The 288,358-nt window shown below is 34.1% G+C and overlaps 10 protein-coding genes, 7 long non-coding RNA genes and 1 pseudogene across 27 annotated transcripts; 10 read left to right on the top strand and 8 right to left on the bottom strand.

The window, feature by feature from the left end:
• Positions 1-21,248: 21,248 nt before the first annotated feature.
• On the top strand, positions 21,249-22,748 carry LOC123678440 (annotated as a pseudogene).
• Positions 22,749-28,437: 5,689 nt separating this feature from the next.
• On the top strand, positions 28,438-33,829 carry LOC123678439. Of its 2 annotated transcripts, none has more exons than XM_045615466.1 (3): positions 28,438-28,755; positions 33,244-33,494; positions 33,558-33,829. In XM_045615466.1, the coding sequence occupies exons 1-3, from the start codon at positions 28,552-28,554 to the stop codon at positions 33,787-33,789; spliced, it is 687 nt and encodes a 228-aa protein (XP_045471422.1). In that variant the 5' UTR covers positions 28,438-28,551; the 3' UTR covers positions 33,790-33,829. The 2 variants fall into 2 exon arrangements, with proteins under 2 accessions (XP_045471422.1, XP_045471424.1); XM_045615468.1 differs by having other exon boundaries at positions 28,617-28,755; positions 33,299-33,494.
• A 13,758-nt stretch (positions 33,830-47,587) lies between these two features.
• Positions 47,588-51,057, top strand: LOC123677853 (dnaJ homolog subfamily A member 2-like). The gene is made up of 3 exons (XM_045614583.1): positions 47,588-47,748; positions 47,958-48,558; positions 50,358-51,057. The coding sequence occupies exons 1-3, from the start codon at positions 47,680-47,682 to the stop codon at positions 50,918-50,920; spliced, it is 1,233 nt and encodes a 410-aa protein (XP_045470539.1). The 5' UTR covers positions 47,588-47,679; the 3' UTR covers positions 50,921-51,057.
• Positions 51,058-63,793: 12,736 nt separating this feature from the next.
• Positions 63,794-65,187, bottom strand: LOC123678303. 2 transcript variants are annotated; one of them, XR_006747216.1, is made up of 3 exons: positions 65,083-65,187; positions 64,157-64,386; positions 63,794-63,918 (listed from the first exon to the last, which is right to left on the bottom strand). It is a non-coding gene; the product is annotated as an uncharacterized LOC123678303 (long non-coding RNA). The 2 variants fall into 2 exon arrangements; XR_006747217.1 differs by lacking the exon at positions 65,083-65,187 and adding an exon at positions 64,941-65,053.
• A 22,771-nt stretch (positions 65,188-87,958) lies between these two features.
• On the top strand, positions 87,959-202,578 carry LOC123678931 (zinc finger protein Xfin-like). 7 transcript variants are annotated; one of them, XM_045616202.1, is made up of 5 exons: positions 87,959-88,098; positions 188,536-189,449; positions 191,344-193,133; positions 196,707-196,917; positions 199,981-202,578. In XM_045616202.1, exons 2-5 carry the CDS (start codon positions 188,550-188,552, stop codon positions 202,249-202,251), a joined length of 5,172 nt encoding a protein of 1,723 aa, XP_045472158.1. In that variant the 5' UTR covers positions 87,959-88,098; positions 188,536-188,549; the 3' UTR covers positions 202,252-202,578. The 7 variants fall into 7 exon arrangements, with proteins under 7 accessions (XP_045472158.1, XP_045472162.1, XP_045472159.1 ...); XM_045616206.1 differs by lacking the exon at positions 87,959-88,098 and adding an exon at positions 169,817-169,972 and having other exon boundaries at positions 196,707-196,821; XM_045616203.1 differs by lacking the exon at positions 87,959-88,098 and adding an exon at positions 169,819-169,972.
• Positions 124,811-126,739, bottom strand: LOC123678932. Of its 3 annotated transcripts, none has more exons than XR_006747322.1 (4): positions 126,612-126,739; positions 126,365-126,547; positions 125,108-126,311; positions 124,811-125,054 (listed from the first exon to the last, which is right to left on the bottom strand). XR_006747322.1 is itself a non-coding variant. In XM_045616208.1 (4 exons), the coding sequence occupies exons 1-3, from the start codon at positions 126,513-126,515 to the stop codon at positions 125,792-125,794; spliced, it is 456 nt and encodes a 151-aa protein (XP_045472164.1). In that variant the 5' UTR covers positions 126,516-126,575; the 3' UTR covers positions 124,811-125,054; positions 125,108-125,791. The 3 variants fall into 3 exon arrangements, 1 of the variants encoding a protein (XP_045472164.1); XR_006747323.1 differs by having other exon boundaries at positions 126,603-126,617; XM_045616208.1 differs by lacking the exon at positions 126,612-126,739 and having other exon boundaries at positions 125,108-126,024; positions 126,240-126,311; positions 126,365-126,575.
• A 19,255-nt stretch (positions 202,579-221,833) lies between the features above and the next one.
• LOC123678013 (cell division control protein 6 homolog) lies at positions 221,834-240,526 on the bottom strand. The gene is made up of 3 exons (XM_045614777.1): positions 239,630-240,526; positions 239,314-239,480; positions 221,834-222,760 (listed from the first exon to the last, which is right to left on the bottom strand). The coding sequence occupies exons 1-3, from the start codon at positions 240,311-240,313 to the stop codon at positions 221,908-221,910; spliced, it is 1,704 nt and encodes a 567-aa protein (XP_045470733.1). The 5' UTR covers positions 240,314-240,526; the 3' UTR covers positions 221,834-221,907.
• LOC123678014 lies at positions 232,836-233,697 on the top strand. The gene is made up of 3 exons (XR_006747179.1): positions 232,836-233,202; positions 233,301-233,380; positions 233,472-233,697. It is a non-coding gene; the product is annotated as an uncharacterized LOC123678014 (long non-coding RNA).
• A 492-nt stretch (positions 240,527-241,018) lies between the features above and the next one.
• Positions 241,019-242,416, top strand: LOC123678434. Its single transcript, XR_006747248.1, has 3 exons — positions 241,019-241,169; positions 241,395-241,462; positions 242,384-242,416. It is a non-coding gene; the product is annotated as an uncharacterized LOC123678434 (long non-coding RNA).
• Positions 242,417-245,329: 2,913 nt separating this feature from the next.
• On the top strand, positions 245,330-246,944 carry LOC123677827 (tetratricopeptide repeat protein 19 homolog, mitochondrial). Its single transcript, XM_045614552.1, has 3 exons — positions 245,330-245,883; positions 246,303-246,777; positions 246,843-246,944. Exons 1-3 carry the CDS (start codon positions 245,404-245,406, stop codon positions 246,923-246,925), a joined length of 1,038 nt encoding a protein of 345 aa, XP_045470508.1. The 5' UTR covers positions 245,330-245,403; the 3' UTR covers positions 246,926-246,944.
• LOC123677829 lies at positions 245,999-246,303 on the bottom strand. Its single transcript, XR_006747141.1, has 2 exons — positions 246,118-246,303; positions 245,999-246,062 (listed from the first exon to the last, which is right to left on the bottom strand). It is a non-coding gene; the product is annotated as an uncharacterized LOC123677829 (long non-coding RNA).
• LOC123677828 (protein catecholamines up) lies at positions 246,911-248,469 on the bottom strand. Its single transcript, XM_045614553.1, has one exon. The coding sequence runs from the start codon at positions 248,296-248,298 to the stop codon at positions 247,159-247,161; it is 1,140 nt and encodes a 379-aa protein (XP_045470509.1). The 5' UTR covers positions 248,299-248,469; the 3' UTR covers positions 246,911-247,158.
• A 1,558-nt stretch (positions 248,470-250,027) lies between these two features.
• Positions 250,028-250,396, top strand: LOC123678640 (40S ribosomal protein S26-like). The gene has a single exon (XM_045615773.1). The coding sequence runs from the start codon at positions 250,028-250,030 to the stop codon at positions 250,394-250,396; it is 369 nt and encodes a 122-aa protein (XP_045471729.1).
• A 5,100-nt stretch (positions 250,397-255,496) lies between these two features.
• LOC123677432 (polycomb protein Asx) lies at positions 255,497-267,703 on the bottom strand. The gene is made up of 3 exons (XM_045613934.1): positions 265,156-267,703; positions 258,477-259,630; positions 255,497-257,714 (listed from the first exon to the last, which is right to left on the bottom strand). The coding sequence occupies exons 1-3, from the start codon at positions 267,329-267,331 to the stop codon at positions 257,181-257,183; spliced, it is 3,864 nt and encodes a 1,287-aa protein (XP_045469890.1). The 5' UTR covers positions 267,332-267,703; the 3' UTR covers positions 255,497-257,180.
• A 2,056-nt stretch (positions 267,704-269,759) lies between these two features.
• LOC123678322 lies at positions 269,760-270,637 on the top strand. The gene is made up of 2 exons (XR_006747221.1): positions 269,760-270,272; positions 270,336-270,637. It is a non-coding gene; the product is annotated as an uncharacterized LOC123678322 (long non-coding RNA).
• LOC123678323 lies at positions 270,542-270,945 on the bottom strand. The gene is made up of 2 exons (XR_006747222.1): positions 270,888-270,945; positions 270,542-270,794 (listed from the first exon to the last, which is right to left on the bottom strand). It is a non-coding gene; the product is annotated as an uncharacterized LOC123678323 (long non-coding RNA).
• A 1,639-nt stretch (positions 270,946-272,584) lies between these two features.
• Positions 272,585-274,100, top strand: LOC123678304 (proteasome subunit alpha type-7-1). The gene is made up of 3 exons (XM_045615286.1): positions 272,585-272,790; positions 272,862-273,165; positions 273,691-274,100. Exons 1-3 carry the CDS (start codon positions 272,689-272,691, stop codon positions 274,032-274,034), a joined length of 750 nt encoding a protein of 249 aa, XP_045471242.1. The 5' UTR covers positions 272,585-272,688; the 3' UTR covers positions 274,035-274,100.
• A 9,772-nt stretch (positions 274,101-283,872) lies between these two features.
• Positions 283,873-287,504, bottom strand: LOC123677869. The gene is made up of 2 exons (XR_006747144.1): positions 285,228-287,504; positions 283,873-284,010 (listed from the first exon to the last, which is right to left on the bottom strand). It is a non-coding gene; the product is annotated as an uncharacterized LOC123677869 (long non-coding RNA).
• Positions 287,505-288,358: the final 854 nt, after the last annotated feature.

Below are 288,358 nucleotides of genomic sequence, written 5' to 3'. Positions count from 1 at the left end.
CACTTTTATTTCTTCTGATGAAATATACACACTATAAAATTTTAAAGAGGTTTGGAGCTTGTGAAAATAAAACCAAACCATTCTTTAGAAAAATCTAGGTAAAATATATAATTTTGAAGCAAATATCAACCACTTTAAAAAAAAAGATTGAATTCGAATATTGTGTCATTAAAATATACAAATAATTCATTTATAAATTTTATATCATTTCCGATTTTATAAATGATTGTAGGGTGTTGTTCATTTGGTTTTCCAATATTCTATATGATCTTCCACATCCTGAATCTACCTTCTAACCAACAGAAATGATCCCTGAGAATCTTTAATTGTTTATTTGGTTGTGTTTTTTGTCCAGTAATGACATCCATCTTAGGCACCAAATAAGCAAGTGAGCTCCAAACAATTGAAGCATCTCGTTCATCTATAAAACAATTAAGTATAAGAACTCCAAAAAAATCAGAAATAGGTCCAATTCAAATCGTACAAGTATTTTGATTCGAAAAGAATCTTACTTTCACTGAAATTTGCTCAAAAGTTCTCTCACAGTTTTTTCTTTCTCGTTTTTCTCTTTCATGAGGAATGTGATGATGTTTTGATAGCACTTCTCCCAATCTATGAAAAGAGAGTTTGATCTACCAAAAACCATTTGGGAATTCATGTCAACCTGAAAATAGTGTATTATTAAATGAGTCAAACCAATTCCGGAAGCTTTTGAACACCGCACAACTTAAATTTTCTCACCAAATGTTTTCTCAGAGAGTGTTTTCGTTTGAGCACTTGTTGAGTCTTCCCTGTTTACTCCTTCGATAAAATTCCTGGAATTAGAAAATTTTAATTGTTTATTTAATTTTGTAATGAATAGAATCTTACGAATTTTTCAGTAGGAAATCGTTCCAATATTTCTTTTTCAATACAGTAACTCGAAGATAAATTCATGGGAATGGCTTTCTCCCCGAAATATTGGGCAATTGTTGAAATTAATAGAGAAATTAATGATGTTATTCGATCATCTTGAAATTTTCCAAATTTTGTATAATATTCATAGAGCATTATTCTTTTTGTAGTTTCATTGAGGATATTGGATAAATGAATTACACTGCTTTCATCAGGTGTTATCGCTCTTGAATACAGTGTATAACTACAGGAGGAATAGGACGAAACTTCAGAAGGCACTGATGGGGATGAGTGTCTGCTGTAAGTCCAGCAATTTTTACACAATGAAATTCGTGTGGAATGGTAATATATTTGGTGACCAATAGATTGTCGCTAAACTCGTAGCTTCTGCTGGAACCTAATTGTGAGCCCATATAACTTTTACTTATTACTTTGAGGTCATCAACAAATATTTTTTCAGCTGAAAAACATATTGAATTGCTAGAATAATTCTGTACATAGAGAAATATTCAACTAAGAGATGATCATATAATGATTCCATATTCCAGTCACTTAGGAGCTCATAGATTTCAAGCGATTCCTAGGTATGAGAAGGGATATGTGAACTTGACACAAACTACTTTCCTCCTGAATAGTGTCTAATTATTCCTAATTCTTGAATTGTTACAGTGGATGATGTACTATAATTAATTATGTTTTCAAGTATTTTGAAGGTTCTTTCTCATATATATAAATTTCGTTCATTGATATGCTTATATAGAAATTGTACAATTCATTGATTTTTTCATATTTGAGCACTTGTAGAGTTTTTCTATTTTACACGTTCGATAAAATTCCTGAAATTTGAAAAATTTTAATTTTAATGTTTCAGTAGGAAATTGTTCCAATATTTCTTTCTTCTACATGTATCTAATATGTAATGACTAGAATTGATAATAGATAAAGAGATAGAGATCACTCACTGAACAAACAGATGTGTATATATGTTTTCTCACTAGAGTAAAAAATTGAATACGATTTCCACTATTAAATATTCATAATATATACACTTTGCAAGGGCAAGATTAAGAAACTTAGGAATCTAACCGAAAATCTAACAGTCTCATCATCAAGCATCGGTAAAATATCCTAACCTTAATGCTGGTAAAAATGGAGGTATATTTGAGAAGGACAGTTGATTAAATCAAAGACCTATGAGTTGGCGTCATAATTGGCAATATTGAAATTGAATAAAATGCTACAAATTAATGCTATTTATTAATTATTAATAAATAATATATAACACTCAGCTATATTTATTTCAATCGACCACAGATATATTCAGCATTATTCAATTAAATTATGGGTAAATAAATGTAGTTTGATATTAACTGATGATTATTAGTTTCAAATAAATCCTTTATTTCCATGTAATGAATATTTGACCATATACGGGCAATAAATTATTCATCAATTATAATGCATTTTCGACAATATCAGAATTATTTACGAATAATTCCATTCAATAATGCTTTATAGGAGCCGATTAAAATAAAAATAGCTGAGTGTTAATATAGTATTGAAAAATATAATACTAATATTAATATCAATTGTTAATATAATATTGAGTAATATTATAAATATCATTAATTTGGAGCATTTTATTCAATTTCAGTATTCACTGATTAAATATCAATAAAGCTTGTTAGTATTAATTTTTCATTTGATAATTAATGATAAGCATTATTTATAATTCGATGTAGAATAAAAATAATATTTCAATTCAGTAATGAATAACGTATTTGTTCAATAGTTATTTGGGCTGTTTCTTCAATCTGATTGTTTGGTTGTGAGAAGAACCGTTTGCCAAAGTAGGTCGGTCTGGCTTGTACCCATCATATTTTTCTAGACTTCGTATTGGATATAGGGGTTTGAACTCTGTAGGTAATCTCGGTTGCATCCATTCACTGTCAAACAATAATGACTATAACTTTATATGATTGAACCGTTCAACAATATAATATCAGCCCGAGGTGCCCACTATGTAATGGTAATAGATCATCCATAGTAGAGAACAGCAACGAATCTAATGCTTAGTTAAATTTTAATACACTCATAAATTTTTCTGTCAAAAAATTTTTGCATATATTATATTATCGGAATGTCTAAAATAAAGAAATATTATGTACAAGGATGTACCGATGAGACAAGTGCAAGACATCGTTTCCCTAAGAGTGATTTGGATACATTTGAAAATTGGCTCCAAATTAGCCAACCAAACAATTGGTATCTTCCAGGATACTATTGTGGTCTTACTTGTGATACCATACCTGCAATCGGTATTCCAGGTAATTTTATCGAATTTTTCAATTTTATTCATATTTCAATCCCTTATTTTTTTTCCATGTGTACTACACAATGTTAAAATGGAGCTGTGGCTATTTCTGATTCAAACAATGCTTAGGATTAGACATTATATGGTTAGTTAGTATTAATTTTAGCAATAATCGTAGGAAGGACAATGTCACTTCCCAAGAAGCCATCCTGGTCTAAGATGTACTGACATACTTACAATCGGTATTCCAGGTATTTTTATCGAATTACTCAAATTTATTAATATTTAAACCCCTAAAATTTTTATATTGATTCATTCATATTATTTATTTTTTGTTGGAGGTAATTTTCTTATTGTTGAAACTAATTCAATCATTCAACGTTTATGATTTATTTTTGGTGCTACTTTATTTATTTTTTATTCATTTATACTGATTTCAGGTCAGAAAAAGAAAGATAATTATTGTGATGATATTAGGAATTATCGCTGAAACTAGTTTATTCATTTATTGTTGATGATACTTTATTCATATTTTATTGATTTATTTAATCATATATTGTTTATTTTCTGTCAATTCATTTACAGTATCGAAATTATTCACGGTATCGAAACATGTTAAATAATTTACTAAAGGCTATCAAAAATAACTATTGCAAGGCCAAAAAAAAACGGGAAGCTGACAAGAATTGTAAACAAATATGGGAAATTATGAACTGTACTACAAACTCAAAAACGATAAAGAAAAGTTTAGGTAATATCAATATTAAAGATGAAAATGATCACGAAATCTGAAATAATATTGAAAATTCAAACATATTCAACAGGTTTTTAGCAACGTAGGTGTTAAAATGGCAGAAAAAATTACTGCCGTCGGTTTGAATAGAATTGATGAAATATTGCCTAAAAAATCAGTTGTTGCTTTAATATTTCTCGAGCCCGTAACATTGAATGAAATAATAATAGAAATAGGGAATCTAAAGAATAATACGGCGGCTGGACCAGACGGTACAACCGTGGAAATGATAAAATCAATTCATGATAGTATTTCGGAACCCCTTTGCCACTTAATAAATTTATCATTTTCATCTGGGATAATTCCGTATCAATAGAAAGAATCTTTTAACTCCTATCCATAAAAGTGGTGACAATGGAATTCCAAATAAATACAGGCCCATTTCAGTCGTAAACAACTTCACAAAAATATTCGGAAAATGTTTTAAGAAGAGACTGGTCTCCTTCTTCAAACATCATAATGTGATATCAGATGGGCAATTCGGATTCCAGAAGGATATCGGTACCGAACATGCAGTTCTGGACCTGGTTCGGCAGCTTGTGGTGAGTTTGGATGTGTCTGGAAAGTGTTAAACACATAATTTGTTGTTATTGAATAGATTAGAAAACGTGGGTGTGAGTGGCCCTGCTCAGAGGATTTTAGAATATTACCTAACAAATAGAACCCAAAGAGTCAAAATTGAAAATTGTCTTAGCGAGTTATTGCCGGTGTCGGGGGGTGCCCCAGGGGACGGTGTTGGGTAGGGTACTTTTTTTAATATATATGAACGATATTGCTAACTCGATCGATTTTTCAGGCTATATACCTGATATCATACGCAGATGATACCGCAGTCGTGTTTGTTGGTAACTCTTGGGACACTCTATACAGGAGCGTGGAGAAAGGCCTTGCCAATATCTATAGCTGGCTGAATTTCAGTTTGTTGAGCCTTAATTTTCCGAAAAGTGAGTTTATGACGTTTAGTATTACGTGTGAGAATCAACCTAGCAAAAACTCAAAAACTTACCAATCACTACTACATATGTTCTTCAGGGCACAACCAAGTTCAGAATTAAATAGGAAGTACAATACAAGATTATTTGAAAGTGAATCACTTGAGATTCCACTGTTCAGGAAGAAACACTCGCAGCGTTTCGTATTTTATCTCGGGCCAAAATTTTACAATATGCTTCCTCTCCATCTGAGACAAATAAAAAATAAAAATAAATTGAAAGCAGAAATAAAGAATCTCATAATAAAAAATCTGATAAGCTGTGATGTCTAGATGAATGATATTTGTTGTAATGATGATATTAAAAAAAATATATATATTTACCACCTTTTTACTAATTGAGGAAATATAAATGAAATCCACTCACCTCTGTAGTCCGCTGAATTAACCTGGTTCTTTTACCTCAAATATTTCAAGATTTAGCCACCATAGTACGTCAGGATATATTTCAAATGTGTATTTTTCTTTCGGGGGGTGGAGATTACATAATACAAGCACTTCAGTGCTTAGATGTGTTTCCCATCCACGGAGAGAACATTTGTTCTTTCATTTGAATGATATTATGTATTTACGCATTGTATCTAATTTATGTTGGAATAAATTTGATTTGATTTGATTTGCTTTCTTCTTAAATTTCTTTTGATGTCTAGAAAACGAATTCTGCAGAGAATTCAAAAATATAAAAATTCAAAAAGAAGCGAATTTATCATTTGTACTCGAGAAAAGTATCATTAAATAAATTAATTACCTATTCACGAAAAATCTTAGGAAGAAATATAGCCCAGAAAAGAGTAGACAATGATGAATCTCTCTATGTTGAAACCCTGATAAATATATGGAAATAAATGGATGGAAAGAGTGGCTCTGTCCACTTGTTGCACGAAAAAGCACTTTGTTGCCTTGACAACCCGCTTTTACCGTGATGAAAATGAATCAGAAAGAAGAAGTGGTTGAAATAGTCGAGTAGCTTATAAAATCGACCTCCATGAACATTGCCTGTGGTATTCAATAGATTTTACGAGTATTGATTCTAAAACGATGCGATAATCTTATATTGCATGTGTGGATTTCGAAGAGATAATAAAACCTGCGTTAATATACAGGCTCTCTCACCATTAAATATACGGGATGTATGTTATTCAGCTATTAAGTTTATATATTACGCATCTTCTGATCTCAAAGGAGAGCATATTTATATCACTTAAGACAGCCTAGATAAAGGCGCATTAATGAAGTATACCTGAATAATCAGATACCATGAATTCGAAAGAAAATATAGAAATAAAAAAAAAGTATACCTATTCAAAAATATTACTAAAAGATAATATTAATAATATTTCATATTCGGTAAAAATTACTTGTTAGCATGCTTTTAATATTCTGTTGCCAAAATAATTGAGTTAAGGAAATTTTTTCTTCTGTGTGAAATATTTTCTATGTCAGTGAGTATATGTTATATCAATTTAATTATCTATCATTGGAACTACTCTATTTGATTTCTACATGATGAAAGGTGATAAATATGAGATATAAAATCAGGTGATCCTTTCATTTTACATGAAATATGTATATGAATTATTCAACAATTGATAGGAAATCACAAATATGTGATTGATGAAACAATTTATGGATAAAATCCAAGGACTTTTGAAAAAACCATTGAAAAACTGCATATCATACATATGACATTCGCATATTATCTTATTGAATGCGATAAAGTTTGATACTACATTCAAAATATTGATTAGAGTTTCCATTCACTCTACTCTAGACGCTTAAAAATGAAGATCTGTTCTGTCAAAACATTACAGTTTACAATTGCCCTAGCTACCTTTAGCAACAATTGTTTAATTGTTATCGATAAAGGTTATACTAATTAATGTTATATTAATTGGACCATGAAAATCAATATATCAATATCTTCAGATGTTTTAGACCTGAAAACCACATTAAATAAAATATATGTAATATATGTAAGATGACTGGGAATTACTGGTCACAGTTTAATAGTGAATGCAGGTCATCCAGGCTTTCCAGAAAAGGAGCTTGTTTTGTATCAAATCAAATTTATTTCACCAATTATTACAGAACATGCGGTAACAATCAATAGTCAATAAAAATGAACCAAAATATCAACAAAATTTCAATGAAATTTACTTGAACCCATCTGCAAAATTCTTCAATAGAGTAGTAACATCTAGAAATCAGAAAGAGACTGAGACGTCTTTTATAAGAATGGCATAGTTTAATTTCCTTTGGGAGATGGTTATACACTGCTCGTCAAAATTATGGAACAAATTCATTTTCTCAGAAGAAAAATATTTGGCAACAAAATCCTGAAACAGGTCTATTTTTGTTTCACTTCTACCAAATTTTTATGCATTTTTGAAGGATTTTTGCTGCATCCCCATCAACCCTCTAAATTTTTTGAATAGGGGAAGTGGGTCATGTGGTACTTTTTTGGCAAGGTCTTTGTATCTTCTTTACAGGCATGCAGAAATTTTCAAGAAAAAAATTTTTTTTTTATTAGTTAATTCAAAGAGGTTTTCAGTATGTGCACTTTGACATGGCTCATGTACTTTGAGACGATGGTACCTGATGAAATTTGTCACCGAATGAAAGTCGATCATTACATACATTGTTCATACACAACTTGTAATGATCGATTCTCATTCCATAATTGAAAATCACGACAACACTAGTCGATATAAGATTCATGAATGATGCTTCATTCATGTTCAAGGTCTTGAATGGTTTGATCATTGCTCCTGGTATTTTGGAGGCGATTCGTTTTAGGGTTCCTGATCTAAGATTCAGGCCTCTTTTAGGAGAAAAAACTTCACCGCAAATTCCCCACTTGTCAGTATGATGACCAACTCAGATGTCGTCTGTCCACACGTCGATTTATTTTCCTGTTTGCTGACAACTTTCAAAAAACATCTGAAACGTCGACTTGTTTTCGGTTTCTCCGGGATAATTATATGTGGATTTGAATATTGTATCTTACATGTGATTTTTTTGTTTGTTTAGTTCATAGGTAAATAACATGTATAATTGAGGTTTTATTTGTAACTGAGTGAACACTGCCTCTGGGACTTTGTCCTGTTCGTGTTCCAGTGAAAATAAATAAAAAAACAATTTCTTTCAGCACATATGTAGACAAACCATATGCATCACAAGTAGATTTCCCATGCAGTGATTTCGTTATCATTTTAACCTCTTCAGACGTTGCCGGTTTTTAGAAAAATGATTTATTATTCCTTATTCGCATTTTTTTAGGAACTTTGCCGATTCATCTTCATCAATATTTCTCGATACCCCATCATTTATCCTTCCTAAAAACCTAAAATATTCATTAGGATCAAGTGAACTATCTTGACATTTTTCTTTTTTTGTGTTCTGTTATAAAACGTTGTTTAGAGTTTTGAAGAAATTATGCATATTGGTTTGGAGAAATATTGTGTCGGGGTGGTGAATATATTGCTGAGCTCCATGATTCTGTGGACACTCTAGGTTTTTGAGTGGCCGTATACTTGACATCTAGTGCATTGTATGATTTCTCGTTTTCTTCTCGGTGCTTCTATTGTTATTTTCTCATTTGCAAGAAATACCATCCTACAAATATATCTGTTATTTTCTACCGGTTCTAAGTCTACATAAAATAGAGAGAGTGGATTTTTTGTCGTACGATCTCTTATAGTATAGTATAGTATAGTATAGTGTAGTATAGTATAGTATAGCATAGTATAGTATAGTATAGTATAGTATAGTATAGTATAGTAGAGTAAAGTAGAGTATAGTATAGTTTATTTCGCCATTGACAAATACAATTTGTTTAGGAACAGTCATAAAACAAAAAAATTACCAAACAAATTAATGAAGCTCTAAATTATAACTTTATAAAAATGAAGAGTGATCTCTCATGATGGCCTCAAATTCTGTGAGGCTGTATATGCCATATCCCGATAGCAATATTCTTATTTTCCTCTTAAATGTTGTATATTGGAGGTTACGCATCTGCATAATATTCTGCGAAGAAAAATATTTATTCTCCATTTAAAAATATACTCAGCCTTGAAATCACACTTCAATATATCTGCACATATAATTGAGTAGCGAAAAGGATTGTTTCAACAGTGGATGAGCACCCACTCACAACTTCGGTTTTAGTGGGGAACTCATGCACTGAACGAAAAGAGTACGTAAATACAACGAAAAAGTAAGTTGGGCCAGTTAATTTATTCATCAAAATAAAGCCAGTGGACGCGTCCATTGGGCCAACGAATTATCGTACATTGGGAGTATGTACCGAATGTGCGTAAATATTAGGTATAGTATATCCAAAGTCACTTGGAGGAAGTCTGAATATTTCAATTATACAAGGGTTGTCCAAGTTTTCAGAAATTCCTTTGGAATTTATGAAAATATTGCTATCAATACTCTCAAATAAACCCCGGTATTTAGCATATCGTCTTGGAAACAAGAATGTCCCGATTTGATTGATCTTATTGGCTGAATATTTCCCCTCGTATTCCCCTTTCCACTTTGAGAGCGTTTTTGGTTACACTCATTGGCTGCATCTATCACTTCTTAATTACTTTCTAATAATTCGCATAGACCAGTGTGGTTCATAGGGGTATTATTGAAATGCATTTTTACGTAGTTTTGGTTCGTTGTGTGACTGATGCTTTTAATGATTTCGACTATGATGTTTGGCACAATTCTGTGGCTTATGTAAAAAAAGATGAATATTTCGCATTACTCCATTTACTTTCAAAGTCAGAATTGATATATGACGGGTTCTGAAGAAAATGATTTCGCATCCTAAATATCTTCATTCCACTGAAGGTAGAATTGATTAAAATGAGATTAATCAACAAAATTTTCATTACATTTTCTGATTTTAGCAATGTTATTACTGGTTTGAGAAATCATGTAGAATAGCCATATGATGTTGAGGCTCTTAGTAGATAGATAAATATAATATATATAGATAGTAATAGACTACTCCATTCAATGACAAATTGCAGTTTTCCTTAGTTCAAGTTTTTCCTCGATAACTCTTTAAATATAGGATTTCCTTAGACCCCTCTCTTTTCATACCTACGTAAAATTGACTGAATTAATAAAAAATATAGGTTTTTTCCAAAAAACTTTTCATAAGATATCTATAGGAATCTTTTTAACTTATGAACCGTTGAGCGTATACTCAAGTATTGCCATATTGCTGAAATTACCATCAACCAAGCTATCTGATAATGCAATAATATACTGGGTGTGCCGTTTGAAATGAGAAAGTAGTACTTATTATTAGTTTTCCATAAACATCTAATAGGCCATCGAGGTGAATCACCCTGTACATCATTATCATTTAGCCTTCTGCTTCCACTGAGGGACATACATTTCGCCTTACAATAACGAAGAAATAAAATTGAATTCGGCAACGTAGCTGCTAATTTGACGTAGAAAATTGGATGTCATTCAAGGATCTCAAGGTTCACCTATTCTGCCCTAGTTTGTCTTATCTTCAGACAGAACATTTCCGAATTCATCTCAAACATTTTCGTGCTCTTATAATTCTATGCAACGATCAGTTCATCACCGTTGATAACGTTCCTTGATAGTATATTAGAGGTCGAGAATAAAGAATAATAAAATTATAGCAATGTAGAATGACATAGTATTATTTCTGATGTAACAGCAGAAGGTACTCACTTCACAAAGTCCCATACATACGCAAAAATATTATTTTCGAATCAAGGGTTTGAAAATTGTGCGCCTATGGTTTATGACTGTTTTGCAATTATCTCTGGCCAAGCGAATGAATCAGTTTCGTTGTCGCAATGAAATTTGTTCATTGGATTAACGAACGTTGTACGTTAATTCAACGGACGAATTCGTTGATTCAATATACGATATTCATTATTGGAATGAACGAGTTCGTTGGACCAATGAATGAGTTTCGTTGTCGGAATTAAATTTGTTCATTGGATTAAGTAACTTGGTACGTTAATTCAACGTACGTTTTCATTGAATCAATACTATTCGGTTTTGCAAGAAGTTGAGAGAATCGTCATCAATGGTTCATACTCCCTTTATCTTAAATAAAATTATTGCTTTATAATTTTATCCAAAATAAAAGTAGTAGCCTTTGACGGCGATTTTCTAGACTTCTCGCAAAACGGAATTATGATAGTAGTAGTTTCATTGATTCAATGAAAATTCAACTTTTTTATTTTTGGATTTGTGGAAACATAACAAAACATAGTTTAAAGATATTTATTAAATAATTTATACCATACATCGTATAAAAAAAACCTTCATAAAAACATAAAACAACAAAAAATTCAACACATATTTTTTTTATATGTATGATATATAATAGAAATAGGTACAAAATATTATGTTAATATTTTGTTCACTTTTATTTCTTCTGATGAAATATACACACTATAAAATGTTAAAGAGGTTTGGAGCTTGTGAAAATAAAACCAAACCATTCTTTAGAAAAATCTAGGTAAAATATATAATTTTGAAGCAAATATCAACCACTTTAAAAAAAAAAGATTGAATTCGAATATTGTGTCATTAAAATATACCAATAATTCATTTATAAATTTTATATCATTTCCGATTTTATAAATGACTGTAGGGTGTTGTTCATTTTGTTTTCCAATATTCTATATGATCTTCCACATCCTGAATCTACCTTCTAACCAACAGAAATGATCCCTGAGAATCTTTAATTGTTTATTTGGTTGTGTTTTTTGTCCAGTAATGACATCCATCTTAGGCACCAAATAAGCAAGTGAGCTCCAAACAATTGAAGCATCTCGTTCATCTATAAAACAATTAAGTATAAGAACTCCAAAAAAATCAGAAATAGGTCCAATTCAAATCGTACAAGTATTTTGATTCGAAAAGAATCTTACTTTCACTGAAATTTGCTCAAAAGTTCTCTCACAGTTTTTTCTTTCTCGTTTTTCTCTTTCATGAGGAATGTGATGATGTTTTGATAGCACTTCTCCCAATCTATGAAAAGAGAGTTTGATCTACCAAAAACCATTTGGGAATTCATGTCAACCTGAAAATAGTGTATTATTAAATGAGTCAAACCAATTCCGGAAGCTTTTGAACACCGCACAACTTAAATTTTCTCACCAAATGTTTTCTCAGAGAGTGTTTTCGTTTGAGCACTTGTTGAGTCTTCCCTGTTTACTCCTTCGATAAAATTCCTGGAATTAGAAAATTTTAATTGTTTATTTAATTTTGTAATGAATAGAATCTTACGAATTTTTCAGTAGGAAATCGTTCCAATATTTCTTTTTCAATACAGTAACTCGAAGATAAATTCATGGGAATGACTTTCTCCCCGAAATATTGGGCAATTGTTGAAATTAATAGAGAAATTAATGATGTTATTCGATCATCTTGAAATTTTCCAAATTTTGTATAATATTCATAGAGCATTATTCTTTTTGTAGTTTCATTGAGGATATTGGATAAATGAATTACACTGCTTTCATCAGGTGTTATCGCTCTTGAATACAGTGTATAACTACAGGAGGAATAGGACGAAACTTCAGAAGGCACTGATGGGGATGAGTGTCTGCTGTAAGTCCAGCAATTTTTACACAATGAAATTCGTGTGGAATGGTAATATATTTGGTGACCAATAGATTGTCGCTAAACTCGTAGCTTCTGCTGGAACCTAATTGTGAGCCCATATAACTTTTACTTATTACTTTGAGGTCATCAACAAATATTTTTTCAGCTGAAAAACATATTGAATTGCTAGAATAATTCTGTACATAGAGAAATATTCAACTAAGAGATGATCATATAATGATTCCATATTCCAGTCACTTAGGAGCTCATAGATTTCAAGCGATTCCTAGGTATGAGAAGGGATATGTGAACTTGACACAAACTACTTTCCTCCTGAATAGTGTCTAATTATTCCTAATTCTTGAATTGTTACAGTGGATGATGTACTATAATTAATTATGTTTTCAAGTATTTTGAAGGTTCTTTCTCATATATATAAATTTCGTTCATTGATATGCTTATATAGAAATTGTACAATTCATTGATTTTTTCATATTTGAGCACTTGTAGAGTTTTTCTATTTTACACGTTCGATAAAATTCCTGAAATTTGAAAAATTTTAATTTTAATGTTTCAGTAGGAAATTGTTCCAATATTTCTTTCTTCTACATGTATCTAATATGTAATGACTAGAATTGATAATAGATAAAGAGATAGAGATCACTCACTGAACAAACAGATGTGTATATATGTTTTCTCACTAGAGTAAAAAATTGAATACGATTTCCACTATTAAATATTCATAATATATACACTTTGCAAGGGCAAGATTAAGAAACTTAGGAATCTAACCGAAAATCTAACAGTCTCATCATCAAGCATCGGTAAAATATCCTAACCTTAATGCTGGTAAAAATGGAGGTATATTTGAGAAGGACAGTTGATCAAATCAAAGACCTATGAGTTGGCGTCATAATTGGCAATATTGAAATTGAATAAAATGCTACAAATTAATGCTATTTATTAATTATTAATAAATAATATATAACACTCAGCTATATTTATTTCAATCGACCACAGATATATTCAGCATTATTCAATTAAATTATGGGTAAATAAATGTAGTTTGATATTAACTGATGATTATTAGTTTCAAATAAATCCTTTATTTCCATGTAATGAATATTTGACCATATACGGGCAATAAATTATTCATCAATTATAATGCATTTTCGACAATATCAGAATTATTTACGAATAATTCCATTCAATAATGCTTTATAGGAGCCGATTAAAATAAAAATAGCTGAGTGTTAATATAGTATTGAAAAATATAATACTAATATTAATATCAATTGTTAATATAATATTGAGTAATATTATAAATATCATTAATTTGGAGCATTTTATTCAATTTCAGTATTCACTGATTAAATATCAATAAAGCTTGTTAGTATTAATTTTTCATTTGATAATTAATGATAAGCATTATTTATAATTCGATGTAGAATAAAAATAATATTTCAATTCAGTAATGAATAACGTATTTGTTCAATAGTTATTTGGGCTGTTTCTTCAATCTGATTGTTTGGTTGTGAGAAGAACCGTTTGCCAAAGTAGGTCGGTCTGGCTTGTACCCATCATATTTTTCTAGACTTCGTATTGGATATAGGGGTTTGAACTCTGTAGGTAATCTCGGTTGCATCCATTCACTGTCAAACAATAATGACTATAACTTTATATGATTGAACCGTTCAACAATATAATATCAGCCCGAGGTGCCCACTATGTAATGGTAATAGATCATCCATAGTAGAGAACAGCAACGAATCTAATGCTTAGTTAAATTTTAATACACTCATAAATTTTTCTGTCAAAAAATTTTTGCATATATTATATTATCGGAATGTCTAAAATAAAGAAATATTATGTACAAGGATGTACCGATGAGACAAGTGCAAGACATCGTTTCCCTAAGAGTGATTTGGATACATTTGAAAATTGGCTCCAAATTAGCCAACCAAACAATTGGTATCTTCCAGGATACTATTGTGGTCTTACTTGTGATACCATACCTGCAATCGGTATTCCAGGTAATTTTATCGAATTTTTCAATTTTATTCATATTTCAATCCCTTATTTTTTTTCCATGTGTACTACACAATGTTAAAATGGAGCTGTGGCTATTTCTGATTCAAACAATGCTTAGGATTAGACATTATATGGTTAGTTAGTATTAATTTTAGCAATAATCGTAGGAAGGACAATGTCACTTCCCAAGAAGCCATCCTGGTCTAAGATGTACTGACATACTTACAATCGGTATTCCAGGTATTTTTATCGAATTACTCAAATTTATTAATATTTAAACCCCTAAAATTTTTATATTGATTCATTCATATTATTTATTTTTTGTTGGAGGTAATTTTCTTATTGTTGAAACTAATTCAATCATTCAACGTTTATGATTTATTTTTGGTGCTACTTTATTTATTTTTTATTCATTTATACTGATTTCAGGTCAGAAAAAGAAAGATAATTATTGTGATGATATTAGGAATTATCGCTGAAACTAGTTTATTCATTTATTGTTGATGATACTTTATTCATATTTTATTGATTTATTTAATCATATATTGTATATTTTCTGTCAATTCATTTACAGTATCGAAATTATTCACGGTATCGAAACATGTTAAATAATTTACTAAAGGCTATCAAAAATAACTATTGCAAGGCCAAAAAAAACGGGAAGCTGACAAGAATTGTAAACAAATATGGGAAATTATGAACTGTACTACAAACTCAAAAACGATAAAGAAAAGTTTAGGTAATATCAATATTAAAGATGAAAATGATCACGAAATCTGAAATAATATTGAAAATTCAAACATATTCAACAGGTTTTTAGCAACGTAGGTGTTAAAATGGCAGAAAAAATTACTGCCGTCGGTTTGAATAGAATTGATGAAATATTGCCTAAAAAATCAGTTGTTGCTTTAATATTTCTCGAGCCCGTAACATTGAATGAAATAATAATAGAAATAGGGAATCTAAAGAATAATACGGCGGCTGGACCAGACGGTACAACCGTGGAAATGATAAAATCAATTCATGATAGTATTTCGGAACCCCTTTGCCACTTAATAAATTTATCATTTTCATCAAATGAGTTCAGAAGAGTTAGTTCAGTTTGGTGTGCCACAGGGTACTGTCCTTGGGCCACTATTGTTCTCGATATATCTCAATAATTTACTGAACTTGAACACTACCGGAACTATAATCAGCTTTGCAGATGATACGGTGATAGTGTATGAGGATAACAACTGGCATGACCTGAAAGAAAAGGTGGAGTCTGATATGCCACATATAATTGAGTGGTTTAATCATCAACTATTGACAATAAACTATGAAAAAACGAAATTTATGACTTTTACAGCTTACAGAAATCACTTACCAAATTTCAACACCCTCGATATACGGGACAACGAATTGATTATTAATGTTTCCAGAACGGATACTATCAAATATTTGGGTGTAATAATAGATAGTCATATGAGATGGGACGTTCACACTGAGAACGTTACAAAAACCTTAAGAAGTATGCTGTTTAAATTCAAATATTTGAGTAAATTACTTGACATTCACCAGTTGAGAATCATTTACTTTGCTCTGGTGGAATCTCGTATTCAATATGCCATATTGAGCTGGGGAGGGGTTGCTGCTGCTCACTTAAGAAAGTTAGAAACGATACAGAAACGAATTCTGAAAATTATGTATGGAAAAGAACCAACCTTCCCTAGCAATTTACTTCTTTCACTAGCAAAAATATGCGATGTAAGACAAACATTTCTTTATAACATACTTACACATATACACAAAAACAAATATTTATTGAATAATATTGATCATAAACATTTCACTAGGCAAAAAAAAGAACATCACGTAAAAACATCTCTGAGTAGTACAAAAATCGGACAACGAATTATATCTTACCTCATTCCAAAAATTTTCAATTTTCTGCCCTCTGAACAAAAAATAAATATAAACTCTTGTTACATGTTGAAAAAAAAATTAAAAAACTACGTGCTTAACTTGAATAGAGATCTAGTTCGATCTCTGATCGACTAACAGACTTTTTTCGATGTTTATGTTGTTGTTCTATCATATGGATCAATATATAAAATGTCAACTCGATTATGTAAATCCACAAATTATTTAAAAATTTTGTTTGTTGTTAGATTTTTTTTCTCGTAGTTGTATCTAAAATAGGTTAAATGTCAAGTATTGTAGATATCATATACATAATATATAAGAAATACTGTAAATTTAACTGTGCAAAACCCACGCGCAACTTTAGTTTTAGTGGGATTTCAATGTTTATTTACATCTCAACTGTTCTTTTGTTATCTATGTAAAACATTTTTTTGGTGAATAAACTTATTATTATTATTATTATTATCTGGGATAATTCCGTATCAATAGAAAGAATCTTTTAACTCCTATCCATAAAAGTGGTGACAATGGAATTCCAAATAAATACAGGCCAATTTCAGTCGTAAACAACTTCACAAAAATATTCGGAAAATGTTTTAAGAAGAGACTGGTCTCCTTCTTCAAACATCATAATGTGATATCAGATGGGCAATTCGGATTCCAGAAGGATATCGGTACCGAACATGCAGTTCTGGACCTGGTTCGGCAGCTTGTGGTGAGTTTGGATGTGTCTGGAAAGTGTTAAACACATAATTTGTTGTTATTGAATAGATTAGAAAACGTGGGTGTGAGTGGCCCTGCTCAGAGGATTTTAGAATATTACCTAACAAATAGAACCCAAAGAGTCAAAATTGAAAATTGTCTTAGCGAGTTATTGCCGGTGTCGGGGGGTGCCCCAGGGGACGGTGTTGGGTAGGGTGCTTTTTTTAATATATATGAACGATATTGCTAACTCGATCGATTTTTCAGGCTATATACCTGATATCATACGCAGATGATACCGCAGTCGTGTTTGTTGGTAACTCTTGGGACACTCTATACAGGAGCGTGGAGAAAGGCCTTGCCAATATCTATAGCTGGCTGAATTTCAGTTTGTTGAGCCTTAATTTTCCGAAAAGTGAGTTTATGACGTTTAGTATTACGTGTGAGAATCAACCTAGCAAAAACTCAAAAACTTACCAATCACTACTACATATGTTCTTCAGGGCACAACCAAGTTCAGAATTAAATAGGAAGTACAATACAAGATTATTTGAAAGTGAATCACTTGAGATTCCACTGTTCAGGAAGAAACACTCGCAGCGTTTCGTATTTTATCTCGGGCCAAAATTTTACAATATGCTTCCTCTCCATCTGAGACAAATAAAAAATAAAAATAAATTGAAAGCAGAAATAAAGAATCTCATAATAAAAAATCTGATAAGCTGTGATGTCTAGATGAATGATATTTGTTGTAATGATGATATTAAAAAAAATATATATATTTACCACCTTTTTACTAATTGAGGAAATATAAATGAAATCCACTCACCTCTGTAGTCCGCTGAATTAACCTGGTTCTTTTACCTCAAATATTTCAAGATTTAGCCACCATAGTACGTCAGGATATATTTCAAATGTGTATTTTTCTTTCGGGGGGTGGAGATTACATAATACAAGCACTTCAGTGCTTAGATGTGTTTCCCATCCACGGAGAGAACATTTGTTCTTTCATTTGAATGATATTATGTATTTACGCATTGTATCTAATTTATGTTGGAATAAATTTGATTTGATTTGATTTGCTTTCTTCTTAAATTTCTTTTGATGTCTAGAAAACGAATTCTGCAGAGAATTCAAAAATATAAAAATTCAAAAAGAAGCGAATTTATCATTTGTACTCGAGAAAAGTATCATTAAATAAATTAATTACCTATTCACGAAAAATCTTAGGAAGAAATATAGCCCAGAAAAGAGTAGACAATGATGAATCTCTCTATGTTGAAACCCTGATAAATATATGGAAATAAATGGATGGAAAGAGTGGCTCTGTCCACTTGTTGCACGAAAAAGCACTTTGTTGCCTTGACAACCCGCTTTTACCGTGATGAAAATGAATCAGAAAGAAGAAGTGGTTGAAATAGTCGAGTAGCTTATAAAATCGACCTCCATGAACATTGCCTGTGGTATTCAATAGATTTTACGAGTATTGATTCTAAAACGATGCGATAATCTTATATTGCATGTGTGGATTTCGAAGAGATAATAAAACCTGCGTTAATATACAGGCTCTCTCACCATTAAATATACGGGATGTATGTTATTCAGCTATTAAGTTTATATATTACGCATCTTCTGATCTCAAAGGAGAGCATATTTATATCACTTAAGACAGCCTAGATAAAGGCGCATTAATGAAGTATACCTGAATAATCAGATACCATGAATTCGAAAGAAAATATAGAAATAAAAAAAAAGTATACCTATTCAAAAATATTACTAAAAGATAATATTAATAATATTTCATATTCGGTAAAAATTACTTGTTAGCATGCTTTTAATATTCTGTTGCCAAAATAATTGAGTTAAGGAAATTTTTTCTTCTGTGTGAAATATTTTCTATGTCAGTGAGTATATGTTATATCAATTTAATTATCTATCATTGGAACTACTCTATTTGATTTCTACATGATGAAAGGTGATAAATATGAGATATAAAATCAGGTGATCCTTTCATTTTACATGAAATATGTATATGAATTATTCAACAATTGATAGGAAATCACAAATATGTGATTGATGAAACAATTTATGGATAAAATCCAAGGACTTTTGAAAAAACCATTGAAAAACTGCATATCATACATATGACATTCGCATATTATCTTATTGAATGCGATAAAGTTTGATACTACATTCAAAATATTGATTAGAGTTTCCATTCACTCTACTCTAGACGCTTAAAAATGAAGATCTGTTCTGTCAAAACATTACAGTTTACAATTGCCCTAGCTACCTTTAGCAACAATTGTTTAATTGTTATCGATAAAGGTTATACTAATTAATGTTATATTAATTGGACCATGAAAATCAATATATCAATATCTTCAGATGTTTTAGACCTGAAAACCACATTAAATAAAATATATGTAATATATGTAAGATGACTGGGAATTACTGGTCACAGTTTAATAGTGAATGCAGGTCATCCAGGCTTTCCAGAAAAGGAGCTTGTTTTGTATCAAATCAAATTTATTTCACCAATTATTACAGAACATGCGGTAACAATCAATAGTCAATAAAAATGAACCAAAATATCAACAAAATTTCAATGAAATTTACTTGAACCCATCTGCAAAATTCTTCAATAGAGTAGTAACATCTAGAAATCAGAAAGAGACTGAGACGTCTTTTATAAGAATGGCATAGTTTAATTTCCTTTGGGAGATGGTTATACACTGCTCGTCAAAATTATGGAACAAATTCATTTTCTCAGAAGAAAAATATTTGGCAACAAAATCCTGAAACAGGTCTATTTTTGTTTCACTTCTACCAAATTTTTATGCATTTTTGAAGGATTTTTGCTGCATCCCCATCAACCCTCTAAATTTTTTGAATAGGGGAAGTGGGTCATGTGGTACTTTTTTGGCAAGGTCTTTGTATCTTCTTTACAGGCATGCAGAAATTTTCAAGAAAAAAATTTTTTTTTTATTAGTTAATTCAAAGAGGTTTTCAGTATGTGCACTTTGACATGGCTCATGTACTTTGAGACGATGGTACCTGATGAAATTTGTCACCGAATGAAAGTCGATCATTACATACATTGTTCATACACAACTTGTAATGATCGATTCTCATTCCATAATTGAAAATCACGACAACACTAGTCGATATAAGATTCATGAATGATGCTTCATTCATGTTCAAGGTCTTGAATGGTTTGATCATTGCTCCTGGTATTTTGGAGGCGATTCGTTTTAGGGTTCCTGATCTAAGATTCAGGCCTCTTTTAGGAGAAAAAACTTCACCGCAAATTCCCCACTTGTCAGTATGATGACCAACTCAGATGTCGTCTGTCCACACGTCGATTTATTTTCCTGTTTGCTGACAACTTTCAAAAAACATCTGAAACGTCGACTTGTTTTCGGTTTCTCCGGGATAATTATATGTGGATTTGAATATTGTATCTTACATGTGATTTTTTTGTTTGTTTAGTTCATAGGTAAATAACATGTATAATTGAGGTTTTATTTGTAACTGAGTGAACACTGCCTCTGGGACTTTGTCCTGTTCGTGTTCCAGTGAAAATAAATAAAAAAACAATTTCTTTCAGCACATATGTAGACAAACCATATGCATCACAAGTAGATTTCCCATGCAGTGATTTCGTTATCATTTTAACCTCTTCAGACGTTGCCGGTTTTTAGAAAAATGATTTATTATTCCTTATTCGCATTTTTTTAGGAACTTTGCCGATTCATCTTCATCAATATTTCTCGATACCCCATCATTTATCCTTCCTAAAAACCTAAAATATTCATTAGGATCAAGTGAACTATCTTGACATTTTTCTTTTTTTGTGTTCTGTTATAAAACGTTGTTTAGAGTTTTGAAGAAATTATGCATATTGGTTTGGAGAAATATTGTGTCGGGGTGGTGAATATATTGCTGAGCTCCATGATTCTGTGGACACTCTAGGTTTTTGAGTGGCCGTATACTTGACATCTATACCTTTTCAACTCCAAATTGGGACTAACCACATTTAAATTGGGAATAAACACATTCAAAATGAGAATAAACAACTTCAAAATGGTTAACACAATCAAATTGGGAATAAACACATTCAAATTGGGACTAAACAATTTCAAATTGAGAAATGACATTTATATTTAAATTTGATACTTCAAAGGAATTGTCAAATAATATAGGTACCGGTCAGATAATTTATAAGTGCTCTATATAATATACATAATATCAATATGCCAAGTTATATAAAACAAACAGAAGCAGCGAATATCAAAAAGCAGATTTGTGCAGTTTATAATAATAATGGAGATTGGAGAGAATTGGCCAATAATATTGGAGTGAAGCGTTCGACGGCTTACCGCTGGGTGAAAAATCAGGATAGAATACCCATGCAACGTGGAGGAAAAAGGAGAACAAAAATTACAGAAAAACATCGCGAATTTATAGTGCAATATGTGGAGGAAAATAATAAAATCACGCTGAAAGAACTCAGACAAAAGTTTCTAACAGATCACCAAATTCGTATCGTCTGAGTGTTTGCGGAAACATTTGGATGGATTGCTGTACACTTTGAAAGATGTACGCAGAGAACCTGAAAGATTGAATAGTGGTGAAACAAAACTACGAAGAAAAGAATATGTACAGCTTCTAAATTATCAATCAGAAAATATACCAGTAACATATCTTGATGAAACAAATTTTAATTTGTTTATATCACGACGGCAAGGGCGATCTAAGAAAGGGACCAGATGTCGATACATTTCAGCAGGCAGTCGTGGGGCTAATGTTCATGTCATTGGATGTATAGGAAACATGGGATTGATACATCATGGAATAAGAAGGGGTGCATTCAGAAGGGAAGAAGCAAAAGAATTCGTGCGAAACTGCTTACGAGCTGCTTATAATATTTATCAAACTCGTGTTGTATTAGTAGTTGATAATGCTCCTTGCCATGCAGGCTTAGAAGAGGTCTTCCAGGAACCAGAATTTCAAGACCATCTTCTTCTCAGGCTCAGTCCTTATAGTCCAATGCTGAACCCTATAGAATTTGCATGGTCAAGTTTCAAAGCTGCAGTTAAAAGAGCGATGTCTCTAAGGTTGCAACAGATTTTGGCTGGCGAAGAAAGGACAAATCTTCCTCAAAACCAGTATCGCTTGCGTGAATTGGAAATTATTTTGCGTGATATAATAAACATAATAAATATCAATAACTGTGCGAGATATGTGGCGCACATACAGAGATATTTTCCGGATGTTTTGAACTTAGTCGATATGGTTGTGTAATTTTTTTATTATAAAATATATGTATATAAGAAAAAATTTTCGGTACCGATTTCCATATTTTTCGAAAAAATTTTTCATATTATTAGCGTAAGATTAAGTTAATGTACATAAACTTTGAGTTCTACCCATAATATTCAATACATTTCTTTCTCATTTGGAGTTATTTAATCTCAATACAAAAGTTTACAATCTCCATTCTTAATACCTATAATATATACGACAATACTTTTGAAGTAGGTATCAAATTGAAATTTTTATGTCATTTCCCAATATGAAATTGTTTAGTGCCAATTTGAATGTGTTTATTCCTAATTTGATTGTGTTAACCATTTTGAAGTTGTTTATTCTCATTTTGAAGGTGTTTATTCCCAATTTGATTGTGCTAACCATTTTGAAGTTGTTTATTCTCATTTTGAAGTTGTTTAATCTCAAATTGAATGTGATTAGTCTCAATTTGAAGTTGAAAAGGTATAGTGCATTGTATGATTTCTCGTTTTCTTCTCGGTGCTTCTATTGTTATTTTCTCATTTGCAAGAAATATCCCGATAGCAATATTCTTATTTTCCTCTTAAATGTTGTATATTGGAGGTTACGCATCTGCACTGGCAGTAGGATATAGCGTTGCACTCCAATATTATGGGTTTTCCTCAGTCTCTGACTTGGCTGTATGATATCTTCTTTGTTTCTAGTGTTGTTATTGTGTTGCTCTGAATGTTTCAAATACATAGATTTTTTCTTATATGTGTTACTCTCTTGTATATAATTACTGCATACACGGTCATTATTCTGGATTCAATGAATAAGTTTCTGCAGCTAGTACTCCATGTAACACGATAGATACTTCTGAAGGCTGCTTTCTGCATCCTGAATATTTTATCCAAGTGAACCGTTGCTCCATCACTCCAGCTGATTATACCATAAGTCATCTGTGAGTGAATAGGGAGTAGTAGGCAGTCACAGCTGTATTTGTAATGGTGATCTCAGCAATCTTTTTAATAGCATATGTTGCTCCGGCCAGTTTGGTATTGGGATCATCTATGTGCACTCTCCAACTTAATTGAGCTTCTAGTTGTACTCCCAGGAAGTTTACTGAACTCGCTTCTGAAGTGTGACTCCCTTGTTTGACACTAAAGACCAATGATGTTGTTTTTTTTCAGTGTTCAGAAATAATTCATTTGTAGTGAACCACTTTTCGGCTCGAACCATAATGTCTTCATAAGTTGATTGTACCGTAGTGATATCTTCAATCTCAACTACATATGTTGTGTCGTCGGCAAACATGCAGGGAACAACTGTTCTTGGTAATGTGCTGGTTGAAACACTGACAATCTGAGTTATGTTGTGTGGCATGTCAATAATATACACAAGGAATAGCAGAGGTCCCAATCTCGAACCTTGTACAACTCCCCTTGTTATTTTGTGAGCTTCACTTCTATTGTTATCCAATACAACTATCTATTGCCGCTCAGAAAGGTATGATCTGAAAAGGTCCAAGCAAACACCACGTATACCATATCTCTCTAGCTTCTCAAACAATATCGAGTGATTTACACAATCAAATGCTGCTGATAAATTGGTTAATATTCCCAGGCACTGGTTTTTATTTTCGAAACAATCTTGAATATGTTAGGTCAAAAAATGGATTGCCTCGGCTGTTGATGTTACCTTCCGAAATCCAAATTGGTTGTGACACAATATTTGTTTGGCATTCACGAACTCAACGAGGTAATTAATGGCGACCCCTTTCAGTATCTTTGAAAATGCTGGCAATATTGCTACTTGCCTAAAATTGTTGGCTATGGAAGGATCTCCTTTTTTGAGAATAGGGCAGATTTTCCCTATTTTCATTTTGGTTGGAAAGACTTCCTCTTCAAGACATGCATTCACGACATCCACCAATGGTAGCCATGTAGCACATTTTTTGTTTATCACGAAGACAGTATTTTCATCTATATCCTCTGATTTTTTCGCTTTTAAATTGTTGAAGTTAAAGTTAAAGAACATCGGGTTCATTATGTAGGTATGCTTTATTGAGTCTGTGGAATGAACATTGGTTTTCTCTAGATTTTTTATGATGTTATTACTTAGCATTGTTTACAAAGAAGTTGTTTAGTTCATCAGTGGTCAGGTTTTCTGGTTTAACTTGCTTTCTAGATCGCCCAGTTTCTTTACTGATGATATTCCAAATGGTTTTGTTTTGGTTGTCTGAGTTTTGTATTTGTGTGTTATATAAGGTTTTTTTTATGTTTGTAGTAATTTGAGATATTTCTGGCTATAGCTGACGTAAATTTGTTTGTTTTTTTCACTTCTGTGTGTTTTGTAGGAATAGAGGAACATCAGCCGTTCTTTGGTTTCCACAATGTCAGGGGTTACTCAACGTGGAATTGATGTAGATCTTTTTTTGATTGGTAGTATGTGGAAGGATAGGTTGTAGTAATGCATATACGTTCCAATGAAGATGTTGTACTTGTCCTCTGCTGACTGAGCTGAGAATACTTCTTTCCACTCCTCTCTACTCAAGTAGTACTGTATAAGATTGATATCCTCTTCTGTGTATATTTTCTTGAATTTTGGATTTGGTGTCTTTTTATTTTCCTCTTCTATTGTCAATACCTGAGCTTTGTGATCAGATGAACCCAGGTCAATGGTATATGCTTCAACAAAGTCGAAATCAGTGAAGATGTTGTCAAGGCATCTATTGTTCCTTGTATTTTCACGGATAATTTGTTGCAATCCATAGCTCAGGAAAAGGTTCACCAATTTTGATGCATTCCTGTACTCTGCCTTAAGAAACCTAACATTGAAATCACCAGCTATGACCACTCTTGAATTTTTCCTTCTGGAGTTGTATGCAAGTTGTAGTGCTCGCATTATAATATCGAGGGACAAGTCTCTAGTGGAATGAAAGGTTTATCTATAAACAGAAATCACAATGAGGTCCTTTATATAGCAAGCAGATAGTTCACAAATCTTCTCCACTGATACGTTAGTAATAACAGAGATCTCAAATGCCTCCAATGATTTATGAACGAATATGCATGCTCCACCATTCTTAGACTGTAGTCTGCATAACACCTCACCATCCCATATTCATCCAGATTGAAATTGTTTTTCTCATGTGCCTTCAACCAATGTTGAATGATACAAATGATCTCAGCGAGTTGTTTGTACTTGCATATCTATTTGATTCATTAAGTTTATTTCTTATACATTAAGTGTTCCAATGGAACACACAATGTATCCCCTTGGTGTTGCAATGTTTGATCTACTTAGAGCCTTTTTTGAAAATCCTCATCTAATTTTTATAATCATTAAGGACCAGTTGCACCATTTGCCTAAACATTGATTAAAAATTTAAACATCGATTACTCTCTGATTTCCCATGAGAAATCAGAAATTAATCGATGTTTAAATTTTAATCAATGTTTAGGCAAATGGTGCAACTGACCCTAAACCTCTTAAAATCAAATCTTCTGTAGCCCACCCCATAAGGGAAGAAGATTTCTTGGTGCAAATCATTTTTGTTGTAAAGTGTAGCACCAATCATGAAACACATTTTGTTTCGGTTGTTAGAAGGGAGTTCTTTAACTATCACTACATTACTTTCTGTTCTTGTGTCGAACTTGAATTTCTCACTTATGTATCTCGATATTATGTTTTCTGTTGCCTGAGTATTAACTCTGTAGATATAAAGCCATGCTTTTGATTTGCAACCGATGAATCCAGTATCATGTTCGCCTCTGCCAATAAGTTTCTTATTGCCTGAGATGTTTCCCTTCTTTTTTCTTCTAACCACTGTTTGAAACCCTTCATCTTCCTTAAATTCGATTGCAGTCTTATTCTAATTTTCATTCTTCTCCATTTTATTTGGATCATTCAGAACTTCCTTGTTTTTATCACCTTTTACCACTGTTGTTTTGGAGTTTGTAGGTTGATTTATTTGACAGTTCACATTGTTCTGTGCAGGGACTCTGTGCGCATAGGATGACGTTCCTCTCTTCGATGTTGTAGTCATAGACCACGATGGTGTATCTATGGTCACGGGTGTCATAACTGGTTGTTTTGAATTTGAATCTTTGACATTCATGATTTCTGAGTATCTTGACGGTTCCACATGATCATTGATTTGATGAGTATTTTGGTTTTTTGTTCCTACCTTAGATAAAGTTTTTTGTTTCATTGTTTCCAATCTTTCCAACAACAACCTATTGTTTAATTTCAATTTTTCATTTTTATCCTAGTTTTCTCCCAATAATTTCTTTAAATACATGACTTCAATTCTGAGTTTCTGGTTTTCGTCCATCACCTCGTTGTTGCGATTTTCTTCACAGCAGATGATCTTATTGTCGATAAATTTCATCTTTGTTGCTAGTTTCTTGGCGCAGCCCTAAAGGAAAATCGAATAACAGTTTATGCATACCTAATTTTTCAATTTGTTCTTTGCACAACACTTAAATACCTGTTGTTCTACATTAATAATAGGTATATCGATACTTTTTTCTTCAATTCCACTCCGTTTTCATCAAATTTATCGCGCGATACGATCGACGATTCCTCACCGTCGGCCATCTTAACATACTTGTTGTATGTATGTTGATTATGTTCTTCACTTTATGGCCTGATATTTCAGTTTTGTGTTTCTATCTCATTATAAGCAAAGTTGAAGATGACCACTCTATAGCCTTCTCTTATTTTATTTGATAGGTGTGGTAAATTATATTTTCATCCCTAAGGAATCATACTTAACTTCTATATGCATCAAGATTTGTTAGATTCACCTTGACGTTGTTATTTTTATATAGAATTGTTCATCAGCTATCGCTGATGTTCATTGCCTGTTCATTTCTGAGTAGTTTGTTACACCGTGAATAAAAATTGTTGGTGGTCTCGGAATTCTTTGTTTTGTTTGGGTTGTATTATTAGCGTCTAATTATTCAGAGAGGAATGTTTTGTTTTTTTTTGACGAATTCCCGATAATTTCAGGGGAAAGAGATAAATATTTCCTTTTCTTGACTGTATGACATGAGACAGTTTCCCTTCGTGGCAGGTTCATGATTCTTATTAGTTGTCCCGAGGACAACTATTAATAATTGTCACAATATTTGGTAAATTATTTTGAATCGGAAAGCAATAATAATATGTTTTATTTTACGAAGGTAGGTAAGTTTGAAGCAGATTACTTATCGGAGAAATGAGGTTCCTCGTTATTAATCTACACACGTGTTCTCTATAGTACCTACAGCTTTCGCAGAAATCTGGAGAAATATTGGGAAAACAAACTTGTATTTTTGAATATGTTCATATGGAATTAAAGAAAAAAGTGATTGCATGGAGATTATCTTTTAAAATACTTCATGTTATGTTGAATAATGAAACATTGCATGGAGAGTAACTTTGAAATACTTCATCTTATGTTGAATAATGAAACATTGCATGGAGAGTAACTTTGAAATACTTCATCTCATGTTGAATAATGAAACATTTCATATCTTCAGAAGAAATTCATTTTATGAAAAAACAAGGGGAACAAAATGTTTTCAGTTCTATAAGGAGATTAATATTATGCAAAGAAAAATATATATTCATTATTCAAAAAATACACTTAGCCTTGAAATCAAGCTCTAAGATCATATTGAATATCTGCATCCGATGTTCCCCTGTAGACTAAGAAAGTTCAATTTGAAAAATTAATTTCTCTCAAAATATACTCTTTTTTTTCATCGGAATAAAATCTTTTATTGGAAAAAGCTTTATAACAATACTTCTGAGGTCTCCAATAGGCGCATGAATAAACGAGCGCTTGAAAGCTACTACCGACAATTCATATCTTGTTTCGAGTTTTCTGACATAATTACTCTTCTCTGAGTAATGGGATCAATCCATTTCAATCATAGATTTATTTTGATGCCTTGACATGAGATCCGAAGTTTCAAGGTTTTTTAAGTGAAATGTCATACATATATATCCTCGAAATCAATTTATTTTTATGCTGTATTTAGTTTCACCATGGTAGCTTATCCTCCTGCACTTCTGGCAATGGCTTTGAATTTAGATGGCGTTCACATTTTCAAGGATCCGAAAGCCACATTTACTGGTCCATACTTATCCTGTATCATCTTCATGGTTGCTATTTTTATTTTTGTAACCCACATTGACATGTACCCAGCCTGTTTCAGAAGATTATGGTGGTGTGGAAGCATGATATTGCAGGTATACAAAAATGATTTATATGCCAAAATTAGCATGCGAACTTAAGAACAAAGGTTTTTCCAATAAGAGGTTTCATTTTGATATTAAAATGAAAAAATATATATTTTAATGGATACTAATTTTATTATAAAGAGGAAAATATGCCATAAACGATGAAAAACGACATCAACCAAATGACCACCGCTCCGGCTGCGATTGCAGCCCCATATCCTTTTAATGAAATTTTCCATGATCAATACCCACATTTGCAGCTATATGTCCTCGATAACGTAACGAATTTAATCTTTAAGGTCTTAAATCGATTGTGAAGCATTATCATAGACCTTATTACCTCAAATCACAAGATCTCGGTGGCCAATTTTGATCACTCCATCCATAAATAACACGTCCAGAAAGCTTTTCTTGCAGAATTGCGATTTGTTTTGCTCGTGTGGCAAGTAGTGCCGTCTTGTTAAAAATAGGGCTCATCAACATCAATACCTTCCATTTTCGGCCATAAAAATTCCTAATTCTACGAGGATTGAACAAACCTGGGTTTTCGTCAACACTACGGACCACAGCAGCAATATTGTCAGTTGTTCTTGAGCGAAGTACCCGGTTTCGATTCTTAACATCACTAACTTGTCTGCACAGCTCGAATTTTTCCACCAGTTTCACTATTGCTGGCCGAAATGATGCTGCACGACGACCTGAAAATGCTTCAGTTTTTTGAACTGTAACTGCAAAATTTTCACCATTTTTGTAGTGAATTTTAACGATTCCACTGCGTTGTTGTATTGTTCCATCTTAGTAAAGGCGTAGTCTTTACTTCTGAAATGTCGAAAGATAACTGATTCAAAAGTGACAACTATCCAGATAGCGGGCTCTTATTGGAAAACCATATACACTGTGTCCGTAAAGTATGGAACAAATTCATTTTTAGCGAAACAGACCATTTTGAGAAATAATCCTGAAACACGTCGATTTTTGATTTTAATTAAACGTATTTTAAAATAATAATCTAAAAGAGTGTGATACACTCTAATCGTAAAATTGAGACAAAATGGGGGTGTTCCATTTGAAAAAAATGACGGTGACGTCATTACTCCAAAGTAATTCACCCTGTATTTTAGATTATTATTTCAAAATACGTTTAATTAAAATCAAAAATCGACGTGTTTCAGGATTATTTCTCAAAATGGTCTGTTTAGCTAAAAATGAATTTGTTCCATACTTTACGGACACAGTGTATGGTTTTCCAATAAGAGCCCGCTATCTGGATAGTTGTCACTTTTGAATCAGTTAATTGGTACAGGGTGGACAAAAATACAATAGTTTTGTGTGTGCTAATAAAGTAACGCGTAACATTCTTCATTAGTTAAATTAACAATATTATCAAAAATTCTCATTATCTAGCGGCAATTAACAAATAATGACATTTCACAAAAAACTAGACGACTATGTTTTTTTTAAATTGATAAGAAATAATTTCTTTCATATTCTGTCTGCTAAACCACAAGCACCAAACACGTTTGGAAACAGATCATTTTTATTAATCTAAAAATGTACCAAACTATAGGGTGTTACATTCAAACCAATTGCCGCTAGACAATAAGTATTTTTGATAATATTGTTAAATTAAAATAGGGTAAATTAAAATAAAAAATCGACGTGTCAGGATCATTTCTTAAAATGAATTTGTTCCATACTTTACGGACACAGTGTATGTACTTATTATCCAGAGGTTTCCTATTATTGGATATATTTGGAATATACCCGTAAGAATTATCATTATTGATTATTATTATCTGCAACTGAGTTCTAAAAAAAAGCATCAAATATTTTCAAAAATATCAGCCTCTATCCAAATATTTCATTTCACCCCATGAATCTCGTTGACTCTATTATTGATAACGTATTCAGATATTAATATTCCCATATTAATATCCTATAAAAAAGATCAAGTAAAGTTAGAATGACGATATGAAAAATCATTGGTAGTTATCACATTAAATGAATTTATTCAACAATTCGCAGTTTGTAGGAAATACAGAGGATCCTTTAACGACATTTCAGAGAAATTATGCAAAGCAGGGCGGCGAAATTTTATTTTGCCGGGCGCTTAAATATCTGGCAGCGGCCCTGAATATACACACCGGCGAAATTAGACGAACATACAAAATCTCAACGAAGTTTGTGGTTCATTTTCTCTTCAACCATTTGGCCTATTTCAGCATTTTTTTTTTCAATTTCAGCTTAATTTCTCGGGAACATGACTGTTCAAATGCCATCCTCATTTACTTCGTTTTTTTTTTATATCCGGGGGTGAATAAAAAAAAAGAAAAACGCGCGCGCAGTGAATCGCTGAGAAATGAGAATGTTTACAAACATTCAATCATCATTTTTGAACATTTCTTTTTTGAGGAATTGCGATATCTCAATTTTGAGAGAAATTAAATAACTTTTAATGGTTTCAGTACAATGAAAAAAATTTGTTCGTTTTATCAGAGAATTAACTTGATCACACTTGATGTTTGTATATAACATTGTATAAATTTTTATTTGTTATATATGCACCGTTTTATAAAATTACGATTCAATTTTCTTAAACTAATTTCCGATATGGTCCGGGCTGCGTCGAATACGCGTTCACGCAATTCTTCCTCGCTTCTTATTGGTTTTGCATACACTTTGTCCTTTAAACATCCCCAATAAAAAAAAATCCAGTGGATTCAAATCCGGGGATCGCGGTGGCCACAGTATGGGTCCTAATCGCCCAATCCACCTGTGGTTCCAGCAATATGGCTGCCCGGCACACTACGCTCGGCGGGTTCGCGAGCACCTCAGCAACACATTCCCCGACAGGTGGATTGGGCGATTAGGACCCATACTGTGGCCACCGCGATCCCCGGATTTGAATCCACTGGATTTTTTTTATTGGGGATGTTTAAAGGACAAAGTGTATGCAAAACCAATAAGAAGCGAGGAAGAATTGCGTGAACGCGTATTCGACGCAGCCCGGACCATATTGGAAATTAGTTTAAGAAAATTGAATCGTAATTTTATAAAACGGTGTCATTTATGCATTAGAGTCCGAGGGAAACAGTTTGAACATTTACTGTAAGTTAGATTTAAGAATTAAATAAATAATCGAAAGTTAAGTCTGTTTTTAATTAATTTACCTTTTTTTTCAATAATATTCCTTTTTCGCTTCCCCTAATCCATCTTTTTCCCTATTGTGACTTTAACAAATAATAACAAAGCCCGGTATCAAATGTAATGTCATAGCAAGCGGCAAAATTACCTGATAGCGGGGTTCCTAGTTTCAACTTAGTTAAGTAGGGCATCGGTAAAATGATGAAAATACCTAGTTTTATGGGCATAAGATTCGTGTATTGTACCATTTCTAAATCTGTCTAAAATGCCCAATTTTTTGATGTTACTTGCTCGTTTTGTTTCAAGGATTTTTTTTTTCACAGCAGGTGTCCAAAGTCGAAGCTCTCGTTTTGCTAGCAATTGAAATCAAGATTTATCCATTAATTTACGGAAATCCATATAACTTTTTGACAGAATCATACTCATGTCATCTTAAATAACTATTTAAGATTCCATTACAACAAAAAAAATAAGCTTCGAGAGCTTTCCAGCAGAATTCTGACCCTGACAATGTTAAAAAAGGTGAAAATTCACTAAAAAACGTAATTTGGTAATAACTCGAAAACCATGCAACTTTTACTGGGGTCATGTTAGGCTGGTTAGGTCCCTCTTTAGCTGACCTACCTCCGGTGTCACTGTGACGTGCCACTTATGGGACACCTTGTATAACAAGAACAGAAGTCAATATTCTTGTTGAATATGAACGTCGTCCAAATCAATATTTTCCAATTCCGGGTTTTCGTCAACACTACGGGATACAGCAGCAATAGACCCCAAGTATTCTTGAGCGACATACACGGTTTCTGTAGTTCACATCACTAATTAGTCCCATCAGCTAAATTTTTCCACTAGTTTCACTATTGCCGGCCAAGAATATGCTTCAAAACATCCCAAAAATCATTTAGTTTTCAAAACTATTACACAACGTTCTCACCATTTATGTAATGCATTTTGACAATTCGTTTTGTTCCATTTTTAGTAATGGCATAGTTCGTCAAATGGCAAAAGATGACAGCTTCAAAAATAACTGCTGCCCAGATAGTGAGCTATTCAAAATGAAACTTCTTATTGGAAAACCCTGTATGAGTGATGCAATTCATGTTAAAAATGTTTGAGATCCTGAATTAAAATAAAACAAATTAAATCTAAGAAAGGTGTCTTCATAATCAAATGTTATTATTATTCCCTTGGGTCTATCTGTAGCTTCCTAGACATTTCTCAATGTTCTTGCCGTACCTACCTAAAGAATTTCATTGTCCTTTGAGTTCTGCATAATATTGCACATGTATTTTTTCATTAAATCGAACTGCAAATCATTCATTCAAAATTCAAATGTCTCATCCTTTTTTTCAGTTCCTTAGCGCCCAATTTATTTTCGAATATCTACTTGCTGATTTTTGGTTTCCAGTCGAAGAATCTTTTTCCTGTCTAATTACTCACATAGTAGAAATATTGGATCAATGGGATCAAATGGAACCAATGAAAAATATATTGGAAGCACTGAAATGCGAAACAACGGGAATTGTTTGCAGCTACTTACTCAGTTGTTTTTTTCTACTAGCTTCCCTACATGCATCCAAAGTTATCGATGTTTCTATTTTGGAGTAAGTGTTTTTCAACTGATATGCTAAGAAATATTACAATACCATCCAAATATTTTTTTCCAGTTGTGGGATAGCGCCTTTTGTGCAAGACGTTTACAAAACCGCAGAAGATTTCTTTATCTCTTCTTTAGTTAATTTTTCCTCGAATAAATCATGCGGAAAACCTAAAAGAGCAAAATCTAAATGTAACGAATGTCCTTCGAATAGCTGTAAAAAAAAAGATTTCGAAGAAACTGATGACGATGACGAAGGGGATTGGCAACCTCCAAAAAAGTGTGGTAGACGTCGACATTGATTCAGCACCTATAAATAAAACTTTATAAACCAATCAAAAACTGCATTTTATTTGAGTGTTCAGTACAGCATTTGACAAATGTGTTCAAATCTTCCCGAATTATTCATTGATATTCATTGAATACGTACCTACATAAAATGTGGATATTTCCGATTCGAATAAATATTAAAGGCTGTTTTTTTTTGGGGCTATAGAACTTTAAATTGCAATAAAACAACGATGGATTATTCGATTGACATTAATTTTATTTATCCGCAAGATAATCTTGTGACATTACATTTTAAATATGATTTCTGGCATATGACCGCCACGGCTGGCTCGGATGTAGTCCAATCTGGACATCCAATTTTCGAAGACTTTTTCCAACATTTGTGGCCGTATATCGGCAATAACACGGCGAATGTTGTCTTCCAAATGGTCGAGGGTTTGTGGCTTATCCGCATAGACCAATGACTTTACATAGCCCCACAGAAAGTAGTCAAGCGATGTTAAATCACAAGATCTTGGAGGCCAATTCACAGGTCCAAAACGTGAAATTAGGCGGTCACCAAACGTGTCTTTCAATAAATCGATTGTGGCACGAGCTGTGTGACATGTTGCGCCGTCTTGTTGGAACCACAGCTCCTGGACATCATGGTTGTTCAATTCAGGAATGAAAAAGTTAGTAATCATGGCTCTATACCGATCACCATTGACTGTAACGTTCTGGGCATCATCGTTTTTGAAGAAGTACGGACCAATGATTCCACCAGCCCATAAAGCGCACCAAACAGTCAGTTTTTCTGGATGTAACGGTGTTTCGACATACACTTGAGGATTACCTTCACTCCAAATGCGGCAGTTTTGTTTGTTGACGTAGCCATTCAACCAGAAGTGATAAAAGATAAAATGGACGTAGTGCGCGATACGTATTCCGCAGAGAACCATTATTTTCGAAATAAAATTGGACTATTCGCAAGCGTTGTTCAGGCGTGAGTCTATTCCTGATGAATTGCCAAACCAAACTTAGTATAAATCACTTGACAGTAATGCCCACTTAAAGTTATATACCTCGAAAAAAAACACCCTATATAACACAAAAAAAAGAACCATCTTAGGGCCAATTGTACATTCCAAGTTCACCAACAGTTCAACGTTGACTGTGGTTCAATGACAAAATACGTTGTATGTATAGTATACCCAAAGTCACTTGGAGGAAGCCTGAATATTTCAATTATACAAGGGTTGTCCAAGTTTTCAGAAATTCCTTTGGAATTTATGAAAATATTGGTATCAATACTCTCAAATAAACCCCGGTATTTAGCAAATCGTCTTGGAAACAAGAATGCCCCGATTTGATTGATCTTATTGGCTGAATATTTCCCCTCGTATTCCCCTTTCCACTTTGAGAGCGTTTTTGGTTACACTCATTGGCTGCATCTATCACTTCTTAATTACTTTCTAATAATTGGCATAGACCAGTGTGGTCCATAGGGGTATTATTGGAATGCATTTTTACGTAGTTCTAGTTCGTGACTGATGCTTTTAATTTTTCGACTATGATGTTCGTTACAATTCTATGGCTCATGTAAAAAAAGATGAATATTTCGCAATCAAATCTATTCCTCCGTTTACTTTCAAAGTCAGAATTGATATATGACGGGTTCTGAAGAAGTTGATTTTGCATCCTAAATATCTTCATTCCACTGAAGGAAGAATTGATTAAAATGAGATTAACCAACAGAATTTTCATTACATTTTCTGATTTCAGCAATGTTATTTCTGGTTTGAGAAATCATGTAGAAGTGGCATATGATGTTGAGGCTCTTAGTAGGTCAAATTAGCAGCTACGTAACCAAATCTAGAAATCAATCAAGTATTTTATAGAAAATAGAAATATTTCACCATTTCCTGCCATCAGTCAGGACAGTTTTAATAATAGGTTACATATATCTCTGAATATTTATTCTGATTCTGAATACTAAAAATATAAGAGTTATCGAGGAAAAAATTTGAACTGAGGAAATACTACAATTTCTAACTGAGTGAAGTAGTCTATGACTTCCGAAAAACATAGAAACTAAAATCGAAATTTGGATAACTAAATTTGACATTTCATGAAATGTCATTAATTATTCGTAATTGAAAATTTTATTGGTTTATGAATTTTCAACCATCTTAAAGGATAATTTATTACAATTCATGAAATTTCGACTTTTTAGTTTCTTTTTATGTTTTCTGGAAGTCATAGACTACTCTATTCAATGAGAAATTGCAGTTTTCCTTAGTTCAAGTTTTTCCTCGATAACTCTTTGAGTATAGAATTTGCTTGAGACCCCTCTCTCTTTATACCTATTTATTTACTGAATGAATAAAAAAATATAGGTTTTTTCCAAAAAGTTTTTGAGTGACTTGATGTTACTCAAGGACCTCAAGGTCATGCACCTATTCTACCCTAGTTTGTCTTATCTTCAGACAGAACATTTCCGAATTAATCTCAAACATCGTGCTCTTATAATTCTATGCAACGATCAGTTCATCATCGTTGATAACGTTCCTTGATAGAATATTACAGGTCGAGAATAAAGAATAATCAAATTATAACACCGTAGAATGACATAGTATCATTCTTGATGTAACAGCGACTCACGTCACAAGTTTTCTGAAAGAATCGACATCTGAGTCCCATACATATGCAAAAATATTATTTCTCTATTTCTGTATCGTAATGAGTTCATTACAGTTCTGAAAAACAGTGCTGTAATGAACTCATTACAGCATCGTTTTCAGATATATTTTTCGTTTTGTGGTTGTCTATGCTGACTTCCAATCCTATCAAATTTCAACAAACGTCAATAATTGTCAATATAATATAATTTGGGGGTATAGAGAAATGATTTGCTACATATTCGCAAATTCTCATAATTCTGGTAGTGTTAAATCGATTTCGTCAGACATAATTCACGAATTTAATGTGTAATTGTAAATTATGTCTAAATTCGAAACATACGATTCATATTCAAATTCCGTAATCTGTCAATTTTCGTAACAGTCACACCAACAGCCAAGATACAATACAAAAGTCACTAGGATATATAATCTGAATTTTTCATTGAATTTCGACAATATTTCGCAAAACTCGACTGAAATAGAGAAAATATCGTCTAATACTCGTTGCAGAAGGCAATTCCAACACTCATGCGTTCCAAAACTCGCTCCTTCGTCGCTCGTTTTCGAATTTCGCATTCGTGTTGGAATGGAAGCCCATTCTGCAACTTGTTTTAGAATATACTATTTTCTATTTCAGTATCGTAATGAGTTCATTACAGTTCTAAAAACAGTGCTGTAATGAACTCATTACAGCATTGTTTTCAGTTATATTTCTCGTTTTGTGGTTGTCACAGACTTCCAATCCTATCAAAATTCAACACATCAATTATCAATATAATATGATTTGGATTAAGTGAAATGTAGTGCGGCATTATTCGCAATTTCTGTTAATTCTGTTGTTAAATCAATTTTGGCAGACATAATTCACGAATTTAATGCGTAATTATAAATTATTTCGAAATTCGAAACGTATGATTTAATTTCATATTTCGTAATCTGTCAATTTTCGTAACAGTCACACCAACTACCAAGTATTGCCAAGAAATGTCCCTAGAAATCGCCGTTCAGTTGAACCACAGTCAATATGAGTTGGAACGCCCGTTCTTTTGAACTGAGATCACAGACTAGTAATCTGTGCTGAGATCACCAATAACTAAAGCCCGCCACTCAAGAAGCGTTTTTTCGAGACTTTGAACGCCAAGCGTCCAAGAGATTCCAGTCGGGCACTTCGGGCAGTCAAGTTCATTCTCTGATTTACAGTCGTGAGGTCGTGTCCCGAGCTGCCCGACTTTAAAATTATCCGAACGCTCGAACATGCTAGCCTCGTGAGTGGCCGCCTTAGGCTAGGAACATAGTGAAGCGACCAAGAGGTGCGAAGAGGATAGCAGTTTTCGAGAGTAGCGGCGATGACGAGGTGTCATCTCATAGTGAGGCGAACAAGAAATCAAGGCGATAGTCGAGTTTGATTATTATAGAGGAGGAGCGTTTCCGAAAAATGGATTTATACTGTTAGAAAATTCGCTATTGAAACGCTGGTATGTAATGAAAAATGATGAAAATAGAAGAACTTGTAGTGTTCACGAAATTAATAAATCTAGGAAAGTACATGGTGAATTTCATCACTTGTATAAAGAATTACGAGATCATCCAGAGAAATATCTTTCATATTTCCGTATGAATATTGCAACGAGTACCTACATCCTGGAAAAAATTGAATCTAAATAATGAAAAACTGGACTAATTTCATTCGCGACCCTATCACTCCCACGGATTAATTACTTGTTTGTTCAATTTCATCCGATACAGCATCCCATAAATTGTCCAAAATATATCAATTATGATGTTGAGCATCTCTCTGATTCCATAAATTACTTTTCACAAATATCGAACTTATGAATGCGTCAATATCCAATTTTATTTATTAATTGCCCAGCCGCGCGGCGATGAAAGAAAACAAACTTCCCCGATCTCTCCTCTATCCTCGCTTAACCGCCTCGCGCAACCGCATTCGGGATCGCTGCACTATGTGCTACCCTATTAGAATATATTCGTTTGAATTCGCCTCTATCCTCTCTACTATCCTCTTCGCACCTCTTGGTCGCTTCACTATGTTCCTAGCCTTAGGCTAGGAACATAGTGAAGCGAATTCGTTTGAATTCGCCTCTATCCTCTCTACTATCCTCTTCGCACCTCTTGGTCGCTTCACTATGTTCCTAGCCTTAGGCTAGGAACATAGTGAAGCGACCAAGAGGTGCGAAGAGGATAGTAGAGAGGATAGAGGCGAATTCAAACGAATATATTCTAATAGGGTAGCACATAGTGCAGCGATCCCGAATGCGGTTGCGCCAGGCGGTTAAGCGAGGATAGAGGCGAGATCGGGGAAGTTTGTTTTCTTTCATCGCCGCGCAGCTGCGCAATTAATAAATAAACTTGGAAAAGGAGGCATTTATAAGTTCGATATTTGTGAAAAGAAATTTGTGGAATCAGAGAGATGCTCAACATCATAATTGATATATTTTGGACAAGTTATAGGATGCTGTAGCGGATGAAATGAAACAAACAAGTAATTAATCCGTGGGAATGATAGGGTAGCGAATGAAATTAGTCCAGTTTTTCATTAATTAAGATTCAATTTTTTCCAGAATGTAGTCGTTGCAATATTCATACGGAAATATGAAAGAAATTTCTCTGGATGATCATGTAATTCTTTATAAAAGTGATGAAATTCACCATGTACTTTCCTAGATTTATTAATTTCGTGAACACTATAAGTTCTTCTATTTTCATCATTTTTCATTACATACCAGAGTTTCAATAACGATTTTCTAACAGTATAAATCCATTTTTCTGAAACGCGCCTCCTCTATAATGATCAAACTCGACTATCGCCTTGATTTCTTGTTCGCCTCACTATGAGATGACACCTCGTCATCGCCGCTACTCTCGAAAACCGCTATCCTCTCTGCTATCCTCTTCGCACCTCTTGGTCGCTTCACTATGTTCCTAGCCTTAGGCTAGGAACATAGTGAAGCGACCAAGAGGTGCGAAGCGAGTAGAGGATGCCAAAACGCCATACCTCCCTAAACGACGTCACTTGGATATGTAAACAACATTTGTGGAAACATTTTGATGTAGAAAGGTGATAAACTTATTACTATTAATGATCAGTAATATGTTCATTACTTATAATATTAAAATATATTATAATGAACTGTTATTGAACTGTAATAAGTTCATTATTTATAATTATAATATATAATAAACCATTGGGTTTATTTCTAAAGATTAATTCGATTCATTATTTCCTACTGTCAATCTGTTCGAGGTTAGAATTCAATGTTGATTTGAAAGCCCCAAGTTTTCAATTAACTTTCTATATACAAATTGAAACTGTCCGAACTCTCAAAATATCTTGTGTTAGGTCAATTGAAAAATCCCCGGTCTGATAGACAGATGGCGGTGCTAGTATAAAATTCATATGATTTTTAGTTGGTACCAACCATAGACCTATAATAACATGGACTGGGCGTTAGAGAGAGACCATTGATATAGGTGTATCGTGACAAGGATGGAAGCTTTAAAGGCAAAACATTGGTTTTCTGGTATTTTATGTGTTTTCTTGTGGTGATTACTGATTTTTAAACAATTTACTGGGTGTTTGTTGGTGTTCTGGTGCTTATTTTAGTACTAATAAACAATTTTAAGTATCTCTGCTTCGTGTGTAGCTTATAGTTGTGTTGTTATATTCAAAAAGGGTTGGACGTGAGATTTCATAGGTAAGAAAACAAGAAGGGATTTATCGTTTATTTTATTGAATATTTTCTCAGGTTTCCGAGAAATTGAAATGAATGGTCGAATGAAATATGGAGTAAAGACAAAAAAACCTTCTGCCAGTAAATTCGCATTTACTGCCTTTCTAATTTCCATCCTTCACAACACCTCTCTCTCTTTGATAGTCTGGAGAGCGAAGCGAGTAGAAGCCACGTGAGGGCCAGTCCATGTTTTATAGGTGCTTTCCAGCAATACCTCCTAGACTCCATGACAATGGATGAAACATGGCACAATCATTTCACTCCGGAGTTCAATCGACAGTCAGCTGAGTGGACTGCACTTGATGAACCGAATCCAAAGCGAGGAAAAAACTTAACAGTCAGCTGGCAAGGTTATGGCATCAGTATTCTGGGATGCGCAAGGTATAATATTCATTGATTACCTCCAAAAGGGTCAGACCATCAACAGCGATTATTATATAGCGTTATTGGATCATTTAAAGGATGAAATCGTTAAAAAACGGCCCCATTTGAGAAAAAAGGTGTTGCTTCATCAAGACAATGCGCCGTGTCACAAATCAATTAAATCAAAATTGCATGAGTTGGGCTTCGAATTGGCTCTGCACCCAGCGTATTCGCCAGTTCTGGCCTCCAGCGACTTTTTCCTGTTCGCAGACCTCAAAAGAATGCTCGCTGGAAAGAAATTTAGCGTCAATGAAGAAGTAATCGCCGAAACTGAGGACTATTTTGAAGCGAAAGACAAATAGTATTACAAAAATGGTATCGAAAAGTTGGAAGATCGCTATAATAGCTGTATTGCCCTCGAAATCAACTACACTGCGCAAAAAAATTAACGCACATTATGGAAATCTCAAATTTATTTTACAACTGAAGGTGTTCTCAATGATAATTATTTTTATCAGAATTATGCATGCCTATGTTATCCACTTTCAACGTTTTTCTTCAATACAGATGTTTTTTCCCAGCAGGTACAAAAAAAGATGAGATTATCAGATTTTGAATGTATTGGCTACATTCTGAAATCAGTTGTTCTCGATCAATTCTAGTGATCAATAGTTTTTCTTTCGTTTGATTTTCTACACTCGATAGCTATGCAACGCGAAACACTCAATTTGAGTATTTGACCCAAGAGGAATGTGCCCAAGCGGTAGTTTTGCGAGAAGAAAGGTGGACATACACAAGAATTGCAGAAAGGTTTGGAATTTCCCATACAAGTGTGTCCAGAATGTTGCAGCGATTCAGGGAGATAGGTATGAATCTCCAGAGACCAGGACAGGGTAGACCACGGGTAACAACTGCCATTCAAGAACGTTACTTGAGAGTAACAGACAATAAGAAATCGCCTCAGAGAATATGATTTAAGGCCTCGTGTCGCGGCAAGAGGCACAGCTCTTACCACAGCCCATCGAAGGGCGCGTTTGGATTTTGCATATCCATTGGGAAGAGGCTGATTGGGAAAGAGTTCTCTTCACAGATGAGTCTAGATTCTGCCTCTACCATTGTGATCGACGTTCCCTTGTAAACAGACGTCCACATGAAAGATATGCTCAGTGCAATTTCCTGAATACTACTGGTTTCGGGGGAGGATCGATTATGGTATGGGATGGAATATCTTTGACTGCTCGCACAGACCTAGTGGTCGTTGATAATGGAGCTATGAATGCTGATAGGTATATAAGGAACATTCTTGAAGAGCATGTAGTGCCATTTGCCCCATACATTGGTGAAAATTTCATTTTTATGGATGATAATGCCAGACCACATCGTGCGCGCATCGTTCAGGAGTACCTTGAAGAGGTTGAAGTCTCTCGAATGGAATGGCCAGCAAGAAGTCCAGATCTCAATCCGATTGAGCAGATTTGGGACAACCTCAATAGAAGGCTGAGAAGTTCAGAAAATCATCCAACTACTCTTAATGACTTAGGAATCCAACTCAGAGAAATCTGGGAAGGATTAGATCAGAACATTTTAAGATCACTCATTTTGAGTATGAACCGTTGTTGCCGAGCTGTAATTAATGCAAGGGGTGGAAATAACAAGTATTGAATCACTATCAGCATTTCAGTATTTTGAAAATTGTTTATTTCTCTTCTTTCACATAAGATTCGGTGAAATCCTGAATTTTTCTTCTATTTAATGTGTCTTGGTTCGTTCAAAACCTTCCCGAGAGAACATAAAAAATAAGTTATAAAGTCAATGTAGAGTTAACTTTCATTAAAATTGAGATTTTCAGAATGTGCGTTAATTTTTTTGCGCAGTGTATGTTGAATAATAAAATCGAATAATAATAATAATAATAACTGATCTTTATTGATATGTTATCAACAGGCCATCGACCAAAGTCCTTCAGCCCATATTGGGTTGAAATACATTTCTAAATATCTACAAAAAAAAAAAAAACATAAGTACTTTAGGAATTTATGTAACTTCTTAATTTTTGGAGTAAAGTGCAAGTTGGAAATTTTCTGCGTGGGTTATCTGCTGGTTCGTCGTGCATGAGATCACTTATATCGTCCAATTCTTTTAGCCTTTGTATGAATTTATTGTTGAGTTTCTCAATGCGCCCTCCAATGGGTTCTACCTTGGTTCTGCTATATAAAAGGTGATTTGGGGGATTGTGCAGTCGGTTGTTTGGATGTCTCATTTTGGTTATTGCTCGAAGGGATGTTGTTTCAGCAACCTCTAGAATTTTGATCACCGACTCCCTGCAGTTCGCATATAGGCCCAGCAAACACGTTACATCACTTGGCAGTTTCGTGAAGTCTCAAATTGCACATTGACAGATATCTTCATTGCGATTACGCATACTTGTTCTAAACATATTTATTTTGCGACATTGCTTTGTTAACAACAATTCGAAGATGCAGTGATAATAATTTGAGGATATTAATAAATAACCACAATGCCATCCCCATAGAAAGTGGTAAATTAGTAGTTAAAAAGTTTACCATCGAGCGACTTCGCAACGAAGTCTTTCTGAGAACTACACAATGTTAACATGAATTGGATGATATTTCAAATCCTTTTTGAGTGGGTCACTTTATGTTCCCAATGTGGCTGTTTATTCTGGTGAATGTAATAGTAATAGTTTGCACATTATTATTTTCAATTATCCATCTGTGGCACTGAAATATCCAGCCCTCAAAGAGTCCGACGAATATTTATTTTTTCTCCTTCATCTGGATGTAATAAACAAAAACAAACGATTCAGAGCAATCCGAGAGGTCGTCGGTGAAACCAGAACGTGATCCTAATAGAAGCATTTTTGCAACAAAATACAGATTACGTATTCACTTGGTCCGTTTTCTGGCTGATCGAGCGATATTTCGAAAACTACAATAGCTATAGGCTTCCCGTTTTTTCAGTTTTATTTGTGCGTTGGTGTCTGCCATGTGGCTGGTGATATAGCTATATCACCAAAAAACCAATAAATTGAAATATATATAGTATTTTTTTATAAGTGGTCAATTGAAGACCGGCTCTGTTTGTTAATTTTATTATTTTATGAGAGATAATTTCACTTTTTTGTGACGTTTGTTTTTTCATATTAGATTGAATAATTATTTATTATATGGATGTTTCATTACTTCATTTCCCATTTCCAAATTGTAAGTACAAATTTCTACAGGATTACTTTTGAGATATTCATAAAATAGTCCCTTTGGCACTATACAGTGTGTTTCCAAATTGTATGAATGACTTTGTACAAGATATTCTACACATTAAATAAATGATATTCTATATAGGAATCCTTGTCCGAATTTGAACAATACAAGGCATTTGACCTATATTAAATATCATTTATTCAATGGGTAGAATATCTTGTACAAAGTCATACATACAATTTGGAAACACACTGTATAGTGCCAAAGGGACTTTTTTATGAATATCACAAAAGTAATGTTTTGTGGGGATTACAGATTCCTGCGTTACGGTCATGGTGGCGCTGCCAACCAGGTTAACGCTTCCCCCAACAGAGGGCGCAACAATCTACTTAAGCCTCGAAGTAAGCATCTTAAACGGAGATAAGCCGAGGAATCACAGTCAAATAGTTAAAAAACTATTTATTTTTTCCGCTAACTAGGAGTAGACAGATTGAGACTTAGTTAGTGCATGTCCCGTTATAGTTATCCCGAGGTTAATCAGGAGTAGGCAGATTGAGGCCTGATTAAACCCCACCATCGACCAAGTCGTCACGCTGTCCCAAAAGTTTTATAAAGTTCAAAATTTTATCTTATATGGAAGTCAGTATGTGTACTCTATGTGTAATGAAAAAAAGAATAGAATTGAGAAGTCTAATAATGATATCCTAATGAAATCATAATCGAACTTCCTATTGAAATTGATATAATGTTCTCTATGTGTGGTGAAAAAGGGAATGAAATATAGAGATATCAAAGAGACCTCGCATGAAACGACCCAATGTGGTTATTAAAAAGACATTTATTGACTCAAAAACTTCCATAAAAGTGACAACAAATGGATGTTTTTTTGGGGATATTTTTTCATGTCTCAATTTGAACAACACAACGACTTGAAATGCGTACATGATGTCGCGGACATTTCGCTGCAAATGCGAGCGGGAGGCAATGTTTTTAATACATCGCATGCGAGCTTTTAGTTGCAAAGTTACTTCCATGGTACTTCACAGTTACCTCCCAGTGTTTGCTGGGGGGGATGTCCATACTCAATTATTGGTCGACATATAGACTTGTAAATGATCGTTGCTGTTTTCATGTCAATTCCTTGATTGTTGTAGGTCAAACATCTAAAGTGTTTAGCTCTAGCTATCATTTTCTTCTTTATGTTGTTCGCATGAAGTTTCAGGCTGGCTTTGCTGTCAATTTGAATTCCCAGGTATTTTATTGATGGTGTTGGTTTTACTATTTTATTGTTTATTGCAATAGTTGGAGATTGGTGATTTATGTTGTGGTTGAATATGATTAACTGTGATTTTTCTGGATTGGCCTTCAATCTCCACTTTGAAAACCATGATGTGATGTAATTAACATGCTCTTGAAGATTTTTCATGCAGTCTTTCAATGTTTTCCCATGTGAAATTGCTAAAGTGTCATCTGCATATTGTAGTATATATTGTTGGGTATTATGGATTGTGGGAATGTCACTGCAATATATGTTATATAGAAGAGGAGAGAGTGGGGATCCTTGAGGTGTACCCTGCATGGGAGTGAAGAAGTTAGATTTATTTTCAATCTTCTATGCTTTAGGTATGAACCTATTATATGGATAAGATATGATGGTGTGTCTTTCTTGAACAATTTGTATAGTAAACCCTTTATCCACATGCTGTCAAATGCTTTATTAGTGTCCATACATACTGCTGCAGTTTTCCTATTGTTTAATTGTGCATTTTGTAGATTTGAGAAGAAAATTGTGAGGGGGTGAACTGTTGCTTTCTTTCTGCGGAAACCAAATTGGTATTTGGGAATGAAATATTTGAAGTGTTCCTCAAGTTTAGCTTTAATTATTTTCTCTAATAGCTTTCCTAGTACTGGCAAGAGTGTTATGGGCCTATAGTTTTCTACTTTTTTATGATCTTCATTAGTTTTTGCTATTAGAATGATGGTACCAGTTTTCCATATTTCTGGAAAGGTTTGGTTATTCAGACACCATTCGTATATCTTCATTATGTGTTCGTGTATGTGTTGGTTCAATTGTTTGACGATACTCCATGGAATATTATCTGTCCCTGGCGCACTATTTTTGGTATTATGTAGAATTTCATAGTACGTGGCTTCCTCAATTTGCTCTGATTCCCTTTCCCGCTCGTTATTGTTGAAGTAATCAAAATAACAAGTTTCTACGATTCTTTCTGTTTCATTATCAAAGTTAATGTCATTGTCATATTGATATGCCTGTTTGAAGTGTTCTGCAAAGATGTTCGCCTTTTCTTCATCTGATTTGTACTCTCTATTGTTGGCTAGAATAGTAGGTATCTTGTGAAATTTCTTGTACTTGGAGAGTTTGTTTATTTGTCTGTAGAAATTTTTCCCTTTGGCTTCTCTTATTGACTTACAAGCTTCCGTCCACCTATGACGTTTGTACTGCATGATCATTTTGTGTATACTAGTATTGTATTCATTCAGTTTGGTTTTGAAATTAGGATTAGGGCAGTTCCTGTATTCTCTATACAATTTCCGTTTATTCTTGATCATATTCACAATAAAAGGTGGTAAAACGTGGAGAAATGGATGGTGTTTTGTCGTAGGTGTATATTTCAGGATACATTCTGAGAGTTTATTATTGAATAATGTGATGTAATCTTCATTCATATTTGTTTGTTTGTGAGAGTTTATAAAGTTGTTCATCTCTTCATTCACTTTATTAATCTTACATTTCTTAAATTGTAAAGTTTTTCTTTCTACAGTCTCTTCAGTTATAGTATCCAAGTCTAACGTAATCAGCATTGCTAAGTGATCAGAACCCAGGTCTGGTACAAGTAGTATGTCTTTGATGTTATTTTCCAGATTTGAAGAGTAAAGTAATAAGTCTGGTGTACTGTTCGGGTTATTGTCCATTAAAAACGTTGGAGGCGTAATTAATTTTTTGAAGGTACCATTTTGAAGAAATTTATTTATTTGTTTGTTTTTTGTTTGGTTGGGGTTGAAGTCTCCTATTATTATTGAATATTTATACAGAGCTGCTTTCGTAAATATAGTTTCCTCAATTTTTGAGTGTGGATGAATATATATTAAAAATATGTGTAATTTATCTTCTTTGAAAGGGATTGTGAAATGCAATGTTTCATTGAAATTGTTATTCAGTGCAGGAGAATTGTTCTTACCCATTTTTAAACCGGGATGGCACTGTACAATGCAACCTCCACGTGTATTATCAACTGTGTGACCCACCCGATGTATGACGTCCCAGTCTCTGTATGCGATGTTATGATCTTTTTTTATTTTGGCTTCTACAAACATTGCACATTATATCTCGTTCTCTTCTATGAAATTATTAATCAGGTATTTTTTGGTGTATAACTATTAATGTTATTGTAGAGGATTTTAATTTTCGAGTTGAACTTGCCGGTTAATATTATTGTCTACAGGTTCTGTTGGCGAGGGTTCGTTAGGATCCTCCACATCAAACATAAGTATATATATTCGGTTGCCTGAAAAGACTGCCGTAGTAATAAAATCGAATTTTACCAAAAAAATCTGTTTAACTATGGTAGACCGGAGACTTTTCAATTGGCCTGTTATAGATATTTTATTATAGAAAATATTTTGTCAAATTGATATCGAATCGAAAACTCAATCTATAATAATAGACATAATATAATAATATGTAATAGGACAATATTTTTGATAATGTCAAATAGCCTTTCTGGTTTTCCTCCTAAAATTAAATCTGATAGGAAAGAAAAAGATCATATTGACTTTGACATTGACATTTTCCATGTTCCATGTATGTCGCATGGTGGAGCTGCTGTTGACCTTTCTTTCTTGTGCGACTGATTTCCTGCTCTTTAGTTTCCTTGTTTAGAAAGATGGCAGACAACAAGCTTTATGATATATTAGGTGTAAACAGAAATGCAGGAGAAAATGAAATCAAAAAGGTATGAAATCTAAATATCAGTACAATTTCAATCGAAATAAAATCATTAAAATAGTTAAAGGACTATTATGAAATCAGTTGTCAATATTCACGAGGTTCGAAGTTTTGCCAATAGTTTTTGCACCATCATTCAGTAGTTATCATTCATATGGATCATTAATTTTTTATTGATTAGAAACTTCATTTCATCGAATAACTTTCATTCAACAGCAATATAGAAAACTAGCAAAGGAATTCCACCCTGATAAAAATCCTGATGCTGGTGATAGATTCAAAGAAATTTCCTTTGCTTATGAAGTTCTTTCTGATCCTAAAAAAAGAGCAACATACGATAGGTATGGCCTCCAAGGAATGCAGGAAGGAGCACAAGATTTTGGTGGAGAGGATTTCTTGTCTCACATTTTTGGTGGAGGCCTCTTTGGAGGATTCAGCCCTTTTGGAGGTCCTATGGGAGGAATGAGACAACGAAGACAAAGAACTGAAGATACGGTTCATACTTTGAAAGTTTCTCTTGAAGATTTATATAATGGAAAAACCAGTAAACTGCAATTGAGTAAAAATGTTATTTGCAAAAAATGTAATGGCAAAGGTAGCAAAAACGGAAATGTTGTGAAATGTAATACCTGCAGAGGTTGTGGAATTAAGACCACTCTCCGTCATATTGGCCCAGGCTTTGCGCAACAGTCTCAATCAACATGTCCTGATTGCCATGGATCAGGTGAATACATTAAAGACAGTGATCGTTGCAGTTCCTGTAAAGGAAAGAAAGTGAACAGCGAGACCAAAATTCTTGAAGTCCACATTGATAAAGGTAATTCATTTGGTATTAATTTTAATCATTTTTGTTATTAGTGGCCTGTAAAATATAAATATCCCTAATTTCAAAATTAATTACAATCTGTTTAATCATTGATTCGGTGTTCAACCTGGGATTTTTTTCAAATCGAAAGAATCATTAGTATAATGGATTATGAAATAATCTTGAAATTTAGTTTGAAATGGAATTTTTCATTACTTTAAACAAGATGAATTTTCATCAAGTCAAGACTGAATCTATTAGATTTTTTTTATTTATTTATTTATTAACTTCTTTATTCTTGACCTCTAATACAGTACAAGTACTGGTGACAAGGCCTTTTTAACAATATACAAAAAATAATACTATATAATATTCAAAACAACAAAGTTAAACTAAACAAAATAAATCTTTCTTTAGATATAGGGTAAATGCACTGGTTCTCGACCAGTTAACAGAAACATCGATTTCGAGCACGACTTTTTCACACATAAACTTATCAAATTTTAATGCTGTTGGTGTTCATCTATTCTTTGGCGAGTTTTAAATGATTTGTCATATAATTTTAAGCGTTCTTTTCGCATTTAACTTTTGAAATGTGAAAACATATAGAAAATCTCAATAACCTTCGGTTCACGACCACGTCGCAGAGTTCTCGACCATTTTTGTGTTAGTTTTCGACCACTAATAATAGTGGCCGCTTCACTTAAAAATTTTATATAAAACTTTAGAGCGAGATGAGTGATTAGTACTTACTTTCGTACCGTACCATCGACATCAGTACCTATCACTCAGATGAGGTAATTAAGTAAGAAACACTCTGAATGTAAACAAATTTTTTTGCAAAAGTTTCCACTTTCTATAAATATTTCAAAATAGCAATTCATACAACATTCTTTGGTATTTTGCTCTTAATATCTATTTAGAAACTAATGAGTAAATAAAATATGAAACACCGACCACCAGTGGTAGAGAATTAAGTACAATCAAATTGGTTCTCGACCGCGAATAAATAGATAGATAGATATCTATCTATCTATGGTTCTCGACCGCGAATAAATACAAGGTAGAAATAAATGTTTCAACGTTAATTCGGTGGTTGCAAACTGATATTCAGAAAGTAGATATATAAATGAATCAGGGTATTGAAAAAAAAACGAAAATGATGCAACAGAAATATATCGGTTGAAATAAACAATTATTGAAGTAACATATTGGTTCTCGACCACTTTGGTCGAGAAATAAAAGATACAAATTTTCCAATACCAGTTCGCGACCGCCGAATATTGAACAAAAAAATATACATTTATTTGCATCTTGATTGAAATACACTCAAAAATATATTTTATAGTTCGTATGGAACAAAAGATACACACATAATTCATTCAAAATAAGAAATAATTACTGTTTTCTAGTGATATATCACCAAGCACTTTTCTAAGAGAGGACGAGAAAGAACCCTTTTCTATGATAGACGATTATAAACTAATTTTTAGCGCGAAAACTTTGACCTATACCCCTACTATGCAAACTATCTTGCAAGGGTAGAATGATCGAGAACAGGTACGACGAAAATATTTTGCACTACATGATATATTTTTATTATTATTTTATCTCAAATCACGGAATGGTGAAGAGCCTGTGCCGGTCGGCTAACCAGTGCATTTACCCTATCTGGCATATTAGAAAATAATGTATGTGTGGTCTATTTCCTTTAGCAGTGCTATAAGTTCATGAAACATTTTCATCTTTCATCTAAAATTGGCTAGAAAAATATTCTATATTATATTTTACAAAGAATATTATTTCAACAGGTATGAAAGAAAATCAAAAGATTTTCTTCCGAGGAGAAGGTGACCAGATGCCAGATGTTGAAGCAGGTGATGTTGTTATTGTTCTCCAACAGAAACCTCATGAAAAATTTGTCAGGGATGGTGATAATCTAAGAATGGAACATACTGTCACTCTAACAGAAGCTTTATGCGGTTTCAGCTTTGTTGTTAAACATTTAGATGGCCGTGATCTAGTTGTCACACACCCTGTTGGTTCAGTATTAAAACCTGGAGATATTAAAACTGTGGAAAATGAGGGTATGCCTCAATACAAGAATCCATTCCAAAAGGGAAACCTAAACATAATGTTCAAAATTACATTCCCCGAGAACCACTTTGCTGATGAGCAGGGCTATGCTCTTCTAGAGAAATACCTGCCACCTAGGCCCGCCTTCAACATGCCAATCGGGGATAATGTGGAAGAAGTAGATCTAAATGATTATGATCCCAACGAGCGCAGGAATAATAGTAATCATCGTGGGGAATCTTACGCTAGTGATGATGAAGAGGCACATGGTCCAGGTATACAATGTGCACAACAATAGATGGCTTAGATTATACAGAGTTGTCCTGCTACTTTCTAAATAAGGATCAAATGATTCAAATAACTATATTCATTGTAATCATGTAATACAGAAGACCCAGAGGCTTGGACTACATAAATATTTCAATTTGTAGAATATTGTGTATTTTTGTCTATTCCTTATTGCAAATTTCCCTCATATTATTTATCTTACAAGCTCATGATTTTAGAAGCTTAATATACTTGCTTCGACTCTAATCTCTATTAGTTATTGTGATAAATATATTCTCTTGAAATTAAATTGGGATTTTATGTACTATATCATTTTGTTAGTATCATATCAGAATATACACAATCAAATTATTAGTTTTATTCACATCAATTTAGGCACTAGTGACAACACAATATATTTGGGTCAGGGGATTTTATATTGGGTACTTCAAATAATATTTGCTTTCAATAAAATTTAATTTTTTTTTTCATTCCATTTTCTGGAATATAACCTTATAAATGGTAATTTGTTGAGGACTCCAAACATCATCTAAAATTATATTTCAGATTCCGAATAAAAACTAAAAAGATCATGTTGTTATATATTAATTGATATGACTTAGTCTAGTGAATTTTTGGTGTTATGAATAAAAATGGAATTTGTTGGTTTCTTTCAATTTGTTATCAGTTGTCCAATTCATTCACAAAACAAATTAGTGAAGATTTAGTAGATGAATATTAAAAATCGAAGATCTTAAGCATCAACTATACAAGGCACAATCATCAAAATTTAGTTGTATGAAGTTTCTGTAGATACCTCTGTAACTATGGAATAAAAGCTACTTATAAAGAAACATAGATGAAAGCAAAATTTCCTATAATCCTTATTTGTTTTAGAATTACTTCGACAATTTCCAAGCGTAAAAATGGTACAAACTATATTGTTTTTAACATGAAGCAAAGATCTACTACGACACGGGAAAGGATCTGATTGTGGAGGCTATACTTGTAATATGAACAAGGATTATGGCTTTGATGATTATGTGAGGGACAGTGACTATATACTAAGTGAAATGAATTTTTATTCTGCCTGTACAATTTCCATTTATTTTTCAACGCAAAAAGGGTATAGCCACATTTTTCTCAAAATGCTGATTTTTGCAGAGAAAAGATATTTGCCTACCCATTTTTTCTCTCTTTATTCAATACAAGTTTGGAAATTTACAAAATGATACTTTTCAATGGATTGGTTTCATTCATTGGTATATCAGGATTTGATTTGAACTTTTACTTTTGTAGCGGCATAATCTCCAAAAGTGAAATTTGTGGCATGTTTCGTTGTTGCTCCAAGGCCTTCAATTAGAGAATTGCACTGACTCATGCACCAAGATCTTTTGAGCGTTCGTCATTCATGCTCTCTTAGACAAATAAAAATATATGTAGGTATATAAATATGAGATGTGGGCTTAGAACCACAGACTACAGCAAATGAAAAAATTTAGCTCCAAATGCTAACCAATATCCTGGAAACCCACATTTTCATCATTTCTTGTATCATATTGCAAATTTACTTTGATCGATACTTCATCAATTGACAAAGCACATCCTGTCTTTTTTGCTTTTACCTTGTAATCACCATTTGAGACTTCTGAATATAAAATCATTTAAACCGGTTACTTGCTGAATATTCTCTGTCATTCTTCTCATGTAGATACTTATGAAAAATTATATATTGCAACCATTCTTTGATTCTCTGATTATTTTTGCTATATTTCCAAAACTATTTGGTAGATGAATATCACAAGTCTTTTTGAAATTGTCTTTAGATAGCTGTGTATGGAGGGATCTATTCCCTGAATAGAGTGTTCAAGGTTGAATGTCTTTACTTTCATTCTTTAAATTTGATTTTTCTTCAACTGAAATATAAAGGTTTTTCTCCGATTTTATCTTTCTTCTTCTTGGTATTTGGTGAGATAATTCTTTAGTTGTTTGAGTTTCTATATGAACAACTTGTTTTCTTTTGGTTCCCATATTATCTTTTAAATCTTCTGTTTGGGTTTCAATTTGAACATCTATTCCTCTTGGTTTTTGGGACAGATTCAATGTTGGAATTGCATTTTTCGATAAATGGTGATTCGTCACTAGGTTAGATCAAAGTGGATACTGCATATATTCTGTTATTTGAATATAACATCTTCGTTCATTATATTTTGTCATCACTACAAGCCAATTTCCATTGCATCCCTCGGTCCTTTTAATCTGCAGGATTAGGAAATCTGAAGAATGTTATAGAATTTGTAGAAATTCCTTGATATCGTACACTATTGCAATTCTACATATTTTACTCTGACAATATTATTTACTAATTCCAAATATATAATATAAATAATAAAATGTTTAATTCCTTTGTTGAAAAAGGATTTAATTTTTAATTCTGAGAAATATATTTAATTTTTTAAGAAAACAGGTATTTTAAATTATGTACTTTGATATTTTTTGCTTTGTAATCATTATTCAAGGCAAATAGGACTTGAATAAGCACATAAGCAGTCGGGTGAATTCAAAAGTCTTTGAATGAGTTAATCTGACAAATCAAATGCGTTTTAGAAAGAGTGGGAACTGGGAAGTTCGGTTATCTTTGTCATTTTTTACTACAGTAGTTCAAAGTGAAACTCAAGGTCATCAAAACGTCGTGCCTAAAAACGGCAGAGTGATTTTTGTCTTGTTATGGTGGGTTTATGTTTATGCACCATTCCTAAGAACTCAGACCAAAGAACTAAGAATTGAACGCTAACAAATCAATGAGGGCGTTTATGCACGTTTGCTAAGAACTAAGAATTAACTCATAGAGAAAGGAATTATTGTGATAAACTGTTGGAGTTATTTGTCTTGTAATTTTTTTTCCTGCATAAAAAAAAAGTCTATTCAGGACAAGAATTCCAATATTTCATTATCTTTTCGAATATTGCGCCTTCGCTATTGATCTTCTAGATTCAAAAGCCTCTCACAATTCACCTACATGTATTGCAGGAACCTATGACAAACCATTCCGTTAAATATTAACACTAGATGGCAGCTCCAGCGAAACCATATTACAAATATTGTTAAATTAATATTGAGCATTCGTTGTAAACCAGAAAGAGCCAGTCAAATGTTTTCTTCAACTTGAGCGTATGGAAAATATCCAATTTTTTATTTTTTTTAAATAATATTTCTATGAACAAGCGGATTTTTTTCGGTTTTATTTTCGGAGGGCGCGGATGTTTTCGGATTTTTTGACATAAAATTCGGATTTTCAGTGAAGTTGCATTAGTAACACTGGTTTATATACCCAGCGGAGCCAATTCAGAGAGTGATGTGCAGCTCACGATGCCATTTCTTGGGCAAGTACAGAGTAACTACATCATCTGGATCTTAATATTAATGTAGAGGAATTCATAATGTCAATGAATATCATATATTGATGAAAAAGTACATGGTATAAAATGAATAAAGTTGATTATTGCCATTATTGAATACAATAAACACATTTTTTTTTCAGTTTACTGAAACCATGGATAGTAGAGTTTGGTACTGTAATTTCTCCCAAAATTAGGATATCGCAATTTTTAAAGAAAGAATGTCCAGGAACGATGAGGCAACTTCTGTTCGTGAACATTCTCGTCTAGTAAACAAATCACTTCGGCGATACATCTCACACAAACAATTGTTTGTGTGCAATTGTTTCATTAATGAAACAATTGCAATTTTGAAAGAAAGTTTCCTGTCCATGTATTTCTCGAAAAGGAGATGATAAGATGTCTAAAAACCAGGTGTATGGACTGATTAGATTTTGTTTTGCCAATTTTGAGAATATTAGTTAAGCTTCGATATGTCAACTGTAGGGAGCGCTATCAATAAATTAAGATTCTTGTTATTTATGAGTTTTGTGCCATTACGTACCTATATATGTATATCTTTCATTATAGTTATAATCTATGGAAGCAATTCTTGTAATTGAAATACCAATAAACTCTCTCTCTCTCTATTTGAAATATTTGAATTCATTCCAGTAAACGTTTCGTGTTTTGTTTCAGGACTTTGCACGATCATACTCGGTTACACATCGCTTTTGAATGGTCAGTATCAGGTTTTAATTAATGTATCCAATCAAAATCAACGGAAAAGATCGAAATGACAAGTATGACATTGCGGCGCCGCCACGAACTAAAACTAATATTTTCAATTTGGTCGAATGTCATTGCATTCAAAATTTGAGGAGTCCATACATCATGGTTTTAGACATCTTAGGTGATGACAATTGAAAACCGAGATTTTGTGATTTAACACTTTTATACTTTTCACGTGAAATATACGTTCTATACCAATGTTCCACAAACGATTCAAAACCTTAAAGATGGAATTAGTGAATTTATTTAGGGAATTCCATACAGCCGCAAACCAGCGAAAATTTCATGAAAAGGATATGGTGTAACGTAAGCGTGGCGGCCATTTGGATGATATAGTATCTCATCGTTAAGGTCGATTCATATTATCCGACACGTATCGTTTCAGACACCGAGCGAATCGATTGTCGGAACGGAGAGCGCGTTCACATACTCATTCAAGGAGCGTTTCAGTTTGATTCACGCAGTGGATAAATTGAGGTGCGAAAAAATTTTAAAATTTTTAAGTAATGTGTATGTGCTATTGCATTATACTGGATGAAGATGAAACAAGAGAAAAGTCAGTAAGAAGATTTAGTGTACACTAGGGCTGGGAATCATGAATGAATGATTTGAATATTCGAATAATCATTGTTCCTTCTGTCTATCAATGAATACTGGAATCGTTCCTCAAATACTCTTATTATTTATGAAAATAAGCCAATTCCTTCAACGAGACCGTACTAATTTGAATGACAATTTATTTGTTTGGATTCCGAACACTGACAGGAGAACCAAAAATGGCGGTGTGTGACTTCACACTAATAGAGCGTTAATGGCGAGAGGCAAAACACCAAAACGATCATACCACGTCGCAAAAGGTATATTCACTCATCAAAACGCTCGGATTTTATTGGTTCATTAAAACATGAGTTTAATCACTGAATAATGACTGAATATTCATTGAATAATCACTGAATAATCATTGAAAAATCACTGAATAATCATTGAATAATCACTGAATAATCATTGAATAATCAACGAATCGTTGAATATTCATGACTACTTATGAATAATCAAGCATGAATATTTGTTTGAATGAATTATTCGATAATCGAATAAATTTATGGATGAATATTCGAATACAAAAAGGCGAAAAAGTCCCAGCCCTAGTGTACACCCAATATTCAAAAACAGAACGATCTTGTTTCAATTTGTCGACAATTGCCCTCCAAATTTTTTCTTTTCATTAGTATCATGATATAATCTGTGAATTAGAATTTAGATTATATAGAATTTCCTGCTAACGCACTAAATATATTAATTTTTCGGATTCCATTACCAACGAAAATTACGTGTTCCAGAACTAACCCTAGTACGTGAGCGACTAATTTTACGACGCGAGCGACGCGAATTTTATGTACTATGCGAGCGTTGCGAGCAGCGCGACTGTCTGCTAATTCATATTATCCGTTCAGACAGTTCCGACAAGTTCATACAGACTCCGCCCATACGAAATCAGACAAAATATTCTCTCGAAGAATACTGAACAGAACGGATGGCGAATGACACGATCGGTGACGGACAATGTGAATTACTTCATACGAAACGCATCAAATGATATTTGTCGTAATTTCGCTTGGTGTCTGAAGCGATACGTGTCGGATAATATGAATAGACCTTCAATGACATAATTTCCTCTTTACAATTAAATAAACATCCATTGATTTCTCTGAATATATACTGTGTTTTTTAATACCAAATACTCTTATTGAAAAATCCCTTTATACACTGTGTCCGGTAAAGTATGGAACAAATTCATTTTTAGCTAAACAGACTATTTTAAGAAATAATCCTGAAACACGTCGATTTATGATTTTAATTTATCGTATTTTAAAATAATAATCTGATATAAAGGGTGAATTACTTTCGAGTAAGGACGTCACCGTCTTTGTTTTAGTGGAACACTTCCATTTTGTCTCAATTTTCCGATTACTCTAGCTGAGCTCGAGCGGAGCTGATTCCAAAAATTTATCACATGTTGATTCCAATTGGTACATACAATAGTTTTGTGTGTGCTCATGAAGTAACGCGTAAATTCTTTATTAGTTGAATTAACAAAATTGTCAAAAATACTTATTGTCTAGCGGCAATTGGTTTGAATGTAACACCCTGTAGTTTGTTACATTTTTAGATTAATAAAAATGAGCTGTTTCCAAACATGTTTGGTACTTGTGGTCTAGCAGACAAAATATAAAAGAAATTATTTCTTATTTTTATACATTTTTATTAATCTAAAAATGTAACAAACTACAGGGTGTTACATTCAGACCAATTGCCCCTAGACAATAAGTATTTTTGATAATATTGTTAATTTAACTAATAAAGAATGTTACTTTATGGGCATACACAAAACTATTGTATTTTTGTCCACCCTGCTGTTCCAATTGGAATCAACATGTGATACATTTTTGGAATCGGCTCAGCTAGAGAAGGTAATCGGAAAATTGAGACAAAATGGGGTGCTCCATTTAAAAAAATGACGGTGACGTCATTACTCGAAAGTTATTCACCCTGTATATTAGATAATTATTTTGAAATACGGTTAATTGAAATTAAAAATCGACTTGTTTCAGGATTATTTCTTAAAATGGTCTGTTTAGCTAAAAATGAATTGTTCCATACTTTACGGACACAGTGTATATGTGCCTCACACTGCTCACTTATACTAGATAAGATTTTTCTATACGGACAGAACTTGAAACTGCAGAACTTCGCAGTCTGCGTTTGAGACTCAAAATATTTTGGTACAAAATTTACGGATAGAAATAATCCGGCAAAATCATAGTGCCCCGTTTCCTAGAACAAGAACACTACAAAAACAAGCAAACACTATCCTCCTTTTCAAAACACTGTCCGTCAACAATGAAAGAATACTATATTCTAAAACAAGTTGCCGAATGGGAAATTCGAAAACGAGCGACGAAGGTGCGAGTTTTGAAAGCATGAGTGTTGGAATTGCCTTCTGCAACGAGTATTAGACGATATTTTCTCTATTTCAGTCGAGTTTTGTGAAATATTATCGAAATTCAATGAAAAATTCAGATTATGCATCCTAGTGAAATTTGTATTGTATCTTGGCAGTTGGTGTGACTGTTACAAAAATTGACAGATTACGGAATTTCAATTTGAATCGTACGTTTCGAATTTTAAATTAATTTATAATTACGCATTAAACTCGTCAATTATGTCTGACGAAATCGATTTAACACCAGCAGAATGAAGAGAAATTGCGAATATAATATCGCAAATCATTTCACTAAATACAAATTATATTGTATTGACAATTTGACGTGTGTTGAATTTTGATAGGATTGATGGAAGTCTGTGTAGACAACCACAAAACGAAAAATATAACTGAAAACAATGCTGTAATGAGTTCATTACAGCACTGTTCAGAACTGTGATGAACTCATTACGATACTGAAATAGAGAAACAATTTATTTTCAAGAAGGTCGATCTGCAGATGCTATTGAAAACCTCAGAACGGGGATTCCATGAAAACATTGATTATGTCATAGCAACATTTTAAGCTCCATATTTTGTGACAGATTTAGATATTAGGGTTACGGGGTTATTTTTATTTTACTGTTGTCTGTTGCAGTCTACGAATGAAATTTTCACATCATTCATAAGTTCGTAATATTTTGGTATTACTCAACGATGGACTATTTGTGTGTTACCAGTAGAGGTTATGCGATTGATTTTATTGGATTACATGAAAGGGAATTCTAAATTCCTGTATGATTACAAATAAGGGTGGATGATGTAATAACTTAAATCGGGGGTTCAGAAAAAAAGTTCGCGGTATTCTATGAGGAATATATTTGAGCTTAGCATACTTCATACGGTAAAACGGTTTATAACTTTTCTCTGAAAGTTATCCTTCGTTTGTTCTGCTTTATTTTATTTGTTCAGTAGCATGTGGATACCCTTTTCAATATGGAAATTGTATGTAGGTAAACCAATTTTCTTGATTCTGGATTGAGTGTTCAAGTCTCCGAGAGCAATGCAGTATAGCATTTTCTATTGAAGTACTGACTTGAACTTAAGAGCTTTGAAGGTACAGTTATGGTTCTAAGCCAGTCATACTCAACCTTTTTTTACCTTGGGCCGCATAATTGCTACTGTTCATTCTTGCGGGCCACAGTAATTTACCTACTTGTGAAACTAGCTTTAGCTCACGCAGTTTTCGTTTATCGCGCATAATCAAAACCCTTTTTATAAGTCAATTACAAAGTAGCCTAAGTCCTTTCCTAAGCTCTACTACTTCCTGTCTGTGTACCAAATTTTATCAAAATCGATTCAGTGGTTTATGCGTCAAAGCGTAACAGACAGGCAGATTACTTTTATCGCATTTGTAATATTAGAAGGAAAGTGCGAAAATAAAAATATACAGGGTGTTAGGGAAACGCTCCCGAAAACGAAAACAGGGGATACTATTGACGATTTTAAGAAATTTTTTTATCGCAATTTATATTTTGGTAGGTATATAATCAGCTAATAAAACGCACCCAAAAATACATAGAAACGATAACTACAAGAGCAAAAAACGTGAGATAAGCCATTCTCGTTAAAAAGATTAGGTATAGGTAGTATCATAGTATGTATAAAGAATCCATTGTTTATACTATGGTAATAGTGTTCTGTGTGTACGCAATAAGGGAGAAAACAAAGGTAAATGAGTAAATATTGATACCGTTATTTTTGCGTAATTTCGAAACCTTATTTGTGATACTACTGTGAATATTGCAATATTTGACTATGCCATGGCTCAGGCCGCATAAAAAGGGCCAAAGGGCCGCACGTTGAGTTTGGCTGTTCTAAGCCCACGACGGAGACGCGCCTTACTACTTGAGACTGATATCATTTGCTCATTAGCGTTAGGCCGCAGTCCGAGTGTCTTTCAGGCAATCAAAAGATGTGTGGAAATTAACAAAGTAATGAACTATCGTGAAATGAGATATTGCGATACATTCCGATAGTCGAGCTGCAATCAACGCATCGATTCTAAGATGGTAAGACGTAAGACGTAAAGAATTCCTTAAACTATGATATCAGAGTGACGAAGGAAACTCAATAAACTTTTTTTCTTGAAGCTTGAAATTTTTCACATCATCAGAACCATAGATAATTCAGAGAGAAAATAAATATCTAATGCTTCTGGTCTATCCCTTCTCACCTTCAATGGCAGCACGTTTTGCTATGAATATTTTTTTAATATAGTTTCAATAGTTTGGTCTCTCTCCGATGGTGCTAAAATTATCATTATCATTGACAATTACATACTTTACTGTGAATGTTTAATCTGGGCGATTTACCCTTCCACCGGTGGGATGCATCTAATATTCAATTATGAGAGGATACATAGAATATATGGATTGGGAGTTAGAGAGAGTCTATTGATATCGGTCTTTTTGTGAAAATGATAGAATAGTTTATGGCAAAACATTGGTTTCGTGAACTAATTGTGTGTGTTTTCTTGTTGAGATTACGGATTCCTTAACGTTTTACTAAGTAGATGTTGTAATTCTTCTGCTCATTTTAGTACTAATAAATGTCTGCTTCGTGTTCGGCTTATAATTGTGTTGTTAGATCCAAAAAAAGGTTGGACGTGACATTTCATAGATAAGAAAACAAGAAGTGATTTATCGTTTATTTTATTGAATATTTTCACAGGTTTCCGAGAAATTGAATTAAATGGGTGATGGAAATATGGAGTAAAGACAAAAACCTTCTGCCACAGCAGTAATATCATAATATGTATTACCTAATCACTTCAAAATGGACTATTATGTCAATCCCTATGGAACCAATGTTTTGAAGGAAGGAGACATACAATTATGATATTGAGAACATGTGTTACTACAATAATAATGAATAATATACAGCAAATTCCCACCCTTTATAGATCCAGAGTTATGAATTTTGATCATGTTATTCGAGTTTCGAAGCCCTGAATGTCTCCGTCAGATGTAAATCTGATCTGTTTTCATATTGATATTTATTACATATTTTTTTCCCATATGTACTTGTATATTTGATGATAGAAGGTAACTTATATAATAAACCCTTGTATAAAATTTGCAGTCCTCTTTTAAACCGTCAGAGTAAAGGAAGATGTATACTTTTGGAACGTAATTGAATTGAATTGTCCTTCTTTATAGGAAAAAACTAGTACTTTCATCCCTAATAACCCTCACTATTCCCTCAGTCTATTCTAAAAATATTTGGTCTATTTTTTCTGAAGACAACAGATATCAAATTTTAAAAATTTCATAAATTTTCTTTAGTGTTTTTATTTATCACGAATTTTGAATTCCCTAAAGTTCAGTTACACTTGTAGCTACATTATATTGAATATAAATTTGATCTATAATATTATTGATATACTGAAAACTCTGGAATAGAAATAAAAAATATTTTCTTTCAGGTAGCACGCAATAAAATTCACCTTTTTCTGAATGAAATTTTAGATAACATGAAAATCTGTACCATACAATTCCTAAATGTGATTCATTTAGCTATTGCAATACTATTTTCATCCGAATATTTCGATATTTTTCTCAAAAAAATTAAAAACGCTTTATTCCCATAGTAAATTCGCATTTAGTGCCATTATGATCTCCATCCTTCACAACATCTCTCTGTCTTTGATAGTCTGCAGAGCGAAGTGAGTAGAAGCCACGTGAGGGCCAGTCCATGTTATTATAGGTCTATGGTTATTATAGGTCTACGGTTATTATAGGTCTTTTGTCTATTGTTATTATTATAGGTCTATGGGAGAAATTTACGCAGATTTCTACTTATCTACGCAGATGGGAGTCAGCTTGGATTTTTGGGCGCCAGGTGTCGCATTGATACATATTGTTGTAATACCATTTGAATTACCATAGTATAAGGAATCCTTCCGTCATACTAAGGTAATTCTAATGCTGATTTTCAGTTAAACACATTCTGTTTTCATTTGGTTGTCTTCCTTGGTTGGGTTATGCTTATGATATTAATAAGTGTCAAAATTAGTGAAACCTTCGATCAATTCACATTCACACCTCTGATGCACATTGTCATTTGGTTAACTCTTGATTTATAAAGACTTCTGCCAGTCCGATAATAAAATATTGTTATTTATTATAAGCAGGGCCACCGACAGGAACATTGACAAACTAAGTAGTTTATCTATGGACAGGAATTACGGGCCCGGAGGGATATAAAAATGCAGTCCCCCAGGCGCTTCCACCAATTTCAGACGCCATTTTTATCGCCGTTAATTAATATGAGTTTTCACAGAATGTATTGGTGATATCAATAGAATGAAATATTTTCCCATTTATTTACTTGTATTTTCACTTTACTGATATTTTCATTATCTCTATATTCTCTAGTACATACCTAATGATCAGAAAATTATTACGGACATCCAGTTAGTACTGTGATGAATGTTTGAATGAATTAATCATAAGTTTTGATAATTATTTACCCAATCTGAAACAGAGATTAATAAAGATTCGATAAAATGGTATAATCGTCACAAAAAATAAGACTGAAAAAACATACAAGAAACATCCTGTACCTATCTGGAAAACAAAGCGTTTACGGGCCCATGTTTATAGGACTGATATGTAAATTATCCAAGGAATCTCTCTCTCTCTCTCTCATATTCCTTTGTAGCTCCAATTTAGAAACACCCTGTATAGGAACATGGGTAACAAATGCAAGAACTGCATTTCAATTTATAAGATATGAGATAAGCAATCGTTTCATTTCTATGATCCTCCAACAAAGCTAATTAATTTTTATGACAGCAAAACAAAATAGAAAATATATTGACAAGAAGGCCTGTTTTTATTGAATAGGGCCTTGTATTTCAGATTCTTATTTCCAAAGTACCGACAAAGAGGAAATATTTCGCATGCATACGTTTTGTTATTTTTTCATAATTGTCTATTTCTATTGCATGCCTTCTGGTTCTGTTCCCAGAGACTACATAATAAAAATCGGATTGAGTAGGTAACTGAAAACGTCATTAGACCATTTAGACCCGAATAATAGGAATAGATAAATGTAAAGAGTATAGGCAGTGGGCCCTGACGTAAAATAAATATTCATCGTTTCATTAGATAAGTGAACAAAATCACTCAGAATTTTTTGTGTATACTTCTATATTACGGAATTCTGAAAATTACAGGCCTCCAAAAATCACAGGCCCTGGAAAAATCATCCCCCCCTATCGACGAGCCTGTATTATAAATTTGCCTTGCTCATTTACACTAGTTGAAATGTAAAAAATTGTCTAAGCTATAATTGTCGTAATATTCAATAATATATTCTATTAATGTGTTACGAAAAATAAGAAACTCGGAAAGTAGGGGAGACTGAGTACGGTTGAAACAATTTTGCTTCAATTGCCCATAGCATTGTCAATACCAAACCCAGCACCGAATTAGATATGTTTAATGAAAGGTCGTGTTTCTATCTACCGATTGACATTATCATTTGAGAGCTTGGTATTCTAGAGTTCGTGTGAAATCAAATTAAAAATTGAAATAAAATTATTTCAATTGTCCCCATTTCAAGGGCGGTTGAAACAGTGATTGGGGTCAATTGAAACATATGCTAATAATAAAAAAAAAGTTAAAATTTATCAAGTTTTATTGGTCATTTATATTGATTCATGAGTAATCGTGGTTAAACCAATATTCTAAAATAATGAATAATAAAATTTTTTTTCAGAATCACAATTATGACTTTTACGCTGCTATATATGTATACCGACGAGTCTACTTGTCCCAGCGAAGTTTTTCTTGCACATTCCTCTGGCATCTACAACAAGAAGATTAAATAATTATGTAATTTTGTTTTGAATGGAGACCGTTGAAGCATATTTATGAATTGGAAACAAATGTTATAATTTACAGTATTAACAACAAGAATTTCTGAGAAATACTATTTACTCAATCATGTTTCAAAAGCATTAGTCTAAACACAAATACACCAATCACTACTGTCACTGTTAACAGAAATGAACTAATTGAAAAACTATGCGTACACAAATACTTACTTTTGCTCACCAAATAACAATAGGGCCTACTACAAGGAACTGTAGTTCGCGAAGATTGGCGGGCTATTGAAATTCAAATTCGGACTCGTCTTCCGCTTCGATCATCTTTTGAAACTTTTCTTGCACGACATACAGTTCTTGACATATTCACCTTGTTTCAACCGCCACCTGTTTTATTCGTACCCAGTCTCCCCTAACACTGATTTCTTTACGGCTTAGTCAAACCTAATCTGGAACAAAAAATAATCCAATAATAATAATCCGGCAATTACCTTGCCGAATGCATAGTGCATGAATTGAATATATATATAGTGGAGTAGACCATTTCTTTATATATACCTATTAAAAAATAATCTATCTTGAAATTTCCAAGAGAAGATTATTGTAGCAGTCGAATACAACGAGAAAATATAATAATAACTGTCAATATTAATTAATTAGATTGGAATTCGATTCGAAACAACAAAATATTGACAATGGAAAAATCCCCCTGACCACAAATCTAAAATGTTGATTACCTCTTCTTCGGAAAGAATTTTCTCAGTTTTATATTCTTCGTAGTATTACAGGGAAAACCATACTGGTTTAGCGAGTGCAGATTATAAATTGAATAATTATGACGAATGCAGACTAAAAGTTGCATGGAGGATTAGTAGTTAGTTACTCCAGTATTCGATAATTATTTAGAAAGTTTTTCATTTCGTTTAATAAATATAGCAGTTTTATTTCTCCAAAAAATAAAAATACGTATCCCATAAAATTGAAAGTCAATAATATATTTCACCTTTTTAATTTTATTCCTTGATTTTGGGGACTCAGTCATTCAGGTACCAACCTGAAATATAATCTCCCAGACATTTCATATAATTAAAATAGAACTCAACGTATAAAACAAAAATAATTCACATTTGTGTAAAATTATTTACCAATAGATGAATAGTTGATCTAATACAATTTTGGTATGAAATATGTTAGGTACATCTGATCTGAATTCGATCTGATAACTGAAATTACTGGAAGCACAGATTGTGTCAGCTGGTAGAACTATCATCAATGGCATTCTAAATAAATGATGTAACGATGATGATGCTCTTTGCTACGCCCTGACTTCTCAATTACTAATGACCCATCCAGTTGATGTTTCACGCTGTAATAAGTATCATTTCATTTGTAAATTGCATATGGTAGGACTTCAAATTATCCATTCTCCACGGATTATCGAATGGCGAAGAGAAATATTTTTGCATCGGACATTTTCAATTTGCTTCTATAGTGTCCTATTCTTACTGGGGGTGACCAATCTGTGAGGTCAAAGGATATTTAAATCAGCTTAAGATACGAGTATTTTTCGAAATATTCCACCAGATGAATATATTCGTAAAATATAATAGAAAATAAATTTACAAAATGATTAAAGATAACGCATGACGAATGCAAATGCAATCGTAATAGAACCGTAGGGCGTAGAGTATATGTCATATCTGAAAATCTGTACTTAGGATCGAATAAAGGTTTTAGGGATATGCTAACAACTAATAGCAAAAAATACTGGCGTTTACAGCATCCACTTGCACCACAAGCGCTCGGAGGGGTCACCTCGTATGACTCAAAATGTCATATTTAAAAATCTGTTCATAGGATCGAATCAAGATTTTGGGAATATATTAACAACTAATAGCAGAAAATAGTGACGTTTTATTGTAACTTCTTGCATCTCAAGGAGACGGAGAGGGTCACCTAGTATAACACAAAATGTCATATCTGAAAATTTGTGAATAGGAACCAATTCATATTTTGGCGATATGATAACAGTCAATAGCAGAAAAAAGTTTCGTTTGCCGCATTCACTTGCCACTTAAGGAGACGGAGGGGAGTTCCTATATAACTCAAAATGTCATATCTGAAAATCAAATTCAGATTTTGGGTTATATAACTCAAAATGTCATATCTGAAAATTGAGCTAAGATTTTAGGTATATATTTACAACCGGCGTGGATGCGGTGAAACGCCGGTTGTTATATATACCTAAAATCTGAATTCGAATGAATGTATAACTGAAAATGTCATATCTGAAAATTGAATTAAAATTTTTGGTTTATATTAACAACCGTCGTGGATGCGGTAAAACGCCGGTTGTTATGATATACCTAAAATCTCAATTCGATTTTCAAATATGACATTTTGAGTTATATAAGGTAACTTCCCTCTGCCCTTTCGAGGTCCAAGTGGATGCGACAAACGTCACTATTTTCTGCTATTGCCTTCTCAATATAGGGTGTAAAATGAGTGGCTGGCCATAGCCTAATGGTGAATGCAGGTCATTCAACCGGTGTGAAAGCAGCAAACCGAGATAGCAAACTTTGACCTTGAAATCCTCGTACGAGACTCAATGATTGGGCGGATATCGATGCAAAAATACTTATTATTAAATGTGCCAAATTTGCGGTTTCTCGAAAACTATATATAGGATCGAATTCAAATTTGGAGGTGTCCTCCAGGAGCCATAGCGCCTAACAACTGCATATACGGCATTTACGTACACCTCAAGGGGGCCCATGGGGGGCATCAAATGTGTCAAATTTGAGTTTTCTCGAAAACTATACATAGGATCGAATTCAAATTTGGAGGTGTTCTCCAGGAACCATAGCGCCTGACAACTGCATATATGGCATTTACTTACACCTTAAGGGGGTCCTTGGGGGGCATCAAATGAGATAAAAAAATTCGGTTTCTCGAAAACTATACATAGAATCGAATTCAAATTTGGAGGTGTCATCCAGGACCCATAGCGCCTAAGAACTGAATAAACGGCATTTACTTACACCTCAAGGGGGCCCATGGGGGGCATCAAATGTGTCAAATTTGAGGTTTCTCGAAAACTATACATAGGATCGAATTCAAATTTGGAGGTATTCTCCAGGAACCATAGCGCCTGACAACTGCATATATGGCATTTACTTACACTTCAAGGGGGCCCATGGGGGGCATCAAATGTGTCAAATTTGAGGTTTCTCGAAAACTATACATAGGATCGAATTCAAATTTGGAGGTGTCCTCCAGGACCCATAGCGCCTGACAACTGCATATACGGCATTTACGTACACCTCAAGGGGGCCCATGGGGGGCATCAAATGTGTCAAATTTGAGTTTTCTCGAAAACTATACATAGGATCGAATTCAAATTTGGAGGTGTTCTCCAGGAACCATAGCGCCTGACAACTGCATATATGGCATTTACTTACACCTTAAGGGGGTCCTTGGGGGGCATCAAATGAGATAAAAAAATTCGGTTTCTCGAAAACTATACATAGAATCGAATTCAAATTTGGAGGTGTCATCCAGGATCCATAGCGCCTAAGAACTACATAAACGGCATTCACTTACACCCCAAGGGGGCCCATGGGGGGCATCAAATGTGTCAAATTTGAGGTTTCTCGAAAACTATACATAGGATCGAATTCAAATTTGGAGGTGTCATCCAGGACCCATAGCGCCTAATAACTGCATATACGGCATTTACTTACACCTTAAGGGGGGCCATGGGGGGCATCAAATGTGTCAAATTTGAGGTTTCTCGGAAACTATACATAGGATCAAATTCTAATTTGGAGGTGTCATCCAGGACCCATAGCGCCTAAGAACTGCATAAACGGCATTTACTTACACCTCAAGGGGGCCCATGGGGGGCATCAAATGTGTCAAATTTGAGGTTTCTCGAAAACTATACATAGGATCGAATTCAAATTTGGAGGTGTCCTCCAGGACCCATAGCGCCTAATAACTGCATAAACGTCATTTACTTACACCTCAAGGGGGCCCATGGGGGGCATCAAATGTGTCAAATTTGCCATCTTTCCTTATTTCTATACATGGGATCGAATTTGGAGGTGTTATCAAAAAGTTATTGCACCTAACAACTCCATATACGGCATTTATCTACACCCATTGAAGGTCGTTGGTGGATAATTTTAGTAGCAAAATTTAAAAAAATTTCTTAAAAATTATACAATAGCATAGATTATGATGTAGAATTTGGAGTTACAATTATGTTAGTAATTTATGCACACAAATATTAAAGTAAACTGCTTCGAATACAATTATGTTTAAAACGTATATCACCCAGAGTTTATCAGTTATCCGTGTTCTAACTATGAATAATATCAATTTCCTTATTAAATTTTCAGTGTAAATACAAATACATAATGTAAGGAAAATATGAAAACTGAAAAAAATATATGAATAATAAGGTAAATAAACAAAAAACCTGGTAAAAGCATTGAACACTAATACCACCGAATGAAAATTTAAAAATTTGTAGATCAGTGGGTTATGTAATAAAAATAAAATACATCAAAGACGTCCCTCTACATCCCAATGGGATTCCAAGTGAACGCCTGTCATAAAACATCTATTAAATTCTAATATCACATGCGGTTAAACAAATTAACAAATAATAAAGTAATGGTTAATTGAATTAATTTTTCCTCTTCAGTTATGCAGAAATGTCACTTCAGCAGAATAGTTGTCACTGGCAAGATATATGACGATGAAATCTACGCTCTATTGGGCATCACTAGACGAGACAAAGTTAGAAATTAAGACTTAAAATCTCAAACGGGGGTGTCAGATGTAACCGTATAGTGAGACTGAAATGGCGTTGGGTGGGACATTTTGCAAAGGGACGAAATAAAATGGACTGTAGCCGTCATGGGTGGCGTCCTCGAGAGACCAAGCGCAATGTTGGTCGTCCCCCATTCAGATGACCCAACGGCTTATGCGGGAAAAACCTGGATGGTCTCGACGCAAGATCGTTCAAGGTGGAAGAATTTGGAAGAGGCCTATGCTCAGAAGTGTGCATTGAAAATGCTGTAATGAATGAACGCTTCATTTTCATATCATACCGTGATGAAAGAAAATATGTTTTTGTGAGTAGCAGGATCAGTAACTAATATCAAGTCGTCCATAAAACTTAATTTGCTGGACAAGATTATTGTCGCAGTTTCAGGCCGTATAAATACAATATGAACTCAGGATTGGTTGTTGATTCCGAGCTCATATCCAAGAGTGCGTTAACAAAACGAAATTCTATTGATCATATTCAGACATCGAGAAGATAGAATAGTTTACCAATCTATTAGCCATAATCAATTAAATACTTAAAAAGGATAATTCTTCCGTTAATAAGAATCCTCACTTGTATTGGAAGCATAGATCACACATATCATTCTTTATCAAGTTTTCGAACATACATCTTTCGTGAAATATTCTCACACAATATTTGCACCGTCTGTATGATTCATCTCGAGTAGTACCACAGATGAGACAAGTGTTTTTCAGTGACATAGAAGATATGAGGACATCTTTTTGGTATTGTTTTCGTAATTCATTCATGTCTGCATATTCATCGAGAGATTTATTTTTGATCAACTGTTTAAAGAAGTATAGAATAAAAATACCACAATTATAGGCATCCCTTTGCTCAATGTGTTTTTTACTTATCATTTTCCAACAGTGAACATTTTGTAGTTCATTCAATTGATCGCTTTTCTCTAAATAGGTAATGAACTTTTTCAAATATGAAATACTTGTGGAAAGTTCTTCGCCAAAAGGATCCAGATATGTGAATTCCCTCTTTGAAATATTGATTTCTACAGCGCACCAATGATTTCCATTGACTATCAAGGGTATGAACAAATTTTTTTTGTGAATCTTAAAATTCTTGAGGAAAATATGACTTGGTTCGTTGAAGATGAATTGGGCCTGTAGTCCAGCATCAATTATTTGATACACGCCGCTTTTATTCATCATGTTCAAAATAAAATCCATGATAGAATCACTGAGCCAGTTTTCACCATTCAAGGTTAAATAATCAGAGAGAGGTAATTTTCTACGAGGATGATCTAGTATCGCAACTATATAGCCCCTTCCATTAGAAAATTTCTTGTGATACGTATAGTCTTTCATGAGACCATTATCAAGAAAATTCATTTTTTTATCTCATTTGATGCCCCCCATGGGCCCCCTTGAGGTGTAAGTAAATGCCGTTTATTCAGTTCTTAGGCGCTATGGGTCCTGGATGACACCTCCAAATTTGAATTCGATCCTATGTATAGTTTTCGAGAAACCGAATTTTTTTATCTCATTTGATGCCCCCCATGGGCCCCCTTGAGGTGTAAGTAAATGCCGTTTATGTAGTTCTTAGGCGCTATGGATCCTGGATGACACCTTCAAATTTGAATTCGATCGTATGTATAGTTTTCGAGAAACCTCAAATTTGACACATTTGATGCCCCCCATGGGCCCCCTTGAGGTGTAAGTAAATGCCATATATGCAGTTGTCAGGCGCTATGGTTCCTGGAGAACACCTCCAAATTTGAATTCGATCCTATGTATAGTTTTCGAGAAACCTCAAATTTGACACATTTGATGCCCCCCATGGGCCCCCTTGAGGTGTAAGTAAATGCCGTTTATTCAGTTCTTAGGCGCTATGGTTCCTGGAGAACACCTCCAAATTTGAATTCGATCCTATGTATAGTTTTCGAGAAACCGAATTTTTTTATCTCATTTGATGCCCCCCATGGGCCTCCTTGAGATGTAAGTGAATGCCGTTTATGTAGTTCTTAGGCGCTATGGATCCTGGATGACACCTCCAAATTTGAATTCGATCGTATGTATAGTTTTCGAGAAACCTCAAATTTGACACATTTGATGCCCCCCATGGGCCCCCTTGAGGTGTAAGTAAATGCCGTTTATTCAGTTCTTAGGCGCTATGGGTCCTGGATGACACCTCCAAATTTGAATTCGATCCTATGTATAGTTTTCGAGAAACCGAATTTTTTTATCTCATTTGATGCCCCCCATGGGCCCCCTTGAGGTGTAAGTGAATGCCGTTTATGTAGTTCTTAGGCGCTATGGATCCTGGATGACACCTTCAAATTTGAATTCGATCGTATGTATAGTTTTCGAGAAACCTCAAATTTGACACATTTGATGCCCCCCATGGGCCCCCTTGAGGTGTAAGTAAATGCCGTTTATTCAGTTCTTAGGCGCTATGGGTCCTGGATGACACCTCCAAATTTGAATTCGATCCTATGTATAGTTTTCGAGAAACCGAATTTTTTTATCTCATTTGATGCCCCCCATGGGCCCCCTTGAGGTGTAAGTAAATGCCGTATATGCAGTTGTCAGGCGCTATGGGTCCTGGAGGACACCTCCAAATTTGAATTCGATCCTATGTATAGTTTTCGAGAAACCTCAAATTTGACACATTTGATGCCCCCCATGGGCCCCCTTGAGGTGTAAGTAAATGCCATATATGCAGTTGTCAGGCGCTATGGTTCCTGGAGAACACCTCCAAATTTGAATTCGATCCTATGTATAGTTTTCGAGAAACCTCAAATTTGACACATTTGATGCCCCCCATAGGCCCCCTTGGGGTGTAAGTGAATGCCGTTTATGTAGTTCTTAGGCGCTATGGATCCTGGATGACACCTCCAAATTTGAATTCGATCCTATGTATAGTTTTCGAGAAACCTCAAATTTGACACATTTGATGCCCCCCATGGGCCCCCTTGGGGTGTAAGTGAATGCCGTTTGTGTAGTTCTTAGGCGCTATGGATCCTGGATGACACCTCCAAATTTGAATTCGATCCTATGTATAGTTTTCGAGAAACCGAATTTTTTTATCTCATTTGATGCCCCCCATGGGCCCCCTTGAGGTGTAAGTAAATGCCGTATATGCAGTTGTCAGGCGCTATGGGTCCTGGAGGACACCTCCAAATTTGAATTCGATCCTATGTATAGTTTTCGAGAAACCTCAAATTTGACACATTTGATGCCCCCCATGGGCCCCCTTGAGGTGTACGTAAATGCCGTATATGCAGTTGTTAGGCGCTATGGCTCCTGGAAGACACCTCCAAATTTGAATTCGATCCTATGTATAGTTTTCGAGAAACCTCAAATTTGACACATTTGATGCCCCCCATGGGCCCCCTTGAGGTGTACGTAAATGCCGTATATGCAGTTGTTAGGCGCTATGGCTCCTGGAGGACACCTCCAAATTTGAATTCGATCCTATGTATAGTTTTCGAGAAACCTCAAATTTGACACATTTGATGCCCCCCATGGGCCCCCTTGAGGTGTAAGTAAATGCCGTTTATTCAGTTCTTAGGCGCTATGGGTCCTGGATGACACCTCCAAATTTGAATTCGATCCTATGTATAGTTTTCGAGAAACCGAATTTTTTTATCTCATTTGATGCCCCCCATGGGCCCCCTTGAGGTGTAAGTAAATGCCGTATATGCAGTTGTCAGGCGCTATGGGTCCTGGAGGACACCTCCAAATTTGAATTCGATCCTATGTATAGTTTTCGAGAAACCTCAAATTTGACACATTTGATGCCCCCCATGGGCCCCCTTGAGGTGTAAGTAAATGCCGGTTATTCAGTTCTTAGGCGCTATGGGTCCTGGATGACACCTCCAAATTTGAATTCGATCCTATGTATAGTTTTCGAGAAACCGAATTTTTTTATCTCATTTGATGCCCCCCGTGGGCCCCCTTGAGGTGTAAGTAAATGCCGTATATGCAGTTGTCAGGCGCTATGGGTCCTGGAGGACACCTCCAAATTTGAATTCGATCCTATGTATAGTTTTCGAGAAACCTCAAATTTGACACATTTGATGCCCCCCATGGGCCCCCTTGAGGTGTACGTAAATGCCGTATATGCAGTTGTTAGGCGCTATGGCTCCTGGAGGACACCTCCAAATTTGAATTCGATCCTATATATAGTTTTCGAGAAACCTCAAATTTGACACATTTGATGCCCCCCATGGGCCCCCTTGAGGTGTAAGTAAATGCCGTTTATTCAGTTCTTAGGCGCTATGGTTCCTGGAGAACACCTCCAAATTTGAATTCGATCCTATGTATAGTTTTCGAGAAACCGAATTTTTTTATCTCATTTGATGCCCCCCATGGGCCTCCTTGAGGTGTAAGTGAATGCCGTTTATGTAGTTCTTAGGCGCTATGGATCCTGGATGACACCTCCAAATTTGAATTCGATCGTATGTATAGTTTTCGAGAAACCTCAAATTTGACACATTTGATGCCCCCCATGGGCCCCCTTGAGGTGTAAGTAAATGCCGTTTATTCAGTTCTTAGGCGCTATGGGTCCTGGATGACACCTCCAAATTTGAATTCGATCCTATGTATAGTTTTCGAGAAACCGAATTTTTTTATCTCATTTGATGCCCCCCATGGGCCCCCTTGAGGTGTAAGTAAATGCCGTATATGCAGTTGTCAGGCGCTATGGGTCCTGGAGGACACCTCCAAATTTGAATTCGATCCTATGTATAGTTTTCGAGAAACCTCAAATTTGACACATTTGATGCCCCCCATGGGCCCCCTTGAGGTGTAAGTAAATGCCATATATGCAGTTGTCAGGCGCTATGGTTCCTGGAGAACACCTCCAAATTTGAATTCGATCCTATGTATAGTTTTCGAGAAACCTCAAATTTGACACATTTTATGCCCCCCATGGGCCCCCTTGAGGTGTACGTAAATGCCGTATATGCAGTTGTTAGGCGCTATGGCTCCTGGAGGACACCTCCAAATTTGAATTCGATCCTATATATAGTTTTCGAGAAACCTCAAATTTGACACATTTGATGCCCCCCATGGGCCCCCTTGAGGTGTAAGTAAATGCCGTTTATTCAGTTCTTAGGCGCTATGGTTCCTGGAGAACACCTCCAAATTTGAATTCGATCCTATGTATAGTTTTCGAGAAACCGAATTTTTTTATCTCATTTGATGCCCCCCATGGGCCTCCTTGAGGTGTAAGTGAATGCCGTTTATGTAGTTCTTAGGCGCTATGGATCCTGGATGACACCTCCAAATTTGAATTCGATCGTATGTATAGTTTTCGAGAAACCTCAAATTTGACACATTTGATGCCCCCCATGGGCCCCCTTGAGGTGTAAGTAAATGCCGTTTATTCAGTTCTTAGGCGCTATGGGTCCTGGATGACACCTCCAAATTTGAATTCGATCCTATGTATAGTTTTCGAGAAACCGAATTTTTTTATCTCATTTGATGCCCCCCATGGGCTTCCTTGAGGTGTAAGTGAATGCCGTTTATGTAGTTCTTAGGCGCTATGGATCCTGGATGACACCTCCAAATTTGAATTCGATCGTATGTATAGTTTTCGAGAAACCTCAAATTTGACACATTTGATGCCCCCCATGGGCCCCCTTGAGGTGTAAGTAAATGCCGTTTATTCAGTTCTTAGGCGCTATGGGTCCTGGATGACACCTCCAAATTTGAATTCGATCCTATGTATAGTTTTCGAGAAACCTCAAATTTGACACATTTGATGCCCCCCATGGGCCCCCTTGAGGTGTACGTAAATGCCGTATATGCAGTTGTTAGGCGCTATGGCTCCTGGAGGACACCTCCAAATTTGAATTCGATCCTATATATAGTTTTCGAGAAACCGCAAATTTGGCACATTTAATAATAAGTATTTTTGCATCGAAATCCGCCCAATCATTGAGTCTCGTACGAGGATTTCAAGGTCAAAGTTTGCTATCTCGGTTTGCTGCTTTCACACCGGTGGTCATTCAGGCCTTTCAGAAAATTAATTTTTTTTATATACTAAGACTGTTAGTTTCGGAGATACAGGGTGATTCATGCAAATTGGCATATATTTTTTATCTCAATAAGTTGGGAATCCGATATTGTTCAAATTTTGTGGGTTCTTTTACTTCATGCATCCCTTCGAAACGATATTTTCAGGGCAGCACTCAGATGATTGAGTTTTTTTTTTTAGAATTCGAAATCTTTATTTTTTACACGTTTTAGAGAAATATCGTTATTGGTATGGAAAAATACATAATTCAGTCTAATGAATTCAATTTTTACTCTGAATGGCACACTTTTGTTAGGAGTAGCAAACGGAAGAATTAATGTGTTATGTAACTTTTTTGAAATACGGTCCTGTTTCTATTCCTTTTTTGATAGTATTTGATGTTATTTGATAATTTTTCGGATTTTGTTGCTTTCTGTCCAACTCCCTTCAATTGTAAACCCTCAGCACTTACTAAGTGATGTAACAGGCTGCTTGAAATATTAATTAGAAGTATGCTTGATGAAACTGTGAATGCTTTTGAAACTAGATTTTAATTGAAAACAATTTGATGTAAACCATCTACAGGGTGTTTCAAGTTCGATGGCCTATTAGACGTTTCTGGAGAACGGGGCCGATTTGAAATCTGAAAATTCGGAATATGACATTGTTCATGATGCTCTATTCAGCTAAAATATTTTCGAAGTTCCGGCACTTCCGGTTATACAAGAACTGAAAAAAAAAATTCAAAAAAAACTTTTTTTTTCATTTTATGTCTTAAATCAAGATTTCGATTATCAATTACTCTTACGTAGGGTCAATTTCATTCAGGTTATGGGGGGGCAGCAGTTTATCTGCATCAATCAGTTGTAGGAAAAGAGAGAAAAAAGCTATCTCATTTATCAGTACAGGGTGAATTCGAGTGTGCTGTGGCGGAATGTGTATTGAATTCAGAAACTTTCTTAATATTTTCAATATATCGTCCACCTAATGGAAATATTAGGTTATTTATTGATAAAATGGATGAAGTATTAATTGAAGTTTTTAACGAAGATAAATCAATCATAATAGCAGGGACTTCCATATAGAATTAAAGGATGACAACAAATATAAAACAGAATTCTTAACATTAATGAGTTCTTTCAACTTGATCAAAACTATTAATGATTATACACGGATCACAGCGCGGTCGAAGTCATGCCTTGATAATATCTTCACATCGAAATATATAGTTCTGAAGTAATAGGATTCCTCATCTCTGATCATAAAGCCCAAAAAATTAATATTCCAAATGCGATTGCTGAAAAACGTTATAGAAATTATTGTAGATTTTTCACTGAATATGCTAAGAGTACGTTTGTAACTAGACTTCAACAACAATAAGATTGGAAATAAGTTTATGATATAGATAGGGCAAATATATGTGAACAATGGCACCAGTTTTTGTCAGTATTTTATGGTGTTTTCTGTGAATGTTTTCCGCTTATACTGGCAAATATAAAAAACGGAAAAATATTCCTCCGGATCGGCAAATAGATGAATTAAAAACAGACACAACTCTGAATATTGCGAGTCGTATAAAACAACAAAAAAGGAATATGATAGATCACTTAAGAATTCAAAAGTAGAACTGCAAAATGATTCTCAAATAGAGGGAGAGCCACTGATCGTCGCGGATAAATTTAATGAATATTTCAATAATATAGTGTTGGAAATGTTGGAAAAATTAAAAGACACACAATGTGATTCTACTCAACTAAAGAAAAACGACAAATCAATGTACTTACGACCTACTAATAGGGAAATAATAGAGTTAGCAAGATCCTTGAAAAATAAGCTCAGTTGTGGAGAAGATGAAATACCAGTTAGTATAGTGAAAAGGTCGATCACAAGTATAAGTAGAGTATTGTCCTATATTATAAATAATTCTTTCAGAGAAGGCATATATCCTCAACAGTTGAAGCGGGCATTAATCAAACCATTATTCAAAAGTGGTGACCACAAACTCGTAGAAAATTACAGGCAAATCTGTTTGTGATCAAGCTTCTCTAAAATCTTTGAGCTTGCAATGTGTTCAAGGGTAATTGGGTTTTTACATCAAACCAACTTCTTTGCGAAGAGTCAACACTGTTATATAAAAAACAGATCAACGCAAACAGCTATGTTTCAGCTTACGAAAAGCATAATTGATCTAATAGAAAATAATAATATGGTATTAGCAATGTTTTTAGATTTATCTAAAGCATATGATTCAATCAATCAGGAATAATATTTACTGTAAAAACTAGAGATATATGGAATAAGAGGAAAAGTTAATGAGTGGTTCCGATCATATATATCTGAAAGAACACAAAGAGTTAAAATAACTAAAAATGGTTGCACTGTTAAATCTGCCATGCTAGTTAACAAAACTGGGAGAGCCCAAGGGAGTGTTATTAGACCTCTGCTATTTATAATATATTTAAATGACTTATGTGAAATAGTACAAAATATTGTAGAGAGTATCGTAAATTTTGCGGACGATACTAGCTTAGTGTTAGGTGCAAAGGTGAATTGAAGAGAATCGGAACAGACTTTTTCACTAGAGCAGAAGAATGGTTCTCAAGGAATAAACTGTTATTAAATGCAAAGAAATCTAATTCTGTAATATTCAGTACAGACAGAAATAGGAAAGAAAAGCCCAACAAAATAACATTACACGGTGAAGAACATCAATTTTCTGAGCACTTAAAATTTTTAGGATTATTTATTGACAACTTTCTAAAATGGAGAGTACACACTGATTATGTGAAACAAAAACTTAATGAAATCAACTTAGCAATGAGAACAACCAGTAGATACATGAATGAAAGAACCCTTAAAATTTTATATCACGCTAATTTTGAGTCAGTTCTCAGGTATGGGATCATGTTTTGGGGAATGGAATACAACCAGGAGGATGTTTTTGTTGTCCAAAAACGAGTCATGAGAATAATTTTTAAGTTACCTTTTAAACAATCTTGCCGAGGCATGTTCAGAAAAAATAGTATTCTGACGGTTTTTGGTTTGTTATACTTGATTGCCTAAATTTTTTGAGTAGAAACAAGGAGAGGTTCACAGGGAACACCGTAGAATCGTGTTATAATACAAGAACACTAGATTTCATATTGCCAATACACCGTTTAACTATCACAGAGAGGAATCCTTCATATTTGTTTTTCGATAGGTGAATTTTGGTTTTGGTTATACATATAGGAACGATTGTTCAGGAAATAAGTATTAATATTCAAAGATGTAATATTTGACGCTATTTTGTTTGATGTTTCGTGTAGCTTCAATGTTATATGTAGAGATCATTCAAAATAAAGCTTGTTATTACTATTCCCCGACTTTTCCTATACGCGTAGGAATTCTCCTCGCCGTCGGCTTCCCACTCCCCGCTAAGAGGAACATTTACTCAATCCCAGATATTTAAAATATCAGAAGGGTAGAGCTCGTATCGGTTGTGTCCGATCCTTGTGGTCCCCCTGGTTCTCGTCGAACTTCTGGTCCTCTTACACGTGATCCCTGGACCTGTCTTTCGCTTCCTAGAAATTTTCTCACCATTCTTGCAGTACCTAAAAGAACAGCTTTTTGCATTATATTACATATATACATACTTACTGAGTCCCAGTTACTTGATATTCCTCATGAGATTTTTGGGCACTATTCCAGTTGTTGAGATGATAATTGGAATAGTTTTCGTTGATATCATTTCCCACTAATGCTTTATCTGAAATTCGAGGTCCCTATATTTTGAAATTTTTTCGACCTCTTTTTGACGCATGTTGTTGTTATTTGGTATTGCTACGTCGATGAGTATTGCTGTCTTTGCATGTTTAACGACTAGCAGTATATCTGGCCTGTTGTGAGCGACTGTTTTATCAGTCAAAACTGTACGATCCCAGTACAGCTTATAGCGTTCGTTTTCCAGGATGGTTTCCGGTTGGTACTTGTAGTATGGTACTTTTTCAGAATGAATTAGTTTTAATTTGGTTGCCATTTCTTGGTGTAGTATCTTTCCTACTGCATCGTGTCTCTCTTTATATTAATTTCCTGCAAACATTTGACATCCTCCCGTGATATGTTAGATTGTCTCATTCGTTGGACACCCATAACGGCATCGATCGTCAGTAATAGTTCGATCCTTTATGATATGCTTGCAGTAATTTCTCGTTGAGATCACTTGATCTTGGATGGCTAAAAGAAATCCTTTCGTTTTTGAATACATCGCACCGGATGTGAGCCAATAGTTCGACGCTTCAATGTCGACATGATCCTGGTTCACCTCGTTGTCGTCCATGTAGTGGTTTTTCTCTCCATCTTTGCAGTTTTTCTTGGATTATCTGGTGGTTGTATGACAATTGCTCCTTGTGCAGTTGTAAAGGTGTTGATTCGTCTGCTTCACACAGTACTTTGTAGACTTCTGACGTACCTGATTTTTCTTCAAAGTATGTTCGTAGGCATTCAATTTGCCCATGGGTAAGTTGCATGATGTCTAGCAGACCTCTGCCTCCTTTATTCCTCGGCAGTGTCGTCCTTTCAATGCTACTTTTCGGATGGTGCTTGTGTGCTTTTGACATCAAGGTTCTCATTTTTTATGATGTTAAGTCTCTCATCGGGTACAAGTTTATTTCTCAATATGACCCGGTATTGGTCGGCTACTCTTTGCTCTGAAACTTGGAGTTCGGGATAGTTTCTGTGGAATTCTGCAAATAATTTTTGCCGGTAGCCTATTTTATCCTCTTCCATATTAGTCATTTCATAATATATGCGCATGATCGTTTAATTTATCGAACTTGTCCATTTCATGCGTCTTCTTGGTAGACCTGCTTGGGTGAGTGCTGGTTGGGGATCCTGCGCAGCACCTTCAGCGGTCGGAGCAACTCGTGTTATTCTTCTCCTAGAATGTTGAGATTGTGGAGGCGTAGCATTTTGTTCGACAGACGCCCGTCTCCTCAGCACTCTGTCACCGACGTCCCGCATACTGTCATGTCCAGCGCCGGCTCCAGACACGCCCTGACGAACCTCAGGCAGCGGCTCTATATTCCTTTTCCTCAAATTCACCATCATTCATGGGTTCCTCCGTGTCGTGGAGAAAACGGTCTTTGATCGCTTTTTACGATACGCAGAGCTACGGTGGGAGAATTCTTGAGCTGCTTTCCACACGGCTTCGTCCGTTACCCTGAACAGGGACCCTTCGACAGGTTCCAGCTTCCCGGGTCAAGGAGCTCCTGGAATCTGCGGTGGGCAGGAGTCGATTCAACTCTCCTGATAGGTGAAGCTCTAGGAATTCACCTACCGCTACCCATTTATTATTATTATTATTATTATTAACATAATGCAATGTAAAATGTTCATATTTGTCCAATAATACCCTCACTAATGCAGAACAGGAACTTTTTAAACCAAATGGCACTACTCTAAATCTATAAATGATACCATCTATCGAAAATTCTGTATTCTCTACTATTTTCTGCTAACGCAAATAGTCAAAAACTGTGCTTCAAATCAACTTCACTGAAAATTTTCGGTTCCGTAATTCCACCAGATAGCTTCTATATTCATGGGAGATTCATATTGAGGTACTGTGTACTGTGAGGTATAATATACCATGCATCTAAATATAATCGTAATTTTCCATACCTTTTTTTGATGCTACAATAATAGGGTTGAGGAATCTTATTCTTATTGTAGTTCTTCCCATTAAATCGTCTTCCAACATCTTATATATTTCGTCTGAAACTTCCTTTCTATATCTGTTAGGTATCGGAAAAATTTGTATTTAAAATTTTCGATTTCTTTTAGTTTCAATTTTTGCAGATTTTTCGCTCTATTTAATTAATTAAATTCTTCCGTTTTTCACTAAATCAATTGAATTTTGGTTTGTGGTAGATATCATTTACCCAATAGTTGCTTTCGAATATTGATCCTGAAATACCTTTTGAATATGAACTCCCACATGGTTGTATTAACCCCTTTCTGCAACCAAATTTGGCACATCCTATACAAACGTTAATTTCTAAGTCTCCATTTGTTTTGAGTCCGCACATCAAATTGTTCCATATACGGCACGCTCGCTTCTTCGACGGAAAACATTCGTACCCCCCTCTCTAGGATTTCTCGCATTTACTGAAGTTATTAGTTCGTATTGGCTGCTCAACACGTCAGAGCACGTTAGAGTGATATTTCCAGTGAGATATTTCAGTTGTTTTTGATAATATTGTGGGGAAATAAATATCGGCACACAGGTGAGTGTTTAGACATATCTTTCTAGTAGCATGAGAATAAAATACTCATGTAGCAAAAAATGGTTTTGTTCCCATGTACCATATTTGGCACAACTTTATAAGAAGAACATTTTTGTTCCGCAAGAGCAGAAGATTCTATGACCGCGACTCTATGGTGGGGACCCGAGGGAGAAAACTTCACTTCCGTTTCTGACCAGTCAGTCGTTCAGTCATTCAGAGGTTAAGAAGCATTAATTATAGATTAATTCAGAATTCGTTCTTTTTACTTTTTACTTTGTGTTTGATACTGAATATACAGTTAAACCAGTGAACTATTTTTCAATACCATTCCACATAATCCAATAGGTTATGAGCCCAGTTCACGATTGGTATTAGGAAATTAATAGAAGTTTTTCATTGAAAAACCCCAGTGACGCTAACCAACAAAATGGCGAGTGGAAGCATGGCGAGTTCTGTGAGTACCATTCTACAACTGAATGATGGAAATTTTTCGAACTGGTTATTCCGGCTGAAGTGTTTACTGGAGAAAAAACAATGTAGAGAAGTTGTGGAGAAGAAGATTAACCTAACAGGTCTAACAAGCGAACAGAAGCAGGAAGTCGAGAAAAATGATGCTAGAGCAAAGTCAATCATCGTCCAGTGTATTACTGATAGGCACATAGAATATGTGAGGAATGCTGATTCTGCATTTGAGATGATATCTTCACTGAAGAATATATTTGAAAGGAAGACCACACTATCAAGGTTGTATGTGGGAAGGAAGTTATTAACTTTGAAATGTGATGAAAATGAGAAACTCCAAGACCATTTCATTAAGTTTGATGGACTTATTCGAGATCTAGAATCCACAGGTAATCAGCTCGAAGAGGACGATAAGGTATGTCATCTTTTATTAACATTGTCTCAAAAGTACGAAACAGTTATAACTGTCCTAGAAACAACAGAGGCAAAATTAACTGTTGATTTTGTTAAAAGTAAGTTTCTGGATGCAGAACTAAAAATGAATGAAGGAAACAAGCCCAGAGAAGAACAATGTTCATTTGTTACCAAAGAAAAATCTAAGGATATTAAAAAATGTTTTAGGTGTGGACGTACTGGTCACTTTATTGCACAGTGTCGAAGCAAATCAAAGAGCCAAAGGCAAGGGAACTTTGAAGACAGACTGAAGTTTAACCAAAAAGGAGAAAGTAGAAACAACAATGAAAGAGTAAATGTCTGCAGGCAAGAAGAAAATGAAATTTCATTCATAGCGACAACCTCAGCTGCAGCACTATTAGGTAAATCGGAAAATAAAGTGAGTACATTAAAGTTCATAATAGATTCTGGTGCAACACAGCATTTAGTTTGTGGGGAAATTGAAAAACACATGTGTGATATACAGAAAATTGTGCCACACATAATAAAAATAGCTAATGGTGGAAAAATGCAGGCTCTCAAAAAAGGAAAACTCAAGATAATGTTCCATGGAATTAAAATAACAATAAATGCCTTAATAGTAGAAAATCTTTGCTTCAATTTGCTATCAGTTCAAAAAATTAATGATGCTGGTTACAAAGTAGAATTTGAGAAAAATCAAGCTAAAATAATTATTAGAGAAGAATTCATATTGTGTAATTTCGAGAGAGGGTTGTACACTGTTGAACTTCAACTACAAAAACATAAATCAGACTCTTGCATGATAGTTAAAAATGATAATATTTGGCACTTGAGGCTTGGTCATTTGAATAAAAGAGGATTAGAGCTACTAAACTTACCCTTTTCAAATGATGTGTGTTCCTCATGCAGACAAGGCAAAGCAACAAAAAAGCCTTTCAAATTGATCGGTGAAGAAAGATCGAGAAGGATAGGTGAACTTCTGCACACAGATATTTGGGGACCATCCCAAACAACAACGATGAATGAAGAGAGGTATTACCTCACAATTATAGATGATTTTTCTCATTTCACAGTTGTTTATCTGTTAAGGAATAAAAACGAAGCTGATGATTATATTATTAAATATGTTTTAGAATTACAAAACAGAAACGTCAAGGTGTCACAACTGAGATCTGATAATGGCAAATAATTTTGTACCTCAAAATTAAGAAAGTTTTGTGAATCCCATGGTCTGAAACAAGAATATACTTGTACATATACACCACAGCAAAATTCTGTGGCAGAAAGAATGAACAGAACCATTCTCGATAAGGTAAGGTGCATGTTTATCGACACAAACTTACCAAAATCTCTTTGGGGGAAGCAGTGAGATGTGCAGTTTATCAGATAAACCGTTCACCCACAAAAGCACTTGAAGAAAGAAGAAGCACGATACCTGCTGAAATGTTTGGTAAGATAAATGACTCAAATAGACTAAAAATTTTTGGTTCAAAGGCTTGGTACTATAAGCTGCCACGAGAAAATAAGTTGGAACCACGAGGGGAAGAGGCATTTATGGTAGGGTATGGTGGACCAGATTACAGGCTCTGGGATCCTAAATTGAATCAAATAATAATTCCACGAGACGTTGTATTTGATGAATCAGATTTTAAGTATAAAGAAAACAAACCTGACACAAGAGAAATAATTGTAGAAACTAGTTCTTATGATAATGTTATAGATCAAAACGTTCAACAAGATGAAGGTGAGTCAACGACAGAAACAAGAAGTAGAAGAATCAAAGCACCAGCCAGGTATGATGATTTTGAATTGTACATGGCTCACTGTATGGTATCAATTGGAGAAGATCTCCCAGAAACCTATGAGGAGGCTATGAGATGCCAAGATAAAGAAAACTGGAAGATTGCAATTAAAGAAGAAATAGAAGCACTTCAGAAAAATGAAACATGGAAGATGGTATCGTTGCCTGAAGGTAAGAAACCAATAGACAGTAAGTGGGTTGGGTTGGGTACCCACGAGGAAAAAATTTCCACTAAAATTCATCCGTTGCGATGGTGATCTGTCAGAAGTACACGTTCTGATTGGTTAAAAATAACATGTGTGGAATTTTCACAGACAATTTTTTATTGTCTGAGTGTCTGACAAATGTCAGATTTTTTATTTTTTTCCAAACTTTAACACCCTGTGTACCTGATTTGTTGGTTTTGAATTGTTACTACCCCCTCCATGAAAAGAGCTATATCCGCCCTTCAACTGGTACGGTTGAAAATGTACGCAAATCAGGTCGTCCCTGTGCAAATGCTGATACAGCATTAGATGTTTTACTGAGTTTTGAAGAAGATGAAGTTAGTCGCGATATCGGTGTTAGCAAAACAACGGTATACAAACTTTTGATGTTTGAAAAATGGCATCCTTATAAAATCAAACTGGTGCAAGAATTAAACGAAGATGATCCCGATAGAAGAATCTAATTTTGCGAATAATTGATGGATAAATGTCACCGGGACCCTCTCTTGATACACAACATTATTTTTTCTGATGAGGCCACTTTCATGTTGAATGGCGAGGTTAACCGTCAGAATGGACTAGTTTTCATTTTTTTGTTAAGGATTAATTCTAAAAATTTGAGTAAAATGAAAAAAAAATGTGGAAGAATCATTGAAATATCTCTAGAAATGAAAAAGTTATGGGACTTTGAAGTTGCGCTTGGAAAAATAATTTCATAGTACGTGTAAGTGGCGTGACGTCACACACTAGACCACTGGTATTCGCAGAGTGCTTACGAATTCATTGGTGTACAATCACTTGTGCCGTTTGTGTCGTGTTTTGTTCGTTACACGATGGCTGAAATAACTTACTATATACATACAAATTATATACATATAAATTACTTTTTTCCCTTTTTACTCTTTACTCCTCACATAAATATGTTTTGCCATTGATACACTTCATCAACCAGTACTCAACTACAAACTGTTCATGAAACGTTTTTTAAATAAATCATCGTTATAAGTTGAACCATGATGAAGCAAACTCAAAAGTAGATACTTTCTTGAAAAGTTTAACTCCTTTTATTTCTGCACTGACATAAGATGGATTTGAAGGAAAAATCTCCATCACTGCGAATATATCTATTTTAGGCAAATTGTCACTTTGTCCTTTCACGAAGGCTTCTTCCATTATGGTGACATAAAAACAAAACTCGAGTTAAAACTACACTGTACAACTACAAACGGCGCGAGAGCCTTGGCGCGGCTAAGTATTTAAACGTAATTTGAGGTGTAGCGATCACAGGCAAGTGCCGTGACGTCACAGACCAAATTAATACGTTCCGCGCTAAAATACGTAAATTTAAATAATCCATTTCTCATTTATTGATGGATTTTCAAATTTTTTTCACTGATTTATCAGTTTTGCTCTATATTTTAATTCTATCGTATCAAATATAGTATTATCAACATCACTAAACTAGTCCATTGTTGATACTGGGCAAAAGAAACACAATACCCGCAAAAGGTACATGTATGGGCTGGAATTGTAAGAAATCGAATCATCGGACCCTACTTTATAGAAAGTAATTTAAACGGGTTCTTAAGAGTGTGTTTTTAAGGGGTATCTTGTACCTACTTTACGTAATTTGTTTCCCAGCAGATGTAATCCTGGAGGTTTTGATGAAAGTTTATGGTTTCAACAGGATGGTGCACCACCACATTATGCTGCAGATGTAAGAAAGTATCTAAATGAAATTTTTCAGAACATGTGGATTGGTATACGTTGACCTACTGAATGGCCAGCGAGGTCACCAGATTTCAATCCTTTGGATTATTTTATGTGGGGCCATCTGAAGAATGTTGTTTATGAAACGAAACCAGAAAATATCGAAGAATTAAAAGAGAGAATTCGAACAGAAATAAACAATATTACTCAAGAAACCATAAACAAGGTTCAACAAGAATTTGTACACCGTTTTGGTTACTGTCAAATACAGCAAGGGCTGCAGTTCGAACATTTATAGTCATGTATTCCATCAATAATATTATTATTATTATCATATTTTATTTTTGTCCACCCTGTACCAATTGGAATCAACATGTGATACATTTTCGGAATCAGCTCAGCTAGAGTAATCGAAAAATTGAGACAAAATGGGGGTGTTCCATTTAAAAAAAAATGACGGTGACGTCATTACTCGAAAGTAATTCACCCTGTATATTAGATTTTTATTTGAAAATACGGTAAATTAAAATAAAAAATCGACGTGTTTCAGGATTATTTTTTAAAATCTGTTTAGCTAAAAATGAATTTGTTCCATATTTTACGGACACAGTGTATATTAAAAATGAATAGCTTAAGTATGAAATGGCATCACATCTAATTAGATTAAAGTACCAATCAAAAAACTTCTTGTTACTGCTTAATGCATTCACAAATCAGAGGATATTTGTTTACCCCACTGTTTTTCAAAATTGGTTAGGTTTAGTTTAGTTATTTCATTTTATATCATTTTCATTTATATAATGAATTATTTCAATCAGTTTTTCTAAGAAATAACATATGTTCAGAAATTCAAAGCATGAAAATAATTGACAACTAATTGCTGATTTGGGTTTTATGATGAAAATTGGAAGAAATTCACAGTCTTGGAATGATTATGGCTCTCCTGAGGTGAAAACACTATACTAAGTGATTTTGTTGTACAAATATCTCATTATAATTGAGGACATAAGAGATTTTTCAATAAGAGGTTTGATTTTGAATAGATCGCTATCTAGGCAGCTGTCCTATTGAAGCTGTAGCTTGACATTTGACAAGTAAAAACTCCGCGATGACCAAAATAGAACGTTATACGCATTGGAATTGTTAAAATTTACCACAAAAATTATGAAAATTTTGCAGTCACAGGTTTGTCGATTTGGGGAATTATTATCTTTTTATGGCCGAACTTGAAAGATATTGATGTGGACGACGTTTATTTTCAACAAGATGACGCTACGTATCACAAGAGCAACGAACCAATCGCAAAATTCCTGTCTATGTTATTTATCCAAGAGATCATAATTTGCCAATCTTATGATTTGAGACCTTTTTTTTGGGTCACGAGGAAGATAAGGTCAATGCCAATACTCTACAATGGATTCAAGACCTTAAAGATGGAATTCGTGAAATCGTTGAGGACACAGCTGCAAATATAAGAATTGATAATGGAAAATTATATGAAAAGGATATGGTGCTGCAACCTTAGCTATCGTTTTCTATCGTTATGGCCATCTTCCTCTTTACAATGAAATAATATCCTATATATTTTTTTTAATATCAAAATAAAACCTCTTTTTGGAAAATCCTCTTGATAATTTCCCGTCAACAACTCCTGAAGAATAGATCCATTTGGTCACAAAACATTTCAAAATTTTTTATTTTCTTCAAAATGATTCAAAATGATTCAGAATGTTCCTAAATCACCTCCCTCTGAAAACTGTGTCATCTTCCCTTATTTTAGCTATTCTTGTTCTTCTGAGTAAATATATTTCATTTCAATCAAGTGGAAAAATATTCGAATAGTTTCTATTCAGTCTATTAAATGAATAGAGGGATTTTCTTCAAATTATCAACTAAACGTTCACACATTTCCAATAGGAAATATGTGTGGAAAAAAGATGAAATTAGTGATCTTAGTTGCCTAGAAAGATCGAGACCTCATGTAGAGTTCTTTTGATGAAGAGGATCAATTTCCAAATAGCTAACCTCAGATGACGTTATCGACAATACCGTTCTCAAATTAGTTCATATCGGCCGTCTACCAGCACAAGAACCAGCACGGTCCCATGGGAGTCATCCAACAGGAAGACCTTATCAATCGTCGAGAGATAACTAGCGCTTACATAATCGAAAACGGTGAGATCGATTTTATGCCAACATGTAGTTGAAAAAGGTTTTTGAGGTCTTCTATATTTGATGAAGGCATCAGCAGGCGTCTTCGAGTAAACAGAAGCCAAGCGCCCTGGATATATATTCGAGTTAGCGACGTAAGTGACGCAACCACAGTGTTGGAAGCACTTTGGTGGGAGTCAGTCGTCGGCAGCTGAAGCGCAATAGAAGTTGATGGCGTTTGGTGAGACAAACTTATTCCCGTGAAGTTCTTTTCTCGGACTAGCGTCTGGACGCTGCAGCACGTCGATACGGTGAGTAACGCTAAAGAATTTTGATTTATTACTTGGCACCTCTCAGCTGGCTAAGCACATGTTACCGAAGTCGCGCACAAGAAGTCTCCTGAAGACATGCGTGGTACGATATCATCCTAAAAATGCAACTATGCAATTCCATCCACACCGACTCGTGACGGTATCCAAATTCCCAGAATACTCTGATTCTCCGAACCCACCTGATCCAAAGTCCACCACTTACCTTCCTCCTCATCTCCCCAACCATCTTAACTTAAAAAAAATACTCTCCTCAAAATAAACAAATCCAGAATCACAGGCAAAAATACAAGAAAACATAATCATCGATATCGTTAATAATTGTAGGAAAATATTCGCTCGACGCGATATTCTTCGTGTACTTCTTGAACATAGCCTTGTGATAAGGTGTTATCAGCGCTCATTGGCGCGGTGATGGGCGGGCGGCAGGGGGGCAGTTACGTTTCGATGTTAATGCACACGTGAGCATGGGTCTGATCGTCCTCAAGGTTTGTTCTTGAAATTGCATAGGTTTGGAGTTGGCGAGTTGCGATGTGCGGAGTGTTATTTAAACATTTGGATATCGTCTGCGCTGCGTAGATCGCGTCGCTTCGCTGCTGCTAAAGTGGGCCAAACACGGAAGGTTTTGGATGTTCATAAGCTATATCGGTATGGTAGATTATTCATCGGTGGGATATATGGTAAACGAATGTAATGGTAGCGATTTTAATCTGATCATGTGGACAATATGAATGAAGAAAACGCCTGCCTTTCATCTCGGAATTTCAATTATGCATATATTTCCTTTGTATATTGTCCCTTATTATTATTCAATAATTTCTGATATCGCAGAAAATTTTGAAATTCATGAATAGAAAAGAGAAGGGAAATGCAGAGTGTTTTTCATGGATATTATCTAATTTTACGTCAACTGATACAATATTCGGAATACCACAACATACACCATGATAGAAAGAGTGGAACACCAAAAATTAAATTTCAATGTCAATTGACATTATTTCATATTGTCATTAGGTATTTTATTTTGAACGAATTAAAGATTCACGATGAAAAATAATCAAAAATAGTAATTTATTTAACAAGTCCGGAAAATAGGGTTTTTTTGGACGAATAGACAAAGGACGAGCGTAAGCGAGTCCTGGAAGTCTGTGAGTCCAAAAAAACCATTTTCGGGCGTGTTGCGTACAATATTTTTTCGGCAACCATGTAAAATAACACTATCGCTGCTGCTTTCCATATTTTATTGCGATTGCGATCAAAAAACATGCAAATTTTTGACAACTAATTTCATATGAACTGTCAGCCGTTATCTCGGTTGCTATGGATTCTATGATTCTTTTCCGGCCTAGTCCGGGAAGTACGTACTTTCCGGACTAGGCCGGGAAATGCTACTTCCTCAGAGAAAAAGCGTCCAGGAAGTGAGCACTTCCCGGACGGTTGCCGAAAAAAGAATTTTACATTACGACAGATTATTTACTTTCGCAGAAAATAAAAAACCTGTCCTAATGGGTGAATACTATGCTTATTTATACTTTTCTTCTGAAAAAAATTGCAGAATATTTTCACAGAACTGAAAATAACGTACATTATTTTCAGTTAATGGAACATGAGTTGCATATGCTCAAATAACTTCTTGGCTGAGAATAATTTAACAGAACTGAAAATAACGTACGTTATAACGTAAAATAACGTCAGGATGTTATTTTCAGTTTCGTAAAATTATTCTCAGCCAAGGAATTCTTATTTGAGCATATGCAAGTCATGTTTCAATCTAATACCTCTACCAAATTTCATCAAAATGAGACTTGCAGACCGCCAAATATTCAGGTCCCAGAAATGTCATATTCGCGCATGAGCAATGCGCACTGTGAATCAGGAAAAGCTAAAAGTTCTTAGGGACTACTTATGGCCCGGCCAAACTATCCATACCGCATTTCATAAACATAAGGCAATAGAACGCGAGATATGGCAATCCCGGGAATTTCTCTCAACGTGTAGCTTATAACTGGAAAAAGCGAATTTTGTATAGGTCTATCGCTTGAAACTCAAAATACAACATCCCATTAAAATTTCATAAGAAATTAAGAGAGGTTCATACCACGTGGCATTTTCACGAGATGCCAAAGTTTAACTACTTCACTCTCCTCAGCGCTTTTGAGATCCCACTACTTTTCACGATAAGTGAACTTTTCCGGGAGAAAAACCGTTCCAATGAGGCACAGGCAGGGTTGCTATGTTGCTTCATTGAAAATACCTCAGATACTGGCTTGAATTTCCCCAAAATCATGATATTTTTCGAAAAGTTCTCCAAATATTCATATGTTGCTTTTTATCGTTACTGAACGTCAATAATTAAAATAATAATTAATTTCCGATTAAATAATTAATTAGGTCATGTACCTATACACAGATATAATAAAATTTATTGATTAAGAAGGAACACCAGCACAGCACGTTGCTGTTCTGATCAAAACAAAATTAGTGATATTTCTTCTTAAAATCACCGATTTTTATGATTATTATCACATAATTTCCTTAAACAATAATTTTTATGAAAAAAAGTGAATACTCATTTTTAATTTACGAATGAAAAAAAATTGGTAACTTTTCGATTTTCGTAAAAAAATTGATATGTACTTTTTACAAAACACTGATATATTTTTTAAATATTCGTGAAAAAAAACCTACCAAAAATCATTACAAAAGAGGTAAAACAAAAATTTTCTTGAAAGTCGTAGTAAGTACGGTGCTGCTCTCTACTTATTTGCTTTGAAATAAGAAAGAAGATGAAGTGAATGTAATTCTCTTTAAACCAGTTGTGTATTATTCGAAAAAACTTCATGGAACTTCATATAAAATTTACGTAAATAACTTCCTTGTTTCTTTAGTTTTCTGAAAAAGGAATAAATGTCAACAACTTGTGCACTTGTGCACTGTACAAAATTTGGTCATCGCAGGAGCGCCAGAGGGGAAATGGAATGGGTACCAAAGTTTGACTGATAAGCAAAAACCTTGTGGTGGTATTCCTCTTGATATCTGATTATATGTCTAGGATAGAACTATTTTCTGCACAGGAACAAAAAAATTGAATCACGTTATTTCCTGTATTTATTTCACTTTTTATCCGTGAAAAAGCTGTTAACTAGAGATGCATTTAAGTCAAACTAGTTTGATTTTACTCACAAACTTGGCTTGACTTCAAAATCAAACTTTTTATATATAAAAGTTTGACTTGACTTGGAATTGATTTCTGTATCTTTACGTTTGGCTAGAAATCAAACTTCTTCAAACAGTTTGAATATCTTAATACGCACCGTGTCTGAACCTGTACTTTGATACTCCGCCAATCTTTATAGTTCATATTTAGAAGGATTCGCTTGGCTTGTTTCGTTCTTAGAAGTGTGTATGTTGTGCGTTGTGTCTGAACTCGAAATGTCTGAAAGTGAACTGAAATTTTTTCATGTAGCTCATGCAGCTGGGAATACGTACCATAACAAATTGAGTCTGATTTTGAAGAACCCCCCTCCAGAAACTATTAGGAAAAAATCTGAAGACAAGGCAAAATTAATCATTAAGAAAAAGAAATATACAGATGTTGCGGCAAGCGATTCCAAAACAATGAAAATTAGAAAGTGCAAATTATGTAAAAATAAAGAACAACGGTATAAAATAACAATAGTGGAACTAGTTCTTTTTTGAACTATATTCAACATAAATCTTTTACCCATTCAAGGTACCTATATCTACTGAATAAATCATTTTTCAAATACTTTCAAACTAGTATATAGTTTGCCAAACAGTTAGAATTTTCAAACCTGTAAACATTGTGAACAATGTTTACAGGTGCAACTGAAGTTTGATTTGACTTGAATTATTTGTCAGAAAAATTAACTTGAGTTTGACTTAATTTCAAGTCAGTATCAAACATTCAAGTCAAACTTATGCAACTCTACTGTTAACATTTATACCTTTTCAGAAAACTAATGAAACAAAGAAGTTATGTACAGGTAGGCTTAATTGGACACTTTTGAAATGGAAGTCTTATTTCTATACTAGATAGGCGAAAACTGATGTCGGTGTCTGATGAAGGCCAATTTTCATGAGAAACTCATAGGCGAAAACTACAACTCCTAATGTATCCCCGTTACATGTTTACCGGGTGTTTTTCGAAAACGTTCATTTTAGAAATATTGCTGTAACTATTCTTCTAGAATATTTTTACATAAATAAAAATATTCTTGTAGTAATTTTTTACGTAGAATTCAATGGCGTTAATAGAAGTTTCAGTAAACTGAAATGTCGCAATGTTTTTTTTAATTGGGACACCCCGTATATTTCTACATATTTCGCTAGAGCTTAAAATTACGATTCCACAAATATAGCATACTTGACATTTCCTGAAGTGATTCGATTCAAACAGTTAATAGTATGAAGAAAACCCGTAGTCTTTTTTAAAAAATCGAATTTATTCAAAAATAACAAGAAACGAAGGATTTGTTCAGTGTGGACGAATTCCGTTCAAACACATGCGTACTTTTTTCTGAATATTTTTTGTTGAATTGATGAGTTCAACGGAAGTAAGGAAAGCATGAATTACCGCCATTTTCAGTTCTTCTCTCGGCTTCTTATAAATAATATCTTACAGTCTTCGCCAAAGGCGTTAGGTCAGATGACCTAGCCGGCCACCGATTGGGATTTCGAACATAACACCAACAAATATCAAGTATTTTTGTAATGAAAATTTTGAGCTCTATCAAAATATGTAGAAATAAACATCGTATATTTGAAAAAAAAATGGCGATATCTCATAAAATATCAGTTTGCTGAAAATTCAATTAACGCCATTGGATCTAGTGAAGAAATAGGACTTCCCCTTCAAAAATGTCCAATTTGGCCCAACCTCTACGTAGTTTGTACAAGTTTCAAGTTTTTTAGAGTTATACACAACTGATTTAAAAACAAATTTCAAAAAATTATTTCTACGATGGTAGTACTTTTGGCGACCATTTTTTTCCAAAGTGAACCCTCATTTCTCAGCTTTCAAGAAAGCATCAATTGAATTTTCACACTCTAATAGTTTTAACACAATTGGAACTTTTCCGGAACAATTCAAAGATTTTCCGATCGAAAAATCGTCATAGCTTAGTAACCATCCGCTTTTAACCCCTAGTTGACTGGACTCAATTTGTTGCAAATGTCCTCTAGTATGATCCCTTCAAAAGATCGCGTCGAAAACAGCGCAGTGATTTGGTCGTGTCTTTATCTGGTATCAAATGAGTAACATGTTCCATATTTCATTTTAAAATATCAATAAATGTGGAGGATTCCCTCAGATCTGTTTTGAAAATTTTTCTCTCCTTGGTGTTTTCCTTTCCATATCGCCTAGCATATCCCTAAACCTAACGAACTTCCTGAAAAGATGCACCCAAATGTCAAAAAGAAATCCCTACGGATCTGTTGCTTTTTCTGACTCATAACACAAGTGCGGCTCAACGTTTTGAAGCGGTGTGCATATTGCGGAGTAGAAAACATGAATCCACGTGTCGAAGAGCTTGTGATCTGGACTAGTTCGCACGAGTTAAGGCACATGTTCTATATTTGCTCGAAAAGCAAATATAGAACACTTTTTCTGCACGATTATGAGGCCAAGGAAGAAGGCATTCTGTTCCATTTATTGTGGAAGCATGCATTTGTTCCTTCGATGTGATCTTGACAAAAAATGTTATATAATGCCCGAGGTGTTTTTTTTGCTGCGAATTGAAATATAAGGTGTGAAAACAATAAGAATTATAGATTCTTAAGTTGAAGATGAAGACATTGAGTTCCTTCAAATGATGTTGCCCTACAGTTTTCCTGAAGGATTAATAATAATTCCTTCAGTTCAGCTTACTATGTCGATATTTCTTTCCCTACAACTTCCGAAAAGATTGTTGAACCTTGTTTTCTTACAAACTAGATGTTCGCTCCCAAATACGTTGCTGAATGAATAACGGAATAGGGAAAACATCATGGATTATAATTTCTCCTTTCAAAGGTAAATATCTCGACGCGTGAAAAAAAAATCAAATATAAATGTATAAAATAAAATTTAATGAATATCCAGCAGCGGGATCTTGAGCCCCTGATCATTCGTTCCAAAATCCGAATGAAATTATAAAGAAAATGTGTATTCTGAAAAATTAGGTTCTTCCAATTAACCATTTCATCTTCAAGAAATTTGATCAAGTTGCGTTGTGAAGTCGACATTAGTCAATAAAATGTATTTAATGCGTAGCTTGGAACACAAATCTCTGAAAATTTTCATTTCACTTCTTATCTTACGACATATATCGAATATTTCTTTAATAACGCTGAAGTGATTATTTCTTAGTATGAGGTGGTGATATTGTATTATATCAGCGGAAATAGAAAACACAATTAATTTTGTTTCCTGCAGCTTTACGAGAAAGGAAGAAAATAATCACAAGAAATGGAAATATTTTCCGGTTTTTAGGGAAACCGGTTTTATAAATGTTCTGATATGTTGAACTTGGATTCCTTCTATGAGAACTCTGCTTTTCAATTATTTCAGTCTCATAACATGATTCTTATTCCGCAAAAAAATTGAAATTGGCTCACTGAAACATAAAGTTGAAGGAAAAGTCTATAAAACACTTCTGTTGAAGGAACCTTCTATATTAAATCATCTGGTTATATGTTTCGGCGTATTCGCCATTATCAAACCATAGATTCTGAAAAAGTTTATACTCTTAAGTACAATAGATCAAGTTGAGCGAAAACTTAAAGAAAAGGTGAAAAAAGGTGGAGAACATAATTCTACAGTTCGGTTAATTGCTCACTGAAACTTACGATTTTTGAGGTTCCATAGTCATATGGTAAAACATCGATTAAAATATAGATCACAAAGTGAAAAATAGAAATCAAAAATACAACGGTCAAAAAGGCATGATATGAAAAGTCAAATAATATAAAATGACAAACAAAAACATAAACAAAACAAAACTGACGTTTATGCTGACGGATTCTTCTTCTTCCATTAAGGATGCAGGGCCTTGTTGTTTATACTGATATAGATAAATTAACCGTATCTTCTGAACCTCTAAGGGTTCAGCATGACAATTTGAGTAGTTATTTTACATATACAAAATAAATTTCAAAGTAGGCAAATCTGTTACGCAAATATTTGGTGTATTCTATAGATATTTTGCTTGAATTTTTTATAGTTTTGGTGTGGCGATCAACATGAAAATACTGCATTGACATTGAAATTCTCGTTTCATATCTAAAAAAATTTTCTCAACTTGATCAGTTCTGTTTTCACGGAAATTGTGGATATTTATTTTCCAATATTCCTCTTGAATTTATTTTTGGTTATGATATTATGTCAGAAATTATTTGATATATTTCATCTAAAAATTCTGTCGGTTTTGAGATCTTTCCTTGGTCGGATCTGGAATTATTGGGTCATTTTTTTCTGTATATTCACGACCTCAATCCGATGCAATTTGTTGTCAGGGGAATATTGAGTATTTCTCTTCCTCTTGAATTGTATATAGTTATGATGTTGTGATCAGCTTAAAATTATTAACTGAGCTGTTATTTCATATTCATACTCAAAATCTTAACTTCGTTGCGATTTCGAAGACCATAGAATTATATATAAGTACTACAGATCGAGTTAAGATTGCGAAAGTAAATATAAAGAAACAATATTGAGCTGTATGCAAAATTTCATGTTTACTAGGTCATCAGAATCTGTGGTCTCCTAGGAATCAATTGGCGCATGAATGAACTTGTGCTCAAAATTTCCTGAATTAACGTCAGTGCTTCAGATTCTTTTCAATAATCTGCTTGAATTTTTCCATGGCTGTGCGAAGCTTTTAACACGAAATTTTACACGAAGCTTGAAATTGTTATTCCATTTGTATGTTACAGGAAAAGTTGATCCTGCCCTAAAAGTTCATTCTCCCTAGATATATTCATGTGATACTAATCTTTTCAGTTGAATTGAGTTGATTGAAAACGATAAGTGTTGAAATTTGATCAGCATGTACTAATAAGAGTTGACTATAGCTAAGTAGACTATACCTACTCTCATGGTCTCGAGTTAGTAACCTTCTTAGTTAACCTTCTGCAAGAAAAGGATCTACCATGTGATACTAACGATAAAGGAAGGCAAAACCTTTATTAATACTCATTAATTATTCAAAATTACTATATCTAATTTCAGCACAAAGACATGAAAAAATTACGATTTGATAAGGAAAGTAATGAAGTACAAATCATATATTGCCACAAGGAAGATATTTATGGCATATTGAGTTATTCAAAGACCACCTTTCTTCCACACATGCACCTCAATGAAACACTTCTAGCGCTGCACGAACATACGATGAATCAAAAACTTTGGGCACGGAAAATGAGGAAGGAAAATCTCTAATTACCTGGAAAAAGATCTGCTTCAGAATTCCATTTCTTGTGGATCTGTTGTAACTGAAATATTAGGTTTTGCTTTTCTATATTTTATTATTATGGTATTGAAGGAAAGAAAACGAAATTTCCAACGAACTTTTTGGAAAGTTTCAAGTTTCTTAGTCTTTTCGTTCGAGAATTTGGAATTCCAATGAATTTTTCCATATTTACTTGTTATCTTTTAAATTCAAACCACTTGGCCAATAACATTTTTTTTTCAATTTTCATTGAAAAAGTAATCTATTGTTATATTGGGATATACTTTTGAACCCTATAAAACCCGGTTCAGAACCGTTCCATCAATCTATATAAGATATCATCCGCTATATCCGCCAGCGGGGATCTACCTTTAACCCCCTCGTGGAGTCTCAGCTGGCCCGTTCCGATATGTCACTGACGACATGGTGCTCCAGTCGCGATGCCAAAAAGACGGATGTAGGCCAGTCGATGAATCGAGATCTGTGCTCTGGCGCGCCTTCATCATGACCCATCTGCTCGCTCTTGAAGATCCATATAGCATATTACGATTTACCGACTACCGATTGTTGTTGTTAACTTTATACGGGCTGACGTCACTTTCGGTTCGTCCCATTCAGTAAACGGATGAATCAGACTGTTATTGGAATGGAATAAGAGGCTGAGGGAACGTTTCTTGAAGCTCTTGACGATGAAAATTATGCGTCAGTGCTCCCTAGATGGAGCTGGACGGGACGGCTTGTTACTATTTATGAGCAAAACATTTCCATAATTGATGATATGATATTCATAGCCACATTTTCTTTCAGTTGATATGAATGTTCAAACGACCCCTTTGAAATTCTATCTTTGTTATTCAATCAGCAAGGAACACTATTTGAACGTGCTTTTTACATATTACATACATTGACTTGGTTGGACAAGTAAATTCAAGCTCAGCGGAAATTTTAACAAATTATTTTTGTCGAATTATATACAGCATGAAAAAAAGTAACGCAACAAGTCCCATAATTCTTGTACGGAGAATTATTGAGGAAAATCATAACACCAGTCGATTTTATTTTCAAAAGTAAGTTATGCTAGGAATATAAAAAAAAAAAAAATTTATTTTATTAAATTCAAATATATTTGAACTACACTGGACATTGATATCGACTACGGGAAATTGATAATTCGGGGATATCGAGTGTGGTAGTCAAGCTCTATAAGATCTATCTCATTTATTGTTTCATCCTAGCTTTCGGTCATCATTGTGACCATCTTCAGGGAGCTGAAATATTATACATTTAGTAAGACAAAACATCAACAAACATGACTCAAAACACTTCATTCAAAATTAGCTCTTAGGAATATTATATTATGTTTTGAGTCATGATTGTTGTTGTTTTGTCTTACTGAATGTATGATATTCAGCTCTCTGAAGATGGTCACAATCATGACCGAAAGCTAGGGTGATACAATAAATGAGATAGATCTTATAGAGCTTGACTACCACACCCGATACTCCCGAATTATATTCGAACTCCATTTGTATCGAAAGTAACAAACTGTAATCTCGAAGATTCTAGATTCTTGTCTCAATCGTTCTTCATCATTGATGGTTTCATAGACTACCTTCTTAAAATATCCCCAAAGAAATAAATCTAATGGATTGAGATCCGGCTAACGTGGTGGCCACGTAATCGTACCACTTCGCCCTGTCCATCGATCCGGGAAGTTGCGTTCACCTGTTGTGCAAAGTGAGCTGGTGCGCCGTTGTGCTGTAGCCATATCCTTCGACGCAAACTCTTGTGGTATTTATATAAGTTTTCAAGTTCGTCTCTTGAAAAATGTAAGTAACGAGCTTCATCAAGTCTCGATGGTACCCATAATTTTGGCATTCAGGATTCCAGCCCATATATTTACCCAAAATTGATGTTGGAATCTGTTTTTTACCACCATGCTGGGATTCGCAACGAACCATCTAGGTGAATTGTGAATATTGAATACTAGTCCAATCATCATGAATTTCTCAAAAGATTTGGTGTATATTTCAGTCAATTTATGCTCAAAAGGCCCTTAACGAGAAAATATTGGGCTAGTTTCGATTTCTTCGATTTATATGTTTTTTGGAGTGCTGAATACAAATCTGGAGTTTGCCACCAGAACATTGTGATAGAACTTCGAAAAAAATGCAAAAAAGGGAGATACATTCCCTTTTTTGACGATTTTTCTCATATAACTAGAAAAATATTAATTTATTATTTATTTTCTATATAAAAAGTAAGTACCTAAAATTTCCTACTTATTTCTTCAATTAAGTTCTGTTCTGGCTCAAGCAAAAATGACATTTTTTCGAATTTTTTTTCAATGTTTGGTGGCAAACTACAGATTCGGTTTCAGCACCCAAAAAAAATATATAATCGAAAAAATCAAAACTATCCAAAACTTTCCCGTTAGGGGCCCTTTTGATCACAAATCGACCGGACTAAACACCAAATCTTTCGAAGCACGATTAATCGGCCCAAAATACTGAATAAAAAAAAACAAGAATAAATTCACTTTTATTAGTCCGCATCAAGAAGTAGAGCACCCGTTTAAACGAGTACAAATTATTTCTACATAAAATGCAATGTACTGTACTTCTTGGATTGCTATTTCGAGAAATCCGACGAAAAATAATACGGAACACTATGTAAGGATCTTCTTCCACTTCGGCCAGCACTTTTAGGTACAACCACATTTCTAGGTCTTCCTTCAGAAGAAAATCATTTGCCATGTTTTGTTTTTATGGAAATTGGACAATTTTTCGTGCCGCATTTATAATGAATAAGTAACATCCTGATTATAAAGATTAATGTTCTCTCAAAGATTCTAGTGAAAAAAATTATAACGTCTTATAATAATTGGTTGAATATTTGAAAAATCACATCTGTGAAACCATTAGGCCTAAGAAAATAAAATTGATTGTTCCGTTGGTCCTCTATATACGGGACACCTATATAATCTGCTGCGTTTTCAACTTGGCTGATATTCCACGTGCGTACAAATTTCGATAAAGAGCTAGTTTACTGCACTTTGAAGTGTATTCTAAACCTTGTCCACGAAACCTCTTGCATCTAACATGGCCTTGGCAAATCTTGTACGACAACAATATGATATTAAAACGATTAATATAATTGTTTGGGTCAAGAACCATGAAGTTGATATGATATTTTAAAGTGTTTTTGTAATGCAAAAATAACAATTAATTTGAAATGAAAAACCCGGGAAATTCTTCTTCGATTGGTCGCAAATGCTTAGGGTGATTAGTTCTTCGTATTGAATGCCAATAGTGAAAACCCGAGTTATAAAAAGCATTTACCGATCAATTTATATGTAAAAATCGATCTGTATTTTCCTGGGAGGAAGATTCTTTAACATGACATAACTCTGTGTTTTTTCCTAAAAGCGTCATACTGTGTATTATATGAGAACAGAACTCAATAATAATGACAGCATAATCCAATCGGAGCAACTAATGATTCCAATGTGAAAAATATCGTTCAATATTTACTTCTTTAATGTCCGGTTTATATCCTTTTTGATTTTGGACAAACCAAAATGTAGTGAATTCAATTATTTTATTCTGGAAATGGACTTCGGGTATTCGATATAGTTATTTTCCTAACAAGTGTGGAAAGTGATACTTTTCCGCAAGAGACTGCTGTCGAGTGCGGAAAAGGCACTTTCCGCATGAGTTACGAACAATATTTTTCCTACTAGCGTAAACGAAATTCTTCCAAGGAGAGTTTACCTCTTGACACCGACTGACGTTATAAGAAATTATATTTTTGTGCGCTCAGCCGCATAGAGAAACGTTTGAATTTTATGATTGGCGCATAGAGACATGCCAAAAATTTATGATTGATGCGACTCTTTAATATTTGCGTGCGGAAAAAACCCTTGCTATTCACTTTCTGCACGCATATGCGTGCGAAAAGGAGCTTTTTTCCGCACGAATTTGGAAAAATACTACTAGTAGTAGGAAAAAGTTTTTTTAATGTTCATTATGAGGGATCGCATCGATTTTTTTCTAAAAGATCTTTTTCTAGAAGCGTTCGCAAATGAGTTCTTTTCCGTATACATTTACGTAAACAGAGTTATTTATTTATTATATAAAATGAAGAGAGAAGACTAATCCTATAGTGCTCAAATTAAAAAAGAGACACAATGAAAATGAAAATACACTTTTCTTCACGACTTGTGGATACATGTATCTTATTCGCATGACGTGCGGAAAGTAAAACTACTCGATAATTCCATTGGTATGAACACTTCCCCTTCTGACTTGAGTCAAGCTTTATCAAGCCATGAAAACAACAACTCTTTCCTGCATTAAATCTACCTTCATCAATCATTTGAACAATTGAATTAATATTCCGTACTATACAGGGTGTTTCATTTTATACTGGGCAAACCTATGTCATATAGATGACTCCGGGAGAATCACTTTTGCCCTATGACATATACCTCGTTTTCGAAGTATGAGCGAGATACAGGGTGTGCAACGTCATTTATGACCAATAGAATAGAATAGAATAGAATCTCTAGAAAAACGTAACATGTACCTAGTTCACAAAAAAAAACATTTTAAAATTCAAAACTTTCAGATCAAACGTTTTCTCAAAAAAAATTCTTCTAAGCTGTAAAAGGATTTACTGACAATAAGCTCATTGAGTTTTCTCCTGAAACGAACAAGATCCGAGATATGTCGTATATCGGTGGTATCTTATTATAAATTGTTGAAGACATCACGAGGAAAGAGTTGTGGGTTTTCGAGAGTCGATGTGTAGGTATTCTAAGGTCGTTTCTAGATCTTGTATCGAAATTATGATTATATCCATTAGTTGTAGATTTTTTTTTATTCTTGTGCACATATACACCACACTAGATTATATTCTATTGAGTGTGGTCAGTTATGTATGGCCTTTGAAGTTACAATTATTGGTCGAATCATAGTATTTTTGAGTGCTCGATTCAGAAAAGGTACAGAACTCCAAAAAAATTTCAAAAATGACGGAAAAACTGCAACGTTTGAAATTTTTTTCCTCGGTTGTCAAATTATAATAAATTTCTTAGTTAACTCATTTTTCTAAGAATTTCTGTGAGGACATTTTTTCAAAAATCGAACCAAATTTTTTTTCACATTTATTGTCTATCGTCTTGCCGTCTTCCACATCAATATCTTTTAATTCAAGTCATAAAAAATCAGTAATCATAGCTCGGTAGGTCCAATCACACCACCACCCTTAAAACTGCACTAAATAGTGACACGTTGCGGATTGCATTTTCAGGCCTCAAATGCTAATTCACGTGGTATCCGAAGTGAAAATTTTCCTCTTCACTGAAGTTGTTACATGTTACGTCAGGATCATTTTGATGCATTGCAAGGACTCAACAAGCGAAGATACGACATTGCTGGTGATCAACCGGCATGATTTCTTGTATTAACTGAGCTTCAAAAGCCTTAAAACCTAAGTCTTTACTTCGGTTTTCGTGAACACTACGGGCTACAGCAGCAATATTCTCAGTTGTTCTCGAGTGGTGCACACGGTTACGACTCTACACATCAATAACTTATTCCCACAACTCAAATTTTTGGTTTTGCCGAGACTACTATCAACATTGTAATGAATTTCAATACGAATATGTTTTGGAAGCTGATACATCCCAAGAATTCGTTTTTATATCTGAGTCTCACAGAAGGCGCTAGGTACTTAGCTCATACTATGTAGTATGTTAAGGTTCGATTTATTAATCAAAATTTTGATTATGGAATGTATCAGCTTCCAGAACATATTCGTATAAAATTTTATTACAATGTTGCCAGTAAGTTTCGTCAATATCGTAAAACATCTTGAATACGGATGGCTTTGAGAACATTTTTATTAAGCAAACCCCAATTTTTTTCACTCTTCTACCTATCCTAGAGACAAGGTCACCTTTCTTTGAAACACGCTGTATATTTGAAATAAGAAAGTAGTAGTATATTTCCGGTATGACAGGGAGTTGTAGAAGACTGAAAATATTTTAGGGATAAATCTCATTGTCGCAAAACTCAACAAGCAATGTTTCAGCGGAAAATTATGATCAGTTTTCCATAAACGTCTAACAGGCCATCTCGGCGAATCAATGCTGGTATAGAAGTAGTACTAGAATTATGGCATGAATACAAATCAATGATATTTCAATCAATATTAAACTATGAAGAGGTCAGAGCAGGGAAATTTTTCATTACATCTCGACCATTTTGAAAGCATTATACCATTCATACGTACTTAGATTATCCATGAGACTTATGTCCATTTTCAATATTTCGGTACATAATGCAAAATTTATGAAATTTTTTTATTCGATATGTTAATTTTTTCTTCTCTTTTTTCATTCTTTGGTGAAATTCGATTGAGGAGATGATCTGACAAATTGAACACTAAACAAACTAGATGACACGTGAAACTTTCCGCTTGAATAGGTATACAGGAGGAGTTGTGCTAAGCTCCCTCTAAATTGACACTTTTTACATGATCAAGTTCTGATAGTATGTTAGGTCGGTGTATTTCAATTTACAGTAGGTGTTCTTATTACTTCACTTTTAAAATTTTGTGTTCATCCAAATATGTGGAAATCCAATATATGATATTATCTCTGGTAAATTGATCTTCAACCACAAAACTTGTGCTTGAAATTAAATCCAAGTAAAATTAATTGATAATTAATTAGTTCCACTACGAAAACAAACAAGACAATAAACTGAAACCTGAAATAAGGATCCACCCGCTTGTCCCACCAATAAGAATAAAGCAAAAAGAGAAAACTTACTTGCTTCACAATGGTCTCGGCTTTTTCATCAAGGTCATCCTTTGCAGGTAAAATATGGAAATTGTTATGTTATATTGTCGTGTGTGAATCATTAATTTGTTATTCTTTTGAACTCCGCAGGAGAAACATCTGCAAATGACAATCAATTCCACTGAGAATTCCTGAGGTGGTTCTTTCAGTGTATGAAATTGATATAGGTCAGGTATGTAATTATGTTATCCAATATTTCGTCACTTACTTTTCGTCATTTTGTAGAAGGCTTTGAGATTTGCAGGAAATAAGTCATCTCACTGCAAACTACCATTTTTTGTTCCGAATTTATTTGGAACAACAAGGTTGTAATTCAAGTCGAGCGCTGTAATAATACTTCGTCTTTATTCTTGCTGGTGGATAGAATTAAAATTGATCTTCTGCTCGAATTCTTAAAGTTAAAAAAACAACAAGTTTTTATGCTATATTTCATTGCCCCGAATGATCGACACAGGTTGTTTATTTTTCATTTGAGAAGACTTGTCTCAAGGTGAGGTCATCTGTATATAGACTGTAGGGTTTCGAATTCATCTGTTCTCTAGGGGAACATTTCAGAATATTATAAAATAGTTCAACTGGTTTACACACAAATCCCTGCCCCGGTACTATTTATCAAAGGTTCTTTTCCCCGAGCTTTTCCCTACATGTAGTATGTTAGGGTCATAATCGATCAAAAATCTGAGGTTATTGATTTCGAATGAGATCAATTAATGTTCCACTGAACAACATTTTTTTTAAATTGAATTGGCTGCTAAATATTGATTCAAAAATCTGACTCATTTCATTCAGATTCGAAACTATAATAGCCTCGATAATATTACATACGTTAGGGCTGCCTATCCGGTACGCCGGGACATGTCCCGGTTTGGACCTTTGAGTCCCTGAGTCCCGGTCAGTTATTCAATTGTCCCGGTCATAGTAATTTGCCCGTTATTTAGATTTATATTTTCTTACATAGTGTAGGTAAGAAAAAATTTCTCAGCGGATTCCAGTAATCATAGAGCTGAAAAGCTGTTCCTGTTGCTCTTACATTATTTTTCAGGAACTAAAGGATTGAAAATGAAATTAATAAAATTAGACATATAAATCTTCTTCTTCAATCACTTCATTTTGTGTTAAATCCTTATAGAGAACCATATTTCCATACAAAATGTTTTCGCTTTCAGAGCGTATAACACGAATATTTACTTTGAAAGAAAATGAAGGCGATTTTTTTTATTAAAAGAGAATATGTCCAAAAACATCGAAGCAATTGGTTTGTCTAACGCACATACTGCTTCCACTTGCGCTGATATGATGGCCATTTCTGTGTAGTCCATTGGTCTTACAATTTCCAAATATTTTTCGATATTTACTGTAAGGTACGAATTGATTAATTGATCTGATTTGTTCTCCTCTGCGATTTCACGAACGATGAAGGTTTTTCGTGAGTATGCAGAAACAACTTAATGTACTCTCTCATTCTAGAATTCGATGGCTTTCAGAACTTCACGCTTGCTGAAGTTATAGGTGCCATCGAAAAAAAAATTCGTAGCTGAAAAAAGGGCCTCAAAATCTATAACCGACCTTTTTATGACTCTTTATCAGAACTTTATACTTTATTTCTAAACAGTCAAGCATTTCTAATAGAAAATTTGGATGATTATTAAATGAATACCGTCCTCTCAGATGAGTTTGGAATTTTTGTATGGTATTTCAACCTATTTCTATATCACTGGTCCTGGTCGATGTTCCAACATTTATGGTAGCCCTAACATACGTACATATAAAACAAAATCATGCAAGAATTCCTCAGATTCGCAAAGATTTCATATTATATCGATATTTTATTATCTATTATATGTTGGTACTCGGAATTTTCCTGTCACAAAGTATCTATTATTTGTCAAATTTGTGATGCAGAAAATTGTTCTGCCAACTAACTAAATTGTTCTAACACTAAGAAAATCACTTAACGATATTTATGGAAATATTCCATTAATTTAAATAACATTCATTGAATTAGAGAAAATAATGTACATTATTCCTAGGTATACAAGACTCATTATAACAATGGATCCTCGCGGAGGAATATCAATGCCTTCTGCACTTCTATCTTGAATAACTATTCTTCTTTATTCATATTTCGAGGAGAAGTATTGCTGTGTTTAATTGAATTCCTTCTTCTTCTTAAGTTGCCACAATCATTGTATAGAAATATTCAGGTATAGGTATGTCTCTAGAAAATAATATATTTGTTTGAAAATTTTAGAGGTAACTTCATCATTATTTGTACAATTGTGTTTTTTCACAATGAAAAATTTTGAAATAAAAATAAGTTGCCCCCCATTTTGCCTTTGAAAATGATCCATTCATTTTGAGGGTTGAAAATTGGTTGAGAAGTTGGAAAAGCGTGATTACATTAAATAGAATAAGAGTTATAAAGTTTGGACTATTTGTTTCGAAATTTATACCAATAGCCACTTATTTAAACTTTTGGTGATCATATTCATTCAAGGATTGAAGAAATGTTAAGGTATATAAAGATATTAGGCAAGTTTATTTTCTTTGAATAGAAATAGCTAGTGTTTCGGTGATTCATATTATATTTCTTTTTTATTTTTCAATAATTCTTCATGCTTATGTTTATTTGTTTTTTGTAGAAAGAATTATTGATTTATATTTTGTATCTGATTCACTCTTGTGAAGTTGAACACATTCGTGTTAATTTCGATTCATTTGTTATATTTAAATGTACCTTATATTTTATCAATTAAATTTCCATAGAAACTGAATTCTTATTGAAAAATTGTTTCGAAAGAAATTCTAAAAGTAGGGGGAAGTCGACAGTTTTCAAGCTTAGGGTCCCGAAAATTGTCGATCCGTTATTGATATAGATCGCGAAAATTGGTATTTAAGACAATTGTAAAGATTAAAAACGATTTTAAATAATTTTTACAAGATCATACTGTTCTTAAGACATTTCATACGACTTCAATGTTGTTTCTACTGTGGGTATTTTTCTGAATGATTTTTTTTCTACCGAAATTGAAAAGACCTATATTCGATTTTAAATCTGGCATATGACATGCGGTATTATTATCGAAGATTATCCTCAAAAATGATGAGTAGGAAATTATCTATGATATCCTAAATTATTCCTAACTTCTTCTATTTGAAGCGTGAAATAATAAATGATATTCCAAATGTCTTAGTTTGAGTAAGGCATATGGTTGGTCTTCAAGTATATATGACCTAAAAAGATAATGGGTTTCCAAGCAATATGCTTGCGTCGTTTAACCAAAGTGATAAGCAAGCGTTATGCCATGAAACGTACTGCAAAGAATGAGGCCCCCTGACAAGCCTGATACCAACTCCAACACGATTTATCGTACAGAAAATCGTTCTGTTATCACCAATTTCTCACTTCGGTTTACTATTTCCAATATTTTTTCCTCGCTTAATTTCGAAGAATTTCTATTTCCTGTAAACTCGACAATAAAAAAATTTTTTCCTGAAATTATTGTTTTCATATAGGGCATGCACATAATTCATTAAAAATTCAAGTATGTACTAGATCAGATTGGTGGATCTGGTCTATCGAGATTTTGCATTTTGAGATTTTAGGTGCAAATGGTACTACAGTTTCAGGCACATCGCCATATGAATTGATCTTCCAATTCAAAAAACGAATTCTAACGATTTTGTAGTTTTGATATTCGTCTGGACTTCTGTCGTTGATATATTTGATGTACGTTTTTTCTTTTCTATTGCTAGTTCTTTAACCTCGCTGGTGAACCAAGGTTTTGTTTTCCCTTTAGCATTACTATTTACCGTTCTTATTCCTATGGCTTCTTTTGCACTTTGTACTATATAATCTCTAATTTTTTCCCGTCTAATTCTACATCGTCGTCTTCTGATATATGATCTTCTCTGATTTTTTCGTTGAGTCTCTGTTCGTATAATCCTCTTGTTCTGTCAACTTTAAACGATTCTGTGCTGAAATTAGTGATGTAGATGGGTTCTTTCATCTTTTTCGTATGCTTGCAGTTCGGTACTTGCACAAGATAAGATTATGTTGTGTCCTCATGTTTGCCGATGTTAGTGCTCTGACATCAAGGATATGATGCGGTTCCATTTTTCCTGTTCGTGATCACGTTATCAAATTGCTTCTCTATTTTACTCATTATTCCTTAGGGACATAGGCGGCGAACTCGGAAAATTCTCATGCAATAAGCGCGAAGTACTTCTTTTTGTATTCGGATGTTATGTCTCAAGCCAATCATTTGAAAAAAGGTTATTATGTGCATTTTCTCAATCGAATCATTATTCAAAATTGAGGTTAATTAAATTCAAACTTCATAAAAAATTGATAAACTACAACTCATCAGCACGAAATGATTTGAAAAAGCGTTCTGAAGAAACTAACATTGCCACAGAAAGTGTTTGACGTAGTTTTCATGATACCATCTGGAAGGCACAATATTATATTTCTTTAATTTTTTTCTAGCACATCTGGAAGGCAAATAAGTTGAGTGTTATTGAAATAAGTATTGTAATAATAATAATTATTGTAATGATAAGTAATAATAATGATAAGTAATATTCAGTTATAATATCACAAGAGCAAGGCAAAATTCGATTATACACGGATTCACGAGTGTACACTACGTCGAGTGAAAAGGTTCGTATAATCGAAATATACCGGGTGTTCCAAGTTATCGTATACAGGTAATATCTAGCTAAGTTGACAAGATAATGAAAAAATAAAAAAATTACTTTGAATAACATCAAAGTAACTTCCCAATGATGTATAAAAAAGGTTCTTACATTCGACAGCCCTGTGGTAGTTACCCCTTACTTTTATTTTCAAATGGCACACCCTGTATATTGTCAGTGAAAATTGCGTGTCATTCTATTTATTTATAGCACATACTTGGTATTTTTTCATTGATAGCAACAAAAACATTAACATTGTGAAATATGAATTGCAACCAAAATACCTACTATATGCAATTCAAAAAACGAAGAAACATTTAAAGCAATTGTTCAAAATTATTTACTATCTTATTATTTCTCGGTTTTTTAAAACAAAATATTCATCTACTTCTTATATTTGAAGTTTGTACAAACAAAAAAAAGCAGACATAAATATAAAATAAAATTTGTTAATAACAACAAAAACATTAATATTTGTGTCTTCTTTCACGTTATTTATTTATTATTATAAAAATGAAAGCCTCCACCCATGCTTGTACAAACTTTACATATGAGAAGTAGATGAATTATTTTTTTTACCGAGAAATAATAAGATAATACATAATTTTGAACTCTTGTTTTAAATGTTTCTTCGTTTTTTGAATTGCAAAGTTGGTATTTTGGTTGCAATTTGCAATTCATACTTCCCAGAATGATAATGCTTTTGTTGTTATTAATGAAAAAATACCAAATATGTGCTATCGTTTGTATTTCAAATAGAATGACACGCAATTTTCACTGACAATATACAGGGGTTACCATTTGAAAATAAAAAGTTAGGGGTAGCTACCACAGGGGTTTGAAATGTAAGAACCTTTTGTATTCATTATTGGAAAGGTACTTTGATATTATTCAATTTTTTTATTATCTTGTCAAATAAGCTAGATATTGCCTATATACGATATCTTGGGTCACCCGGTATTGTCTATGCTCGAGCTGGTATTCGTTACGATTATATAACGAATAATTTCAATAAATATAACCAAAGCACTGCATTTTGATTATATTTCACTGAGCTTGCCTTTAATTTTTTTGGCGAACGTCCAAGAAACACCACAACAATTATACTATGTTGTCAAGGGTATAATCACTCATCAAGTAAGTAAGTCAAGTAAGTAAGTAACTGTGGTAACATGATTTAATTTTTTTATAGTTTGATGTTCGCAATAAACTTGAAAGCAATAACATTTCTGAATAGAGAATAAAAAGACCTTTCAAACGATGTATCACAACTTCTGATAATCTGGGGGTTGCGCTAATCTTTTGAAGGGAGTAAAAGGTAGGGTTCGCATTTTCACGAAGAAAAATGACAATTCAAAATTTAAATTTGACGTGGATTTCCCATAAATATGTAACAAATTCGTTGAGGGGATCTCAGAATCCCTTTGAGCTAGAAAAAAATGATTTTTGGCACGTTTTCGAGCTCGATTTTCGAGAGAATTAATATGGAGAAAGCCCCAACCTCATAAGTCCCATTGTTTTCAAGCTATAAAAGAAAACAGGGTATATAATATATTCTTTCGAGGTAGAGCAAGACAAAAAATTATTAACTTTAAACAATGTAGCACTTGTAGATAAATTTAAGTATTAAAAACCTCAGCAAAAACTTTGTCTTCCCGTATAGGTATAGTGATTGGTTTCTGTATTTGAAAAGAATATGGTGCTGCAACCTTAGCCGAAGAGGTCATTTGGCTGATATCGTTTTGCATAGTTTATTGCATACCTTCCTCTTCATGAGGTAACAACCATCCATTGATTTCTCTCAAAATATACTCGTTTTTTTTATATCGAAATCAAACCTCCCTTTATATAAAATTTCATTTAAATATTGAAAAAACCTAATATTTCTGTAACAACTGTAACCGATCGGATTATAATTCAGCTCGTAGATGTAAAATAAACTCTAAATGTTCGTGTCACGAGGTGTCATATTTTATATCTTCGCAATGATGAAATTTTATTTGTATAAAAAATGCACACAGCTTTTCATAAATTCCTTCAATATGAGTTTGTAATTCTGTAACTAGCATTTTCAGCATTTGGCACATCAAATTTTATTTGCAATTGTAAATTTTCAAATATAGTCATGTGAAAAAATGAATATTTCAAGATTCTGTAAATCAATATCCTAAAACTCAAGTTGGTACTAGTCAACTAGTCCAACACTTTCTTGAATGACGACCATCCAACCTCACTTTCCTACAAATATTTCTACGACTATTCATCAAGCCGAGGCACCATCCATTCTCGAGGCTCCACCTGTATGAAATTCCAGGTCCAGCCGAGTCGAAAATACTCTAGACATGAAAACAAGAAAGATGAAGTGGGACCTCGGAGGGTCGTCTTCATCGAAGGTCGTGCCAGGGTGACAGTCAGAGACAGAGGGCTGGTAACCGGGATGGTATTGATCGAGCTCTCTTCAGCCGTGCTGGCTCCACACCTTGCCGTGGAGGTGGAACTTCAAGGGGAGATCTCCAGCCTTCCCCATTGCCGATGTTTAATATTGTTTCTCAAGTTAGATGATTGAAACAGATGTAAGAAATTGTTAATCACCGCAGGAGAAGCGATCGTTTCCAGGAATTTCAGTTTGTTCAATAGGAGGGTGTCATTATTCTTCATTTGTAGGATAATCAACTGATAGTGATCCCTGTAATAAAAATCCTCGAATACATCTAGTTATGTGATCAGTTTCGAGAACCTTGATTTTGAGTCACTTCAAAATTTCCGCGATAGAGCGAATCAAGCTTCAGCAAAATGAACATTCAAGCCTTTTGTAAGAAGTTAAATGGGAATTCCCAATGTTTTGAATTGAGCAGATTAAATATGCAAATTTGAATATTCGGAATCGGATATTTTTCCAAATTGTCAAATTTATAATAAGCAGAATATTTATTATATTCTGTATCTACCTGCTGAAATCCAAGGTTCGGCAACTTCTGCTCTCTAAGTGTCATCGGTTGTTTTACGTCGTTTGGCGCGCTTGAAGTTTGTTTTCTGAATTTCTGATATATTTAGGTATTTATTTCAATATATTTCGATTTAATATGAAACGTTGATTCACTATGGGACATGGGAGTAGCGTTCTTTGTGGATAAACTCGTGAATCGAGTGAAATATCGTATCACTGATATGTTTTCATTTCTGCGCGCTTCATGTCAAAATTGAAAGTTCATGTTGGAGACAAAATTTGCTTACTGAAATTGACATATGTCCCCTCTATCTATGTTTATTACTCTGAGATTCATTAGAACGAATTCAGTGTGAGTGGGAATTGCCACGCACCTCGAACTCTATGTTCTTCAATATAGATGATGACATAACTTGACATAATATGAACTCCTGTCTAACCTTGATCTGAGGTTTTATCACGCATTAGCTGGAAAATGGAATTTTAAAAGTGTATTGAAATTTAGTGGTTTTTTGAAGTGAAAATAGGGGACAAAATTGATAGAAACCTTGAAGAAATGTTTTATACGATATAGACATTTGCATTCTTTTTTTGTACATCCCCTTTGCCTGCATAGACATTTCAATTATCCAGCAGCTTTTCGCATTATTTCAGTGCGTTTCAATTCAAATACAACTCCTGCGATGTTTTTATTGTATAATTGTATTTTTTTAGTTCCCTGAAAAAGATCGTAATTAAGGAGCAAAATGGCGACTGACTGATGGAGATGAGAAGAGATTCTTCTACTGATCCCTACTACTTAACACTAGACATGTCCATCAATAATTCAAATGTACTTGCTTAATGTGTCGTGATAATTTTGTTTATGAATTTAGCGCTCGAAGTTTTCTCATTTCCAGCTTTTATTTTATTTGAATCGAATATATTGTCATGGTGGAGTTATTTAGGTGTCAGATTATGTTCGCATATATCTGGACTTCGCCTTTTCTCATATCTATTATTACACCTGTGAATATCATGTAACAGTTTATTGATGTGAGAATAAAAACAATTATTATTATCATTATCCCGACTTTCGCCTATACGCGTAGGATTTATCCTCGCCGTCGCCGTCGGATTGTCACTCCCCGCTAAGAGGAACATTTACTCAATCCCAGATATTTAAAATATCAGAAGGTTAGAGCTCGGTCGTGTCCGATCCTTGTGGTCCCCCTGGTTCTCGTCGAACTTCTGGTCCTCTAACACTTGATCCTTGGACCTGTTCTTCGCTTCCTAGGAATTTTCTCACCGTCCTTGCAGTACCTAAAAGACCAGCTTTCTGCATTATATTACATATATACTCACTTAGTCCCAGTTGCTTGATATTCCTCTTGAGACTTTTGGGATCTATTCCAGTTGTTGAGATGATAATTGGAATACTTTTCGTTTATATCATTCCCCACTGACGCTTTATCTGAAATTCGAGGTCCCTATATTTTGAAATTTTTTCGACCTCTTTTTGACGCATGTTGTTGTTATTTGGTATTGCTACGTCGATTAATATTGCTGTCTGTTGATGTTTATTGTTTATCGACTAGCAGTATATCAGGCCTGTTGTGATGTGAGCGACTGTTTTATCAGTCAAAACTGTACGATCCCAGTACAGTTTATAGTGTTCGTTTTCCAGGATGGTTTCCGGTTGGTACTTGTAGTATGGTACTTTTTCAGAATGAATTAGTTTTAATTTGGTTGCCGGTTTCTTGGTGTAGTATCTTTCCTACTGCATCGTGTCTCTCTTTATATTCATTTCCTGCAAACATATGATTATTTTTATTATATATGAGGGTGAATCAAATATAAACGAGACTTTTCGCCTGTCAGGCACGATAGTGGAGGGAGAACGTTCCCGCTTTGTTTGTTGTTGGGTAGGTTTGTCAGGAATAGGGGAAGAACGTGGGCTTACCTCCTCGATCCTCTCAGTGTCCACCGTGACAATGTCGGAGCAAGAGGTACCTCCGTCAATTTGTGGCCATCTTCTTGCATGATTTCGAACACGAGGAGATCAATTTCTCACTCACATTATCACCTGTGATGAAACATGGGTGCACCACTATATCCTAGAATCTAAACAAGCGAGTATGGAGTGAAGAAAACAAGGAGAACCTGGACTATGAAAGTCAAGTCACGTTTGTCGGCTGGGAAGGTTTTGGCTACCGTTTTTTTTTTTTTTGATCAGAGTGGATTGCTTTATCTCGATTTTTTTGCACGAGCGCAGGACAATTAATGCGGCCTTCTACTGCGACATTTTGAGTGAGGTCCGACTTGCATATCACAGCAAAAGACGAGACCGATTGATCAGGGAAGTGGTTCTTCTCCATGACAATGCTCGCCCCCTTACAGCAGCCTTGACTAGGGAAAAATTGAAGCAACTGGGGTGGGAAACATTGGAACACCCCCCTTACAGTCCAGACCTGTCACCCTGTGACTTTCATTTGTTTAGCCCTCTCACGGAAGCTTTGGGAGGCCAAAGATTCGATAGTGATGCTGAGGTTGAAGCCTACTTGCGCAATTGGCTGCAGACACCACCTGCTTCTTTCTACGTGGAAGAAATTGGAAAGCTGCCTATCCGCTGGGAAAAATGTGTTTCCAAATCAAGAGATTAGGTCGAAAAATAAACTATATTCTTTTTTGCGTTTAAAATAAAATAAATCACAAAAAATGAAAAGTCTCGTTCATGTTTGATTCACTATTACGATAGTGAATCAAACAAAATACGTTTTGTCGTATTTTTGTCATTGAATATAATATAATAATATAAAGGAGTTTACGAAAATTTTCAAGATTGGTGTAGCATATAAGATTTTTGAAAGGGCTGTAGCATAAACATTGAATCATCATTCACAGGGAATATTTTTTGGTATATTTTAGTGAACTCAATCTACTTTCCACTCCACGCTAAGAAGCACACTCAACATGAATGATGAAATCAGTACAGAGAATTTAAAATTACGTAATATCTTGAAATCAATCAAAAAAACTAAAAAGGCAAATATTTTTACTGGTTGGTCAAAATTTATACTTAATTTTATCAATGACCAAAATGACTTACAATCAAAAATTTGTATAGCATTGTTATAGGTAACTATTAAGGTTTTTCAATAAACTTCTATCTCTGTACTTTGTACTGGATTCGAGCTAGCCAAAGTTCGATTGTGATTGGCAACACTTAGTTTACATCTCTCTTGTATTAGGGATAGAGCACAAATGTTCACTTTCCGTTCCTTCTATATATATTCTAAGTCTGTACTTGTTTCTTAGTATTTATTGATATAGTCGTAGATGAAGCATAGTATTAAATTTGCTGTAATGGTCATAACTCACTTGATGAATTACAACTTCATCTGCGTGAGTTATCACTTACATTACCACTCGTTTAATAATATACTATTATCCCAAATAGTTACTGTATGGTCATATTTGAAAGCTGCATCGGGAAGATATTTCGTTTGGTATCCAATGGGAAACACACGAAATTTATGAATTATAATTAGAAAAATATGCCAGCAATGAAATTACTGGAGAGAAAACCTTGTACTAGTTTTTTCAAAACATAAAACGACCATCTATAAAATTTGTTATTGAACACGTCTAAGATTCAAAACAAGACCATGAAAATGGAAATCGCATATGAAAAAAGCTAATTACAATATAAATTATGTGAATATTCACTTTAAAATGGTGCTTCAATGATCATGATCCGATAGATATATACAGCCAGTTTTTTACTATAATCAGAAGCATCCTACAGAGAAATATACAGGATATTCCACCATTGACTCGACCCCCTACTACGGTTAAGCGCTTCAATTTTCGATTTTTTTTGTCGACACAGTATTATAAGACTTCTTCAAAACTACATTCTCGAATTGTTGGATAATGTACAGGTGTATCAAAAAAGTGTAAATGACCAAACATGTTTTTCTTCTGCAATATTCTATTTTTTATTGAATTTTGAGATTACATGGAATAAGTTAAGCCAAGTTTGTTCAAAATTTCTAATGATTAAAATTTACCGTTTTTGAGATTTTTCATGCATTGCAAAACCTAACTACCTACTTCGAAATGAATGAATTTATTCCAATAAGATTTTGAATGTAAATACAAGAAGAACGGAGATGAGTACTGACTTTTTTATAATCATTGAGAATTCAAAATGAGGCAATTCATTCTTACGTTGTTATCGGACTTTTATTATCTTCGAAAAATTCTCTACCTAATGAGAAACTGAAATGTAGGGTCTGCCATTTGGAATAAGCTTATTAACGTTTGTATATGTAGGTAATCCATGAATCGTCACATTTTAAATACCCAGTAAAATTCTCAATGATTATAAAAAAGGGAGTATTTACCTCCGTACTTCATTTCGAAGTTATGAGGTTCTAAAAAGACACTTCAATTTATGAAAAATTGAAATATCACAAAAACGGTATGTCTTAAGCTCATGAAACTTCGAACAAACTTGGGTTCATTATTTATTTCATACAATCAGAAAATTCAATAAAAAACAGGGTGTCCATAAGAAAAAACATATGCTTGGTCGTTTGCACACTTTTGGTACACCCTGTGTATTTCCAAACAATTTGAGGATGTAACTCTAATGATAATAGAGCATGACATCAATGGTGAAACTTCCTCTAGAAAAATTCAATAATTTGTTGAAAATTCCTAAGGAAATCAAAAAAAATCTTTGAGCTTTGATATCCAATAGATCAATTCTTGCAGGGCTTTAATGGAAAAACATTTTCCTAAGAATCTGAGATTGCAATTATAACTAAACAATTCATAAAAATGATTATCATAAAATGATTGTTTTCACTGACTTCCATGCCAAGTATGATTTTTTTATCTGCGTTGCATTTAATAATTACGACACCAGTTCGTAGGTCATATATACAAAAAAATTTGGCAAACCAACTGAACCCCTCAGCTATGTAATTGATATTCTCTTCATCTTCAATTACCCAAATGTTCTTTGTCCTCATGTCTAATTACATACGTTTCTGTCAGGCATAAAAACAAGTTCTGCCATCGTCTGAAACTACCTGCGTTCGCGTTGTTGTACTAATTGAAGTTTATGATAATAGCTTCAGTATGATCGACTTCTTAATGAATGGTTTTGATGAACCAATGGAATCCTTGGATTTTATCCTAGTTACGGCACATTGATAAGTGGATATACCCTTTGACGACGTGGTATAATCGTATTGGTGTGTCGCCTCCTGTCATATTGGGATCATTTCCATAGTAACATTCTTGGACGTTCACAAAAAAATGAAAGTTAAGCTCAATGAAATGTCATTGAATTATCATCGTAACGAATACCAACTCGAGCATAGACTATATATTTCGATTATACGATCCTCTTCACTCGATGTAGTTCTCGAAATTTCAACTGATAGCCATGCATTATTCCAGCCAGTCATTCGGGATTTTTTTTATATGTCAAAAACTGACATTTCGGTGATTTTTACAAATAGCAATGAATTGTTCCAGCTAATAATTCGGGATTATTCTGATTATACAACTTATATTCTGATGAACCAATAGAATCCGTAAACTTCCCATAGTTACGGCGTATTAAAAAGTGAATATACTACTTGACGATGTGGTATAATCGTTTTGGTGTCAAGCTCAGTGAAATGTCATTGAATTATCAAAATATCATTTGGTGAATTCAGAGATCAGAACCACGACCCAAAACAAACGACTATGCTCGGGCATTTTGAGTTGTAACAAAGATGTTACAAAAGGCTATTAAAATAAAAAAAACCCTTAGAAGCTTTAAAAACCTATAAAGTTTTTTATAATTAATAGAGATACATATTCCTCAAACCGTCAATATAATGATTCTCAAGTTTCAGTAAATAATTACTGAATACATAAAGACAATCTATTCAGTTCAAAGATAGTATATTTTATTCTCATTGGATATAAATTCAAATACTTGAATATTTTGGCAAGTACGAGGGGTATATGAATTTTTTTTAGTTCAATAATTCTTCAACTAATCCACCGAATAACTTCAAATTTTGAAGGTTTGTCACCGTTTACTATCGCCTTCTTTCAAAATTTTTGAAATCGAATAAATCAGGTCCGGACTAGGAAAATTTAAGATTTTTTCTATTTTCGTGAATAATGGTTAAAATCATAATTTTTCACGTTTTCGTAACCACAAAGAATTAATTCAAAATTCTAAATCTCCTGCTTGGCACCGTCATACAGGATGATCAGTAGGTAAACATTCCCTTACGAGCGGAATTTTGCAGTTCACAAGAAATGAAATCAACAATCCCCGTTAATTTCACATATGGACTCAAAATAATTCAAAATCAGTGATTTATAAAAATTCCCATATATTTTTGTGCGCGCATAGAGAAACGTTTGAATTATATGATTGGCGCATAGAGACATGCCAAAATTGTATGATGGATGCCACTCTTTAATATTTGCGTGCGGTAAAAACCCTTGCTATTCACTTTCCACACGCATATGCGTGCGGAAAGTGAATAGCAGGGCCTTTTTTCCGCACGAATTTGGAAAAGTACTACTTTCCAAACGTCATTGCGTGTGGAAAGTAATACTTTCGGAACGCTAGTAGGAAAAACAAATTTACCTTTAAACATCAACAATAAGTATTTGAAGTTGAAGTTTGATTGTAATAAATTATATTTAAATAATGAATAAAAATTTTCATTTCTCATAAAATGATGGAATGTTAAAATGGCGGATGCATTCCTTTGTCAAAGTAAATCTGAACATAAAAGTTTTTCATTTATATTACATATACCTACACAATAAAATAATTCACAAGTGACGAGAAGAAAAATATACAACTAACCCTTTTTTTGAGGGTTTCTTTAATAGAAGAAAATTGCTTTATGAATTTCGCTGCAATTATTATCAATACCTAACGTTCATTCAAGGAAACAGGAAAATAAATGATTTGACAGTTTCACTGTATCGGGTACACATGCACGAAGATACGCATTGGCGTAAGCCAAGATTTTCATCAACTTTCCTGTTTAGTGGAATATATTTAATTTGAAATGTAGCATGCTACACTGTATCTTTCCACCTAAGCCGAATCCCGAAAAATGGTCAATAAAAACTGTTTGATTTGATGATTAAAAGTTATGGTTCAATTCAATGTGAAAGATTCAGCCTCTATAGGATAATTCCAAGCTAAAATTTCGTATTGATCGAGTTATCGTAATCCTTAGAAAATTCAAGACAAATATCGAAAAACACGAGTAAAGACTCATTTTCACGGTGATAGTACTATCACGATAGTGTGATAATAACTATCACAGCAACAATCACCATGTAAACTACTCGATACTATCACCGTTAAAATGAGCCTTAACTCCCCGACGTGAAGTAAGGAATTTTTGATCTCTAGTTTGTTCATGCATTCTTGGAGACCACATATCTAATGTCAATAAATGATCTTTCGAATTGAACGATTTTCGAATTTTTGGAATCATTGCTAATATCTATGTTATTAGAGTTATTATACGAATACATATTTATTATTTTGGACACTTCAGACAATATCTTGTGAGAAATTAAACAAATTTCTTACTCAAACGTTACACATTTATCGAAAATCGAAGCTTCAATAACATACACAACTGTCTACCATTATTTAAAATCATTTTTATCCCACAAAGAATAAGATTTTACACATCGAGATTACTCTCGATGCAGAATTTTTCTCGAAAATGACGATTAATCATGATGAGGTTGAAAACATTCACTGCTTCGATAATACTGATTGGGTGAAATATTCCTCAATCCAAAGTCCTAACCTCAATTCTTATATTAATTTTGTTCAGAATTTGAGTACAAATTTCACAACATTTCATTTTTCCTTGATCGATAAAAAAGTAATAATCAGCAAATTATATTTCGAAATTTTTTAATATCCCTTGAAATCTAGAATTTATTTTTTATGGACACGTTTATCAGCCACAAATTCTGTCATTACATACTTTTTCTAGATCAATCTTTGACAAAACACAAACAGGTATTTCACAGGGAACGCCTGATTTAAAACCAAATCAGAAATTCAATTTCGCTGCAGAATAGAACTTTAATATTACCTCTTTCATTTGATTACGAAAGAAATTGTGATTTTATTTATTTTCCGCAGTTTTTGACGGTCGTATAACAAGTTATAGATGCTGATAAGCTTCACATGAATAAATAGGAATTCGAAGTTCGAATGATGATTTACATATACATTGTTTTGAGTAAATCATTTTTTTATTTGCTCTATCTCAAAAATTAATAAATCAGTAAATATATAAAGATTTTCCTTTATTTGGAAATGTCAGGTTGCTAATGATATGGTTTATTTCATATAATAATATTTCATCGAACGTTCCGGAGAGACTTTCCTTCAGTGAAAATAATCAATTTGATCGTTGACAAATAAAAAATTAATTAAAATTAAAATTTCAATTTTTCGTCAAATTACAATGTTGGAATGCCAACATTGTAATTTGATTTCTTCAAAACTGAGTCTTGACCAAATAAATTGCAATTTGAATGAAACACATTAAATTTTTCGATGCGAATAACTCAGTTCAATTCTTTGATAACTGCAGTATTGAAATTTTGTGACAAAAATGATACAAAAAACAACGGGTAAGTGCATACCGATGATAACGAATGCAAAAATCACAGATGGCAAATCAAGGGGCGACGCCGACAAAGCGGATAGATAAAGGAAAATAATAAACTTCGGGTATAGACGTGCTTGTAGTGCAATCATCTTGAAAGCGATAATAAACTGATAAACGGTTCGAATTTTTAATACCGTGTCGGTGTCAAAAAAAGTAAAATGATTAGAGGTTCATTTCATGAAAGATTCGTTTTTCGGCTTTGCGAGAATTGAAATTTTATAAGTATTTCATAAATATTGGAGTGGTATTTACCCTCAATGCCCCCCATTTCTACGCCCTTGGTGAACAAAGGTGCTGGGTGGGTAAGACTCTTTGAAGAAACGTTATAAAAATGGTGAATTCAGAGCATGTTTACCCTTGGAAATGTTTAGAATGTAGAGATTGACAACGTCATTCTCAAAAACAATTCAATAATTTTGTTTTCAATTTGGAGAAGAATAATAAAAATTCACATAAAAACTAGTTCGTGACAATGGTCACGATTTTTGATGGTTTTCAATGGAAAACCATCAAAAATCATTCACAACCCAACCCACCTTTTTTATAGAGGGAAATTCAACCTTATACAGGGTGTCCCATAAGTGGCACGTCACAGTGACACCGGAGGTAGGTCAGCTAAAGAGGGACCTAACCAGCCTAACATGACCCCAGTAAAAGTTGCATGGTTTTCGAGTTATTACCAAATTACGTTTTTTAGTGAATTTTCACCTTTTTTAACATTGTCAGGGTCAGAATTCTGCTGGAAAGCTCTCGAAGCTTATTTTTTTTGTTGTAATGGAATCTTAAATAGTTATTTAAGATGACATGAGTATGATTCTGTCAAAAAGTTATGTGGATTTCCGTAAATTAATGAATAAATCTTGATTTCAATTGCTAGCAAAACGAGAACTTCGACTTTGGACACCTGCTGTGAAAAAAAAACCTTGAAACAAAACGAGCAAGTAACATAAAAAAATTGGGCATTTTAGACAGATTTAGAAATGGTACAATACACGAATCTTATCCCCATAAAACTAGGTATTTTCATCCGGGCTGCGTCGAATACGCGTTCACGCAATTCTTCCTCGCTTCTTATTGGTCCATATCGGAAATTAGTTTGAGAAAATTGAATCGTAATTTTATAAAACGGTGTCATTTATGCATTAGAGTCCGAGGGAAACAGTTTGAACATTTACTGTAAGTTAGATTTAAGAATTAAATAAATAATCGAAAGTTAAGTCTGTTTTTAATTAATTTACCTTTTTTTTCAATAATATTCCTTTTTCGCTTCCCCTAATCCATCTTTTTCCCTATTGTGACTTTAACAAATAATAACAAAGCCCGGTATCAAATGTAATGTCATAGCAAGCGGCAAAATTACCTGATAGCGGGGTTCCTAGTTTCAACTTAGTTAAGTAGGGCATCGGTAAAATGATGAAAATACCTAGTTTTATGGGCATAAGATTCGTGTATTGTACCATTTCTAAATCTGTCTAAAATGCCCAATTTTTTGATGTTACTTGCTCGTTTTGTTTCAAGGATTTTTTTTCACAGCAGGTGTCCAAAGTCGAAGTTCTCGTTTTGCTAGCAATTGAAATCAAGATTTATCCATTAATTTACGGAAATCCACATAACTTTTTGACAGAATCATACTCATGTCATCTTAAATAACTATTTAAGATTCCATTACAACAAAAAAAAAAAGCTTCGAGAGCTTTCCAGCAGAATTCTGACCCTGACAATGTTAAAAAAGGTGAAAATTCACTAAAAAACGTAATTTGGTAATAACTCGAAAACCATGCAACTTTTACTGGGGTCATGTTAGGCTGGTTAGGTCCCTCTTTAGCTGACCTACCTCCGGTGTCACTGTGACGTGCCACTTATGGGACACCCTGTATATACCCAACAAGTCTCGACAAGTGTGAAGCACCTGTCAGCACCTTGCTGTGTAGTGTAAGGGTCTCCCTTATGTCATTAACCATAAGAGCATATTCACTAAAAACCTGCATGGATACCTTGATGAATACGTAAGGTTCCAAGGACGCCAAACTTCCCCCGCGTGCTCAACCTAAAATATAAGGTGGAACAAAGTATTGTTCAATTACAGCTCCATTATATTAAAAGGTTTTTTGAACTGGGTTATTGTTGTTGTAGAACTAGAAATATATAACAAGCCTTTCTGAGATTTTCTTCAGATTTGGTATTATAGGAGTCTACAATTCTTGAATAGAGTGTTCAAACTGAAATTTCTTTAAATTCATTCTTCTAATTTAATTATCCTTTGACTGAAAGAATAAAAGTTTTTGATTGATATATTCTCCAACTTTATCTATTTTACCTTAATCAAATGCCTCCACTTATTTTCTCGGTGTTTTGTGGGAATTCTTCATTTGTGCTTAACTCATTTCCGTTCGGTTTTCAGATTTCCTTTGAAATTTTCTGTTTGGGGTTGAAAATCTATTCCTCTTGATTGAAGTTGCAACGACATTCTTTGATAAGAAGTAATTTATCACAAGGTACAAGTACAGGTATAGGTACAGGTATAGGTATTGAAATATTTTTGATGTTTGTTATTTGGTAATTGAATCAAATAGAACTTGATTATTTGAACTTGACAAAAAATCATGAATGATTCAATCTGACAAATTAAATTTCTTTTGAAACTTGTAGAAAGAGACGGGAGTTAGGTTATCTTTGTCATTTTTTACTACAGTAGTTCAAACTTAAATCCAAGGTCAACGAAACGACGTGCCTAAAAACAGCCGAGTGATTTGTCTTATTAGTCTTTGGTTGAGGTATGAGGAATGGAGCAGGCTGAGATAAGCCTTGCCACATCTTCTAGTCAGTCCTAGTTTCACTGTCTATTTTACAGCAGGCAGTTACTACAAGCACTCCCACCATAGCAAGGTGCTGACCTCGGGAGAAAACCCAACCTAATCTTACCTCACATAACAACACGTTTTCTTTATTCAAAAAGCAAAATAAAAATTATCACAGTTTATCGAGATGGGGGACCCTGAAGCCGGGACTGGAATCATATCATACGAGCAAAGTTACCTATCTTTGCGCATTTTCCAACCAGATAAGTTTATCAAACCAAGAGAATTAAAAAAAAATTACCTCATTCTCAGAGATGTTCCGGTGGGAAATGGGAATAGAGTCGCAGCTAGATTCTAGCCTCGTCTAGTCACAAGAATCACTATAACGTTACTAAACTGATTTTTCGTCATCAGACACTCTCGATCGGCATTTTCCGCATAAATAAAGCATGGCTTGAGAAAAATAGGGATTCATCAAGCCAAGAAGCTTGATATTTTAACCAACTACTTGATTTGAAAATCAAGCTTGTGAAAGATTACATACAACTTGACTTGATTGCAAACTCTTGCAAAAAAGTACATTATGATTGACCTGTTCAACTATACAGGGTGATTCACGGGATGGCCTATTAGACGTTCATGGAAAAGTAATCATAATTATGAGCTGAAAATTTGCATATTGGTGTTTGAGACAATGATCTTCCTCCCTGAAATATTTTCAGATCTTTACAACTTCCTATTATACCGTAAACAGACTACTACTTCCTTATTTCAAACGGCAAAGCCAGTATATTATTGCATCATTGAATAACTTTTTCGACGACAATTTCGGCAATATGCCATACTTTGAGTAAAAACTCAACGGTTCATGAGTTGATGGGATTGTTATGAAATAAATGGTGACGATAAGGACTCACATATTTTCAAATATTTCGACAGAAAAAGCTTTTTTCGAAAAAAGTTTTTTCTTTTTCAATTCAGCTAATATGAATGCAAATTTTTGAATTTCTTCTCGCCCGTATAAAATGTCAGCTTAATTTTATTTTTGTGAATTTGTTGGTTTTCAAGAAAAAAATTGAAAAATACTTTTCGGGCGCTGTCTTCAAGGGGATGTTCCTAAGCGTAAAGGAGCTCAAAAAAAGTTTATATGAAAGACCCCCCCCTATTATTTGACAAGGAATCACCCTCATTTTTTCTCATAACTATTCATAAACACCGTGTATATATTTACTTATTTTTATTGAAGACATTGAAATATAAATTTGATATACATATAAAGAGATAACTCCTGAAGATCTAAAATATCGATTGTTATAAAATTGTATCAATGAAAGAAATACCGACAAGCTGAAGTGCAAAAAAATCGTGAACATAGGGGTAATAACAAATGCCGATGCGAGACCGTAATATTAATGATCCGAATGCGGCACCTTTGCCGAAGCCCGACATAAATATTTTTCTCTAATTCTGTGGTTATTCCGTTCATTCTTCCTCATCTTGTAGAACAAAATCGTGCGAGAATATATCAGAAACGCACATTTTTCATGGTTATATTTTATTATTATATGTTGGTACTCCGAACTTTCAGCCACGGTTTTATCTGTCAATTGACCATATTCAGCGTCGCCATATTGAAATGCGACAATACCAACTACCCAGGGTTCTCAACATCGAATAACGAAAGTTACTAATTAGTAACTTTCGTTATTCGATGTTGAGAGAAATTTCTCAGCCCCGCGAAAGTTTAAATGAGAATATTTGTAAAATGCATTCCAAAGTCGTTAACTGAAAAAATGTCAGATGAGAGGGAATAAGTTGAATTATATTTTTCAATAATATTATTATCACTATTAATATATTATTTTAGTAATATTATTATCACTATTAATATATTATTTTAGTAATAAATATTATTTAAGTAATAGTTATGAGTCTTCCTAATGGGAGTGTTGAGTTTTTGTTTGAGAGGGATTAAAGTTTTGATTTTTTTAGTAGGATGTTTCATTTCATTTTATCTTCATACATATACATTTATAATGTACAATGAAAATGTTCATTGCACAAGACTAAGCACTGTTTTAAGAGGTTGCAGCAATAAACAACAACTTTTTGAATTCAAAATTGATGAATAAAGACTCGCTTTTTTTATGATCATAAAAAATGAATTTATTGATATAATGAAGAATGTACACCCAAAAAAAAAGGAATTTTCATAAATATTTTATAACAAAAATACAAATAATATACATCTGAAATGAACTTATAATCTCCTGTTCTTCTATTTTTTCTTGATTTTTATATCCAACAGGGGTTTTTTTCTAAAATTTGTCAGATGGCAACACACCACCCAAATTTGGTTCAATTGGTCAGCCATAGTATTTGGAATGCTACAGCGCAATATTCTGTTTAATTTCACATTTCTTATAATTCTCTCAACATGAACACGAACACCTAAAAATTGCAATCATTTGATAAAATGTATATTAAAAAAACTCACTCCTTACTTGCAATATCCCTAGTCAGAGTTTCATCTGCGTCAGTGAATTGTTGATTATTGCCATATGAAAATGGTGGTATATTCAAATCAACATCAATATCTGCAAGTTCTTTGGAAATTGTGAACCCCTTATCAGCCATTACTGAGTCCCCTGGTTCCAGCTTTTCCAGTAAGCCACTATTTAAAATTATTTCTCTCTCAGAAGTTCTACCCGGGTAGAGTTCTGATATGAAACACAAATCCATTAGGTGTTATTCCAATTATGCCCCTGGCGGTATTATGTGCCTTATACACAGAATATGTGCTACTCTGCACTGTATAATCTGAAGGTTTTTCAATAAAAATCTCAGTTCCATCCAGAATAATTCTTGTACTAGGATATTTACTGATGAAACATTCTGGCATATACTTTTTCACGATTTCTCTCGAAGGCCAAATAGGTATCTGTATGAAATATGAATACATCACATTTATCCAAAACCTAAACATTCTGGAGACTGTGGACTGGGAAATATCATATCTATATGCGATATCTTCTTCTAAGAGACCAAGACGAAGCCTTACTAAAACTATGAATATCTGATTTTCATAGTCCATTCCCAGATTACTGTTGTCCTTGCCCAAGTACTTTTTTCTGTATGCCAGTGCATGCTTGATGATTATGCTTGTAAAAATCTTGTAGGTAATGACATCACTGAATCCTGTGTAGAAGCTCTGTGTAGAAGCTTAGAAAGTGGGGATCATTGATTGAAGACTGAATGGAGTTGGTAGAATGTTTCATCTTATGTTCCTCGATCTTCATTTCAAGGTGGTGAACATAGTTCAGCAGATTTTGTAACTTGTTTAAGTCATTTTGTTGGAAATAATAATTGTGGTCGAAGTCGACAGATTTCTTCATTGACAGTTTAATTTGTGCTTGGAATTCTGAAAAATAATTTGTCGAATAGACAGTCTATGATTTTCACAAAGTCCCTCATTAGAGTACAAGGATGGATACTATGAACTGAAAAATTATCTCTATTCTACACTGACAAGTAGACATTCCATATTTCATTCCTTATAATTGGTGCTACAATTGTTTTACTGGGGGTGACAATATGTCAAAAGTACTTATTGAAAAGAGTTTTCTACGGATTTACCTCCAACGTTGTAGCTAGCATTGGTCGAATCATTGGATGAATTGACCTCTTCTTTTTTTAGAGCCTGGTAATCTGAAATTATCCGGAATAATCACCCACAATACTGAAGATGTGATCACACTTACCTTGGAAATGTTTCAGACAGAATTTTAGTATTTTGCCATTACATTTTGTAGAGAATATTTTGGTGTAAGTTTTTTCATTTTTACATCTATTTCTTGCTGAACAATTACTGACACAACAACGACTGCCTCCACTATATTGATATCTACCCATATTTCCTGGATTTTATCTTCAGTTCAATTTTTCTGAAAAAAACACCCACAAAATACTTAACCAAAGTTTACCACCAATTTTTATAACCTCTCATACCATACTGATAATCGGTACGGTATTTTTCTAGTAAACTCAATATTTCTCCGTTGGGAACCCTGGGTAGTTGGTATTGTCGCAATTCAATATGGCGACGCTGAATATGGTCAATTCATCAATTTGCCTTAAAGAAATCAGTTCTGCCAACCAACATTTTTCAATGCAAAAATCACTAAATGATATTTATGGAAATATTTCATTGATTTCAATAAAAATGCAATGAATTAGAGAAAATGATGTATAATACTCGTACAGAAGGCTCATTCTACCACTCGTTCTTTCAAAAACTCGCCACTCCGTGGCTCGTTTTTGAATTTTGAACTCGTGGAAGAATATCAATGCCTTCTGCACTTGTATTATAAATAACTAATATCTAACTAGATTACGGTACGCTTGAACATAAAAGTTTTGTTGATCTTGTAATTATTTTAGGCCTAGTACACATTTTCTAGGTAAGGCTAGCAATATTTTAATATTATTATTTTTTTTTTTGGCACCCCTGCATACCTTGCGCCCGTGTCAAGTGCCACCTTTGACACGCCCTAGATACGGCTCTGCTTCCGGAAAACACCGAAAGAAACTAAAATTCGATGTTTGGATGACTAAATTTTACATTCCATGAATTATAATCAATTTTTCGTTGGTATTGTTGAGAAAACCATGAACCAAAACAATTTTTAAATACGAAATGTCAAATTTAGTTATGGAAATATCGAATTTAGTTTCTTTCTGTGTGTTCCGGAAGTCACAGACCACTCCACATAGTGAGGAATTGTGATTTTTCCTCATTTGAGGTTTTTCCTTGATAACTCTCAAGTATTCATTTTAGGTATATAGGGTTTGCTTGAGTTCTAATTTGGAAATCATGAGTTTTGATGAATTTAAGTTGTACAAGTTCATGATCTTCTTATAAACACCCTGTACATTCTTGGTCCAAACCGCAAACAGTCTTATAATACTCATATTCGCAGAATCGAGAAAGAAATAAAAAATTTTCGAAACTAGCTTTTTCTATCCTCTAACATTGATGAAAAATCAAAAGATATTTAACAATTTTCTCTAGCTTGTTGCTTATTGGCAACAAACGTGCGCCTGCGGCGTCAGTCAGTTTCCAAGCAACAAGCTTTCGAAAACTGTTATGAATTTTTTTCGAACAATTATCAATGTCCTTGTGTTATTACTACTGAAAACTACACAACATGCAATCATGGTATTGATAATACATATTACTATTATACCGAATACAATTGTAGACCGAATTTTCAATTTTCGAAAGAAAATTCAGATTATGGAAACAATAAACCCAAATTCAAACATTCCAATACAATATACATATGATGACATTATGATGATGCATGATGACATACAATACTCTATGATTTTTCGATGAAAGAAAATAATACAACATTGTGAAGAATTTGCAGTATATTCCTTTCTAGTTGTTCTCCAATCTTCTCTTGATCCTCAACTCATCAATCTGATGGCAAATAGGTGTCTTATATAAAGAATATTCGAAATTTTTGGCATGCCTTCAATCGGCATGAGTACAAGTACTGGTAGGCGACGTTTTGAAGAGTAGATGACGCAATGAAAAGTTGGCTATAATTAGATCTTTTGTTTTCTTTATCTACCTAGACCAATTAATGCGCTCGCCATTAAAGTGTTTTTGCAATAAGCCTCTAAAGAATAAGCAATTATTGGATATCATAAAAACTGTGGACTCTATTCTTTAGATCGTTGAATAATCTCAGATAAGATTAAATTTGTTTATTAAATTATTGTCAACAAGGTGGAAAATTCGGTGGAAATCATTATGTTACGGATCTCTGCCTGATCGGAATTTCCTAAGAGACACATATCCAGTTTAGATGAAGAATTTTTTCATCTAAATTAATTTTTTTCAAAAGAAATCAGCAAAAACAATTCTTTATGAAATTCAGTCGAAGAAAAAAAGGTCTCCCAAATTTGTCGTTGGATGCAGTTTTTTTATCGTCGAATTATTAATCGACGATAGCTTTTAAGATTTTTCAGGTTTCATATATTTGTAATCATTTTATTGTATATGCAGAGTTCAATAACTCTGCATATTCTATAATATAGTATAAAATGGTTAGAAATATATGAAATCTAGTTAGAGTTTTAGTCAGTTGAGAAATTAAAAATTTCTCTACAAGGTTTTGGAATAGCATAAATCAAAATTGCCTAGGTATATTCATAATTGTTTATGATGCATTTAGTGCACATGTTCAATAGATCAACAAACTGAAAACCTAATCGATCTCATCGAATAAAAAAAGATCAGAACTAATCGTATGAATAAAGTTCCAGTATTCAGAAGTACTTTATCTTTCGATTATTTCACGAAGTGCAAATATAGATCAGTTCTTTTTTTCTGCCTAATGCAATCGGTAATTAATCTAATCTTATCTTGTTTTCCTACATTACGAAGAAAGGATATTGCTTGGAAATGTGAAAACCCTTTAAAAAAGTTATCTCTAATTAGCTCACAATGAGACAGAATTATTGCAAAAGTGGTCGTGTCACACCAAGTCAAATAAAGAAGATAGATAATTCCACCTTGAAGAAGGACAAATATTCCACTAGTCATTTATGATGAAATCTGATTCCCGAAAATGATAGTCTAGAGAGGAAACAAAAAGATAAGTTTTCAAACAAGCAATACATATTTTAAAACGGTTTATTTTTCATCACAAGAAATTTGTTTTGTGTGAACAATGTTCAAATTTAATATATGTCATACCAGTTTGTTATTTCGATTTGTTATTGTATTGATTGTTTATTGCTAAGTTACCAATGTAATTATTATGCACATCATACCACATAATCAAAATACCTTATGGATCTTGGGGTATAAAGTAAACTTTATTTAATAAGTTTTATAACAAAATTTTAACAATTTTTTGATACTATTAACATTTTTCATTCGAATTAATATGAAATTGGCTGAGAATCCACGATCGGATTCACAATACTAATCCTTTTCACAAAATGAAAATGATAATGATTAAAATTTGAATTAAATAAACCAAGAAATTGTGGTTTGTAAGTTCCTACCTTAAAGCTTGCAGTTGTGCTCTTCGATGGCGAAGCTAATGCTTCAGAAGTAATACATATCAGAGATGAAGGGTTGAAACAATAAGAATATTACTTCCGATCCAATTTTGTAGATGATGAAATTCTCTGAACAAGAATTCACTTACAATGTTTTTACTTGTAAGATGATGTAAGAATACTTCTTTTAGATGAATGTGAAATATTTCAAAATATAGAAATATAATAATTGTCACTTAAGCGAGACGAATGAATGAATTGATTAACATGTGCATGTCCTGTGAATTTTACGACGCCAAGAATGGTGTGTTGCCTACATATAGTAGCAGGTCATTTAGTTATAAACGAACGAACATTGGCAATTCTGAAAGGATTCCGTGAGGCGTGAGTGGTAATTTGCCTGTAGTAAACATATTTCAACTTCATCACAAGGTCTGTCTGCAAGCATTCTTGGAACCTCATTTTTTTTAGATACTGTCATCTTTATATCCTTCAGCAACAGACGTACCCTTCTAAGCACCATGATACCATCACTGTAGTGATACTGGCTTCAACTTCTGCCAGAATAGTTGCTAATGTTAGACGTAGACAGAGACCTGTAGGTATAGTTTTCAGGATTGAAGAAACATAAATATTTCGCAATGAAACATGGCATTTGACAAATGTGTTTTTTCCAAATGGTTGTATAGTACAAAGAGCCTGGCTATAGATCAGAAGAAACCATTGTCTGAATACTTTCTTGTGCGTAAAGTCATGTATTCTTTTACAAGTTAATATAAAGTATTTCGTTTTCCTCGAAAATTGTGAAAACCCGGTTTTTATCGGTTTTTACAAATACAGAAATGTAATTCTTTCCAAAACAACATACTTTTCATCTTTTAAGTGAATAACTTCACAAGCTCTTACTGACGACATCCACCAAATACACTGACTGTTCATCGTATCCCCTCGAAGAGTTATTTTTTATCGATTTAACTGTTTTTCTGATTTCTTCAGATGTGCGGCTAACATAAAGAATGTATTGTTATGTTGATTGCTGTGCACAGTTAATATTTTAAACTTAACTCAACAGTATTATAGAGTTTATTTATGTGATTTTCTGAATAAACGCTCTTATTAATTGGGAACCCAAACATTGACTTTTTTCTTTATCTCCTGTCGATAGATCTTTATTCAGGTTTGGAGCCATATTACCATTATATTTTATGAAATAATCTGCTAGGGTTTGGGGATTACCAGTGGGAAGAGTGAGGGGAGTTTCGTTATCGGAGTTAGATTTCAAATTCTTTATGATCTGCCATCTTGTTTTTGTTTTGTTCTGTTAATACTGAATTTTTGGTAGCTGCAATGAATAGAGAACCCAATGTTAGTTTTAGACTTTTTATTTCTGGGTCTTTGTTATATGAATTCTCCTTTCTTGGTTTTATTATTGTTGTTGTGTAAGGAAACAACGTTTAAAACAACTCACAGTATTTGTGAAAGAAGAATTCCCGCATACCATTCACTTCCTTTGCTTCGAATTCATAAATTTTGGTGCAGTCTGTTTTCAGAAGTTCTTCATTAAATTTACTTAAAGCTTCTTCAGAGAAATTCCTTTTTCTTAATATTTTTGTTCTAGAATTATTTGTCATGTTTTCTGATTGAAATTTGGCATTGGGCAAGGTGGTCTGATACATGAGGTTGTATGAAACTGTGCCTTCTTCTATATTTGTGAAGATGTTGTCAATACATGTTTTTGAGGTAGGTGTTTTCCTTGTTGGTTCTCTAAGAAATGTTTTCAATATGTTCGTTTGGAGTATGGATTTCAAAACTTGGTTGCTATTTTCGTCATTGAGATCTCCTGTAATTATAAGCTTATTGTTTCTTTCGGTGGTCAGTTTTTCCAATATAAAAGTCAGCTTTTCATAGAAAGTATTAATTTTTTCGTTATGAGTGTTTGGTCGGTATGGACATACAAGAACTAACTTTGTACTGTCTTGCATTTTAAATTCTAGTGCTGCACATTAAATTACATAGGGTACTGTATGATTATTCAAATCCTGTCTTATCTGATCAATTTTTTCTAGCAAAGATTGCACATCCCCCATGGCTGTTTAATTCTCTACAAAAACTTGAGATCAATTTGTATTTATCAAGATTGTATGTTGTCAGTTGTTCTTGTGACATCCAATGTTCTCTTAGTGTCAGAAAATCTGTTTCAGTTTCTTTGGTGAACTTCTCTAAGTTATTCAATGACGTGCTCAATGATTGAATATTTTTGTGCGTCGTTGTATAGGTTACAAGTTGTTTTCTGTTTTTCCTGTGTTCAGTCAATCCCAAGGTTCTTGGATGTAGTTAAAGTTTTGAAGTCTGCCATAGTTGTTACCGATAGATTGAATATTTTGACATATCATTTTAATTTATGTTGTTACAACTGGAGTCTGAATAAAAAAGGGTAATACGTACTCCTTCCGGCCATATTTTCGGATATAAGGAAAAGTCATATAATTTTGTTCTAGAACTAGAAATGTCAATGCGTTATAAAAACTGATTAACAAATTTCAGGGGACTATTGCAGATAGATAGTTTATTTTCCGAGAAAAGATCCGGACGACCGAAGGCGAATGGTATCATTTTTTCTGTTGAATTTTGGAATCCTACAAATTCCTAATCTATCAAAAATTTCATGGATGTTTGAAATTTTATTCCTTGACCGATTCCATTGATTTCCTAAGAGAAATAATAAACTAAAACATAGAAGACCCATTATGAGTATTAATTTTTGAATATATACCAGCAACTCTGGATTCTATAAAAGCATTATCTACCTACCGTCAACATCATTTCTGTTTTCTTCTCTGTTACCCACATTGAGGATCACTTCGCATTTCGGCTAAGCGTTTTCATATTTTGATGTAACTCGTACAGTTAGTTACATAGCATACCAAAATGACAATGGCTGAAGCATGTAAGCATTTTAAACGATTCCTCATCAATAATTACGTGAATTTACAAGAGTTAGGAAACTTTCAATGTCATTTCAGGTAGATATTTCAAGTTGAATTGTGTACATCATCTTTAGGTTGGGAAAACCAAAACGTTGATTACCTACTCTTCGAGGTTCTGTCGCAGTGCAATAAAAACATATGTTGGGTGAAGATCTATTTTTTTTTTAGAATTGAGATTTCTCAAAATATTACAACATGTTCTTAAAAAAAAACTGCAAAATTTTCCACAATTGGTTAATGTTTCATTTCTTTCTACCCCACAGAATATCTGAACCTTTATAAAAGAGCGAAATAATTTTTCAAAGTTTAAATAAAGGTGTAACTATTTTGAATGCAGAGGTTTTATTTTGGTATGAAAAAAAGAGTATATTTTGAAACATATTTTGCGGCTGTATGTCTCTCGGTTTATCCTCGATAACTTCACGAATTCCATCTTCAAGGTCTCGAATCGTTTCTGGGGCATTGGCATAGACCTTATCTTTTACCTGTCCCCAAAGAAAAAAGTCGGAAGGTGTTAAATAACAAAATGTCAGTGGATAATTGTGATCACCACTTCGAGAAATAACACGATCAAGAATCTCTTCTTGAAAAATTGCTATTGCGTCGTTGGCATCTTATTTAAAAGAATCATCGTCCACATCAATATCTTCCAATTCCTTCCATAAGAAATCATTAATCATTACCTAATTCCCTAGATCGAAGAGGATTCGACAAAACTTTGTTTCCGTCAAACTCTACAGCAGCAATATTCTGACTTGTTCTTAAGCGACGCACACGGTTTCAATTCTCCACATCACTGACTTAGTTCAACAGCTCAATTTTTTTCACCCGTTTTACTATTGCCGGCCAAGAAGGTGCTTCTCAACTATCCAAAAGTGATTTAGTTCTGCAAACGGTAAAATCAAAATTCTCACCATTTTTGCAACATTTTCATTGCGTTGTTGAAGCGTGCATCATTCCATGTTTAGTATCTGCTTAGAGGCACCCGCACAGATTGCGGACTATCCAAAATGAAACCTCTCATTTAAAAACCCTGTAATAATATGAATAATAAGAAATATATCCAATGTTTTTGTGTGTTTCTTCTATGACTTAATGACATAACGATTCCTTCAGGGTTAAATCGCGTACAATAGAATGTATCTTCATTTATATACCTAGGTAATGTGATCGATGCGCCTAATACAAATTACTTGTTATCAACATGATTTCCTATTTAAAATATCATCTCTTAATAACAATACTCAATTTACGATATCACGAAAAGTACTCATTTCAGCTAGTAAGAACATCCTTTATTGGAAAATCATTTAATATATTCGTCTTTCACGGTACTCATCATCGTCCGTTGAGAAAAATGCCTACATAAAAGCTTCACGATAGATTTAGATCATAGATGAAACAAGAACAATTCAAATCGTTTTGTTATGTTATTGATAATTGATCGCTTCAATTAATGAATAATAGAAGTACTGCACAGATTTACTTCTATTGTCCGGTTTACACAATGGGTCAATTGATTTGCTTTGAATTAATCGATAATCGAAGAAGAGCACCATCTTATCTTGAAGGCCGCAATAGTGATCGAGCACATTCATCAAAGATATTCTGAGTGTTAATTTGAATAGTGGTTTTGTCAAAATAATCTCATTATAAATTGTTTCATCCTATTCAGTAGATTATTTTGAAAAGGTAATATAATATATTTTTACCTTGGTTGAATATATACATTTTGGTGGTACTGTATTTTTTTTCCCAACGTATAATAACCTCTTGTATGAAGCTCATTAGTTATTTATAATAAAGAAACTTTGACATTAAATTCAACAACACTAAAATGTTCTAATTTTTTCTAAAAAAAACTTTAGTTGAATATTATAAGAGCTATCTTCATGAGTTTGTCGATTACTATATTCGTAATCGATCCTTTCGGTTCGATCCACGGATCTTGAAGGATAAAATCAATCAATCTAATGTCAAAAATTTCAAATCCGATATTATGTATAACTCAAAAATATTGAATATGAAAATAAGTACATCACTATTTGTACAAATACTTGATAATCCCAATTTTTTTAATTTCGAAAACTAATTTCTATTCGAATTTCTAAACGAATTTTCCCGGTTTCTCATAGATATCAATAAGGTATATTAATTTTCATATTACTGATAGGGTGTTCCTAAATTGGAGGTACATACAAACAAAAATGAGAGTCCTCAGATCATTTAAAAAAAAGTCTCATGAACATGGGCCCGCAAACACTTTGTTTTCGGGATACAGGGTGTTGAAGTTTGATTTTTTCAAGTTTTTTGTTTCCAAGGCACCTTTCCTACATAATATATTCAACTCAAATTTGGCACAGATATTTAAATTCAAAGTTTTTACCATGTGATATGCTAATTTCGAATGCAAATCTACACAGTGATACTTTTCTGGGGCAGTGCCCGCTTCTTTTCTCCAGAAATTTTTTTGATGGACCACTGGCAGTTCATAAAATTTGAAAAGAAACTTTGGTCCTGTTCTAAACTTTTTGGTTACTTGTAGTTCTGTCGTATTCGCTACCGATTTCCAGAAAAAAATTTCGAACCACTCTGTAGTGACCTTTTTGGAAATCGAAATTATTATAAAGATCTCTCATTTTCTTTTGTACCTCCAATTCAGAAATACCCTGTATTTTATGATATAGGAAAACATTTGCAATGTCATTTAATATTTTTGATCGCTCCTTCGAACAGATCGCCTTTCTCTACAGTATCCGTAATTTTGAATAGGGAATTGCCTGAAACGATGAAGTACGACTCATTGATAACGAATCTGTCCCCAAATTCGAATCTGCCAGTCGTTAAACAAGATAACTCCCGAAGAAGGGAGATAGAAATTTCATATTTTCAAGGGTCTCGAATGCCGCAGAAAATTTCATCAATTGAATAAATTTGACTTGCAATTCCGTAAATATGACCGTTCAATCTTGTTCCTGTTCATTTAAAAACTGCAGATTCGATCCAGATGAAAATCTTCATTTGGATATGACAAAATTGTGTGTTGATCACATCATCAGAACCATATTATAAAAAATTCAAGCATAACACCAAAAAAATACCCAATATTTCCTTAAGCACAAAACAGATGTATGAGACGTAGTTGAAATATTGGGTGCTGATAAGTATTAACCATTTCAAGTTCCGCGCGCAGAATTTTGAGCTGATCACATAACCATAGAAAATTCATGCTATATATATCGTAGTCGATTCGGCCATGAAAATCTTCATTTGGATATGACAAAATTGTGTGTTGATCACATCATCAGACCCATATTATAAAAAATTCAAGCATAACACCAAAAAAATACCCAATATTTCCTTAAGCACAAAACATACGTATGAGACGTAGTTGAAATATTGGGTGCTGATAAGTATTAACCATTTCAAGTTCCGCGCGCAGAATTTTGAGCTGATCACATAACCATAGAAAATTCATGCTATATATATCGTAGTCGATTCGACCATCGATACACAAATGTCATCAAAAATATATACAACAACGCCACAACAACTATCAACCTTCACTCCCAGACAAAGAAAATTAAAATAGGAAGAGGCGTTAGACAAGGTGATACTTTATCACCTAAACTATTCATCACTGTCCTAGAGTATGCGCTCAAAAGGTTGGAATGGGAAAACAAGGGCATCAGTATCGATGGGGAAAGACTCAATCATCTTAGATTCGCCGACGATATCGTGCTCATCTCTGACAATCTAGGAGAAGCCGCTATTATGATCCAAGAACTAAAAAACGCAATACAGGTGGTCGGACTGAGGATAAATCTCGAAAAAACAAAGATGATGACCAATCTAGTCCCTAATAAGCTATTAAGTGTAGACAACAATCAGATAGAAATGGTCCATAGTTACATATATCTGGGGCATGAAGTGAGGATTGATAGAGGCAACCAAACAGCAGAACTGCTCAGAAGAACAACTTTAGGATGGGCAGCATATGGCAAACTTCGTGATGTATTCAAGAGCGATATTCCATCCAAGCTGAAGAGAGAGGCTTTCAACATGTGTGTTCTACCCGTTCTAACCTACGGTGCAGAGACCTTAACCCTGACCAAAGCATCGGCAAGAAAACTGCAGAAAACGCAGCGCAGGATGGAACGATCGATGCTGGGAATAAGTCTAAGAGACAGAATTCGAAACGAGGAGATTCGCAGAAGGACGGGTGTGGATGATGTTTTGGAGAGAGTGACGAGAGCTAAATGGAGGTGGGCAGGACATGTTGCAAGATCTAACGACGGAAGATGGACGAAGAAAATTCTGGAATGGCGACCAAGAGCAGACAAGCGAAGCCGAGGCCGACCTCCAACGAGATGGACCGATGACTTGAAAAGAATCCACACCAACTGGATGGAAGCCGCACAGAATAGAGAAAGATGGAAATGCCTTGGGGAGGCCTATGTCCAGCAGTGGACGGTTTAGGGCTGAATGATGATGATGATGATATATCGTAGTGTGCAAACGAATGGCAGCGCACCAAAGACTTTGTTGAATGAAAATGTTGCAATTTGAAAATATATGTTTTTTGAGAACAGAAACTAAGTAAACATGATTTTGAGAATAATATATTGATTTATTAATTTTTTGATATTTTTACACTTGTTATGAATATTGGCTAGAGGTCTGAAATAAATGATTCAAAAGAAAAGAATATCGGAAAAAAATTTTCCTAATAAAGAATCCGATAGGGTTGAAATTCACAAACTTTCGGAGCATTTGTAATGTGAACAAAGAATACAACTCAAATATTTTGATATTACTACCTAATAGAATATATAAGTGAAATCAACCAAACCCAAGATTTACTAACTATTGATGAAATGACGGACTTGTTATTTATATTTTTTTTCATTCTCCCAAAATTTAAATTAAAAAATTATATTTAAAAAGCCCGCGAGGGTCAATATCGGCCAATAATAATGCTCTCCGAAACGGTTGAGAAGAAAGTGCATTCAGAAGTGGGTAACAGAAAATCATTGAGAATAAGAAACTTTGAATATCTCAGTATAGCTAACTTAACAGAATAAACTTGGTTTTAAGTATTATCATTCGAAAGGTATGGTATGGTGGAAAAAGGAGGTTATACCATAACGTGAGAGATACAGCCGACATTGCAAAGAAGCCATAGCAACAGGTGTATTATAAAATCCGACCGTTTATTCCATACATAACTCGCATTAATATTTGATTTGAGTTTGCTAATAATTCAACATTGTTTTATTCTTCTTGTTGAATATTCAAATTGTTTCTCCTTTTTCCATTATACCATAACGATCATGGTATAATAGTTCTCTTCACCTCTGCAGGTATTACTAGGCACATATTTATTGAGTTCCTCATTTTCTTGCACGTGGACTTACATTGTTGGATAATTTTATGATTCAAGAAAATGTATCCATTTATTAACCAATAATCCTTGACACACTTCGCGATGAAAAAAAAGATGTTCACACAACGTGAAGAGTTCGGTTATTGTTCTATGCAAAGTTTTTTATCTGTTATTGTGATAATAAGACAAATAATAGATAACTTTGACAATCCGAAATATGATACAATTTCAGTCACGTACTCGAAGACCTATGGGATAAACTTTCCTGTTGAAAAATTTTTTCATTTCCATTAATGAAATAGTATCTACATAACAATAGTACGAACTCCATACCCCAATTTGGTTCATTATTTTCAATAATAAATCTTTGAAATTATTCGAACAACATTTTGTAAATCCTGAAATGATCAAATCTCATATTTTGAAGTTTTGGAATGTTTAGAATTCAAAAATCGAATCAAAAACAGTGCTTTTCTCGAAAACTATATAGGGCTATTTGCAATACATTTGATTTAACACTACAAATGTTATACCAACTGTAGTTCGTATAACAACATATAATATCTCGTGAAGAAATATCATTTGAAATAAAAAATATACAATCAATGTGAGGAAATCTGAATGGCAGTATTCGATCGCACAGCCATTCGTACCGAAACAAGTATAAAAATTTCAAAAATTAATAACTACAAGGCTATGAACTTTTCGTTGAAAAATATTGTATGCAGTTCCTACCATCGTATAAATCTGTTTCACAATTATGTGTTGCTCAGTTTCCAAAATAGTAATTTACGTAACAAGTCCGGAAAATATGGTTTTTTTGGACGAATAGACAAAATTCCAGGACGAGCGTAAGCGAGTCCTGGAAGTCTGTGAGTCCAAAAAAACCATTTTCGGGCGTGTTGCGTACAATATTTTTTCGGCAACCATGTAAAATAACACTATCGCTGCTGCTTTCCATATTTTATTGCGATTGCGATAAAAAAACATGCAAATTTTTGACAACTAATTTCATATGAACTGTCAGCCGTTACCTCGGTTGCTATGGATTCTATGATTCTTTTCCGGCCTAGTCCGGGAAGTACGTACTTTCCGGACTAGGCCGGGAAATGCTACTTTCTTAGAGAAGAAGCGTCCGGGAAGTGAGCACTTCCCGGACGGTTGCCGAAAAATGCCTTTTTTGATCAGTTTTCATCACATTTGACATTCAAAAATCATGCATCATGTTCTTGGGCACTGGAACCGATTTTTGTATGCAAATAGCTGGTATAGTTTCCCAGAAAAGTTCTGGATGGTAGTTGGACTTTTTTTGTATTTCATGTTTGCATAACATACTTTATAAAAATTGAAAATACTGAAAATTCGACTCTAAATTCGTGAAAAATGTTACCCCGTTTTTCCCTTGAAAATGCGTGAAAAAACCAACAAACCCCATTGAACCCTTGTATTTCAATGTTGTGGCTTGCAGCGGACTCTTTCTCTTTCCAAAACTCAAATAACCACTCCGTGACTGGTAAAAAGACATAAAAGAGTATTCGCGAAAACTTTTAAACTCAATTCTTGAAACAGCCTCAAAGAATGTTTTAATGGTTGGATTTCTCGCTGGCGTAAGTATATTATTATTTCAGGAGGATACCTACAAGTTTGTAGGTGATAAAGAAAATTTGGTAAGACAATAATTGATAATTTGAAGATTGAAGAAAATGACCCTGTCATCTAAGATAACTTCACAAAAACTCTACTACAAAGCTTTTCCCAACACATTATGTTTATAATTTGTAAGATTGAATTCAAAATTCGGAAAATCATTGATAACAAATCAAGGACAATAAATATATACTGAAAAGTCGTGTTAATGCGATAAAAATAACGATATTATTCTCTTTATTTATCGACTGAAAACATTTCCGACCCACGACTGGAACACTTATTCTAAAAAGAATCTTCAATTCGCTCGCAGTATAAACATCGATCTTCTCAGAATTTAATCATCGTGTACATCGCTTGATCGATCCAAGAAAATCATTCTCAATATGATTCAATGTGCAACGCTCCACGCGTCGTATGATTTCTTAAGAAGCGTTTATACACATTATTCAGATATAATTGCATAACTTTAATTGACTATAATAAAATAGCGTTTCCTATGTACAAATGAATAGGTATAATTCAATATCATTCGATCGAATTATACATACCTGTAGTATTTTTACCGACGACTTTTGGACGGAGGTCAAAGAGTATACGATTGACAGTGAATTATTCGATACATGACATTGTACCGTATTGTCATGGTTATTCAGTCTTAGACTTAGTTACTTTATATTGGCGACACTTCTGGTTCATAATTTTCAACATCTCTTCATCTTTGGAAGACAAGAATAGTAATTTACGTAACAAGTCCGGAAAGTAGGGTTTTTTTGGACGAATAGACAAAATTCCGTGGGTCCAAAAAAACCATTTTCGGGCGTGCTGCGTACAATATTTTTTCGGCAACCGTGTAGAATAACACTATCGCTGCTGCTTTCCATATTTTATTGCGATTGCGATAAAAAACATGCAAATTGTTGACAACTAATATCATATGAACTGTCAGCCGTTTTCTCGGTTACTATGGTAATGATCAACTGCATTCATTAAAAATATACCTACCTACCAAGATTTTCATATTCACAATGACACGAACGACGTGATTCTTTTCTTTTAACACTATCGCTGCTTTTCCATATTTTATTGCGATTGCGATCAAAAAACATGCAAATTTTTGACAACTAATTTCATATGAACTGTCAGCCGTTATCTCTGTTGCTATGGATTCTATGATTCTTTTCCGGACTAGTCCGGGAAGTACGTACTTTCCGGACTAGGCCGGGAAATGCTACTTTCTCAGAGAAAAAGCGTCCGGGAAGTGAGCACTTCCCGGACGGTTGCCGAAAAAATCAATTTAATCGAGAAATTTCGTTATGGAATATTCGATTGAATTTTTAATTCAAGAAACGAATAACTGCAGTTGAACAACGTATATTATAGTTTTCCAATAAGAGATTTCATTTTGAATAGCCCGCTACCTGGGCAGCTGTCATATTTGAAGCTGTCATCGTTGTAATAACTAAATCACAACTGAAAATGGAACGATACGCGCTTCAACAACGCACTGAAATTGTTAAAATTTACTTCAAAAATGATAAATATGTATTTTGAAGTCACTGTTCACAAAACTAAAGCACTTTTGAGTCGTGGTGAAGTACCTTCTCGTATTCTTCATCTAAACTCTTGTATTATCTTCACACTAGTTCACAGGTAAAACAGTTCCGCCAAAGAATAATCCATTTATCAAAACTTTCTAATGCTTTTTAAAAATTGATGCCAGACAGACTTGCCGCGACTTTTCTTTTATATTTACTATCAACTGCAGAAAACTGATGCAACAAAAAGGGGAATTTGAGTTTCGTAAAGAGGAAGAAGCGAGTCGGAGTCATATAAGGATAAAGGAGTGGTTTTTTGTTAGGATTTTGTTCTTCGCCAGATATTTGTGCTATTGAAGAATTTAAGAATAATATCATAGTTATTAACAGTGTTAAATTTGAAAGATCTTGGTGGCCGAATTTATTCTTCGCAAAAATACAGCTGTCATGCTCATCACCATGTGCTTCTGCATTTGAAACCTTAACGATGGGTTTCAAAAAATTTGATTGATTTGACTGATCAAGAGGTTGATCGTAGTTTGAAATCCATGGAAGTCTGAAAAATTAACTGGAATTGAAAATAGTTCAAAATGATTTGAACGAGAAAATCACCACAATAAAAATTTTATGAAACCCTCTATAAATCTTTCAGGACAAACCACAGGAAGTTTCGAAATACCCTTTTTTGATTGATATAAGGTTATTCATTTTAATTATATTCCAATTTTCAATACATGGTTGAGGCCAGCTCATAAGGAACAAGAAATGAAAAATATGTAGTACTGTGGTCACAACTCAATATCGCCGATAGTTACCATCACTCTCTCTCTATTCACATCCCTGTGTTCACTGTAAGTTAACAGTTACAGACAGCAATCAGCTGATACATAACCATAGAAATACAGTCCGCTAGTCCATAACCTAGTTTCATTTCACATTGTTATTATTGTTTGTTCTTATTCAATATGAGATTAAAATCCAAGATTTTATCAGAATTTAAGGGTATCCCAATCCGTGTAAAGAAGGAAAACATTATTTTGCATCCCACAAAAGTTGGTGCTTTGATAAGCGTGCACTTAAACGCTTGTATAAAAGTCTAAATTATTTTGCCAAAAATTATTACAGAATCCAGGATGTATATTCAGAATCTGTTAAAAAAATTGGCATGTGTAAAAATGTGTGTAACGCTTTCTTGTAAATACGCTGCTGGTCGTAATTTTAAAGATATCAAGCTCTCACCAGAAGATAATTGAAAATGGTGGAAATCTTGATAATTACCATAACAATAATATATGTTATTGATCTTTGCCTAACGTGATCGAAATTTTCTTTCATCTCCTTGAAATTGTCCACCAAAATTTCCATCAACCTTTGACGTCAGAATTGGCGTTTATGCGATCGTTGCCACAAATACCTTGATTTCATAAAATAATGTTCAAAGTGAAGTATTGCACTATCGAGATGCTCACAAACTCATTGAAAAATCAAAAATTTTTCCCATGGTATATACATATAGCTCTCAGTGACGCCTAATTCTAGAAATCAAACACTACCTCTTTTCTTTAAAAATATGTCATGAACGCCACTGCCGTTGAAGGTACTTACATTATTAATTTCCTTGGTTTAGTTTAGACAATTATAATGTCCTTGCTCGGTTGTTGCAAGAAGTCGGTCTTCTTTAGTTAGTGGCATTTAACTAGCTCTCAATTCCAATTCAAAGGTTGACGTTGACAATTATAGCGGACCAGTTTAGAATTATGTAACATTGGATATGTACTGTCTCCTGGGATGATGGAATTTGCGAATCTGACCGTAGGACAATCAGCCACATCGATCTTCCCAAATTGAGATAGACATCTTCGTGGATTGTTAATAAGGATCTTTCACAAAGGTTACTGGGCAATGGTGATACGCTGAAGATGAAAAAGTTACATCACTTACCTAAGATAAATATCAGTAGTATTGAAAAGAAATGAATACATTTTTTTTTTGTTAATTTTTTTTAGGTAAAACTGGTCACACTAATTAACGTGAGAAAATGATGGTCTGTAGACTTAAAAGGGAAGCTGATTGCTTTATAGTAACATAAAACTCTAAAGGTCAGCTGAAGAAATTTTTCCTTCTAGTCGTCCTCGTCTTCTACTTACTGGTCAATAAAAATTTTTCATTTCAATTAAAACCATCATTTCATATTGATAAAAAGCTTCAATGACGAGCGCTCAAAAGCTTTTGGCTTTAGGTCAGTGCTTTCCACTTTTTTTCCTTCAATATTTTGCTTGAATTTTCAGCGACTATGCTGATGTAATCAACACGAAATTTTGCATAGGTGAAGCTTAAAAATATTTATTTTTTATTTACTTGCAAAATCTCAACTCGGTCGGATTGGTTGTAACGGAATCATAGATAATTTTTTTTCGATATTCTGCTCGAGTTTTCTATGGTTGGATAATGAAATAAGATAGCTTGAAATGATTATTCTATATATACTTCAAATTCATATATCAATACAGAAATATTAGATATTTATTTTCCAATTACCTTCTTGAATGTGTCATAATACTAATGACACGATCAACAGTAAATAAGTAAGTAATTGGATTTTTTAAGATCTTGAGAACTTAAAATCCTCTGCGGCTATGAGGTCCATGATCCATTCAATCAGCTCAATTTTCGACTACTTTTTCCAATAAATTCGGTCTTATAGCGTCAATGGTTGCTTGAATATTGGATTCCCATGATATTTCCTGGTTTGTCGGCATAGCCAATGACTCAACAAGACGCGGTGTATGGTGAGTTGCAAGTTTGGTGGAACCAAACGTCGTCGATGTTTAGCTGCATAATTTTTGGAAATAAAAAATCAGACAACATGTGGCTTGACAGCGTTCGCTGTCCCAGCGCCTTCCTCATTTCGAAAGAAATAAGAATCGATAATGCACAACACAACAATGGTGATTCGTTAATGGTTTGACGATTGCCTTTGTTTCATATACAAAAATTTTGCTCATTGACGAAGCCATTCAAACAGAAATGAGCTTCGTCACTAAACACAGTTCTTCGGTAAAAATGCTCATCTTCGCCCAGTTTCAGCAAATTAGCTAAATCAGCAAAAATGCAACGTAAACGATGGTCATTTGGCTTTGTTTCTTACACGAGCTGTATTGCATAGGCACGTCAGGCAAGATCCTCACGTGAAAATTTTCCAAATGAGCCAACAAGTTGAGTACGGCGACGTATCAACATTTCGCGATACAGCAGCAATATTCTCTTCGGTACGCACATTTCTTTGTCTTGTTTATGATTTTGTATAGAGAACAATAAAATTAGTGCGAAAACGGTAAAAAAACAGCAAGAATTGCTTGCTCACTTGGCCGATTATGTTGACCATAAAATGCACGAAGTGCTCCATGAACTTCGTGAATAGATTTATTTGTTTCAAATGAATTTCTAGAATTTGGAAGCGTTATTCTTGCATTAAAATATTCATGATGAATTGCCAAACCTTACTGAACTGAAATGTCAACACAGTTTGACATTCCTTACTGTCAAACCATAGACAACAACCATCGAAACTAATGCAGTTTAAAAATCACAGTTATATTGGGTTTTCCAATAGGAAGACTACAATTTATAATACAGTGGACTCTCGTTAACTCGAAGCACCACGGGACCAAGATTTTTCGTCAAGTTCGACATAGGCGCAGTTCGAGTTATACAGGTCATTTTTGATTAAATTCGACTTACAAAGGTAAAGAGATAAAGAGGTAAGCCGAGAGGTAAACCAAATGGTAATTCGGGTTATAGAGGTAAAGAATAGTGATATCGAGGATTTCGAGTTAACGAGAGTTTACTGTAGTTATAATGGCAACTATGTATTATTTTTTTACATTTCTCATGTCATTCGTGTTAAATAGATTATGCCATTTAATCATGCAATAATACACGTTTAACAACGTAAAACAACGTTTAGCAATTGTTGAATTGCTTCATAATTTTTTTTTTCAAAATTTCGTAGTTATGAACACAGCATATCGTGTAAAGTTCACCGTATGAATACATTTCTTCTTATTCTATTTCCATAAACCTTCGCCCCTTAAAATGCACATCCACTCAATAACTTACCATAATAATGAAATGGAACTAAACCGTGTAATGATAAGTAAATATTCGGTTTGTCTCGATTATACAACGAGAAAAATCAATTCCAAAGGAATTGGGACAGGTTAAGGGTTAAGGGGTCATATCACCTAGGATAAGCAGCCGATAATTGCCTTTTTGTTACGTGACTGTCATTGGTTAGGCCTTATGCCACTGAAACCTTTTGTCTTCGAAACGGCGTCCGAACGTGCTAAATGCGTTCTTGTGGCACGTGTTCGAAAATTTATAGACTTGTTTGCTCCCATGCCCCGGTCATGCTTTTCAGGAGATGCCATCCTTGCATATTCATAACATCATAACAATTGCTGAAGGCGAAGTCTTTATCTGCGTCGAAAACTGTGCCAAGAAATTTGTATTCTGACGGAGTATTATTATGTTTGCTAATTGTTTGCGGCTCCAAGAAGTTACTTTCGCCTTCGATGAGTTAGTTTCATTGTTGGCTTCACGTACCCAAGGGTATTATGAAAATCTGTATTGTTTTTGGTAGTTATGACTTAGTCCAGGTTCGTTCGGTTTCACTTTTTCCAATTTTATTGGTCACGGAAATATTTGATTACGCCATAATTTCATGGCGTAATCATTTTTTCCATATTCATATGAGATTCGCAGTTTTCACGTACTGACGGAATGGGATGAATGTAGTTGAAGTACTCATGAGATCTCGGTAATCTGAGGAGCAAAAAATTCTGGATTAGGGTGATAAATTAGTTTGAATAAAGCCTAAAATTATGGCGTAATATTTTTTTCATATTCATATGAGATTTGTAGTTTTCAAGTAATGCCGGAATGAGATGAATGTAGTAGAAGAGTACTCATGAGTTCTCGGTAATTTGAGGAGCAAAAAATTCCGGAATAGAGTAATTAATTAATTTGAATACAACCTAAAATTATGGCGTAATCATTTTTTCCATATTCATATTCGATATGTATTTTTCACGTACTGACGGAATGGGATGAATGTATTAGAAGTACTCATGAGTTCTCGATAATCTGAGTAACAAAAAATTCCATAATAGGGTGTTTGATTACTTAGTTTTTGAAAGACACATTTCACAAAATGGTTTATTCTTTATACCTATAAATATCAAAAGAATTAAAAACCCATTATTTCCTCCTTATCACAGAATATCACGACTCGTATAAAGAACATTAGATAATGAATATGCGGATTTTCAATTCGGGCCTAAATCAATATGGAGTATGGTATGACTATTCAGTAGAGGCTATTAGTGGAAACGTAAGTATTCAATTTACCACACGTGAAAGTGGACAATATCTACAGCAGTGCAATCTAAAATTTTTGCACGAGTGTCATATAGATATGATACGTAATTTACCATGAAGGTTGTCGTTTAGTTTATCTTATTATTATGGAATAAACCTCCCAATATTTCGAATGAATCCGTGATTATATTACTAATACAAATTAAATTTCATGATAGACGTATCTATTGTGACTAAAGTATTAAGTAGTTTTTTCGATATTGTTGTGTCCACGAAAACCCAGGTTTGTCGATTCCTCGTCGAATTAGGATATGATTATGATTTTTTATGGTCAGAACTGGAAGATACTTGGAAGTGGGCGCCGTTTATTTTCAACAAGACGGCACTACGTGTCACACAAGTGACGAAACAATCGCATGTTTGCAAGAAAACTATATAAAAGGAATAATGAGGGTTATTGTTTAAAAGCAAAGTTGAGATTCAAGGACTTATCGTACTTATCAGATCAGAAAGCACGAAACACGTGTTTACGATTAGTGTTTCTCCTTGGAGGATAGTCCCCACATTTCATCTTTTCTCTTTCAAAAAAGTTTCCTGGCCGTGTTATTTTTTGAAGAGGTCATCACAATTGTCTACCAAGATTTTGAGATATTTTCTTCGGAGTCATGCGAGTCTATGCCAATGCTCCACAATAGATTCAAGACCTTTAATATGGAATTCGTATGAAGTTATCGAAGATATACATCTAGTGATCTCTCTTCGAATATTTTCGGCTTTTTCAAGATGAAACTTCCTCTTGTAAAATCTTTCATTAGTGTTCTGAATGATGACAATTTAGAAAGTGAATTCAAGTTTCCCTCTCAAAACCTTTGGCAAAGAGCGACAATATTTCGGAAAAAAAAATTCTATCCTCGATAAAAATTGTGTTTTCTTGTCCTTGTAAATTACAATTATAACAACTGATTTAGATGACAAGTATCAATCACTATTTTTTTTAATGGTGTTGTAATCTATGGATATTTGAAAAAGATGTACTACGTTAAAAACAGTAAACCGTTACTGAATAACTTTCTCTCTATTTCAGTATCGTAATGAGTTCATTACAGTTCTGAAAACAGTGCTGTAATGAACTCATTACAGCATTGTTTTCAGTTATATTTTTCGTTTTGTGGTTGTCTACACAGACTTCCAATCCTATCAAAATTCAACACACGTCAAGTGTCAATATAACATAATTAGGAATTAGTGAAATGATTTGCGACATTATTCGAAATTTCTCTTAATTATGTTGTTTTTAAATCGATGTAATTAATGCGTAATTATAAATTATTTTAAAATTCAAAACGTACGATTTATATTCAAATTCTGTAATCTGTCAATTTTCGTAGCAGTCACACCATCTGCCAAGATACAATACAAATGTCACTAGGATGTATATTCTGAATGTTTCATTGAATTTCAACAATATTTGACAAAACTTGACTGAAATAGAGAAAATATCGTCTAATACTCATTGCATAAGGAGCCCATTCTGCAACTTGTTTTAAAATATACTATTACTTTATTGATATTATTTTTTTCGATAAACATTTTCGAATTGGGAAATCTCACATTCAGTTATATATAGACAAAGAACTTTCTTTCTCTATATATAACTGAATGTGAGATTTCCTTGAGAATGGAAAAGAGTACACTTGTACTCTTTTCAATTATCAAATTTAAATTTATGAATGATGTGGCTTTCTCAGGAATCGAAGGTTCTTCTTTTGTGAGTCGAAGCTTAATCTTCCGTATATCTTCCGGCAATATGAATTGAATTAACATCATAACTCCTAATTTGCGGAATATCTTCTGGATTATCTCGTCTTCAATATCACGAAAGAACTTTGGATCAATTGTTATTATCGAATATTTCTTGAAGCTAGGGAAACGTGTAAAATGAGACAATAAAACTGTATGTTCTCGGGCTACATGATGTGATACTAATTAGTATGACACATCAAAGGGAGTGTTCAAGAGCTTAGGTGGAAAATAAGAATAGAGGCTATTCAAAATCTGAACGTGAATCATCTTACTATGATCATTCGACCATATTATCTTTATTTCTTCATGTAAACAATCTGATTATAAAACGTATGACTGATATCGAGGATGTATAACAAGTCTAGATTTCAGAGGTATTCAATAAGTAGAAACATTCAACAGACAACAACAAAAAATTACTCTAGAACATACCATTTCTGTTCGATATTTTATCTAATTCTAATTCTAATGCGAAAACTCTTGGAAACTCAAAGCTTGTTCGAGTTCAAATTCATTTCTTTGATTTATTCTTGAAACTTTAACATATAATATATCATTCCTCCTTGAAATTTTCACCATATCCACCAGCAGTTATTTTCTATAGATACTGCTGTCTATAGAGTGTCAGTTTTCTACGGATAGGATTCTAAAAAGAGGGTTTGTTTTGATGAAAAAAACGAGTGTTTTTCAAGAGAAATCAATGGATGTTTTCCATTTTGAAGAGGAAGGTATGTCATATGACCAACAGGGCTACGGTTGAAGCACTTTATTTTTTTCGTGAAATTTCCCATGACCAATTCGCACATTTACACCTGTAGGTGTTCGATATCTGCAGGAATTTCATCTTTTAGCTCGATTAATTATTCGATTGTGAAGCAATGGCATAGATCTTATCTTTCAAGTGGCTCCCAAGAAAAAATTCTAAAGGTGTGGAATCACAATATCTCGGTGGCCAATTGTGATCACCTCTTGGAGGAATAATAGAGTCAGGAAACTTTTCATGCAACATTTCGATTATTTCGTTGCTTGTGTGTCACGTAGCGCAAGCGGTTTCGATTATTCACTCTTGTCTCAACAGCTCAAAATTTTCCACTATTTTGACTATTGCCGGCTGAGAAGGTGCTTCACGGCGACTCAAAAGTGCTTGAGTTTTTCGAACTGCCTGCAAAATTTTCACCATTTTTGTGATGAATTTTAACAGTTCAAATGCGTTGTTGAAGCGTGTATCGTTCCATTTTTAGTAAGGGCGTAGTTTTTACTTGTCAAGGGTTAAAAGATGACAACTTTGAAAGTGACAGCTGACCAGGACACGAGTTTTTCAAAATGAATCCTCTCATTGGAAAACCTTTTTTATCTGGAATTAAGCATGCAAAACTATTCAAACAATTAACATTCTTCTAATGACCTATTACACTTGACAACATATATTTTCGTTTGAAATTTTTTCAAGGGGCATAAAAATTGCTATACTCAACCGTTTGTTATTGAAAATAATAAACCTAAAACCAACAATTTGAAATTTCTTATTTTATTAGGTACTATAAGCTAGTCAAGAGTTGGTCGAATATTTTCATTCGGAGGTAGTATTCCTACTTTCAACGGAAATTATAATATTTTAGAAATCAGTTCTGAGTTATTCAAGAGCGTATAGGGCTTCCAGAATCCAATTGCAAAATACTGTCATAACATTCAATGCAGTTCTTTATTCCTATATACAATCAAAATTATGAAATTATTCAGGGGTCAGTTAATATAAGTTAATACTTATTACCATGGAGGCACTTTATTCCGAGCCTTGTAAATTGCTATATTTGACAAGAGAATAATCTCGAGTTATTCCATTATTTTATCCGATATTCACAGAAATTATCTGACAGGAAATTCTAGGGAAATTAAGATTAAGACCAAAAACAAACGAATATAAAAAAATAGTAGATCGAAAGAATCAGTCTTATCAAAGACTCTATTGCATCACGAGCATTCCAACTAAAGCGAACCTTGACTCTACATCATCAGAGACAAGAGATCACATGAGATATCGATAAGATAACCTGTAAGGTGTATTGGGACAAAGAAACCCAGACATCATCTTTATTAATAGTGTGTAACTCGGTCGGTGTGAAATCTTGTTATCAAAATTTATTCCAAGCCGCAGAATCAACATTGCTAAAGAGATATTTGTTGTAACTCGAAAATTATCTTATCACTACTTAAATACAAGAACTCTGTTACTATGAGCCATACCCGACTTCTATGAGTGTTTGTTGCAAGATTTCATGACGTGAAGCATATAGGGAATTATATTTCCTTCCAGTTGAACTAAATTTCACTAATTTAGTCGATATAGGACATTTCCAACCATTGAAAAACATATATTTCGAAGTATGTGGTAGATTTTAATGACCCCGAATGTACTTTATGTTGTTTTTTTGTTATCAATTTTTAGGATTATAAATTATTAAAACCACCAAATTAATCCACTGAATTCGAACAATCCTTGAGACATCATGTCTTCATCAGATTTTCAACTAATTCTGATACCTTATGAATAAACGTAAGATTTTTCACAATGATTTGAAAGAAAACATTATGTGAGAAAAATAAGTAATATTGAAACTTGTTACGAAACTATCTGTTGATAGCCAACAATATGATTATGATTATTAAAGTTTTACTTTTTTGTTGAAAATTCTCGTTGTTGAAGCTTCATCTAATTTTTTTCAAATACATAATAGGTATATTGAATGCGAAGTGCCTGATTTATAACTTTTCAGGTATTCGTATATTTATTAAAAAATATCATACATAAATGTAAAAATTTAAAGGAATAATCATAGACTATCGGAAACCTAAGTTAAGAGTAAACCAAAAGATGAACGTGCCGTTATCGAAAGTAAGTATAGCCATAGGCCAATTTCGCTCTTTTTAGAGCTCATCAGCACGGCATAACCCAAAAAACTCAACCAAACTTAAGTCTTTTTCTACACAAAGGTGTAGCATTCAAAAGATTTATTTCCTACAGGTGTAGGAAAAGCAATTTTTGAAATCACAAGGACCTAAGTTTGGTTGAGTTGGATTGTTGCTTTCGAGGTAAGCTTAAATTCCCTCATATGTATCTTCTAGTCTCTGCAGTTATTTCATTTCTCATAAAGGTGCTGCTCTTTTACTGGACCTATATTCTTCGTTTCCGTTGTTTCATCTATTTGAATAAATGTTATGAGTGTTTCTGTATCTCTTCTATGATCTAGGTAATTTATCTGTTTGTTGCTCATGTACTATGGTGCTCATGTGGCTTGTCTTAATATTTCATTAAGTACAACCCTTAAGTTTTTCTTTTTGAAGTTTTCCACATGCCATTGGCTTCCTGCATATGTGATGATTACCACTGTTTTAATTATTTCAACTTTGTTTTCCTTATTTTCGTATATCACAGATGGACTATGCAAATATGAGGATATCTTTGAATTTAGAGTCATTCAAAAGGAGGAGATTGGTTGCTGATCTTCTTTTTTTGTATAAATTGATTTTTGGATCAGTTTTTTCTCCGCCTTTGTTGAAAAGTGTCTGCTCTAATGCTTCAGTCAAGAAAACGAGGAATACCCACTTGTTCGTTTCAGAAATACCAAGAACGAATTTACGGAAACATTTTTATTTAGGTACTTAGAACATTACGGTTTTAAATGAAAGTACATCTGTTGATTTGGGCAGTTCTTGGAATAGATTTAAGAATAATCTATTTGGTTCGATGAGAGAGTAAATTTACAGCTCGATTCTCTCAGTGCTTAGTGTGTTGTTGGCATCATTATCTCTGATGCTGAGCAGCACTATGTTTTGTTTTGTTACTAATTTTGTTAAGTTTGATTTGTAATTTGCAAAAGGGGTTGATCCCGTTTAATTTATTTTTTATAATGATTGTAAACAAGTAAATACTTCATTTATTCGTTCATTGAAGTAGAGGTATCCGAATTGTTTCGTTTTTTTCATGTTTTGTTTCAATTGTTTGGTAACCGAGATATATTAATATAATGAACAAATTTTATTACATTTCTTTCAATGTATTTGATTTTCAGAACAGATAAAAATCTTTTTCGGTTGGAGTCATTCAGCATATAGCTAATAAAAGAGATTCATCAAAAAAATTTATTCTTCAAGCTAATTAAAGAGGAAAAATTTAAATAGGTTACAAGGCTATCTAAACAATAGACACTAGAACTTCGATCAGAGATCTCAAAGAAGTTTTTTCCATTGTTTCTTTCTTTTTACAATTAGCACCTACATAGGTGAAAAATCCTTGTATCATTATTATCACTGAAACAAAAATGGAGCACCAAATAAGTACAGATCAGTTCATTCAACAAACCACATACGAGTGCTTGTTTGTCGTCCTCGATTCGATTCAAACGGGCCCTAAGATATCAGACTTATCTCTTCATTTTTCTTTTCTTCGATGACAATGTCAACAATTTCTTCGTTCATTGAGATAAACTACTTCTTGAAGACGTTTCGAAACGAATGTAATAGATTTGCTTGTTTACTGTTAACTCGTATTTATATTTCATAATTCTTGTGCATTGGACATAATGAAATATGCTAAAGAACAGTTCAGTCAGAATAGTCATTCAAATTGTAACAACTTTGGTATTTTGATGTTATGAGGGATATATATTTAATAATTATTATTGTTTAAGGTTATTGATACCTAGAGGACCAAATGAAATTATATTTATGAATTTTCGACTTTCGTTTTCTTGAGCTGACGTTATAATGAAAATTTGCTTTCAATACATAAAACAGCAGTCACCCAATTCAATTTATAAAAATTGATTTTCTTTCAATATGTTATAGCTTTATAGTTGAATATATGTACACATATCAATCCAGAGAAATTTGACGAGGTATTAAACTTTGAAAAAATATTAAAATTCCCGGGAATGATAAATTTAAAACGTCCGCAATAAAGGATTTTTGCTTAGTTGATACAATTGTTTCAAAGCACAAACTTTATAGTTTGTGCTTCGAACTATTGCTCGAAATGTAAGCACTGTCTACAATCTAAAATTATGGAATAAAATTTAAAAAAATGATTTCTCGAAAACAACAATCAAGAAACTGAGAACATAATCTAGTGCTTTCATGATATTTATGAAAACTGCACTTGTTGAACACGAAGTAAAGACAAGACATAATTTCAACTTTGATCTAGGAACCAAGGAAAATACAACTGTGAATGTGATCATATTAAAAATTTTTATTTATTTATGTATATTACAATATAACATTTTTTACTTCTAGTAATTTGAATTAAAAATTAAAAACACTGTCTGAAGATGAACTAGAATCAGTTGGAAACTGCGGTTACACCATGTAATCCTTAACTAGTTATTTCATTCGTAGTTAATATATATATATATAATCTTTATCCCATTTGTTACCTTTCGGTGTATAGGTTCGTAGTAAATATTAGTTATTTAATTCGTAGTAAAACTTAGTAGTAATTGAAACTTGTTTTAATCATGATCAACTACCAAATAGTAACGGCTGAAACATTTCAATATTTAAAAATTTTAGTTTGTAATTGAAATCGTAGTTGTGATTTTATGTTTTTTATATAAAATAAAAAAGTTTAATATCGCAGAAATAAGCGATCTTTTAAAGAAGGTTCTCTAATTTCGACGTGTATACGCAGACGCTTTGAGTACGATTTTAAGGATATTCCAAATCTGAAATATAGGCCTCCCTCACTTCATTTAAATATGGACAACTAAGTTTTATTTCAAGAAATATTTGTTATGTCGAATATTTGCCGCTATTATTCAACATGAAGTAGAGCTCTTGAGGAATTGAATTCAATTTATTGATTTTGAGCTTCTGAGAGAACCATTGCATTGGAGGAAAAAAAATAACTGTAAAAAGCAAGAACTTGTGCGATTCTCAACACCAGACCATATTCAATATAATATTTTCAATAAATTTAAACTAAAGGGAGCAAGATATTTTTAGAACTTTCGCATGCGATTTTAATACGCAATAAATCTAGTCAAACCTGAATATTCAGACAACTCAGTAATCAGAATTTAAAAAAAAAAAATTTCCTTCGGAATTTATTAATTTTACCAATTTAATTGAGTTGTTTGGGTCAAAAAATTGAAACAAAACAAAGGTATGCGGAACTTTGTTAGGAGAAATCTGTGATAATTTCAATTATTTATATCACTTTATATCACCAAGGATGAAATTTATTTATCGAATATCGGAATTAAAAATGAGCAATGAGTCCTCAAAACATATAACATTTTATGGAAAACCTTAATACTATAGAAAAGACTTTGAAACAGAGATAAAAAATTTCACAACAATTCCTCAAAATGGCTACCTTTCTGCTATATGTATTTCTATGCTGACGAGCATTTGAAATCAGAACTTTATTCGAATACTTTATTCACTCGAATAAACGATAGAATGCAACTTCTTCAGCGAATCGCTCGCAACAAATTGATATAATCAGAAATGATTAGAAAATCAATAACTCATCTAATTAAACGTAATTAATTATGTTTCAAGTTTGTAACCAAAAAATTAGAGCTTGATAAGAGGCTGAAGATTCAATTAAATCGAAAAAATTGATAAATACCGAATGAAATTTAATATATTTGAAATTTTGGTTACTGTGTTGTCTGCATTTTCAGCTTGACTAGATTTATTGAGTATTCAAATCGCATGCGGGAGTTCGAGAAATACTTTGCTCCCTTCAGTTTTTTCTGCTTTATTCGAATATCACATTAAATTCAAGGAATTTTGATATAAGGGTGTTTTTGTTTGGTAGAATCTTATTTATCAATTTTTCCTTCCTAGGCCGGACCTCAGAAATAAATTCAAATACTTTATATGTCTAAAGTAGTTGTTACAGAGAATGAAAGTGCCGAATATCGAGAAAATATATAAGGTGGTTCCAAAGTTATGGGCAATTGAAGAGATTGACGAATTCATAAAACACTGTATCTTGATTATAAAAAGAGATAGAACCTTTAAATATAGGTTATTCTGGCACACCTCAGTGTCCTCTTTATACCCTTAGCTTTCGCCCTTTTACCAATGAATCACCCTATATTTTCTACACTAACCGTATTATGAAGAATCAATTCCTCAATATCCTCATCAATGGCCACAGCTAAAATTGCTAACTTTCTCATTAGCGATTCGAACTTTTACCCAATAAATTATTTGATTAATGAATATGTGATCACAAATCATGGTGACACAATATAAATAAGATCTGTCACTTTACTGTTTTTCGTTTTCGTTAGCAGCGCCTTTCTTTCAAAATAACGTTAGAGGATCCTTCAATAAAATATCGTTATACATGTATTTCAATAGTAGTTTTCTGATGATTTCTTTAAAAAAGCTCTCTTCTTTGGATATTAGTAGATCAATTTTATTCAATTAGTAGATGATATTTTTTGTTTCTTTGAGGATGTAAACTACCTTTCTCATAAGGTCCTTCAATAAACCATTTGAGGTTAAAAGGGTGTACTCTAACAATCTCACTAGGTTATTCGGTGCGATACATTTTGATTCTCTGCGGAAAGCGCTTGATCGTGTCTTTTGATTTTTTGAAGAAATCTTTATATGGCAGTTCTGATTTTTCCACAAACATTTTTTGTTTTTATTTCATATCAATTTGAAAATTGAAAGGTTTTCATCGTATCTCAAATATTTCGATGATGAATTTCAAAATTTTTACATTCTGATGGAAAAATACAATCTATTCTACAATAGGATAAATGCGGACAAAACGACATATGCGGACAAAACGAACTTTCAGATTTTTTCAAAATTGGTGACGTACAGCTCGGGGTTTTACAGTGATTCAGGTCCCGCTTGTGATGATGACAATCCTGCGAAGAAATTGACATCCTACTGTCTGTTTCACTGGTGTAATAGCCATAGATGTGTTTTGGTCGGTTGAATTTTTTTGTTCATTTTGTTTTTAAATTGCTTCTGCAGAGTGTGATGTCAATATTCGTTGTATGTTGAATGTATTCCTGTTATTACGGTTATGAAGTGATAATATGTATAAGTTTGAAGATAAATATTGGTTTCCTTCTGAAATTGTGCTTCAATATTATAAAAAGTGTGTATCGGACTAAATGACATACAGTATGTGTGAGATTTAAAAAATATCTGCCGTGAACTACCAACATTTCCTTAAAAACTTGAAAGTTCAAATTGTTTTGTAATATGCCAAATTTGGGTAGAATATAAATATGGGCGACGAAAGTGATGACGTATCTGAGACGAGCTCTCAAAAACAAACTAATATCGATGTTAATATCGAATATAAAAATGAAAAAGGCTTTTCATGCTGCTCAAGAAAGTGCGGTGTAGTCATTTGTGCATTCTGTGAAAAAATTATGCATAAATCCTGTGCTAAAAAGATGGAACACATAAAATTTATTGATGGGTTTCATATAAACTGCTGCAACTCCGAAGAAACTACCGGGATATTGCTTCGAAAATCAGAGGAAGAAACAGTGAGTACTCTGGGATTACTCGAGATTAAATTATTGGAGACTAAAAATCAATTTCTCACTCAACTGTTAGAATCGGCGAATGAAAAAAATGAAATTCTAAAATTGAATAATGCCTTACTCCTTCAACGAATACAGGATATCGAACGGAAAACAAATGTACCGCAGAAAAACGCGAATAAACATCATGAATCTGTTGATAACAATTCCCATCATAAGGTTGTTATACCAGTCATTAAAATCGACAATTTGACAGATTGTTCACCGGCATCTGTAACTGATGATCTCAGAAATATGATGCTAACTGAGAATATTCCTTCAAGCAGCTCCGCAACAGGAAATCCTCCAAGCAGAAACAGTAAAAGGAAGATATCCAATTTATCAAACCCAGTGTTATTGCATAAAAATGATCAGGGTATGAAATTGGATCAAACTAAGAATTTGCATACTGAAAAACCAATTGATCGAATTGAAGAACCAGAAAAATTATCCTGGACTCAGGTAGTCAAGAAAAAAACAGCGAAACAAAAACAAAGCACTATGGCTGACCTTCTGAAGGATGAAACAAACTCAAATTCAAACGTTCATCCGTTAGAAACGGCACAACGAGAAAAAATGCAAGAAATTATAAACCTTGATAAATATTCCGAATGGAAGAATGTTTCTTATAAGGCTAGGACACATCTTGTCAGTGAGAATAATCATAATAAGTCAAGCAATAGCACAAATCCTCAAAAGAAACGAAGAACTACGCAGATTGGTACAGCACCAACCGCTGAACCTAGTGGATCTGGTTTTCAAGGAATGGAGAAGAAAGTTTGGATTTTTATAAATCGCATAATGAAACATGTCACAATACAGGATATACATAAGTACATTGCAAGTAAACCTGGTTTTGAGGGCAACCAAATAGAAGTGAGGGAGATACCTGGGAATCCAGAGGGTTTAAAAAGATTTGTAGTGACAGCACCGTTAGTCCATAAAGAAGAGATGTATAAGTCAGAGTTCTGGCCAAATGGAGTCGGTATTAAGAGATTCAACTTCAATAAGTATAGAGAACAAAATTTTTCCGTGATGAGAGGAGAAGCAACAGTAAAATAACGTTCAATACATGTCAAAGTTTCTCAGGATTTTCAGTCCTCCATCAAAATGTCAGATCTGTTGGTGGGGCGAAGCAAGGGAAATTTGAAAATTTGTTACAACAAGAGAAACCTGATTGTTTTGCATTGACAGAACACTGGAAAGATCCTGATGAACTCGAGCAGCATACCTTTGCTGATTACAAGCTTGTTAGTGCCTTCTGCAGAAGTAAGGGAAAGCATGGTGGCTGTGCTGTGTACTGTCTGAATCATATGGAAATCAAAGAGAGGCTAGATCTCAAAAACCTCAGTGTGTCCACTATAATCGAATGTTCAGCATGTAATGTTTCTGTTTATGGTAGTAAAAAAATTGTTGTAGTGTGCATTTATAGGCCTTCTTCATCTCATGATTTTGAAACGTTTTTTGAAAAATTAACTTTAATTCTAGAAATACTAAATAGTGAGAATGCAACATATGTTATCACAGGCGATTTCAACATAAATTTGTTGGACAGGGAATTGGAGGTTGCACATGACCTTGTTTCTCTCCTGGAGACCTTCGATGTGGAGATTACTGTTTGGGAGCCAACAAGGATTAGTAGTGGTAGATGCCTGGATAACGTATTCACAAATATTGGTCAAGGTAAGACCACTGTCATTGAAGCGCACTTATCTGATCATTCTGCACAGCTTTTTAGGAGCAACATTGAAGTTATCAAAAAACAATCACATAAGACAGTGAGCTATAGAAACTATAATGCAGAGGCTTTAAATGCTTTTCTGGAATCTTTGAAGCGCAAGACTTGCGGCCCCATTGGAAATGTTGCAGCCCAGGGTGTAAATGAAACATGGAATGAGTTTTCCGATTTCTTCATAACTACTTTCAATGACCATTTTCCATTGCTAACAAAAAAAGTTCCAATCAATTCTAAACGATACAAAGAATCCCCAGAGTTATTCAAACTAAAGCAACATCTTGACAGCCTTTTTGTGATATCTTGCATCAACACAGACTTCGTTGAAATGTATAAAAGAGCAAAGCGAGACTACGACATAGCCATTTGCAGGGATAAGCGGAACTATTATGGTAACTTGATAGAAAATTCTGCAAATAGACCTAAGACCACCTGGCAAATCATAAATGACTTGAAACCAAGTAAAAAAAGGCCCAAAACAAGTATCTTACCCGATGGTAATCTGCAGGAAATTGCTGAAAAATTCAATATCCTTTTCCAAAGCAATGAAGCTGGGTACATCAATTTAGTTCAAGAGAATTCTTTTTCTGGAATTAAGAAGATTGAAAATTCTTTCTATGTATTTCCTGTAACTGAAGGAGAGGTACTCTCATGCATAAAAAGCCTAAAAAATAAGAATTCAACTGGCTATGATGGAATTCCTATGAGAATTATAAAGGACTCTGCTCACATAATAGCTGAACCTCTTAGCCGAATTATCAACAAATCTTTCATAGAGGGGGTTTTCCCTGATAGATTGAAAATGGCAATTATCAAACCACTATTAAAAAAGGGGGACGCTGAGCACCTTGGTAACTACCGCCCGATCAGTATTCTGAATTCTTTCTCCAAGATCTTTGAGAAAATATTGGCGCAACGTTTGATCAAGTTTTTCGGAAAGTTCCATGCGTTCGACAAGTCACAACATGGTTTCCTTTCTGGTAGAAGCACTGAAACTGCAATTTTTCAATTCATTACCTCCATCATAAATTCAATAGAAGCTGGTGAAGTACCTCTTTGTTTGTTTCTCGACTTATCTAAAGCCTTTGATAATGTTGATCATTCCATACTTATACACAAACTCGAAAGATATGGCATCAGAGACAAACAACTTCATCTCATCCTAAACTATTTGCAGAATAGAACGCAACAGGTTGCTATATGTATGGATGGTAGGGAATACAACTCCACTGTGAAGAAGATAGCGAGAGGCGTACCTCAGGGAAGTATTCTTGGACCGCTTCTTTTCGTCCTTTACATAAATGACTTGCCAGAGGTCCTCAGGGAGCACTCTTGGGAATCAGTATTGTATGCTGACGACACAAACATAATGATTAGATCACATAAAATCAGTAACCTCATTTATGGAGCACAGAACGCTTTAACTCAGACGAAGAAGTGGTGTGAACAGAATAGTTTGCAGCTGAACATGACTAAGACGGAGTGTGTAGCCTTCCGTACAGATAGAAATAATTTACTTTTCCCAAACAGCTTTGAGTGCAGAGGGCAGACTGTAATGTTGGAGAATACCACAAGATTTCTGGGTATACATCTTGATGAGAACCTCAAATGGAAAGAACACAGTCGCATTTTAATTAAGAAGTTGAACTCCTCTATTTACAGCTTGAGGGTTCTGAAATTTCAAATTGATGCCAACATCCTGAGAATAATATACTGCTCCCAAATCGAATCGCTTCTCACGTATGGAATAATTTTCTGGGGAGGCTCATCACTGATCGATAGAATATTCATTGCTCAAAAGCAAGCACTACGGGTACTGCTGGGGCTTGGTTTTCGAGAATCCTGCAGAGGGCACTTTAAGGAGGCAGGGCTAATGACATTGCCTGGAATGTATGTGTACAAGTGCATATGTTTCATTCTGGATCATCCCAAATTCTTTGAGGAGTTTGAAAATCAAAATAACACCCGACGACTCTACCCTTATCATTATCCGCTTCACTCCCTTACATTATCACAAAAGGGTGTGCATTTCATGTGTATCAAGCTATTGAACTCACTTCCTTCAGATATGCTGAAATCCAGAAAACTTGAACGTTTCAAGAGAATATTGAAAAGATTCATTATAAACAGCGAACCCTATAATTTGGCTGAATTTTATACATGGTGTAGAAATTATCAACCGGAGCTGTGAGACTCATGCTTTCTTCTTGACTTGTTGTACTTTGCTGTAGTATATATCAACTTGTTATATTTGTAGCATTTTTACAATTAATAAATTTCTATTCTATTCTATTCTATTCTATCCTGATAGACAAAACGACATAGTATGTCATTTCGTCCGATACATGTGAAGAAAATATATTTTCGGGAATGATATAAAATTTTAAAATTGATTTTCACGTCAAACTAATGAGCTCATATTCATGTTATTTTGTATAGTATATCCAAAGTCACTTGAACTAGTTCATAAAAACTCTGGGCCATAGAGGTCCCTCTGAAGTGGATATCGCGATCCACTAAATACCAGGGTTTATTTGAAAATATTGTTAGGCAATAAAATCACTGGCCCCAAAGAAATTTCTGTAAACTTGAACAACCCTTGTCTACACGAAATATTCTGGCTTCCTCCAAGTGACTTTGGATAGACTATACATAGTTTGCATGCACTATACATGATAGGACGTGAAATTTCTGGTATGTAACTTGTAAAAAATAAGTAAATTACATATCGATTCCTAATGATTACAATAAACCTACCAGGAACTTCTAAAGGATCATTATCCTTTCGTTATGAAATTCTTTCACCACTTCCTCGAGGACAAGGCCTAATTTTGACAAAATCAAGGCTAAATCTGCTGCGAACAATCCACCCAAGAAAAAGAAACAAGAAGTTACTTAAATATTATTCAATGATAAAAAAAACTCGGTGGTAAAGAAAACAAGACCGTTGAAAAATAAAAAAGTCGATGACCACGAAGAATCCGACACTAAACCGTTTAAAATAAAAAAAAAGAAGATGAAGATGACTGCCCCTGCACTAATTGCAGTGACTTTTTTTCATTCCAAACCTGGTGAACAGTGGCTATCTTGCATTCAGTGTTTTCACTGGGCTCATACATCGTTTGCTACTGCCTCGAAAAAAACCAAACCGTTTATTTGCGAACTTTGTATTTAAATATTATGTATGTCATTATATCCATTAGTAGTGTGTCATTTTGTCCTTAGTATACGGACAAAACGGATTTCGGTAAGAGTCAAAATAACTTTTTATATCTTTTATTTTTGTAGTTCAATTCAATTTTCAGCTTAAGATACTTGAAAACAATTAGCCAAAGTGAATATTTAATACCAAAATGGGAGTATTAATGCAATAACTAAAAATATATAATTGGAAAACTAAACACTATGTCATTTTGTCTGCATTTCCCCTATTCGAAAAAATAAATTGGAACGTTATCCTGTATTCTAATTTAAAAATTCAGAAGATCGATAAATGGAAATATATCCGGAAAGCGATAAATGACAATTGGCTGAAAGTGGTGTTTCAGAAAAATTGGTAGTTTCATGATAATGAAAAAATCAGCAGTGAAATATTTCAGATACGATTGAAAAACTTTTCAATTTTCAAAGTGATATAAAACAAAAACTAGATTTGTTTTGTGGAAAAAATAAGAGAGGTTATTCAAAGTTTAGAATATTCATATGTTAGTTACCATATGAATTCAAAAATTGAAAAAATCTATCAAGCGATTTCCGCACAGAATCAAAATGAATCTGTACTATAATCTACCTAATGAGAAAGTTAGAGTGCACCCTCTTAACCTCAAATGGTTCAAGAAAAAACCCATACTAACTAATGATTTCTGAACAATTATTTTTGTTAGTGAAGTAAATCAATATACGCACAGACCAGAGGCACAGTTTGCCAGACGAGTTTTCAACAAAGAAACCAGCTGACCCATTTTGCTTGATCCAGCACATCGAAACTCAGCTCGCCCTACCATCGGAACACCTCTTCTGCCTCCACTTTAACGGCCAGGAAAAGAGGACAAGAACCGAGACAAGCAAACAAGCAATCGATCAGTGAAACGACAGAACTCGATGGCAGCAACTTCCCCTCATCCTTGGACTTTTATGGGTTCAAACTAACGCCTCAATCGATATCACGAAAGAAGATGACATAGAGTGAAGCTTCGTACAATCTTGTGTCCCATTTTAACGTACGGAAAGACACGCTAGCCTTCCAGAGGGAATAATCTACTTGACCCTTCCTTGGAGGCTACTGTTCGATATTTCATAGATTATATCTCAAGATTTGTAGAAATGATTTTCATCGGGACACATGAAATTTGTAAGGTTATACCTAGGCTATGTGAGCATTGTCTATGAAAATTGATTAAATATTTATATGGCAAATTAGATAGGTACGTGTTATAGGTAACAAAAGTGCAAAAAGTTCTTTATGGCAAAATATATTTATGTTTTTATATTATATTTTTAACACTAATGTCTATCCCCTTTTTTGAGAGGTTATTCGCAGAAAAGATCTTTTGTCACGAGAATATTCATAAGACAAGGATCTACTCGCTGATGACGACTCTGTTGTCAAATTTGATTCTGTCGTTAACTGTCGAATTGAAAGACCCAGATAATTATTCCTGGGTATATTTAGATCTCGAATTCTGCGGTTAAGTAATAGTATATTATTCAACGAGCGGTAATGTAGGTCATAACTCACGTAGATGAAGTTTGCAGCACGAGCCGCAGGCGAGTGCTGTAATTCATCAAATGAGTTATGACCATTGCCGCAAGTTGAATACTATACTTTATCTACGACTTTATCAATAAATACTAAGAAAAAATACAGACTTAGAATATAGACAGACGGAACGGGAAATAAACATATGTGCTCGATCCCGAGTGCAAGAGAGATGGAAACTTAGTGTCACCAATCACAATCGAACTAGCTTCGGCTGGCTCGAATCCAGTACAGAGTACAGACATAGAACTATATTGAAAATCCTCAATAGTTGCCTATAAAATGCATTAAAATATACCAAAAAACTTTCCCTGTAAACGATGACTTAATGATCTTACTGCTACTCCAATCTTGAAATTTTTTTCAAACTCCTTCATATTTTTTTCGGGCAAGTAATTCTGTATGGTAACATTAGCTGTTTGTCTTTTGGAATTGTATACTTATATAATATTTCATCTTCACTATCTGAATTAATCGTTTTCAGCAAAACATTCACAATAATTAGATATCAACTCAATTTGAAAACGTCAAAATTATTAAAATGACATTCCCTCGGACATTCCTCCCCTCAATAACAATGATGTTATTGTTCATTTTCAGCCAATCGAATAGAAGCAGAGAAGTATAGAAGCATAGATCCATATTTTCCGATTTATTATAGTGAGTTACAGCAGTGAGTTATTATAACTCACGCTGTTTGTTAATAGATATTATTAATTACTCAAAAGCAGTTGAATAATGAATATATAATTCAATAGAAGTAGATAAATAAGATTATTTAAGTAGCGATTTTACTATTAATTGATAGACAGAAGGAACGAGATTAATGCGAGTAAGTTTGAACTTGAAATTCGAACTAATAAACACGGCTTTTTACAAAATCTGGGGAACGAATTCAGGATTCAAACTTACTGGTATTATTATCGTCTCTTCTGTCTATCAATTAATACTGAAAACGTTCCTCAAATACTCTTATTTATGAAAATAAGCCAATTCCTTCAACACCATTACTAATTTGAATGACAATTTATTTGTTTGGATTCCGAATACTGACAGGAGAACTATAATGGTTGTGTGTGACGTCACACTAATAGAGCGTATTGATGTCAAAACTACAGATTCGATCATAGAAAGAATTGCATTTGATATAGAATGACATTTTCAAGCTTCTTGATCATTAGATTGGGTTGAGATGCAAAATGTCAACAATAGTATAAACAATTAATGGATAATATCGAAAAAAAAATAAAATGTATTCCTATATATAGTTCTCTGAGGTTGCAATTGTCGTATGAATGAAAAAGCTGCCAATAGCTCCTGACTTCACTTCAGAGATTTCCTCATTTTATATCTCTGAACCAAACTTGAAATAATTGATTTGTGTTGTGCATCTTCATTTATTATTAAATGGACGATGAACTTTTACTATTTATGGTTGGTTTATGCACCATTCCTAAGGACTAAGACTAAAACTAAGAACCAAGAATTGAGGGCGATTTTGCATTTTACCTAAGGACTAATAACTAACACTATGCCTTGAAAGTTGGACAATTTTTAACTAAGATCTAAGCTCTTAGCTAAAATAATGGAGTTCGCATGCGCCGCATAGAATTTCAACATTAACGAGTACTTGTTTCTATCGTTTCATGTTCCGTTATTCGTGGTTATAAATGAAAAGTATTTGATGTATTGGAATATATTTATGTGGACGACGATTATTGTCAACAAGATGGTGCTACATACTACACAAGTAACGAAACAATTGCAATTTCGCAAGAAAAGTTTCCTGGACGTATTATTTCTTGAAAATAATTGGCCACCGATATGTTGTGAATTAACAACTTTAGACTTTTTTCTTTGGAGCCAAGTCCTTCAGGATGGAACTCGTGAAGTTATTGAGAACATACAGCCGACAATGTGCAAATTGGTCATGGAAAATTTCATGAAAGGAATATGGTGCTGCAACTTTAACTGTGGCAGCCGTTTTGCTGATATAGTTTTCCGTTGTTGATGGCATACAATGAAATAAACATCCATTGACTTTCCCAAAATATACTTGTTATTTCAATATCAAAATGAAACCTCTTATTGGAGAAGCCCTACCAATCGTGTCAATAAACGTTTGTCTATTTTTGGACATATCAATATTTTAAATATCGTTTCCTTATTTTCTGGCTTGGAAAATTATGTATCGAGTCAGTGGCGGATTTACCAGTAGGCTGAAGCCTCAAGGCGTTCCATCTCAGACGAGCCACCCGTATATTTCTTTCCTCATAGTCATAGGAAAAATTTCCCGAAATATTTCAAATGATTTTGTTTCGGGGGACATCTTTTGACGTATATTTGATGCTTGAACGAGCAACCCCCTAAGAGGGGGTGCTTCAACCCCTCAAAATTGAATAGAGGAGAGTGATATTCATTTGAAAGGTCTTGAAGAATCTTTATAACGGTCTTGAAGAATGTAATTGTGATGAACCGTTTTCGCCAAAAATAATTTTTTCAGCTCAAATGAGCACCCTCATTTATTTTGGTTATTTTTGGTGTCATTAGGATTTATAATAATTATTATTTTTCTCAAACGATTCGAAGAGTTCAATATTAATAAACATAATAATAATGAAACACAATTAAAAGCTGTTATGAAACCGAGAAGTCTTTCAAACCAGGTAAATCTGTAGAAGACGCGACTAAATTTCTCGTTAATCCCAATATCACACGTGGTTTCTTGGAGATAACTTCTAGCGCCCACTTCTCTAATATCTCTGACCTCTAAAGTACCTCCTCTCGAATAAACGGACGCTCGGTACAGTAGCTAATGGGAGAAGATAGAACACCATAATTAGATCTGACTAATTGGGACGGAATTACTCATCCTTGGGGGATCCATGTTGCGAAATTAAGTGTCGGAAAAAATGTATTTACTGCGCAAAGAATTCGAAGACCAGCATGCCATGTTCCATTCATATTAGGCTTCCATTACACGCGAACTTATTCTCCTGATTGTTGATTAGAAGCATACATTTGATTATTCGTGAATTTTACAACAATTGTCAATCTACGGTACACAAATTAGTTGTGGAATAAGTACAGAAATTCGATCTTAAAAAAAAATCTGTGAAATTCAAAAACTTGGGTACTTTGGCTATATGCAACTCAGTGCTCTTGTGGAAAAAATCACTGAAATGAATATTTGCCACTATATACTAAACAAATTTTTATGTGATTCAATACTTGTATTCTTTTGCTATTCGATCGTTTCATCCTAGAGTATATGATTGACATAGGTACTTTAAACAGATCCATAATTGTTTTAACGTGAAAACAATTTGAGTGAGTTGAAAGAAGCAGATATTCAATTTTGGATATTCATATTGAATAATTCTAGTTCATTTTCAATGCCAAAATCAAGACGAATCAAGTACCAGAGTTCAGTTCAGTTGTAGGTTCACATTAAAAATCAATTTGATCACAAGTAGAGTCTAACTTATGCATTATTCAATGAAATCAAAGTAATAACATTCTTTCAATTCATTTTCATATTCATTTCAGAAATATTGAAGTACTAATGATGCAAATCATAATTTTTAAATGAGATAGTTGAAACAAATCAAACGCTTCATTTTATAAGGAATTACATCCAATGGGAATAAACTGTACATTTTACACAGTAATTCATTTTATATTCACACAATTTTTTGGGAAATAGTTCTCAAATTTCTTGAAATCATGTACGGAACTTCATATACTTCAATATTCTGTTAGGTTTCTTCAAATTTTTTATGATTTTCATTTCATAACGTAACTTTAATCTTCATGATCATTGACAAACATACCAGTGTAAATATCTTAGGTTAGAACATAGATTATTCTAACTTTTACGGTACCTATACATATAGATTTAGGAATTTTTTGTCATTATAGTATTCTGTGTTTTCAAATTTGGCAACGCAATTCGTACGTTCACAGAGGAATATTATCAATGAATGTTAAAAAGTGAGTTTATGATGGATTTTTTAATATAGTAGCTCATTTCCAAGGTTGAAATGTTATAACTTATGCTTGGGAAAACTTCAGTGTGCCGATCTTCAGGGTTGGAATAGCTCTTCAAGAAAATTTAAAATGGCTATATTTTTTCATTAAGGAAAAAAGAGTTCCTTTTGACCTCAATAATCTACTGTTAAAATATATGTACAAATCAAATTCTCACCCTTTAGATCCAGCTTCTGCAATAGCATCAATAGTTATAAGTATTAATTCTTCACGGCGATGAACACCGCTGATACTCAAAATAAGGGCAACCTATTGAAATTTAGTACTAATCTTACAAAATTATGATTTTATCTACTCCTATTGAATTATTCATTCATTATTCAACTGATTTCGAGCAATTAATAATATCTATTAACAAACAGCGTGAGTTATAATAACTCACTACTATAACTTACTATAATAAATCGGAAAATATGGATCTGTGTTCTCTGCTTCTATTCGATTGGCCGAAAGGGAACATTCCATTATTGTTATTGAGGGGAGCAATGTCCGAGGGCATGTTAATTTAATAATTTTGACGTTTTCAAATTACGTTGAAATCTAATTATTGTGATTTTTTTGCTGAGAACGATTTATTCAGATAATGAAGATGAAATATTATATAGTTATTCCATTTCCAAAAGACAAACAGCTAAAGTTACCAAACAGAATTACTTGCCCGAAAAAAATATAAAGGAGTTTGAAAAAATTTTCAAGATTGGTGTAGTAGTAAGGAAATTTAGTTATCGTTTACAGGGAATGTTTTTTGGTATATTTTAATGCATTTTTATAGGCAACCATTAAAGTTTTTCAATAAAGTTCTAGGTTTGTCTGTACTTGTTACTAGTCGAAGCTAATTCGATTGTGATTGGTGACACTAAGTTTCCATCTCTCTTGTACTCGGGATCGAGCACATATGTTTATTTCCCGTTCCTTCTGTCTATATTATAAGTCTGTATTTTGTTCTCAGTATTTATTGATATAGTCGTAGATAAAGTATAGTATTCAACTTGCGCTAATGCATGGTCATAACTCACTTGATGAATTACAAAACTCGCCTGCGGCTCGTGCTGCAAACTTCATCTGCGTGAGTTATGACCTACATTACCGCTCGTTGAATAATATACTATTATCTGTACCTTATAAAGTAAATTTGTTTCGTTGTCAGCATCTTGAATTAATTCATTAATATCATTCCTTGATATAACTTTAGATTTCGTTCCTCGGTATACGACGCTTTTGTTCCTAATGAGCAAGACCAATTTCGAAAATTTCCTTTTATCAATATTTTCCACAACATTCAATGTATTTTCAAAATTGAGTAGGAGATTCTATAATTTATAATTTTTTCTGAAAATAGCATATAAGCACATTTTAAGAAACCTTTTTTACGTGTTTCTTGTCGAACCATTAACGAAATTGGTGATATGTTTTCTCATGTACTAACTGGGATTCAACCGCTAACATATTAGATGAAAATAACTTTGAATCGAAGTAACTACTAGCAAATACAGTCAAACACGCAGCGTATCAACAAATCCTTTCCTTAGTAACCACACCGAATGACCAAAAGACCACTGGATGCTGTGAAATTGTGTTAGAGAATTGATAACATTAAGGATAACTTGTATGGAAAACAGAGTTTTTAGTTATTCTGGACATGAAGACAACAGTCGGTTAAGCGATAACTTATCGAGACAAAAACCCACGTCAAGATGTATCGGAAGTGCCCACCCTGTACATATATATTTTTAATATACATATTTCAGACGATGTTAATCCACATTCACAGTTGAAAAAAGAATGTTTTTTGTATCTCGTAGGTATATAAAATTTGTGTTTTCATGGCATATTCGAGAGACAATTGAAAAAACACTCATTTTCCGCATTTAATACAAAACCGATGAAGAAGTTCCAATCAAATAATAGCTCCAGGAGACACCAGATCCCCAACTTCCAACTGAAACTCCAGTCGGTCTCCCGCCAAAACCCCAGCGACGCTCATCCCAAGTGCCGCAACTCCCGACGCAGCGTCCAAACCCCAGGTGACCAAGATCAACTCCACACAAGAACTCCCGCAAGTTCAAGACACGCGAAAGGGGAGGCTATCGGCCCTCTCGCCATCCACTTCTTCCCCCAATCGATTTTTCTTCTCCGCGCTAAGAGAGAACGTGTAGCTGACCGAAGGGTGCGGCTGCAGCAGCGACGGAGGGTCCTTCACTCTTCCTTCCCTCCTCGGCGGGCGACGCAGTCGAAGATGGAACAAGCGGGCCCGTAGCGTGGCCGCGACGCTTCTGCAGTATTCCTGGGAACACCACGGAACCAACATCTCCCGGGTCTGTGCGTTGTTGTGTTGTTGAGTGCGACGAGAGTGCTATGCCATCGGGGACCCACGGGGACATGCCGAAGTCGTAAACGAATAAGCTTGCCAGCACCCACGGGCCCGCTTCCTAAAAGAGGTATGACTCCTGTCGCCGCTTGGCCCATTTGTGTATTATGCCAGCATGTCGACGCTGCTCTTCGTCTCTTAATTTTCCGCTGCTGCGGAGAAAGATAAATTTGTTTAGGTCTCGTAGTGCGTTGACTTTGAATCTCCGAGACGTACGTACTGGGCATGTCTATCGACGCGACGTTCCCGGTAATTGGATAGCGATGTTCTGGTCGGTCTTGGGGGGTTATGCAGGGATTCACATTTGAATACATTTCCCGGGAAATTCTTCTTCGTAGGGAAAAACTTCTAATTTCGATTCGAAAAAAATTTTATGTTAAAGGATTTCTGATAATTTATTCGATTGATTCTAGTTAGAAAATCTTCTACATTGATGGTTAATCAATGCAAGTTCAGAAATGAAATGTAAATATAACACACTTCTTTTTTTCACTTCATAATGTCATAATGAAAATAGAGGGATATCAAAATAATGAAAAAAGTAATATACCTATGTAGTTATTGTTTATATTATAGTTTGATCACTTTTATAACATCTTTGAAGTAGGTACATACTATTACTTAGGTATGTATCATTGAATTATTATTAGTGTAGAAAGTGTAGAGTTGCAGTGTATGGGAAATAATATTACACGCATTTTTGGAATGATTAATTATTACGCTAAACAAAAATTGTTCTTTGCTTCGTGTTAATATAAAAATTTACTCATAAAAAAAAAGTGTTTCGTATTTCAATGCCATAACATTCAAATCCCAGATAATTTATTATTATTATTATTATTATTCGGTCGGCAACTTGTTGAGGTTGTCTCAAAGATAATCATAAAGTTCGATACAAATTTTCATGTGATAAAATGACAAGAGATCACATTTCTTGAATGTCATAATTCTCAATATATTGGAATACGGATAAAGTATACAGTACACTTAATCAAATGCATTTAAGAGACTCGAGAGCTATTGGTTTTGGAAATTCAAAATGCTACGAACGATTGAAGCAGCTGACTCTATCAGGTGTATGTTCCATTTCTCAATAAGGAACATTGAAGTTGATGGTTAGCATTCAGACGATTTATTATATTGTTCCTTTACCTATTTTTTTTCGGAACTCACCTTGCATACTTCGTGCATCTTCCTTATGAGGCGAAATATGGTTTCATTTACTTTTTTTTCCTGCAATTGTGTCATTACTCCGTTGACGGAATTTGTCCACTAAAGATCGAACCACCTCGTTAGTACAGAGTTTAAAGAATGCAATTATCAAAATCAAAATTTACAAGAATGAATGTAATGTAAATTTTCAGTTGAGCTTTATAATTTCCATGTCAATAGAAACAATTATCGCTTAGAAACAAAATTATTTCGTTGAAAGGCATCTACTAACAATATTATTCATTACGGAGGCTAATATCAATAAATAAGTATGGTATATCCAAAGTTACTTCAACTAGTCCATAAAAACGCTTGGACAGATGTCCCTTTGAAGTGGATACCTCGAACCGCTAAATACCGGGGTTTATTTGAAAGTATTGTTAGGCAATAAATTCACTGGTCCCAAAAGAATTTCTGAAAACTTGGCCAACCCTTGTATTATCGAAATATTCTGGCTTCCTCCAAGTGACTTTGGATATACTATCACAATGATTATAGCTCAAAATGAATTTAGGAAATCACTAGTATCTGTCCAAAAAAAAAAATGAATGAAATAAATAGGGAGCGAAAAAATTTGCTAATGAAATTTGCTTGGGATAATGTATGTATATTTATCCTCTTTGGACCGATAATAGAATAATTCCTACCTATTCGTCAATATTCCTAGAAGTGTTCAGTCCCAGAAGAAAATGACGAGGAAAATGAAGAAAGCACTGACGTGAAGTCAGGAGCTTACGGTTGTCATGCTGAACTAATTTTGACAGATGTGAAGTGCACTCGGAAGTACAATAGTTGATAGTTTTCATTGCTAGCTACATTTTTCCCTCCGGCAGACGGAAAAGTAATTCATCGTTGACATAACAACACTTTTCCCTGAGGCGGAGGAGAATTAGAAATTTTCGATCACTTAAAATATGACGTAGTTAGGTATTATACTTTTGAAGAAAACATCTCTAGTAATTTCCGTAAATTTTCCCAAATTGTTCTGAGAACAGTATCTGGATTGTAATTCGTGACTAATTCGAATATTCCCTACTGCAGAATCAAAATATTAGGACTCCAGAATTATGAAATGTGAGTCCGATTTCTTATAAAGTGGCACATATATTATTTTCTAACATCGTCTTTTCGAATTTTTTGCTTTACGACCGCCATCCAACTGTTGCACTGTTGTAATCATACCTCTGATGTTTGCTATCCTTAATTTTCATTTTGAATATTAACATTTCTTTTTTATAATCAACATTTCATTAATCATCTCTGATCTTTTCTTATCATCGAGCAATATTAAATATCCATTAATGAGTTTTAATTTAAGAATAACGTTATCAAATCAGAAAACTTTGGGAAACCAAAATATGTTTAGTCATCATTTTAGTGATTTCATTTCAGTGGAATTCCTATACCTACCTTAATTTGAGATTATACTCTGGCATCGTTGGTTTTCAACCATTTGCAATCGACACAAAATAAGTTAAGCTCAGAACCCTTGTGTAGTGTATTCGAAGAAACCAAATTATTTTGATTTGAATTGCTTATTTATTCTAGAATATTCAATTCAAAATAACTTTCATGATCATTTGAAGGTGTTTAAAATAGGAATAAGTAACTCGGAAGCATCCATATAATTTTGTGTTTTCATTTTATTGTCTCATAACTTTCAGAATGATTCCTTGTATTATCAACATGAGATTACATTGGAAATTTCGTTTGAGGTTGAAATATTACTCAGTCCCTTTCCTTATCCAAAACTTATCTGATGGTACTTCAAGACAATTGACACTTTGTAATTCATCGAACGAAATTTCATTCGAATTGTTCTGCCACAATCTATCTGACTTGCAGATACTAGCAAGAGATATTTAAATCCCAAAGATTATTCATTTTTTACACTTGTTTACTCAGTGAACGTTTACACTTACTCTCACCAAATCTTGATGTATTTTCTAAGGCAGGTGTTTTAAACATCTCAACTCTCAAGTATTTTTATCTCATTTCATTTCTGATCAACTGGGATTTCTAGATGTAGGTATTATACTCTTTCAATATATTGTTCTTCTCTTGTAGTTCAATCTTGTTCATTAAAAAATAAATTCACGTAATAGTGATTATGGAAATTCTCTCTTCTTTTCGGTTTTTTCTTAATATTTTTAAAACTATAAGGACTAACGCAATAATTTTAGGAAGGAGTAATTGATAATGAAAATCTCGATAATATCTTAGACATAAAATGAAAAAAAATTTTTTTTTTTTTAATTTTTTTTTTCATTTCTTGTATAACCGGAAGTGCCGGAGCTTCGAGAATATTTTAGCTGAAAAGGGGATCATGAACAATGTCATATTCCGAATTTTCAGATTTCAAATAGGCCCCATTCTCCGGAAACATCTAATCAGCATTCAGCAGTCGAACTTGAAACACCCTGTATATAGGAAAACTTCCCGTTGGAGGAAACAACACCTTCACGCAACAAGGTTGCAGTAGATCTTTTACAATATTTCATATCATTTCTTGCCCGAGGCTGAATTGATGGGAGTCGAACAGTTGCGAATCGTGGTATGTTTTCTATGATTCTATTTGAATCGATGCCAATTTTAATTCCGTCCCTATCCGTTCATTAGATAAGAACATCACATCATATCGACCGTTTGTTTTGCTGAATTACGGAACAGCTGTTACGCACGCGGCCGTGGAATGACAGGACAAGAGATGCTGCTTCTTCGCGCGCCAACAATGCGATCCTTCAGGGCCGTCGCTAGCCAAACTGCCGCCCTAGGCAGAGACCCATTTCGCCTCCCTAACAGAAGCTTACTCTGCAGAATGCTAAAAATTAACATTGGATAATCGGGCTCCAGCGCCTGCTTAAGCGTTTCTACCGCCCCGGCAAAAATTCAAATCGGAACCCTTTCAGGTTTGGGATTTTGTAATAACCAAAAGAACGGGGTGGTGGGGTTTTTGGTGAATTGGTTTTCGAATATTCAGTGTAGAAGTGTAAAAAACACGACCCTTTTACATAAAAAGTATTTTAGGAAGGAAAAATATGTATTTTAAGTGTAAATATTTTTTATGGATTCAAATTTTAATCCAATAGATGATTTAGAATGATTGTAATGCAATAAACAATAAACGTGCTCAACTGAATTCTAATGAATAAATGATAAAATATATGAATTGAATTCAGATTTCAGATCCTTCTGCTGAGTTTCGACTACATATAACGCTCGAACATTTCGTTTTTTCTTTGAAATGATTGAATTGAACACCGGATGATGAATAATTATTTTGAATTCGAATAGATGTTACAGATATTCACGATGCAAAGATGTTTGAGATTGATATATTTGATAAAAAAATCATTAGTGAAATTCGTTCAAATAAAAAAAAAATTAAATCTTTCTTCCAGTAATCCAGATTTCCCAGAAGAAGTAGATAAAGCCGCTGTACATTATTTGCCGCCCCTCTAGAGTGGGCCCTGCAGTTCCTAGCTCAGTTTCTATTTTAGAAAAGCGTGAAAATGTGTTTTTTTTTTGTTTAAAATTATCGAGTAAAATAATCCGATGATGCGGATGAATCATTATTTAATTCGAATGCGCCCACGCTCAACACTAGATAATTTGATATAAAAAATGAAGAAAAATATAAAATAATGGAATGTAATATGAAATAATAAAACTTCTTATATTTCTTGAGAAGGATCAGTTGGAAGTGATGAAATGGAATTGTTTTTCTTATATTTTGCATTCCATTATGAGGAATCAACGTTCTGATTAGAGAATTGAAAAGAAAATAATCCAGAACCCCAAGTGGCAATAAAATTCGGCAACGTTAAGCGAACGCCGATAAGCCTGATAAGTGCATGTGTTTTTTAGCGTCAATAACTCGTAAACAGCACTATGAGGGGATCACGCCACATCTGGATATTTATGAGTATAATTCATAATGCGGTACCTCTGATGGTTTTTGATGTTAATTGTATTTGTCCGTATTCCTTCCTGTTGTTGCTGACTGAATTAAGTCTCATTTCGTACTTCAAAATTCTAAACATGCAATTTTTGTTGATCAAGCATGAAATGCCGCCCTTGAATTTTGCCGCCCTAGGCGACCGCCTTCCCTGCCTACCACCTAGCGACGGCCCTGCGATCCTTGATAGGATTTGGGAATCGCAACTCTTTTGTCCTTCTCAAGTCCAAGATATTTTGAATCTCCGATCGTGCATCTGTCGCTGTTTGTCTGAAGAAATATCGGGTCGTTTCTAATTTTGTCTGTAAAAAGCTCATACGAAATGCTATCTACAGTTATCCCAATTCGAAGATGGCAAAAATGCATATTTGAGATGTTTGATTGGCAGTTGTCGTGAGTGAAATTATTTGCGACAACGTCAAATTTGTAAGTTTGTAAAGTTATAAATGACGTATCTCCTTCAATGAGGAATTTTCTTTCAGTATACAGGGTGATTCGTAACTAAGTTACTAAATTCAGAGTTAGGTCATTTAAAGAGATAAAGGTCCTACACTTCAAGCATATGTCCAGAATAGATAGATAGAAGATAACAAACTTTCGAAAACTATCCTATAATGCTCAGAAACGAATATTATTCACTATCTTTCTGCTTTAAAATTCGTATTAAAACGCGTGAAAGTGTCATGGCGTCGCTAGTGACGTCAACTCGTAGTAGCGAACCAAGCAACCAAACGAAAAGTAAACGCACGACGTTGTCGATGTTATGATATGACGTTGTGAAGTGGAGTTGCACAAGTGACAGTGACAGAGCGTTCATTTAATAATGTCGTTATTTATTTTATATTATGTAAGTTTTGCATGTTTTTAAGACATATACCTCACTTTAAAAATGGTACATGATTGAAATATTCTTCACTCGAAATAATATTTTCCAATAATTCTTCGAAGTGAAAATAATCAAGAATCTAAAACAGTACCTTAGCTCTCAATGATACTAACCAGCCGGGAAATGTTATCTAGGACATACAGCTGCAAATATACGAATTGTTCATAGAACATTTCATGAAAAGGATATGGTGCTACAGGCGTAGCCGTGGTGACCTTCTTTTTTAATTTTTTTTTTAACGCTCATTGATTTTTACTTATTTTTTTAATATCAAAATGCAACCTCTTATTTTAAAACCCTTTTTATTATTATGGTGTCCTTAATTACATAACCTTCTTCACATGATGTCAAGTTTTACTGATGGATCTTAACCAATCCATAATCCCAATCGTTCAATGCACGTGCGTTTGAACAAAAGAATGATGATCACGTCTGAACTCATGCCGCGAAGAACTTCCACGTGCGCTAAGTCATATCAATCAAGATCTGCGCTGGGGCCACGTTTCAGGCAATTTGCGAAAACCTGTAGCATGTGAATTACGTGAAAGCTTCCAACCCCCAAAAAAATGGAATTCTTGATAGGATTAATCACTTGTTCTTATTGAAATCTTAAGCTATGTCAATATCAAAAGTAATTTCACGTGATTTTATTCGAGGCTTTTTACAAATGCTTCATCCCGCAACCACTGGTGGAATCATAAGCATCTGCAAATGGTTCTTGTCTTAGAGAGAAGGATAAGTTCTCAGTACAAATGCTGAAATAGCCGGCGTGAAGCAGAAATTTTCTTAGGTTCACAAATTTTGATATAAAAAAGGTATATTTTAATATAAATCAATGGATGTTTACTTCGTTGTAAAGAGGAAGATCTGAAATTATCGATGAAAAACGATATAAGCCAAATCGCCGCCTCGGCTAGGTTGCAGCACCATATCCTTTTCATGAAATTTTACCATACCAAATGTCCTTGATAACTTCGCTACTTCCTTCTTCAATGTCTCGAATCGATTGTGCAGTATTAGCCGAGGTATTAGCATATACCTTATCTTTCACGTAGCCTCTAAGAAAAAGTGTTAAATCACAAGTGACAAGATCTCTTAGAGAAATAATACCTTTCTTGCAAATTTTGCTATGTTCTTTTGATTGTATAGCAGCGCCGTCTTGTCAGAAATAAACGTCGTCCACATCAATATCTTCCAATTCCGGCCATAAAAATCATTAATCATAACTCGCTAACGCAATCCATACACCGTAACATTTTCACCAACCTCATTTTGGCATAAATAAGATCCAATCACACCAACAGCCCAAAAACCGCGTTGAGGTAGCAAATTCTGCTCATTATTACCATAGCCAAAGAAGCAATCAGCGGAGACACGACGTGAGTGATCGGCTGGCTAGATTTCATATGTTAACTGAATTTGAAAGCCGTAAAATCTAAGTCTTTAGGCAACCTGGGTTTTCGTCAACACTACAAGCTACAACAACAATATTCTCAGTTGTTCTTGAGCGACGCACACGGTTTGGATTATTCACATTACTAACTTGTCCCAGCAGCTCAAATTTTTTCCATTAGTTTCACTAATGCTGACACAAAAGGTGACTCACAACGACCCAATAGTGCATTTTCAGTGCGTTGTTGATGAGTGCATCGTTCCATTTCTATTAATAGTGTAGTTTTTTCTTGTCAAATATCAAAAGATGACAGCTTCAAACGTGACGTGAAATTTGAAATTCCCAAAAATTGTTAAAATTGTAAAATTCGGTCAAAATTGTTTTCCCAAAATACATCAGTAACAGTGTTTCCGTTTTCCAATTTTATGAAAACTTTGGAAACGAAAAACACTAAAAAAGTGTAGTATATTATTGTAGAATCAGCTTTATTCAAATTGATTCGACAAATCTGTAATAGGTTGCCTTGTTTATTTTGTTATTTGTCATATTAGTTGTTTTTTGTGAGGTAAACTGCTACATGTAATTTTCCATTCCTGAACCCTGAAGAAGTCTTAAGAACAAAGTTGAATAGTTATTTATAATACAAGTGCAGAAGGCATTGATATTCTTCCACGAGTTCAAAATTCAAAAACGAGCCACGAAGTGGCGAGTTTTTGAATGAACGAGTGGTAGAATGAGCCTTCTGTACGAGTATTATACATTATTTTCTCTAATACATTGCATTCTTATTGAAGTTCATGAAATATTTCCATAAATATCATTTAGTGATTTTTGCATTGAAAAATGTTGGTTGGCAGAACTGATTTCTTTAAGGCAAATTGATGAATTGACAGATAAAGCCGTGGCGGAAAGTTCGGAGTACCAACATAGAATAATGAAATATAACCATGAAAACTGTGCGTTTCTGATATATTCTCGCACGATTTTGTTCTACAAGATGTGGAAGAATGAATGGAATAACCACAGAATTAGAGAATAGTTATTTATAATACAAGTGCAGAAGGCATTGATATTCTTCCACGAGTTCAAAGTTCAAAAACGAGCCACGAAGTGGCGAGTTTTGGAATGAACGAGTGGTAGAATGAGCCTTCTGTACGAGTATTATACATTATTTTCTCTAATTCATTGCATTTTCATTAAAATTAATGAAATATTTCCATAAATATAATTTAGTGATTTTTGCATTGAAAAATGTTGGTTGGCAGAACTGATTTCTTTAAGGCAATTTGATGAATTGACAGATAAATCCGTAGCAGAAAGTTCGGAGTGCCAACATAGAATAATAAAATATAACCATGAAAACTGTGCGTTTCTGATATATTCTCGCACGATTTTGTTCTACAAGATGTGGAAGAATGAACGGAATAACCACAGAATTAGAGAAACCAATTTCCAGAGATCTTGTACACCGGACATGAAAGTATTCTTTCATATAATTTAAATCGTAAATGGAAGGATCTAAGATTCTAAGCGAACGTATTAATTTTTGTTTCGTGAGGAAAATTGTTTGAAAATTGCGAAAAACTACATTTTTCAAAATAACAGGCCAATGGTAATTGAAATCAGTAGGTATAAATAATAAGCTGGCAAAAACTTTTTAATTCATAATAATTCTTACGAATTAAGTGCAATTATACAAATAGCCTATTTCAAATCGAAATACAGCGAGTAGACTGAGAAGAGTGTCAGCGACCGTAAAATCTGATCCGAGATCTCAATAACCCTGTAATCTGAATATGAAAACTAGCCGAGCTCTGGAAACAAAAATAACAAGTGCAAATTTCGCATAAATGGAAAGACCCCGTCGATCATAATCGCATTCGTCCTCTCCTATGAGTTCAATTGTGCAATGACGAAGTTGCATACTCCTATCTGTTCTGTTGTTCCGAACTCAGTAGCATGGCGCGCACACACGAAGATTCTTTCACGCCTACGGTGTAACATTTTTAGCTATCGTCTAATCTCAGAGGTCGCCAAAAGGCGAACGCGAGCCTAAGACTCATTAACGCAGAACACCACGAGATATACGCTTCCCGAGATGAAATATGTATTTAGACCGGCTGTCGGGCCATTGGCGCAGATGGCGGGCTACCAAGAAGGCCTCGAAAACGTCAAGATTTGTCTCTTCTGAACTGAGGCGGAGATGACTTTGAAGGCCTTCCAAAGTGATCTGATTGCGCATAAACTATTTATCAATCGGGATCGGACAACTCGAATTAGGGGAGCGATCTTTAGATTTTTCTGATTATCTTTGAATTGATTACCTAATTATCAAAATGGTTAGAGACCTTTTTTGGTAATCGAATTGAAATACTCTGAAGCGTTTGAAGATGTTCTCCAAATAAATACTGAAACCATTCATTAGAAATCGTTTATTCAGAATACACAGTTTTAGATCTAAATATTTTTTTTTTCTTCTGAATAAGGAAATTATTCAAATATTCCTCTCGGATATTTAGGATTCATGGACTGAATTATCAAACCAAACTGAGTTTTTTTTTGCTGAGTTAAATTAACTGAGTATACAGGGTGATTCCGGAGAAGATTTTAGGAGAAGTTTACACTACTCAAAGCAGTTTCGAAACAATGTTTGGTTTATGGTTGGGGGCCTTTATAGAGACACTACAGGGTGATTTGTCCGATTCGACCGATACATTCGAATTCGAATACATTCGAATTCAGGGTGGAAATTATGATAAGTTCGGATTAAATTTGAAGGTTGAAAAAACTCCCTGTTCATTCCGTTTTCGAAAATTCGCTACCTGCTTCAGATTTTACCATAAGTTTACCTATGTTTATAGCATATTGCCAAAATTGCCATCAAAAAAGCTATCTAATGATGCAATAATACACTGGGTGTGCCATTTGAAATAAGGAAATAGTAGTCTGTTTCTGGTATAACCGGAAGTTGTAGAGATCTGAAATTATTTTAGGGAGAAAGATCATTGCCTCAAACCTTGATATGCAAATGTTCAGATCAAAATAATGATAAGTTTTCCATAAACGTCTAATAGGCCATACCGGTGGACCGCGTTTAATATTATGTCGTGTTCGACGTTTCGGCTCCGATTTTGGAGCCATCTTCAAGAACCGTTGACTTTACGCCGGGGTTTCAATCTGCCTTCTCCCCAGGTATCATCAACGACATTATTCTCGTAGGTGTGGACATCTTCCGTCCTTCTGTCACCTCGAAGGACGGATGATTTTGAATGTTTGAAATGCATCAATAGTATATTATTCAACGAGTGGTAATGTAGGTCATAACTCACGCAGATGAAGTTTGCTGCACGAGCCGCAGGCGAGTGATGTAATTCATCAAGTGATTTATAACCGCAAGTTGAATATTATACTTCATCTACGACTATAACAATAAATACTAAAATACAAGTAGAGAAAGAACTTTATTGACCAAACCCAAAAGTTACCTATAAACGTCAAAATTATCAAAGTGACATGTCTCCCATCAATAACAATAATGGATTGATTCCTTTCGGCCAACTGAAGAGAAACACAGAAGTATAGAAACACAGATCCATCTTTTCTTATTTATTATAGTGAGTTATAGCAATGAGATATTATAACTCATGTTGTTTGTTAATAGATAGTATTAATTACTCAAAAGCAGTCATTTTGCAGACTTCATTTTGTTACACCACTGTCTTGTATCAATAAATCGTCTTAATCAAAGCAACGGAGCTGGGAAATATTTTCTTCTAAGAGTATACTTACAATTGGCTACCAATGGTCATTGACGTAAAGACAAACCTAAATTACTTTGATTCCAATAATTGCATGATGAAAAAATGAGATATTCTTTCAGAAAGTTCACTCGTTCTTTTCTGAGAATGTCGCTTAATTCCAATCTTTCTGTTCCTCAAAAGGCTGTATCTTCGATATTTATCTCATTGAAATTGCCAATGTATTCAACTGGCTGACCTCTGTCGGATTCAATCACCAAAAGTCAACAATTAAAATCTTAATGTATTCGTCATGACAGAATCGATTTCAACAGGTTAGACTGAGAAGAAGACTTGACCTCGTGTCGCCTTGACAATTTATAGACTGTTTTACGCGTAGCCTAGTTTCAGATAGGTCAAAGCGATCCAAGAATTCTTAGTTCTGAGGTTCTTAGATTAAACATCATTTGGATCATTTCCACGATAACTCCAAGCTTGTTTACCGTCTTCCACAGAAATAGAACAGTTGGTAATTCATTTAGCAAATCTTCCGCCTAATTTCTGCACACAATTTGATGATGGTCATTTAGATTTATACGAGGCTATCTATAACGTCATAGAGAATTGAATAAAATTTTTGTTAGAAACTGGCCTTCTATTCTTCGATTGTGTTCATTGTTCTCTAGAGTAAGTGATGGACTCACACATAAGACAATCAAGTTTTTCATAAATTTTTACTATAGAAACTCCTACCGATGTCCGTATTCTAGAATTATAAACCTGGAATGGTCATTTCTATCTCAAACTATTATATTCGAATCAAATTAAATTATGACCCTCCGGCTATAAACACAATTAATCTCAAGTGGAATATCCTAGAAGCTTGAAATTTTAGGATGCTTTACGGATCTCGTTAAGTTCGTTGATGGGCCAAATTCGTCTAGGTGTTCCGTATACGGAACCATCTTCAGATGGCCGTTCAAAATGTTGTTTTCTTAATAATCTCAAAACCCCAGAGCCGATCGAGATGTAAGTACATTTGCATTTGGATGGGAACAATTTCAAACTTGATAAAAAGAAATTCACATAAAAACTTCAGGAATTATTGACATCGAAGTAGGCCTTGAACGTCTAGACGATGCTTTATTCTGGTTACAGAAATATCACTTGAAATTTCTGTGGTTCATCACAGAAATGTACGGTCAATATTATTTTCATCATGTTTGTATCCGAAAGATCCCAAAGGATTAGTGATGTATAGAAAAATCTTGTGTCAAATTAATAGTCAAGGTTATAAGTTGATATTTGGGTGATGAAAGTTAACTCCAAAAATGAACATTTTATGCTTTTTGCGATGTAAAAATCTCTGTGATTCATTGCTTTTTCGCAAAAAAAAATTCTGTGATAATGGCATTGAAAAATAATAATATTATTTTTGGAAAAATTCAAATTTTTTGCACCTTTTCTCATATATATCAATAAATGTATTGACTCGTAGAATATATTGTAAATATTAATCAATTTTATATAAAAAAGAGGAATCTAAATATTTTATGAGAAAGTTCATATAATATAGAGTATACTTTCGAACTGACTCGATAATCTTTTGCATCGATGATTGTAGATGCGGATTCACTGCCAATACTGATAAAAGCACATCTGAATTCGCCGAGAAAAACTCGGACAAATCACAAGCGATGCGATAAAAATCGAGCCAGTCTGAACTTATCTATTGTGCACCTTAAATGCGGTACGAATATTCGCATTCGTCGCGTTGGATTGTGGGAACCTTTATAGGCTTCCTCAAAAGACATATGCAGGACTATAGTGTCTCTTCCATAAAGACAATGTACAGGGTGGTTGTTTATATTTTACTCAACAGCTATCTTAGTTAATATTGGTCTTACAAAAACGTTTAAATTGGCAAATGTGAAGTATTTTTATGAGGATGAGAAAATACAAAAAAGTATAAAAAAATTAAAAATTCCATTTGAACTGGTATTTTTTAGACAATGGTAAACGTTTATATAAGTTAACAAATGTTTTTCACTAGGAATTCCTCCGTTAGGGTAAAGTCGCCTATACTCACAACGTTTTGATTAGTTTTTATGAAACTTGCTCAATATCAAATTTTTGTACAGAATACCTATATCATTTTTACTGTATCAGTCATTGGTATATGCGGATAAGCCACAAACCCTTAACCATTTGGAAGACAACATTCGCCGTGTTATTGCCGATATACGGCCACAAATGTTGGAAAAAGTCATCGAAAATTGGACGTCGAGATTGGACTACATCCGAGCCAGCCGTGGCGGTCATATACCAGAAATCATATTCAAAACGTAATGCCACAAGATTATCTTGCGGATAAATAAAATTCATGTCAATCGAATAATCCATCGTTGTTTTATTGCAATTTAAAGTTCTCTAGCTCTAAAGAAACACCCTTTACCTATATATAAATATGTAAAATTGCGTGTCTGTAAATAAAATAAATAAATAAACATTATCGTTGGAGGGCAATGAAGGCCCAAAATTCAAAGAGCACATGACGAAATGATTGAGCGATGTGTTCAAGGAACGAGCTTACAAAAATTGAATGCCACATGCGATAATGATCGATGGAGGTGACATTGAAGGCACTTCAACTATATAAAATAAACGCTTCAAAATGGTAGCACAAGTCAGCTGAAGGAACGGGTTCATATGAAAACAAAGACCACATACATTGTTGGAAATACGATCTCTCATTTCCTTCATTGCATAATTACCTCATGCTTCATGATTCATCTAAACATTGCTCTTAGTTGTCGTTCTTCTGAATGTGCAAAATATATCCGCAACAACAAACGACGTGATCGAAAAATCGTCATCAATGAATAAGGTTCTTTCTTCTGTAGGTATCAAGAAGGCAATAGTAAATGATAAAATCAAAACGCAGCGCATATTCCTTTTATATTTCGTTTCCTCACTACCTGAATTAATATTCACCATTTTCACAGCTTAGCAATGAAATCTAGAATATATTCAAATAATTATTTCAACCATTAATATGTTCATTAGTTATTTTTATTATTTTCAGTGATGAACCTTAGAGATAGTTCTTCAAAAATTCCAGAAAGCACTAAAGCAGACTTCACAACTACATTATTCACATTATAATTTCCAAATATTACCACTACTCCCGCAGACTGGGTACATCTTTTCAATTGTCTACTTCCATGATAAAAACTTAGCATTTTGAATATTTAATTATAAATAACGAACAAACAAGTTGCAATATTTCTTTTCCTCAAACTGGAGATTATTCTATAAAACGAAATCATAATTTTTTCTCATGAAGTCAGTCAGCATTATAGCTGACTGACTTCATGAGAAAAATTTATGATTGGATGAGTACCTACATTAGTAGGTACTCATCCAATCATATTTACTCTTGGCGGTGTTGCTTCACTTCAAGATCGAAAAAATTCATTAGAATAGCGGAATTTTTAAATGACTTCAATCTGATAGTTTGACGAGAACCGCCAATTTCAGTTCGAGAAATATTTTCGAAATTTTCAAAAGACAACATGTATCAGAATTGTAATGAAGCAATTAATCCGCTTGGATGCACTTCCAAATATGAAGACTTAAGTGATTTAACCAATCACTGTTTCAAAATATTCCAAATGAACTTATCTATTCATTATTTTGTGTTTTAATAGTTCGAAGCCTTTTTCGCTTCTAAATTGCACACAATGTTATTTTCTAGAAATTCGAAGATTTTGACCGGTTTCATGAAGGGTGCTTATGCTTGGTTTCATAATAATACCTCAATGTAGGTACGTTGAATTGTGAATTCCAACAATTGAATCCACAAACCGTGCCATATCACCGACCGCAGAAAAAGATTCCTCATATTCTCTGAGTATAAACGAGTTAAAAGTTTTTAATTCCTTCAAAACACGCTCATGGAAACAAAAGATGTTTTCTTCTGGCTAAACAATATCTCAAATTATTCGTATACACGACCAGGTACGTCATCCAGTGTATATACATATTTTTATTTATTACTTTATTATATAGGCTAAGCTAGCTCCCAAGGCCATGTAAATAATTGGAGGTATGTATAGCCAACTCTTCGCGAATGTATAATTAACATCTACATTGTTAGCGACATTCATCTCCTGAATATTTACACGGTAATTAGTTATGATATTGTTGAAAATATGACCTGTTCCGATTTTTTCGGTGACGTCTTCCGCTGAATACCTATATGGTCTGCATAATACGGATAGAATTTTAATGTTTTATCGGGACAACTACATCTCGAATAACTCTTGAATAATTGAATTTGGGAGCATAATCATGTTCAGACATTACCTTTATTTTTCACCGTAGAATCCAACGCATTCATAAAAGAATAGGGTTCTAATTTGAAAATCGAAAGTTATGATCAAATTTTTTTCACAATTTTTGGCCCAATATTTGAAACACCCTGTGATGATATTTCTCAAGTTCAAGATATGCACGATATTTCTATATTATTCTAGTTCGAGAAAGTGAATCGAGTATACGCATGGGATATTCACAGTAAAAATAATTCACGTAATAGTGACTATGGAAATTTTCTCTTTTTCTCGGTTTTTCTTAATATTTTGTAAACTGTAAGGACAAACGCAAAAAATTTAGTAAGGAGTAATTGAGAATGGAAATCTTGATAATATATAAAACATAAAATGAAAAAGAAAGTTTTTTTTGAAAAAATTTTTTTCATTTCTTGTATAACCGGAGCTTCGAAAATATTTTAGCTGAATAGGGCATCATAAACAATGTCATATTCCTCATTTTCAGATTTCAAATAGGCCCCGTTCTCCAGAAACATATAATAGGCAGTCGAACTTGAAACACCCTGTATATAGGGTGTTTCATTTTATACCGGAAAAACATATATAGTCATGTAGATGACACCGGGAGAATCATTTTTGCCTTATGACATAAACCTCGTTTTCGAAGCATAATCGAGATACAGGGTGTGCAACGTCAAATCTGACCAATATTCTATTGAGTGTGGTCTATTATGAATTACCTTTGAAGTTTTGAAATTTTTGATCAAATCATAGTATTTTTGAGTGCTCAATTCAGAAAAGATAATGAACCTTGAAAAAAAAAATTCAAAATGGCAGAAAACCTGCAACGTTTGAAAATTTTTCCTCGGTTGTCAGATTGAGTTTTATTTTCTGACTCAACTCATTTTTTTTTAATTTCTGAGTGAAATTTTTCTCAAAAATCAAACAAAAATTTTTTATCACATGTCTACAGCGAAAAAAAAATTTACCCAAAACTGATGAAATTTCTCACGATTATAACAGAATCGAAAAATATCCAACAGTTCCTTTGAATTTTTTAAATTGATAAACTGGAGTTTTGGCAGCAACCAACGCGATGTCACCATCAATAGGCAATTTATTATTGTAAGGTGTAACACTTACCCATAACATTTATTTAGTAGAGTGATAAGATTTGTTGAAGTTGTGGCTATTACAAGAATGTCCGGACACACAGACTTACAGACAGAAACGAAAACAAAATGGTCAAGATTGACTGTAAACGTATTTTGCATTATAGTACATATAAATAGAAATAAATCTCTCAATATATTTTTTGGTTGACTAATAATTGATGAATCAACACTGAACTTTATAATCCACCTCATCTTCTTTTTTTAAATTTATTGTCCTTTTATTTCTATCTTAACAAAAATCGATGCTCGAAAAATGAAGAAATATTTTCACCAATCATTTAAACAATCGAAAAACAAAGCATCCCTTACATTCAAAGATTTCTTACTTTTTGAATAGAATCTGTACTTCTACCACTGAATCATCCTAGTTAACTACAGAGACATGAGGTAGGTACATTCCCTAATAGTAACCGATCGAAAGAAGACCTAATGAAAGCAACGAAATGATGACTCACATGAATTCAGAAGGGTGCTTTCCCTCCCTGCGATTTATACCATTGATGTGGCAGGGTAAAGTGACCGAATATTCAACATGAAAATATTGCAACATAATAACATCCCGACCTTTATTCGGTTTAAAGTCTCCGTAATATTTTTTGACATTGAAAATGCAAATAATTATGATGCAAAGAACTCTATTAACACCTCGTAACTCCTCAGCCGTATCTTCCTCGCCACTTATTCTAATTGGTTAATTGTGTCATGAGATAAACCTGTTTTCAATTTAAAAAGTAAAACCGGCGGCGAAAACATCGATTCTCCGTTAAAATTTCACTTTCAGACGAAAACTGGAATGTGCCACAGTGGCCCACATCCTCAGGAACTCTCGTTTTCCATCGTTTCAATTCCACACAAACGGAAAGAACGACATCTGTAATTTATTCATCCAAAGGATGACGTTTCGAATTTATGTTTCCACGCACGGCCTGCTCCTACTTAACCTGATGACCTCTGAAACCAAGAATGTCATTTGATTGCATAACTCCGAATGAACGCGTCTTGACAAACGGGAAGGACGTTCTTCAGTAGGTTTGTTGACGATTTCGAAGTTGATGGTTACTTACGATTGAAGAATTCTAAAAACGATGTCTTTGAAAGGTAATGATCATATTAGATTATCCTTTAAGTATGAGATGGAGATAAATTGATGTAATATTATGTTTTTGATGAGGCATTTGACGTCTCTGTGACGTTTACCACAAACTTCATTTAGTTCCTTTAATTTTCGATTTTTCTCCTCCTGATGATGTGAAATTAAGAAATATCTTCCTTTCTCAAATTTCCATAAGTTTTAGGCCATGTTTATGAAAATGAGAAGACAACTACAATCAGTAACTTTGAATACAGCAACTTTTCGTTTAAACGTTTGTTACCTACATAACAAAATGGAAAAAATAAATACTTAAGTGTCAACTTTTCAGGAATCTCCTATTCAACAATCTGAGTCGATTTATTATTCGATCCCCAATGCAATACATATACCTAACAGATAATGGAAACCCGAACAAGTCGAACGTCAATGTAAATCGCAGATAAAATATTCTCGAATACAACCACAGGAAGTGGTTCAAGGAAATCGGGGGCAAATGTCAGACGAGAAAGAAGTGAATTATCACACAATCGGGATGAATGCCGCCGATGACCAGCGTTTTCGTGAAGTTCACGTGAAGACGGTGTCCATGTGCCAACAGGCTCGACGTCGTCCGTGGTTATAATTGGACATCAGCGGGCGCGCAAAGCTATACGCGTTAGATATCGATTCCGCCAGTCCTTAGTTACCTTAGCCTGGCACCTCGGCTCAACTACTCTTGGAATTGGTAGTCTACCACCGTAGGTGGTTGAAGCAGCACTTCTTCATCTGCTGCGCCGTGCCTTTGAACTGTCGCCAAGTTTATTTTTCGACTTGGAACATTGGATGATTTTATGCTTTCGTTGCAGGTTCTCGGCCTAGCATGTCCGTGCCTTCAATGGTACATCGATTGGGAGACACACTTGTAGTGCGCAGCGTCGTCAGCGGTAACGAACTCTACGCCGGAAATTCGGAAAAGGGTAAGTCGCCACTTCAGTTTAGTGAGAAAGAACTACCTGACCTTCCGGATTGCAAGGTGAAAAGGAACTACTCGTGCTCTTCCTGCGAATACTTCACACAGAACCCCAGACATTATCTCTATCATTTGCGCGATGTTCACAACGAGAAAGTGAGAATTTACGAGTGCCCGAACTGTCTTTACGCATCTAAGCACTTCCAGAAGCTACTGCGGCACTCCAGGATGGTCCACGGCAGCAGCAAGACGTCGGAAATCGAGACCAAGGTTAAGAAACCGCCTCAGCCTCCGGTAACCGCTGAGGAAGATGACACGAGTGAGGTCAGTGACAATGAAGAGTCCGAGCCTTCCAAGCCGATGATCTTCAAGTGTTCGGTATGCGCATTCGCAGCCAAAAGCCGGATGCTGCTGACTAAGCACGAGAAGGAAGAACATATCAAGACCAAATTTTTCAGGTGCACAAAATGCACCTACGTTACTCATATGAAGGCGCGCTTCACGAAGCACGTCAAGTACCACTCGATGCCAATGATCAAGTGCGACACTTGCGATTTTCGTACCCCGTACAAGTGGAACCTGGATCGGCACTGCAAAAATCACAACGGGAAGGGAGCCTTCCGTTGTTCGGCTTGCAACTTCACGGCGGACATTAAGCAAAGTCTGACCGTGCACGAGATGAACCACCACGTCCCCCCTGTTGGTCAAGCCGCTGGTTTCGGCATTGGCAGACGGAGGAACAAGGTCGGCGCCAGTGATACTGCTGCTGCAGAGGAAGCTGCACTCATGGGAAAGAATGTTATATCACAGGTGATCATTTTTTTTATGTCAAAAATCAGTTTTACTTTTTAATTTTGTTGAAATTTTTCGATAGAAAAATCTAGTTAGGACTATCGTTTATGACAATCCTCACATTTCTTTTTCAATATTAATTTCAGACAACTTGCAGTTTATTATTTGTTTTCTTCGTAGATGAATAATCATAACATAACCTGATCAAATCTTACCTAACTGTCAAGTGTCACATGTTTCAAGAAATAATGCAATTTTGCAAAATTCTCAAGAACTGGTTTCTGGTTTGCCATGTACGATAGTCAAGTAATAATTTCTAATCTAATCAAAATTCATGTTCTGAGTAATATCTGAATCTCTTTGAAAAAAATCTTTATGTCTGCCGTCTGCGTCAATACTTTTTCTTCAATGTCCAACATCCATCGTGTGTTTGTGTTATTCGACAGGATATTTTCGGAGAGCCCCATATAATCAAATTTCAGTACAATGAAGGGGTATATGGTGTATACATCAAATATTCATAAAATTCTAAATGTCTAATTCTTTCATTTTGACTCATTCAAAAACATTAATTGCAGTTATTAAATTTTGAATATAATTTCAGAAAGTAAAGTTTATCCAAAGTCACTTGGAGGAAGCCAAAATATTTCAATTATAAAAGGGTTGTCCTAGTTTCCAGAAATTTCTTTGGGGCCAGTGAATTTCTTGCCATACAATACCTTCAAATAAACCCCGGAAGTGGACATCTGACCAAGAATTTTTATGGACGAGTGACTTTGGATATACTATATACCTATATGAATATCCCAATCATTTTCTTGAGTTGCAGGAAAAAGCAATTTTCTCACTTTTTGATTCGTTTTAAAATCTAGCAAAGATTTTTTTTTTTTTTGGAAAATATTACTTAATACTTTCATTCATTCTCATTTTTCCTTTGATAGAATTAATAATGGATGCTATATGATTTGAAACATTTCAGTATGATATGATGAATTATCAACATCTAGAATTTTTGCCATATAAATCTCGTTGAAAACATATACTTTGTCAGTAATTTTAGAGGAATTTCTTTATAATTTTTCTATGAAAATTTTTTAGATAATTCAGATAAATATAGCGAATTGCAAAAAATTTATGACAGCCTCGAAGGCGAATTTCTTATCAGCATTTTCAAGATTGTAATCATCCAAAATGGCGAATGCGTCCGGTCGAATACCGAAGTAAAAATAAAAAATCAAAACAATTTTGAACTAGCTCCAGACCGCCTCAACTAGAAGAATTTCATTCAAGCATCCATCTAGTATCTAAAGTTTCGTATATACAAAAATTTTAAAAAAAATTTAGACACACAAGACAAACGGATAGCATATGAATTACATCTAAATTTTGACGCTTTTGCCATAATAATCGCTATAAATAAATTAAATTGAAGCGATCTTATTTGTCAAAAAAAAAGGAAGCATTTATCGGGCATGCTTGGTGCTAGCCACATCATCGGATATAATTCTCTAATCTAATTCCAATAGGTTTTTCCTTTCACGAAGTTTTACCTGAAAACTTTTCAAACGCGAGACGTTATCGAGTAAACAACAACAAGCGTATACGTTCTCCATTATGTAGAGTGCGATAATGCGATCTCTGGCTCGACTGTACGAATGTATGTAGAGTTAGATAAACGTGTCGGTCCCGTCAGTGTTCATTCAAACGCAGACACACGAAAGCGAACCTACCTGCGATCGCGTCACTAGCTCCTCCTCGTCGTATCTATTATTCCCGATTCCAAGATACATCGCGAATTTCGAGGACGGCAGACGCTCTAGCAATAGCGTATTTATAACATCGCTTTAACGTTAATAAGTGCCACGTACCTAAACCGTGTGTGTATGTGACCGTGTCTGTTTTGATATTGCAGGTGACTCAAATCGACGAGGACAAGCCCAAGCCGCTGAAAAATAAGACGAAAGTCAACACCGTCAGCGTCAAAAAACCAAAGACGTCAAAAAACCTGTCAGATTTCAACCAGGCTCCCAGTCCCTTCGGTTCAGACTTCATCAATCCGGACGACATAATACACCATGCAAATGGTAATGTTTACTTCAAAAACAAGTGCAAGTTGTGCAACTTCAAGTCCGCGTGGGACAGCGAAATGACCAAGCATGAGGCGAAAATCCACAACATAGTTAAAGAACAACCGGTCAAAGTGAAGAAGGCCCAACGACCAGTTCCCAACCTGATACCCATCAACATGCACAAGATCCACCGACCCTCTCCACCCGAGAACCCGGAACCTGTGATGACCCAAAAAGACTTCAACGACATCTGCGCCAAATCCACCAACAGTGCTCTTAAGGATTTTGCTTCCCTTATGGATGGCGAGAACATCTTCAACTTGAACAATTACCAGTCTTCGCCGACGTCCTCAAGAGTGCCGGACCTGATACCCGCCTCCACACTCTTATCGCCCAAGAACACCAGCAGCTTCAAGAGGAAGAACGCATCATTCTTCGACCAGCTCAAAGAGAAATTGATGACGAGCTGCGGTGACGTTAATTTGAATTGTAAATATTGTGGACACAAGAGTAAGTGTTTGTCGGAACAGGTGAAGCATCAGAAATCGTGCGGTACAGAGACAAGCCAGGCAACAAGCCGTTTGAACGTCTTCACCAGCTCGTCAAGGTGTCAGTATTGCAGGCAGAGGTGCAAATCGAGCGTAGACCTCTACAACCACCTCCAAACGTGCCTGGAGGCGCAGAAGAGCTTAAATAAATTGGCACAGCAAGAGGGTGATAACTACGGGGAAGAATTTGGGGTTAAGATCGAGCCGAGTGATTTCAGGATCAAGGAGGAGGACGTTAACGACGATGAGGATTTCGCAACCAAGAAACATCCGATGGAGCATAGAGTATTCGTCTGGAACAACATCGAGGTCCCGATGGATATAGACGTGGATGATTCGATTTACGAATACACCGAAGACAGGGCCAGCGACAGCATGTATATCCACGAGGATAAGGTGGAGGATAACATGTCTTTGGATCTATCCATCAGAACTCATTCCCCGGTTACTAGTGAGAGCAGTTTCATGGAGACTGATGCAGCTACAGCCCTCCAACAACAATCCCATTCGGTCCCGGAAAAAATACCAACCCACGGTACAGATATAAGCGTAGCCCAGCACAAAAGGGTGTTTCAGTGTCCACATTGTACCTTTTGGGCATCGACAGCCTCGAGATTCCACGTCCACATCGTCGGCCATCTGAACAAGAAACCCTTCGAGTGTTCCCTCTGCTCCTACCGTTCCAATTGGCGATGGGACATCACCAAACATATCAAACTGAAATCGGTCAGAGACCCAGCCCACGAATCCGCCAAAGTCCTGATGACGGACGAGACCGGCAGAAGAAACTACACCAAATACAACAAGTACCTTACGGAGATACACGTCAGTGTCGATCAGTCATTGGACACCAGTGGTGGGTCGGGAACTAGGCCCAAGGGTCAGGGGACGCCCAAACACGAAACTACGAAACCCTCGAAAATTCCGCCCATAACCGCGGATTTCAACAGTGTTCTTCAGAATACGTCGATGAAGACGTCACCGAAAATGACCAATGAAAACATGTTCTCAAAGTTGACCGAGAAAAAGAAGTCCAGTAACGAGAATAAGAGAACCCTGTTCAAATGCAAAAAGTGCAATTTCAGGTGAGTGATGCATACGCAGAGATGCAATTATTTGCAATGTTACGAAACCCAATGAATCATTGTGATTCTGCGAAATTAGCAACCGTTTTGATTTCTTTAATAGGACGCTTCTGAAAAATGCAAAATGATTAGTTATTACAATACAGTGAGATCAGTTTCGAACGAATTTTCTCTAGTAGAAAGGAAAAGAAAGCAATCGCAGTGTTGCATATTTTATATAAAAACTGAGTCATGAATCTGTATCAATGTATCAACCGGTTAAACAAAATTCTGATTACTGGGTTAAGATGAAAAAACTCATTCACCATACGACCTACTTCAAAAAATTTCCTGAAACTTCCCACGGAAGTCCTTGCGCACGAGAAAAATTATATTTCAAACCGAAACTAATTATATAATATCATCCTTGACCGTTTGAATTATTACGCAATAACGAGCGAAGGAGTTGTATTGTCCGAAAGAAAAATTATTTGAAGAATCGGTTCGAAGAGTACAAATAATTATGACAAAAATAAACTTGTGATCGTATGAATCACATACATTAAGTCGAAAACTACTGGCGTTCTTTATCTTCGTCTTCCAAAATCAAATAGCAAACCGCTTATTTATTGCTGAAAAGAGAATTCTAAATATGATGAAATTATCTCGTCTTCTTTCTAAATTTAGCGCAAATGACGGAAACCCGTTTCTTTATTTGATATACCCTATATATATATTCGGTCGATTTTTCCTTAATACGTATGTATTTATACTTCCTGCCCAATTTTCTTCTTCCTTCTTTCAAGGAATCATCGATTTGAATATAAATTATATCTTTTAACCTCATGGATTTCCGCAATCACATTGAATTATTATGATCGAATATATGAGGAAGAATTAGACATTTTCGTTATAACCTCAACATGATATTAATGAGATTCAAAATTTAATAGGCTCATCCATGAATTTTGATTCACTTATACACATCTAATACTGCTAATACTGAAATTTATCGAATATATATGTATGTATATATACAATATAGATATATTATTTATTTCACAACAATTATATATATATATATATATATATATATACAGGGTGTTCCAAATTAAGTCGGCACCATTGCCAACTCCGTTGTTATTGATGCTACGATGTCGGTTAAATGGGCAAACTGGTAGCAATTTTGGTGGCCTGCTCGACGCCGAAACCAAACAAAAAATTGACAGTCGCCTTGTCATAATATTTAATAAAATGATATTTTTTTCAATGGAACACCCTATATTTTTTCATGAATTCCGATTCGTAATAACATTCTCAACAACAAAGCTCAATTAACTTTTTTCGTAAAGGTGAAAATAAGAGAGTTGTATTACTAGGAAACATTTATAACAAACGGATTTGATAAAGCGCTATAAAATATCGAGTGGATGTTCAAAAACACCGCTTTCTTATTGAACACATATTTGGGCCCTTCTATTGACACTAGCTGGCGAAATGGATTTAAGATGAAAATTATCGTTTTGTATATTAATACCAAATAGCTTAGTGGTGTCAATTGAGTGGTGCGACATGATCATCACTGGTTTCAGGAGTTCACATCCCAGCGCAATTTTTTCTTTTTACTGTCTTATTTTGCTATTAGTAACGAAATACTGTCATTCGTATAAGTACAAAAAATGGGTGTTTGGACAATCATGAGGTGTTATTCGCCGAAACAAATACATTTTTGGTACAAGTGAAAGAAATAAATATTCCAAAATAAGTCGCTCATTTTCCACTTTAGGAAGAAATGTGATATGAGCTTTATTGTTGAGAATGTTATAACGAATCAAAATGCATGAAAAAATATAGGGTGTTCCATTGAAAAAAATATCATTGTATGAAATATTATGACAACGCGACTGTCAATTTTTTGTTTGTTTACGGAAACGAGAAGGCCACTAAAAATGCTACCAGTTTGCCCATTTAGCCGACATCGTAGCATCAAAAATAACGGAGTTGGCTATGGTGCTGACTTAATTTGGAACACCCTAGAAGGAAACATTTTTGGGTATATTATTCCGTGAGAAATAATTGGTGACGTATTCATTTCGACGTTTCGACTACAATCACATAAGCCTTTTTCAAGAAAATATTTGAAACTAATTTGAATCAGCTGTTCTTCTTCGTCTCAGGTTGTATCGCGTCTGGGTGTCATTCGAATTATCCCCACTTCTTGAGGCTGCGCCCTGCTTTAAGAATAATATACCCAAAAATGTTTCCTTCTAATATTTCCATCCGTGAAAATCTCAAAATAAATAAATATATATAGAGTAATGAATGGATAATCCGAAGTACCCTATAATCCGAACGACCCAATTGGTAAAATGATATGTATAATCCGAACAGGCTGAACTCTACAATCCGGAAAAATGAAATGCAGAAGATTTGATTCCTTTGAAAGTATAAGGGGAAGGAAAGATCAAGGTTTAAATTTAGTGAAATTAATGAAAAAACTAAATCGTACTATGGTCCAATAGATGAAACAGAAAATCGAAAACGTATACGATGTGATGACGGAGAGAATTGAGACACAGAGGTTTAAGAAGATAATGGAATGATTGCTTATATCACTGAGGAAATTGGAATTGGAAACTCCTGACAACGAAGTGTTCAACAGAAAGTGTTCACTGAAGAGGCGATTAAATCATTCATTCCATGTCTTTGATGGACAGAAATCATATGTTTATATAAAGTACAACATTTTTTATGAATAAGAGTTTGCACACTATAGAAATAATTCTACAATCTGAACGATGTTTGGATTATAGCTATCATTCATTATGATTTCTACGATCCGAATGATTTAATAAATCGAACGGATCCTGACAAATTTCTGTTCGGATTATCCATACATTACTGTATGTATTATATTTAAATCTAAATGATAAGATGATAAGAATAAAGTTTATTCAGGAAAATTCTATTAAAAATTAACTCTGGATAAAAATACAGATGAAGTAAATATTTATTACATATTCAAAACTGCTCAGAATTAACATTAATATGTGAATTCTGAGAAATTCTTGGAGAACTGTATTCTAATGGATACAAGTTGTCAGTTTTCCAACTGACAATCGATTTGAACGATTTCTTGAGGATTGGATATCTTGCAAAAAAAATATATATATATTTATACCTATCTATAATTATTTAATTATTTCATTGAAAATCAGCACTTCCAAAAATGAGGATAATACATATTACTAATCTTAAAAAAAAAACATTTATCGGATTTTCACCATATTAGAAGTACTTGTTTTCGATAAAAAAAAATTTTGTAAAATATCCAATCCTCAAGAAATCGATCCAATCGAACGTCAGTTGGAAAACTGACAACTTGTATCCATTAGGATACAGTTTTCCAAGAATTTCTCAGAATTCACATATTATTATATTATGTTAATTCTGAGCAGTTTTGAATATGCAATAAATATTCAATTCTTCAGTATTTTTATCCAGAGTTAATTCTAGCATTTTCCTGAATGAACTCTATTCTCATCATCTATTGTTATGTGAGAAAAAGACTGACTCTTCTGTAAAATTTTTCAGACATGCATCTAGGGATGTGTTACTACAGCACGTGAAAGGACACTACACAGCTACCAGCTCTGGTAATAGCAGTCTAGAAATAGGCTTAGGAAGGTCGGATGTTGGCAAAGATGAGGCAAGTGTCACTCATACTAACATGGTAAAAGGTACCACAGCAACTTTTCGTTGTTGGCATTGCAACCAGGTATCAAATTGGAAGCATGTCATTCAGGTATACTAACACAGCTTTTACTAACTGTTTTTCTTCTTTGATTGCAACTGATTTGATATGTTCTGAACAAATGTAATAGTAATTTATTTTTGCATGTTTTATTTTTTTCTGGTTGGGTATTTTGATTAATATTTCAAGAACTTATATTGTTCAGAGTCATTCATCCAATAAAACCGAGAATATATCAGATTGAGATTCCACCAAATACAAACTTAGGTAAAATATTACATATTTACTTGAAATTTCAGTTGAATTCTCGCTATATTATTTAAACACTATCCAAAAAAATTCTAAGCCAATGGGTCACTATACTTTCCGATCTTTCGTTCCTAAAACTCATCACAACGTACTTAAAAAAAAACTAAAATTTTCATGGAATTTTCCAATTTGAATACCCAAACTTCAGCACAATTGGACTAGTAGAACACGAAATATTGAGTTGCGAATAGCAATACCAATTTTTATCAGCATCGGACCAGTAGAACGCGAAATATGGAAATTCTTGTATTTTCCTCTTTAGACATGCTTAACATGTAACTTGGAAAAGCCGAATTTTAAATGAGACTATATACGGCATAAACAAAATACTGATACCGAGTTCATTAAATTAGTATAAGTATTATAAAAGTTGAAGACTGTTGCTAGAATGTGCGGACACACAGACTGACAAACTTGAATTGAAAGTTTTTCAAGATGGTCTGAAATGCATTTTACAGGCGAAATGTTAAAATCTAAATTTGCTCATTTTAATTTTTTTACGTAATACACGTTATGGTTATTCATAAAATGATACTACTAAAGATATTGCAATTATCCATATAAACGCGTTGTTTTTATAAAATGGGACTTTATTATTTCACCCAAATGTCTTTTATTTGAAAATTTCAGTCCGAAGTTAGATCCGACGGACCAATTGATAAAGATATCCAAAACATTTCAGAAAATAATTTCATCTCTTGTAGTACATTTGTTTTGAGTTATAAACCTCAACCTGACCTGAATATTTCAGTGTATTTTTCTATTGGACGAAGAAGGCATTGGTGATCCGTAATCCAAAAACCAACTTCAACGCCGTGCCGAGCCAATCTTTTCGAATGGGTTATTCATAAAAATTATCAGGCAATAAAGAGAAAATTTCAGATACGGTTTATCATTTTCGAGAAAAGGGGTCTCTGAAAACGAGTTACACGGCGTCAACAGTACTAAATAATTAAAATACTTCTCTATCGACGTGTAGGCAAAAGCCGATTTCGAATAATTCGCCAACATTAAGTCGGCAAATGGCAATTGTATTGTTAATCTTTCAGGTCAATAAACAATAGATGGTAGTCAATTAAAATTGGTTTTATGTCTAATAATGTTCAGTTATGGACAGTTTTCGACAGATAATAATTTATTTCTTTCAACTCACAAAATCTTATTCCTTCGGAATTTCGACTGAACTTTTCAAAATTTATAATTAAGAAATTGTAGGTTTTATAACTCTGTCTTCTAGATGCTCTAGTTTCTTTTGGAAGAAGTTCACTCAAGTTGTTTCCATTATTAGCCTTCCATTAAGCATTCACATGTCATCTCCTGGGTGTCCAGAGAAGAATCGATTGATTGGTTCTTATTACCAAACTCGTTGCTGTACCTATATATACAAGCGCGGTCGCAAGGGTGGGGGGTCAAGGGGGTCATGACCCCCCCAAAATGGAACCACCTGACAATTAATATGCGTTTCGAGCAGACAATGTACGATATGGTCCCATCAAAAACTTGATTCCTATAATGGCGACCCCCCCAAAATTTAAGGCTAGGACCTCCCTTGCATATATAGGTACAGCAAGGAGGCAATAGGCGCATGAATTTTTTTAGGAATCCGTGAAATTTTTGATGAACGGAAAACATAATTGTGTATGATATTACTTGACTGACCTGTAACATTAATGTTATGCGAATATTTCATGAACAATAGAAATGGTGAATCGATAAGCAAAATAGAAAATTTAAATGGTAAAAATTGGAATTCGCAGTTGCAATCTTGGAATGAATGTGCATGTCTTGTACTAAAAACTCATAACACTGAATTCATACATTTTCAAAAGCATGTCTCTTCGACAAGCCTGTAATGATTCCATGCGGCATGTAGGTACAATTCGCTGGTAATTGAAATGGTTCAATATTTTTTCCCGATTTATTAATTTTGATTCTACTCAGATAAATTAATTAGAAATTCATTATTGATCATGTGTTCATGCATTTTCATTAACTAAATATTTATTTTGTAATATTTTGGCACATCCAAATTGCCTTAAAAATATATTGAGAAAATGGGACTCGAGGAAAATTCAGTAAGCACTAATTTTGTCAATTTTCAATTAATGTTTCATTCAATCATAACAACACTTATGGATATTCATGTTAACATTTGTCAAATATCTTCCTCTGTCCAAACGGTACTAAACCCTCTAATTTAATGTCTCGCATCGTTCTTGTAAACATCTTATCTTGCTAATCGTTCATTTATAGAAAACCAAGGCAAATGTTTACCGAGTAAAATGTAAATAGTAAAAGATGACTTAGTAATTCGACATTCATGAAAGAATCGTTGATGAATCTAGGACTTTGATGAATAACGAATGCATGCAAGGAATAAAGGCCTTTTGTTTCATTTAAAAGACGTTTCCAAATTAAATTTCAAAGGTACAAACATCTCTCAACGTTTATGTTTATTTCTGATATCTCCATTTGAAGTTGAACTCGTAACAAAATTCTCAAATATCATTGATGATTTAAACGTTTAGGTCCACAGATTGAATTATAAAATTAATTAGAACTTTATTGAGTTTTGAGTAGTACTGAAAAAAAATTGGTTTCTGGGAGGCAAATAGAAATTAGCACTTGCATAATGACAATTTTCAAGATGATTATACTATTATTCAAATTTTTTTTGTTAGATTAAGTCTATTAGTAAGTTTATGATATATTTCCATATAGCCCACATTATGAAATATTATTCAAATATTTATTGTATGCTAGACTTTCAAACAATTCCCATAATGTCGATTGCTTATTTTACAGCGTCACTGCAGACTCAAACACGGAGGCGATATCCGCGTGGTGAGCAGTAAGAACGGCCAAGAACGTCTGGTGATAGAAGAGCAGACTGATGAACCAGACCACATAGACATGGTCCAAACTGGCACCTTCAAGTGTAAATCCTGTCCCTTTTCCAACGACAACCACGCCGAGTTCGAGGAACATCTAGAGGGTCACATCTCCAAGCCGGATACCGTCAAATGCCACTATTGCAACTACTACGTGTCAAAGAAAGAAGACCTTGTTGTACACCTGGCTCTCCATGGCGTTTCAGATCCTGAGGATTTCCTCCAGAGAATGTCCGATCACGAAGATGTCGGAAAAAGGTTCCGATGTCTGATCTGCCCCTATGTAACCAATTCTAAGTCCCAGTACACCTACCACAAGCAGTTCCACAAGCCTAGAGGCGGTCAGTACTCTTGCACTCAGTGTTCGTACAACGTCAGCAAACGTCATCTGCTTCACCAGCACCTCAAAGTGCACGGGATAAACGTGACGCCACATAGACAAAATGGCGAAGCCATCGACATGGACGAGGTGTCCGAAGAAATCGAAGAAGTGCCTTCCTGCAGTTCCCCAATGGACTTGCAGAGTTTCCCAGACATACCCCTTGTTTGGGTGTCGAAGAACGGGAAGTTCACGAAAATGTTCAAGTGTCGTTACTGTCCCCACGTCAATTTGAGAAAAGTCAATATTCAGGAGCACGAAAAAATGCACAGTGTCAGGGAGAAAAACCCGAATTCGAAGGGAAGTGCAGAGGTGGAACATCACTGCAACGAATGCAACTATGTCTGCAACAATGCTGGCGTATTGTCTTCTCATTCTAAAGTTCATCAGGGTCTATCTGGAACAGTCCACTGCTTGGTCGATCCCTCTAAAACTGACGAAGAACAGATATCCGAGTTGAGTCGCATTTTCAACAATCCCAACTTCGAAATCGCCTCTGGCGATGATTTCGAAGGTACCGACTTGAACTTATCCATAGAAGAACCGTCAGATTCATCTGAGACAACTCAAGTACTACATTTTTGTTCAGAGTGTCCCGCGAGATTCCTCAAAGAGAACGAATACCTCATCCACACCCGTTTCCACGGGGTCAGATTGTTCTACAAATGTGAATATTGTTCATATACCTCCAGACAAAAACCGCATTTGTTAGCGCACAACTTGATCCATTCTACTGAATACCAAGAAAGAACGAAAGTTCTTCAGGAGATCCACCCTACCAGTGCCAAATATAAACAACCGCAAATCTTTCAAGTTACCCCAAATCGAAGCGAACCTGTTTGGGTGGTTTTCAACAGGACCATCAAAACGGAACCTACCACTGCTACCAGCAACAAACCAAAAGGTGTCAACGTTCCCTTGTCGGGAACCGATTTATTTCAGCAGAAGTTCGAAGCTGAACAGAAATGCTCAGCTGCTGAGGTATCTGCGAAAATCGAGGAGCCCCAGCCATCAGCGCAAAAATTTGATCGTCAATTCGGAATTCTAATGCATGGCAATCCGAATTTCATCTATCCTACCACTGTGAAAAATGGTAAAATGAAGGAAAAGAGGTATAAGTGTCCAACTTGCCCGAGTGCTTTTGAAAAACGAGATCAATACAAAATTCACTTGAGTTTGCATGGTTCTAAACAGCGTTATAATTGTGATACTTGTGATTATTCAGTTAAATATTATGCAAATTATGTACAGCACAAAAAAAAGCACACTTTGAACGAGAAAGCACAAGCAGATAAAAATGCTAGCAGTGATCACACTGATGAGAATGAGGATGAAATTGAAGAAGGATATTTGCCTTATTATGAAGAAATTGACAATATTGAAGCTCTTAATGAAACGATAGAGCCAATAGAAAATCTTTCATGCAGTAAAATTAAAGAACATCTTGAAGAAAAAAAACGAACATTCTATTGTCACCTCTGTCCTTTTGCTGATAACAAAAAAGAAGTTGTCAATGATCATTTGAGAAGACATACAAGTTTTTCTGGAATAACAAACAATCATACATGTGAAATATGTGATTATTCAGTCCCTCAGATCAGTTTTCTGAAGGATCACCTTGAACTCCACGCCGTACCTGCAAAAACCGAAGAAAATATTGAAGATTCTGAGGAAAACCAATCAATTAGTCCTAATGGTGATACTAGTGACATCCCTGAAAGATTTAATAATAATGAGGGTGAAAATGAGTACCTTGATTCCGAAGATAATAAGGATATATTTTCTAAAAATGAAACAGAAAATTAGTCAAAGAATCTAGTGATAAATAGGTGAAATAGCTATTACCTTAATAATTTATTTGAATAACTGAAATTGATGTAAATTATGAATGTGTGAAATCAATCGCCTTAGTCATAGAGTATTTTTACAAAGTATTTTCACATTCGAAGTGTAAGCATCATTAACTTGTCAATAAATAATTCATATTTGTAAATATTATGTATTTTCTTGAAATATTTTTGAAAATTTCTTGGGTTTAAATAATAATGCCAAAGCATTTAATGCCAAAATTTGCCATATTATTGTTGTTTATATATTATTGTTTACAGAGCAAATTATATAATTACTCAATAACTTGTTTTGAATTTTTATCTCCAACCTACTCGAATATGATAGAAATTGAAAGAAATAAGTGAATATATTTTCATGTATTTTGTATATGTATCTAGTCAAGAATTGATTTTTTCTGTGAATTCTTAAAATTGTGATTTAACTCGAACTACATTGAGTTCAAGAAAAAACGCAACTAATATACTTTTAAGTATGAACTGACTGGTCAAAATTAAAATTATTGAGTCTGATAGTATAGTGCATTCAGGACTTAGAACATTAATAAGAAGAACGGAAATCACCCTACAACTGATGCATTTGTTTTGATGCCAACATTCGTTACTCATTGCCTGAAGAGACACTATAGCAGTAGCATAACATAATTTGATTAATTTCGAAATTATCAATTCATGCTCAAAAATAGTTTACAATTCTTTCGTGTTCCAAAAGGGACAATTTTTTTCTTAGTTTAATGATTAAGCTATTGTGAAATTATGAAAAAAGGATTCCTGATGAGCGTTCAACAATCAAATCAGGATTCTCCACGCCTATGGGTCGCACACACAATCGGCTAGCTCGATTGTGATTGGTGACAGTGAATTTCCATCTCTCTTGTATTCGGGATCGAGCACAAATGTTTATTTTCCGTTCCTTCTATCTATATTCTAAGATTCAGGAACTATCTTAGAGTATAGAATAAAAGAATAAACAGGAGGGAGCAAAACGGATAAAAATTTAATTCTTTCAAAAATAATACATAATAGCTGAAAGCTAGCAGATTTAGGGCTACATTGAACTTAATATGAATTAATAAATTCTATTAACGAATTGAATAATTACAAAAATTATAAGCAATTAAGTACTATAATGGAATGAATAAATCTGGTTGATAAGGGTTTTTTCAAACTTCACATATACGATTCTATATTGAATTTTGAAATCTTATTTATACTTTTGTAAAGGACAGCTTGGAATTGAAGTGAGCGAATTTAAGGAATAGGATAGACATCCTGGCTTTCATACAGTGCATATGTATTAAATACGGGTCCCGAATATAATCGAAAATCCCGTATGTTATTGAGGGAAAGTGAACGTGAAATTTGGTTTTTTATTTTCCGATTCCGAGAAGAAAACTCAAGTAAGTGGATAGACACTTTACGATTCGTATTTCTTCAATTGATTTATACAGGGTGGCCACTTTTTCAATGGGATTGTATTGGTAACTTTTAAACCATAAGAGTTAGAAGGTCGGTCAAATGGAGAAAAAGTTGCATTCATAGGAGCATTTTCAAGCAGTTCAAACAAATCGAGATTATCAGGGCCGGTTATTGAGATATAGGAAAAGTAAATTCTGTCATTTCGATTTTTATTTTTTTTTCCACTTTATTTCAAATATTATCAAAAAATGTTTCAGGAATTTTTTATTCGACAGTAAATTATCCTCAATTTGACGTAATCAGATTTCGTATCCAACGTTTCGTACTCCCTGGGCCACCCTCAACCTCATTATTTTCAATACGGACCTGCATATTTTATGACACTTTTCGAAATAACTTTTAACGCTGAATTCAACGATATATCATACGATGTCATTCAAAGTTGATTTTCAGGTGATTTTGACCCTTATCCAAATTTCTTTGGGTCGGATCTGTATTACATTTAGGTACTTTTAGTTTAATTAACAACATGCAATACATTTCGATAAGAAAACCAACTAACTCATCTTGAACTAAATGGATCATATTAGAATCAAAGCAAGAAACAAGTAAAAATGATTTACATATTTCAGTTCATACTAATTGAATGGAACTATCATTTAATCAAAGAAAAATCAAATGATTATTGGGAAGTAAATGAAAATTAATGAAGTAATTGTTCGAAATGCCCATCATTTTGTAAAATGCACTTTAAGGTTCTGGAACCCATACTTCTTATACATTTGCTTATTTCATCTCCTTGAATACCTTCCAATACATTCTCAATCTTCTCGCGATGAATCTCGGGTCCGTAGTATCATAAATTTTATTTTTGAGATATCATTGATTTTCATTTAGGTAGTTACTTTCGAATAAAAATTTGATTTATCTTTGATTAAATGATAGTTCCGTTTAATTAGTATGAACTGAAATATGTAAATCATTTTTACTTGTTTCTTGCTTTGATTCTAATATGATCCATTTAGTTCAAGATGAATTAGTTGATTTTCTGATCGAAATGTGTTGCATGTTGTTAATTAAACTAAAAGTACCTAAATGTAATACAGATCCGACCCAAAGAAATTTGGATAAGGGTCAAAATCACCTGAAAATCAACTTTGAATGACATCGTATGATATATCGTTGAATTCAGCGTTAAAAGTTATTTCGAAAAGTGTCATAAAATATGCAGGTCGGTATTGAAGATAATGAGGTTGAGGGTGGCCCAGGGAGTACGAAACGTTGAATACGAAATATGATTACGTCAAATTGAGGATAATTTACTGTCCAATAAAAAATTCCTGAAACATTTTTTGATAATATTTGAAATGAAGTGGGAAAAAAAGAAAAATCAAAATGACAGAATTTACTTTTCCTATGATATCTCAATAACCGGCCCTGATAATCTCGATTTGTTTGAACTGCTTGACAATGCTCCTATGAATGCAACTTTTTCTCCATTTGACCGACCTTCTAACTCTTATGGTTTAAAAGTTACCAATACAATCCCATTGAAAAAGTGGCCACCCTGTATATAAAATTTTATTAGATTCATTCATTCAACAAGTACTCCGCCTGCGACTTATCGCGGGCGACAATAAAAAAATGTGCGAGACATATTTCCACATTGAAACTCCGTCTTTCTTTTGATACGAACTAACGTAAGAAATAATCGCAAGATGTCAACTTCTGACTACAGGGGTGCATCTAGCCCAAACCATACAGAAACTCAACCATTACAGTATTCCCGAGTAGCCAAACAACACAAGTATCCATCAAAAAAACAAGCTATAGTTCTTATTGGATATTTGGGTTTAAATACAGAGTATTCACTAATACACAGATAATGGTTTTAATCGTTTATTCTCAAATCACTCTCGTAAGTCCCACTCTTTCTCTAAGCAAGTTCTAGAAGGCTGAACGGAAGGGAGCCCTAACCCAGAAGGGAGCTCAACCCAGTTCAGCTGTCTGAACGCAAGGGAGCTCAACCCAGAAGGGGGCTCAACCCAGTTCAGCTGTCTGAACGCAAGGGAGTTCAACCCAGAAGGGGGCTCAACCCAGTTCAGATGTCAGAACAGAAGACTTGACAGAAGGACTAAAACACTAAGGTTATGTCCCTGACGTTTGCTCTAGATCATCGAAGATCAATTCTTGTTTTCTCTCTCGATGGCCCTCGATGGCCTCGCCACGCGCAGACTCGCAGCGCCACCGTACGACATGAAGTAAAACTTCAAGTCTAGGGTTGGTTGTTTCTCTCGGAATTTGTTCGGATGAAGTAATATTCTATCGAACCATAGACTAACTAAACGGAGAATAGATGAGACACTAGTAGAACAAGCTTCAACGCCATCTGTTTTTGTAGAACATTACTAATTCGTGAAAAAAGCTCAATTGAAAAAGGAATCTGTATCGTAAAGCTGCCTCAAAAAGAATTCTGTAGTGCACCTTTTGAATAGGTAGGTACACCCATATACAAGAGGCAAAAAGTTTTTTGAAATTCAAATTCCAAAAGGAAATCAGAAATGGATTCGTGCAAGTTATTGATGAGTGAGGAAATTTATTTTCATGAAAATAATACCTGCAACGAACTTTCATCTGATTTTCTTTTGGAATCGAGAAATGAGGATCAATAATCAAATTCTGGATAGAATAAAAATTTATTAACTGAAATATCACCAATTAAAAATACAGATTTATTTCATAAATATCTAATCAATAAACTAATAATTGCATTGAAAACATTCTCAAAAACTAAAAATAATGAATTCAATAATACAAAATATGAGTATTTATACCTACTATAAAGCTCCTTCAGTTAATTACCTCGCAAATCAATTGAGAGCAAAGAACCTTTTTTCAGCTTTCCATTGCTTTCCAAACAATCACTATGAAAATGGCACTGGCATATTCTAACATGCTTAATTTGATATTTCTCCAATTCCAATAGTTTCATATTGCCGATGCGCTCAAGCCACACTTTTCGAATTTTCTCATCGGTAGTGATGGCATATCTACGAAAATAAAATAAATATATTCTTTTTATAGGTACTGCAAATCTTGTGTTGACGTTAAAAAGTTTTCAATTGGGTTTTGAATTCATATTTTATAATTACCTTCTTGCATCTCGATTTTCACATCCAATAACACAGCACGTCTTCACTCTTGCAGGCATATCGAAATTTATTATATTTCAAAAAGAACATGTCAAACAACTCCTTGTGTCAGTTGACATTTCAAAGGTTTTTTGATAATAATGATTATACATTATACTTACTATTTTCATACATCTCCCCACACAAGCTGCATATAATATAATAAATATATGGAGACTTTCCTCCCAATAGACCGTAACGTGTATGGGAGCCACTATTCACGAGTGATATCCATGAATGCAACGACATCTAACTATCAAATTGAAAATAATTTTTTCGTGTATTAGTGTCCTCCTCCGACAGATGGCGCGGAATATACGAGTGGCTCATCTATTTTTTTAGTTTGTCTATGCTATCGAACTACAACCAGCATTCTCCACTCCAAGTCTAATCTATAAACAGAACTCAATTAGTTTATACTCTAGTCTCTAGAAATACTCTGAAAACAAAAAATTCAATGAGTTAGTATTCCAAGATTATTAAATCATTAGTTTTTGAGTTAATCTCTTATGACCGTCTGATGGTATCTCTGACACATTCTCTTTCGTTGGAGTCTACCTCACTGTGGTTCTCTTATACTCAACACATTGTTTGAAATCACCATGTGTTTTAACCATATGTCTTCTAAGTCCAGATTTCTCTCTATGTAGTAGGTCGTCATTTATTACCTCTAAATGATCATCAAATACTTTTAGTTTGTGACTACCATCTTTCTTGGTGCATTCTCCAGCGGATTTGTTATCACACCAGACTGTTATAGGAAACATCAGTTTTCCTACCACAAATCTAAGTGCCTTATCAAGAGATATTAATTCTTGACAAGCATCACTCATAGCTAGATATTCGGCTTGACAAGTGGACAGTGTGACATATGTTTGTTTATGGCTTCTCCAAGCTATTACATCTCCAAATAATCTAATATCATACCTTTCAGTTGAAGAAAAGTCGGTATGGTCTGTAAATGTTGCATCGGTAAATGCCTCTAAATATTAAGTTTGAGCGGTGAATTTAAGACTTAAATTCACAGTACCTTTCAAATACCTGAAGATTCTCTTTACACCTTTCCAATCAGCTTCGATCGGCTTCATTTGTCTATACTATATTAAACTCGTAAGCGCTCCTCCCACCGAAAATCGAACGATTTTGGACCGATTTTGCGGTCGAGTGTTCTCGGCTCTGGGAGAGATACGAGAAAAACTAAAAGTACGGAAAGAAAGAGAAAATGTCGAATTAACTAACGCGGATATTCCCGTTTCCCGATTTTTCGGGATTACCTGGGAATGAACGGATAAAGTTTGGGAAATTTCCCGACGAATTTCCAGATTCACGTCGACGTGAACGACCAATAGGAAAATACTACGATGTCCTTGGGTAGCAACGGGCCTAGCAACGTCCGCGGCAATTGACGTTTCTAGAATATTTCTAATTGTCGATCGAACCGGAAATAATGATCAATTCAGTTAATTATATCGATTCAATTACAGAAATTCCATATTTGACTAAAATATCGATACTAAATATGCCCCGATGGATGCTTTTCGAATTTTAGAAGCTGCAATAAGTCAATACTTGGACAGAAGACGACAAATGTCAAAATTTATTCATGCCGTGATTTCTTTCCATAATTAGATCATTGCTAGAAATATTGAAATTTGGACGAATTCAGAGGAAAGATGCAAGAAAAGATGATTAATATACGATTTTTATCCTTTTTTCCATGTATATTTGGTGATATTTTCAAACGGAATCGTTTTGTGTCAATGGGAAACTTGATAAGCCAGAAGTCTCTTCAGGAGTCATTTGAGGAGTTTTTAACGAGATATTCAAGGAAATAATAAACTACAACTGTATGTACCGCCCTTTTATGATGGTATTATTGCGTTTTGTTGAGGTTTTCATGGAAATTCGTCAAATTTTGAAGCATTCCGTTTCATGTGAATTGTCAAGGACATACGTAAATATATCATTTCGGACAGATATTAGCATCCAACCTGGAGTAAGCCGGTTGGTAGAGATATTTTAATTAGATATCCTTTATATTTAACGATTTTTTAAACGAAAATCATAAAAATTCATCAACTTATAGAATCTCTGTCACCATTTATTTTGACATTATTCCTATAAGAAGCACAAATGCACCTAATTTTACATAGGCATTGTGGCCGGGTAGTTAGGGCTGTGGTCGTACAAATTGAGGTCTCAATGGGTTACGAGTTCAAATCTTGCAGCAGGTGATAATTTTTTTTTCTTATTTTTCGCCAGTTATTAATTTTTATGTTATTTGGCGGTGAATGCTTCGGAATATTGAAATGGATCCATTTTTTTTTTGATCTATTGTGTGAATGATTTCGTAGTATACACATATAATTATGTTTTTCCGATTTTCAAAGTACATATAAGAATAACGATTATATATGGTTTTTTTTCAAGTTGCCTATTGGAGGTTTTTCGATAAATTGACCGATTTGAAATTTTAAAATGAAAGGGATTCCTACATTTCCATATTATACAGGGTGTACAATTTTCGAGCGCCAATTATGCTTTTCTGTAAAATTGAAAACTTATGAAATCTGAAAATTGAAATTTCAAGTTAGATTTCTCTCAGATAATTTTCGAAGATATACGTGCGATGAAAAACGTTTATACAGAGTGTACAATTTCCGAGATGTCTCTGGAGAACTGAAAACTTTTCTTATAGTTGACATGTTAGCTCTATAGGTTATCATTTCATTGCATAATTCTTGAAGGTATACAGGTGGGGATTGAGGATTATGTACAGGGTGTATTATTTTCGAGTGGCAATTAGAAGTTTAGGTATTCTGTCTCATGGAGGAAATCATTGAGGAAATATTTAATAATTGATTAATAATCATACAGGGAGTAAAAATTTGGGATACCACTTCTATATTTGTGAAAAATTAGACTCAATAAAATCTGAAAACTAGATTAATAGTTTTGAGTAAGTCGAGTATCTACTGGCAATGCGGAACTATGAGCTACATTGATCTACCTTCAAGTAAGATCTATGAGCAACATTGATCTACCTACAAAGTAGATCTATGGGCAACATTGATCAACCTACAAGGTAGATCTATGAGCAACATTGATCTACCTACAAGGTAGATCTATGGGCAATGTGGATCTATGGGCTTTATTGATCCACAGGATATATTGATCTACCTACAAGGTAGATAAGGGCGCGTACTAGTTTTCTCGTTAAACAGTTAACAGCAAACGTAGTGTCTACCATTTGATGGATACATTAAGCTACCAATCGCTTCTCTATAAGGAACTCTTTTCATTTCTATAAGGAACTCTTCTCATCTCTATACGGAACTCTTTTCATCTCTAGTTTATCTGAGTCATCTTGTAGATTCTCCGATTGACTTCTCTTAATCCTGTTTTCTACCTGTCTGGTTACCATAGGAGTATTTTGAGCATTGCAGTCATTCATATTCAATCTATCTAACATATTCATGGTATAATTTGATTGATTGATTTATATACCTCTCTTCTCGGTTTCTCTTTATATTTATATCATTTCTCCTCCAAGTATATAAACAAGGTCTATGTATATCATTCTCTGAACCAAGTTTCTGGATCTCTTCAGTGAATCTCTTATTACATCTCTTTGGACTTATCTTCAGTCCATATAGGGCTTTCCGGAGTTTATATACATAAGATCGTTTGATCTCATTGTCAATGTCTACTCCATCAAGAATCTCCATATAGATCTTCTCTATAGTGCCATTTAAAAAGGCAGGTTTTTACTTCTGATTGACAAGCATGTAAATCATACTTATTGATTATTGCAAATGTAGCTCTAATGTCATAGATATTTTTGACCTTAAAGCCTCGTATGACTAATCTTACTTTGTATCGTATAAGACCATTTGCCTCTAATTTTCTCTCAAATACCATTTCGAGTCTATAATATTTGCCCGTTTTACAGATATTTGAAGATACTTTTTATCTACCAATATCCAAACCTTATTTTGTATCATGGAATCAATTTCTCCTTTTATAGCTTCCTCGAAATTTTTGGTTCTCTATTTAATGAAGAAATAAGCCTCATATCTTCTTATCTATCGGTTTTCTCATATTTACCTAAAATAATAATATCAATAGTTGATCTTTATTGATAACTAGTTATCCAAAAGCAATCGGCCTTGGTCGTTCAGCCCATTCTCTAAAGTATTATTCTCTGAGTAATTAAGAAACCTTGCATAGCTTACGTCCTCTACGATTTTCTCTAAGTGTAGCAGGGTAATCCCTTTTTATCGGCAGTTCCCTTATTTCGGCTCTTCTGAGTTTTTCATCCAATCCCAGTCAATTATATTTTCCTGGGTTTCTAATTCTTCTTTAGCGTCATCAAGTTGTTTATTTCTATAGACATCTTTGTAGACAAGTTTCTTGTTAAATCTCACATGTTGAGATTCAAAGGACTTTTTCCGAGCTTGAATGCCACGTCAAGTATCCACGGTATAACCCACTGGGACAGCTTTCAGGGCACATTCTCCAAATTTCAAGCTTGGTTTTGGAATCTTAATGTATGCGAACATCACAATACATAATAATACTTACAAATACATCCAATACATCCACATCTCTCAATTTGATCAAAGTGGCATTTTGCATTTGGTGCAAACTTTGTCAATGGTGTTTGATATCTGATAGACTTGTGTGTTCTGTTGTACACATCTATGGATGCATCAACACCAATCTCCCACATACTCTTAGGTAGTCTGGAATCAAACATGTATGTACAAACCTTCTTTTGGATCGTCGAGTTAAACCTCTCCGCTCTCTCGTTCTCTATATTTTCTCTACTCAGTACTTCTGGGAATTTCCTTTCGGTAAATCTGTACCTTGATCTGACCTGATATAATATACCTTCCCATTTTTCTTCAACAAGTTTCTTGTTGATATTAAGAATTTCTCTAATGCTTCAGCCAACTCATCTTCTGTTTTAATGAATATGCTTTAGCAAGTTTCCAATAGTCTTCTATGTAGACATTAATGAATCTTTACTGACCTGGATGAGATGGTGGTTTAATAAGTCTCATCGTGTCAGTGTGTGTCAACTGGTTGTTTCTCAGCTTTCATTCTGTCTCTTTAAAGTGTAATTTCTCCATTGTCGATATGATACATACTTCACGTTCTAAGTTTTGGATTGATTCCAAGTTATCGATCTAAATTACCTCTCTACTGATATGACTGCAATCCCAATTTTTTCTTGTTGCTCAGATTGTGTTTCATCTGTTTTGTCAGTTGAAACTTGTGAACTTTCTCTTTAGGTGAAAAGATGAGATCATACTCTTTCTCCCTCCCAATCGCAGATTCCGGTTCTCCCTCCGAACCTAATAACTCGTTATTGGAATGTGTCTGCGATTGCAAGCTCTTCTCATCTTCTTCGCTTATCGTTGCTTGACTCTCTAACACAATCTCATTATTAACCTTATTGTAAACTCTTAGGATTTGGAATTGTCCTCATCGATTACAATGACTGCTATCTCGTTTTATTCGCTCTCTATACTCATATTTTGACATCTCTCAAAGTTTCTCAAAATCAGACAACCATTTACGATATGGTCTGTTGCTCCAGAATCTGCAAAGAAGTTAATGATTGGATCAAGTTTACCTGTTTTAGTTTCTCTATGCCCTATACTTCCAACCCTTCTTGCCTTGGAGTGACCTTCTTTGTCGAATCTCTTACTCTCTCTCATTCTCCTCTGGTATACGTGGCTCCGTCTCTTAGTGTTGAACTAACTAGTGTTGAACTAACTAGTGTTTAACCTAACTCTACTCGATCCTCTAAATTTAACGGGCCTAGTCTCGTTCGTGCCACCATTGTTAATGCAATCCTCTAACTTGATTGTCCTACAACCGAAGCAGAATCACTTACTTACTCTGTTGCCTCAAATTTCAATCAGTTGACCAGTGTCTCTCTTTGTTACAACGGAAGCATTTTAATTTATGTACCCGTTGAACTCTTGGAATCTCCTCGCTTACGCTCGTCCTGGAATTTTGTCTATTCGTCCAAAAAAACCCTATTTTCCGGACTTGTTACGTAAATTACTATTTTGGACCTGATACTGTAATAGTCATCACGTGCAATTTTGGTTTCGTCGAATCCGTTCCGGTAATTTCGATGTCAAAGATGCACCACGCACTGGAAGGCCAATCAGGGCCGCCTCCAAATCGCGCCAAATCCTATGTGCGCAAAGTCAGTTTATAAAACAAGACTTTTTGCACCTTTAAGAACTACATCGTTTGGTACATTTTTTGCTATAGATTTATAAAAATAGCGTCATGCTTTTAAACAATGCAGGATGTTTTGATAATTTGACAAGCTGATTTTGAGTTGAAAAATACGATTTCATATAAAATTGAAAAGATGCCTGAGAGGAATAACAGAGGCTCCTTCAAAGAAAATTCAGATAATTAGCCAAAACAGGGCGGTGAAATTTTATTTCGCCGGGATGCTAAAATATCTGGCGGCGGCCCTGAGGCCAATTGTCGAAAATATCGATAAAAGTATGGACATGTCGAGTCCTGTTTCGATTGCTCAAGAGCTTCAGAGTGTACAATAAACCGTTTGGAACATTATTTCCATAAGGCTGATCTCAAGAAGATGCTAGATGTACGGATACCATACGAGCTAACGCAAAAAACTGCATCGACCGAATTTCCACTGCGAATCACTGCAGAATCGCAACAAAATCGCCCCATTTTTGAAACGCTTGGTACCTGGTCATGAAAAGTGGATCATTTATGACAACGTCAAGCAAAAACGGTAGTGGTCGAAACGCGGTGATCCAGCTAAGGTTTTGCTGTGTGTTCCCCTAAGGCACAACTGTTAACTTGGAACTGTAGTTATCGAACGAAACAGCGCATATTTGACCCAAATCGGATCATTCTAACCATGGTGATTGAAGCTTTATTCTTCATGCAAAAATAATGGTTTTCTTTCTAATACACCTTATACTTTATTGCGCCTGAGTTTTCTTATGAAATGAATAAACATATATTTATGAAATATATGTGAAACTTGTTTTTATCCTACAAAAATTTCGGAAACTGAATATGATATGATTTACTATCATAAAATCTATCTTTCTATAAAACACTTGACCCAGTAGGTACCAACAAAAATTTACGCTATTTTGCTAACCTATATGAGCCGTGACTTTCTATGGCCCCCACTCAAACATCGTCTGGATCCGCCCCTGTGATGTACTGACATGCTTTGCATGTAAGGAGATAGGACATATCGTTAAGAACTGCACAAAAATCTCCAACGTAGATACCTCTCACACCATTTTTTCCTTTTGTGTATATTAGGTGGTGGAGTTTTGCTGCTGTTGTTTAATGGAGCATCGATCGATCTGTTTACAGAAGATGTTGGTGGTGGCCTCTTGTTGTTGACCACTTCGTGCTGTATTCCTAAATCATCTAAAAGTTGGTGTTGCAAGCTAATTGTTGGTGCTGTTGTTTTTTCCGGTTATTGATTCTTAGGAAATCCAGAGAAGTTTTCATTTTCTTTCATTTTTTCATTGATCATTTCTAAAGTGCATGGGTCTGATGTATTGATTTCAGTAGGTACTGAAATCAATACATCAGATGTATTACTAGGAAACCTCTAATATTTCAAGCTCCTGAGCTATATGAAAAATCCATTGATATGTTCAATCCACAAACTACAACCCGAAAATATTCATTTCAATTTTAAATATAAGGTAAATATAAAAATAAAACATGATTTTATTTATTTTCAACATCATTGAGATATTTCAATATAATTTGGTTGTTTAAGGTAAACTTTTCTTCAAATATTCATAAAAACATGGGCTGATTTTTCGGTCAGAAAATATTAATAAAATACATAACTCTAAGAATCGTAAAAGGTTGGGAAAAAATGATCGAAACCAACTGTCAAATGCTAAATATAGCTTTTGAGAAATTTCATTGGAACTTACGACATTAGGAAATTAATGTTGATAGAAACTTTACCTATTCTCACTCAATCTATAACAAAACAATATCAATCGAATATTCTTCAAATACATTCAATTGCAATATCGATATCCCGGAAAATGGAGTTTATTCCATTCATAAATCCTGAAAAAACCTAGAGATATCATTTCATGACGGCTGGACCTGATTAGTGATTTCATGATAACTTGTAGCATTGTACTTGTTAATCACAAATACACGCCACTGGCGTAAATTCTTATTGTAGAGCGGAAAAAATATCAAAATATAGAAATCTTCTGACCACTCTATTTCAAATATTTTAGTTCTTCAAAATAACACCAATTCTTTCAGAGGGCTCCACTTTACGGACCAATTTTTTGACAGTGAAATTCGAGGCTTAACGTGAGTGCAACTAGATAGCGCTCAACAAAATCGAAAAAAGCACTACACTGGCTTACTATCCTTTCCTTATACTATGATTTGACGAAACTACCGACCTTTCACACACATCTCAGCTCAGTTTAAGTTTGAGATATACATATTTATAATGGCACCATCAGAGAAGATTTTATCACCTTTCGTGATGCTTATGCCTCAATTCGGGACGAAGATGTTAAAGGTGAGGAGCGACGCTTAACTGGCAAAGCCATAGCACATATTGTGGAAGATTTATTGGCGAAGTTTGATGTCGATGTGAAGAATTGTGTGGGATAGGAGTTGATAGCTGTTCCACTATGGCTTCGGATTTGAAAGGGGCTGCTAAAGCTATAGAGAAAGCTATCTACGCAGAAATGTGTCGCTGTAGTAGCCACATACTGAATAATTCTTTGGCAAAGTGCTTAAATGTTAATTCTTGCAAGAATACCACAGCGACAATGAAAAAGGTCATTGCTTTCGCGAATGCTTCAGCAAAGAGACATCTTGTTTTCAAAGGAAAGTTAAAGGGTGAACTCCAAGGCTTATGTAAAACTCGTTGGGTCGAAAGACATAATGGACATCTTCAATGGACTAGTTTAGTGATGTTGATAATACTATATTTGACACTATAGAATTAAAATATAGAGCAAAACTGATAAATCAGTGAAAAAATTTTGAAAATTCACCAATAAATGACTAAGAAATAGATTATTTAAATTTACGTATTTTAGTGCGGAACGTCTTTGGTCTGTGACGTCACTGCACTTGCCTGTGATCGCTACACCATAAATTACGTTCAAATACTTAGCCGCGCCAAGGCTCTCGCGCCGTTTGTAGTTGTACAGTGTAGTTTTAACTCGAGTTTTGTTTTTATGTCACCATAATGGAAGAAGGCTTCGTGAAAGGACAAAGTGACAATTTGCCTAAAATAGATATATCCGCAGTGATGGAGTTTATTTCTTCAAATCCATCTTATGTCAGTGCTGAAATAAAAGGAGTTAAACTTTTCAAGTAAGTATCTACTTTTGAGTTTGCTTCATCATGGTTCAACTTATAACGATAATTTATTTAAAAAACGTTTCATAAACAGTTTGTAGTTGAGTACTGGTTGTTGAAGTTTATCAATGGCAAAACATATTCATGTGAGGAGTAAAAAGTAAAAAAAGTAATTTATATGTATGTATATAGTAAGTTATTTCAGCTATCGTGTAACGAACAAAACACGACACGAACGGCACAAGTGATTGTACACCAATGAATTCGTAAGCACTCTGCGAATACCAGTCGTCTAGTGTGTGACGTCACGCCACTTACACGTACTATGAAATTATTCTTCCAAGCGCAATTTCAAAGTCCCATAACTTTTTCATTTCTAGAGATATTTCAATGATTCTTCCACATTTTTGTTTCATTTTAATTAAATTTTTAGAATTAATCCTTAACAAAAAAATTAAAACTAATCCATTTCAAGGAGATACCCTCATTAAACTATGCAACGCTCTCTTGAATATTTCTAAATGGAATGATAGCAAGACTGACTCAAAAGCAAACTGCATGTATCACGCCCTGCGCAATCCTGACTTCATTGTATTTTCAGTTTGTCTTTTTGACGTTCTCGGTGGGTACTTCTTGGTTCTTGAGTGAGTTTTCACCTGTATTTCATTTTTATATTTTATTGTCATTTGAATTTATGATTTTCCAGGTACCACAGTGTCTCTGGCCAGATTTCTCCAGTCTCCGTCAGTTGGCTCATCTATGGGAGAAGAACGCCTTGTAGGCCTCGCTCTCCTGAACATTGATGATGACGAGAACGCTGTGATTACTAGGTTTTCAAAGGGTGCAAAGACCAAATTAAATTTTGTGTTATAATTGCCAATTGTTTTCTTTTTTTATATTAAACAATCGATTGGCTATTTAATTTTATATTAATTTCTACCTGAATGGTTGAAACCCCGATAAGTAAATAAATACATTATAATGTTGATAAATATTTATATAAATATTGAATTTTTGAGAGGTTAGGGCTTGATACCGATTGGTACCTTAAAAAAAAAAGTAAATAAATACATTATAATGTTGATAAATATTTATATAAATATTAAATTTTTGAGAGGTTAGGGCTTGATACCGATTGGTCCCTTAAAAAAACTTGAAGCCCATAACGGTGACACCCCCGAAAATTTAAGGCTAGGACCGCCCTTGCCAGTATCTCCGTTTGTTTTTTAGGTAATAGATTTAAATTTGGGATATCCCATAATAAGTGACACTCTTTGATCTATAAATGATTTTTTTTCACTTCCGGTTTCGCCAGAAGTGATAGCAACTTTCGATTTTTAAATGGCACACCCTGTATATTATTACATTTCGGAAATCCGCATAATTTTCTGAATCCAATGATACCACATTACATTTCAAACGTCGAAATTTTTTATAATTTAATTTTCAATTTTCCATTTAAGTGTTGCATGATGGTTCCGATTTATTTCAATTGACCTGTCTAATTCTATAAGAATCGAAATCCCGTCAAAAATACTGAATTGCGTTTTTTATGAGCTAATGCCGTTCATCCGTTATCATTTTTGGGGTACAACTCAATTTTTTCAAATAGAACCATATTGGTACCGTGGTACCATTTATTAGTACTATTAATAAGAAATTTATCCATACCTGGTAATGAAATGTGCGCTCAATACAATCAAAATTACAACTAAAAGAAAATGAGGAAATACAATTACATATTTTGTTCTACTTTAATACTAGGAAGTTACTAAGGTGGTTTTGAAAACAATGAAATTATTTCTTCATATTGTCAAATGAATATTTGTTGGTTATCGCTGTTTTTATTGTTTACCTATTGGAAAAGTCTTCACATTTGTTGTTATTTTGGTTAAAAATGACGCACATTTATACGAGGGATGAAAAAGTGGACATGTTAATTATTTATGGAGAATGTAGGAAAAATGCCGTTGCGGCTAGGAACTTTTATGCCGACCGATATCCTGATAAACAATGTCCAGCGAGAAATTATTTCAATCGTCTCGAAAATCAATTCCGAAGAGAGCCTAACCAGGATCCCGAGGAAAACGTTAACATTGACGAAGGAACGGAAATTAATGTTTTAGCTCGAAGAGAAGTTGATAAGACTGTTTCTTCAATGCAAAGTGGGTTTGAATTGTAAATTAGTCACCAAACGGTGAGCCGAATATTACACAAACATAAATCTTTCAAATATCAATTGCACCAGCACCTGTAGGAAAATGATTATGAACGTAGGATGGAATATTGCAATTGGATCTTGTAGAATAATATGCAGTCAAACAATGCTTTTTTGGGAAGGATTTTATTTTCGGACGAGTCTAGGTTTACAAATATGGGATTATTTAACCGACAAAATACAAGGTATTGGTCACAAGAAAATCATAATTTATTGCGGGAGGGTAACTTTCAAGTGCGGTTCGGTTTCAATGTTTGGCTTGAAATACACGGTCGTAGAATCATTGGTCCAATAATATTTGAAGGGCCCTTGAATGGAGCTAGATACTCACAAGGGGGGATCAATGTCCATTCACGATAGGAAATGTATTTCCAACAATATGAAGCTCCTCCCCATAATTCAAGAATAGTAAGTGATTACCTTGAACAAGCATTCGAACAAAACGTAATTTCGACGAATGGTCCTATGCGATGTCCTCCAAGGTCACCTGATTTGACACCTCTTGATTTATTTGTTTGGGGCCATTTAAAAAACATTGTCTACGCAACCGCCGTTACAACCCGCGAAGACCTGGACTTGCGAGTAAAACGCGCAATTAATAGCATAACGGCACAGCAATTAGCAAAAGTTCATACGGCTATGCAGACGCGGATCCAGGCCCCACTTTTGGGGGGGGGACCTTAAAATTTTCAAAATACTGAAAATGTGGAACACAGACACTTCCGCCATTTTGGGACGTCATTTTTTTGCCGTTCATTAATATGGGTTTTCACAAAATGAATTGAAGGTGAAATTCTTGCTGATCTTGTAATTATTTGAGACTCAGTATGTCAAATTCTAGGATGGCCGGCAAAATCTAAGAGGTGCCCGGGACAATTGGGGGGGGGGGGGGAACGTTCCACCAGACCCCCCCCCTGGATCCGCGCCTGCAGCTATGCGAGTTCATAAGTGCATTGAGGTTAATGTACAGCATTTCGAACAATTGCTGTAATGTTTTGTGTTAATTTTTTGTATTCCAAAGCCACCTTAGTACCTTCTCAGTATTAAAGTAGAACAAAATATAAGGTGTGTGAATAAGTCTTTCCCGTTTTTTTTCAAATTTTGAGCCTTTATTGTGAAAAAATGGTTACAAATGAATTATTGAAAGTATTGGCCATCGCTAGCTACAACTTTTCCCCATCTTTCTGGCAACATACGAATCCCGTTGCGAAAAAATTCGACCGGTTTGGCCTCTATCCAGTCATCCACCCATTTTTTGGCTTCCTCGTAGGAATGGAAGTGCTGGTCAGCCAGGCCATGCGTCATCGATCTGAAGAGATGGTAATCAGACGGAGCAATGTCTGGACTATACGGCGGGTGGGGTAGGACTTCTCATTTGAGCGTTTCTAAGTATGTTTTCACCGGCTGTGCAACATGTGGGCGAGCATTGTCATGTTGCAAAATAACTTTGTCGTGCCTGTCGGAGTATTGTGGCCGTTTTTCTCGCAGTGCGCGGCTCAAACGCATCAATTGTCGTCGATAGACCTCGCCTGTGATCCTTTCATTCGGTTTCAGAAGCTCATAGTAAACCACACCTAGCTGGTCCCACCATATACAGAGCATGAGCTTGGCGCCATGAATATTTGGCTTGGCCGTCGATGATGATGCATGGCCGGGTAGTCCCCATGATTTTCTTCGCTTCTGATTATCGTAACGGATCCACTTTTCATCGCCAGTCACGATACGATGCAGAAAACCCTTTCTTTTATGTCGCTGAAGCAGCTGTTCGCAAGTGAAAAAACGCCGTTCGACGTCTCTCAGCTTCAGTTCGTACGGCACCCAATTTCCTTGCTTTTGGATAATTCCCATGGCTTTCAAACGCTTGGAAATGGTTGTTCGGTCAACTCCCAATGCTTCAGCAAGTTCTTCTTGCGTTTGACACGAATCTTCATCAAGCAAAGTCGCCAATTCTTGATATTCAAAGATTTGCGGCCGCCCGGAACGCTCCTTGTCTTCCACGTCGAAATCGCCACTTTTGAAGCGTCGAAACCATCCGCGAACACTTGAATCATCGACACAACCTTCTCCATAAGCTTCCTGAAGCAACCGATGCGCCTCGGCAGCAGATTTCTTCAAATTGAACCAATAAAGTGAAACTTCCCGCAAATGACGTCGACTCGGCTCAAATTTCGACATTTTCACGATTTCAAAAATTTATGATGCGAAAAAATTTCAACTAATGTGTTAGTGTGGAATTGTTGACAGATGAATAAGCTTTGATTATGACATATGTAACCATTAAATACTCGCACAGTATTGGTGGCGCCATCTCTTACAAAAAACGGGAAAGACTTATTCACACACCTTATAATTGTATTTTCTTATTTTCTCTTAGCTGTATCTTTGATTGTATTGATCGCATATTTTATTACCAGGTATGGATATATTCCTCATTAATAGTACTAATAAATGGTACCACAGTGGCAATATCATTCTATTTGAAAAAATTGAGTTTTACCTCAAAAACGATTACGATGACCTTTATTTTCTCATAAAAAACGCAATTTAGTATTTTTGATGGGATTTCGATTTTTTTAGTATTAGACGGGTCAATTGGAATAAATCGGAACCATCATAGGACACTTAAATGGAAAACTAAAAATTAAATTATAAAAAATTTCGACTAATGAAATGTCACTTATGTGGTATCATTGGATTCAGAAAATTATGCGGATTTCAGAAATGTAATAATACTTCTTCAAAAACGATAATGGCCAGAACGTTGCAGTCAATGGTGATCGGTATAGAGCCATGATTACTAACTATACAGGGTGTTCCATTTGAAAAGCGAAAGTTGCTATCACTTTTGGCGAAACCGGAAGTGAAAAAAAAATCATTTATAGATCAAAGAGTGCCACTTATTATGGGATATCCCAAATTTCAATCTATTACCTTAAAAACTAATGGAGATACGGGGGGTGTATAATCTCCACTTATTGATAAAGTTTTTGTAAAAACTAAAAATAGTCAATACTGGCTGAAGGACTTTGGTCGATGGTCATTTGTGAATAAAGCACACAAGTTGTTAAATTATCCATTTGAGTGTCGAGGTTGAAGTAACCACTACCTTATCTATGGGATTTTTTTGTGTTAAACACAATTTTGATAACATCTCAGAAACTAATTGAAAAACTTTAAAAACTGATGGTAACTCCAGATTTCGTAGACACAGATGTAGTAAAAAGCCATCAACGTTAAGGTTTGTTACTTCAACCCCATGTGAATACTGAGTCCCCTGTGAACTTGAAATATTTCATAGGGATATTTTACTAGAAAAAATGGTCTAATTTAGAAGAGTTTATTACAACAAATAGTCTTTATATAAAACGGATCAATATCTACAAATTAAAATAAATCTTTAAAATCTGTTCAGAAAAGTATCATCTTGTAAAATACTGGATATTAAAACTTTATCTTTCAGAGCATCTAGTACCTCTGCTTGGTCCCACTCTAAAGTAACTTTATGTAATCTCGGTTCCTTCTTAGCAATTACTCTTATTATACCTTTAGTTTCAATTAAAGAGCATAAACTAACAAATTCTCCTTGATCCACTGAGAATAGGTTACGTCTAGTACAAATTTTTTTATATAAATCGTGAAGTTTTCCAATAGTAACATCTTTACTTTTCCATTTCTGCAATATCAACAATAAAGAACAGATAACAATTTTTTGTTGCAAAGGAAAATCACTTTCACAGTCATCTGATAAATTTTGAGCAGTTCCATATACTTTATTTAAAACACCAACAACTTCTTTCAAATCTACTTTTCTTATATCAGTTTTAACTTCTTCAGCATTTATGTTTTCAATGGATTGCAAAATATCAGCTTTTCCGTCTTTTTCAATGATATCTACAACCCGCCTTGAAATATCTAAAGCCCTTCGTATATCCCCAGATACAGCAGCAACTTTACCTGCAAGCATTTGTAAAGCAGCTGGAGAAAATACTTTGAGGGCATCTGCGGCTTTTAATCTAGAAGTAATGATTTCCAAAATTTGTTCTTTGGAATAAGAAGCAAAGTGAAGCAGTTTAGGTTTCAGTTCACAGCGGGCTTGTAATCGAGGTAATATCCGGTCTGTTAAATCCAACGCGTTGGCAATGCCAATAAGAACAACATTATCTTCAAACCTTGCTGGCCATTCGAATATTGTGTATAAGACAGACTGATTCTTACTTTCTAATTGATCCATTTCATCGAGGACCAATAAGCTGCAATAAAAATTGTAAGTTAAACATGTGAAAAATATAAAAGGTAAAGCACATTGTGGGCAATCAAACCTTAGACTTACTGTATTACTGAGCAAAAATTTAAGTATAAAAAAATACCAAATATACCAATTATGTACAAATGAAGACAGTTATTATTAATATCATTTGAAAAATCTCCAGGTAAAACCTATGTATGAGGAAACATTAAAAATAATTCAATTGATAAATCACCAATCAGTTTTCACGAGTGCGTTTCAAACATTCAGTATGGTCGAACGAAAACTTAACACCTCAATTTTCTGGCTTTAAAAAGAAAATGTGAAAAATCACTCGACCCGTCAATTTCTGATTCGAGAAGGAACAACTTTTCCGCTCTTCGCATCCCCATAACTGCAGCCCTCTAACCGGGTAGAGTACAATCCCTTCATTTTGAATAGGGATGAGGGATGTAGCGTGTCACTTTAAAGATCTTATCGAGTACTATCTGACCCTGAAATTTCGCTTCAAAATTTCCATCGATAATGAAATGATAGATAAAATAGTGGAAGAGTATTCACAACAAATACCTTTGAAATGTGTCGAATACGAATAATATTCACGAAATAAATTCCACATTGTCTCTTTTGCTATTTTCGCCGTTATTTCATCATCGATGGATATTATGAACGTGCTATTTCATCAGGATTGAAGGATCATTTTAACTTTGGTAGCTAAACTGGCGAAAAAACTTGTTGATAAATTTGAATAGTGTATCTAAGTGAATGGAACGGCAATATCATAAGGAAGAAATAAAATTTGAAGCATCCATTTAGTATATGAAGAATTTTAACATTGCAGTTGTAGTGTAACTTTCAAAATTGGAACCAATTTATCAGCCACTGTGTAAAATACTTTCAAAAGTCACTATATTAAAACTGTTCATGACATGTATGATTGATTAAACTGGTATGAATAATTCAGATATTATTCGTTCACTGAGTTCACTCCAGTTTTCCATCTTTTATAGAAATGCTATTAATATTTTGCTATTAAATCACGTATTAACCCTCGCTACACACACATCAGAAAGAGTACCTTAGAACACACACTGGGGTCTACTGGACCACATAATAATGAATGCGTTAATGTTGATATTATTGCATAGAATTATTTGATTATATATTTTTGCAATTAAAGCACAATATGTATGTTCAATATTACATATATTCCCAAAAACAGAACAGTATATCACATCAAATAATATATAATAATAAAAATATAACTTAATCCCGAGGGGGTAATCACTCCGTGAAAAAGATACATCGATTTCGGAAATCATGAAGAGTTCGGGGGATTTCGGAGGATTTCGAGGGATTTCGGAGGGATTTCGAGGGATTTCGGAGGGATTTCGGATGATTTCGGGGATTTCGGAGAATTTCGGGGATTTCGGAGGATTTCAGGCGATTTTGGATGATTTCTTCATTAAAAATACGTGAATAATCGTTTAACGTCTGTGTTTTGATGAATGAACTTAATTTCACGGTATTCATACAATTTTTCAATTCAGAAAAATTACATCCTCGAGCGGGACTCGAACCCAGAACTTCCCAACTCAAACTCGAACTAGTTATTCGGAGGTTGTGGGTTCGAGTCCCGCTGGAGGAGGTACTTTTTTCTAAATTGAAAAATTGTCTCAATGCCGTAAAATTAATTTTATTTATAAAAAAATATTGCATCTTTGGAAATGTTGAACAGATAATACAAAATTTTAGATTTTCAACTCCTAACAAAAACAATATTATAGCAAATACTCTATTTGTCAAATTGGTAATTTTGATAATTCGTAAATTTCATAGCAATATTTGAATCACCACCGAGATCCCAACCAATAACTGATAACTATTTCAAATTTCAGTTCTCAGTATGTTTTCAGCATAGAAAATGACCACAAAATATTTTCGAGGAACTCATAATTCGTCTTTGAGCATATTTTTGTCCTGTTTTTATTGTTGTGAATGAATTATTTCATATATTAGCATATTCTTACCATCTTAAAGACGTTCACTGTGTTTTGAGAAGATTTTATATTCATTCACGATTTTCACGAGATACCTCTATTCTGAATAAATCAAATTTTTCGAACTTTTTCCAATTTCAAAAGTTCATAAAAAAAGAATGTTAGATGTGACAACTTCGGGTGATACCGCATATTGAAGCAAAAATTTATGCTCTTTTTGAAAATCTAAACAATTCATTTCGATTCATTTCGAATTCGAAATACAAAGTAATATTTTTAACCTGAACAGTTTGAATGGGATATTGAAGTAATTAATATCTCTGACTCAATCTCGGTATGTGTCAATAACATCCCAAATTTCTATAAATTCCACCGACAAGTTTGGTTCTTATTTTGATTTCATTATTTCCATGAATATGAAAATCCCCACGTAGCTTTCCAAGGAAAGACAGAAATTGATTTTTTTCCGTCTATCCGTACTCACCTAGCCCTACTCTACCTCTTATATTTATTCAATTCTTTTTTTTTTTTAATAAGAGTATGTGCAATTACTTCCGGGACACCCTGTATATTCAGCTCGACCCCGATCTCCTTTGTATCGTCAAATTCAATGACCGCTTAGTTTCGAAATCCGAAACAATTTCTTCATCAGCATCTCTATTAGAGCTCATATTGAAATCATAAATTCCAAATTTGCCTTTTTCCTCGTCTACACACTCTTCTAAATACTTTCTTGATTAACTCAAGAAACGAAAATCGTGCTAAAACTGTTACCTAACCTCTGAATATGTAACATAACAAACATCAGTGCCTTAGCCACTGTGCACACTCTATTGATTGCGAGAAATGCGATTTCGTTGAATGATTGCGGGATTTCGAAGCGATTTCGGGATTTCGAAGCGATTTCGTTGAATGATTGCGGGATTTCGAAGCGATTTCGGTAGCGATTTCGGGATTTCGGTGGTGATTTCGGGATTTCGGTGGTGATTTCGGGATTTCGGAGATGATTTCGCGATTTCGGTGGCGGTTTCGGGATTTCGGATGATGATTTCGGGATTTCGGGCTTCAGAATTACATCGATTTCGGAAGTGATTACCCCCTCGCTTAATCCTAAAAAATAACTCTAACATATATCAATACGTGAAAATGTGAATATTATTTTTTTGATCTTGATTATTCAACACACTTTACACAATTCTTTGATCTGTGCTCATCACAGATTGGAACGTGATAACTTGAGCAAGCCAGCTTTGTTTTCTCATCTTAATTTGAATAAGAGTCCATTGTGCCAGACACTGTCGAATCCTTTTTGGATGTCAATAAATAGGCTGCCGGCTTTTTTCCATTTTTCTCATTACATGGATTTTATAACTCATGTTTTGATGAACCAATAGAATCCGTAAATTTCCCATAGTTACGATGTATTGACAAGGTGATATACCCTTGACGACGTGGTATAATCGCTCAGGAGTTTTGCCTCCTACCATATTGGGATCATTCTTGGACGTTCGCCAAAAAAAAAATAAAAATGAAAAAAAATCTCCCGTTTTATCTGAAAGTTTTACATGTATAAGTAGACACACTAGGTTTTCTATGCATCTCAGTCAAAGTTAAGGTTTATGTTTTGAATGTTGTGCCTTATATTTCTTGTACATAATATGATATCAGGTGTAGAATCTGGGTTGTTTTCCATTATGAATGTCGGTGGGGTGTCAATCTTGAAGTCAGAGTTCTTCAGGAAGTTGCAAAGTTGGGTTTTTCTTCAGGTGTTCATGTTGAAATCTCTCAAAATTATGCTATATTTGTACTGAGATGCTTTTACAAACAAATTCTCTTTGATTAGTCTGCTAGAGTGATGCGTATATACCAAGAATATATGAAGCTTATCATTTTTGAAGAGGATGGTGAAGTGCAGGACGTCATTCTATGGGTTGTTAAAATGGGGTGGGTTGGTGGGGTTAAAATGGGTGATGTTGACAGGAATACTATGATATCCAGCCGAGGCTTTACCTTTCAGGTTCCTCACAGCTGACATCACCTCATCAACCGTCACCTCAAATATATAAAAAGACTTAGGGTTTACATTAGGTAGGGACTTGTTCTTTGCCCCTTGTTCAGAGTTATTTGGGTCCATGTTATGCGCTTTCTCAATGAAGTACTTGTTAAATTGTTTCACAACATTTTCTAGGCTACCTTGAGGAAATCTGTTGCTGCTGCTCGCTTTTCGTTTTTTCTTATGATGTTTATGATATTCCATGTAGTTTTGGTTTTATTTGTAGAATTCTTAATTTTTCCCTCGATAAGGGATTGTTTCAGTTTTCCAAGAGCTTCATCATTATTATCTTTTTGTCCTTTTTTGCTGGGCCAGGAAACAAGGGTTGCCTTTACACAATAAAAAGAGCAAATCCAATTTCTCCTTAAGAGAAATTATTTTTGGATCCTGATAAAATTTGGCCCTATTCCTTGTTTCCCTGGTCTCCACAAGAGGAAATGCTTTATCGAATAATCGACCATATTGCTGGTGGAAACTGTTCTCAGGCTCCTGGCCGCCTTTCAAAGTAATCTCCCAATCAACCTCGGCCAGGGAATTCAGGAAATTATTGATCGAATCTTCAGTGTACCTACATCCTGATGGATGGTGTCCGCACAGCAGAAACGCAACCAGGAATATGAGTTTTCTGTGCTGATAAATGACTATTAATTACGCTGGATGTGGCATCATGGATATTTGTGATATTAACTATACAAGTGGCAGAATGCGCTGTTACACGTGTTGGTACATTAGCTTTGCTCCAAAACTTTCCATTATGAACTTGAATAACATGGCAGTTCGGTCTTCATTTGAGATCATATTTATGTTAAAATCCCCTGCTATGACAAAATCCAAAGAGGGGCTACTCAGTATCTCTTGTATCTCAGTATCTCTATATGAATGCCTCAATATCAATTTCAATTTTGGATGGTAGTCTGTAGATACTGATTACTACTAGTTTACCACTAGCGGATTTTAGTTCGCATACTGAGCACTCAAAAATATTAGTTATACTTAGTTTCTGTATATCCAGCCTCTCTTTACATTCCAGTGATTTACGAGAGAAAATTGCAATGACTCCATGCTTGGATGTGGTTCTACAGAAATTTGATAGAAGTTGTTAAGGTGGATATTAGCCATTTCATCCTCGCTCTTCCAATGCTCCGTCAGTGCAGCAAAATCAGCATCTTCATCAGTAAGGAACTTCTCAAGGATATTTATTGATGACGTGATTGATTGTATGTTCTGGTGAATGATGTTAATGCGATTGATGTTATTGTCTTTTCCTGATTGTCATTTTGAAAAGGTTCTCAATGACAGGATGTCTGTTGTATAGAAAATTATCTTTCTGATTGTCATTTTGTCTGTTGAAGTTGTAGCGTTTAATTCCAACTCCATTAGGCTAGAAATCATTCTTGTACATTGCATCTTTGAATTTAAATGGTGCACTAACCACGAATCGTTTAAGTCCATCTGTGTGGCCTGGTATTTCCTTGACATCTATAGTAGAGTTTTCACATTCTGGTTTCCCCACTATGAAATCATGAATTATGTTAGATGTAACATGTTTCTGAACTCTATAAATGTACAGCCAGATTTTTTTCTCCACTCCAATGAAAGCTTTTTTTGGGTCTTCATTATTTATTATTGCAGTTCGAAGTCTAATAGACTTACGTTTATTGATTTGGTTCGAACTGGATTTGAGTTTGATTGACTTTTTTTCCGAGAGCCAGACCGAGCTTCACTATGATTCAGATGTTATCTATGATTTAAATTGTCATTAGTAGAAGTAGTTCCACGATTCCTTCGTAGTCTTTGTTTACTTTCATCAGAGCTACTTTCATTCTCATGTTTAGTTAGGTTTTGTTTCTGCAGATTGATGTTTTCGACACCTGGACTGTCCACAGTCACTGTCTCTGATGACGGAGATATTTCTATATTCAGATTTGGTTGTTTACAATTCGTATTGCCATTCAGGTTAGGATTCTTTATCACTTGTTTGTTGGTGTTTTTTTCACGATCTTTTTTTGGTCTTTTCTTTCTAGGTCTTGGATTCTAAGATTCAATAATTTATTATTCGCCATAAGAATTTGATTCTTCTCTTGAACTGCCCTCAGTAGTTCCTTCAGGTATTTATTTTCCATACTGACTTGATTATGTATTTGGGTTTTTTCCTTCATGCTTGAAATAGAAGTAATGTAAACATCATCCATTTCTCTTATGGTATTATCACAGCAAATTGTTCTGGACCTTAGATGATTTGATTAGAAAAATTTCTCTCGTAACATGAGCAGTGGTAAATCACACTTAACACATATTATATTGCTGGAAGTCTTATTTTTACAACACTTAAACTGACTTTCAACCGCACCGAGTAATGAACCGTCATCATCGGCCGCCATCGCGAATTCTTCTTTTTTTTTAATAAAATAAATTTATTTAAATCATGAATAAAAAGATGTTACTAAAATAATAACTTTTCATTTATTTATTCACAAAGGAAATTTATTCAATAAGAAAGAGTAAAATTAATTCACATGACACGGAGTGAATAAACACCAAAATCCTCAGTAAGTATTGAAGCAGATCAGCTTACTATAAGAATGAAGAATTTGTTTTTTAATTGATTTGAGGTTAGAACCATTCAGAAGGGCACTACAAGGACACCGAAAACCATCAGAACCACAGAGCGGCCTAAACCACAAAAAAGTTGCGCAATCTAGGGACGAGTGGGCCGGTGCAAAAAAATCCAATACATCCCCAATGGTTCCCGAGACATCTCGAAAAAACCAAAAATCGAGAGTTCTCCCCATCTCTGTGCAACCAACCTGCTTCTGGAGACAACTTCACGAAATATATTTGATAATGGCTACACACCGAATTTTGTGAAGTCCTCTCCAGAAGCAGACCAGCTACAAAGAGATATGTTTTGTGTTTTGTTTTGTACAAAGATATGTTTTAATTTAATAAGTGTAGTAAAAAGGAATTCATTATATATCTAATAGATGGCTTTAGTTATCTTCATTTCGCGTTCTACAAGTCCGATCGGGTTTTACTATATGGCGTTAGAAAGATGAGATTTCGCACTACAAAAACCTTCTGACAGTTTTGTGATGAGTTGACTCAGTTGAGTTTGATCGCGCCACAAAGATAGACACTAGCAAAAAGAAAATACGCTTTATTTTATAGTTTTTCTTAGATAAAGACAAAAATGCCAGCCAGGCGGCTGAAAATGTAAATAGTGTTTTTGGACCTGATACTGTAATAGTCAATCACGTACAATTTTGGTTTCGTCGATTCCGTTCCGGTAATTTCGATGTCAAAGATGCTCCTCGCACTTGAAGGCCAATCATGGACGCCGCCAGGAGCGTCATTAACTAAAACAGTGCGGCGAAATTTTATTTCGCCGGGTCGCTAAATGTCTGGCGGCGGCACTGAGGCCAATTGCCGAAAATATCGATGAAAGCATGGACATTGTCGAGTCCTGTTTCGATTGCTCAAGACCTTAAGGTTGTAGACTACTTTGCGCTGAAACTGCAATTCCGCTAGATGGAGCTACCCGAAAATTTTTGGTAGATTTGTACCTGGCACACCCATTCAAGTTGAAGAACCGCCTGTTTGGTATTTATTGCCCCTAATAAAATCTCAACTCTCGATGAAGCCCAGCAAAGAGTAAATTTGTGTTTCTGTAAACTTTAGAAATTCAGTTCAGTTAAGATACAGTGGCGTATCCTAGGGGGGGGGGGATAAGGGGGATATATACCCCCCAGAAGGAATATCCATTATATGTAACAACCTTATATATCACAATCTTATTATGAGTAAGCAAAATTCTTTGGAAAACTTCTTCAAAAGAAGGAAAATTTGTTATATTTGTTTAGTTATATATTACTAAATAAGATAATTACTGTAAATATTGTGAATACAGAAATGACAATGAACCACTGTCATGGACCTAGTGTCACGTGATTTTTCAGAAGCTCGTAGAGGAGAAAGCATTACAGAAAGAAGAATATATGATTTCTCTTGATTCGAACAGAGATGCTACTGAGGGCAATCTGTCAAGAACCTAAAAGCAATAAAATAGGTGATTTATTACACTGAGATGGTCAAATGTCAAAATCATCTGATTGAAAGATATAAAGACATGATATTTTTTTATACGTTTTATGAACTGAATAGAATGAAATTTCCATACTTTTTTATATTTATCATTTCGATTTGCCTAATTCAATGATGGAATAAAATATGGCATATATTTGGATGAACTTCTACCATGTGAATCAGGAAAATTGAGAAATTTTAGACCATACTTCTTTCTGACATTGTGGGGACAGAACAGGATTTAATGTAACAATGAGTTGGACTCGTTAATATCTCAAGGAAATATAATATACATATAAATAATTGCTTATAGGAATCAGCAATACTCTTATTGGCTATAGGTGAAGATAAGTAATATTCGATTCAATCATCTTTTGAATTGGTAATATTTCTTTTACTTCAGGTAGAAAAATTCTCAATATTTTTCACAATTCTTTGCTTTAAATTCAAATTTGGAATAACGATTTAACGTTCAACTCTTCGAGTTGAAAGAGATGTATATTGTTCTCTTTCTCTAGGGCAATAAATCAAGAGAGTTGAGTTAACGAAAAAGATTATTTAAAAAAAATATTGCAATTTCTTAAACTTTTATGACATGAAATTTTCAAGGAGGTATGTATACAAGAATGGCTTCACGAAGCGAAAAATTTTTACTATAAATTTTTTCAAGTTAATATTAATGAAGGAAGTACGAGAAAATTTTCTTAATCAAGAATTGCCTATTTTCAGGGTTAAATTTAAATGGTAAATATTGTAGATAGAGTTTCGGGAATAGGGAGTTTTTCAAAAGAAATTTTTTTTTTTGAGAATTTTTTGTCAGATTTCTGAAATATTAATAATTTTCCATATTTCGGCAAAAATCCAGATACCTTTTTTTCATCTTGATTTCTTTATGACTTTTGAAATTTTCTTTATGATACTAAGCGCTCAAAATGTACTTCTCCAGACATCATTACGAATAAAATCAGCTAGCATATATATTTTAGGAACAGTATCGTTTCTAATTCTAACAATGATTTCATAACAAGTTTTCTACCTTTCCCTATTCTTCAGTGCAATATTGTCATAAACTAGTAATGTACACAATTTTAGCCAATCAGAGAAACCCTACCCTCGTAAATCATAAAAGTGTCATTCATCTCGAGCCATAAAATACCGTCCAAGATTCTATTGGCGTTCATGTTGCAAAAAGGCGTAAACCTTTGGGAGGCGTTCCAAAAAGCATAATTCCATATGAAAAACATCTACAATTAGAGCAAATCAAGCAATTTTAAAGAAATTTTTGCACCAATTCAAAACACATAATATCACTGAACATTTGTGGATGAGTTACTTGAAATGAGAAGTCTCTCTGAAGCTGAATAGTCATTTAAAGAAAGTGTTCAATTTCAAAGTTCGATTTGCGGAATACTATCGATTTTTTTTTGGAAATCGAGACGGGATCTTCAAGTTCACTATATCACGTCATTGTTCACTCAAAAAATGAAATGAATCCGACCTGTACTTTGGAATTGGAATGCACTGAAATTAGCACTGAAATAGCAGTGGTATGAACAAGGTATTGAACACCCTTAAGAGTGCACAATAAACCGTTTGGAACACTAATACCAAAGATTAGGGAGAGAAAGATAGGAAACGAAGCGACCCAGACGACGCCAGCGACATCGTGTGTGTTAGTTGTGAACAAAATTGGTTAAAATATTATTACGGAGGCTATTTATAATTTATATAAGATTAGATTGATCTAATCTAACCTAATCTTTTCTTTTGAGTTAAATCAAAGATTAGGGTTAAATCTTTGTATGTAAACGTGCTGTGCAAAGATTAGTGTTGTGGTTATTAAGCACACGTGTTATTGAACCTGTTTATCAAAGATTAATATTAATTTGCTGTTTTTGTCAAGATGAGTCGTGGTTCATATTGTTTGGTATTAACCTGCCCAAACAATAAAAATAAAAACCCAAAGCTCGCGTTTTTTACATTACCGAAAGACATGAAAATGTAAGTTTAAGTAGTCAATTCAATATAACAAAATCATCTAATTTCTATTATTATTCAGTGCCAAAAGTTGGATCGAATTCTCTGGACGCAAAGATCTTGACCTGGGTGCTTCGAAAGACTATAGAATGTGTAGTGAGCATTTTACAGAAAACCAGTTCAAATGTATATATCCACGGACATTGTTTTGGCATGGAAGTATTCCTCATGTAAATGGACCTAAATCAGATGTTCTTCCTGAATCAGAGTCTAAGATGATCATCCATGAAGAAACTGTTCAAACGGATCAAAACGTACCTCTATCTAATATTGGTGAGCTTTTCCTGTTATTAATTGAATCACAAATGTATAGATTAAATATCACACAAAGGAATTGAAAACTGAGTGACATTGTATTTCTTTTTTTCTAGAAAGATTCTGCGTTTGCTGTGAACAAATATTATCATTTGATAATTTTTGAAAAGGGGACACATGAATGCAAATCATATTTGTAAGTCTAGTTACTTGAAGTTGTTGAATGAAATTATCAATTCAAATTAGTGATAAATGCAATAAGATAAAATTGTTTTTCTTTTTTCTAGATGTTACAATGGAATAAGAAGGTTTTATAGAAGCAAGTAGCAGTTCGGCCACCCCCAAACGTAGTGGTAGTAAGCTGAGCCCCTTAACCAACCAGAGAATTGAAAGAATGAAGGCTAAAATCAATTCTTTCCTCAAGATGTTTATGACTACACGTTGTCTTTGGGGTGTTCGGTTCGAAAATCAAAATAAAATAAAAAAAGTGAATACAAAAAATCAAAAACTCAGAAATCTATGCAATAAATAATGATTCACATTTAAGATTATTTATATATTACTTATTTTTATGTATATATTCTTCTGTACATTTTATTATGTTTATTCAATTGAATTAAAAATTCCACTAATTTGACAAAGCATTTTTATTTAAATAATCTCTCAATATGTTAATTTTATAATATATATATAACATAATGTGTCGATGAATCTCAGTACTAGCAGAGGAAATGTAACGGGGCATCATACATTTCAACGTATGATACAAGAGAACAGATAAAAACCTCAGCAAAAACTCTGTCTCCCCGTATAAAAAAATATATTATAATATGGGATCAAAAATAGAAGCTACTAGTGAATGTGGAATACTGTGAAGATTTGAAATTCGCGCCAGATATAGATTTCTTTTTCGTTAGATGATTTCAGCGCCACCTGTCCCTTCAGTTGTGAACTGCGAGCCTAAAAGTGGGTCGCCATTTAGCACTAGGGTTAGTACGGCGTTTCCTATCTTTCTCTCCTTAATCTTTGACTAATACTACATAATACCTGCTTTCCAGTCAGGGACGTGTCACCCCGGGGCTCGGCGCACTAGAGCTTCGAGCCCTTGCTTGAGTGGAACGCGCCAAAACGAAACTGTCAAATTCAACGTAAACAAACCAGCGTTCTACAGCTGTCTCGTACTTTATGCGAAGTAACGGCCTTCTTTCTCTCTCACACCTATCAGGGCTCGAAGCCCCGCAAATGCGGAGGTGCTTCAGGGGAAAGGGGAAGGTAACGCGAGGGCTCAACGCCCTGTTTACTGGAACAGGAACACTACAAGTGCGCTTCGGTACGCTTCGGAGCTGTACCGAGGAGCTGCTGACGTTGGCTGGAAAGCACCTATTGGCATAAGGCTGATCTCAAGAAGATCCTAGATGTATGGATACCACATAACGCAATAAACAGCATGGACCGAATTTCCTCTGCGAATCACTGCAGAATCGCAACAAAATCGCCCCATTTTTGAAACGCTTGGTAACTGGTAATGAAAAGTGGATTTAGGTATGACGTCGAGCAAAAACGGTCGTGGTCGGAACGCGTTGAGCCTTCGGAAAAGGACAGGAAGGTTTTGCTGTGCGTTGAGATTGGCAAGGAATTATCTACGAAGAGCTGTTTTCCTAAGGCACAAGTGTCAACTTGAAACTGTAGCTATCGAGCGAAACAGCGCATATTTGACCCAAATTGGATCATTCTAACTATGGTAATTGAAGCCTTGTTCTTCACACAAAAATAATGGTTATCTTTTTACTACACTTTATACTTTCTTGCGCCTGAGTTTTCTTATGAAATAAATTTACATATATTTATGAAATATGTGAATTTTTTTCAACTAGTTTTTGTCCCACAAAAATTTTGAAAACTGAATATAATATGATTTACTGAAATCCATCTTTCTATAAAAAAAAAACACTTGACCCAGTAGGTACCAACGAAAATTTCCGCTATTTTGCTAACCTATATAATTGCTAACCTATATAAGCCGTGACTTTCCATGCCCCCCCCCCCTCAAACATCGTCTGGATCCGCCCCTGGTCTGGTGGATGAGTTGGATTTGTACTGTAGTTTCTACATTTGTCATAAATTCTTTCATTTCTTTCATAAGATGCGATATCGCCTGTAATAATTCTAACAAAAAGTGATGCTCTGTTTGTTTTCTTGCAGATAATCCGTTTGCAGTATCCATGTTTCATTTGGGTTTTTGTTCAGTCATAGTGGTTTCTTGCTCTTCTATTTCTATCTCCACGTAAGAGATGACAGCAAGGTAAAATTCAATTGATTTTTTAGTTGGGTCGAATGTTTCTTTCTATTGTCTCATAAAAATTCAATATCATTTTTTCTTTTTTAAGGTATTCAAGAGCTTTATTTGAGTTGTCTGATTCAAATATGATCCTTTTCTTGTTTGCAATATTATATCTGTATTAGTTGGAAATATTTCAATCCATGAATTGTACTCTTTGTGTAGTGGGTAGTGTATTCATGAGAAACAGATTCTTAAATGTTTTGTGCATTGTATTTTGATTTCCAGGTGCGTCTTTATCTATTGCTTCTTTATCAGTGTTTATGTTTTGTGGATTGGAGTTTTGTTGATTAGTTTTTTCTGCGTATTTGGTACTTTTAATATGTAAGGATTTAGTGTCGTTGGTTGATTATTCAATTCTGGGGATGCTTTTTCGTCTTTCTTTTTAGAAGGTAGTTTGGGTTCTATGCCATGTCTTCTTCCGTTTTTCCGTGTTACTGTTTAGAATTGAGTATTTGTGTTGTTTCATCGCCCGTTTGCGACATCTCCGAAGCATAGAATGCCGTCGGCGTTGAATGTTGGGTGATCAGAAATAAAGTTTTCAATTTTAAATTAACATTTCACTTGTGAATAAATTCGATCTGTATTCAGCCAATGCACGTATGTGACTCGAAGTACAGTATTTTTCCCCACAAAGTGTTTTTATAGCATCTTCAAAAGGTTTCAGAATGACACATAACTCCTTCATTGTGTTCCACTCCGACGCTGTAATAAGAGAAGTTCTTCATTGATAACCGCCAATGTACTTTTTATAGCCTATTTTAGTTTTTACTAGAAATTTTTACTTATCAATGTATCATGTAAAAAGTGTAATTCCAGCGAGTAGGGACTGACAGAATTAATTTCAATGGATTGTTTCCAACGTTCTCTTGGTATTTAAGAAGTTTATCCGACGAAATATTACCCCTTTTTGAAATGTTTGACTTGAACTTTTTCAATGATTTAAAGAATTTCTCTATTTTTAAGTTCATCTTTCACTAATAAATGTAAAGTATGGGCTAGACACCCTATATCTTTTATGGCTCTTTGTATATTTGCAGCATTATCTGACAGTTTATATTATTTTATTCTTGATGCCCCAATTCTTGGTCACTCTGCTTAGCTCTGCTGATAAATTTTCTGAAGTATGACGCAACCAGACGCACAAGAAAAATAAAAGCAAAGAATAAAATTGACTTTAAATGGAAATCGTCATCGACAAAATATACCATGACTCGAACATAGCTCACTGTATCAAGAAAAGTCCAAGCATTTGTTGTTATACAGAATGTCTTCCCTCCATTTAAAAGATTTTTTCTCTCATCAAACATTCATCATATAAAACAGGGAGTAAGGTTTTTGATATCTCAAATCTTGATGATAATTTGTAATAACGATTGAGAGCCGATACTAATTTTTTAAATCCCCTGTCTTCTGGTTGAAGATCTCTAATAAATGAAAAAGTAATTTCCTGTGAATTTTTTTTTTCTAGCTGCGGGTAATCTTTGTAAATAAATAACTTTCAACTCTTCTTCTTGGCGTGCCCTATCCGTTCCGGAAGTTGGCAATCAACATGGCAAGCTTTATCTTGTTCGCTGCGTTCCTAAAAAGTTGTATGGCTGTCTGGCCAAACCCCTTCCTGAGATTGTGCAACCATGAATGTCTTCTTCTACCCGGTCCCCTTCTGCCTTCCACTTTTCTCTGTATTATCAACTGCAATACTTGATATTTGCCGTTCCTCATGACGTGTCCGAAGTATTGAAGCTTTCTTTGTTTGATGGTAAACACAACTTCCTTGTTCTTTTTCATTTTTCTCAATACTTCTTCATTAGTGATGTGATCTATCCATCATATTCGAAGAATTCTGCGATAAGTCCACATTTCGAATGCTTCCAGTCTTTTAAGCAGTGCGTCAGTGAGGGTCCAAGCTTCAACTCCGTAGAACAGTACTGAGAAAACGTAACACTGCAATAGACGGACCTTCAAGGAAATGCTAAGTTCCCTGTCAATAAACAAGCTTCTCAGATTCAGGAATGCTGACCGTGCTTTTTCTATACGGCCGTGGATTTCAGTGATTTTCAACTCTTGATTGTTGAAATTTATTGAAATTCAACCAGTAATTACTTCTAAACGTTCCAGGCTCTTAGGAATTTTGAGCTTGGGATAATGATGATTGCAATGGAATGGCTTGTTCACTCCCGTTACTATTCATTCCTGAACATTAATTATTCTGCTCAACTTTCAAAAAATCAATTGAATCAAATGACGAAAAATAAAAATATTTAAACTTTATCTACCTTTTTAGGTCCTGCCCTTATTGTGGATAAAGTTGGGATTGCAACTGTAGGATGTCTAACTTGATTATGTTTGCTCAAATTCGATGTACTAGTCCTGAAGTAGAATTTAATTTTGTATAAATTACAGGTCACATAATTTCCATCGACCTGTGTGAAGAGTGTCCAAAGTTGTGTGCCTAATCATACTTCCAAAAACATACAATATTAATGAAGAACTGAGTATTTGGTCACTAGTCTGTTATACTATCAATCACAATATCATGATTCACTATTCAGTAAGAGAAATATCTAATACCAAACGCGTATTAGAGCTTGATCATTATTGACTATGGGGCGAAGTCCAGAATCCCACATGATATTCTTACGGTTAATATCTAGGGTTATATATTGATGGAAGATTGAATTGGAAAAAACACATAGAATACATGATACCTAAGGTAACTCCTGCGGTGGGCTCACTGAGAAGATGCTCATTTGTGTTCAGTACACAATATATAAAAATGACCTACCACAGCTTGATCTCCAGACTGAGATACCTCTTTAATTATTGGGGAAATGCATCAAATACATTATTTACAAGGCTACAAGTGTTCCAAAATAGAACTATAAAAATATTATTCAACTATAACATGTTAACACCTACATCAATATACGGACACTAAACTTTGGACATTCATAACCTAAAGAATTGGCACAAGTTAAACTGATACATGGCATGATAAACAATTATATTAGTCAAAATTATAGATTTACACTACTACAGGATGTACATATACTCATAACACTCGAGATAGAGGTACCATCAGAAACAAACTCAGGTTCACAAGGAAAGCCCAGGACTCCCCAATTTACAGAGCAATAGAAGCATTCAACCAAACACCGGCAGGAATAAATGATATACGAAGTAGAAAAAACTTTAATATTAAGCTTAAATTGTTCCTTAAAAGTTGATTTTGTTTAGTTTAACTTTGTTGTTGTTTTGAATATTTGATAGTATTTTATGTTTATTTTTTGTATATTGGTAAATAGGCCTAGCTACCAGTACTTGTAATGTATTAGAAGTCAAGAATAAGTGAATGAGTAAATAAATAAATAAAATAAATATAGGAAAATCTCCCTTATTAGATCGTACGTCTCACGTTTACTAATCACGATTTTTTGCAACTGTGAAATACAGGGCCAGCTGGGCTAGGCGAGTAAGATATGATATCACACCTGTAAACTGTGATCACAATTATGTTGTACATCATAAGCGAGGAACTGTGATTTGGAGATATCAGTGATTGAATCACAGTTAGTGAAATATCACTCATCACTAGCAACAACCCTCATACCTATTCAAAATCAAGGAGTTGTGCTCACCCCAATCAGGGGGTGGAAGTAACAGGAATGAAAAAAGTGCAAAATTTGTTTCCCTTCGAATCAGAAATTGAGGGGTCCGAGCAATTTTCTATATTTTCATTTTGAGGTAGGAAATTCGAGGTGTTAAGTTTTCATTGGATAGTATATACTTACTTCATTTTCTTGGATTTAGAGAAATGCTTTTCTATGAGACTCAAATATTCCTTTTCATTTCTGGCTGTACCTTTAACACCTAATTCTTTGATAATTCTAGAATATATTGTTCCAGCCGATTTTATTGAGGTACAATTAAGATAAACTTTCTTGAATCCCTGATCACTCTAAAAACAAGTAAAAAAGTTAGTTTTCTAATAAACTGAATATTTAGAGTGTTGTTATTATTTCAAATGAAATCTAATAATATTTATTCTTTCAAATTCAATCATCACAAATTAATGCAGATATATATATATACTAACTGTTCACTTACATATGCTTTCTCCAAAATTAAAGTTAAAGAAGCTGTTTTTCCAGTGCCTGGTGGTCCACTGATATATAAACTTCCAGATCTTTTTTCTTCAAGGTGTTCTTTGATGAAAAATTCTAGTTCTTTCAATTCCTTTTGCCTACCTGGTAAAGAGTCTGGAGTTGTACTATGTAATGCTCTTTTAGCATCTTGATAAATATTTCCAGTGGGCCACAATGATTTCCTACTAGAAGAATTCTTTGCATCATCCAATTCGTTAGATGGACTGGTCAACGCTAATTTCGACAATAAGGAAGATGGAGTTTTCGGACTGAATACTTTATTCTCTTCATTACCATTACTCAGTTTCCTTTGTTTAGGGGGAGTTGTTGTAATGTTATTTACATGATCTTCATCGACTACCTTTCTTTTTCCTGGGGAATTATAATAGGTAGTTTTAATAGTGGTACCAGACTCCTCAGTTGAATTACTATCTTCACTACTTGATCCATAACAGCTATCAATTGACTTAATGGGAGTTTTGACATGAATTTGATCCTCTACACTAGCATTTTGCTCTTCAACTGGTTCAGTAATTACGTCCTTTGTTTTTTTAATTCTTGAATTTTTCTTAATACTTTGGGAATTAGAGGGCACTTTTTCAGGGATAAGGGATTTAGCTGAAAGCCTAATGGACCTTCTAGACATTTTAGAAGAGTATTACACTACAGGAACGCACTATTGCACCTTTTAAAGGTTCGTTTTGTTAAAATGAATAGAATTTCTAGTCTTATCTTATTATTATTAATAGAAATAAATAACATCATTAACAACTAATCACAAAATAGAATAAGACAGGTCATGACAAAGAAAAAGTCTGCTAAGTCCCGTCCGTCGTCCATAGACCTAATGCTACCAGAACGATTCGAACGACTCATAACCATGAAAATGATTTAAAAATTAAATATTTGTAGAATATCACACAAACACAAAGCAGTGTTGTGATTGTAACCAGGACCAGGTGGCATAGCGCTTATGTTGTTTTGCAATATAAACAAGAAACAAACATAAATAAAAGTTACAAGATTTATACCCATTCTTTTGGTTACTAAAAAGTGGCAGCACTGTTTGCTATCACAAATATATTTGGCGTTTTTTATCCTTCTATAAAATATTGCTCTGATGTATCGATTTATTGATATATCAAATTAATTATGTGAAAAACAATAATCAAATGCCATAATAAGAAACTTTCTTGAATTTTTTTTTTAAATAGTAAACTAATGATTATATTCTTACGTTTCTTTCATTATCAAGAATGATTTTTCATGAAAAAATATTTTCTGATGTATTATTTCAACTCTATCAAAAGAAATTAAAAAATAGCTTTCATCAACAATCAATACTAAGGACAACGAATCCTTTATCCTCTATGTTCCTCCCCTCCTAAATCCAACATGTCATCTTTACTTTAAACAGAGGGTCTTTAGCTTTGTAGACTCGTCGAAATCACAAGTTATTCAGACCATCGTCTGAGTTAATTCGTGGTAAAATGAGAGCTAAGGTGAGATTTCATTGAAATTTTTTTTATTGTATTAATATTTTCTCGAAAACATTCTCATTTCTTCATCATTATGGAAAATAAAATCCAACCTTAAAGATTGGTTTCTTATTAACCTCGTGTTCACTCTATGATTTTTTTATAGTATGGCCATGTTTTCTGCTTCAACTAACTCTGAATTTTTCTGTCTTTGATTCCATATAATTCAATGTAGTTTTTCTTTTTTAGTGGAGAAAGAAGCGTATGCGTAGGTTGAAGCGAAAACGCAGGAAGATGCGTGCAAGGTCCAAGTAGATGTAAGTACACAAGAAAATTCTACTGTTTGAGATATTCGTTATCCCTATTTGTTGAGTTCTGTATGAGCCATTACATGCATTGTCTTTACGAATAGGGAATATTATATCTGTAATTCCACCTGCCCTTGTCTATCGATGTAAGGCGCAGTCTAAGATTGCAGTACAATTAATTCAACCTATACTATCGATGCAAACTTACTGTAATAGTGGAAATTCTTGCATCTTCATGAATTAAAATTGAAATTCTCTACAATTTTGAATCTATTGTTACATGCAACGTCTGTATTGGCCATGTTGATCTGCTCTTCAAATTCTTCTATTGAAATTTGTATATGTGTATACCACATGTATTTAGATTGTACGTTAATTCATCTTGTTTGAAATAATTCTTAATATAGATAAAAATTACTCTTGTATATATATATAGTAGCAAATTTAGAGTCTTAGGTATATGGTAGAATCAGTTCATAAGAATATATCGACTCGATTTTTTGGAGGAAAAAGAAAACCGAGTCGATATACCCTTATAAACTGATTCTACTATATATATATTGGGGTTAATAGTGTTCTGCAGTACTTATATATAATTATATTTCAATATACAGGCTAAGAATAAAATCATACTTTGACATTTTACCCAATAACTTGAGTTGTCTTTCACTCTGAGGAATTTATTGGATCTTCAAATTATTTTCATAATTAATATCAAATTTAAAGAATTGGCCATGGATAAGTTTGTACTCTGTAAAATGGTTCTGAATAATATTTGCAGAATTGTAAATTTTTTATGATGACACTTTTTCACCATGGAATGAGACTTAATGATTATTCCTCAACATGCACTACCAACTGAATGTTTTCTACAATTTGTAATGTGCCCGGTATTATTGGATTTGTTTTAATAATTGTTTCTTTTTTCAGGTTCCTGTGAAGCTATGGGATCTCCATTATTTGGAAAAAAGTTCTTTGATTTACAGATTGTAATATAATTTGGTTATCATTGTAACAAACAAAAAAATTATAAAATGTTGAGGATTTTTGTCAAGTGTGTACTCCCTTTTCGTGAATAAATTCTTGAAAAAAATTGTATTTATTTTTTACCTGTGGAATTCTGTTTTAAATGAATAGAATTAATTAGTAAATCATTAAATTTGTTCCCCCGTCTGGTAACGGGTTAATATGGTAATATTAATTCTGCTTTGTGAAAACGCTCATCAGTTGAAACCATGGACAGTGTCACGTGATTTTTCAGAAGATTGTAGATAAGATGTCTAAAAGCATGCACTCGTCAATTTTTGAATGCAATCACATTCTACCAAATTGAATGAAATTATTTCTTGATGGCGCCGCAATGTTTTACTTGTCATTTCGACATTTTTTTCTTTGATTTTGATAGGATACATTAAAACCCGATCCTGGCCTATTAAAAGCGATGTGCGACCGAGTATGATCGTGCAGTCGTGAAACAAAACGTTTATTAGAATGAATTGAAATAGCGAGTTTATTAGTTTCAATTCCAAGAATTACTTACACATATCATAACTATAATGAAAGATATGTAGGTACAAAATGGCACAAAACTCATGAATAATATAAACCTGAATACTTATAACCAAAATAAAAATCATCTTGATTAACTGAAGGTCACAATATCAAAACGATTAGACAGATTATTAATATTTCACACAAATTTTGAAGATTATCAATCCTTATGATCGTCGCCATTTTGCTTAGGAGCTGAGCGACTCTTAATACATTTAATATTGAAATTCTATGCGGCGCCCGCGCACTTCTATATTTTACCTGATTTCTAGTTAACAGTTGGCCTGCTACTGTTAGTTCTTAGGAAACTGCATAAACGTCCTCATTGATTTGTTAGCGATGAATATGGTCAATTTGACCATATTCACCGTCGCCATATTGTTGTGCGACAATACCAACTACCCAGTGTTCCCAACGGAGAAATATTGAGTTTACTAGAAAAATACCGCTAATATCAAAAATACTATCAGCCATAGGGATTATTCACCCACTGACTATTTCCAAAAATGGAGCAAAGCCTTCATTTATACACTAGGCCACAGTTAATTCGTTCATAAAACCACCTTTCACTAATGTTTTTATTTCCAAAAGGTGAAATTTTTGCGAAATATTGTCTCAAACAAGCCTATCTATCTATAATATGACTCTGGATGAAACTGATTTAGCCTAATATTGTTCGGGAGCTGAGATTTAATATACTATTTATAGCATTTATTTATTTATTTATTTTATATTATACTTCTATTATATATTTATTTATTTTAGCATAATATTGTTCTGGAGCCGAGATTTAATATACTATTTTACTGCTGTTTGTAAATTACCCTTAATGACGTGTGAAAACAATGTATTATTTGTATTAATCACCAATAAATATCTTATCTTATCTTATCTTATCTATCTGGCGTAGAAGCCAGAAAAGGTACACATAAACTTCACTTATAAACTTTATATTGTGGAATTTTTCGAGCAAACTCAATATTTCTTCGTTGGGAACACTGGGTAGTTGGTATTGTTGCACAACAATATGGCGACGGTGAATATGGTCAATTCTTAGTTCTTAGGACTGGTGTAGGGATGGGCAAGGGACAGGAAACTATCGATATATTCTGACAGTATCGAAATATGTTGAGGTAAAAATATCTATATATCGCTGTAATACTTTGTAATATTTTAGCGTGGGAAAATTTTGTTGAATTCAATAAAGTTTTTCTATCATAGAGGAGAATGACGAGATTCAGTTGAAAACGACATATTTAGTAGTTTTCAATATTTCGCATTATGATTTCGACCACACGAAACATATTTTGATCTACTTCCATTAGTCGAAAATCCAGAATTTTAGTAGTTTGTTCGATATTTTTTTTTATATTTCATACAGTAATAATACACGTATAAAATATTTTGTCATCAAAAATATGCAGAATTTCAGTTTTGGGATTCTACATTTCGATATTTAGGTATTTCAGAGTTTCAAATTCGATATTTTCAATATGTCGCATTTAGATTCATCGTGACCAGATTCAGTTGAAAACACATTTTGTAGTTAACTTCCATTTTTATAGAATATTTTCAAAATGAAGTAGGTACTTCAGTTCTGAAATTCTACATATCGAAAATATTCGATATTTTTTTTGAAAGTGTCAAATTCGATATTTTTTAATATTTTGCATTATGATTTTGACCACACGAAACATATTATGCTCTAGTTCCATTAGACGAAAATCCAGATTCATCGTAACCAGATTCAGTTGAAAACATCATATTCAGTAGTTTTGCATATTTTCAATATGTAGAATTCCAAAAATGAAAATGCTTCTGATTGTATGGGTTAATATGGGGTAGGTAAAAGGAAATTTCAACAATAATCATTAAATGGTTCAGGATGTTTATGTACAGAAAGAAAGGTATGTAACAATGGGCGTTGAATTTTATTACAATTTTATTATGTCTTTTTTTTCTTGAGCTTTCAGCAAGATTAGGACGAAACTTTTTATTTCCGATGAGTAGAATTTCAAAACTGCTACATATATCGAAAATATTCGATATTTATTTTATAGTCCGCTAAATCAGGATTTTCGACTAATGGAACTAAAGTATAATATGTTTCGTGAGGTCGAAATCATAATGCGAAATATAAAAAAATATCGAATTTGATACTCTGAAATCTATATAAATATATCGGTTGAAAATATCGACAATCGATAGTATCGAAATTGAAAATATCGACGATATTTATCGAAAATTTTCTGAAAAATATCGGTATATCGATATTTATTGCCCATCCCTAGACTGGTGCATAAATCCACCATTAGTCCTTAGCAGGGGGCATAGATAAACTAGTTCTAGTCAGATTAGTTTGTCTATGTCTGTAGGGTAGTCTGATATTTGACTGAAAAATGTTGCGATATATTATAAAATTGATTCCAGCGACTCTTAAATTTCAATACATTCGTAATTATGGAGCTGAATCTAAAAAAATTACAAAAGCATTTCTGAGGTATTCATCTATTTCCTTCAAAAACAAGAATAAGTCATATTATGAAAGCCCACCAGCATTCTTTGGAATATGGGGTATAAATATTTTAACTTGGCTTGGATTTACTTCCGGAGATGAAGAGAAAGAATCTGAGTTGATTAAGATATTGAAGAGAGCAGTTCTCTGCATGAAGAAGGAACAGTATAATGCCGCCGAGCAACTATTACATCTTGCATTAAAAATTGCACAGGAGCAGCAAAATGAACAAGGAATTATCTATTGTTTCGATTTAATGGCTAACTTGGCGCTTGAACAACTAATTTTTGATAAGGCAGAAAAGCTATTTGTGGCAGTGCTGCAAATTTTACTTAGTAAAGGAGTACAACAAAATGATTTAAAAGTATAGTGATAAGATCATTTCTGTCTCATATATTTATATATATAATAGTTTGGGTTTTTTATGGTCGGTATTATTAAATAACAGTAGAGGGTTAGGGATTTTGACCAACGAAGAATTCAGTTTTCACTCTTTATTCATTTGCCAAGCTTTTGGAAAAATTCTTTCCTTCTTCAGGGTTCCTAAAATACAACAATTTCATCAACTTAAATTACACAATCACACACAAATACATACTGAATTTGAGGTTTCCTCTTCTTATCATATAGTTGATCTTTATTTTTACAAATATCATGCATTCAAATAACAACAGAATAAATTTCTAATCTTTAATATACTTCGAAACAAGAATGAATACATATATATATATATATATAGGAATATATATATATATATAAATAAATCTTTCTTCAAATTTTCAGGTAATACATATAAGTCTAAAATTAGCTAGAATAGCTCAGTTGAAAGCTGAAATGGAAAAAGCTGAATTAGGCTATCAGTGGTGTCTTGAAAAAATTAAAGAACAGAAAATAGACAATCTTGATGCTCAAGTACTTTCTGGGGTTATACAAGACTGGTATGCTCAGTTTCTTCTTGATAAAGGGGATACTGAAAAAGCTTTAACTTTTCTAAAAGGAGCATATGAAGTATGTGAAGAAACAATGGGTTCACATAATGAAAAATCAATGCTTCTCTTAAATGATTTAGGTATAACAAGTTTCAGAGCTGGGGATATGGTAAATGCTGAAAATTATTTGAATAAGGGTATAAAGATTGGTCATAAAGTTGATGATCAAACGCATGTAGGAGTATTACATGCAAATCTAGGACTTGTGTTATTACATCAAGGTATCATCAAACAAGCAGAGAAGTATTGTGTGGAAGCTTTAAAACTAGGTGAAGCAGAATTGATCATAAAATAAATTTTTTACATTCTATTGCCGTAATTCAAATTTTTTCAGGTACAAAAAATAAAAATGACGAGACCATAGGACAAGCAAACTACTGTTTTGAGCAAATAAAATTAATCTTGGAAAACAAATAAAAATTTAATATAGATTTTACATATTATTTAATTCAATTAAATACTTCTACTTATAAGAATGTGATATATCAATTTAATTACCTTATATATATATATTACTTTTATCCAAAAATTGAACACTGCAACTGATATTCAGTGAATTACTAAATTAAAGGAATATAAAAATATGTAATGAAGACAACAATTTTTTTTTCATTATTTAATGTCGCATGTAAAATTTTTGGAACATATGTTCATTCGAAAACAGATATAATCACCATCAATCCTATACCTGATAATAATGCAATTACTTGGAAAATAGTCTGTGTAAAACTAGGTTTTTCTTCATCTAATAGTTCAGGAATCACAGATACAAGAGCAATATAAATGAAACCCCCAGCAGTGAAGGGTAAAATCCAAGATGCTGCCATTGCTCCTTCACTATTCTGGGCTAACAATGATATAGCTGTGCCACAGAGAGCTCCAAGAGCAGTTACCAATTGTAATAACAAAGCATTTCTTCTAGACACGCCAGATTGAAGCAAGATAGCAAAATCTCCTATTTCATGCGGTACTTCATGTAGTAAAATTGTTATAGTTGTTACAATCCCAATAGTATTTCCTGCTAAATAAGATGAGCCAATGGCTAGTCCATCAGTAAAGTTGTGGCTAAAATCAGCAGCTAAATTTAAATATCCAGCAACTTTGATATCTTTTTCTTGTTTTGAATCACAATTTGTTATCAGAGGTTCAGTTACCGATTCATTTTCTGTCTTACCGCCTTCCTTTTTTTTCTTGATCTTATTTACATCTGTTTGCTTTGAGTGTGAATGACCATGACCTCCTTTAAGAATCCTCATGAATTTTTCAATGATTAAGAAGGTAACAATTCCAGAAAGAACCCATAATCCTACAGACAAATCATGAACATGGACATGTTCATCATTTTCGTGGGATTTATGAGTATGGGAATGGTGCTCATGAACATGGTTGCCAGTTGCATGTGGAATTAGATGTAAAAATGCATCTCCTAATAATCCACCAGCAGCAAATGCAAGCAACACTTTCAAAAGTGGCTGCTGTTTTTCTGTGTCATTCAGTGGCACTAAAAACAAAATTAAAAAGGGGGCTGCACTTATTAACAATGTCGATCCCATAGCATGTAACCAAAGGTCTTTCAGCTCAAGAGCACTTTCTGATTTCCTATAATGTGAAGAGTGATACTCATGATGTTCTTCAAAATATTTTTCGTTCGCAGCTCGTGAATATCTGAATGAGGGCAATTCTTCTGAGTTATGGTGATGGTTATGACCGTCATGAGAGTGTTGATGTGGACTACAGAATGCGAATAGTAATATAAATAAAACGAAAAACGATAATTTCGAGGAAACCATTGTATATATTCGATTAGATTTTAAATTTCATAAAAATAAAATCTCTAATGATACATTTTCAGGAAATAAAAACAAACCATTCGGTTAAAAGGATGCTGAGTTAAATTGTGATTGGACTGATTAGGTTCATCTTGCACGTCATATGTCAGTGTATTACCACAGACCATAGATAAACTAATTCTTGTTGGTCTATGCCTAAGATGCATAGAAAACCTGGTGTGTCTACTTATACCTGTAAAACTTTCAGACAAAACGGGAGATTTTTCAGATTTATACCTACTTGATTTCAAGGGATCGCGGTCTGTTTCAGATGGCGCATACATCGTTTACATTTGACATATCTCTCAATTCTCGACTCTCGTGAATCAAGGGCGTAGATATTTTTATTCTTGGGGGAAGAAAATCGAAAAAAAAAATTCTGACGACAACTTTTACTCATATCTGTAATGTTAGAAAAAGAAGTTTGATAACGAAGTTTGAACCAAATTACTCGAAATAATTGTTTTTATAACTAATTTGGTTTGTTCTTACCTTATACTGGGTGTTCCCAAATTAGAGTTACGAAGGAAAATGAGAAATTACTTGGATAATTTTGAGAAAAAAAAGTTTCAAGAATATGAGCCCACAAACGCTTTGCTTTCAATATACAGGTTGTTTCTAGTGTGTCGTACTTTTGTGATGCTTGTATCAGTTTATCAAATATTTACTAATCTTCGCTACAGATTGGGTAAATAAATACCAAAACTTATAATTAATTCATTCATTAGAGCTTACTAGCTACTAACTTTATAATAATTTGGATTTTCCTGAGGATTACTAGAGATTTTTTCTCGAAATCGATAGCAGATACGACAAAACTATAACAAAACAAAAAGTGTAGTACTGGACCCGACTTTTTTTCTACATTTTTCTGAACTAACAGCCATTCACCAAAATATAGTTTTGGAGGAAGGAAGCAGGCATCCTTCCAGAAAAAATATCAGCCTGTAGATTTGCATTCAAAATTAGCATATCACATGGTGAAAACTTTAAACTGGAATATCTATGGCCAATTCAAATTAAATATCTTGTGAAGGGAAGGTTATAAGAGAAAAAACTTAAACTTCAACACATGTATCTCAAAACAAAATGTTTGGGGACTCATGTTATACGACTTTTTTTTCCTAAAATGATCCGGAAATCTGTCATTTTCATTTGTATCTCCAATTGAGGAACACCGTATAATTACCCCCAGTATCCCCCCATTTCTACGCGCTTGTCGTGAACTTTGAGTATAGAACAATAATATTTTAGGTTAGGTTAGGTTAGGTTTTAGTTAGGTTGAGTTGAACAGAAGATGTACTTAGGTGCATCACTGGACTCCGCCTATTCTCACATTTTCGAGGTTATTTTTTTTTTCTTTGTAAAATTATTTGTATTGATCTTGTATTGTGGGAATAAAGTCAATTATTATTATTATTATTATTATTATATACTCTATGGTCAGTCATTATAATCCATTCATTTGATTAAAAATTCGATATGAACTTAATTGTAATTCATTGTGAATGTTTGCAGTGTCTAAAATCAGTATTTCCTTTTTAAACGGCACCAGGCAGATAGCGGGAATTCGAAAAATTTTGAAGAGCGTCACCTTACAGAACTCTGGTGAAGCAGCACACCAAAGCAACAGGTGGGTCTCTCAAAAAGGCTGAAACAAAATCGAATCAGTAAACACACCAGGGATTCTATGCATCTTATTCAAAGCTTAATACGATATACCGGATTTCAAGAGAAAATTAATATAATCAATAAAGGCATCAATTGTAAGCCCGTCTGTTGCACCAACTGTGCAAGATGCGTCCCCAAAGACAAGGCAATCAAAAAATTCGTGATTAGGAATATCGTCGAAGCTGCGGCTGTCAGAGATATCACCGAGGCTTCAGTATATAACCAATACACATTGCCCAAACTTTATGCCAAGTTGCACTACTGTGTGTCTTGCGCCATCCACAGCAAAGTAGTAAGAAATAGGTCTAAAAAAGATAGGAGAATCAGAACACCTCCACAGAGGAACTTCCCTGGTAGAGATCAGAGAACCCAACCTCAGAGGAAATGAGCATTATTTTTCTGTATTGAATAAAAAATTTGTAATGCCCGGCTTAGTCTCCCCTATAAAAATAAATTTATTTCTTATTGTGAAGCCTCCAATTTTCATTTGTATTGTCCTGAATATAAAACTTATTTGTGTTGAATATAACCTCTTGAAATCAAAAATTTCTATCCCACAGAATTTGTCGTACTTCTTTTCTTCATTTTTATGTTAATATTATTGTAATCTATGGTCCACAGTTCGCACCCTTTTCTCCGTCTACCTAGGTGGTGAGAAAGGTTAAGCACCGGTGCATTCGGTTGACATTTACCGAACGCAGAAAAGTGCAGACGGTGCGAAAGGTTTGATTTGCCGAACGCTTAGGGAGCTTACGGTGGGAATCACAGAACAGTAAATATATTAGAACTAGGGGTTTCACCCCCCTGGTGAATTGTTAGAATCATTCATATTTTCCATACATGAAACATTTGGGGAAGTTTTGGAATCATAGAGATGATGAGGATGATAAATTTGGTATTGCAGTAAAGGCCCAGGAACGTAATTTAACTTTAATCTAGTTGGTTTTGAAGGATTATTATAATCACATGTAAGGATTTCAGATATATTAGAACATTGAAATACAATATGAGGAGAAACCCAGTCTTATTATGTTCTAAATTTAGTTTCTCATGGATTACCTGACCTTACCTGAAATCTAAAACAGGACATGTAATAAGCGACAATAAAAACTACTTTATCTGTTCATTGCAATACAACATAGACCTGGATATTAGGTCTATGCCATACAAGAATTACAAAACAAACACAATTTATTTATAATTTATTGTTGGTTATAAAATCATATTGGAAAACTCGAACGCTGATTGGCTTATTATGAAAATAACATTTTTACATCGTGATATGTATACCGTGTATGCTGAGTGTTTGTGACGTTACATCTGTTGCCAATAATAATAATAATAATAATTTATTCATCCCATAGACCTAATATCAAGTGATATAAGGTCTATGATTCATCCATAGCGACATATTACAAATACGTATTGGACAAGTCAATAAAACAACAATAGAAGGAAAAATTTCACATACTAGCCATTATTTAAAACATATTAAATATATCAACTTCCTAACCTGATATGCTTACAACAATCATAATATTCAGTTAGGGTATAGAAACATTGAGACATTAAGAAATCATTAACTGCCCTTCTGAAATTTTGTACACTTTCAATATCCCTATAGTTCTTTGGAAGGGAATTGAACAACTTAATTCCCATATATCTGGGAGACCTCTCATATCCCACCAGAGTGTGACGTGGTATGATTAGTAGCGAAGAGTGTGTTGTTGAATAAGTATGATTGTAATTCATACGCAGAAATGAACCTTGTTAGTTTTCACATATGTTACAATTTCCAAGATGAATTGAGATACCACTGGCAAAACACCGAATTTTCTGAAAAGCTCTCTACATGATGTTCTCATAGGAACTCCAGCCATGTGTCGTAATGCTCTCTTTTGAAGAAGAAAGACTCGATTTAGTGCGTGAGAAGTCCCCCAGAATACAAGGCCATAAATTATCCTTGACTTGAATTGAGCATTGTAATAAGCTATGCAAATTTCCACATTAGTTATAGATTTTAACCTATAAAGAGCATAACAAACAGAAGACAACTTTTTACATAAACATTCAATATGCTGATACCAGTTGAGGCTGTCATTAATGATTATACCTAAAAATTTTGTGATGGTAGCATGTTCAATTGACCTATTTTTCACCCTTAACAGAAAACTTTTATTTTTATGTTCTAAGTAGTTCTTAAGCCTAAAACAAACAAAAAGCGTTTTAGAAGAATTTAGCACTAGCGGTTTCACCCCCCTGGTTCTTAGTTAAAAGTTGATCAACTTTCTAGTGCTTGTGTTAGTTCTTAGGTAAAGTGCATAAATGCCCTCATTGCTCCAGAACGCCTGAAGCTATCGCTTTGCGACCTTTTGGGTTTTTCATACAAATTTGATGGGATTTCTGTTTCTGACAGAACTCTTAAAGACACAATTTGGTTTTTCGCATTGCATCAGTTGAAGAATATCTTCTTTCGGCCATAACTTCAGAACGCCTGAAACTATCGCTTTGTGACCTGCAGGTTTTTTCATGCAAATTTGATGGAATTTCTGTTTCTGTTGAGAAAATCCTATCATTACATTTGAAATTTCGGAGTAAAATGAACAAATCAATGAACTTATGACTTAGCGCCCCCTATCGAAAGCAGCAAAAACAATTTCATCATGAGTATATTTTGTCCTCAATCAACAAAATATTATCTTTCAGAAGAAATCTAATTTTCTCAAAAATGTTGAGCCAAACTGAAGGTACAGGGCACTTCAATCAGTCAGATTTCTCCCTTTCACCTACCCTTATTTGATGTCGTAAAATCGAAAGTGATATTCAAAAAGATAGAGAATTTTTCAAGGATTACAGTGATGATGTTTTTTCTTCAACTTCATATGAAACATTTTCGAGTAAAATTCATTTTTCTACTCGACGATAGCTATTACGCCCCCTAGCGGTAAAGGTATGAACTTCAAAACAATTTCCAGTGTGTTTTCTTGTACACTCTAGTGGTAAAAATTTTTACCGCAACTCTCTACGATGAGTGGATCCTGAGATATAGCCGCTTACCTCGCTTATTTGCCCATTCTGTACAAGAAACCCAATAAAAATAACCAAATACAAAATTCTTCAAACATGAGTGTTCGAGTACTAGATTACTATAGATACAAAATATACCTATACTGAATCTGAAATACTAATAAAAAAATACGTTTTTCGGAAATAATTCAAAGAGTTTTTGCAGATAGGCCTGCCCCTCTCAATTGAACCGGCAGTATTGATAATAATGAATCGAATTGATTAATTCTAATTCAGAAAGATATACTATTGAAGTAAAATTAATTAGGTATCAAAATAATTTTTGTTACTTGAAATTGAAATTTTTGTTACTTAAAATTGAAATTTTTGTTACTTGAAACATTTATTTAATGATATAAATGTAATATAAGATTAAAATTTATAAGTTCGATTTCAAGTAACAAAAATTATTTTGATACCTAATTAATTTTACTTCAAAAGTATCTTTCTGAATTAATCAATTCGATTCATTATTATCAATACTGCCGGTTCAATTGAGAAGGGCAGGCCTATCTGCAAAAACTCACTTTTGAGATATTTTACTTAAAATACTTTCATTTGTGCACAGATTAAATTGAATTAACATGCATTGTCATGTATTCCCTTTTCATGTTAATTCAATTAAATATTATATGGATGAAATGAAAGTCTTCAAAGACAAATATCTCAAATGTGCTTTTTTTGCAGATAAGCCCTTTTCAATTGAAACTGTAGTCTATTTTTGATGGTCTTTTGTATTTGCTTTCAACAATTGAACATTTGCTCCCATAGCTCATAGCAACATATTACAAAATAATATAAATCCAAATAATTCAATTGATTGGAAATACAAACATATATCTTCGTAAGAATTCTCTATAAAATAAAGGCCATAAAAAAAAACGATTTTGTTATTTGGAATGAATATATTTGAATTTGAAATATTCAGCCACTCAAATTTATCAATGAAACTCCAGTTACATATATATTTTTCCAATGAATAGAATACCAAATGTGAGATAATGGTATCTTTTCAACAAATTATTAAAATAATAATATACAAAACGTCGAAATAAGCCCCGAATAGAACCCTAACAGTCTTATTTTACCTGTATTGATATTAAATTGATATGATATTGTTATTCACTTGAAGAAAATTTGGTTTTGGCAGCTGAGGGCTCTGTGTAGAACATAGACCTAATATCAATATCAAATATTGATATTAGAACAACCATTAAATAAATATCTTTTGAATAAAAAGAACAATATTTATTGAATTTTGCAGGTAAGTGCAATGGCTCAAAATGCATCTGATGTACAATTTTTCGTTGATAATATTCTTTGAGTTGAACCGGAAATCCCCTCGACTTTTTTAAATTATATGGGATATTATTGATAAATGTGAACTAATACGTGGAGAGGTCTTGGAAAGAGTGACTCAAGAATTTGTTGAAAGGAAAATTCACTTGGTAGGAGATGAACGGTGGGCATTTTGTACATTTCATTTAATTTTATTCAAAACATTATTCTCATTAGTCTGCAGTAAATAATTCAGTTATTCTAGAAGTAACAGTTATTCCTCGTTTTTTGTAGATTTTCCACTAAACCCACTTTGTGTGCATTCGAAATCCCAAGCTCTTTCAACATCTGCAAAGATATACAGAATGTCCCATATAATTTAAAAAAGTTGAGGGTATTCCCGGTTCAACCGGAAGTATATTGTCAATAAAAAATTTCACGTCAGATGCATTTTGTTCCATTACATTTATCTGCAAAATTTCATAAATATTGTCCTTTTTGTTCAAAAGATATGAAACTTGGTTCCATACTTTATCCTAAGCCTGTATATGATTTTAATGATTAATACTTATGGTAAAGATATATCTTGAATTGTGTAGATCATTCCTTGAATGTCTGTTGTTCCTATAAAATTTTTAGGAATTCCTTTCTTTTCAATTATAAATTCAAATTAATTTTGTTTCTTCATTATATTTAATCCGATGGTCTTCTGAGGTTCCAGCACAGACTCAAATCTTTGATATAACCGTAAAATAAATGTAGAGTTATTCATGGATATTTTTTCGACTTGGAAAGGTAATTGAATTAGGATAGTTGGAAGGAGTGCGCGCTTAATTTAAAAGGCAATATTTTCAACTTCGATAATTTATTTCGGTGACTGGAAAATACTTAAAATCGTTTTATATTTGAATAAATAATGTATAAAACATTTTGGATTTTATTGATTTTTACATGCGAGTCCCGGCCTCAGTTGCTTCAACGTTCAGCCGCCACTGCTGAATTCACATGCAAATTTTTAATTGAAAACATTTGTCATTAATAGAAGCAATTTGAGTATGTTAAAAAATGATTATCTTTTTGCTCAGAAACATTATGTTTTTTATTTTAGATTAAGGAGTCATGTAAGAAGGTAAAAAACGACGAATTAAATAAACAATGTAATGTATTTCAAATCAGCAAAAAAGGACAGTATATGTATATACATTCATTTGAAATTATCGTGTTTGTGACACAAGAAGTAAAAAGATACTGTACATAAAATTATATCTTAAACTATATAAGATTTATGAAAATAATCATTATACACATTTTATTCTAAATACCTAAAAAATATCTAAGAAAAGCAGTTTAAGCAAATGGTGGAGAGAATCTTAAGTGTATACCTAAATGACATATATTTTTCAGAAATTCTGTCTTTATAAAAGTTTCAAGAAATATTGCACCGAATATACCAAAAAATTGACAAAAGAAAAACATCAAAACATCTGAGGTAGTATTTATTGAAAATTTTAGGTGTGAGAGGATGATTACCTTCTGCTAAGATTTAATCGAATTTTTGGAAGACATTTAAAAATAATAAATATGTCATTAACTGAATATTTTCATGAAACAACATTTTACTTTTCTGTTCAAATTTCTAGTGACACAAATTTCGTTTCTTCCAAACTATTTTTCATCTAATAGCCCCCATCAAAATATTTGGCACTTTACATTAAACATAAAGAAAACTTTGAAGAAATAAAATATAACACTGGTTGAAAATATAGTACAGGGGTAAGAGAAAAGTGATAGCTATATTGATTTGGAGAGCAATGAAATTATAGATATATTAACTTCTTTTGAAGTATTTGTTGATTACCCAAATTTGGATTTCTAACAACTAGGTCAAAATAATATCACAGAAAAAAAATTTATAACTATGCTTGAGAAAATAAAGTAAGTATATAACTCATACTCTTGCCTTTCTCCCAATTTTATTCTTGAAAAAGGCTGCTATTTCCAACAGTATTCAATATATCGCAATTGGAGATTTTTATATCTCTCATGAAAGTAGAATGATATTTCATAAACAAACATGATATGTAATGAAAAAATGTTAAAAAATAAATAAATAATTTGTGCTAACATCTAGTGTACTAGAGAGTATTGATGTATATCTACTACAAATAAATGTAAAAACTAATCCCTTTAGTGATCACTTTACCAAGTCTTCTTTGTTTCTTCTAAATAATAACACAGTGATTTATTTTGGTAGCAAAATTTTATTTGTTGGTAATAATTCATCACTTGATCTTGAACGAAATCCACTTCCAAAACTTCAAATATAGAAAAATATTTTCATTTGCACTCTCCCATGTACACTTACCATCATTCACCTAGATTTTAAGCACATAGATTCTCCAAGTTAATTCCAAGAAACATTTATAATATTGAACAACATAAAAAAGTTCTTTCTACAGCAAAAAATATTATGCAAAAAATTAAATAAACCACTTATAGTTCATAGAATCTTTTAACTTTTTGGATAACTATAATAATAAGGATGAAGGAATTATGGGGGATCTATTAAATATATTCATTCATCACAAATGAGCTGCCATCAAATCTAATTGATTTTGGAAAAAAGCTATTTACAACTTTATCTAGTTTGATTATCGACCCTGTGCTCATATAAAAATGTACGAATTTACTTCATTACGATTTTCATTCAACACTGAAAAATCATTGTTCAACATAACAAAATACATTATTAATTGATTAATTCCACTCCCTTATAACCAACAAATAAAATTGAGGTACTTAATATGACATGCTTATTATATACCTACCTACCGAATAAAGCAAGTACGGCACAGCTTATTAGGTCCTATACAATCGTCGTGACAAAATGCCCCACATTTTTTACAAACAACCATAGCTTTGAGGCTACAAGCACAAGAACTATCATTGGACCTTGTCTTCTGAGATTGCATGGCAGCAGCAGGATGGTCAGCTAGAACATTGTCTCCTATGATCGTGTAGTTGTGGAGAGGGTTCTCTAAGCTTACATCTCCATATACCACGCCTGGGGGTAGCCTGTGTCTGCGGGTAACTGCCTGCGTACCAGGATTTGGGCTCTGCACTATGCAGTCGTTAGATGGCTGAGCCTGAATAGAGTGCTCCGTATCAACACTGCCAGGTCGTCCTCTTGAGGTCATAGAGATAATTTGTTGGATGCTATTTGATGTATTTATTGTATTCCCGATCTGGGGATGTGAGGGTGGTGCGCTTGAAGAACGAGGTACATGATGATCATTAATACTTGCTCTTTGAACAAGAATATATTGACCAACATTGCCCATATGGTTTTGAGCATCAACCACCTGAAAAAAAAAAAGGTCCACTTACTTCTTTTCAAGTGTTTGATTGTCTCAGTCTTTACTTGTCGGAAATTCATCTTTTTAAGTAATATCTCAGCATTTCTCATAAACTTGATAAAAGAAATAAAATTAGATTTATTAATAAAAAGTGTATTGAAATAAATATAAATCAGACTGTATATTCTTGAAAGCACTTTAATATTATAAAAATTGCTTCTAGTCCAACATAGACAAATGCTTATGAATTTCAGAAACCAATCTCACTCCAATTCACAAATTGCATAATAAATGAATAATCAAAACCATTTATACTTCTCAATAACTAATAAAATTCTGTTTAATGTTTTTATCCTTAGTCTTCTAAGCTTCTGTAGGACTTCACAGAGCTTAGAGAATTATGAGAACCTGTAATTTTCTATTTTGGCCAATTTACTGTGACCTCTTTAGGCTCAGCACTGTTACTGTTTACCACAATAAAATGGTAGAATAGTTCCTTGTACTCAAAAAATGTCTTTGGCTAACAGATTCAAACCTGGGGTATTTCATTTGAATTTTTGTTGTATATTTCTTATATTTGTGTAAAAGTGAGCAAAGTATTAACCTTAAAAAAATCTACGAGTATCTCACAAAGATATATTCACATAAAACTAGGTCATACATTTGCTTGAATGATCTTGTTTTTATCTGAACCTACAATTCTACAATTTCAGAAACAAAGAAAATTATATGACAGGTATATATAAATAAACCTATTAACTCACTTACTTCAGGGCTAAGATTTGAAGTTTGCGGTAAAACTGCCATTGTTACAGGGATTCTCTGACCAGAGGTGAAAACATGTCTCAACACAACAGGAGGACTGGGTTGTCTTTGTTGAAAAGGCATAACTCTTGATTTCTGCCCAATACCCGATACTCCATTGGTGCCAGGAGCCATCTGGTAGCTTACTGATGATGCCAATGGCGGAGTGAAAGTCTTATTCGTTCTGGATGATGTTATTGAACTGTATTGAGTTTGCTTGTTGTTCTCAACCTTTTTGGCATTATTAGTTGCAACTGCTGCAAGGAGTGATGGCGGTGGTTTCAGCTGACACCTCAACTGATCACGGTTTGGGCTATTCTGAATAACTGCCTGACATATTTGATAACTCCTTTCCAGGTTAACTGCTCCTGGAGGCGGTTTGTTATTGCTTCTATTACGGTTTCCACCTGAGGACATTTTAGGTTTGGCCTTACTGTGCGTTGGTACTGCACGTATGGGCTGGGATGAACTGAGAGCTAAAAAGGGTAAGGCGCTGGAGCTTTGTACCATACCAGGTCTTGGCAAAGGGGAGGTATGGGTCACTTCATTCACGCCAGAATTCATTACTGCAGCTGAACTCACTACAGATGGCAAACACACAATAGTTGTTGGAGGGATAACGGTAGTTGGAGGTATAACTGTGGTTAAAGTTTTATTCACAGCTGGGGTAACTGTTGAATTCCCGCTACTGCAGCTATTATTCACCGTACTTGTGATCAAGTTGTCAGAACTCACAATTTCTGGAGTTAATGTTACTTCTAATTCTAGCTTGACCTGGTTTCTAGTAGCCGAATAATCAGGGAAACTATTCAGACGTTTTGGTTTCTCCTGAGTTTTCTCTTGAGAGACTGTCATTTCAAGGGTGGCAGCAACAGTCTCAGAGTCCATTTTAACATCATAATGCCAATCACTAGGGACAGGAAAATTTCCTTGTTCTAATCTCACTTCCAATTCTTCCTTCATAGGAATGACTTCCACATTTTCTGTCACATCAGCTGTCTCTTGAGGAATAATACTAGATGGCACAACTTGAGTAACACTATCTAATGCTTGTAGAGGTACTTGCAATAATTTTTCACTGCTTGAATCAACAAGACCCCAACAACAATCCCTGGTATCTGAAAGAAATTATGAAGAATGTATAACATGTACGATGAATCATAAATATAAATTAAAAAATATGTTTTGAAATTCAATATTGCCAAGTATATAAGGTGTGACTATTAACAAAACAATTTCCAAGCAAAAGCCTGTTTGTAATAACAATGGCAGATGCTTGAATAATTAACCTTAGTACTCTCTACAATAAGTATCAACAAACATAGATATGTCAGTGAATAAATTGGCAAATATAAATACTCCAGCTGAATATTTCTATAGGTATGGGGTTTTCAGGAAAACCAATTTTTATCTATGATTGCAAATTTGTGGGTACACAATCATCCTATTTAGTAGGATGGCAACTATAATATTAAATGGCAATAGGGGACAAGCAAAATATAATTTTGAAGGTTTTGCAATCCAATTTATGAGTATGGAGGAGCATTAAGTAGTTGAGTTTATAAACGAATTTTAATTAATAAGATGTTCAAATTGTCTATCATTCATTTCTTGATAGGGTTTTTGTTCAACATTTTCTCTTTCATTCTGTAAAATTTTCTTCTACAAAAGCAGGTATTGTCTCAAACACAACACTCTCCAAATAACCCTAAAAACAAAGTCAAAAGGTATCAAATTAGGAGATGTTAAAGGCAATTCAATAGGACCTCTCCTTCCAATTATTGGGAAAATTATTATTCAAAAAGTCTTAGTACTGTGTCTGTATACTGTGGCGAACACCATCTCATTTGAAAAATATGTTTTATGTAATAATTTTCTAGAATCTCTTCAATGCGAGGTAAGATGGGATTTTGGAATAGATTGGGATGAGATTTACCTTTCAAATTTGGGGAAACAGTAATCCTTTACTGCTTCCCAAAATTCCAGCCCAGCCATTCAACTTGTTTACTGTTCTTAGAATTGTAGGATTTGAATCACTCCAGTACCTACAGTTATTTTCATAGAAATAAAAATAAAATAAAAATGAGCATCCATAAAAAAGTAGAGTAATGTATCTGAAACCCTGATAATTCGAAGTACCCTAAATCCTAAAATGATATATACAATCAGAACAACCTAAATTCTGCAATCCGAACAGAAGAAGTGAATCCAGAATATTTTATTCCTTTGAGTGAATTAGGAGAAGGTCTTGATTTAGTAAGATGAAACAGAAGTTCAAACATGGACAGGAGGTGATGAAGAAGAAAATGCTCATGTCTTTAATGGGCTAAGGAAAATGAATTTCCACTGCATGAATTGATTCTTCTAAGAAGAATTCGACAATAGGCTGTCAATATGAGCATGAAAAAACTAACAAAGAAGTTCTTTTTTACTTTGAATTATATATTTTTATTTAAAAAACAGCATTTTTCTCATGAAAAATGTGTTTGCACTCGCTAAAAATGAATCTATAATACAAACGTGTTCGGATTATAGATATCATGCAATATGATTTCTATAATCCGAATGATTTGATAAACCAAATGGGGCCTGAGAACTTTCTGTTCAGATTATCCATGCATTACTGTATATCGAATATAAAAACACTAATTTTATACCATGGTATCTCTAATTATTAAAAAAGCAATTAACAAAAGGAACGAAGAAGTAAGTTTATGATGGATTTAAACTCGGGTCCTCCGTGTCAGAGGTCGTTGAATGCAGAAAATAATATGTACATTCAAAAAGTTATATCACTAAAACTTTGAGGTAAAAAGTATTATCTTCAGTATCATAGTAGTAATATATATTTCTTTATGATGTTAAGCTTTAGAGAAATAAATTTTTTATTTTGTTCCCTTCATTTATTGTTAAAAGAATGCATGGATCATATTCTTGACCTAGAAGGATCAATAGAATTGATTTTCGTAAAAAATTTTGTGCAAAAACATATTTTAGTTCCTGAGGACGACAGACGAACTGATTTTTTCATTTGATTTCTGGATTTTACATATTTCAAGAGTATGGAGTTATGTATAATGTTCATTCCAGATCCAGTGAGAACTTGTTCACTAAACTCCTGAAGTTTCTGGTAAAAGACCAAGGATGCAATTAGTATGAGAACTAAAAGTTTTGCGGCTTTGTCAGTTACACTAATATGAACCTTATCAAGAACTCGAATAATTAGATTATGAAAAACACTTATTGCAGTTGATAAGCTTGTTATTATTGTTTATCTTTTGATCACATATGTGTTCTACAAAATGTTGATAAATACAAATCCAACATCTCAATACTTAGGATTTGTTCAGAAACTCAATCATATAATGCATTTCAATCAGCACTTCCAATGAGTTTTTTTAATCTGAAGCAAACCCTAAACAGAAAGATTTTAGAATAGTCATTAACAGAATTGAAAAATATTTGTGTCACTTTTGCCATTTGCAATTCTTGAGGTGGTTGCCACCCTGTTTAGGATGATGGCCAAATATGTGAATATTCCGCTGGACAGTTTGATATATGATCCACCTTGTGTGGATATTATATGGATGTACACCATTGTTTTTTGAGACTTTCAAATTTGTTATTGATTATTTAACTGCTTTTCTTCATCTGACATCACCTTTTGCATTGTTATAAACCTTCTTAAATGATTACACCTGTGATAAATATGCCTGGGCAGGTAATTTGTTTGTTTTTTCATCATTGTTTTCTTTTAATAAAAAATCAAAAATGCTGCACACTGTAGTATTTTTTTCATCTATTGATATTTAATATGCTCAACCATATTGTCGATATATTGCTTGTATTGCATGATTAGAAACAAGCAAAGTAAAAATCAAACTCAAGAAAAAGTTCTGCCAAAACAAATATTTTCTCACACATTCCATTAAATATTATATTTTTAATCATGTCTTTACATGTTTGTATAAATAGGCACTGTTTTTTTATGAAATATATATACAGGGTGTGGCGTAATTAATGGATAATCCTGTAATGGCGAAAAGGGGAGGTCATGGCTGACCAGAAAATGTAAAGTTATGTTCAGTAAAAATATCATAGTTTTCGAGATATCGGACAATTTCATTTTTTTCTAAAAAGTGCAAACATGAGGATTATCATACTTTTTTTTTCTTAATTAAGCAAGATGGTAGGAATTTGGTAGTTTATCTCATAGTACAGCTATTTGAGAGTAAAATAAAAAACAATTCCCAAAGAAATAACAAGATTTGTGATCACAGCAATGAATTTAGGGAGTGAAGGTGCACTTTTTAGAAAAAAATGAAATTGTCCGATATCTAGAAAACTATGATATTTTTACTGAACATAACTTTACATTTTTGGTCGGCCATGACCTCCCCTATTCGCCAGTACAGGATTATCCATTAATTACACTACACCCTGTATATATATATATATATATGTGTAAAGGATAACGAGGGTTTTTGTTCATAAAACAAAGCACAAAAGGATAAGGACAGTCCCTCACAGAGAAATGCTAACCGTAGACACGTGTTTCGGGCTTTCGGCCCTCATCAGTACGGTGAAAAAGTGTTAGGATGAGCAACACTTGACTCTGACTGTTGACTCTGTTTGTTTGTTGTTTGTTTCAAGTGTTGCTCATCCTAACACTTTTTCACCGTACTGATGAGGGCCGAAAGCCCGAAACACGTGTCTACGGTTAGCATTTCTCTGTGAGGGACTGTCCTTATCCTTTTGTGCTTTGTTTTATGAACAAAAACCCTCGTTATCCTTTACACATGTGATTATCCCTGGACTCGGAATTCACGCAGGTAGCTATAGCTTCCTACGTGGTGATGTTGGTTGTTTCCCGAAAACCCATTGGGTCTTCCTGCTGAAACCACAAATGGACGGCTGGCTTCTGTTGTTGACTCTGTTTGTTTGTTGTTTGTTTCAAGTGTTGCTCATCCTAACACTTTTTCACCGTACTGATGAGGGCCGAAAGCCCGAAACACGTGTCTACGGTTAGCATTTCTCTGTGAGGGACTGTCCTTATCCTTTTGTGCTTTATATATATATATATATATCGGGTGTCCCAAGGTGAGTGGCCTATTAGATTATTATGGAAACTATTGATGGTAAAGATTTCAAATTTTGTGGATAGATATTTGGCTATGTAAGGTACATTTTTAAAATAATTTCACATTTCCAGTGTTGCCGGATGTACGACAATTTGGCAACAACTTTGTTATTTTAAATGGGACATCAGGTATTTCTATTTTTTTTATGATACTCCATAAAATATTAAATCTATTCACTCTTACTTTTCCATCCCTATCTTTAACGGTTTTTGAGTTATTAATTATTTTTCGAAATTTCAGATCAAATTAGCGTATAACGAAAATGACTCTAGTTCGCTCAATATTTGAGATTTAAGTCAGAAATTTTGCAAGTCGTTAGATATTGATCTGATCTGTGTGACTCCTTTTGAAATATGGTTGTCAATAATACAGGACGGACCAAAAAAAATCATCATTTGCCAAGTTACAAAATTGTAAAAAAGTCTATTTTTTCAAATTAGACACCTAGTATATTTTTCAATTTTTGGAATCAGTACAACACACTCTACAATTTTTCTATTCACGTCTCTATACCTATCTCAACTGGATTCGGAGTTATATGCGTTTATTAGATTTCACATTGATTCAATAAGCGTTAATTTCTTTTGTATTGTTATTTTCTCTATATCGTTCATAGATCGATATATCAATGAATCAGTTCAATCCAAAAATGTCGAAATAAACAATTATTGCCTAACAGGTGTTTTGTTCCGAGGTTTTTCTATAAATAATGGCTCAAGAAAGAAATACACATATAACGCATATAACTCGGAATCCAGTTGAGATAGGTATAGGGACGTGAATAAAAAAATTGTAGAGTGTGTTGTACTGATTCCAAAAATTGAAAAATATACTAGGTGTCTAATTTGAAAAAATAGACTTTTTTACAATTTTGTAACTTGGCAAATGATGATTTTTTTTGGTCCGTCCTGTATTATTGACAACCATAATTCAAAAGGAGTGACACAGATCAGATCAATATCTAACGACTTGCAAAATTTCTGACTTAAATCTCAAATATTGAGCGAACTAGAGTCATTTTCGTAATACGCTAATTTGATCTAAAATTTCGAAAAATGATTAATAACTCAAAAACCGTTAAAGATAGGGATGGAAAAGTAAGAGTGAATAGATTTAATATTTTATGGAGTATCATAAAAAAAATAGAAATACCTGATGTCCCATTTAAAATAACAAAGTTGTTGCCAAATTGTCGTACATCCGGCAACACTGGAAATGTGAAATTATTTTGAAAATGTACCTTACATGGCCAAATATCTATCCACAAAATTTGAAATCTTTACCATCAATAGTTTCCATAATAATCTAATAGGCCACTCACCTTGGGACACCCGATATATATATATATATATATATATATATATATTTTTTTTTAATATGTGCTCTTATTCTCAAACCCAAAAAAGAGTGAAATTGTTTTGCTAGAATAGGTTCACTGTGATACAACTTTACTATGGTGCAAAATAAGATGTGTTGTGAAAAAGAAAAATTAAATGACTCACCTGCAATCATATTGTTTCCAAATAGAGTAGCCTGTATATCCATTTCTGTTTCTGGTTTATCAATTTTTTCAGTGACAGTTATCTGTCCAGATTCCAAAACATAATTCTCGGCATCAATAAAGCGGTCTTCATTAGCATCTTCATCAGCAATACTTGTAGATGCATTGTAAGTAGTTTGAGTAAGTTGAGCTATAACTAGGTCCGATTCTTCAACACTAGCCTCTAATTTTTCCGCCGATTCTTGAATACAATTCACAGATTCACATATTTCAGAACATGAATCCTTTTCTATAAGCAAAGATTCTTGCTGAATAATGAGAGTATTAGGTAATATCTGAAAAGTATCCGGAATGTCTTGTGAGGAACCTTCTTCTACATCATCTGGTTTTTCACAGCTCTCATCTGCTTTTGTCAGAAGCAAGGGATCAACAGGTTCTGTACAATCGTTTTGAGATTCATTAAGAGTGATAGTATCAGATATATCCTCAAAAGGACTGTTCTCAATCTCTTCTTCAGTTTTACCATCGGTTGTGGTGGAATCATCGGTAAAGCAGTTATCATCTTTCAAATCACAGTTCAACTCAGATAAATCAACTGTTTCATTTTCATTCTGAGTTTCCATTACTGTGTTTTGCATGGAGGAATGACAATACATTTCATCCTGAGCATTTGAGCTATTACTATCTTCATATTCTGTAATGGTTTTATTTTCATCCATTTCATCTAATTCAATAGGATCAGAAATGGGGTCAGAGTTTTCAGATAATTTATGATCTTGTTCATCCATACTATCATCCATAGCATCATTGCAAATATTTTCACCAGTATATACAGAATCCTCCACTATATCTACATGAAGAGGACTAGGTGTTAAACGCTTATGAGTTCGTTCTTCCCTTTCTGAACTTTCTGATCTTCTACGTTTCCTTTCATCACTTGCTCTACATATAATGATTGTTTCCTCATTATTTTGTAATATAGTATCACTAATATTGATTATACAATTGTCTTTTTCTAAACTAAAATTATCACTATATTTTGACTCTTCTATTTCAGAGAGTTGAGCAATCCCTACTACACTAATTGAGTCTTCTTTTGTAGTATGAGATTTAAGAGATTTAATTGGCAACAAATCAGGAATATTAGATTTTGTTGTTTCATCAAGAGCTGCTGGTTCTGTTCTATTTTCCAGTTCTTTCAAACAGGATCTTGTCATTGCACCAACTGTTCTTAATCTTTTAATTGGAGGTGGATTTGTTGATTTACTTCTTGAACTATTTACAGTTGAGTGTCTGAGTTTAATTGTTGTTTTCAAAGGTGGCCTTCCTGAACTATGAGTTGTAGAAGTCGAAGATTCAGGCCCATATGAATGACCTCTATCACCCCAAATTGGTTCAAAATGTTTCAATTTCCAAGGATCCAATTTGCTTCGTTCCTTATCTGCTTCTAGCTTCAATTTTTGTTGATTTTCTGGTGTAAATTCCCCTTCAGCTAATCTATCTTGCCATTCAAGACAAGCCCTAGCAAAAAACTCATTGTTCAAACCAGAATTACTTAGTTCAAGAGAGTTAGGATCTGTGGAACTAATTATCATGTGTCTATCAACACTTGGTAGCAATTGTATAAGCTTATGTTGGTACAACATAGGTAATGCAGAAAATGTGGCTTTATTTAATAAAAGCCGAAGGTTTGTATTTACTAATATAGAATCTGGAGTTTCTAAATCAATATGACCTTCCTTAGTTTGTTCAAGTTGAGCTGCTGTTGATAATTTCTTATTAGTTCTTTTACGATGTTTCATATTGAATCCTGGTATTGAAGCTAATACTTCTCTCATTGTTTTAGCCTGTGGTGGAGATTGAAAATTAATATGTGTATCTACAGGTATTTCTTCAATAGACTGAGGAGGAAGGGGCTTTACGATTATTCTGGGTACAGAAGCAGCATTACCAGATGCTATAGTAGTATTTTTCTTCCTTCTCTTTGCTTGTTGTCGTAATGCATGCTTGGCTCCTTTTCTATTCAATATGTTATTATTTTCATGTTCTCTGTTAACAATATTAGATACTGTTGTGTTGTTGACAGTTGTTATTTTTGTGGAGTTTTCATTTTCACTTTGACTTGAAGAGCTCTCGATCTTTTCAGTATTTGCTTCATCCGTTACGTCTATTTCCATAACGAAACTGATGAACAAAAATACTGAAAAGGTACTTTGAATCTTATATTTAATACCAACAAAGACTGAAGCAAGTTGATTTATTTCATCCCATGTTAATTGTCCTTGAACGTCCGGAACTACACTATTTAAACAAATTCGATTAAACTCAATCTAATTCATCAATATCCAAGCAAATGTACTATATATTAGAAAAAATTGATTCACAAAAACCCTTTTCTTAAATAATTGCGTCCGCCATTTCTTACTAAATTTGTGGTACAGGTCACCGAAACAATAATTAATTACGTCATCCACTTCTGTGAATAATGAAAATAAACTATTAAATCAATCTTTAAAACAAATAGAAATTAAAATATTTTTTGAATAATAACTATTTATTGTTATTTTTTGATTATATAATAATGAATAATTTTTTGTTTGAATGCTCAGTATCATCATCGTCATCTCATTTTGAGATGATGATACAGTTTTCTTTATTATTAAAGAAAACACTATAGGCATCTGAAAATAAGAATGCAGCGCCAAGGTGAGCAGACGTAGAACTATAAATATTGACATTGTCCGAATTGATCATTCCCATCATAGACCTATTGAGTGCTTTCCAGCCAACGTTAGGAGCTCCTCGGTACAGCTCCGAAGCGTACTGAAATGCACTTGTACTGTTCCAGTAAACAGGGCGTCGAGCCCTCGCGTTATCTTCCCCTTTCCCCTGAAGCACCCCCCACATTTGCGGGGCTTCGAGCCCTGACAGGCGTGAGAGAGAAAGAAGACCGTTACTTCGCATAAAGTACGAGACAGCTGTAGAACGCTGGTTTGTTTACGTTGAATTTGACAGTTTCGTTTTGGCGCGTTCCACTCATAGCAAGGGCTCGAAGCTCTAGTGCGCCGAGCCCCGGGGTGACACGCACCTGATTGGAAAGCAGCTTTTATGCGAAGTAACGGTCTTCTTTCTCTCTCACACCAGTCAGGGCTCGAAGCCCCGCAAATGCGGGGGTGCTTCAGAGGAAAGGGGAAGGTAACGCGAGCACTCGACGCCCTGTTTACTGGAACACTTCGGTACGCTTCGGAGCTGTACCGAGGTGCTCCTGACGTTGGCTGGAAAGCACCTAGTAGTTCATTCTAAGAATTCTATGGTTACTTCGCATAAGGTACGAGACAGCTGGTTTGTTTACGTTCAATTTAACAGTTTCGTTTTGGGGAGTTCCACTCATATCAAGGGTTGGAAGCCCTAGTGCGTCGAGCCCCGGGGTGACATGCACCTGACTGGAAAGCAGCTATTAACATGGACTGGGCGTTAGAGAGAGAGATCATTGATATCGGCTTAGAAGGATATCGGTGTATTGGTCTATGGTTTATGCTCACAATCCACCTAAATGTATTGCAGGAACCTATAGGCAAATTATTTCGTTATTATAATAATAAAGTTAGATGGCAGCACCAGCAAAATCATATTGCAAATATTGTTATAAATATAATAGAGAGTTATTGCAACTCACAAATAAGCGATCTTTTATTACAGGATCTCTTATTCCCGATTCAAGGGTAGGCAGCGCCCTCTTCAGCATGCTTTTTCAGCTAAAGGTAAGATATTGTAAACAAAAATATTTTGAGTGTTATTTGTGAAGAAAGAAATATGATGGACAAAGAAAATAGTGTATTCCTCAGTTTAACTGAAAATTTCCGGTATTTGAAAGCAACTCCAAATAATAGGAATGTGATAGAAGGTGAATTCATTCTAATTTAAGAATAATCGTCCATTATCTAAAAAACAAACATTTTAGGAGAAGCGGTCTTGAATGCATGTAATTATGTGTGGGAATATAGGTAAAAGTATTAGTATTATGCTTAGAATTGTTCGGCCTATGCTTGCAGACTTCAGCCCTTTCAGCAGATCCTCATGAAATCAGAGGAAAAATAATAACAACTAAAGAAACTGCAACAATATCAGCTTTCAGCTGTTCTTGTAAGGCTGGATTAGGAGGCAGATGTAAACATATATCAGCTCTACTCTTACATTTTACCAGGTTGTATAATTTTTATTTATTTTATGTCTGAATCAGGACTTCCAATTGAACAATAATATAGACACAATATAATTGTTGGTTTTTTGCTTTTCCTTTGGTTTTTATCATTTCAGAACTGACCTCCTCAAATTGGAAAATATTTCAAGCACTGATATCAAATGCTGGTGGAAAAACGAAAAAAAAAGAGACTGGAAATAAATATAAAGCACTACCTCTTCTAAAAATACCCTGCCTTAAGGACAAAGTCCCAAAAAGACCCTTGATAACATCTCAAGATGAAGAAGAGAAGATATTAGAAATATTTTAATTGCCAGATTGCCTTCATCGAGCATTGCAATTCATAAGTAGGTAATAACTTTCATGTCGTATGTAATACTGTAATGAGTGATTTTCAGGACTAGGTTATATAAGGTTCCGAATGTGGAAGGATCTTGCATGAAAATATATGGAACCATTATCAGAAATGCAGAAAATTCCATTTTCATGCAGAATTTTTACAATTTTGGGTCTGAAATTAATTTTAGATGCACTCAATGTATCAGAAAATACAATAAGTTAACTATGTTTGACAGTATTGATATATGTGTATCGACAATGCAAGATAGAGGTCAATGGGAAGAAGAAAGGAAGTATAGAGTTACTGGCTCACGATGCTACGACTTATATACTTTTTCGAAAAATGATTGGGAAGAGAAATGTAGTAAATATTTTTTTCCCAAGCATTTTTCGAATATCTATACAGAACATAGCATTAAATGCGAGCCAATGGCCCGAAAAGGTTTCAGGGTTTTCTATACAAAAAATAGGTCTTGTGATATGTAGAAGTGAACCATGGCTGGCATATTCTGCTGACGGAATTTTGTTAAAGAATGGCAAGCCCTATGGTCTTTTAGAAATAAAGTGTCCATTCAAAGGTAACAAATTCTTCATCAACATCTTGAAAATAATATTAAAAAAAAAATATCTTTATATTTCAGCAAAGCAAGCCTCTGACTTGGGGAATTGTAAATATATTATAAAAGAGAATAATAATTATGAACTGAAAAAAAACATAAATACTTTGCACAGGTGCAGGTGGGAATTGCAATCCTAAATTTAGACATTTGCCACTTTATTATTTATTTTTCAAGCAATAATTCATTCATTGAAATTAAGGTGCCCTTTGATGAAGAATACACATATAATATGTTAACTTCTTTGAAAAAAAACTATATTGAGAAAATGTTACACCATATTTGTAATGAATAATTGAAAAATTAATATATTTTTTGAAATAAAATTCCAGTTATTCTATTTCCACTTATTAAATGAAACGGGTTCTCTGTTTGCTCTACTGTTGCATCCATAAACACAACAAAACACCTTTGATTTCGTTATTTTAGGGCAGTAATCACTATCCATAATGTTGAAATAAATATTAGATAAATGATGAAACTCTAGAGCACAACTCTTATAACTCCTCGAACACTAAAATATAAAAATTTAAAATGCAGAAATGCACGCCGTCAAAGCTTTCACTCCTACCGTACCTTAAGCCGATATTACAGTTTCTTCCGATAGGTGGCTTGGAGATGAACTTGAATCGCTAATTTTGACATGTACTCATGCGCATTGAGTCAGATATTAAGGATTGTTTAAATCTAAATACAGGCCTCCCTTACCATAGTATACTATGCCCTTACTTTATTTAAATACAGGCGACCAACTTTCATTTAAGGATCTTTTATTTTGACAGATATCTGTTTATGCCGAATATTTACCGTCGTTATTCAGCAAGAACTAACCTATAAATATTTGTAGCTGTTTAGGTAAACAAAGTAATGAAGTAAACTTTCTGAGAAATTTGCATTTTATTTCTTGATTTTGGGCATATGTGGGAACCATTTCATTCGAGAAAAAAAATGTGCTCTCAATAACGAATTTCTCAAGAACTCATACGATTCTCAACGAAACATATTTAATTTGAACCTACTAAAAGAATTAAAAATAATACTGATAGATCCTGAATTTTATTAGAAATAAGAATCACAATGCAGAACCAAATTAATTATCACTAATGTTATCAGAAAATTATACGTTAAGTACACTTTTTTCAAAATCATTGTAGGAAAAGGTACAAAAATACATAATTCTGTTAAACAAAATAATCTTCCAATACTGGTGGTTTTACATAAAAAGAAATACTTGATTACTTCCATTCAAACAGGTACATAAAGTAGACTGATATTTTACATGGTGATGATACTTTGTCAACAAGTTTCTCTAATAGTTCCATCGATAAACCCCAGTAGTTTGGTACAGCTCCTCCCATATTACGAATTCGTAGAGTAAAAACGAATTAAGGTAATATAATATATAATTTAAGTTCAATTCAGCTAATAGCTTACCTGTACATATAGCTGATAACTATTTCTATAAAGCCACTTGTGTGCATTCAAATTATCTTAGAAGTGTCCATGATTATCCACAATGAAGTTTGCAGTTATAAAAATAAACTTCGATAATGATTGCGAGACTTGCAGTAAAAATTTTCCAAGTCAACTAGTCGATTTGTTTGAATTGGTTTTGATATATTTTCTACACCAACTGTATCTATTATGAAAAATCAATTCCTTAATAATGGTCCCAGCTAAAATTGCTAACGCTATTTGTTCTTTCATTTTCGACTATGAACTTTTACCAGATGAATCATTCAATCGTTTGATTTATCAGAATACAAAATAAAGGTGAATAAATATAAATATGTCAAATTTAAAGATCTGTCACTTTACTGACTTTCGTTAAAAGCATCTTGCAATAGTTCACTTTTAACGTCCACGATAGAGGATCCTTTAATAAAAGATCGCTTATTTGTGCGTTGCATATATTCTTCTTTATGTGTCGTCTCCTTTAAGAAGGTTGGCTATCATCATGGCGATTTTTACCCTTGAAGTTGCATATATATTCGTTGTAAATCAGAAAGAAGTCAAATGTTTTCTTTAACATGAGCGGGTGAAAAATATCCAATTTTTATAGTTTGTTCTCAATAATTTAAGGTTCTATAAACTGGCGGATTTTTTTCGGTTTTTTTTTCGGATGACGCGGATTTTTTCAGATTTTTCAGTGAAGTCGCATTAGCAACACTGGTACTGGTTAAGGGTAAACTGTGAAATCGACCTATAACAGAAACAACTGCCTGAAATAACATTATTATTCTATGTCCATGGTCTATGTCTATGCGCTTGCGTTTATTCACTCCTGTCAGTCAACAATTTACTCAACAGAAAAACTGCAAGTAATTCGTGAGTCGGGGGTTTTGTTGATAGATAATTTCTTCTTAGAATTAAAATAATGTCTGCAAGGTATGATAGGGCGATTACTGTTTTTTCACCAGATGGACATTTGCTTCAAGTTGAATATGCCCAAGAAGCTGTTCGTAAGGGTTCTACCGCTGTGAGTTTGCTAACCTTAAATGAACTATGACTGGACATGAATTGATATATAAGTACGAATTTTGTCTCTAGGTCGGTGTACGTGGTGCAAATGCTGTTGTTCTTGGAGTAGAAAAAAAATCAGTTGCTAAACTTCAAGAAGAAAGGACTGTAAGGAAAATATGTTCCTTGGATGATCATGTAGTTATGGCCTTTGCAGGTTTAACTGCAGATGCACGTATTTTAATTAATAGAGCACAGATTGAGTGCCAATCTCACAAACTTACTGTTGAAGATCCAGTTACATTGGAGTATATTACAAGATATATAGCTGGCCTCAAACAAAAATATACCCAAAGTAATGGTAGACGTCCATTTGGAATATCATGTTTGATAGGTATGAATTTATACAAGGTAGAACTTGGTAAACATGTAGAATAGGTATATGACCTTGAGACCCTCAAATACGCTACATCAAAATGTCAGCTACGTTGCCTGTTTGAAAAACTAATCAGGTAGTTGAAGTAGAATGAAAGGTATTTAACTAATTCTCGCCACCGGTCGCGACGGTTATAATAATATCTTTATTTCCAAATATTTATTCTGATTCTGAATACGACTGTTGAGGCTACAAAATAAATCATCCTGCAGCCAAGGTGTATATGGAAATACATTGGCCACTGACAGAACTTTAAATGCAGCAGTTAAAAAAATACATTGTTATATCTATATGAACTATCGCGACTGATGGCGAGAATTAGTGAAATACTTCTTACATTACTTCAATTACTTGATTAATTTTTTAATCTGGCAATGTAGCTGACATTTTGACGTAGCGGATTCGAGGGTCTCAAGGTTATATACCTATTCTACATGATTACCTAGAACTCTATCGAGACCTAATTAAACTAATAATTTATAGGTGGATTTGATTATGATGGTACTCCACATTTATATCAGACAGAACCTTCAGGAATTTATTATGAATGGAAAGCTAATGCAACTGGCAGATCAGCTAAGACTGTTAGGGAATTTCTTGAAAAATATTACACACCAGAGGAAGTTTCTTCAGAGAAAGGAACTGTGAAGTTAGCTATCCGTGCCTTATTGGAAGTTGTTCAATCCGGCCAGAAAAACTTAGAAATTGCTGTTATGAAGCATGGTGAACCTCTCCAAATGTTGGATGGAAATACGATTGAACAATATGTAACTGAAATTGAGAAAGAGAAAGAGGAAGAAGCAGAGAAAAAGAAAGCTAAAAAGTAACTTAATATAGGGTGTAAATGAGAATTCTTTAAATGTTTCTTTTTTAATAAAGTAAAATTAAGTATGTATTTTAAATCATTCCAGATTCCTTCTCTTTGAAAATAGTTCAAGTCTAAATCAAATGAGCATTTCATAAATTGACAATGAGTTTTCAAGGGTACATTAAATGATTGTTGAATCAATTAATCCCTTTGTCAAACTTCAAATTATTTTAAACTGGTGCATAAACCCACTATGTATTCTTAGGTTTAGTTCTTAGTTCGTATTTCTTAGTCATTAGTTCTTAGGAATGGTGTATAAACCCACCATAAGTTGTGGGAAAAGAAATTAATTTTTTCTCTGATTGACAGTAGATATTGATTTTGCAGACACATTTTTTTTCCTGCATAGGCATCAGTTATTTTTCTCAATGCGAATCTTAGAACATAGAATACCAGGAAGTAGCATAAGTCTCTATTAGTGATGACGTCACACACCGCCATTTTAGTTCTTCTGTCAGTGTTTGGAATCCAAACAAACAAATTGTCATTCAAATTAGTACGTTGTCGTTGAAGAAATTGGCTTATATCATTGTTTAAGGAGAAGATAGTTGGTTACTCGCCCTGCAAAGGGCATTGGATGTGCGTATGTGGCGGTACCTATTAGAATTATGTGGCAAACTCAGAATTTTTGGGGTCCATCCTAATGCGCCCTCTAGGCGGCTATTTCTATAATCATTTGTCGGTAAAGAGGTTTCTACATTGGGTACAAAACTTGACGTGAAGAGTAAATAATCGGAGCCAAGTAAAGTAGAAACACTTCGATGTTTATGACCCAGGTTTCGAGCTTGGGATTTTATTGCTTTGGTCGTAACGGGGTTTGTTTTTGTTATCGGATTTCGCTCATTCTTACATACAGTTAGAAGGCTTCAAAAAGACGGATTTTCAAGAATTTTTTTCGCGCAGACTATTCAATTTATTAATTTGAAAATTGGTGTACATATTATAATAACCTTATAATATATTAACATATTTTTTATTTGTCAAAATAATCTTCGCGAATGTTGCTATCGCCGATCTCCTAGAGCTCCGCAAAAAAAACCAATTTTGCGGTGATCACGATATCTCTGGACCGGATTATCTGAAATGAAAATCGTGAAGGGAATGTATGATCTGATTTGCGTTTGAAAAGAATTACTGTGATTGGAGAAAAATAAGTATAAGACTATTTTTTAGTTTTTCGAAAAGAGAATTTTAAATTTAATTAATTGATTATGTAAAATTGTTATCAGTGAATAGTTTCATGTCAAGGTTATCTACCTCAAATAGGTAACTAAAATATTGGAATACTGCCAAAAGAAAAAGAAAATTTGATTTAAAAAAACTATTCTCTTTTTTGTGAAAATCTCATTTGTTTTGTGATAGGACGTGAATGTTTAATTTATGAATATACATATAAGACTTTTCCAGCTGAATATTTGATTCAAATTATATCGAATTTTGGTTTGCAAAGAGATTTTTCATGAAAAATAAAATTATAAAATTCCATATAAGTTTCCCCTCTCAGATCGGCGTTAAGCATTGAATAATATTGCTCAGGGCCCCCGCAAGGGACATCAACGCCCGCGTGCGGAACATATTTTGGCGCCCCTCGAAGGGGGAGGTGGAGAAAAGTACTACTGTATAATCGGAAATTTTTTTTTTGAAGTTTTGTTGAGAATTTAGTATAGAATGGTTGAAAATCTATCAGCAACCTTCATTGTCTTAAGAACTTTATGGTGTTATTTGTAACATAATACATTTCAAATGTGTTTCAAAACTTAAGCTGTATTCTTCTATAAATTATTCATAAAGGCATAAACATTTAATTAGGATCAATCCAGAAATTGAATGGATGTTTTTCTAGATTTGGCTGCTGCAAATTTTTTTATATTATCAATCAATCAATTTTATCGAGTATCTCTTGCTCTATATCTAAGATTGCTAATCCAGAAAATCTTTCTTGAGACATGGTAGACTTCAAATAGTTTTTAAAAATTTTTAATTCAGTGAATGATCTCTCACCAGAAGCAACAGACAAAGGACATAGGTAAAGTGAGAAGGATTCTTGAGGCAATACTTAGATTCGGTAGAGAAGAAGTTAGATTATTTTCAAAAATATATTGTAGAATTTCAAGAGGATTTTCGCTTCATATAATGAAAACAATCCTAGGGCTCTTATCTCGTTGAATAAATCATTTTCTTTCATTTCAGTAAATTCATGGGCGCCATTTTTCATGTCATCAGTTAACTTTTGTTGAAGAGCATGACAGCATTTCAATAGATATTTGTCATTTTATTTAAGAATATCACAAATAAAACAAAAAACGTTAACGTTATCTACTATTTAAGGAACTAAGTGTTTGATCCATTATTTTCTAAAAGAAATTTATTTTAAAAGCGATTTTTGGATCTTCCGTCTGTTCATAATCGAACAATTTTGGTTTATACTTTCGTCTTACAGTATATAATGGAAAAAAATCTTGAGCTATCTCAAGAACAGCCGCTAGTTTTCCAGCTCCCGCAAGTTTTTCCTCGAGAACATTATCATCCCTACAATTTTTGAAATGATCAACTAAATTCTTCAAATGGTTTTGGCACACTTTAATGTCAATCGCTACACTTTGTATCATGTTGCTTACAATATTAATCTGGAATGAAACGTCATAAGAAATTATGATACTTCAAATAAATTTAAAAGAATGAATATTTAATAAAAGAGAACTTGCTTTATGTCTAGTTTTTATGTTGAAAGTATCATTTTCTGTTATTTCTAAAAGGCTATCACATGTTTGAATAAAATGAAACTTTAGCATCGATTCTACTTGACCATCTAGTATCACTTAGGGGTTTTAGACGTAACTGAGGCATGGGCGCCCGCAGAAATTTTTCTCAGGGGGGGCAAAATGAAAATTATTGAAAAACGACCAGGCGTCCATGATTGTCGTAGGCGACATCAGTATTCCGTTTCTTTCTATTTCTGTATTTATATTTATCACCAGCGTCTACTCTCAATTTCAAAAGATCATTAAAAGTGGTACAGGGTGGACAAAATACAATAGTTGTGTGTGCTCATTAAATAACGCATAACATTCTTTATTAGTTAAATTAACAATATTATTAAAACTTTTCACGAAATTTATCCGGCAAAAAAGTGACTATACTTTTCTCCCGGATATATGTATAATCTTTACACTCACTTTTTTCCCGGGAAAAAAAGTAATTTCGAGAAAGTTATATTTTGTTACCTGTCAACAGAGATAGAATGTCTAATTTTTTTCCCGTGCCAAATTTTTTTTTTATTTCAGTCTGAAGGTAGGGCGACGAAGCTTTTAAAACAATATTATGACCAAAAATACGATTCGAACAATAGCTCTACCCTCAGAGTAAGAAGTAAACAGTTTACTTCTTACTCTGAGGCTATACCCTTTTTCATGCAGCTAGCCGGCATGCGGCAAGGGTAATAAAAATGTATTGCGGCCAAGAGAATTTCTTCCGATGCCTGCTCGACGACAGAAAGATGAATAAAGATTGAACAAGAAACGCACTAGAGACATCTGTTGTTCACCATACCCAAAAATCAATACTCGTCTGAATTTTCAACATTGCACATAGGCAACCCATCATGTTGGGCCTCTTCCGGAGTGGCGCCCTCTAACGATATTGCCCAATTTCCTCCAATGATATTTGAACCGAAGTAACTAACTATCTTCTCCTTAAACAATGCTTATATTGATGAATAAGATTATTTAAGGATCGATTTAACTATTAATTGATAGACAGAAGGCACGAGATTAATGCCAGTAAGCTTGAACTTAAAGTTCAACTAATAAACACGGCTTTTTACAAAATCTGGGGAATGATACAGGATTCAAACTTACTGGTATTAACTTCGTTCCTTCTGTCTATCAATTAATACCGAAATCGTTCCTTAAATACTCTTATTTATGAAAATAAGCCAATTCCTTCAACGACACCGTACTAATTTGAATGCCAATTTATTTGTTTGGATTTCAAATACTGACAGGAGAACCAAAAATGGTGGTGTGTGACATCACACTAAAAGAGCGTATTCCTTTGTTAAAACTGGCAACGGAAATCCGGTATTAGCTACCTTCCATGATTCAATTTTCAGTCAACTTTATAGTGTTTTGTGCTGTCAAAGTTAACCAACAAAATTCATAGGCGTATCATAAGGTAAGACAAGGGTTTCTTGTTATTACATTTTTCAGATTTATTATCTCTTCATTCTCATCATATTACTAGCTAGTTGCGTTATTCTGTTAGTGAATATTGAATATAGGACATTAAAGGAAAAATAATTATCAATTATTAGTGTACTTAAGTATTTTTTTTTCATGATTTAAATTTTTTTCTGCTCTAGTTTTCCTAAAGATGAAAGCAGGAGAGCAGCATGGATTCATTTCATAAATGAGCTTGAATTTGTTCCTAAAACTCGAAAGTTATTTATGCTCTCGTCATTTTGCTGATGATTGTTTTGATCAAACTCCAAAGGCTAAAGTGAGACCACGGGCGTAGCCAGGGGGGGGGGTTTGGTGGTTCAAATCCCCCCCCCCGAAATGTTAAAGATATCAAAAAAAATTATTTTTTTCTCAAAATCTCGAAAATATTTTTTAATGGAATTTGTAAAAAGTGAATGAAATTATAACTCTCAGTTCAATTAATTTGTAATGTGAAATTTGAATTAAATTACCTCTACGTAATCCAGTCAATTTGTGCTCACATGTGCCCCGCAAAGGAAAGTTATGGGTTAGTTTGATTTTTTCGATCGTATGTAACGGGTGTTTTTTTTTTCGAGGTATATAACTTTAAGTTGGCATTACTGTTCAAGATGGCGATCGATTTAACAGCTGTCAAGTCAAGTGATTTATTCCCAGTTCGGTTTGGCAATTCATCATGAATAGACTCACGCCTGAACAACGCTTGAAAGTAGTGCAATTTTATTTCGAAAATAATGGTTCTGTGCGGAATACGTATCGCGCACTACGTCCATTAGCGATGAAGCGCACTTCTGGTTGAATGGCTACGTCAACAAACAAAACTGCCGCATTTGGAGTGAAGCTAATCCTCAAATGTATGTCGAAACACCGTAACATCCAGAAAAACTGACTGTTTGGTGCGCTTTATGGGCTGGTGGAATCATTGGTCCGTACTTCTTCAAAAACGATGATGGCCAGAACGTTACAGTCAATGGTGATCGGTATAGAGCCATGATTACTAATTTTTTCATTCCTGAATTGAACAACCATGATGTCCAGGAGCTGTGGTTCCAACAAGACGGCGCAACATGTCACACAGCTCGTGCCACAATCGATTTATTGGAAGACACATTTGTTGACCGCCTAATTTCACGTTTTGGACCAATTGGCCTCCAAGATCTTGTGATTTAACACCGCTAGACTACTTTCTGTGGAGCTATGTAAAGTCATTGGTCTATGCGGATAAGCCACAAACCCTTGACCATTTGGAAGACAACATTCGCCGTGTTATTGCCGATATACGGCCACAAATGTTGGAAAAGTCATCGAAAATTGGACGTCCAGATTGGACTACATCCGAGCCAGCCTTGTCGGTCATATGCCAGAAATCATATTTAAAATGTAATGCCACAAGATTATCTTGCGGATAAATAAAATTCATATCAATCGAATAATCCATCGTTGTTTTATTGCAATTTAAAGTTCTATAGCTCTAAAAAAACACCCTTTATTTTTTTGGGTTCTGAATCCGAATCTGAGGTTTAGCACCAAAATTCTGTGACGGAACATTAAAAAAAAATACAAAAAAAATTTAATCTTCTGACGTTTTCTTCCATAAAGTTTTTTGTCCGAAAAACCTGGCACAAACGATAGTTCAAAATTGGCGTATTATATCTATCTCTGCTAAAACTCAGTTGATGGGGTAGTTTTGATTTCTTTGATTTATTATCTCTGTTTTTGGGGTACAGAATTCGAATCTGAAGTTTGTCACCAAAATTTCATGATAAAACTTTGAAAAAATCGCAAAAAAGGTGATAACTATAATTTTTTACCGGTTTTTTGCATATAAACTTTCTACTCATAAATTTGAATTTGAGAACTCTGTTGTATAAATACTACGACGGTATTTTTTTCCTAAATATATTCATAGGAATCGATGTAAAGAAATAAACTAAATTTCAAAAAATGCTTTTTTTCTCAAAACATACTTGAAAGATAAAACTAGTGAAAATAGACTGAATGGGTTGGCTCTTTTAAAGTTGATATATTTAAAAAGAAAAACATAAGATTTTTTTTATAATATGTAAAACCCCCTCCCGAAACTGAAACCTGGCTACGCCCGTGAGTGAAACTACATCCCATTGCTGTACCAACAATTGTATTTTGTATTAGATCGCTCAAAATATGTAAGTAAATTATATCGACAATCATTTTCCACATTATATAAATGTTTTCCAGTTCCCTCGATTTTTGTACAACTTTTCATTTTAAGATTCAATGTTTTGTTGATGTTTCTTCTGTCCGCTCAAGGATATTTCCTTATTTATATTTAAATTTGCTAACCAAAATCATATATTTTTCTGTGTATAGCAGGTGAAAAATTATAATGCAATAGTGACCAGACCCTCGAAATTTGTGGAAAGTGCTCTAATGGATCATGATTATTTATATTCAATTACTGGATATTCGGGTATGGCTAGACCTTCATGGGAATTTTCATTTAGTTTATTTGTCTATTTATCATTTTGGGAAAGAGAATAATATATTGGTTTTCAATACACGAATTGTTAATTTTGTAGAATTTGACAAATAAACAATATTATTATTCTATCAGTTAGAGAGCAAACCCCCATTTTTGATGACATACCCCCAATAAAATCGGAAGACACACCCCGAGTTACAGAATTTAATCATTATAGCAGCCTAATTTGTTCATCAATTCATTATACCCAGTATATACTTATTAAGGATGATTGTAATTGCTCAATTTCTGATTTATCAATAAAAATTATTTTTATTATTATCATTCATCTATCCCAACTTAAATTCGTTCACTTCAACTCCTAGCTGTCCTTTACAAAAATTAAACTATAAATAAGATGAAACTTCAAAATTTAATATGGAATCGTATATGTTAAGTTTGAAAAACCCATATCAACCAGATTCATTCATTATTCCATTATAGTATATGATTGCTGATAATTATTGTAATAATTCAATTCGTTAATGAAATTTATATTTCAATGTACCCCTATATCTGCTAGCTTTCAGCTACATTTTCTAGTAGAAATATTAGTTTTCACAGAAATGTATTATTTTTGAATGAAGTGAATTTTTATCCTACTACCGCACTGCTAAGCGGAAACGTAAGCGGCCATATCCAGCTACCCTTCCGATCATCAGTTTTGGGAGGTTATGCTCCCTCCTGTTTATTCTATATTCTAAGATGCGAATAAAACATTCGACATTTTCTGACAATCAATATTTTTTGCCATCTTCCTTATTTCTGGAGGAGTAACAATAACAATAACAATAGCTTTATTTCCTGAATATTGTACAATAATATACAAAGAAATGGAAAACCGTCAATAACAGAAAAAAAAAACAATTCAAACTACATCCTAGAATCTATATCACAATAACTCAAAAATTTTCAACTCACCTTCGAAAGCCTGAGGTCTTCTTGGATACTTTCCGAGTATTGACCATTGGTATCGTTGCACAAGTCAACCTCTTTACCTCGCTTATCTAAGATATCTCTTCAGCTGCTCTATCGAACATATGCACCTGTTTTGATCCGACCAAGAGTTCATTTTGATCGTTAACCAGCTCCAAAAGATCCTTCCATTGAGTCTGGACCTCAATCATCTTCTCCTGGAAGTTGGCGCTATATCTGCATTTAGCTTCGATCAGAGCATTTCCGCTAACTAAACATGATTGGAGCCTTGCCTCGCTATTCATTATACGGGCGAAAAAAGTGTCGAAGGCTCGACAACAACTCCATGCTTTTCAATTTTGGACTTGGTCATCTGGTCCTTGATCCATTCTTGGAGCTTGGTGCACTCTTGGAGGAACCCGAAATATTGGAAGGCTTCAGAGAGGGAATTTTTCCTCTGAGCCACTAGCTGACGTAACTTCTTGAACTCGTGCATTATTTCTTCCTCTCTTTTCTTGATGTTATCTGCCTCGTAGTGCTCTCTTTTCACAAGATTGCTACACCTCTAAGATAATTTATCGATCATTTCCTGGTAAGCTTTAACTTCAGCAGTTATTATATACAGCTCTCCCTGCAACATCTGAATGGAAATCTCATCTCTACCAACCTCACTTGTTGCCAGAGCCGACAACTTGTCATAATTCAGGCCTCAGCTTCTGAACTCTCCTCGTAAAACTTTTCCGATTCAAGGGCATCTTGCAACCCCAACATCTTCAGACTGGCCATATCCCTCACCATCACAAATCGATTCTCCAATTCCTTCACCTTCTCACTGATATCATTGGAGAACTCATGTCTGGATCTCATCATGTTGACTGCCCTATCCATAAAACTTTTCACGATGTGTTCCCTCGAGTTCAGCTCGACCTCCAGCGTCCGATACTTTTTTTCTGTAAGCTCTGAACCGCGGTAAAGGTAGCATTCCGATCTCAGCAGTCGCGGCCGGCAGCCGCTGCCCATTGCCACTGCTGTGCAGCGCTGCCACGAGCTTACGGATAGCAGCGACCGCGGCCTGGACGGCGACTCCGACTGCCAAGTGCAGTAGTGAAGCAGAAGTCATTGTGAACAGTTGTGCGTTTACAAACCGAACTATGTCTGAAAACTTGAATAAACGAAAACGGGAACGATTGATGGAGGATGAAGAAGAGGATGATGAAATAATGTTGCTCCTGCTTGCATCTGAGAAGAGGAAAAAAATCGATTCATTATATACATCTAGAGTTGATGAAGGTAGCTACAACATCCTAATAAAACGACACTTCAATTTGAAGGAAGAGAAATTCAGGAAGTACTGCAGACTAAATAAAGCACAATTTAAATTTGTTTTTAGTTTAATTGAAAACGATATTCAACCAAAGAAAAAAGGTTCAATTACGGCTGAGGAAAAATTATTTCTAACTTTAAGGTAAATATGTAAGAGATTCATTTTCATTTAGTTGGTAATATGCTTGAGAAGTACTTGGTGAAACATTATATCATATGTATTTGAAATACTTAAATCAGTAGCATTTTGTAATGAAATTTCGGAATCTTGATCTGCCGGGGAACTACTAAAAGAATTACTGGAACTCTGGTTTAGGCTCTTTACTTCATAATCTACTAAGAGATTAAAAACTTTACTTTTGGCCTCGATTCTCAAGGCCGGAGTAAGTTTTCGCAACATGGTTCCAACGTGCGTGCAAAATGATTCAATGCCATCCACATCTGGTTCCTGCTGGTGCTGTTGTGTCAAGGTCTGAATGTCGGCTCTCCTTTCAGCGTCTCTCTCTTTCCAGTATTGCAGTAGAGCCATCTGCAAAGAACTACTTTGACTTTCCTTTTTTTTTTTTTGAATTCACACCGACTAGATTTTCCACTCTTTTTGTTTTGTTTCATATCAGCCGTTTCTGAAATGTTTTGCTCTATTGCACTAGTCGATGCACTGACCATTACTGCTTCACTTGCACCTCCGCTGTTCATTTCGATTTCATCACCAGGTTCCACATAACCTTCTTTTGCTCTATTGAAACCGTTTTCAATATCATGTGGTACTTCACTTTCAGTATCATTGGCATCGTTAGCTAACTCAATATTTGATATAGTGCTTCTTTCTGTAGGAACTTTTCCCAAAAAACTGAGTCTTTCAATCAAAGGCCATTTTTTTGGTTTGCTGCCGGCTGCTGATCCAGTCGGTAGTTTATTTTTGCGCTTGATTCTTTGATAGGAATCTCTGATGCATTTCCATCGTTTTCTGCAGTCATCGTCTGAAACAGATTTGAAGCTGATACTAAAGATATTTCTGTCCAAAAAGCCTATTATAAACTTTTTGATTGTGTGATTGACTAGAGTGTTTGGGTGTAATATATGCTGCTTCTGATACTACACATATGCATGTTGTATCTATTGTAGGAATACTGTTGTACAAATATAAAGGTTTGATAACCAGGTTTAAAAATTTCAGATTCATGGAAACTGATGAAACATACGCATCTTTAGAATTCAATTATCGAATATCAGCAAGCTATATAATCAGAATAGTCCAGCAAATTGTTGCAAGTTTGCGAAAGAATTTAGTACCAATTTTCCTTCCTGTGCCAACGGAAAAACAATTAAAACAAACAGGGGAAAATTCTTGGAATAGGTGGAATTGCCCGAATTATTTTGGAGCAATTGATGGCAAGCATATACGCATTAGAGCTCCGCAAAACAGCGGATCAATGTTCTTTAATTACAAAGACTACTATTCCACTGTACTATTGGCTATAGTAGATGCAAACTATAAATTCATTGCTGTTGATGTGGGTTCATATGGAAAGAAAGGAGACAGCGGTATATTTAAAAAGTCGGCTATGGGGAAAAAATAATTTCGGGTGAATTTAATGTGCCTAAACCAGTACTTCTACCAGGGACAGATACCTTAGCTCCATATTATTTAATTTGCATTAGATGTCTACATGATGAAACCCTATTACAAAAACCATGTCAGGGGCGATCGTAATAAAGCAATATTCAACTACCGCATCTGCCGGGCAAGGCGAGTCACAGAGAATTCTTTTGCTCTTCTGAGTCAAGTGTTCCGTATTTTATATTCACCTATAGCAATTAAACCAGAAATATGCGATAACTTGATTACCACTTTATGCTGCCTCCACAATTTACTACGAGATGCTTATTCAGAAAAAAATGGAATTCCATATTATCGTTTCAACAATAAAATACCTGAAGCTATAGAGAATTTGTTTCCATTGGCTCGCAGAGGAGGGTTTCAAAATATAGATGGATTTCAAATCAGAGAAGCTCTTAAAGATTATTTCACCTCAGATGCAGGAAAAGTGCCATGGCAAGAACAATGGATAAATAGAATGAACTAGAGTAAGTAGCTATGGACTACGACGCACAGCAAGGTTGATTTGTGGTTAATATGTATTTATATTATTTATGAACAATGTTTCAATAATAATATATATAAGTAGGTACTTACTTGTTTTATTGAGTTTAGTAGCAATATGCTCCCATATATTCTCACGAACAATATTGTCTGGAGTCTGGAATCGAAAAGCGGCGGATTTTTAGATACTAATTCGATTAAAACCTCGTCATTTTCATCTGTAAACAAAGCCATGTTTACTATTGTAAAGAGCGGGCAGCGCTGCTATAATGCTCCCGAAGCGGCTCGGCGGCGCTGCCGTGGTCGCGTGCAGGACACGCCCCCCAACCGCGCTGCAAAGTCGCTTGTATCGGAAAGCGTTGCATGTAAATCCCTACGAGCGGTATGCCGCGACCACGGCTGCGGCTGCCGGGCAGCGACTGCTGGGTCGCGACTGCCGAGATCGGAATGCTACCTTAAGGTGTAAACGGTTGATAGGTTACGTGACCACAGTGCAAAAGGTGCGTTCTTGATTTGCCGAACGATGACGGAGCTAACGGAGATGATATCGAAGAATTTTTGAATGTGTTTTGTGAAAAGCAACTGTTGGGTCGCGACTGCCGAGATCGGAATGCTACCTTAAGACTGATATCCAGGTCCAAAGACGCTGCCAGCGATTTCCTGTCGCTCAACCACTGTACCTCCTCGTCTATCTCGTTGATTCACTCGTAGTTTTCTGTGTGTAGTGCTGTTGGTAGTCATTTTCCAAAGCTGGGTGGCATCTTCGGATTTGTTGTCTGAAGCCAAGTCATTTCCGAAATTGTTACTAACTTGAATCTCCACTTCACCTGGCCAAACATCGAACTCTCCGACTGACCTGCTGAAGAGCAGTGCTTGATATGCCTCGTTCAGGTTTTCCATTTGATCTGCTTGAGTTCCAACAGTCTCTTCCAATCCTCTTCGACCTTATGACTATCTCATCTTTGGCATAGTGATTCGAATGTAGCAACTCTTGTCCCTCGTTTATTACGCTTTGCACTCTTTCATCACTGTCCATAACCTCTGCCTCGAATGTAGAAGGCTTCTGGATTTCACTTTTCAGGTTATGAGGTTCTCTATAGCTCTCATTTGCCGCTATCTCCTGGCTTTCGTCATTTACAATGTTCTTTTTTCTTATCTGGTATAGCATCCATCATTTTTGACACTTCCTGATTATTCTGGTTCCTTTCATGATCCTCCAGTTTCTTCGATTCAACCTAATTCCAAGTACTCCCTAACCTTTTCGTGTTATCCACCATTCTTCTACAATTATCCTCTATTTTATTTTGTAGCGACTTAATGTTTTCCTTCATTGCAATATGGTTATCCTGCATTTGCTTGTTGGTCAGTTGTTCAAAAGCTTGCTTAAAGAATTCCAAGCTTGTCTGATCCATTTTCGTGATCTCGTAATTGGAATTAAAAGAAAGGGCCCAAAAATGTTTACACTACTTTCCACAGAAATTTCCACGAGAATTTCCACAAAATGCCCACGAGAATGTTCACTAAAAAAATGTCCACGATAATGTCTACAAAAATATCCACAGAAATGTTCACGATATAATTAACTCTCGGTTCGAAAACACGCGAACCCCACACCTGACACCAATTGTTACGTTTTTCGGTTAATTAAATCGGTACTTCCTTACTAATACTAATTTATTTCAGGTACACAACTATAAACAACTATTTACAGATGATTTATTTCAACTATTACATCAATTTATTTCCACTACTACATTAATTTATTTCTACATCTTATATCTAATAGACCGCGGGCATCTCTGACAGACGACAGTAAATGACAGTTGTCAAATCAGCCTGCTGGACAAACAAACGGATCTACAAATGCTTATTCTGTGTTTATGTCATATTTAAAAAATTTTTTTTCTCGATAATGCCTCAATTTTGCGCGATTGTGAAACGTGGAAGTAGAAGCGGCAGAGATAAGGTTGCATTCCACCGATTCCCTTCTATTTTCGACAATAGAAAAATATTAATCCTCTTGCTCAAAATAGACGTGAATTGAGGATTAAGGCAATTGGAAGAGCAGATTCAACTACTGAGAAGTTGAAATGGGCAAATGTATGTTCAAAACATTTTGTGAGAAGTATGTTCAAAGAATCAAGGAAACATAGGCATATAAAAAATTATCCAATCCTTCTAATCCATTCACTTATGAACATATTGTATGAATCCAAACTTTTATAGGCTTCAAAGTCTCCTCCTGTGTATGCACTCTTATACAGAAAATAGTTCATAATGTCGTACATTGAAACTTTAGGAAATTTCTTCACAGCATCACTACAATCCGCAAATTTTAATTAATACGAATCACATCCAAAAAAATTCAAATTCAACATAGTTTATTGGCATTATAAATATACATAATACAAAGTACATTGTTTTTTATTTTAGAGTTATTTGATAGCTTCTATATCAATTGTTTATCTATCAGTAAAGTTTTTTTTTTGGCTTTGTGGCCTTTCGGTAATGTTAGATTAATATTATACCTAGTTATTGTAATTATTTACCTACATGGTATTAGAGAATATATGTATACAGGAAAATCAGTCAAAAAAAAACCTGTTTATAATTATGGATCAAAACCATTACTTTCTTTTATCTTCTCTAAATATCTCTTTTAGACACCCATAGACAAGGTGTTGAAATAATCACTTTTCTCTAATTCTGTGGTTATTCCGTTCATTCTTCCACATCTTGTAGAACAAAATCGTGCGAGAATATATTAGAAACGCACAGTTTTCATGGTTATATTTCATTATTCTATGTTGGTACTCCGTACTTTCCGCCACGGCTTTATCTGTCAATTCATCAATTTGCCTTAAAGAAATCAGTTCTGCCAACCAACATTTTTCAATGCAAAAATCACTAAATTATATTTATGGGAATATTTCATTAATTTCAATGAAAATGCAATGAATTAGAGAAAATAATGTATAATACTCGTACAGAAGGCTCATTTTACCACTCGTTCATTCCAAAACTCGCCACTTCGTGGCTCGTTTTTGAATTTTGAACTCGTGGAAGAATATCAATGGCTTCTGCACTTGTATTATAAATAACTATTATCACCCATCTCACAAACTATCTCGGTGAAAGCAGAAAGAATAATGAATACAATATCAAATTACGTTCCCCTCTTTCAGGTTTACTAAGGATAAACCCATAATTTTCACAGAATTGCA

The sequence above is a fragment of the Harmonia axyridis genome, chromosome 4 (genome assembly GCF_914767665.1).
Source record: "Harmonia axyridis chromosome 4, icHarAxyr1.1, whole genome shotgun sequence".
Classification (NCBI taxonomy): Eukaryota; Metazoa; Arthropoda; class Insecta; order Coleoptera; family Coccinellidae; genus Harmonia; species Harmonia axyridis.
This window is presented reverse-complemented; position numbering and strand designations above follow the sequence as displayed.

What these genes read in the sequence shown, in the direction of transcription:
- LOC123678439 (XM_045615466.1), top strand. Translation starts at nt 28,552, where the DNA reads ATGGTAGCTTATCCTCCTGCACTTCTGGCAATGGCTTTGAATTTAGAT. An exon ending in GTGGAAGCATGATATTGCAG is followed by an intron (nt 28,756 to 33,243) that starts GTATACAAAAAT and finishes CCTTTTTTTCAG; the next exon opens with TTCCTTAGCGCCCAATTTAT. An exon ending in ATCGATGTTTCTATTTTGGA is followed by an intron (nt 33,495 to 33,557) that starts GTAAGTGTTTTT and finishes ATTTTTTTCCAG; the next exon opens with TTGTGGGATAGCGCCTTTTG.
- LOC123677853 (XM_045614583.1), top strand. Translation starts at nt 47,680, where the DNA reads ATGGCAGACAACAAGCTTTATGATATATTAGGTGTAAACAGAAATGCA. An exon ending in GAGAAAATGAAATCAAAAAG is followed by an intron (nt 47,749 to 47,957) that starts GTATGAAATCTA and finishes TTCATTCAACAG; the next exon opens with CAATATAGAAAACTAGCAAA. An exon ending in TGAAGTCCACATTGATAAAG is followed by an intron (nt 48,559 to 50,357) that starts GTAATTCATTTG and finishes TTATTTCAACAG; the next exon opens with GTATGAAAGAAAATCAAAAG.
- LOC123678932 (XM_045616208.1), bottom strand. Translation starts at nt 126,515, where the DNA reads ATGGGTAGATATCAATATAGTGGAGGCAGTCGTTGTTGTGTCAGTAAT. An exon ending in CTGTCTGAAACATTTCCAAG is followed by an intron (nt 126,312 to 126,364) that starts GTAAGTGTGATC and finishes GGATAATTTCAG; the next exon opens with ATTACCAGGCTCTAAAAAAA. An exon ending in TGCTAGCTACAACGTTGGAG is followed by an intron (nt 126,025 to 126,239) that starts GTAAATCCGTAG and finishes ATTATTTTTCAG; the next exon opens with AATTCCAAGCACAAATTAAA.
- LOC123678931 (XM_045616201.1), top strand. An exon ending in TGCAAAAAGTGCAATTTCAG is followed by an intron (nt 193,134 to 196,706) that starts GTGAGTGATGCA and finishes AAAATTTTTCAG; the next exon opens with ACATGCATCTAGGGATGTGT. An exon ending in ATTGGAAGCATGTCATTCAG is followed by an intron (nt 196,918 to 199,980) that starts GTATACTAACAC and finishes CTTATTTTACAG; the next exon opens with CGTCACTGCAGACTCAAACA.
- LOC123678013 (XM_045614777.1), bottom strand. Translation starts at nt 240,313, where the DNA reads ATGTCTAGAAGGTCCATTAGGCTTTCAGCTAAATCCCTTATCCCTGAA. An exon ending in TAATTTTGGAGAAAGCATAT is followed by an intron (nt 239,481 to 239,629) that starts GTAAGTGAACAG and finishes ACTTGTTTTTAG; the next exon opens with AGTGATCAGGGATTCAAGAA. An exon ending in TCTAAATCCAAGAAAATGAA is followed by an intron (nt 222,761 to 239,313) that starts GTAAGTATATAC and finishes TTTTTATTGCAG; the next exon opens with CTTATTGGTCCTCGATGAAA.
- LOC123677827 (XM_045614552.1), top strand. Translation starts at nt 245,404, where the DNA reads ATGTTGCGATATATTATAAAATTGATTCCAGCGACTCTTAAATTTCAA. An exon ending in TACAACAAAATGATTTAAAA is followed by an intron (nt 245,884 to 246,302) that starts GTATAGTGATAA and finishes TCAAATTTTCAG; the next exon opens with GTAATACATATAAGTCTAAA. An exon ending in TGTGGAAGCTTTAAAACTAG is followed by an intron (nt 246,778 to 246,842) that starts GTGAAGCAGAAT and finishes AAATTTTTTCAG; the next exon opens with GTACAAAAAATAAAAATGAC.
- LOC123677828 (XM_045614553.1), bottom strand. Translation starts at nt 248,298, where the DNA reads ATGGTTTCCTCGAAATTATCGTTTTTCGTTTTATTTATATTACTATTC.
- LOC123678640 (XM_045615773.1), top strand. Translation starts at nt 250,028, where the DNA reads ATGCATCTTATTCAAAGCTTAATACGATATACCGGATTTCAAGAGAAA.
- LOC123677432 (XM_045613934.1), bottom strand. Translation starts at nt 267,331, where the DNA reads ATGGAAATAGACGTAACGGATGAAGCAAATACTGAAAAGATCGAGAGC. An exon ending in TGGAAACAATATGATTGCAG is followed by an intron (nt 259,631 to 265,155) that starts GTGAGTCATTTA and finishes AATTTCTTTCAG; the next exon opens with ATACCAGGGATTGTTGTTGG. An exon ending in CTTCAAATCTTAGCCCTGAA is followed by an intron (nt 257,715 to 258,476) that starts GTAAGTGAGTTA and finishes TTTTTTTTTCAG; the next exon opens with GTGGTTGATGCTCAAAACCA.
- LOC123678304 (XM_045615286.1), top strand. Translation starts at nt 272,689, where the DNA reads ATGTCTGCAAGGTATGATAGGGCGATTACTGTTTTTTCACCAGATGGA. An exon ending in TTCGTAAGGGTTCTACCGCT is followed by an intron (nt 272,791 to 272,861) that starts GTGAGTTTGCTA and finishes TTTTGTCTCTAG; the next exon opens with GTCGGTGTACGTGGTGCAAA. An exon ending in TGGAATATCATGTTTGATAG is followed by an intron (nt 273,166 to 273,690) that starts GTATGAATTTAT and finishes AATAATTTATAG; the next exon opens with GTGGATTTGATTATGATGGT.